The sequence below is a fragment of the Gymnogyps californianus genome, chromosome 10, assembly GCF_018139145.2.
Source record: "Gymnogyps californianus isolate 813 chromosome 10, ASM1813914v2, whole genome shotgun sequence".
NCBI lineage: Eukaryota > Metazoa > Chordata > Aves > Accipitriformes > Cathartidae > Gymnogyps > Gymnogyps californianus.
Window position 1 is genome coordinate 4350360 of NC_059480.1, and position 288358 is coordinate 4638717.

Below are 288358 nucleotides of genomic sequence, written 5' to 3' on the forward strand. Positions count from 1 at the left end.
AGCTAGTTGTGGTCATTTAGTGTCTTTGTCTAAGCAAATTTATTGATTGTACTGAACTCCACTGAAGCAATTCATAAACAGGAAATACCAATACAACAACCAGTAGCATTTTGCCCAGAGCAACATCTGTGCTCCAAGCTGCTTACTGTAATACTAAACAGTACAAATCTGTTGATTTGATAACACAATGTCAAGTGGTAAATCTGGATCAGCGTTGCATATATCCAGGATTAAGCATTTCTGAGTCAAAGCCTTCAACTCCATTAAAAAAGAAATGGGCCTTAATTCTAATCTTGGTATAGTGGTGTTAGTGCGGAGTTACTTTGCTGATTTAACAGACATTACATCATCTTTATTAAATAGTAACTGAGATGACTGAGGTATGTCAGCCTGAGCTCTAACTCCAACAGCCACAGTTGTCTTGGTTCACTTTTCTACCAAGTAAAGTCACCCCTGTAATTGCTTAGGAAAGACTGGAGGTGCACAGAATTCATCATGGCACTGTCTCCTTGCAAAGGAAACCTCCTGTAAGCTGACTACATTTGAAAAATACCTGTCTACAGACTAACTAAATGAGAAATGTTGAACAAAGGCTAGTAAACATGTCAAGACAAAACAATTACAGTTAAATATGAATTTTATTGCTAAGAGTATTTCACTATAAATTAATGAGAATGAGGACATATAGTAAAAGCAGCAGTTAGAGAGTGCACAAGAACATGAAGGATCGAGGGGGGGAAACATTTGCTGCATGCTACCCTCCATGACTTATACATCTCTATCTTAGTCATATCATGAGGAGGAAAAGCCACAAACACATCTGAGGAACACGGGTGTGAATTTTCTTCTTTACTCAACTTGCTTAGCTGGTTCCATCACCTATTGAATCTCCACTGAAGAACAAACAAAATGAAGCCAGTGTTGCGTGACATTTAGGGAAGCTCCATCTAGACGCAGCCTGGAATGTGCTTCAGCACTAGAAAAGATGTGTCTTAGCCAAAAGTCAGCGCAGTTGCTCTGTATGTAAACACTTCCCAACCCCTCCTCTCTAGTTCATAAGCCTTTACCCGCTCACTAGAAGAGCCTGGCTCCCTAGCCCCCATGTTCAAGCAAAAGGAGCCAATAGCTATGTTTTCCCATGTAACTAAGAATTTGGGAGGAGGCCCTGGTTCACCTCTTTAACGTGGTTGGACTTAACAGAAGGCGGAGCATTTCCACCCCACTCTCTGGAAGCCTGGCTCTGTCCAGCTGTCCATAACTGAGAATCCAAAAGTAACTAGTCTTAGATGAACATATAGATTCGTGATCTCTGTAAGCACTGACATTTAATTCTGAACGGACTGTAACTGCTATACAACAGATTTAGTCATTCTTAACTGATAGTGTACACCGCAAAAAACAGCGGCACTGTAGTGGCTGTGGACTTCCCATAGCTTTAGGGAGATGAAGTATTGGGCCCCAGGTGGGAAAGTGTGTGCTTGAGTGCTATGCCAGTATAACTGGAATCACAGCATCATGAATAGCACCACTCGGAAATAAACACCTGTTTAGGACTATCATTTCAATCTGTTTTGAAAATGATCTTGTCACACCCACTGCTTCCCATCACTGCTGGCATGGCTGTCCCTCCAAGCCCCAAAATCCACTCTGGCCCTGCTCCTTCAGCTCACACCAGCATCTACACAAACTGCAGATATACGAAGTACTGGACTGGGCAGAGAAATGCTATTGAGTCATGGCTATGTATCCAGCTGGACATTATTATAGATATGACCAAACCTCCACTCTGTTCCTGAGCAACAGGAGGTACTGCCATGTCTTCAGGAAGCAAGTCTATGAGCTTTAACAACCAGTGAATTCAAGTGGCTATCCCCATGCTGCTGCTTTGTGCACCAAGACATTTCCACTTCTGTTTCTGCAGTGAGATCAGAAAGGCTACAAGCACCTGCAATAAGATAACTGCTCTCTTGATTCTGTGCTCTAGCAGTTTTGTACGTTTGCTTTCTAGCTACTAAATGTCTATGCTACCAGGATAGAAAAGTAGCTCATGATTTTTGTATAAAAAGCAACCTATTTTTACCAAGATGGAACTAGAATCTTCAGCTTCAATTTGTAAGTTTTTTTTCCCCTTGAGAAGGGGTAAGGTTATTTTTTTAATGGAGACTTACTTCAATTTGAACTCTTAAAAAGATCACTTCTTGCTTTGAATTCAACCCAGGAATGTTTTGCAATCAACAGAGTCTTTATCTTACATACTTCACTTGAAGAAACTGGGGACCTAGATACAGTTATGTCATGAATGCACAAGAGACATGTTCCCCTGCTGTGATCAAAAGCTCTTGCAAAAAAAAAACCAAACCCAAACCCACACAATAAAACTGAACTTAAAATAAATTACTAGCTGATTCACTTTGTGCTATTCTTTCACAATCATTATGAAATTCAAAAGAAATCACAATGATGTTCAATTGTTTTATTCTCCCCCACCCCTTACAAGCTAAGTATCACACAGGTAGAAGAGGAGATAAGAGGCATTCCGCAGAACTAGTTATATTGCAAAGCGCAAACTAAACAGTAGTGTAGACCTGTAATCAGCTTCAAGGTTATCTCAAGGCTTAAAAAGGGTAGAAATGTTTGTTCACTTAAGTTCCAGACAATCACCATCTCTTTCTGACCTCAAGGGTACCAGGCCTCTTAGAGAACTTCAGTACTGTACTCCAGTTTCTTTTGGTTTGGACTAGCAATAGGAAATTTTCACTTTAGTCCTCCTTTGAACCTTCAACAAGTCCTTTCAGTACATACTACTGGTAGAATACATGCAGCTTGTATTAATCTGTGAAAGGACGTGCATGCGCATTGGTGTACATCTCTGAGCCAAAGTTTCTTGAAAGAAGTTTACATTCCCTGGATTAGGCCCACTCCTAGTAATGCAGCCAAGATTACATCTGTCTGTTTACTTCGATGATTTCAGTTTGTTGGGTTGGTCCTAAGAGTCATGAAAGCTTAGTGCTTCCCCTGGCTGCTACTCAAAATCTTGTCCAAGACCTCTATTGCTTAAATATGTAGGATAGAGCCAAGACAGCTTTAGGATGAAATGAAAAAGGTTGGGGCTTGATCTAAATTTATATGAGTGCAAGTTCTCATCTATTTTTATCTTTCCTGACATACCTGAAACCCCATGAACCTGAAGGAAATTAACCTACTTCTGAATGAAAGCATAAGACTTAATATATTAAAACAGTATGAATACAGGAAGCTGAAAGTGGAAGTATAAAAATAAGTCCTCTTACTATAAAGAACTCAACTTAGGCACCCTGCCTCTTCTACCTGAATAAGGAAGAACGTGCATTTCTTCAGAGCTTGCTTTCCCCTGCCAAGCACAGCTCAGCATGGATTATAACAGGATAAGGTAACAGGCCACATAACGCACCTAACAGTTGAACTCCAGGTTACAGTCCATGGCACAGCAGCCTGCAGGAGCACATTGTGTAAGGAACCAGACATAAGCAAAGCCAGCCAGGTTCCTTGGAGTGTTTTCCTTAACAAGTCACGGAGGGAAGAGGAGACCTGCTGAATGTGAGGGGTAACTGTGCATAGAACAACCCAGGCTCAGCTGTGCTCAAAACTAGTTGCAAATAATGAACCTGGTTCAGGAAAACTTGGAGGCCAAGAGGCGGACATTCTATCCTAGCCATGGCAAGGCAGCTGATACCAAAGTGCCTGTGTGCAAGGTCTACTTGTGCTGTTTGTCTCTCCCCTCTTGACTATTACTGCCTGCAGAGGGGTTCTGGTAGGCCCAACACGGCAAGGGTTATTCAAGTTAGTTCTCCTCCTGCAGACTCTGCAGAGTGATAGCAGTAACGAGCGGAGACACTAAACAATGGCCTCTTCCTCAGCAATGCAGTTGGTACAGTGTCTGAGGCGACTGTTCTACAGACAAGGAAGACCACTTGCAAAGCTAAAGATCCATTACTTCCATCTGACCAGAGAAGAGTGATTCAGGATAAAGAGGGAGGTGGAACAACAAACATTGGTCTTCCTTGCCAGTGATCATTTACATTTCTGGGAGAATAAAAGAACTGAGGAGTGCTGCCGCTTCTTAGTGGTTTGCTTGTACCTTCTCAAAGACAACTTCACCTGGATTGTGTAAGAGACAAGTATAGGACTCCATCTAAGAAAATGCACTACCATCTGCAGGCAAGTTTGAAAACAAAAAATCCTCAAGCATGGCAGACTACCTAATGCCAAGGAGTTTCTGCTGAGCTATATGTTTGTCCAGGGAATGTTTAGAAGCCAGTAGTACGTATATACTAATGCAGGGCTCCTGTAAACCTCCTATTTGGACCAGATTTTAGACCCCCCAAAAAATCCATTTTTTCTACAGTGTTTACAATAATAGTCTGTTCATAAAGCTAGTGACTGCTACCATGTTACATTCGTGCTCATATTGATCCTTATCAGTACAAATCCTTATAACTCCAAACATCAGAACAGAATTCAAGAGCAGCACATGCCATCTCTAACCACTTAACCAAATGGTGCCTTTAAACTCTCCTTAAGACAGTTAAGAATCAGTTATTAAGATGTCACTACTGAAAAATAACTATTGTATTTCTTAAAGTTTAACAGTAAACAACATTGCCAATATATTATTGCACACAATAAAGGTTTTGGGAACTACAAAGATAAGGAACGGGTAATCTAGAAGACCCAGAATAATGATCCCAGAGCCATGCCAGTCGCTGCTCCAGCAAGCATGCCCAGTGCAAGATCTCCATCACTGTCACGGTAACGCTCTCGAATGATGACATGGTTTGCAGGGGGTTGGCCATAAGGTCCTAGGTAATAAGAGATTGTTAGGAGGAGGGCAAAAGAAATGCATATCTTAATACCATGCGTTGCGATCTCAAAACATGCCCATTCTTTCACCCTCTTCCTTCCATTGAACACTAAGATGATGTCAGCTACAAAGGTAGAATATATCCCTGCTTTGGATTCAGCCTCCACATTTATTAAATAAATCCAGAGGCCTAGCAACACTTCTAGCCTTGTAAGAGTTTAATATCTGGGAGAAAAGCTCATCACAAATGTAAAATTGAACGTTGTTCTGCATTTATATTAGCAAAGAACCTATGAATTACTCGCATCATTCTATCAAACACTTAGTGGATTTAATGCAAGAAATGGGTCTAAAAATGGATTCAACCTTGAAGTTAAGGCAAATAGTGTAGTTCCCCCCCCCCAAAAAAATCTTTGCGGGGGGGAACAGTGGTTTGTCAGAAACCGTGTATCAGTTATTTACTCTACAATTACTGCCTACTACTTTAATTCAGCCTTTACATCCTGGACTGATCTGTTGTGTGGTGACAGCTGCTACATTTCTTTTCAGATTAATATTGGCCCGGTAGTAAGGAATTAACCTAAGATTCAAGAAACCACCAATTGACCCTTGCTCTGCAACAGACTTGTACAAGCTCCACCTGTCATGTTTTGTGACTTAGCTCCTACCTGCAAAGCAAACATAATAGTACTGCTTTCCCTTCCAGACATTTCAGGAAGATTAAATATTCTTGAAGATACTGCAATGTTTTTTGTAACAGATACTGAAGTAATCCAACTAATAGAACTGGAAAAGGCTCTCACTGGCTCTCAATGATGCATGACTGGGAACCTCATGAAAAGGATTATGTTAATTCAGAGAATGAGCAATGAAGCCCAAAGTACAGGGGTTAAGTTAGTTGCTAGGGGTGAACTTGACCCCTAAGATTTAGTTGCAGTAACCCTAGTGAAGGAAAACATCGAGGCTTGGTTACTATGCCTAACCTATAACTAGTACCTTAAAACACTGGACTTGCAAACTGTTTAGGAGAGTTACTGTTTAATGCTGCATTTTTATCATACAGGTTTCTGAGGCTTGATGTCCAAGGCCTGCTGGTAGTTTTTAAAAATGATTCTTGGGACTTTCAACAAGCTGCTGCTTTTCAGCTGCTGAGAACCAACAGAACCCACCTTCCTCTGTGTTTGCATATATATGATCTGTATCTTAGGACTTCACTAACTTAGATGAGGAAAGCTTTAAAAGCTTTAGGCTGATGCACCTCCCTTGTAACAAAAATATGGAAAAGGCAAATGAAATAACTTGACAAATGTCAAATGGAAAAAAAATCTCCCTCAAAACTGAAAAAAATTCTGAATACAGATTCTTGTTTGCAGAGCCAGATTATAAACAATTAGTAAGTTAAATCTTCTGATTTGTATTACCCATACTACTCTAATGCCCCAATTCTGTAGGACTGGGACTCTCTACGCAAAGCTAATCCTAAATTAAGGTGACTAAGCTTAAAAGCATACCCTAAAATTTTACTCTTTCCTCTTTTATTGGGACTGAAAGCTATACAAACCTGAACACAGCAACAGAAGACTTCAGAAAGCTGAATGTACTGCCTTACAGCAATTCCAGCATGCGGGGAAGAAACCAGTTACAAGCATGCTTTGGGAGTGGATTTACCTCTGAAACTTGCATTTAATTCTGAGGTCGTAGCTGAACATCCATGTTGAAATAATTAAGCTAGGTATAAGAGCAACAGATGAATCAAAAGCTCCATCAATGCCCAATATGGAGTACTCAATCAATCTTGTTCTGGCTCTTCTATCTTTCCTTAGAAACCATGCTGCCTACTGTAGTTAGAGAGTTCTGTGTGCCTCAAAAAGAGTTTATGAAGTAATTTAACTATATTGGGATCACATTGGGAAGGTTAAATCACTTAATACAAATTTCACTGGACGTGCTTTGTTGTCAAAGGGTAAGAGGACTTGGTTCCAGTTACAAGTCAGGTTTCTTTCTATCACTCTGTTGTGCAGGAGTGGTGGGTGGTAAAGGATGGTGATTAATAGAATTAAAGCCAGAAAGACTAACTCAAATAGCTTCTATAGGAAGGTGAAGGATATGGTTGATACTGATTACCTTGATATGGATACTGATAGGGAACAGCATAAGCTTGTCCGTTGGAGGCATAGAAGACTTGAGGACCAGCAGGGGGATACGCACCATTGTACTGATCGTAGCCATAGCCATAAACCTGGTGAAATTAAAAATGTCCATTACAAAAGTATTCTTTGCTATGTATCTGATTATGCACTTTGTTCAATTCTCCCTCATTTCTAATGCAGTCAAAGTTTCACTAAAATATCCAGTCCGTACTGATATAGTCTATCTACTCCCTGGAAAGGATTCAGAACAGCTGCATGAAAAAATAAGTGCTCCTAAGCAGCATTCGCTCTCCACCCTTCCTGGATGGTGAATGGCAGAGGCAGGGCCTGGATCATCAGGCAGAGCCACAGCAGCCTTACCAGCTTCTCCTCTCTGCCCTCATGCCAACAACAGCTCTCTGGAGAGCTCAGAAGTGCCAGATAGGCAGCAGCTGATCCCAAGAAACTCCAACCAACTTTCCTCTAGCACACTGCAAGTAAATGTCAGATTCAGGACAAATGCTCTGTAGCCGTCTGTTTTGGAAGCAATTTTATTCTCCAAAAGAAGAGGCCCACTGCTAGCCCTGATACAGCTCCCAGTACCACATCTAGTTCTTAACAACTATTTCTAACAGCGAGGGGCTAGAGCAGAGCACCTATAGCTCAACAAGTAATACTACCCCAAACTATCCCTTTGTGTATCACTGCATGTCAGTCAGAACATCCAGAAATCCCCAATGTATACTGGTTCGGCCCCAATGCTGCTCCTTCTCCACTGCAAAAGAACTGCATCCAGGAGCTAGAGTTATTGTGTTGCTATGACATCTTGGATAAAACAAAATCCTTATGTGTTAAAAGTGACAGCTCCAGTCATTAAATCCTATTTTTAAAACTCCTGATTTTATATCCTTCCAGTGCTTACAAAATGTGAAAGTGTAGTCACACCTCCTTATGTTAAATGCTGCATGGCCAATATTTTTCAAGATTAGCCAAATAACTCCTGCCCTGTCTCTAAGAAGCTTTTTTTTCCAAGTTCACTGAGCAGCCGTCCCTTTATATACCTGCCAACCAAATCTGCCTCATTCTTTTCAAAGGAAATCCATCTCAAATAGGAGTGACAATAGATTGTTAGTGCCTTACTCTCACTCTCCTTTTCTACAAACCTTAAAGCTGGATCTAACTGTGAAACACAGCACTTTGGGAGTACAGTTTGGGTGCTTGAAGGATGGCCACTTCTGCTACCTCACTTATTTTAATGCTTCCTGACTGCAACTCTTACCTCAGGTGATGGTGTGGCATAAGCTGTATAGGGAGGAGGGGCTGAGGAAATGGCTGTCTCATCATACATCACATCAGATCCCACGTAGCCCTAAACACCACGGAAAGGTAGCAGTTATCACCTTTTCTACACACAGCCAGTTAGAGTAGTGCAAGGATTAAAACTTAATGATGCCAAAGAAAGAGTAACCTTTAGGCGTGCTGCATGTTAAGAAAGCAGTGAGTATTTTATAAAGTGCTGTAAAAAGAAACTACTTGGAGAGCAGACCTCGGAGAATACAAATGCCTGATCAACCACAGGAAGGAGCCATAACATTTCTTACCTCTGCGTGTGCACACACATGCATACGTGTACATGCAAGCACACCAACTCCTTCTATCATTTCATAGCCTCAGTTTTAGAAATTACCCTCTTGTTCATCCTCCGTTTTCAGATTAAAAAGTCTTCACAGCTAAGCTAGCTGCTTCCTGGCACCCTAGAGTGGTATCACCAAGTTCTGCAAGAGCAGATAAAGGAAACAAATGCAGTAGCCAAAAGTGGCACTGGAACATTTTAGCAGAACACTGTCACAGTTCTTAGCCACCTCTCACTTTCTGGCTGTGAGGAGACTTAAAAAAAAAAAAATACAGTAAGAGAGGTTTGACTGTACGGATTTGGGGGGCTTGATGGACTCAAACCCAATTACCTAGTTAGTTCAAGTCCTTGTTGGAGACCCTTAATAGCTTTGGAAAGTGCTAATTTATGATACTACTTGTGCAGAGAGCTACCTGCCCTCCTTTCAGTAGCAGGGGTCTGCCTTGCATGACAAAGGTGATGCACTGGCAAGTTTTGAATGCCATCTAGCATGGCTGGCAGCTGAGTGTCAATGAAAAGCAGCAGCTCCTAACTCCTGAAACCAGGAGTCGCTGTCTCACACATAAGCAAGATAAAGCCCCTAAAACTAGAGCAGTGTCCTGGTTTCGGCTGCGACAGAGTTAACTCTCTTCTTAGTAGCTGGTACAGTGGTTTAACCCCAATCAGAAGCCAAGCACCACACAGCCGCTCCCTTGCTCCCCGTCGCCCTCCCCCTGCTCCCAGTGGGATGTGGAGGAGAATTGGGAAAGAAGGCAGAACTCGTGGGTTGAGATAAGAACAGTTTAATAATTAAAGTAAAATGTAAAATTAACAATAATAATAATGAAATATACTAATACTGATCTACTACTACTAATAGTAATGAAAAGGAATATAACAAAATAAAGGCGGGGGGGGAACAAACCAGTGATGCACAGTGCAATTGCTCACCACCTGCTGACCGATGCCAGAGCCACGATCCGCACCTCCCGGCCAACTCCCCCCTGTTTATATACTGGGCATGACGTTCCATGGTATGGAATATTCCTTTGGCTAGTTCAGGCCAGCTGCCCCGGCTCTGCTCCCTCCCAGCTTCTTGCACACCTGCTTGCTGGCAGAGCACGGGAAACTGAAAAGTCCTTGGCTTAAGATAAGTGCTACTTAGCAACAACTAAAACATCAGCTTGTTATCAACATTATTCTCACACTGAATCCAAAACACAGCACTGTACCAGCTACTAAGAAGAGAGTTAACTCTGTCCCAGCCAAAACCAGGACAAGCAGACAAACCATAAGTATTGTGTCCTCCACATGAGGACAGTTCCTTCACTTCTCATTTAGCACCATGAAGAAGCATAGCATGGCTGTAGAGGCAATCGTGTCCAGGGTAGTTTTGTTATGACAAGTGTTCGCTTTTGGTATCTACAGATCTAAGTTATATCATATGACGGATGCCTCAGTACAGTGGCAATGTTAATGTGACCCATCAAAAACTGAGATAAGCTTTTACAAAACCCAGCACTTCCCCATGAAACAGAAATATTTCAGGTTGGTTCAGTCTAGCCATCTAAGGAAAGCTAGTGCTGAAGAGTACCCTGGAAGGCAGTCTGGAGGAAAAACAAATTAACAGTACCCACAAGTGGATGGATATGGTTCCCCAAAGATACAGTTCTCTAGAGAACTCCCAAGACTCACAGAGAGTCTTTTATGATTCCTGACCTCTTCACTCTCCACAGCTAGCATGCCAATGCAGAGGTAATATACTCCTTCTCAGCATGCCCGCACTCCCCTCCAAGCACCTCTTGCTCCTCCCCTAGTCTCCGCCAAGAAGCATCCCACAATGTAATGGATCTACATTAACAAACAGCTTCTTTGCAGTAAGCTTCCTTTAGCACTGCACCTGGTAGGCAACAAACACTAGGAGTGGAAAGTGCATTTTTACTGGTTACAGAAGATTTACTTTTTGCCCACAGCCTCAGTGCCCACTTCCCTTACAGACCAGCTTCCCAAACATCCACTTCCACCCAGAGAAATCATTCCCTGAAATCATTCACTTCCACCAAGCATGTATTTGCCTGGACTTGGCTGCAAGGATGGCATGTGTTTGTGACACAGAGGATCACCCACCCACAAGCCTTACCATCATGCTCATGACCCTGTTTTTCTCCAGCAGAGGATAGAACATGATTTCAGAAGTAAACTGCTGGACCACACGTAGCACTGATATGCTGCTTCTCTATCAGTATAAAGTCTAGGTAGTACACTTACTGTGTTTGTTCTGGCGTCCTGGAGAGCAATTTTCCATGCCCTGCAAAAAAACCCCTATTGTTTAGTGGAACATTGATAAAAATTAACGCCACTTTTTCTTTTTAGGACTATGAAAAAAACAAGGCTAGCAACTAGAGGTATTGCAGGAGCAGAGTTTAAGATACTGCATATATCAAAGCCTAATGATAGAGTAAAATGAATGCACAAAGGTGTTCCACCAAGACTGAGAAATAATTACTTTCTTTGCAGAGCTGAGAAGGAATGAGGAGGAACACGAGAAGGAACAGATGCGGTTTTGAAGGTCCTCGCTGCAAGCACAACAGCTAGGTAATACGCAGCCATGCTCAGGATAAGGTAATAGGAAGAGATGCACTAGGGAAGTTCATCTCCTGCCTGAACAGTTGCATCTGTGCTGACTAGAAAGTGTAGGTCTTGACGCTATTACAGTTTAACAGAAGGTACATATACTTCACACAGATACTCCCATACCATATGGCTGGGAGCATGCTCGATGCACCATGCAGACTTGGCAAACACTGATGATAGAAGTTATCTAACTATACATAGTTAAGAGTTATGAGTTCACAATAATGGAGTATTCTTCCTTTCACTACTGATTGGGATGTCCTTGGCCTATGCAGGGTCATGTACTACTTGAAGAATGGGAAAAGTGAAAAAAAAAAATCTGTTCAGCAAGTCTTGCATTAACCATATTAATAAGAGTCTTTTACTCCTCCTCACCCTTCAGTGTTTTCAGTGACTTGCAGTTAGTTTGCATGAGCCAGACAACTTCTTATAGGAGAGCTATATTTTTTGTCACTGAAAGCCTGCTTTTACTTGCTTCAAAACTTTCTTAAAACGTGTCTCTGAAAGTCCGAAGGAAGGAAAATAATTAGGGATAGAGAGAAAAAGAAAGATAAAAGAGGAAAAGGCAGCAAAACCAATATTCTCTGGCAGACGTACAGGCAGTCATCTGCACTCTCTGCACAGAGGTTGACTGTCTTCCCATCACGGCAAACAATCTGCAGTAAACAGTCTCTCTGCTTCCCCTCTGGAGGCTGGAAATCTGAGTCAGAAAAAAGAGGCAAGTTATGAAATGTCTATAACCAGAATTTCATGATCGCATTTACAAGAAAGGAGACAGTTTATGCAAAAGTCTGGACAAAATAAACTAGGGCCAGTTTTAGCTGCTTTCCATGGCATCAGAACAAATTACAGAAGGAAATAACCTGTTCTCGCTCTTTAGAGTGTCCTGAAAGTAAGTAGCTCTGAACATCATTCCTAAGAAATGCAAGTCTTACAGCGGAACCAATCCATACTTAGCAATAAGTACTCACCAACACTTGTGTCCTTCACTTGTGTCAGCATCAAGTGGAGTACTAACAAATGCTAGAAGTGAACGCATCAAGTGGAGTACTAACAAATGCTAGAAGTGAACTTAGTAATACTTGAAAAAAATCTGCTGAGGTTTCCCATTTCTAGTCCTGCCTCTCACTCCAGCCAGCACTATAATTACAGCAGTAACACTCTATAATCAGACACACAAGTCTACTGTAAACATCCCATTCTCACGTGCATGCCTGCCACTTGCATATATGGTACACTGTCCTCACTGAGTTTTAAAAGGAAGTATCAAACCCTAACCTAATCTATCACATGGTCATACCACACCCTCGGTATCTATAAGGGAATTTAGTAGTTGGTTGGGTTCAGGTTTTTTTCGGGGGGGGGGAGTTAAACAACAATGAAGTTGCACACTTCTTGGACATGTGTACTTCTGCATTAGTGTTGTAAATGGTATGCTGGGCAGGCACTGAAGTTGTAAAGATGTAAAGAATCTCTGAATACACAAATCCTGAAGGTTTCATTATTACCTCGACATTCATTCCCCACTCTGAGGTTGATGCAATGGATTCGCATGTGGATTTTATCTTCTATATCATGGCGATTTTGATCATCATAGAATATTAAGCGGCCATCAGACCACAGGTCAAACCAGTTCTTCTTCCAACGCCGTAAAATAGTACCTTAAAAATCAGACAGTCACTTTTGAGGGTACATATTAGGAAGTATTTGTGTCCTAGAGTTAAAAAATAAACTAAGAAATCCTTCACAGTTGCCCCAGACTTTCTGAGGTGCCCAGCAAAATCCTGTACTACAACATCCCCACTTCAGAACATTACAGAATGGGGTCCCATATTTTATCTAGTATTCAAAGTCACAACTGAGTTTTATTTTAAGTGCATAACCTGGCGCTTTAGTTCTAACTTGCTGCAAGAACAAGCAGAGAGCATGACTAATTGAAGACATTAAGTTAAGGTGTCAGATAAAGTTTCCAAGTCTCCACTTATACAGCACTAATTACAGAGCAGCATCTGAAGCTGAATGCCCATCAGACACCTCAGATATGGTATATCCTGTTTCCCACTGGTATACCCAAAAGGTCACATGGAAATGCTGTCATGACAGGTCATTTTGTGAAGTGTCCTAAAGGCAAAAAAAAAAAGCCAACAAAAAACAACCCACAGAGCTAGAGACTTGTTTCAAGAAAGACCTGGGAATTACTAAATTGCTCTGACGTTTTTGGAAGAAGTTAGACACAGTGGGGAGAAAAGGAGGTAAAAGGCCCATGACTTACTTTGCCGGAGCAGCCATCCGCTCTTCACAAATGCCATTGTTGCTTAACCTAGTGGACGGAAGAGGAAAGTGAGGGGGAGAAAAGCAGTCTTCAGTATTTCACAATAACACATTAGAAAGAGGCATCTCAAGGTATAATATCATACATTATAGCTGCGTGTACCCAGCTAGTATTGCAGAGAGACACAGTAGGTCTCAGCTGAAGGTATTCAGTAAGGCACCACTAGTATTCTAGGACTTAACAAATGGAACAAATGTGCAATTGTAGCAATCCAACATGACTATCAGAGACGACTTTTAAGTTTAACTGGAAAACGCACAAGCTTACAGCTACCACTCTTGCAACATGGGGAAGAGACAGACTGCAGTGACTGCTTCCTGACTCACCACCAGTTCCTTTCAAAGCTGTTCTCTTGACATATGTGTGCTTCCTGTATTCTGCAGTCTCAAGTTACTAAGCACCCTCACTTCTTCCCCACCTCCCTTTTTCTGTACTTCCTCTTCTGTTTTTTTCATTCACTGGCTCAAAGTCCAGCCAAAACAAAATCTGAAAGAGTTTAATCTTAATCAGGAAGGAGAAAGCTGGTTTTATGACTTGTATTTTTTTCCAAATCATCACTAGATCCCTCCAAGATGAATTTAAACAAGTAAAAGTTAAGCCCATAAAGTGAGATACTCGTTTCTCCTCAACTTTTAGATGAAGCTTGAAATGGCATGGGAAGGACCCTGCATTAAATTCAAGTTCTCACATATGACATTAAGCACTCAGCCACTGCACTCTGGTTTATGAGCGTGCTAAAGAAAAGAGATCAAGCATAGGATATATTGGAGGATGAGTTTTTATTTTATAGCATAATGGTGTTCTGACTATTGTTCTAAAATGGATTAATAAAAACACAACTATCTGGATGCAATTGAACTAGAAAAGCAAGAACGGAAGCATTTTAAGCCTCCCTTGAGAAGGCTGCCTTTTTTAGAAATGATTTGTGGGGCTTGTAAGCCAATATGAGAGACAGATACTTAAACCTACCAGATAACATTCTACTTGTAGCAGCATAAGAAGAGGAAGGGAAAGGTGGCATAGTAGATTTGATAGACAGAGGAACTCCTCCCAGACAAGGAATGTGTTTAAAGCTGGGGACGGAGGAAGAGGAGAGAGTTTTGTTACCTTCTAGTAAAATATAAAGTTAGTAAGCATCCACTTATTTTCTGATAGATGTATATATGCCATCTACTGGATATTACTTGTAGCTGTGTCCCCTTCACAGTACTGGGCAAATACTGTAACACACAAGTAAAGACTATAGCCAGCAGGATTTCATATTGAAGGAATGCCACATCCAGCGCAGGCTCGGGTGTGATGGTGAGAACCACCTGCAGGTAAAGTTCAAACTCCAAGATAAACCTCTTACTCTTGGCTTTTGTACAGCTCGCTGGGAAAACAAACATTTAGCTGACAGCCCATTGAAAGGGAGTGTCAAACTCCTATCCTGCTTTAATCTTGGTCACCCAGTCCTGCCCTGAGGTCTAAGCATGCTGTTGTCGCTTGTCTACAGAGGGAGAGCTTCAGAAATAGAGGCCAATTTATTCTTCCAAAGTAACAAAGCAGTACAAAGGACCTGAGCCTCATTCTCCCACCACCCCAGTATATGCTACTCTGCCCCTAGATTCTCCTTTACAAGGAAATAGTCTTCTTGCTCTTCATTTTCACAGGAATGGGTGTCTCCAATGGCACTTCCATGTCTTCCACTTTGCCCACTAAAGTGAAATCACTGTATATTTCCAGAGGCCTTTTAATAGTCTAAGAGCCAATAAAGAACTTGCATGAACTTCAGTTATGTTGCAAGTGCTACATTAGGCCACTGAATGTTTATTGCTGCCTTTAAACCTACTGTGTTAGACAACAGCATAGTTAGATTTAACTTAGACACATAAAGGGGAAGAAATTAAGAAGAAAACATTTCTCTTGACAAATTAAGTTTTGCCTGCGATTACAGAATGTCTCACAGCTATCTAGGGCTACAACAGCAAAAGTGGCTTCAGCAGCTGTCCAGCACCTTGCATGTAATCTCAGATGCAACAACTACATTTTCCCAACACAGAATTTAAGTGCCCAAAACTTCAGCTCTGGATAGAGAGCAAGGAATCACACAGAACAATCTGTCAGCACTGAAGTAGGAGGTGCAAAAACAATTAGATATTCTCCTCTGGTCCTTTTTAAGCACAAGCACTCACTTGAAGTCCTGTACAGTATTCACAATCAACCCACATTATGTTTAAAAGAGTATTTGCAGAGCTAGAGGATAGCTTGGCAAGATCAGTTGCAACTGAGTATTATTTGCTTATTAAAATAGCTCAAGTGCAACCAACATGGAAAATGGGATTTAAACAAAGATAAATCAATTTATCACCGAGCTCAACAGAAGTTTCTTGGTGACTGAAATCTAAAAGTAGTAGTACCCTAAACTGAAGACGTTAACAGTAAATGCAGCAAAGGGGTGGGGCTATTCCTTCCTGCTCCCTGGAATAGCAGTTTTCGTTTTTTGCAGAGAATATAATGTGGAATATCCAACAGTCTATTCCAGTTCACTTCTTGTTCTCAAACCCAGGTGGCTGGTAGGAAAAGCAAACTTCAAAACAAATCAAGCGTTTCTACCTGCAGCTTGTAATTACTAGAGCAATTTGATTAATGCAGTCAAACTAGCAATGGACCCAATTCTGCAATCCATGTAGATGGAAGGGGCTTAGCCACACAGTCTTAACTACAGAGCTGAGTCCCAGGCGACCAGCTGTGCCCACTGACACCTCACTTTATTCCCAAGACTTCAGGTAGAGAACTATACAAAACTCAGAGGAGTGTTCAAATGTAACCCTATTTGCCCCCCTCCCCCTTAAAACAAAGCACGTTTTCTGTTTTTGGAACTTTCTGACTCTGCAACTAGCTACATGCAGGCCTTTTTTCCGTGAAGTTGTGTTTATTTTTTACTATCCAATGCCTAGTTCTACTGAGAGATGTGGCTCTCAGTTCAAAACCTGTCCATACGTGAGCGAGTCACTGTTCAGGAACAGGCAGTTTGGAGAAGCACCATCCCACCTCTTGCCTCTCCCGCCGGGGACAGCCTCCACCCGACAGACCTCCTGGGGGCTAGCTGGCCCGCGGCCCGGGCTCGCTCCCTCCCCTCCTGCCCCGCCGTGACAGCAGGCAGCTTGCCCACAGCTCCGCCTGGCCAAGGCAAAGCAGCAGCTCCGCTCCCCGCGCCCCCCCCCCCCCCCCCCGGGCGCTCGCACGCTCCCTCCCCGTCACCCGCCGCCGGGCTGCGGGCTGGGCGCGGCTGGCTCGCCCCGCAGAGGCCGCCGAGCCCTGCCCTGAAAGCTCCGTGTCGCCCTCCGCGTACCCGGCAGCCGGGCCGACAGAAGGGACCCCGCCGGCGCTCCTCCGGGGGAGCCCCTTCCGGCCCCGGCAGCTGCGGTCCCGTCGACCGCGCCGGCCCCGGCCTACTCCGCGGCCCCGCTGACCTTCGCGCGGCTGGCGGCGGCCGGGCCGGGCCGGGCCGGGCCGGGCCGCCGCACGGAGCCGTGCCCCCCGCCGCCCCCGCCGCCCCCAGCCGCCGTGCCCAGGCGGTGGCGGGGCGCCACCGCACCTACCTGCCGCTGCCGGCCCCGCTCCCGCTGCCGGCCCCGCTCCGCCAGCGGGCAGCGCCAGCCCCGTCCTGACGTCAGCCCGCCGCGCTGCACCGCCCCGGCCCCGGCCCCGGCCCCGGCCCCGGCCCCGGCCCCGGCCGCGGTGGCAGCGTGGCCCGGGCTCCCGGCGCCGCCGAAGCCGGGCCTTGCGGGACGCGCCGTGTTTTTCGGGGGACCCCGCGGCGTTTGGTGGGGACGTGCCGGTCCCTGTTCGGATACCTCCATGGGGGAAGGTGTGGTGCGGGCCAGTGATCCAGTTACGGCTAATGCCTTCCTCCCCCAAGACACACAGTTTCTCAGTACTTTAAATGCATCCCCTTCTGTACAGGTTAGCAGTTGGCACTGTGTCAGCCCCATCGCACTTAAGACACTTAGACTTTTTTCTTTTCTTCCTATCTTGTTTATGATTATGAAAGGGCCATTTTCTGATCTCATGCCACAGAACTGCAACAGAGAATGACAGTCACTTTGTTCAAGCAGTCACACAAGTATTCAAGGCCAGAAAAGGCGAGCTAGCCTGTGGCCTCTTACATAAAACAGACAGAAACTGCATCTCGGTGATTCTTGCATGACAGCTCTAAATTCTATTTGGGTCAGTGCTGCCCGCACACTGCAAAATCTGAAATGATGGAGAATGCACTGTGTCACTAGCTAATTATCTTCACAATTCAAATTGTGTTTTCCATTTCTAACCCAAAATATATGAGATAGTTACAGTTTAAAATGAGGAAAACCTCTTACGGCGATGTAGTATTCCCCCTGGATGATGGAACTTCCTATTAGAACTTTTCCCAGGCTCATCCTGGTAACATAGGAGGGAATATGACTCCTATCATCACAGTAAGTAAAAAGAAAAAAAAATCATTAATTTGTTTGCTTCAGCCAATCTCTTTTTGTTTTAAGACTGGACAATACAGAAATAGTATTCATCATAGTTACAATTTCACTTAATCTGTCAACAAGCTCCTAGATTTCCTCCTATCCATCTGTTCTGTCTTCTTGAACACAACAGCAGTTCTAACCAGAAATTACATAGAAAGCCTGTGATAGTGTAGTTCATGGCTGTAGTGTAGTCCACGCTTTGATATATCTTTGAAGTACCATAAAAGTGGTGAAGGCAGAACAGGAGGGATAAAGAGAGATCATCTATCTGTGAACAGAACTGCAGGTTTTAGAAACAACCAGTAAATGAGATTTATGTAGATCAAATTCTGTTTATGTAGGAGTCCTTTCTCTGAGGCTAAAACTGTTCACCTTTCATTGCTGAAAAAGTATTTTCAGCAACTTGGAGGTATTGGGTTAGAGGTGGAAGGCAAGACAATCTTTAGACGGGGGGAGGGAGCAGTTTTCTTTTGGAACGAAAAATACTCCTCTTGAGGATTTGGGAGCCTCAGCAGATCCTATCCTTGGCGAGCAGTCACTAGGGGACAGCTGCTTTTTTGGCACGTGTTCAAAGCATTGGCTGGCTGGGTTCGTATAAAACTTTAGTTTTCAGATTAGGTTTAAAACCATTTTAAAATTCATTGAGAAACTGTCATGGTGTTTCCTGAATGAATTACCTTCATGGGCACAGAACATGAAGATTTTGTTTAGTAGCTGTTTGGGACCATGTCCTATACTATGTTGACCTTGGAAACTCAGTTAGGGCTGTGAACCCAGAGTCAGGGCCACTGTCATGGAAGTTCTGTGCCACGCAGGTCCTATCTGAGGCTGTACAACAGAGGCACAGACCTTCAGTCTGCCAGAAACTCAAGCATATGCTGCAAACCCATGCAAACATATATTAGGCTTATCATCTCATTAAATTCTGAAATGTTTTGAATTAAATATATTGGGCTCTGCATTTGCTGATGAAACTTTCATCAGGAAGTTTCTAACTAGCTGTGCTGCAGAGCTGAAGGCCTGAGTCTTAGTACCCTGAGCAAAAGAACTAGAATATTTAGATGAATACTATTACAAATGTGGATTGTTTTCAAATTGTTTGCCAGCGAAGTGTGGAAGTGAAGGCTTTTGTTGAAATTTTCAGCCTAGTCATAATCGCACCTTCAGTTTGGTCATGTTCAAAGCATGATGTAACATTCATCCCTCACTAATAACATAAAAAAAAATGTTTGGAATGTTTCAGTTACCAACCCCCATTTTTTTACTCACATTCTTGTCCTGAATCAAAGAAATCAAGGCTGAAGTTCAGCCTGCCAGTTGTAATTGCAACACACCAGTTAAAATTCAATTGGAAAATTAAATTTCTAAATGCCTAAGAAATTGCTATTTGGAAAAATTGAGCCATATGGTGATTTCTAATTCTGTGTCATAATGCAGCTGACATAATGCATCTCTTCAATACATGCTAAATTTTGACTGCCACCAACGCAAGCATTTGAATTTTCACAGTCATTTGAGGGTCTTCATAGATTCTTTATATGCTGCTGAAATTTAAATTTCAAATTTCCTACTTTGGTTCATAAAATATAATTAGACTCTAAGCCAAGCAGAATACACATTTTCATTATGGATAAACAAATTATTTTAAACAAAATACATGCCAGCATTATAATTATAATTAATGCTGTTAATACTACTACAACTAATACAGGTCTCAACCAGGCTAAAAAAATCATGTTAAGAATCAGCACTGCTTGCAAGTTAATGAAACGAAAAATATTAAAATCAAGAAAAATATTAATAAATGGACCAAACAACCTTGGTTGCAACAGAAAGATCAGGAGAGCTGCTGCTGGAGAACACCTGAATAAGGAATTAAAAGAACTAGGACTCCAAATTTATTATATGGTTATTATTGTATTTATTAGTTCTTCAAAGCTTAAACATGAAGGTTATGGGCAACTTGAAAGTAGTTAGACATTAGGTGAGAATAGCAGAGCAGAAGATAGGTCCAAAAATAAAGCAAGCTTGATTAAGTGTTTGTGAAACTAACCAACTCTGCAATAGTTTGTACATAGCCTATAAAGTTTCCCTGATGAGAGGGAGATGGAAAAGAACATATTTCTAGTTTTCCAGAAGGTTGTATTGTCTTAGCCATGTATGTAATAGTCCCAAACAGAAAGGTAAATCATAGACTTGGACAAAAATCTTTATCCCCACTGCCTTAACATACTTCCTTCTCTCCAGTGGAAAAGACTCTTAGCTCTTAGCTCCTACCATTCCTGTGGGTAATTGACCTGCACCCAGGATTAAAATTCCTTGGCACATTTTACCTGCACAAATGAATCTGTGATCAGTTTTTGTCACATTGTCACGTGAGATGAGTGTCTACTTATCAACTGAAGGGGGTTCTTGTGGTGTCATACGGAGGTCCTGAACAGGACTGCAGTATGCAGGCAGTGCAGGACAGCCTTCCCTCTGAAGAACTACAATCCAGACAGGTCTCCTAACAGGAGTATTCTCTTACATGTGAGGAGCTGAAGTGAAGGACCCAGGTTTTTAAATCGCTTTGGGTTTTGTTCCACTCAAATTTGTAAAACATAACGTATCCATATAGCAAAACATAATGTGTAATTGCAAAACATAGCATATTTGTATAACATATCTGGAAGATGAAGTTTGCTTGCAGACTGCACAAACATTCTGCTCCAGCTGAACGTAGCTAGTAATAAGACCCCAGCAGTGCAGACAAGCATATGCTAGCAGCCAAGCTCCCAGGGATTGTGGAGGCATAATGTGACTGCAGACACACAGGAAGGGCTGTGCCACTTGTCTTCCCAGCTCTCATTAGCCTTGAGAGCTGGATTTTGCTAAAGGTGATGCGAGCAACAACCTACTGTGTTGACAGGACAGATAGGCATTTTCAGAGCAATTCAAGAACTTAGACACCTATGTCTTAGGAAAATCTGTGGGCTAAGGCTTCAGAGTTGAGAAAAGCCTGAATTGCTTTTGAATATGGGACTTGCCTTTAAGCAGAACAATGCCTGATTAGCTCTAGCATACTGACAGCAAGACTGAGAGACTTGCCCAAGTGCATGAGAAGGCTGCGGCAGAGGTGGAGGATGCTCCTTCTTGACCTACAACTGAAACCATGCTTCCTTTCTGGCCTGTGGTTTGTGGAGCACTCCAGACACCTCAGTATGCTTCTACAATGAAGTGATCTCTTCAGACACTTACACCAGAGGAAACAGTATGGAGAGTTATATGCAAATAAGATGCTGTCTGCAGCTTCCTGGTGCAAGGTCAGTGTAGCTCTCCAGGCAGCAGATTGCAGAGTACACCGAGAACAACAGACAAACAAAAAGTCCAGCCAAAAGCTGAGGAACTTTCTGGGTGAGACTCTGGGATTTCATTGTCAGCTTCTATTGTTCAGATCTGATTAAAAACAAACTGGCAGGAGAAAGACCACATGCTTATCAGACATCCCTGCAGGTCACGCCACTAGAAAGCCATTTCACTGTTAGCTATGTGGCCTGTTTGGCAGGAACAGAGTTTTGGATTTCACTTCTATTTGTAGGCAGTTTTGAAAAGCACAGGATTATCAGGGGTGGGCTAGGTCCTTTGCAACTTGCAGAAAAGTTCCTGTCTCATTGCAGCCATTCTGAAGAGGAAGAGGAAAAAAAACTTATACAACACATTTCTGTTTTCCGCTAATGACTGTGTTGGGGCCTGACAGCCAGCCAGCATCAGTGGGAGTGTTTCCTCTGAATTATCTGGGCTCTGACTCTCACCTTTACTTTACTTTGGCTGTACTATGCCATTAGCATTTAAAGACAGTGCTACATGCACAAAGGAGAGGATTTACACTCATAGCCAAAAGGAGGACATGGCAAGGGAAGAGGGAGAGATCAAAAGAGTAGTTACACTCCATTTTCATTGAAGAGCAATGTAATGAAAAATACTACAGACGATGCCTATTTGTGCAGTAGTTGGTAAATCTAGAGAGGATAATGCTCTCCATATTGGGCATTCTTTGCATATACAAAAGCTTAAGAGACAATTACTTGACAATTTCTGTGTACCTTGCAGAAAGCATTCACCAGAAACCAGTGATGGGAATAGTCAAGCTCCAGGCATGGAGCCAATATGCAACTGATTTTTAGAGTGTGTGGATCAATTGCTGAAAACCTCATCTATATAAAAAAGGCTTCCGAGCGCACACTAAAAGCTCTTTACATGACTTGACCCATGATCTAACAACAACCAGAAATGGAAAGTTCTGTTGTTTGTATCACAGTAATTACAGAGGCTTGGCCATCTCTGTGCTTTGTATGGACGCAGACAAAGAGACAGCCCTTTCTCCAATAACTTATCATTTAACAGACATGGTACAAAAAGAGTTAATACAATCCATCTCTGAGACCAACTCACCAGATAAGGTGCTGTTTACTTATTTTGAACAGGTTGATAAGTTGGCTCCAAAGCAGAAGGCTGTTTTCCAAAACCATTCAAGCAAGACAAGCAGATAGAGTGATTTCAGGGATTGTGGTTTCACTGTACTTTATTGACAGCTGTGTCTGTGTTTCAAGGTGCCACCGTCTGGTTTCCAGCTCTGCAATAACATTCGGCCAACATCCATGTCTTCAAAGAAATTATTTCAGCCAAAGACGTAAGAGTTAAGGCAATATTTCAGACATTCTTTGTTCAAGTGTCACTTGACTCTGGAAAAGCTACAAACCTTCAGAAAAATGTAAGATCTGTGGGATGTGATTTCTTTCTGCTATGTTTTGTGTGTTACCCTACACAACGGGTTTTGGTCTCAGCCAGGCCCTACTATGTAGGTAATGTAAGTAAGAGAAAAAATTATTGCAGAACAGGCACTTATAAAGTTGAAAGCATATCAAGAGAGTTCATGTTCCCTCAGAATTAGCACAGTTTGAGGTCTAGTAGTCCTAATTCAGTGTATAAAAAGTGTCTACTTCAGGCATTGACGTCGCTGGGACTGTTCATATTGACAGGCATCTGTGCTGAATCAAAGCATTAGGCCAGTGCAGTAAAAAAAAATAATATCCCCAGCCCTCATGTTCAGCAAGGATTGGCTCCTGTCGACTGGCATTTGACAACACCTCAGAGACTTGGAGCCGACAAGGGATCTCCATATAGAAAAGCCAAGTATCCATTTATTCATGTTCCTCCCACAGCATTTACAACAAACACATCAGCATATCATCTATACATCTGCCCTAACTTTTCTGGAGCTCTAAGGTGTTTGTATCTAACCAGATCAAGCTTTAAAATGATAATATTCTACCTCTAAATAAAATTCCTGGCATGACAGAACCTGAAAGCCCTTAAGTTGAGATTCTGGCATTGCAGAGAAAGTATTTTAACTGGTGGTTTTGATGCAGTGGCATAGTGAGTAGTTCCTGAAATTAACTGCTTATGTTCACTGGTCATTCTTTAAAGTTTTCAATTCAAAGTGGGACAGCTTTCTGGAAGATACGCTGTAAAGGTGAAGGAAAATATGCTGCATACATGGGTGAACATGTAGTGGACTCAGTGTGTGGAAGTTCAGATTAACTGAGTGTGCTTTTGGCTTCAAACTCAGTGAGTCAATGAAGATAATCACTAATCTGGAGACATTTCATTGGAGTCCCTTTATGGTGCCCTTTTCTTTGCCAGCCACTGAGCCACTGTAATGTGATAATTCCACTGCTGACAGAGCCTAAAGGAAGCCAGCCAAGTTATAATGTGTAATAGGATTTCCTGGAAGCCTCTTCAGGCTGTCCCCATTTGTATTGCTAGAAGTCCAGATTTACCAACTTAGTAGGTGCCTAAAGAAGCAGTTAGGAATCAATTTATAAATAATCTAAGGAGGTGCATCATCTTGCTTCTTAACTTTCTGAGGTACTTTTCAAATACTGCTATGGTACCAGTTCATCCCATCAAACTTCAGACACTTCATTTAGACACTGGGACAGTGATGTAGTTGCTTTAGATTTCCCTCTATAATCTCCAGAAGGGCCTCTCCAGGGAGTGCTTCCACCCATCTCAATTTCAGTCACTCTTTAAGGGTGACATTATCTCTCCATTGAATAAACAGAAACCCTAGAGTGATCCTTCTCCTATTTTAGGTGTATGAGGGGCCTACCGCTAAGTAGAAAAAAAATGGATCTAGGGTTTCTCACTGTATCTTGAAGTGTTTTGAAAATGTGGTCCGAGATGATTTCTTCCTTGAGAAGCACAGAGCATTGGAGTTCATGCATTCACTTTGACTCAAAGAGAACATTGGCTTCAACTTAAATAGTGGCTCTAGCACTCACTATTGCTCACCTGAGATGGTTGCACTGCATAGGAGTAGTCATTTCTCCAAAGCTTGCATAAAGATCTGTTAGCTCTTTCCTTAGGGAAGAGGGAAGGGCTTAGAACTATATATAGTACTCTCATTAATATTGCGTTGCCTTGCAATAGCACTGAGCTCCGCCCCATACCTAAATAATGCTTGTCCCATTAAAAAGCGTAGATACATTAAAAAAATGCTGGAAGGCATTAATATTTCTATTACCCTTAAAATGCACATAAGCAGGTGGTGACAGCAAGTTCTCTTTCTTTGAGTCTAGTATGCTTTCCTTCTGCTGAGTTGAATTCCCTAGCACTTGTGCACTGTAGTAATCATTCTTGGAAACTTCTGTCTTTGAGGGCTGGCTGCTGTCATTGCCAAGTTGTGCTGCTAATTGACTTGCATGCTTCCCTTTTGTTTTTATCTGTTGAACCTCTGTATGTCGTTAATGTTCTCACCTCCGGCCTTTGTGCTTTGAATTCAAGAGCAGATGATGACAGAAAGAGCTGTAAATTAGATGACCTACAGCAATGCCCTTTCCTTGTGAGACAGTAAAAAGCATCCCCAACAATTTACTTAGGAGCTTGTCAGTTTTCTTTTATACTTCATTCGTGGAGCATGTGTGGGCATAAAACACATCATCGCCACATCTAATACAACCATAACAGAAATACAACATGGATGTCAGGTTTTGCAAATGGATTTTTTCCCATTTACCTCCATGCACTTGCCCTCATCAAAACTTTCCTTGACCTCCTGGGAGCCCTTTGCTTTCACACAAAATGGAGGCAAAAATGATACCAAGTTGAAATAGGACTCCCATTTTGTACTTGTGTCACAAGACTGCCAGCTAGGGAAGAAGAGGGTATCTGGTTCCTGGTGTCACTCTTTATACCATGAAGCTGAAGAAAAAATCATCACTGCTGCAATCATCTCTGCTAGCCTCAGCTAGGAGGACTGGCAAGGAGTGAGGTACGCACTGAAGGGATGGAGACAGTAGCCTAATTATTTTCATGTCAGTGATAACACTGAGTGCACTCAGTTTACCAGGGAATAAACAGAGCTTTCAAGGGGATGGGGACAGCTGAGGAGAATACTCTTTTGATTTACATCTTCCAGCACTCTTGTCACATGCATAAGTGCTATGAAAGTAGCATGTATATGGAAGATGCTATTGCAGCTGAGAAGACATTACTGATTTCTTTAAAAACTCAGTTTCACAGGAAGAATAGATCCAGTGTAACAAAGCCCATCATGACTCACTTGCGCAGAGAAAGGTTCTCACTCTAGGAGCTGTTATTATGGTGAGATACAGATGTTATGAGCCAGCAATACTTCAAAAATGCCTGACTGCCTATCTAAATAGAAACTTGTGGAAATACAACCCTCAGAGGATATACAGTCTACCAATATATGCTTATCAGTAGCTTGTCCATATTTGCTTTGGACTTGTTTGAAAGTAATTGTTTAGGGGCATAATTGACTATTTTGTTTCCGTATTTTCGTTCACTTTAAAACCGGTACCTGCTTTAGGCTCTGGTTCATCAAAGCCCAGCAAGGCGCCCTGTGTCTGTAACATCAGGGTAGTTTGCATTCTCTCTTCATCGTACACCCCTCAGTGTCTACATCAGTTTGTACCCTGGCTGTAGGCTGGAGAGAGCCAGCTGGCTCTCAGGGCATGCAGATGTGGGCACGGGCAGTGGGAGTGCAGCTGGCTGCCGTCATGTGGCTCCAGGAACAGGAGCTGAATTGAAGCATGAACCAAGAACAGTGTGGCTGTAGCCACTATGTCTGTCATGAGGATCTCACTTTTGAGGGTTTTGTTTTGTTCTTAATCTTTGCTGCTGAAAGCTTCTGCATTGGCAGAGAAAAAATCTGTGACGCTGAGGTCAGCCAGCTGAATTGGGAGGAAAGTGCAGGGGAAATTCCATGGAACTGATCAGACTTGTACCACAAGGTCATGTACCAAGAGGTTGTTTAGATAGGGTGTATCTGGCATTTTCTGGATATTTGCAGAAATGCAGTAAGCTCATGATACTCATAATTATTAATTTGTTCAGGGTTTTTTTTTTTTTCTTTTCAAACAGAATTGAAATTTATCAGAGATGTTTCATAGCTTTGTCCTATGTTTCCTCTAAGGTATGGGTTACATGAGGGAAGAAGGACGTTAGAAAGAATACCAGACATAATCCAGTTTAGAAGAGCTTTATATAGTCATTAAGAAACATAAAATAACACAGATTCCACAACAAGCATTGTCACTATGCTCAAATGCAGGACTCTGAAGGGCAAGGCAATACAGAAAGCTGTGAATATTGTATGCGTTCCTATGCATTACTTATTTTCATTGGATTTATTGCCTTCAATTTCTTAGTAAAATGTTTACAGAAGTTTAATGATGATTGTGAGCCACACTTCCATCAGTATGTGGTGCTACAGAATTGTCTTTATTTGCATTATGCTTCTGCCTATCAAAAGAAATTTAAGTCTTACTGTTGTATGATGAAGTTGATATTTGTAACATTCTTTTTGTGACTAGATGATACCTTCTTAAACTGACAGTAGGAAAAGAAAGTGAAGTAGGTTCATCTAAAGTTCAGCATCCAACCTTATAATTATAGAAAGTTGACTTTGTAGTAAGAGATCAGCTGTTAAATTCTGTAAACTGCCTATGTTGAAAAGTAAAATTTTATTAGAGACAGGCAGGGTTGAACACCTACCATTAATCCACCAGCAAGGCAATTACGATACAGCAAACAAAGAGTCACCTACTCCAGAATTCAATTTATGGAAGTCAGGTACTACTTTCATACCAAGACCAATTTACAAAATCCAGATACTTCAGAAAAAGAAACTAGCATCAGAAAGTCATGAAGAATTCAAAGTCAAGGTCCCCACAGAAAGCAGCACTTGCTAATAAACACACTCTGTGTTAAGCTGTGCAAGCTGTGACAGCACTCAACATTTGCAAACAAGTGTGAAGGTTTACATCTTTTTGCAGAAGTTTGCTGAAAACAGCAGCATGTACCTAGCCTGGAGAAAAGAAAAGAAAAGAAAAGAAAAGAAAAGAAAAGAAAAGAAAAGAAAAGAAAAGAAAAGAAAAGAAAAGAAAAGAAAAGAAAAGAAAAGAAAAGAAAAGAAAAGAAAAGAAAAGAAAAGAAAAGAAGAGAGAAGAAAAGAAAAGAAAAGAGAAAAGAAAAGAAGAAAAGAAAAGAGAAAAGATAACAATACTACACACTCCAGAGGTTTAAAAAAGCATAAAAAATTTTGGTTGATATACAAGCCTTCTTGTTGCTAGTTGCAGACTTGACACATTAGTTATTCACATGAAGCCTCTGGAAAAGCAGCAATGTTCTGTTCTTATCTTGAAAATGTGACATATTTTACTTGGTAGAATGAGTTGTATTCTAGGCACTTTTTAGATCCATAGCTGTAGGAAGAGTTTCTGCTTGAGATTTTTAACATATCTGCTAGCAAATTCAGAAATTGAAATGTAAAATCCAAGGCACCATGAAGATTTGAAATAGTCTTAATTTTATGTGGTAGTTTAACATCAAGTATCAGAGAACGCAGTTGCAAACACTGCTTATATCAAGACAAGCAATGCAGTATTTTTATTTAATTAATGTCTTATGGATCAGTCTCAGTGAAGTGTCACTCTTTGCTTATTCACTAAACAGAGCCACAGTGCAAAATAGCATATGATAAATGCATCTGAGAACTGTATTTTCCTGTGGTAGAGGGCTATGAAACATGAGCTGTTTCATTAAATGTAGCCTAACTTCATCATAAAAATGTTCTCTGGACCTGAACAAATATTTGTTTAATGAGAGAGTTAGCCACAATAGGATTTCACAATTTGCAGCATCAGAATAATGAAAAATATCCCTATTGAATGGAGTTTCAATAGATAGTACTTCCCTGGATATTACTCAACAGTAAGAAAAAAGCAATGCAGAACATGGTATGGGGGGAATATGCTTACCTGACAAAGGTTGTGTCTAGATCACATAGCATGAGATTGGTAATTAAAAATGAGAGGAAGGCCACCAATTTGGTGGGGTAGGCTTTGCACTGAAAAGTGAAATGTATTGAATATTGTCCAAACTAGACATAGCTAAACTCCGTTTCCCTGTGCTTACTCACATCTTCACGGCTGTGGTCAGCCTTGTGGCTAATGTCTAATTAACAATTAAATAATTGACTCTTGCTGTTGGGATTGGTGTTACAAGAACAGAGGCTTGTCCGTGCATGCCACGAGGCCTGGCAGTATAGGGGACTAAAGACAGTTTTAGGTACAGGCTTGATAGAGAGTGAACACAAGCAAGAACTATTTAATCATTTTTAGTGAATATCAACTTTTCCTAATTCTAATAAAGTTCTGACAGTAGTTCTTGAAGAAACCAGGTCTCTGTAGGGCCTTATTATTGTCACATAAGTGTCAGCATTTGGCTGGATTACTTGAACTTTCCAAGCAGAATATATTGATAGGCAAATGGAAATCACTGGTGAGCATTATCACAGAGGAGGTGCAAAGAGCACTGAATGTTCACTTTTTTCTTTAAAATGTCATGGAAATGTATGGCAGATAATTGTCATTTGCTTTTCTACAATAACTACTCAAGACTCGTCTCTGCCATTATAAGCACTTGGACTAGGAACTGTCAAGCTGAGTTTATTAATCTTAGTGGATGTTTCTGCTTTAAAGTGCTTCAAATGTGTATTTGAGTGAGACAGGTATCTATCAGAGCAGAAGTGTAGAATCATTACCATTCTGAAAGTGTCTCGGTGCAGTGTCTCACTGTTGTTAATTTTAATAATTTGGAATAACTTTAAAAACACTGTGAAAAGTGACAAAGCCGAAGGGCATTTAGCTGTCAAATAGCACAGCTTTTGGAAAGGAGTTTGTCCCCCAAAAGAAGAAAAATAACAAGTTCAGGAGTTTAGCAAATGATATTTCTTTCCATATAGCAATAACAATACTTCTTCCCAATGAAACAGGCAAGAATTGCAGCTGATGTAAATTGGACTCTGTGTGTCCATATAAAATGAACTACTGGCTTGTAAGCTGGTGTGTATAACAAAAGGAACAAACTTATTGTATAAAAGATGAAAAAGTAACATCAAAGAAATTTAAAGACTCATCTTAAAGTTTCAGTGTACATCCACATGCCTGCAGCTCTTGGCCTGCTGCCCTTCCTTGAATGAAAGACTTTGTGGGACAAGTGGAGCTGGTCATCAACTTTCACCCACCTGAGATGGGGATGGGGATAGAGGTCGAACAGGTACAATGTTTACTGCATTCAAACTCAGGCTGGAATCAGGATTTTAATCACATCTTTAATGAAACTTCCAACCTATGGTAACAAGACCTTTCACTCACTGATTGTCTAGCCTTGGCGCATTGAAAATGCCAGCTCCATTTGTGTACAGATACCTGGCAAACACTGGGGATCCAACACAGCTTTGCCAGGTGCAGCATGTGTGTCTGTTAGCAAACACTTCTGTGGCTCTGAGCATCTGTCTCAGAAGGGTTTTTTCAGCACCAGAATGATTCCCAGAATACAGACAGATGGTACCATCTGTGTAGTCTTCTGATTTCCAGTCTTAGTGCTTGCTGCAATCTCACTGGGTACATCTTTTATTTAGGAATAACTTGTTCAGTTTATGCTGCCAACTGATTCACATTTAGAATTGTCCTGAAAATTTCCAGGGCCAGTGGTCATCTCCCTGCCTCTTTTGTGGTTCTCAGGAAGCTTGTTTTGATGGAAATGAGTCACATCCTTAGAGCATGCTTCACTCATTATATTGTCAAAGCAGAAACACAGATAAAGAAAAAATGTACTTGGGGAGAATTACCAGGCCATATACTTAGATGTGACTCAAAATCACTTGAAGCAGACTTAGAAGAGAAAATGTTTAATAGTTACCATTTCATTAAATAGCATCAGAAAAATAATAAATCATACTGCGCTGTGATTCTTAACAATATATGTATCTATTATCCTAGCCTCATCTTCATTTGGTTGCAGTTTTAAAACTTTGCATAGTAGCTAAAAATAAGGAGAAACATACTGTACATTCTTTAAGACGGGCAATTAGTCTCCTACTGGAGGAATGTCAGATATTGTTTTCCTCCCAATCAGGGCAGTTTCAAGATGAAGCTAAACTGGCTTTTTATTTTCCATCCCAAGTTTCCATGGTAACAGTATGTAATCATCATATTTGCAAATAGCAACTACCCATTTAACTTCACAGCCACTTTGAACATTTTTTGCCACAATTTTAACATCCTTGAAATGTCCAACTCTGTCTTCTTAAAATTTTACTGCCAGTATATATAATTATTTGGGTATATTTCTGTTTATGAAATCTTCAGTGATGTAGTAGCACTGTAATATGTATAAGTGTGTGTTGTGTGTGTGTGTACAGGCATACACGCACAGACACATGGATTTATGATGAACTTCTCTGGCAGTGGCACATCCCATTATAAATCTTTATTTTTCAACTTCTTTTAACTTTGCCAAGTTGAGGCCACTCAGGTTGAATGCCATTCAGCCCAATTTACATTCTAGAGATTTCTTTTGTGCTGATACTTTGAAGTTTCTGCTAACTTTTTTCAACTGTAGCCAAGAATGTGGCTAGGGAAGAAAACATTTTACCTTCTTGGAGAAGATTCTTGCAGCTTTTTCAGCAAGCACTGGAACAGGGCTGTAGAGCACATGGATGATGCCTTGCTGTCACAGACACAGCTTTTTGTTGTTTTACTAAGAATTAACCCAAATCTGGCCAAGTTTTAATCCTCTGAAAAACTTCATCTCTCATATATGCAATCTTGCCTTCCTAAAATTCATAGCTTGAATTTGCTAACATTTCTATCTGCCTAAAGCACAGTTTAGTCCCTGAGAACTCCTGCGTGCTGACTGGCTGCATGTGCACCATCCCAATTGACTGAGTGTGCACCAGTCTACTGCTCCAGGGCTGAATGACACTTGATCTCTAACTGCCTTTGCTTGGGTTCAGTGTTGGGTTCAAGAAGTGAAAGCAGAAACAGAGAGAAAGAGAAGGGGTGAAGGACTCTCCTGTGAGACCTGCACATATGGTTAACATTAAACAGGTATTTTAAGGGCTCTGCAGAGTAAGGATGCAGTGCATGTTTTTAACAAAGCCATTTCCCTGAATCTCTCAAATCACATCCCTTGCAAACTTAGTCTCTTTCCCATTTCCACCCCATCCACCTTGCATCCCCAGAATACTGCTTCATGTGGAATTATAAATCAAGAATATAGCTTTTGGTTTTGACCTGAGTAAGTGGTCTGTATTGGAATCTTGTCAGTTGTTTTCCATTAGGAGAAACTGAGAATGAAGTAGGGTATTACTTTGATGTAGCCCTTTTCCAAAGAATATACAAAGGTCCGTTTCCTTGGGCACAGGGAGAATTAAGCAAAGACAGTTTCTTTACTCATAGTATCTAGTCTCTTCCAGTTAGCAGTTGGCCAGACAAGTTCATTCTGGCCATGACCCTAAAGCCAGTCCTTACTGCCGCTTTAGCTTTCGCTGGCTCCTCTGCCAAATCCTCTGGTGTTGTAACTGTCCTGGACAAACGCACACAATGCTATCAAACAGTATCAGCCTGCCTACTGCTGCACTTGGATGCAGCTGTCAGTGAAATCCCTTCACCCACGCAGCTTGGATTGCTGAGTGCTCTTGTATGCAGTCTGTATTTTGGGTGGTGGCACTTAATGTTTCCATGGTCTATTCCATAAAGAAATGTGTGTTTCCTACATTTATCCTGCATAAAAGACAACTGTTCATACCCATGAATTCCAGAACATAGCCCTCACTCACAACAGGACATAATTTTTAAGAAAAAGAAAAAATAGCAACAGAAAAATCCTTGCAGGTACACCCAAGTTAAACAACTACAATGTGCAAAAATGAATGTACTGTTAACAAGAATTACCAGCATCAGATATATTTGAAACACGCTTAAAACTTAGGAATACCAGAAAAATATTCACATTTTCTCTTTTCTTCCTTCCAGATTCTAGGAAATAGTCCTAACTTTTGCAGACAGACTTTTGAACTGAAGCAAATACTTCTTGGTGATTTCTGCACTAGTACTGTTACATAGTTTCCAGTAGGCTGGAACATGGGCAACACAAGCTAGTATCTGTCTGCAAAAGACTCTGTAAAGCTCTTAACTTCTTGCTGCTTGATTTAAGTCATTCTTTGTTATAGGGTCTGGAGAAATAAATAGAATCAGGAATTGATGACCTTAATAATAAATAAGATCAAATATACTCTTTCACTTTAGTAATGAACAAATGAAAAAGGGTGCATAAATTAATATTTTTAATATATCAAAATGATAAAATTATTTTTCTTTTCTTCTTCACAACACTGAATTAACCCTACTTCTCTGTCTTCTGCAAAACATTGGCATCAAATAAAAAGCAACAGGTCAGTGACAGGGAATACAAATTGGCTTCCTTTTCTAAGTGCTGTTATTCTTACTCTTGATTCTGGCACATATAGGACAAAATCGAATGTAGTATTCCATAACACTCTCTGGGAATTGTAAAATAGTCTACTGATACCAGTTTGAATGATGTTAAACATTTATCTGTAGCAGTTTACTTATCTTGAAGTTGGGGGGGGATTCTAACTAGGTCTACGTAGAATTTTCGTTGTTAAATTCTAACAAAAGAATTTGTCAGTTTTATTTGTAGAGGCTCACGGTGACTTAGAGCACTATAAAAACAGAGCAGGTGTTCACTCTGCCAGAACAACTGCTAATGGCTTGTAGGTCTGGGAAGTCTCTCTCCTCTGCTTTTGAAACTAAAGGAGATTATTACAGTGCTTTCAACAGTATTCAGCAAAACTGTAGCTGATGATTTGCATCATTAAAATAAGTCACAACAGTAGTGAACATTTGTAAAGCCCCACTAAATGCCACAATGCAGTGGTCCTTGTAAGCTCTTACTAATAGAAACATAGGAAATACGTGTTTCCTTATTATTTGCTCCACCTTTCGGCAACTATATACCTAGTCTACAAAAGCTGTCCACACGTTTATCAATAGGACACAGTGGCTTAAAATCTGCCTCCATTTAGTGGAAAAGAAATCTAACCAATAGATTAAGGATTTTACCTCTAAGTTTGTATTTATCTGTGTAATAACAGAGTAGAGTTGAGCTGATTCATGAGACCTCGATATTTACATACATTCCAAATTCTGTTTAATTTCATGTCTGTCTTTAATTTTCTAATTCCTGGCTTTCAGATGTTTGTTTGGGATCATTATGAAGTTCTTACCATGTTTTCTGTCGCACATTTTTGCAATCCCCACTATGATGGAAATATTATTTTGTCTGATTATTTAACTACATATATTAATTACTTTTATCATATTGTGCTTTGGAATTAAGAGCCAAGTCGACTGCCTGTAAAAAATCCCATGTATATCATGGAGAAGGAAATGCTGTGGCATAGCATACTTTCCTTATGTTAGCTATGCATAAAGTAGGTATGCACTGAGTGAAAATACTTCTGATGCCCATAAAACAGAATCAAAAGCAATGGTTCTCCTGAATAATAAATCTTTCATGTCTGAATTTGAGTTAGATCTGTGTTACAGCTGGTGTCCACAGGGACTATTTTTCTCAGAGGCTTTTGTGTACCTGATGAAGATACCTGTGATGGAGGTATATTATAGAAAAGCATGTGTCCCATGTACAGAAATCCTCAAGGAATTAAACTCTCATAAAAAGGGAAGGTGTCCACTATTGAGAAAGGGAAAGAGTCAGGGATAATAGCATTCTGAGATATTTTCATATGGCTGATGCGTCAGCAGGGTTCTGGCACACGCCCTCAGAAAATCAGAACACATTTGCACGTTTCTTCATCCGCATACCACCCTTTGAATTGTGTTTGTCACCCAAAGTGTTTGATCAAAAAATACACTTTTGAAGACTTTTAATGATGGAGAGAGTGATAAGGCCTACAGAGATGGCATTTTGGTCTTCTGGAAAAAACTAAGAAGGAGAAGCATGAGAGGAGCCCCTGAATGGTGAAGAAAAGGGTAGGAATGGAAGAAGCCAAAAATCAGAAATGCTCATGAATATTTTTATAGCATTTACCAGTTTTATTGAAGGCAATCAAAACTGCCTAAAATCTACTTTTCAATCAAGATACCAACTCTTAGGGGTATTTTTTAATTACAGGCTCATTTGAGACTGCTGAACAATATAGACAAGCTATTAAAATGTATCCTGAATTAACATGACCTTCCACACATCTCCATTGCATGCTCTTACTTGCATGCCAGTAAGTTTTGCTTCCTTTAGAATTTGTATTATGGGTTTAAAATACACAGACAACACAATTCAACACCACCAAAAACCACCAAACAAAGTATTAAGAAGACAGTAAATAACTATCCATCTGTTTATATACGAAACTGGAAAACTGTTACCCAGATAAAAATGTCACACTATTGCAATAGCTGCTAATTGCCACTGGGTGGTGGCTGTCCAAGTCAGTTCCCCGCCTCTTCAGGGCAAGTCCTTAGGTATTGTAGATGCACCGATTTCCAGAACAGTTCAAGCAATTCCAGATGAGACAGATGATAGCAGAGGAAATTCTTAGTAGTGCAGAATAGTGGGGGGTGGAGTGTTGGGTGTTTCAAATATTATGGAATATTCCACAAAACATAGGAATTTATTTTGGAGCAAATATCATCTCACTGTAGATAGTATCTTTCCCTGTAGTGCCTTTATCGTCACTTCCTCATTACTAAAAATTGAGTCCCCTCCAACAGATATATTGAAGTGTCTAAGACTACATCTTCTCAAGCAATTTTTTTGTATCATTAGTGTGGTTACAGCAGTTATGACCTCTCAATCCCCCAGATAGGTCTCTCTCCTCTTACCCAAACAAACCACACTCAGAGGAAAAGTATTGCATTGTAGTGCTGGAGACAGTATTTCTGAGTCACCATTATACTCATTCCTGTCTAGATATTAATGGTACCATTCTTTTTGTAACGTAGCTAGAGTCAATGCACCAACTCTCCGTTTATTGTAGTATTCCTCTGCCACTGACCAGCATGATTGCTCAATGTCAGTTCACATTTCTGTAAAGCGTATTACAAGAGTAATTAGTAAGAGGGAGACATCTGAGGATAATTAGAAAAGAGCAAGCTGTCTTACCTGTCATAAATGTCAGCAAGCTGTGAATCAATTTGCAATTCTGCTACAGAGAACATTATCACTTCTACATTTTACTACTGAAACTATGACATTGTACAAGAGAAATATCAGGTGGTCTTCAGTTTTATTAGTTTTTAAAAATAATTTCCATCTTTTTGTCATTTTTTTCCAACCACATTTATGTTTGTATTTTACTGGTTGACAAGGGTTGCACACCATACAACCGATATATAGTTAATATATGAGACTAGTAATTAGCACAAACCAGAGAGCGATTGGCTTATATATGTGCTGCCAGTGTGTAAGAGTTCAGATTGTTGCTTTGTCATCTCTTTGGTATCAGATTTTTGTTTTGGCTGGAATATTTTCCACCATGGTGTATGGTATTACACCATGAGACAAGTTTAAACTTACAATTCAGGCGTAGTTTGCAGAATGCTATGTAGCATAAATAGTAATACCCCTATGGTTTTTAATAATAATGCATGGTGGGATAACAGAAAAGGGTGTTAATCATATTGCATATCCCTAAGCAAGGGAAATTTTAGTGAAACTAGTCACCTGAGTTCAGCAGGTTTCTGAGGCGCCCTGTAACATCAGGTAAGCCTATGGATGCCAGGCCCATTTGTGCGGGCTGTGTATTGGCCAGGGCTCAACCTGTTGTACTGGAGACCTGCTTTAAGAAAAAGCCGATCTGGTATCTTTTATTGCCATCCCTTTGGGACTTAAGGAGTTGTTCGTTTATCTGTAACATTTATCCGTCCAGACTGGCAGTTTGTTACAGGAGCAGGGCTGCTGCTCAGAATACCCCTGCAGTGTGCGATCACCAATTCTCACTAGAGGTACAATGCTTGGCCATTTGCCTCCTACCTGTTGCAGTTTGTTTGGTTTTGATGCCAGTATCACCCTCTCCAGCAGCACACTGGCTTATCTATTTGGGTGCAACCTAGGATCAATTAATAATGTATTTGCTGTCATGCTGGCAGTCCACTGTTTGGTAGTATTAGTCACGGTGCCTGTCAAGAACACCTCTGAACTAATGGCACTGTTTGTACAGACTTTTCTGGACAAACCCTCTCTGTTCAGGCTGCCTCCAGATGCTTGCAAAGTTATGTTTCCTTAACAGTTGTTGAACAGTGCTGAGTATTGCCTTGGCTTCGGCCTTTACCACACGTGCGTGCAGCTTCATGTGTCATTTTTTTAAGGACCAGTGATATGAATTCTGCATGGCTGTCACTGTGGTCTCTTTTGCTGTCCACCATCTCTGGGCAAAATTAATCTACCATACATTGCTATCTTGACCCGTCCTTGGCAGATACTTAGTGCTTTATCAACAGGTTTATTCTAGATCTTTTAAGATGAGAAGTCTGCGTGTTTTGTCTGAGGACCAAATGGTGACCTTGATAGGTCTGGTAAGGTCTAAGAGTTGCAAGGTTGGCTTCTACCCATCAGCTGGAGGATGGAGTGTTAGAAAGCTCCCTGACCTAAAGTCATAAAATCTGTTTAAGCTTGCCTTGCTCATCTGTTTCAGTTTTGTACCAAGTTTAGTACAGTTCAGATTTCTAGAAAAGTTTCATGGGTTTGCCTGCTCTGAGCAAACAAAGACTATTGAAAAAGTAAAAATTTTCATGCCGAGTTACTGCATCCACAGAACTACCATCCAGGTGCCTTACTTAGCTACTGGCACTCCTGGAGGTGCTGTTTAAGCCATCTATCTTTTTCCTCCCAAGTTTCAGTTTAGACAGATCTTCAACTTCTCCGTTCTGCCACTTGCTTGTTTTCTCAGTGTGGTTCTGCATGTGCGCCTGTGTGCCAGCCAGCCCGACAGAGATCATCTTTATTCATTGTCTGAGCTCAGCATCTCCAACGTGACCTTTCTCACCACACAGCAACTGTTCTGTACGGACTTGGCCCAGCTCCTCACCAAAGCCCATCTCCCCATGCCAGCAGTGCACAGCGGAGACTGTCACCCCCAGTACGTCATCCTTCCCCTGGGCACTCAGGTAGACCCAACAGCGATTAGTTCTCAGCACAGTTTTGCGGGCAGAACGTGCTGTGCGGCTTGAAGGCAGCCAAACCCCACGGGACCCCTGTTCTGGCAGGGACCGGGGCTGTGCGGGTGCTTGGCCAGGCCCTTCCACCGGGTTCATACGGTGCCCGACCCCGTGCAGCCGGGAAGGCCCGCCACAGGCAAAGCCCCTTCTGAAAGAGAGAGCGTTCGAAGCTGCAGGGCAGCAACAGCGTTGCTGGGTCCAGCAGGCGCGAGGCGCTCCATCCCTGGGGCCGGGACCGCAGCACCCAGAGGAAACGAGCGCCCCGGAGCAGCCCTGACCGGGGGCTTTTCCCGCCCAGGAGGGAAGTGAGACCCGCTTTAACTCCCTTTGCCCTCCCGCGAGTCCCACCGCTGCTTAACCCCAGCCCCGCGAACCGGCGCTGACGCAGCCCAGCGGCACCGCGACCCTCACGGGCCGCTCGCTCAGCGCTATCGCTAATGGCGGCGGGGGGGAGGCGGGGTCACGTGCTGCGGGGGGGGGGGGGGCAGCGCCCGAGGGCTTCCGTGCACGTGACGGCGGCTTCCGCCCCCTTGGCTAGGTGCGCGCACCCCCTCCCCCGCGGAAGTGACGTCGGCCGCTGGGTCGGTGCGCAGTCGTTCGGTGCGGCCGGGCGCGGAGCAGCCGGAGTCGCCCGGCGGCCACTGCCTCCCCCCCCCCGGCTACCACCCCGCGCAGGCAGCGCCCGCTCGGCTCTGCCCGCCGCCCCGCCCCGCCACCGCCTCCCGCACCCGCGTACGGACGGACGCACGCACGCACAGACACACACACACACACACACACACGCAGCGAGACAGCCAGCGACGGCCGGGCCGCCACCACGAAGCGCCGCAGCCCGGTGAGTGCGAGGCGCCGAGGCCCGCCGCGGGTGGTGCCGGCTTCCGGCCCGCTCCTTCCTCCCCGCTGCGCCGGGCCCGTTATGTAAGGGAGCTCGGGCCCGGCGCCTTCTCCGCGGCCTGCGCCGCCGGCCTCTCGGGCGGGCCGCGCCGCTTCGCGGCTCCCCCTCAGCCATCCGGGCGACCCCTTCTCCGGCGGCGGGGCCGCGGCGGCGGCGCCGCCCCGGGTCCCGGCGCAGGGGCGGGGGGCGGGCCCCGGCACCGTCGCTGTGGCGCGGGCAGCGTTGCGGATGATGCCGGGGAGAGCGCTGCGGCCCGGCGGGCAGCTGCGCGCCGCTCTCCGCCAGGCGGGGCAGCGAGTAACCTTCAGCGTCGCTCGGGGGCTTGGAGGGCTCTCCGTAACAGGTGTCTCAGATGGCCTTTAAACGGCGGCAGGTGATGGGCTAATTGAGGAGGGAGCTAGTTAGCAGCCGCCGCGCGGCACCGGTGTAGGCAGGGCCCGCGGCCGCCCTGGGTCTCGCCCCCTTTTGCTTTCTGTCGCTGCCGGGAGCTCAGGTTACCTTTATGGAGTAGGTTGTTTTTGAACGCATGGGACGTCTTCAGTGCTGGTTTGCTGATGTAGGCTGAAGGTTGTTCAGTTGATAGCTTCGTAAAAATTCAGTGTAGCATCGTGAGGGGAACAGTCACTTGGATTTTCACATAAATGGTATCAGTAAGATTCAGCTGCATGTGAAAGGCAGTGTGTGGCTTGCATGTTGTATCTGCCCTGTAACCTTGATATCTGTGAGCTGGAGGAAGGAATAAATTTTTAGTCGTCTTAGCTTCTAGGAAGAGTTGTAAGACAAAAAGAAAAAAGGCCTGGTGCAAACCATGCTTTCAGTGCTTTTCTAGAACGTTTGGAACCAAACCATAAACACCAGCCAAGTGATGAAATCTGTGCCCTGAGAAAGGTAAAAAGTTAGGTTTTAAGTAAGGGGAGGTATACGGCTCTCAGCATGAGACGAGCTGGACTTAATTTGTTCTTAAATGTTCAGTAGTAGTGTGCACATTACCTAATTTGACTAGACTTTCTGTCTGCTCTAATGTGATTTTACTGTAAGATGTCTAATTGTTAGTGTCATAAAACTTCCATGCTTGTATAACGCATACTTCCCAACATGTATGTTTGGGGTAGTAATTACGCACTTTAACTTTCAGGTTAAAAAGTAGGAGGAATTAAGAGGCTTTTGGAGATTCTATCTCAGTTTGGAACTTGTGACAGTTTTGTCTTATTTCAGAAAGAAATGTGGAATAAACTGAAAATGAACTTAATGAAAAAATGCTTTGTAGGGTAAAAATTTACCAAGAAGGAGAGCTTCAGGATTTAACTAAAAAGTTGTGAATAGGATTCTTTCATGTAGTGACGTTTTAGTGTTCCAATTTTTTTTCTGTTTCTCATATTTGATTAACTTCCCCTAAACTTGGCAATAGACAGGCTTCTAAGAGTCTTACTGTGAGGAATTGACGTTTTTGCTGCACTACACTTGTTTGAGATCATGTATATTCTTATTTCAAAGTTATGCAGGAGATGCAAGGATTGGAGCTGACAACTTTTATCCCCTTGTGCAGTAGCAACAACAGAAATTGTAGGCTTTGAGAAATGCTGGGCCATTTGTTTAATCTTTCCATAGGTCGTGGGTTTTTTGAAGAAAAAAGGTTTTGGTAGTGTTCTGGTTTTTTTGAAGAATAGAGCAATGCCACTAATGTACAAATGAAGGTGGTTCACGAGGAGGATCTTAGTATTAAATTTTTGGTATAGGTTTTCTTTTTGTGAATGACATATAGAACTAATTCTGTTGAGTCTTTAATATATAATCATATTGTCTCTGTCCTTACTGGTACTGGATACAAGTAGTGTTGGTATTAATGTATGTGTATTTCAACACAAAAAAACATAACAACAAACAACCAGTAGAATAGGCTTACAGATGAGAAATGTATTCATTAGAAAGGATTAAAAAGTCTAAACTCCTCTATTCCTTTGTGGTCTTAAAAAAAAAAAATGCATGGACACAAAACATAGAAGGGTGATTGCAAGTGTCTCGTTCTTTCTCTTTTATGACAAGAACATCTTGTAACTTGAGCAGGGGAGGAAGACTTGCATGTGAGTGATGTTTCCAGGTTTGTATTTTGCTTTATGTGTGAACTTTGGGCAAAGTTGTTAATTGTCCTTTTCCAGGCTGTGGTTCTGCAACCTCAATCTGTACCGCCACTATCCAGTCCTGCTTCCTTCCTTGCATTGGAAGCGGTGCTGTCTTAGCCATTCAGTGATGCGTCTCTGCTCTCTCAAGCTGGTAGGAAGGAAACATAGCAACCTTCTGCCCAAAAAACTCCAGCAAAACCCAGAATTCTGCCAACCAACTGCTGATCTAACTTCCTGAGAGGTTAGAGTGCCATTGCTGTCCCAGCGCAGGGAGTGGGATTGCTTGCCAGAAGCATGGCAGTTCTGTGCAAGCATTGATTGCAGCTGGCTTCAGTCACGGACTACCATAAGCCCATGCCCTGTTTTGAACAGGGATAATACTTGCTTCCTGGTAAAATTCAGTGACCTTTTTTGAGGTCTTGGATGTATGGAAGAAATGAAGTATGCGCTACCTGCAAATACCAATGCAGCGTGGGATATGTCGTCTTAGACTTTATGAAGTCTTGAATGCCTTCTGATATGAGCCCCCTTTTTTTTTTTAAAGTAATCGTGACAGAAGCGCCTGTTATTTGGCCTAGGATTTGCGTCAAAGGGCCTCTTCTGGTGGCTGAAGTTTTAATAGAACGTAATGCAACTGAGACTTTAATCATTGTCAGCTATTTGAAGACCTGAAGTGTCCTGAACTATTTTCTTTGTTACTTAGCAGTGGAAATGACTTTTTTTTTACATTACAAACTACCAGGCATTTAGGAATTGTATTTTACTTCTATTAAGCTTTGACTGGAAATCAAATGGGCGAAATGTATAACATTACTAAGATGGTAATTAACTTTGGTAAGGAATTGTATGTACGTGGAAACAGTTGTTTGTACAGTTTCATAGCAAACAGCATTCTAGAAGTATTCCAGGATGGATAGATGTTAAATACTGTAATGACTTAGTGTGAGTCTGCTTAAGTTCCAAGAATGAAAGCATTAGTGGACCACAATAGTGTGCTTTAGGCAAGGTACTTGGAGATTCTTCCCCAACTCTTGTGATGGAATTGTCATAAAATGAGCACAAAGTGGCATTCAGTAGATCTTGTTCTGATAGCGTTTCTGCACAACTTTGAAAATAAATAGTAAGAAAATATATCTGTTAAAGGAATGTGCAGTTTGTTTGACAGTATTTGCATTGATCTATGTTTTTTTGTATGTGTATCTGTAAAATGATTTTTTAAAAGCAGAATTTCCTAGAAATGCACTCATTCTGAGCATAGCAGGAAAAGCTATGTGAAAAGACTGTCTAATTTGGAGTGCTAGAGCTTCAGCATTAGCAGTGGTTGGCCTTTGTGCGCAGCTTCCTGAAATGTGGATTTAAGAGGAGGATGATTGTCCTGGTATCTATACCAAGATGAGATTTAACCGGCTTGATCAAAAATGCTTGGATTGATTGTTTGGCTTTGGCAAGAATGAAAGGTGTAGCATTTGCGCTTCCCAAGAATGCTTGCATAGTCTTTAATCAGAGCATCTTTAATAAGTATGATTACCTTCATTTCAGCTGAAAGAATTAGTTGACAGTAATTTATATACAGTTGACTCTGTGCAATTTATATACAGATGATGCACAGTAGACACTTATTTACATATACATTAACATGAGAATGCTTTGGAGGGGATGCCAACAAAAAGGTTGAAAGCCATGATTCTTTGGGTTCACTTTATACTAGTTTCCCTAGCGTTTGATGTGGACTTTAAGTGTTACATGGAAGTGGACTGCAAGGTTCCATATTTCAATATAACAGATGCCCTTCCAAGTAAAATTATGGTAAGAGTGGGATGACTGCAACCACTGGGTAATACTATATAATTATACTTACACATGTTGGGTCCTTCAGAGAAGACCTGAAAATAATTATTTTTAATTAGAAGTGATCTGAAGTTTTGTCTGCATTACAAAAACTGTAAGCACTTTTTGTAGGCTGATGGATCTCTACTTGGATTTCAGTGGTGAAAGTACTTACCTATTCAACCAAAGTTGAATTAATGTGTGTGTGTATGTGTACACACACAAATTTCAAAGTATGGATGCATTTGAAGTGGAAGTTGACATTGTTTCTAGTAAGAGGCAGCTTGCAGGCTCCCAGTGCCATAGGTTTTTTCCCCCTGACTTAAGTGGAATTCCTTTCTCTTAATCTGCACTTCCTTTGAGATCAAGTCTGATGAGTTGTCTGACCTTTTCTATTCATTTTCTGTACCTTTTCAGCTTTGTATGGCTTCTGTTTAAGTAATCCCCCAGAATGTACGTCCTTGTGTTCTTCTGCAGTCATTGACGACTAATACTTCTAATAGTTGGGGTTTTTTTTTATTTTTTACCCAAATATTTGCAGAATGCTCTTGCTGATTTTCCAGTCCTCTTTCTTTCTTTCTTCTCATTGCCATTCAGAATGGTGAGAGGGTTACAGGGTCTTCTTTCCTCCTAATTGCTGTAGAAACTGCAAGGAGGAGCAGCATATTTGTAGGGATGTGGGGGTGTGGGAGGGTGCTGTTTATGTTTCAGTGGAAGGGTATATCCACCTCCCTTAAGACTTTTACCCCACAACTTGGAAATGCTGAGACTGAAGTGAAGCTTGAATCTCTTATGGGTTTTGTAAGTTTAGAGACAAAATGCGACAAAATCAACATTGAAAGAGGAGCAGAGATGCAAATGAGAAGGAAATGCAGGGAGATATTAAGGGAACAGACTGAAAGTTTTCAAGTAAATTAGAGTCCTTATTTAGAAGGGAGGATACACTGAAGAAACTATGGGAGAAAAGAACAGTCTTGCTGCAATGAAATGCTAGTCCAGCAAAATATGCCTGTTGGTTGTGGTGCAGCAGAGTTAATGCTACTAAAACTCCATGGGGCTTCAGTGGAAAATAATGCTTTATGCTTGAAGATGACTAGTTTGCTGTAGAACGTTTCCAAAGAGATTTGTGTCAAACTGCTTTTTTTGCTGTTGGTCAGGTGATTAAAACATGCTGCTCTGGGGAACTTGCTTCATACGAAGCAATGCAAATGGCAGGTTGTTTGTTTTTTAACTCATTCTTAATGGATTCTTTTGTCTTATGTAATCAAGTATGAAGCTGGAAGAAATGAAAGCAATTCTGTTTAAGTTAGTATTATTGCTAAGTGTGTGTGAGGGGGGAAGTCCAAGAAACTGGTGAATCTTGTAATTCTCTTGTATCGAGTTGGAGTGTTTTGTGAAACCTGATGATAAACTTTGACAGCACTTACTTTCTGATTTCCTAATTTTGCACAAATGGTTCTACTTCTGTTGTGTACTAGGTGCTGCTAAAACTCTTGGCACAGAGCTGGTTTTAGTGTTACTTTAAAAAGCAAACTACTTATGCTTTATACAGTCACTTAACATAGGTTTATCAGTGCAGCTATACTGATAAACTTAACTCAGATTCCTGCCGTAACGTATTCTGTAACTAAAGTAGTGCATGTGTAACTATGACTCTTTTTTGCTTCATAAACTTTATTTACAAAATTCTGTTAAACTGTGTTGAACTGCTTAACACACTGTTTAAGAAAGACAGCATCTCAAAATGTAGAAGAGGAAGTGACTCAAGTATGAGATATTGACAGTTAATAAGAAAGTCTGGTTTCGTAGTGTGGCCTCCTGTCTTGCCGTCGGAGGCTATTTCTAGTGAAAAATGGGCACTTGCAGGAACAGAAGTGGTAAATCTGTAAATATATGCAGAAAATCAGATTATTGAAGATACTGGGGTTAAAATATTTTAGAAAAAAATCCCCGTATTAGAAAAGTAGTTGCAAACAGTACTCTTGTAAAGGCACACGGCGGACTTGCTTGTGAGCTGTGATGCAGTGATTTATATTCCTGGAAGTACATAGGCATAGTAGAAAAACTTGAGAAGCATCTTCAATGCCACTTTATTTTTCTTGGTGTTTACGTACAAGATCCTTTTTAAAACTGGGGATTTGGTTTTATTACTGCCAGTGATGCTAGCTGTAGGTGCCTTTTTGGTGTGTGAATACATAATTCAGAAGTGACTGGACCCAACTGTCAGCTTGTCATAGGCTCTGAAGAACTTATCAGCAAGTAAACAAATAAATAAATGTGAGCTAGCTGTCTAATACAGAGAGTCTTTTGCCACTTACTTGTGTAATACTTGGGCTGTTGACAGTTGATGAATTTAGTACTGGTGAAGAACTGGAATCCCAGGCTTGAAATGCCAGTAGTAATAGACCATAAGTATTTGCATCCCTTGGCTGGATGCTTCAAGAAAGAAATGGGAAGAAACCAAGATTGATATATGGTAGATAGATGATAAGTGATTGATAGATGACATGAGGGGAGAAGTCCAACACGTGTGAATTCCTGCAGTGGGTTATGGATTTGTGCGCCATGGGAGTACTCTTAGGGATGGAAATATTTTGAAAGCATGCTCCACAACAGGGAATGTTTCATTCCTGAGACATTCTCTAGCCGATTGAGAGTTGTGATGCTTTGAAACTTATTTCTGTAGTGATTCTCTCTTGCTTATAGCTACAGTTTTAATGTTGATGAGTAGTGGAATTGCTGCTTTTTCCTCTGTTACTTTTTCTTCCAATACGCTTTCCCCCATTTCCAGTTCCATTTTACTTGCTGAGATTTCAAGCTTTCCCTATACTTGACTAAATACTTTTTTCTTTTCTTTTTTTTTTCCCCCTGATTCAGTTACTGAAATCATGAATCCTGTGTATAGCCCTGGATCTTCTGGGGTTCCCTATGCAAATGCCAAAGGAATTGGTTATCCAGGTAAGTAACTCTCTGTTTTTTAATGACTTCCAGTTATACTGATCTTTGTAATCAAGAAGAAATAGTCACTTTTAAATGGCTTCATGTACGGCAATCTGTTTTAGGATTTGGGTGGGTTTTTTTAAATACAAAAAGTGACATTTCAAGAGTGATGTTAGTTGTTCTGTTACATTTCTAACTTCAGTATCTCTTCCAAAGCAGCTTATTTTAGGAGCTCTAATAATTACATCCTGCAAGAAGAGGAGTCAGTCTATTTCTGCTGCTAGTTGGCTGGCGCTGTTAACCTTTCTATCCTCTAATTCTTGTTCATGCTGTCTGTTTTGTGACTGCCCGAACCATAGCATCAAAGGTGGGACCAAGAAAATGGCCAAAAATGTTTTTAAAACAGAAATTAGATGTATTTCTTGCTTTCTCTGCTTCTCATTTGGCTTCAGGTTTCTCACTAGAGTTTTTTTCCCCTCATCTCCTAACGTGTGTGTGAGCAGGCTTCACTTCTGATGTCCCCATAGTTCAGAAGTTGGATAAGACAATAATTGGATTTGGACAGAACTTTCCAGGAGGGCCGAAGAGAATGGCTGCGTGCCTCTGTGAGGCATTTCAAGCAGTATGTCTTGTTGCAGTCTCTTTTTCTGATATCTGCGGGGTATGGGAATTATTCCATCCTGGGAGAGGCTGGAGGGTCTTACATAAAATCTGAGCTGAATCATAACCAATTAAACTTCTGTAGCTTTTACAGGGAGGCTGTTTTGTGATTTAGTTGGTGTCTGTGTTGGGAGCTACTAATCATTCTACGCCGTTACTGTTTATATTCTTTGTAGCTGTACTATATTTTCCCATTGGTATTGACAGTTTTTAAATTTGTTTTTCAGCTTAGGTAGTGTACTGGAGTTCCTATTTTCCTGTTCCACTTTTCTCTTCCTTCTTCTAATACTGGTGCCTAAATGAATTTTCTTTACTGTTGACTTGATTGTCTGAAAAACTTTTAATTTTTATTTTTGATTTTCAGGTACTTTTAATTTTTTCCTCAAACAAGTGTACCTTTCGTGATTTTGACAGTATTGATAAGGGGAAAATACAAACTGTGTTGCAATGTGTTTAAGTCTATTGAGTGACTGAGATGGTGCAGTAATAAATTGCAAAGCTGCTATGTAACCATAAGTCCTGCAGGATGGTTTTATTCTCTGTAACTGTCTTAGTTATATGGACTACAGTAATTTTATAATAAGACAAGCAGCGGTGGTTTACTAATTAATATCAGTTACAGTACAATTATTTCTATATTTGTAATAGATTGCTTTTTCAAGGATTTCTTTTGTTTTAGATAAAGATTATTATGAATTATTTAAATATAACTTTGTATTTTATCTCTCTATTTTCTAAACACAGATTTATATTAACCAGGGTTTTATTTGTACTTACAACCATTTACACATTGCATTGAAGCTCTTGTTTATACTAATCTAAGTGGTACCTTAATTTACTTGGGAATATATACTATTGTACATTCATAAATAGCAGTTTAAACAACATTACAACTTCTAATCTTTTGTTCTACTGTTATACATATTAGACTACATATTGATTTATGTAAGTACTGTATATTTGCCAGTCTTCGCTTGGTTGTAAATTAGCATAACTAAAATATATGGAATTGAAGTAGAATTGTTATAGAAGTGCCTTAAATGTCATGCGACAAGTTGATCACTCAAAATTCTTCCTTAGAGCTGTCACTCAGTTTACACAACTGTGACCCTTAAGTTCAGCTTAGTCAATAAGGTCTACAGTGTTACACTGTTACAGATAGTTTGCTGAGCTGCCTGGTTCAGGCTTAAAGATTGTGGGATAGACACAAAACAGATTCTCTAAAATGAAAAGTAGACTTGCATTTTAGGATTTTTTTAAAAAACTGTTGCATGACTAAGTCTCCCTTCTTTGCCTCTCCTAATTTAAAAGCTACAGATTCTCCATTCAGAATCATTGAATTTACATGGGTTGCACGGTAATAGAAAATAATGAACATATTGCTAGGTGGAATGTATTATTTAAAGGCACTGTGTTTCTAAAGCTGTTGCATATATGATAGCTGTTTATATTATACTACACCTATTTAAGATTGTTGGATGGGTTTACAGTGGCGAGGAATCAATATCAAAATGTTCTCATATGGATGAAAGTTCTGTGTAGAAGTTAAAACTGCTGCTTGTCGTAGTTACATTTTTGACAAACGACTTGTTTCTTGAGCGGTTCAGAGTGCTGTACTGCAGAGCTAAACCTGTGAAGAAAGAATAGAGGACTGAAAATGTATACAACATAAATAATGTTGCACATGTGTAGTCAGTTTGAGTAAGGCGTAAAGCTGTGCTACAGCTTTTCACTAGCAGCTTGTGAATTTGAAAACTTAAGAGCTATTTACACTTTGAAAAGTTGTTATGAATTGGATATGTTATTTTTAAATTTGGTTTTTAAGCCTCATGCTTTTCTTGGTCTTATCTGTGCTGACCACCTAATAGTAGTGCCAAGTGTATGTCACTTGATATGTTTACAGAGTGCTTTACAAAACTAGGTTAGCATATATAGTCTTGAGCTAAGGAATTTTTATTGTTAGGAGTAACTGCTAAAGACTCTGGGATTTATAGTGAAATAGAAACCCTTCAAATTTGAGTAGCAGTTTAAAACTAGCAGCTTTAGGCCTGACAGTGAATATGCAAATAGCAATTGCCTTTTATCTGGAGATGTTGGAATCTTTATATGTTGATAACAAAATGTGGTAGTAACTCTGTCTTTCTAAATACAGGCATTACTCAGTTTTACAGTTTGGAATAATGTAAATAAGTTCCTGGAAAAATTAATAACTATGATTAATTCAGAAATTTCACTTATTACAGTCTAAAACTTCGTATCTTTCAAGTAACTGTAGCTTTTGCTAATGCTGTTTTTCACCTTATGTTGGAGACCAGTATATCGCGATGTTAGTTCAGCCGTAGTGGTTCTTGCATTCTTCTGTAGAAGTGTTTACCTATCATTTTGCCAATAACCTCGGTGAATCGCTTGTTACTGTTAGCTGTCATCATACATGCCTGAAACTGGTGAGCTTGTTCGATACCTGAGTGTAATAACAAATCTGTGTCAAATGCAACAAGCATTTTGGACTACCTAATGTTGCTTTGTACTCTCTACTTGGGATATCTCTGATCTGGAGAGTCAGAGTCACTCTGATGTAGGGATTTATTTCTGTGAAAAAATCCCTTTTCTTCAGATAAATATTTTATGTACATCAGGTCTTAAAACTCAGGGTGGGGGAGGAGGGTTGGATAGTTGCACAAAACTTTGTTGTCCAACTAACTTGAGTTACTTGGCCAACTTTGAGATTTGCCGAAACAGGTATGTAAGGGAGAATGGCACTTATGACTCCTTAGCTGTTCCCTTCATCTAGCGTTCAGCTGCAGGTGGCTTGGGAGAAGAGGAGCTTAGTGTTTTAGTTGAGGAGATGCGATTGAAGGCCATCTGTTAGCTTTTCTCAATTAAAAGATGTACAGCGAGAATCTTTGAGAGTAAAGTCTGGTTAGACTGTGCAGTCAGTCTAGAAAATAACTTTGACATATTCTTTCTTCTTAGCTGGCTTCCCAATGGGCTATGCAGCGGCTGCTCCTGCCTATTCCCCTAATATGTATCCTGGAGCAAATCCTACCTTCCAAACAGGTATGTGTAATAGGTATGTCAAAACAGTAACCTGAAGTTTGGAAGTTGTTAGAACCAAGAATGAGGAGAAGCTGTAGGGGCTTACAAGAACACTTATACTATGGGATAAGTTTTACATTACTTTGAATATGACTCATAAGGAATCATCTGATAAATTGAGTATAGTGTTGTCTTAAGTCATACTGCTTTCACCTTCAGAGAAGGGAAAAGCTGAGTTTTTAGCTGCTGTTTCTGTATTTCAGGCTGATACTTGAGGATTGCATAGTGTTTCCCTTCACTGCTTCCTTTGCGATTCTGCTTGCTTTGCATCCTACTGGTTGTTTCCAGATTCCTGTTTTTTCTTCTGTCTGTCTTTGAAATTCTTCTTTTTCACCCTTTTCTTAAATCGTATCTTTCCAAGTGCAACTTGCTGCCTTCTTTCTGCCCTTAAAATTGTCTTGCAGGCCTGGTTGCTGGGTAAAACTGTTTTGTCCATGGTGGATACTGTGGGAGGGTTTAGGTAACTGCACTTGCATGCTTGTCATTTAAGAGAAAGGGAATGTGATGAGCTTAGGCAAAGGGAGATGGAAAAACAGACACAAGAGAAACCAAAGCGCTCGCCTATGTTGTTTTCATGTAGTTCTGCTTTCACTAATAGAAGGTGATTTTGATGTGCTAATGCTTGAAACAGAACAGAAACTGGTAGCATTTAATTTCCACTTAAGCCAGGAACATACATCTGATAGAACAGTATTCTCCCTGTGGTTATTTTGCATACTGAGGAATTCCTTACATTGCTTTGTTAATGTAGATCTGGGCCATCTTCAGGCACTCTTTCACTTGCATATGTTATACCAGTTTTTCAGAGATACACATGACACATAACCAAATTTGTCCCTGAATGCCCTTGTGAAACTTACGGGAATAGGAAAGGATGCTGCTTGAAATTGGGAAGCTTACATTGTGGAAGCCTGCTTGCAGTATTGAAGTTCAATGTTTGTAACGTATGGCATTTCATTAACTACCAGGAGACTCTTAAAAGGGTGTGGCAGCAATTCCTGAAGCAAGAGAGAGTCAGTCATCCAAAATGTTTGCCTGCAGAACCTGTTAAAAGTGTGTAGTTGTGTAGCTTTCCTTGGAACTGCTGGAGTATTCTAGTTGGTGCAGCCTGTGTCTCTGTTCAGTTTGCTGCTTAGAGGCATAGTGAGTGCAGAACTGATTTTAGCTTGTCTCCGGTCTTGAATTTAAGGTAGGGAAATGGATGGATATTGTAAGTTCCAGTAATTTAAAAAAAAAAAATCTATCCTTTGGATAGGGTGTTGCATCTGTGCAGGTATAATATCTAGGGGTACTGGCTTGCATTTGCACTGGATTGCCTAAGAACTTTTTTGAGAGTGATGTTCAAAGGAGAGCAGTTCGCATCAGGGGTATAACTCTTAGCATGGGAATCAAAACCCTATGTGGGCTTTTATTATCGGCTTGTATTACTAATAGGCCGTTCAGTTTCACAGTTGAGATTACCTTAGTGATGTGTCTCTGCCTTCTGTGCTCCATTGTATATATTGTCAGGATTCCTGCAGGTGTGGTGAGGCATAGCTGTAGTTCTTGATCCTAGGATCAGATAACTGAAAGGTAGTTCCAGTCTTATTACTGGTTGCAGTTTGCAAATCCTACTGCAGGAAGATGAAGATAAGCTGCATGTAATCAATTTACCAAATCACGAGACTGATGTTTTTATCCAGTTGATTAGGTTTTTTCCTCCGTGTCAGTTATGTTGTAATAGAAGGTTATGGTTTCTGAGGAAGATTCTTGACTTGTTAGACTTAATCGTGTTGTAAGATTAGTTTGCTTTGATTAATCTTGGAATATATCTCATGCTATATAACAAAGTTAGAGTAAGAAATTTTTCACTTTTGTGTGAAAAAGGAATAAAGACGTATAGAAGTCATATACCATCTTTGATTGTCCTTAATTTTTTTTAAAGCTGGTTCTATTAGAATCTTTATTGCTGTTGAATAGGAGATAAGCTTTTATTTCGGAACTAAGAATAGCTTTAATTTTTACCTACTCTGTAAGCTATGAACTAAAGTTCAAAATGTCCAGATCTTCTAATTCAGGCAGATATGACTTGAAATACTTTGTTCTAACAGCTGGGATTTTTTATTTTTTTTTAACTTTTCTGATGTAACTGCTTGTTTGTAGAATCAAAGGTTTTGTAAATTCACATCATGCAGCAGTATTTGAATGTACCATGCCACTGCTGTTCAGAAAGGGTACCTTTTTACAGGTATCTTTTTTAAATTTCTGTGGTTTTGAATAACCATGTGGTTTACTTCTAAGGTCTTTGCTCCCTGTAAGGGAGAAGAAATTTAACTGGGAAGGCAGAATAACTCTTGTACAGATGTACCACTTTGCAAGAATGGAAGTTAAATTGCCTGTGCAGCTGTATCAGTGGGATTTTAAAATGAGAGCAGGCTTGACTGAGGGCATAGTTGTAGTTCAGTAGTGATGCTTTGCATTCAGTATTTTGTAGCTGAGTTTTTCAACACGAATAGCTCCCCATACTGGAAATAGAAGTTACTTCCACAGCATGCTCTGTTCGTCAAATACTTGGGATCGCTAAAAACAAGAGTTCAGAGTAAGTGCTGTGGTAGCTTTCTTGAGTGTCTCTAAGGTGATAAATTCTATTTAAAAAAGAAAAGAAAGAAAAACATAGTAAACCTCTTTCTTCATTAACATAACAATTTTCAGTTTGAAAGGTGGAACACAAGTGGAAAGAAACTCAGGCTTCTGCAAAAAGAATGAAGGTCATCTGTCATCATGCTGTCTGTACAGACTGATTTTTCACAACACAAATACCAGTGTTCTCTCTGCTATATGGCTTCAGATCTGTTCTCTGTATTGAAGTCAGCACATTCTAGACAGTTTTTAAAGTCAACCTAACCTCTATTCTGATAATCTCATTTTTTTTTTCTATAATTACCAAGTGTTTTTTCTTCCTTGTGTTGCCCTAGTACTAGTTTGTACAATTCCAACTAAATAGATACTGTCTCTGTGGATGTGGCATCTCCTAGTGTGGTGGACCTGCATAAGACCCAAGATCTTTTCAGCCTAGCACAGGCTAGGGCCTTGATGCTTTCTCCAGAATAGCTCATGCCTGTTGTTTACTACCCTAAATGTCATTACTGGTGGATGCTGCTGCTAAGGTATTTGTATTCCCACTCTGGCCATTAAGCCATAGTATAATCTTGGGAGCATAGCGTGCAGCAGCAACGGTGCTTTTCGTAGATCTCCTCCATGCCTCATCAAGCCCTTGTTCTGTTATCCTGAGACCTTGTCTGATGAGGGCTGGAGAAATTACGGAACAGCTGTCTTTAGGCAGGGTCTGAGCCAGCAGTTGCTACTTACCCCTGTAAAAATTGAACAGTTCCCAACATTTACAAGGCAGACTGATTTTGAGGGCCTTGTAATAGGAATGCAAAATTATTTCTGATGGCATCTGAAGTCTTACTGTAATGTATACAATTAATTCTTAAGTGATGATTGAGGGTATGTCTACGTATGTAATACACAAAAAGAAGATTTAAAGATATTAAAGTGCCTTCGAAGTCAAATTTGCAGTTGCAGTGAACTCTACGGTGCTTGTGTTTTTAAAGGTATGGCCTTTCATATTTATTTTAGCCAGTTCAGAAAATGCCAGAAAACAAATAGGAATAAATGTAAGTTGAAGTAGAGGTTGCAGATTGTGTCTCTCTCTTCTCTGAAAATCCATCTTGAGCTCGTTACATGATTGACTTTTGAAATTGTTATTCTCGTGCTGTATCATCTTCTACAGAAGGTAGTGGCAGGTTAGTTAACCATTCCTATGTTTTGCTGGTACAATTTGGGGTGCGTTGAGAACTGGGCTGATATTAACATGTGCCAAATCCTCCTATGTAGGAATGCTGCCTAATATGCCGAATCCAAGTATTTAATGATATTACTATGAAAATCCAAATCCACTTTTTTTATCCCATATCCATAGATCTGAAAAGCAAATTGTGCAAAAATACAGTTAACTTTTCATGCTTAGTTGACAGTCAAGTATTATTTCCAGACTGTTATCAGTATTATGTAAATGATAGAACTTGTGCTTGGATAGTGAGACTAGCCTACTAAGTACTCACATGAAGATTAAGGAATTTGGAAATTAAAAAAATTGTTATCCCTGACTTTAGAAAGCAGTGTACTCACACTTGTTTTTCATGTTTTTAATGCAGATTTACCTTTGTTTCAGGTTATACACCAGGCACCCCATATAAAGTATCTTGTTCACCCACTAGTGGAGCAGTGCCACCATATTCTTCGTCACCGAATCCCTATCAGACTGCTGTGTACCCAGTTCGAAGTGCCTATCCACAGCAGAATCCATATGCACAGGTAAATGAACAAAACCAAAAAACTGTCTATTGGGATAGTATTTTGTTTACCTTGTAGTATCTGCTTGAACTCTTAACTTTACATCACATTTATTTCTTCATGGATGGAGAGAATTTTTAGCTGCCTACAGTAAGAATTCTTAATACAGTGATTTACAGAGTGTGTGTGTGTGTGTGCACTTTTACATTCTCTCTCGCATGACAGTTACTCTGCACTTACTGATAATGTGTTCAGTCTTTGAAGAGACACTAGATTGAGTAATTTTAAAAATGTGTGCTGGATGCTGTAACTACCACGTCCTGATTTAATTTTGTCAAAAATTGTCATAAACTTGCATTAATTTTTTTTTAGGAAGCCTCTGTTGTGATTCAGGGAGTTACCAAGTCTCATACTAGGCAAACTGTTGAAAACTATTAGAAAGGATAGAATTAAGACACTTCAGTAAACATGATATTTTGGGGAAAAGTTGGCCCTCTGTTTGCATAGAGGAAACTTGCCTGGCATGTATGCAGTAGTTGAAGGGAGTTAATAAACACATAACACCGTTTATCCAATCTGCTTAGTGTATTTGGATTTGTCAAAAACCTTTGGTTCTTTAACTAAAAGCAGCTGAATAAAAAGTTGTGAAAGAGTAAGAGAAGTTCTGTCATGGATTAATATATGAGAAGATAAGAAATTAAGGGAATGAATGACGAATGAGCCCTTATTGTTGAAGGTACAGTCAGCATTAGAGTTCCACAAGGGCCTCTGCTTTGAATGTTATCCTAAATGCCTTAAAAGGGGCTAAATGTTAAAAAGTTTGCCAGTGAAACGCAATTGGAATAGTTGAAATGAGTGTTTTGGCTTCTGCTCTGTGAATACATTGCACCTTTAGAATAATGCTTTTATTTTATGATACATTCATGAAAGAAGACATCATTTATCTTCCCCACCAGATGTACTGTAATTACTTAATTTACTTTTTTTCTCCAACAGCAAGGCACTTATTACACACAGCCTTTATATGCAGCACCACCCCACGTAATTCACCACACCACGGTTGTGCAGCCTAATGGCATGCCGGCAACTATGTATCCTGCTCCGATTCCGCCACCAAGAGGAAATGGTGTGACTATGGGGATGGTGGCTGGGACTACTATGGCAATGTCAGCAGGTACATGAACTTATAACGCTTATGTTTTCTTGATGAAGCTCTCCTTTCAGTTTGAGACAGAACACAGGCGCATTACAAAAATGTGGTGTCAGAGATGTAGTTGGCAGAATCGTAAAATTCTTTAGATTAGAAGGGACTTCTGTAGGTCATCTACTCCAGTGTCTTCAAAGCAGGTCCAGCTAGATCAGGTTGCGTACTTGTTCAGTGATATTTTGATCGTCTCTAAGGATGGAGATATCACATCCTCTTTTCAGTTACTAGTATTATGGTAAAATAGTTTTTCTTTATATCTGTATGGACTTTCACTTACTCTTGCATCCTTTGCTTCATCTTACGAGTGTCAAGAGTCTGACTTCCTCTTCTCAATACATTTCTCTATGCCTAGTTGAAAACAACAACCTCTTACGGCTGAGGCAAATGCAGTGTTCTTAGTCCACCCCTCATATTGCTGACGTTCTTTGTATGTTGAGATATAACATTTATGTGTTTGCACGACCTGTAGGTCTTCTGTGTCATGGGCAATGGTTAGGGATGCCTACTTCCTAATGTCACACCCTTTTAGTGGTAGTGTTTTGGAGAAAATGTTGTTTAACCAATAATCTAGACTCATCTGTGAGTGTTTACTGAGGGGATGTCATGCTTTGTTACTCAGTGGGTGTTAACTCATTAAGAAATGTCCACATTCACGCAAAGGACACTCAATTCAGTAATCTAAAAAATGAGAGCCGTGAGCTTGTTTTCAGATTCTGGTTTTTATCTTACCAAATTTATCATTTAATTTGAGGCATCTCAAAAAAGTTTTGAAAAAACTTTTGCAGTGAATAGTGCTTACATTGCAGGGTTTCTGCTAGCGCTATTTTTGAATAATGAGTATCTTTGTGTGCGTTGGACTAAACATCAAAGTGATCCCCTTGCATAAATGTTTGAAGGAAGATTGGGGCTGGAGTGCAAAATGATACTGGTAATTTTAAATCGGAAGATTTACAGCAAGCTGTAATTGTTTTTAAAATTAACTTTTTTTTTTTTCTCCTCCCTTCCCCCCCCCCCTTTTTTTCCCCCCCCTCTGTACTAGAATTTGTGCTTACTGAAAAAAATGTTCTCTTCATCCTAGGTACTTTGTTGACAACTCATTCCCCAACTCCAGTAGCCCCTCATCCAGTTACTATGCCCACATATCGGGCTCCAGGAACACCAACCTATAGTTATGTGCCCCCACAGTGGTGATCATCCTGGCAGTCAGTGTAAGTTACCAATTTAGGTTGAAAGCAGTTAATCTTTCTTATAAATGACAGCATTGCAGGTTCTTTCGGCGAGATTTTTCAGAAGGTAAGCACTCTGGGGTACTTCTACAGTATTCTAATTGAGTAAGGATACACAAAAATTATTGCTTATGTAGTAGCTGTTCCCTCAAAGGAGAGAAGCCTAGTGGGACTTCTTCAGTGGTCTGTATCTTCAGAAATCACGAATCATTTTCATGGTTCATGGTGGTTGAATATGAAAGAATGAGCCTCAAGTTTGCCTTACTAAAATACATCTGAGACTAAATGTATTCAGTATTTTGGATTCATTGGTAATTGTTGAATTCAGCAGTACTGTGAATCCTGAATGAAGCAATGTGTGTAACTTTTGTAGTCTTATTTTTGATTGGCTAAATAAGTAGGCAAGGAAAGTGTTTTGCCTTGCTCTGAGGGTGAATCTTTCTCACAAGCTGCTGAAACAAATACACAACCTTGAGTTAGTTTCATATATTCACTCTGTTTCTGGTAAGTATCAGTTCATACTTCTTGCAGTCAGTGTGGAAAAATTGTTTCTAGTGTGGACCAAAATTTAGATAGTGGGTTTCAAGAAAAGAAGTTTAATTTGGAAATCTGTTATAAGGTGGTATGGATTTTGGGGGTGTAATGTGTGTTAAACTGACACAAAGCCTGATGGTTTTGGGATCCTCGCTTCTGTTTCTGGTTTTTTAGCATAAATTGAGACCAGCTTCATTTGAAAGAAGGACTTGTCAGACCAACTGAACTAGAAGTTTTCACTTTTAGTCCATTTAGTTTATGACAAAGTTAACTTTGTTTTAACTTTCTCTGGATTTCTGTTTCAGCAGTTAGGAATCCAGAGTTCTGTGATTACAGTTGACTGTATTCCCTTTGAGTTAGTAATGCAACAGCCATTTCTCATTTTGCTGTGATGCTACATATCAATCTGCAGGTTTGAAATGTTTCACATACAATACTTCATCCAAGAGTGTCATGTTACATGAGTATAAAAAGTGAGAGTTTTGCTGTGACTAAACTCATGACTGCTGATAATTAAATTTAGCATGAAATACCTTTTTAATATTGCACCTTCTACTTAAGACAAAACTACTGCTGATGACAGAAAGCTGGAATGGACATGACAGGAGAATCAGTGTAGTGAATTCTTAACCTAGAAGCCTACAGATTACACTGGATAAGTGCTAGGGTAGCATTATAATAATACTTAACGTCTGTTCTGTGTGCCTATCAATGTGGTGCATGCAATGTTAGAATGTTCTGCCACGCTCAAATAGTATTTCACCTAATTGAGAATATTTCCTACTTTTTTCCCCCCTCTTAATGTAGGTTTGAAGATGGGAGATATGCAATCAAGAAATTGAGGTTTAAAAGTTGGTGCTGAAGCCCTCATGCCTCCAACCAGGACTTTTCTTCTGAATGCTTTCAACACTTGGCTAAACACTACTAATTCCTGATCACTGAAGATTTTCCAGTGCTGCATATCTTACATCTTGGAACTCCAGCAGTTAGTCTTAAAGCAAATCCTGTTTTGTGGACTGTCTTGCAATTTTTTAGCTAATTATAATGATAAAAAGGGAGTATAAATTTATTCTGATCCATATCTAGTTGAATGCATGTTAAAACACAAAAACAAAGCTTGCTCAATCTACCTGCAGTGACTGATGCAAAAACCATCATATGCAAATCCAAAGGAACCGAAAAGTATTTTACAACTTGTATCACTAATGCACTGTTGTAATGTATGCAGGGTCTTAAAAGGTAGAATCATGGAAGTGAGTTTCTTTACAGAATACCATAATATACATTAGGTAAGTGCTTCAGCCTTTTTCAGGTTGATGGAGTTGCCAGTTTAAAAGGGGCGTATTTTTATTTAAGTGATGTATTCTTTTCAAATTAACTACTAAATTGGAGTGACTGGAAAATGAGTCAGACAAGCTGTAGAAATCCCGCACACAATTATTTACTTCATACCTTTTCATTTTCATTATATGGATTCAGTGTTATGCAGATGTTCTTAAGGATCAGAATGAAATGACAAAGGTAATGCTGTGTGTGCCAGTAAATAAAGCAAACTTCCTTGAGGCAAAACTGGCTCTTAGGAATAGTAGGAGGTGACATCACCTGCATAATGAATTGCATGTCCTGGGGAGATATATATCCAGTACTATCTTTCATATGATGCAAAATGTGTCAAAGTGAGACTGCCACACAGACTGATAGAAAAACACTTTCTTTTAGTTCTCAGTTCAGGAAATCCGTGCTGTTTTTCCTAAAGAATGTTGTAGTCAGTTGAAAATGTATGTGCAGTTGATCCAGCTTGCTTTCCTGAAACTTAAGAAATGCTAGGGCTTTCTACAACAAACAGGAGGAGTTCAGCTGCATGTTATTCTGAGGAAAGCTTGTGTGCCTGATGAGTATGTTAAAGGGGAACAAATCATTTTAACACAATTTCCTTATTAGCTACTTGCAGTATGGACTATGGATATGCTGTAGTAGGGCTGCCAGAATATAGAGGTTTCAAATAGCTGTTCTTTTTTTTTTTTCTTCCCTGAAAATATTTGTAATTGAAGTAGGAGCCATTTGTTGGTTACAGCATTTTGATGTGTTTTCTTAGTATTTTCTTTTTTTACTCCTAAATTGCACTTGGAAGCACGTAAAATAAGACTTGACTGCAGATTAGCATTTCATTGCAATGAGTAATTTCTGATATTCTTTCTTGCAACTTCAATTTTTAAAAAGTACCTCAAAGCAAATGCTGTGGGGATAAAGGGCTAGCCTTAGAACCCATTTGTATACTAAAATTGTTACGGGGGAGATTTTAAACTTTTAAATTTGAATATTGCACATAAAATCAAGGTTTTTCTTAAACCTGCTTGACTTACAGTTCCAGAAAGATGCGATTTTCTTCTTTGGATACATTCTGCCTGCAATAAATTATGCAGTAAATGGTTATAAAATGTTGTTCCCTTTTAAGTGTTTACACAGAGGTATATCAGGCTGTATTGTTCTTGTAGTTTAACTTCCATTCAGAAGTAAATTTTTTTAAGTTGTATATCTAGTTACGCTTTGTTTTGGGGTGTTCTGCTCCTATACAGATTTGGCAGCTACTTCAGGGTAGCATCAGTGCTGACTTAATGCTGCCATTCCAGTACTCTGCCCTGGTGGGAGGCTTACGTACCCTCATAACCTGTTGGTGGTTAGAGCCTTCAGTAACTTTATTTTTTACAGTAAGCACTCTCCATATTTTGTACTTACTTTTTTTTTGTTTTTTTGTTTAATAAAGTTTAGGTTTATTTTGCATGAATCACTGTCAGTGGACGGCCCCCTTATTTCTAATGCCTGGAACATAACTATGTTGTTGGAATAAGTACTTTAAACCTTACTCATGAGCACTTACTGCAGCTTAGGGATTTCCATGTGTTTTTATATGGAGCAGAAAATTACCCCAGACAAACTTAGTTGAATCTATACTGCTTTGTTCAAGTCTGTTTAACAATTCCATTTGTGTAGTAGATTTGCAGCTTTGATTAGTCAGGTGTGCCAGAGAGTACAGTGAACATTAATACAGGCCATTTGTCCGTTTTAGCTAGTAGAGAGTGACATTTTGTTGTCTTAGCATGATTTTAACAAAGACCTAAGGTATGAAACAGTGCTATATTGGGGAGAAGCTACAAAGAACAAGCTCAAAGCTTTGCTGTCTCCTGTCTCGTCACCCAATAAACTAAAGCTTTGAAAATCATAGGAGAGAACTTTCATGAATGCTGCAATAGATAAATATTTAAGGAATGAATATAACTTTCTATATATTTGCTCTAACTTCAGATTCCTAAATGTCATCTTGGAATTGGTCTCTGTATAATATTCCATAATATTTAGGCAGTCTCACTTACTTGAGCACTTTTTTTTTCCTAAGTTGCATTATGGGATTCATCCACGAGGGGGAAACTGTACCTTTTTTAAAAGGTACTACACCTTCCAGTTGTGGTCGATTATAATCTACTGGGAGGGTGGAGCATGTCTCCAGTAGTTGATATGGAAAGTAACCAAAAGCACAGTGCAGGGGGATGGGGGGAATATGTGTGTATATATAACTATCTTAATGGTATTTTGTTGCAAATAGTAGAAAGCATGGATATAGAACTGCGGCGGGGGAAACTGTACATCATTAAATAGACGTTTACACAGTGAGGGTCTTATGAAACATTCTCTCCTGCTTTTTATATAACATTCCCTATTTAGAATTCCTTTATAAATAAATACGCAGTATGTGTTTGCACGAGAGCTCCTCAGCAAATGAAAAGAGCTAGTGCAGTAGAGACATTTCAGATCAAGCTTCTCTTTAAAAAAAAAAAACAAAAAAACAAAAAAAAAACCCAACACTTTTATGGCAGCTTTATATGATTAAAAAAAGTACTACTTTAAACCTGGAACTGAAAATAACTGTTGCAGCAATAACAAAGAGAAGCCCAAGGAAGATTTTTTTTTTTAATTCAAATTTCAGGTGTTGAGTTTAGATAAAGTATTTTTTAAGAACTGAGGTATTCCCTATGTCAGTAAAAACTGATGAAAATGTCTTTTAAATGTAGCAGCAGCAAAAGAAAAATGGCTAATAATTGGCACCAAAAACGTGTAGCCCTAGTCAGTGGTGTGGTGGTTATTAATGAAACACTAGGAAGGAAAACAGAGAACCTGCTGCTAGATCTTGCTTATGCTTGTTGTAACTATCTCCTGTTTGAAGTTTCTAGGAGACATGCAGGAATGCTGTTCAAGAAAGCTTCTTTTTGAGTGTACTATGCAAGTTAAATGCTTAGATGCAGTGGTAGATGAAAAAAATCCTTTATTTTAGTTGAAGTCCTTCCTTGTATTGCTTCATCCACTGAAGAAAACCCAAACCACCACCACCACCCGTAAGTACCACCATGTCTTAGTGTTGTCTGAGAATAGTTCGTGGTACAGAGTTGTATACCAGGGTACTTAACATTGACTGCTCTTCATGGAGCATTCCGGCTTCACTGCTGCTTGGGTAGTAAGGCCACTTAAGGTATCTGAGCAAGAGATGGTCAGAATTGACTTGGAATCACTCCCCAGTACTTAAGCACAGTATTATACACCATTCGTTTGGGTTTAGAATGTACTTTTGCTTGAATAGGTAAGCACAGCGATCCGATACCACCACTGAACTCTAGGCTTAAACTCATACCAGAGAGTAGTAAATACCATGTATGTGAAACCTCCCATCTTAGGAACATGAACAATAGTGATGCTTCAGCTGGAACTTGGAGGAAAGAGGACAGATGCTGTGGTTGTTGAATGGTAATTTGCAGATGCCCAGGATGTGGTTTGTGCAGTAGTCAGTAGGAAATGGGCATGCTCCATCTCCAGCCTTCTCCAGCAGGTGTCACTGGCCGACCTTGGTATGTGCAGAGGGTCACAAGCAATCCATTAATGCTCATGTCAAAGAGTTGGTGAACACCTGTTCAAAAGACATAAACATTTAAGCTCGTTCAGATTGTTCTCATTAATAAGTGTCAGCTTTCTAATCCTGTATCTTATCAACTCTAAGCTTCCTGCAGAGACCCTCAGATTTGATGAGGTAGAATGCCAATTAACAGGAACAACTGCAGCAAAGTTAGGATAGTTTTGTGCATCAAGCCTCGCCAAGAATCAAGTTCATTCTGAGATCTCCTCTGAAGTAGAGAGGACTCTTTCAGCAGGCTGTGTACACCTCTGTTTGAGGGGGTGTTCAGAGAAAATAAGGTGTGTTTTGTAGACAGAAGAGAGGGAAGAGGAACAGTGCTTATCTGGGGACAAGGAAACCTTTTCATGTGTGGGTTGAAAATAACACTGAAACATCTGAATTCCACAGGTAGTAAGGGTCCATTTGTGATTTTAAAAAATATTCTGAACAATTTATGGGCTCTGAAGTTTCAACATCAAGAAAGTGAACATGACTTCTCTAAACTGTTGTGACTTTTGGGCACTTAGCAGGCAAACTGGGAAAGCTTTTTTAGCTGGCTGCTGTACAGACTTGTTTTAAGTAGAATGGATTTGTTAGTGGTTTTTTTTATTGTAATGCTATTATTGGCTGTCCTCCTGTCTAAGATTTGAAAAAGTGAGTGCATGCAATGGAAGTACAAGAGGCCCCAGTAATAGTTCTCCATGTTTGTTATGAAATAGACACAGGTTTCCTTTTTATGACTTTTTTTAAAACTGTCTTACGAACAGTTGTATTGGTACTTTTTTTAAGTTTAGGTCAATGTTGTCTTCCAGAATAAGTTTTAAGGCATCACTCACTCCTGCATTGAACTATCGCATCAACACAAAGAGTGGAGATTCCATTCTGAGCCAGTTCAATTGTGAAAATTCATACTTTTTTATTTTTTATGCAATTCAATGAGTAGATGAGCTCAGATTTAAATTCTTAAAAGCACGTTTATTGTAACAAGAATTGTTATGTATTAATACTTCAGTTTTCAATAAAGATTGACTTGTGTTGCTTACTGTGGTTTTTTCCTGCTGTCTTTGGTGACATCCTTTTAGAAAAGATTCCGTTGCTAGATAGCAGTACGGTATGTTTAAACTCTTTAAGCTAATGAAATCTGGTGATTGAAGCAAAGTAAAACATTTAAATTGGTTAAATGACTTTTCTCAATAAGGTTTCTTAATGGCTAACAAAACACAGTAATAAAGGCTTCCCAACGGGGAATAAGCTGCCCTAAGTTGCCCTGTCTGAGAGTATGGTAAAGATGGTGCAACCCTGCCTCGTTCCCTTTTGAGGCATTTCCTGGGGTTTGAGTTTTTTATTTCTTTATTTTATAGCTTAAAGAAAATGGAACAGATGTAAAATTTCACAATGCTTTAGTGTTTGCTTGATACTAAATCAATGCTGTTTCAGAGGTGACAGGCCTTGAGCAGAAAGCTGTTATAAATCTGTGTCTTGAGTGTTCCCCAGAAGGAAAAGAATTGAGTAGGTGTGAGGTGTGGGTAATTACCCTGTTTCTTTAGAGTGTGGGTGGCTGTAAATGACACTAATGTTAAAATGGAAGCATGTGTATCGTGGGGGGACGGGACTATACTGCTTCAACTAACAGGCTATTTTCATTTATTTTAGGTCTCCAAAAATAACAATAACTTACCTGGTAATGTTCCTGTGAAAAGCAACACGTGGAAGAGGAAGGTATAACATCAGTAACTGCATCGATCTGCAGAAATAGCGTTTGGTTTTTGAAAGTACTGCTACAGATGTGTTTTGTTGTTCAGTCAAGTAGTTGAGCTTCTAAAATAGTAGCCAAGCACTAGGAATCCCATGGACAGATGTTTTTCAGTGCGTTTTACGTCAAGCTAATTGCTGGTCAGTTGTCCTGGGATCACTTTTATTTTACAGGGAGATAGGTTTCGGGGGTTTTTTGCAGATCACTGGAACTGATTAAAATTCATAATCCTGAACCAGTGGGTTGCTGGAATCTGGGAGGATATAAAGGGGAAATACTGTTCTTCAGAATGATGCTGATCGTTCTTGGGTTAGAGGGATTCTGGTGTAGCTGTTCTTGTGGTGGTCTGTTGTGAAGAATTACTTTGTACTGTATCTGACACTCATAAGAACGTGGTACTGAACTTTTAAGTCTGTATATGGGGTTTCTTTCTTGTTTGTTTTAAATGTATCCGTGGAACTACCAAAATGGTGGGTCAGGAATGGTTTGATTTTTCCCTCTTCCCAGAGTCATTTTGCAATGACGTTGTGATGCATCTTACTCTGCCACTTACTTGCTGGTGAGTGGCTGTTAGTTACTTGCTGTGAAAGTTAGGTGTATTGATAAGAACTCCCCTCATTTTAGAGGGAGCTTTGAACACTTGATAACAGCCAGAGCCCCTTCCAGAAAAGTAACCGCTCAATTAGCAATTGTCAGAAATAAGGCAAGAAGTTTTGAGTTTCAGGTTTTCCCGTAACTAATTATGGACAAAAAGAAAGTTTGCTTTTTCTAACATCTTGCTTTAGATTCTAAACTCCATGACTCACTGTAGACAGTCAGGTAACAGAAATAGTTTTGTTGGTGAGCTCCCCTGGAATCAGGAGTGATGTACTGATGATTACTTAGCTAGGAATTTTCCTTTGTAGGACATGTCAGTTATAGTGCTGAGGTAGAAGGTGTTGCTGCATTACATGGATAAAATGTCTGGCTTTGTGTGGGGGAGGCTAAATGCTCCACTGGATTTTATTTCAAAATCCATCAGGCTATTAGCTATCCTTTCTTAATCATCCAGAATAGAATGGGCTCCATGTGACTACTTTAAAAAAAAAAATTAAAAAAATTGTACAGCAGTAAGAGGTCTTTGGTAGCTACGGGAAGTTGTATTGTCTGTGTTACGGAGAGAATGGCAGACCTACAGGGAAGACTGTTGAGCCTCATCGGTACAAGTAACCCGTAGCCAGAGACCTTGGTGGACTGAAAGATACTTCAAACACAAACTTGACAGAGAAAACTTGGCACCGAGCAGGCCAACTGTCAGCTTAAATTAGTGCAGCTGGACCTTCATTTTTGGGCTATATTAATCTATTTTGTAGTGGTTTACAATAGCTTGTTCTTTTCTGGGCAAGAAGGGTGAAATACACGGACAAATTGATGCTTCAGAAAGAGGGAGGGGAACACACCTTTCCACAGTTTTGCTCTTACCAGGCTTACTGTAAGAATTGTGATCACGTGAACTTCAGAGTTGAGATCAAGTGCTGTACCCTCTTTCAGTGCATGAATGCTAACATGGCTGAAGCTGGGGGTAAGGTTTTTCTTGATGGTGTGATTTAGATAGCAGGTGTATTGTTTCAGGTTGCCGGAGGTTAAAGAAAAAAGAAAATTAAATTATCATCAAACCTAGGTAACGGATGTGCAGGCAGGCTGCTACTTGTAAGAAAAGGGGGGAAGAAGCAGGTGTGGAAAGATAGAAGGAACTCTACTGTTGCATAGCTCCATTTGATTATGGCAAATATAAAGTCTTATTTTGTATACTTCGTAGTTAATGTTTTGTGGGAGGATTACAGAATTAGACAAGAATGAAGTTGATAGCTCGTTTATTTCCCATCTCACACATGTATATGTAAACAGTCACACACAAAGGTACGCAAGTCTGGGTTAAGTATCACAGGTATTTCATTTGCACAGGCTGTAAAATAGGGAGCTGCTTTGGTAGCAAAGTTGTGCAAAAGAAAAGCTCACTAGGTGCAGAGAAGAGTGGCGTAGTTGCAGGGAGGAAAATGACAGGAGTGTTACGCAAAAAGAACAAGCAGCCTGTGTTTTTCCTAAAACCACCAGCACTGGCAAAGCCATGGGATTTTAGTGATGTAGCTTGTTGTTAAGGAAACGTGGGAGACTTGGTGAGAAATGAAGTGTGGTGTGAGGTGTTAATCCCAAGGCAGGGCAAGCTGTGACTGCTGCGTGGCAGGGAAGGAGGGCCCTTCGGCCTCTCATGGGCCTGAAGCTATGTGGCTGTGAATATAAAGGCCGGTGAAATCCAGGTTGCTGCTGTTCTTGAGCGTGCGGTAGGCCATCCTCCAATACCCAACCCTGGTCTGTGTGGCACTCACCAGAAGAATGCAGGGGTGCATTCCGGCTTCTGCCATGTCGTATTTTTAACTGCCGCCTTGCGCTAGCTTAGCTCTGAAATGAGTTGCATTGATTTGTCTCTGCTCCTTTGAAGATTGATTCCCTCCCCTGCACTATCAAACTAAATGAACAACACTGTACCTTCAGTGGGTTAAAATAATCTGAAAACACTTCCATTTTTTTCATTTAATTTCTATCCATTATCAAAGCTCTCCTTCTTTAACCCATTACTTACCTGAAGACCTGATCCTACAGCTTTGCTTGGGCAGGGAGCTCTGGGGACAGGGACTTTCTACTGGTAGGCTGGTACAGGACATCGTAGTTGAGACCTTATGATCATACCGATGCAGTACTGCTACTTGACAATAGCAGTGGCAAGTCCTGCTAACTTTAGTAGAAAACTTGAGTAGCAGCAGGTACAGGCTGAGGCTCCAGCAGTTGAATGAAGTGTGAACAGCTCCATCCTTAAAGCTTTAGGAATTACTGTACTACCATATTTGCTGTCCAAACAGGTATTGCAGTGCCGTAACCCTCACTAGCAGGTACACAGCGAAACTTGACATGAGAACTGATGAAAACAGTCGAAGTAATAACAGTAAAAAAAGAAATAAGCACTTGCTGGAAGCTGTACCACCTCACAGATGCTGACAAAATTCTTAAGCAGTCTGTGTAGTGAGTGGTACAATACTTGTTCAAAAGACTGATATTTAAAAATCAGTAGCAAGATTGGTATATTTTTAATTCTGCTGTTACATGAAGATATCCTTCCACTACAGTAAATCTGGAGGAGCACAGCCTGGTATTTTGACATATATTGCAAAAGATGAAAGGCCTTTTTAATTAAGAAAAGCTAATTTCTGTCATTTTGGCCTCCCAAGAAATGTAGCATTTTCAGTCTGAAGCTGAGATTCTCTTGGAATGTCTGTTACTCGTAGATGCCTCAATTTTCAGTTGTCCCGATCAATGACGGGGAGGCCTGGCTTTCTGTTTGCAGGAGGCTGTTTGGACACCCAGACGCAGGCGGTCTGCGCATTGGGGGCTTCTGGATGCCAGACTGATGTGCTGGTTTTGCGGAACAGTGTCGTGGACAGCTGGCATTACCTGCGGTGTATAGCAGCGAGGCAGTGGACTAGGCCAGACAGAAAGAGGGCTGCTCCCCACCCTACACCCCACTGTTCTTCAGGTAATGGACAAAACAGAAAAGATCTTGAAGGCTGCTTCGTGGGAACTTTTAGCTCCATGGGAATTGCTTTGTTATTTTGATTTAGCACAAACTGCTTTTCGTGCTATCAAAACTTGAAGCATAGGCATTTTTCTAGTATATACATCCACCTTTTCTGACTCAGTTATTCCGAACTAATAGTTCAAAATAGAGTTTTGATTTTTTTTTTTTTTTTTTTTGCCAGAGCAGAAACTAGATTATTTAGCAGGCACTGGTTCTCTTCATTTTACTGGTAGCTTCAGCAAATCATTCTTCTGATAGGTTCACATACTTTACATAAGTCTGTGTCTTACTTGTCCAAGTGAAATCTGGGCAGATTTTACTCATTAAGAAACATGGCTGTTTTTCACAAGAAGCTTCCTAAAGGGATAGCTACAGAGGGAGGGAGGGGAACAGATAGAGCCAAAACCCCTAAAAAAAACCCCAGACCACCCCTGGACCAAGTTGTCTTGTCCTGTTTATGTAACTCAATGCAGAAGTGTTTTTCTGAGTAGTTAGGTAGGTTCTACCCTGAAATCCGGAATGATTGGTGCTGTTCAGACTCGTATCAGGAGCTTCAGTTTGTTTTGCATGAAAATCTGCATTTTTGGCCATGTAGAAGGTTCATCTCCAGAGGAGTGGGTACTGAAGTCTCACATCTCTGCTTATTCATGTTTCAAATGGACTCTTCTTGTGACTCTGGTAAGATTGTGTTGTCCATTAAGCTCAGAAAGCTTGATAGAAGCTGTGTTTGGCCTGTTGTTCATATGCCAGAAAACGCCTTTATTACAAGTTTAAGATGATGACCTTGTGAATCTACGTAATGTGTACACGAACGCTTTCTGTCCTGCACACGCGGTCTCCCCGATACTTTTAATTGACAGTACATTGTCAGTAACTCCATTCAAAATCCAGATGCCAGGGTGAAGAGGAGGGAAATTCAATGTTGGTTAGTCTGTTACCACTGTCTAACACACATACATTTTACTATTTAATCAGTAACTTGGGAGATGAGATGACTTTTGAGTGTCTAATCATTTAAAATCAATGGAGGTTACACATGATCTGATACACAGTTTGTTCAGGAAATAATAGGTTTTGTGGTTAGGGAATCAGGAAGTAGTGCTGGGTAGAAAAAAAAGGATGGCATTTCATCAAGAAGTGCTCTTCAGATTTACAAAGTGGTCTGTTGACATGCCGGTGGGTGGGTAGGTATGTTGAGCAAAGTGAGTTTGATCCTTACCTGTTTCTCAATGTCACTGCTGTAACTCCGCCTACTATGTTACAAGGTTTCCACCTCTTTCAGTGTGGTCAGCTTTTATACCTGATTTCAGTCTTGCATAGGGGATCGGATCCTAGCTCCAAATGTTTCTTGCAAGACTAGAATCCCAACTGAAGACACTTCTTAGGAAGAGTGCCGATAGGCAGTCAAGTAGAAAATGTATTTCTCTCTACCAGAAATAAATAACTTTTCATCGACTGGTATACTGTTTGGCCAGAGAAGTCTGTTTTGGCACTTAGATTTCTATAAAAAGTTTCCCTCTCTAAATCATTTGTGTGCATGGGTCAGATAGGAGTTAAGTTCTGGAAGAGGTGGTAAATCTGATTATTTGAACAACTCAACATGTGTTTACTGTTCAGAGTATTGCTACACAGATGATTAATAGTAGCCAATTCTTATGTGTATGTTAGCGGGGGAGGGCAGGGGCATATTTTTTTATTGCCCTTCAAAGCTGCTGCACTTTAGGGTACTGTGCCACTGTCACCCTATTTCACTTAGTAGACTAGGTCAGGATTTGTACTGGAGTGACTCCGATGTAGCTGTAAAGCTGAGTGTATAAAGCAACATACAAATTAAAAGCAGATCAGAAGTTGCAGAAAGGGAAACTTTGAATAGATGTAAGAACTTTTTTCATAATGTGTACAGTGAGGTATTGAACAGGGACCCAAAGAGGCTTTGAGGGAATCTCCATCCTTGAGCACACTCAGATAGCAACTGGACAAGACCATGAGAAACCTGATGCAGCTTCACAGTTGGTCTTCCTTTGAGGGAGTGTGCGTGTGTTGGGGGGGGAGAGGATTGTCCCACGGTCCCCTCCAGCCTAGGTTCACTGGTCCAATCCAGCATTCCTCCCCCGCTTGCTACAAAGCTGATTGATAAGCTCAGAAAATTGATCATTTTTATGCCAACAGGTTGTCTTCCTGGCCAATCAAAACAAACATGCCATGGATAAGGAGAGGAGGGTGCAGACACGGTGAACACAACAGTGACAATTGCCTTCTGTTACTGAGGGGTGCTGGCTGCAACTGTCTGAGCCTGTTCTGGCTGTGGCAATGCAGCAAGGGTAATTCAGCCCTGTGGATGCTGTGACGTCCCACTGGAGTGTTGCTCTGCTCAGGGTGAGTGCAGTGGCACTTCTTGGGCTTAAGCTTATGCCTGAGAGTCAGGCAGCAAGCGCTGGGCTGGTCCCCTGAAAGGGGTGCGTGTGCAAAGGCTTAAGCTTGTTGGAGGGGTCAATGTTGGTTGTTGCAAAAGGGCATTATGCTAATATTGGTGTAGCTGTGGGAACGGGGCTGCAGGTAAAGCCCTCAGTGCTGAGGAACACCATTTGCTGTGTCTTGATTAGCTCAGTAGAGCTTCTGGCCTCCCCCTGCCAGGGGGTCAGGGAGGACTGTGTGGCTGCAGCCTGTGGGATTTAGCAGAGGCTGTACTGTAGACAGATAGCTCTTATTAGCATTTAGAGCTGGGGGGGCAGGAACGTCCAAACCATGTAATGCTCATGGCAGGCCGAGCACTCAGTAATCTGGCATAGGTCTGGGAGGTGTCACTGTTGATTTTTGGTACTTGGCAAGAAGTAGTGGAGCCTGATCTCAGTGGCTGCTTATAAAGTCTGATTATTTTTTTAATTTTTTTAGTGTCATGTGTCATCCCCCCCCCCCCCCCCCCCCCCCCAAGTCTTGACACACTGTCCTCTCAAGGGTAGGGAACAAATGTTCTGTATCTTGGTTCAGGTTGAGACCCAACTGTCAAAAGCTCTTCATGTTGGCTGCCACAGTGCCCTGGCCCTTGAGGGGAGCTTAGCCAGAGCTCATGGAGGGGGTGTGGGTTGAAAGGACAAGAGGATGAGGATGGGCAATGCTGAGCACTGCAAGGCTGATAATCCAGATGTAATGTGCAAATGAGGACTGATTTTTTTTTTTTTTTTTAATTTTTTTGTTGGTTGTTTTTTTCCCCTCCCCATTTTAGTGAGCCACACCTGTTTGTGCAGTGTTTGAGGGCCATTCCTGCAATGTTCCACTGGCTTGTTTTCCCAACTGCTGTATGCCATTAGAGGGGCATTTTTTGACAAATGACAGACCAGACCTGTAACTGTGCTGGTTCAGGTCACTGTGAGGCAGTCTGGAAGCAGAGCTTTGCGATGCTCTCTGTTTGGTAAGCCCCACTTTCCTCTGTTGCTTTGGGTGACATGGGGGGAGGGGGGAAGTGCTAAACCTTCCCTGGGCAGACATCTCTTGTGGTTCTGCATGAGAGGGAACCTTTTGGGGTTTTTGGTCACCATTCTCTGTAGGACTGTATTGAATGGTGATGTCACATCTGGTTCTGCCTAGGAGAAAAGCATGGAGTTGTGTGTTTTCCCAGGAAGAGGGGCAGGGGAGCAGGCTGCAGGCTGTGCAGGTGGGCAGGTCCCAGGAGGAGAAGCTGGGTTCTCTTTCAAGTATGTTTCTTACTTCTTGGCGCTTGTTGTTCCTCTTTAATTCTATATTGCTCAAAGTGGGCTTGAGCATCCACTGCAGCTTTTTTGATGTTTCCTAGACATGTTTTCCATTTAAGTAACTAGCAGGAATTTGGGAGCTGGTGACTTGCTAACCTTGATCCGTGTTCTAAGTGACCAGCAGATCTCCAGTACAGTCTCTGCTTCACCAGTCTTTCATCTGAAGGATGGCTTTGTTGAGGGTAACCTTCTAGCGTGGCTTCTACTGATTAGCAGTCACTTTCTAAGCTGCAAGAACAGAATCTCTACAGTGACTATGAAGAGAAACATGTTCACACAGATAGACACGTTGGAGACAAACACAGGCTGAGAGTCACTTTTACAAGTTTCTTTCTTTATGAAATTAAATGTTGCCCCTGGTCTGGGGGGGAAGATATAGTGCAAGAATGACTTTGTACGTGCTACTGAATTCAGATATCCCTGGATGACCAGACTTTGGTCAGCTACAGCATCAACAAACACTGGATTTCTGGGCTCTGCAGGCAGCCAGTGCTCACTCACACTAGCATGATGTTGGAACAAGGTATCTTCCTTCCAATGTCACAGGATGTCTCCTAAGCTAGGGAATTCAGTCAGTATGGCTTCTAACTCTTGCTATGGTAAGGCAAATCTTTCCTTTTGCTACCCAAGGTTTAAATTTAATTCTTTTTGGCCACGGTTTGAAACTTGGGTAAAGTGAGGCTCTTAATGCCAAATATAGGCCTTTTTAAAGTGGCTTTCCATTTTTTTAAAGGTGTCAAATACCTGTAGTAATACCCCTTGAATTGAGGGTCTGTGGGAGTTTGCATAACAACCATGGTCTTAGTCTTTCAGAGTTGAACTGTAGAGTCTGACTTCTGGGAGCTAGGTTTGCAAATATTGACCTTTCTTAAAAAAAAAAAAAAAATAGACAAAACAGGCATCAGGTTAACAACATCTGACAAGAACAATTACAGACTTACAAAATACACAGTTCTGATTTTTACCATAAATAAACACATTACAAACAATGAGCATTTTCATTGGCCAGGAAATATGGCAGAATGATGGAGACATGAGAATCTAAGGAATTGAGTACAGTATTAATTAGGCACATTTTTCTCTAACTTATGTAACTCAAACCCACTAGAGAGATTCTTGAACTTTACTCATGCTGCAGGTTGATTGGCACGGTTTAATGTACTACATAGTTCATCAGTGGTGTTGAACTAAAGGAAAGGAAAAGGTCACAGTGCAATACTCACTGTTATCTTGTCTGAGTGCCTGCAAAGGCTAACTGAATTAGTTAGACGTGTGTAGAAGGATCATGTCTCTGAGAAACGTGGGGGGGTGGGGGTGGGCAGAGAGCAGAAGGGTTTGTCCCTCCATGGAAAATGTATCACATCAGTGACTCTGAGCTGTTGTTCTGAGCATGTCAGTGGACATGGAGCTGGCAGGTGTATCAGCTGCCATCCCCTCTCCGACAGCTGCCAGACAGCAGTAGTGTTCACAGCGGGAAGGAGCGAGTCAAAGTACAGCTGCCAAGCAAAATCTTTTCAGGTGAAACATGTCAGGCTCCCTCCTGTATTTTCTTCCTGGAAGTTTGCCTCTTGGGCGCTGTGCAAGGCTGGCTCGATGGGACTGGCACAAATGCACACGTGTGTCTCACCTCAGAGCCAGTGTGGTCAGTCGGTCTGCAAAATAAATAGGGAAGGCAGGAGCACATGTGCCATCCTCTGTAAACAGAGGATTGGAAGAACCTGGGCTCCGCTTCCCAGACTGACGGATAAAGTGCTTTCTCAGAAGGGGTCCAGGCACAAACCCGGGGCTGCCCTTATTTCCGGAAGGGTGTCAGCCTGCTGATGTTCTGCCAGAAGTTCGAGGGCTTGCGCTTGGGCTCTGCCAGCATGAAGACTTGCTGCTGAGGGAGCGTAGTAGGCAGGGTGGGATGCTTCTGACGCATCAGAAAGTCATAGTATGGCCTGGTGACAGCTGTGATGAGAAGATGGGAAGCATGTTAGTTGAGTGCAGCTCCCTTCCCCACTCCCTGCCCAGTCCCTGTTAAAGCTGCAGGGGAGTGAATTGGGTTTGTCTTAGTATTACCCTTAGTTTCAGCACTGCTTTTTAGGATTAGAGTTGATGCTGTGGAAGTCCCAGAAATGTGAAGCGTAACTGACAGGTGTTCTGTCAACACAACAGCAGGGCTAAATAGCTGTAGTTCATCATTAGTGACAAAAACTGAACTGGTGCCTTTGGTTGTTTTGGGAGAAGCAGCTGATGTAACAGGCAACAGAGGCACATGCACAACTTCCTGCACTGGATTTCTGCGTTGTAATGGTCAGTGCCCAGCCTGTGGACAGGGCTGGCTTGTGGGGTCTCCTCTACTGCTTCGCCCATAGGGCTTTGCTCTGTCGGAGAGGTCTGGCCTCCTTTCCAAACCTCCTGTTTGCAGCCAAATCTTACTTCTGACTGACTTGGAAATTTAGCCAGGCTTTCTTACTGGACACTTGGCTAGGATTTTAACTGCTGGCCAGTAGCACCAAGAGAAAGTGGTTGCCTCTCTGTGGGTCCAGAGGAAAGCAAGTGACATCTCTTCCTTTGGATATAAAGAGGGGTGGTGGCATCACAAAATGGGCTAGCAGGAATCTTCAGCTGACATTGCTGTGGGCACAGGAACCTTTTCTGTTGCTTGAGTTCATGCTCCCCTGGCTGCTGCTAAATCTTCCTTGTCTCTTCTTAAAGGTTTAAGGAACAGCTCCATCAATGAGCATGGCATTCTGCCAAAATCACAGGTTTCAAAGCATCTTCCACAGGCACAACTGCCCAGGCAGGAATAATCCCTGCTGCAGTGACCTTTATGACCCTCTTTGCATCACAGGGATTACTACAAAACTTAATCTTGTCTTTTCACAAAGGGAATGCCATACTGCTTGGAGAGCCTGGCTGCTAGGGCGAGGCTGTGAACTAGCCTTTGAACAGAAGCTGCTGACGTGTATAACTGTGGTTTCTGGCAGAGCGCTCAGTGATTAGGTGCAAAGCAGCTCTCCTGTAGTTAGGAGTAGTTTCCTGACTCCAGCTGTCTGAATCTACACCAGGAACTGTACTGCAGATTGTCACATCAGAGCTCACCATCTGGCCTTCTCAAGAGTTTGTTAATGCCACTTCATTGAAACTATTCCCATATAGTAAATACAGAACCACCCCCAGTTCTAGCAGCATTTATATGCTTAGGTGTGACTCACCCTTAGGCTTCCCACTATGGTGCTGCTTGCTGGCGTTCAGCATTGCCTGCTTTTTCTGCACCTCTGTGATTGAAAAACCTTGAAGATAAAATAGAGTTTGTCAGCAGCAGGTCATCATTTTGTATCTCATGGGAAGACCCTGGCATAGACAGTAAGGGAAATATAGGGGTAGGAAAATGCCTGAGGTGACAGGTCACAAGCTAAAATTACTCCCAAAGCTGGAAGGGGCACATACTGCTTCCCCCCAGCCTGTGCCGCTATGCACAACTCTGCCTACCTCTCATGCAAGGTTTACTGCCTGCCATTGCCCCCATGCTTTGCTGGGTGAAGAAGCTAGTCCAGACCAGTTGTGGTTCAAATTTCATTCACACAAGTCTAAATTAAGCAGGATTTGGACAAAACAATGAAAACCCTCTCTCACTATGAGAACTCTTGACTGCATGTTTTGTATCGATATTGCAAAGTTGGGCACTCACACTGTACTGCAAAATAACGGAAGCTGTATGTAATGTATTGACTATTTTGTCAGCCCTGCCTGAACTCATTAAAGACACATCAGCCTCCCTGAGGACATACTGCAGTGTCTGCTTACTGTGGTTTGCGTTTTTCTTTTTTTCAGTTGCACAGATTCATTCAGAATGTGCAATTCAGCAGCCCAGAGCTGGACTGGCTTCCCTGCCCTTTCACTCCTATGCATGGGCTGGTGGTTAAAAAAAGAAGAAAAAAAAGAATAGGAAAAAAAACCCCACTGTCTCACAGCATTGCTGTTTCCGTACCTGTCTCCTGGTCGAGCTGAACCTGTCTCCTTTCATTCTCAAATGCCTTCAGCCAGCGCTGTTTCTGCTCAGGCTTTTTTGCACAGAATAAGTGGACTTCCTCAGTGTCTCGGCAGTGCAACTTAAATGCATTTTTCACACTGATATTGAAGTCCTTGTCCTTCCCGTCTTCTACATCCAGTATTTCCATATCATCCATGTTGATCCGACTCTTATAATACAAGATGTCCCGGCGCAGAAGGTCCTGTAAGAGAGATCACACAGACTCATACAGATGTTACTGTTCCCTATCCTGTCCCTCCCGTAAACATTCATTCTCTTTGATATGATGGAGTATTTAATCTTCTTGGCACTCATTACAGTCCTGTAAGAAAAAATTGATATTGGATTTGAATCTATGGAATTGCAGAGTGCTAAGCTCCTGTTGACACCGTTGGTAGTGAGGGGAATCGCATGGTTTCTTCTAGTGGTGGGGTCAGGATAGGCTGGCATCTACCGTTGTGGGGTATCAGCTGCTCTGAAGAGCTCTGAATGAGAAGCAAGCTTGTGTTTTTACACATGATGCCAAATCCTCATTAAGCCCATGTCAGAAAATAGTATTTGAATCCTACAGTCCCAGTTAGAAAGCCAAAAAAATCCTAATTAGCTTTTGGGTTTTGTGTTGACAATGAAAAGTAAATTTGAGAGCAGTGATAAAACAGTGAGGGTGTCATGCCTAAGTTACCTGGAGGTACCTGTATGCCATGGATTATGCAAAAATAATTGGCATGTTCAGTTCTGAAATTCCAATGGAAGATACCTTTTGTTTGCTCTACAAAGGAAGATTTCTTTTATTACTTAGGTTATGAAAAATAGCATGGGCTGTCCTTACAGACTTATATATGCTGTTAATATGGTCTTATTGACTGTCAAGGCACATGGCTCTTCATCAAAGCTGCAGTTGCCTTCTGAATATATTAATGTCACGTGGAAGTGCAGTTGAAAAAAAAAACATTTAAAAGAAAATGGGTGACTGCTCATACTTAAGTTGTATAAAATAAACCCATACACTAACCCTAGGAGCAGTGCAATGCTTTCCTCTCTTGCTATAAGAATTAGGCCAGTAGTTAGTTCCGGTAACTTATTGCTGTGGTCAGGTGCACAGAACACAGAGAAAAGACTGCAACGAATGCACATAAAAATCTCTGTTCCCGAAGCATATATGATGCCAGTAAATATTAAAGAAACAAAGGGGTAGAGAGAGTTCACTCAAATTCTTTAGCATTGTAATAGATAGCATTTGTGCCTGGCTAGTGAGGTTACCTTCTTGCAGCAGACAAGCTGGTGATCGAAGAGGAAGAACATCCTCTGTTGGCTCTTGGCTTGAGGGTGGGAGATTTTGGTTAATTCCCCGGAATAGATGAGTTCTGAGCTTCTGACTAGGACATCTTCACCCTGAGAAGAGCACAAAGAACAGGTTGGTCTCAGCCATCTGAAAAAACAGTGGAGAATAAATAAGCCCGTAGTCTCATAGGAGAACCTCAGCTTGGCTGAGGGGCCTGTGTGGCTGTGGGGCCTGAATTCCTGCTGACAAAACTCTCTTCTGGGAATGAGAAGGCACCCTTGTGCTGGAGGACAGTCCTTGTCATGTCAGGGAGACACTGTGCCCTTGGCACCCAGGGAACAGGAACTGAGTTTGATAAGAACAGTAGTGTGTTACATGAAAAAATCTCCTTTTCCAGGGAGTGTGCTCGGGGCAGCTGATCCATCCCTGACATTAAAGGAGGCACAGAAGCAGAGAACTGAGAATTTAGCCTGACATCCTTGGGAAGGGAGACGGTCTGGTTTTATTGAGTCTAGGATTTAGAAAATTAGTAGTTTTGTTTTGTTTCTTTTATATTTTTTTTAAATAAGTCTACAGGGAACCTTGGCTTCCTTTGTCGCTATATCAGAGCTTGCCTTTCTGCAAGAAAAACGTGGCTTATTAAGCATTAAGGAGCAATTCTGCTCATCTTGAGAGTTTGAAATCACTCAAGATAAAATGGGGGGCAAGGGGAAAATAGTAGGATTTCACTAACCTACATGCTCATTCTATTCTGCAAGGAAAATGGGGAAGCAAAAATCCCAGGGAACATGCAAAGGCAGCTGGTCTAGCTGGGTTATGTGCTAGACCTTTTCAGTTGTACTAAAAGATCGCATCTGTTTAAATAAAAGAAACAACCCACACAAAGAGGGGCAGCAGAACTGAGGTAGGGCTAGATAGTAATCCTTATGAAGATCTTGCTTTAGGCAGAAGCTGTTTGGAGGGGGAGAAGAGGGGCAACACACAACATTCAATTAATGGGGAAATTAAGTCTCTTACCTCCCAGTCTTCTATCGAACTTTGCCACTGAGCAATTTTGTCAATGTTCTCCAGCCGCCGCTTTCTCTCATTGATGAGCCGAGCAACGTTCTTCATGGCATTTAAGGCAGCTTCGACATCTTTAAAATCCCTAGGGTAGGGCAGAGGTGTTAGGCGTGACAAAATGACACGTGCTTATTGTACCTACACTCCAAAGAAGTGCAGTCTAGCATGGCCTAGGGCTGGAGAGCAGAAAACATGAGTTCTACTTGCAATTCTATCCCAGCTGTTTTATACTGGAAGTCAGGTACATGTTTCTTTGGGCAGCTTTTCAGACACGTGCTGGTTTTGAGGCACAGATTATAGTCTTGTAACAAATCCAGGCCCAATTTGTAGAAGGGAAGGGGGTAAGCAATCAAATTCAGCCACAGAGGTGTAAACAGGAGTTGCTGGAAGAATCTCCAGGGCTTGCCAAGCCTTGGGTTTTTTCCGCAACATAATACAATATATTCATAATGCCACTGTTTTCATACAGGGACTGATTCTGTCAGTTCAGCAATAACTGGCTTCATTTCAAATAGGAGCTGATGGTTTATCTGGAAGGGTAGGACAGAAGCTGATCTACCCTCCCCCACACACCATCTGCTGCCACCAGCTACTTCTGCTCAGTTTAGAGTAGCTGGGAAGGAGCTGTTCTGCGCAACTTGTCTCTAATGCAGTTTTCAAAACATCTGTGTACTGCATTAAGGAGCTTTCTGTTAAGAGGTCAGCTTCAGAACAACATGCTTATAGATTTAATAAGACATGCTTAAAACCATTCTGAGAAATACCAGTGCTGTAATTAGGAAGGTAAAATTAAGTCAAGCCACAACGGACCAATATCAACACTTCCCTTTAATACAGATTTTTCATGTTTTATTTCTGTAGCTAATTATTTCAGATGCTTGATTAAGTGACATACATAGTTACTTGAGGCAAGGGCAGTGCCTTCACCCTGAAACTGAGCAATGGATTTGGAGGCTTTTGAGCTAGTGCTGAAGAGGCACCGAGTGTGCATGGCTTGACTGCTGTAGGCCACGACTTCCCCCTGGGGAAGCACTGCACAAAATTCATGACTACCACTCAGCCCTGATGTGCTGTGGTGTAGTTACATGGAGATTTTTGGGTATATTCAACCACTGCTTTTGGATGCGAAGTTTTCAACAACACTACCAGCAACATTTAACTCCAAAGTATGTATGTGCTGATATCACAGGTATGTGGGCCAAATAAAATAGAAAAGTACCATTGTAAGGTGGACCTTGCAACTCCAGATCTGTAAGAGACAGGAAAGTCCAGTGCTAGTGTAATGAAACATGATGTATTTGATAGAAAAATACTTTTTTTTCCTGGTTTCTACAAGGTAACACAGAACAATCACGGTATCGACTGCTCTTGGCAAGCTGCCCTCAATACATGATTCTGCATTAGTCCATTTCCATGAGACCAGTCTTGCTCCTTCCCTCCCCACCATGCTGACCTACCTGTGTTGGGGGTTGGTGTATTTGAGCAGTTCAGCCAGTTGCAGTGGATATTTGCAGATTTTCTGCACAGGAGTCAGCAGAAACCCATCCAGAGAGATGTCGATCATCTTCTGCAGCAGGCGGCAGGCTTCGAAGAAGTAGACGTACTTGTTAACTTTGGTGAGGCGGGACAGCTCCATGCAGGCATTGGGGTGGTTGTTGCAGTATTCAGAGTATATCTGAAACTCTGTTTGCTGCAAGGGAAATGAAGGGATTTACTGTCCCTGTTCTTTAGGGTGATGGCCTGGCTCAAACTGCTGTGTGTGAGTTCCCTGTGTAGGTCCTACTCCTGTTACTACATGGGGCTGTTTAGTACTTTGTATCCTCCCCAGACTTTGCAGCCTGGAGACCTAAAGTCGGGGATGGGCAGGGTATATTAAAAGTTACAACACGTGCAGCTTATCTGAGAGACGGAGACATTTCTATGTATTCTGGCCTGTGCTCAGCTGAATGTTTTTAATGACCAGATCAGCCGTTGCTGATCCTGCACTGACCTGAAAATACCATAGCTGTAAACTCAGGTCCAGCTGAAGATTTTGGAATCTTCCTACACTTTTGCCTAAAGTAGCATGGTCTGGCAGCTCAGAAGCTGAAGGTGCTTTGAAAATGTTCTTTCTGCAGCCATAAGAGCTAGAGGATGTTTCGTTGGAAGGCAGGTAGTGGTTGAATGGGGTGGGGGGTGGTGGTGGTGGCATTTAATTTGGTTGGGTGGGGTTTTTTAAACAGAGCTTCAGTTCTGTGAGATCAATTTCTAAATCCTCTGGCTTAATCCATGCTCAGCTACTCCTTTCCCAGGAAGTCAAATTTACTTACATATTCCAAGAAGCATGAGCCAACCTCACTCAAATGTGGATGGTCTTTGTTGAATTTCTTCTCTAGTGCTTTAACAAATTTCTTCTGGCACCTGTAGATGTCCTCAATATTCCCAAAGATTGTCTTCAGCTGTTCTTCTGTAAACATGTCAGCTCTTTTGCGGCACTGCTTAATGTAACCCTAGGAGGAGACCAAATTGGAAAACTTCCTGGGCATTTGCTCTGTGGCCTTTGGTTATCAACAGAAAACCCCATGGACTGCAGTCAGTTGTACACCAGGTTCCTGTACTCGCTTCCTGCATAGGTGCATCCATTTAGCTATTATTTCCTCTAATATCACCCAGAACATGGTAGAAATAGAAACCAAGCCACAGTTACAGCACTGCCTTAAACGATACTGTAATCCACACTTGAAGGAGTCCCAGAGCTGCTTTCTCTCCTGTTAAAAACACCTTTATCTGTCTGCAGGCTACGGGGTGTTCTGACCCCAGCATTGATCCACTGATAGATTTAAGCCACTTAAATCCAGTTGTGGATCTGGTTTGGATGCTTGTGTTAGGAGACGCCTCGTTGACTCAAGGGAGAAGGAGTGCACAAAGGACATGGGGGGACACTGCAGGAGGAAAGGCTTGTTTGGTAAGTCTGTGCTGCTTTGGCCCAGCTGGGTCTCCTGGAAGGCACTACATTTTTGTGTTATTTCAGTGAAGAACTATGTTCCTGCAAAACTCTTGCCAATTACCTTCATTTACCCCAGTGCATATGACAGGGTGTCTCTTTTAGAAGAGGTGTTGCAATATTCAGTATATTTGCAAGTGAAAGACCTAATTGGCTGAACATCCCCCCGTTGTTTTGATCTGAGCATGACTTGCCTGAAGGCTGGAGTTGCTGATTATATTACCTCAGAACATATATTAAAGAGGACAGCAATGCTAGACATTTACTTTTCTCTGGCTTGGGAAATTCCATTAATTCCATTCAATCAGAGCCCAAGTGGGTGCTCCAAATACAGAGGCATTTGGGATATTGCTGTAATGAATTGTCTTCTGTTTTCTGAGCATGCAACGCCATTTAGCAGAGCAGGCTCTGATGGAAGTACAGTCCCATTTTCAGAAAATAAAAGTTACCTGCTTAGGGTCACTCTCTGGGCAAGAATGGGACATACTGTATTATCTGTCAAACAAGTTCTTACATTCACTTCCCACTTTATTCCGTTACCTCACAGATGTCCTTCAGATGCTTGATGTAGTCTTTCTCTGTGCTTATGATCTCATTGATGACGTTGGTCCTCATTTGGTCTTTGGTGGTCTGCCCCATCCCAAAGCGGCGGGTGCCACTGCTGGAGTCGTCCTCTTTGCCACCCTCTGCCTTCAGGGGATAATCTTCCATGGGTTCATCCTGGTTTACTCGCAGCTGTGCCAGACACACAAGATGTTCACTGTTTGTATTGCTAAACACAACTCTTCCAAGGAAGAGAAGTTTGGGACAGTTGACTGAATGGCAGACAAAGATTGAGCTTGGATAAGGAGTGAAGAGGGCTGCTATGTGTATATTACCTATAAACATATTTTCCCCTTCGGGAAGCTGAGGCCAGATAGTCAGTTTTGAGCGGGTACTTTCAAGCCACATGACAGCTGCTCCCGCTGTGTGACATGGATGGTTTTAAGCATGCATCTCTTGTGGACAGAAGTCACAGGAATGATACGGCGTTCTCCAGGAAGAACACATACAAAATCAGGACAAAAATGGTTTATCAAGTGAAATCTGCTTAGGTACTTGTGAGGAGGCGCTTAGGAAGGGAGGGGGGAGACTAGCAAATAGTTGCTTTTTTTATATAGCTTTATTGTTGTTCTCATACTATAAATAACAGGTGGCCTCTCAGTATCTGCCTCCCGAAGATTATTTAAAGAGAATTTATTGTTAAATAAAAAGCAGATACAGATGCCAGTGGGCATATAATGTGGTAAGGAATGGCATTACATTACAGGGCTGTGTGTGAAACTCATGGTTCCGTCATAGTGCCCATCAGATGGCAGCACAGCATGAGCAGAGAAAAACACCAGCGTTTTGTAGACACACTGTCCTACAGTCTATATTGTCAACAGTAGCAAAGTACCTTAGTTAATATAAGGCAATTGGTGTATTTCACTTATGAGCTTTGTTTTATGTAGTAGTATTGTAGCTCTCAGAGTGCCCATGGGAATATTTTGTACACAACTCAAATGATCAATCCCAGCACAGAGAAGAAGTGAAAAACACTGAAGTAGGAACGTGCATAACTATAGGCATTTTTAGTACAATGACACAGAACTGCTTTAAACTTTTAATGTAGTTTCTTCTCGGCAGGCTTACTTACCTGATACAGATATATCTACATATAAAAAATAGTGCATACCCATCCCTTGACAACATAGGCAGAGATTACATTTACTCGCTGTTCATAGCTGGTGAAGCCCTCAAGATGTGCAATCCTGGTTTTCCTTCACTGTGAGCAGAGCAACATTGGCTAGTCTTAAACTCGGACCTTGGCCTGAAACTTGTGTGGAGTAACTGTGAGACCTGCAGATTTATCCAACTCCCCAAACACACCAGCCTTCCGAGCAGTAAGCTTGAGACCCAGTGATAATTAGCAGGAAATCTTCACCCAGATGCTTGAATAAGTGTTGTAATTACTCTGCTAAAGGAACTTGTTATTCTGCATCCCTAATGGCTAGCACTAGTCTGCTTTCCCCTGAAATATTATCACAGGTTTTTGCCAGCCAGGACAACAATTCAACTTATCAGTAACATGAAGGAAAAAAAGGCCTGTGTTTTGACTGCAAAAAAAGCAGTTGCATCCCCACCAGCGCTGAGAGTTTGGTCCTGGTAATCTTACTTGCAAAAACATCCACCATTTGTAATAGCTATCCAGCTGAGACTGTCTCCTGCCACCTATAACAAAGCATTTCAAAACTTTTATAGCACTATCTGCCCCACTTCTCCAAGGACTTTTGCTACAGACACCGGATCCCCTCATATCACCTCCTTTCATGCTTCACCTGGTTTTGGGTCAGATGTGATCTCAAGTGACCCGGATAAAAAACTAAGGGCTGAGAATCTCTGCCCTTAGGCACCTAACTGCCTTTGCAGTACTGAGGAGCCTGCCCTGAAGTGGTGAAAGCAGAGCCAGGCATCCACACCAACAGTCACAGCCCAAAGAAAGGAAAAAAGCCTTTCTCTTCACAGCAGGAAAGGAGTGCACAGCAGTTGCCCAGACTCTTGTTTTACCTCCCACTTGCACAGAGAATTCAGATGTGTTTCAGAATGCTCTGTTGGAAAGTCATCCAACCTCTGCAGTATACAGCTGGGACTGTCTGGGCTGTTCTATATAGCTATTTCTATATGGTCTTTGTAGCTGGCACTGAGGGAGAGCCTTGGCCCACAAACATCAAGCGTTTCATATCTCCCCTCGTCAGTTGTCCCACATGACCTCCAAGACATTTTTTTGGTTTTTCTCCTTCATTTTTAAATGCCTGGAATACAGTGCTGTGTGGTAGCCCAGCAGCCTGATGTTTTTAAAACTCCAGGGCTAAGAGAAGGTGCAGGCGTGAGTCAGGTGGTTGCATACTTTGGGACGTGGCATTGCACTGGACCCAGCACCAGATGGAGAAAGCTAAATTTGGTGCCACGCTCATCCATACTGTCTGAAGTGGACACTAGAGTGAAGATCTCTGCCAGCTGCATCTGGGATTCCTCTAGGAGAGTATTTGTTTCTCGCTCCTGAAGGAGATGCTGTGTGCTTGGGCACAAACTAGCCGATATACATATGGGTAAGCAGGAGCCCAGGCTGCAAACCACCGTGCAGGGCAGCTCCCCAGCTGGCGCAGCTCACCTTAGCTCCAGAGTCTGGAACTGAACCACGCTTGCCCTGATTTACTCATGTAAAGGACTTCTCCACACTGGTGGCTGCTCAGCTGGGAGGGCCCGATGTACCGCAGCCATGTATAGAGGAATAGTAACAAGACATGTTGAACCAACTATCTCTAGCAGTGAAAGTGCTGAGGAGTCACTACAGAACACTAAACCTGGAGAAAAAGAATAAACACTTGATGCTAATGGAGAGGCATAAAGAAACATCAAGCTCTTACCCGTACAAAGCTGGCTGGAAACCAGCCTTCGCTGTCCAGAATCCTCCCCCACCACCACTCCTTGTTGGTAGCATCCATTACTTCAATAACGTCGCCGGCCTTGAACCCCAGCTCTTGGTCATCCATCGTGACATGGTCCCAGAGGGCTTCTGCATACACCACGCTGCCATCGCTGATGAGCTGTGGACAGAGCAAGTCAAACTGTCAGCTCCCTTCAAGAAAGCAGTGCAGTCTGCCAACGTGGCTGCAGCTTCGGCACCATTGCTGCTGAGCCAAACAAGTGTTGACAACTGTTTACTCCCCATGAGCAATGTGGAAAGGAGTTGGTGCTAGTCTGGCACAGTTGCTTCAACTGACCTTGCTCTCAATAGCATTTATTCAGAATCACTTGGACACTGTACATTTACTACCATAAAGAACATAAATTTGATGCTCTGGAATTTCTTGTGACTTTGGCTCAGCCAGCAAACAAGGCTCAGTGGTACATTGTTGATGGAGGATGCTTTTGTGCTGCCAGTGCAGCCCTGCTTTGGAAATCCTTGAAATAAAACCTTGCGCATCAGTGTTTAGAGACATAGTTCAGAGCAGAAAGTATTCTGAGGCCTCGGAGCTAGTCTAGGATGGATAGAGCCTTAAGTCTTTAAGGTGGTTAAACTTAGTACTTAAGCTGCTTAAAATAAGTCTCCTGGAGAGTTTAAGTAATTACACTGAGGGACAACAGTTATTTACTACATGTCCCATAGAGGGCCTACTCTAGGAAAAAAAGGATGCCCAACAATTAAAAAAACCAAACCAAAACAAAATAAACCCAACATACGTGGCTAGAGGCTGTGAGAGGGCTCTTGAACACAGTGATGATTGTGTCTATATGTCCCTGATGCCATTCTCAACCATTCACACCTTAGCTATGGTGTAGCTAAGTAACACTTGGGACCTGTTGCAGTAGTGTATTTGTAAGCTGGTCCTGCTGGCTACTCCAACAGGAGTGCCTGCCTGATGCCCACAGGTTTATCATGTCAGAGTCTCCTTTGAATTTCAACAACTACAGAGTACATGCACAGACTTCTCGGGGCCTGAGCATGACTGAGACTGTCTGAACACCAAGGATTTCCCCAAGAAGGCAGAGCGTATACTGGAGTCCTGCTAAAAAGGACTTACTCAGCCATTCTAGCGTGGCAGTGAAGCCCTATTTTTCTCACCGGGACAATGGTGCAATGATAAATTCTGGGAAGACAACGAAAAGAGCAGTCTATGAGGCACAAGGGAGAAAGAGAAAACCTGTACAAAACCCACGGTATATCTCACAACATTGCAGCAGTATCACCACAGCCACATAATGCATGTGTCATCCACACCGGGCACCTTAGATTGCTTGGTCACACGGTTAGTTATCTACTGCTCTGGGTTACTTTTTGCCTCTCCCCAAAGAAGAACGATGTATGTTGTAAAAGAACGTCAAGATAATCGTGCATACAGTAAATCAGGAGAGACTTAACGAGGCATTTGAAAGAAAATTCAAATACAGTCTGCCTTTGGATAGCAAATGCCCCTTCACTGAACCAGAAACAGCTTAATGCAGTGTTTCCATTCTGACAAAAATAACAAGATGATGGGGAAGGAGAGGATGAGAGGTTCCCACTTATCTGCATAGCCAGTGTGTTGGCACTCCCCACACTGCCTTTTCTCAGCTGCCCCCCGCTGCACCACCACAGGGCTGGGTACGTCCTTACTGCAGGTTTCTGCTCTTCACAGAGGCGAGCAGTTGCTGTGGTAAGGCCCAGCAAGCAGGGAACATAAGGGACATGCTGCTGTCATACAGCCGGCCAGTGGCATCACAAGAACATAATCCAAGGGTCTTAAACGGTGTCTCACTAGTCTAAGCGCCTATAGCAAGGACAGGCTTTGATCACAAGGCAAGTAGAGAAGTAGTATCATTAGTCTCGGAAAACCAAACATCCAGAGATAGTGATGAATGCACTATACAGCAGAGGCAGCTATGCTGTCAAATGGCAGGTATTTGTCCCAATGAGCGGTGGAGGGAAAGGATATTTGGGCTCGACAATTAATGCATACAGCTGTTAGAGCTATGTGCAATGCAGTGGAGCGATGCTATGTGTATCATCTCAGTGGAGGAAGGGGATGGAGAGCCATGTGACAGCAAAGACACAAGGGTTATTGATGTGTTAGAAACCACGGAAGTGCCTGAGAATGGTCACATAAGAATTAGAGCTTCTCCCCCACAAAAAGGTGGTGGGATCAATAGCCCAGCTGAAGTGCATCTACACCAGTGCACGCAGCATGGGCAACAAAGAGGAGCAGCTGGAAGCCATTGTGCAGCAGGAAAACCATGATATAGTTGCCATCACGGAAGCATGGTGGGATGACTCGCACAACTGGAGCGCTGCAATGGATGGCTATAAACTCTTCAGAAGGGATAGGCAAGGAAGGAGAGGCGGTGCGGTAGCCTTGTATGTTAGGGAGTGTTTTGACTGTCTAGAGCTTGATGATGGTGATGATAGGGTTGAGTGATTATGGGTAAGAATAAGGGGCAAGGCCAACAAGGCAGATATCATGGTGGGAGTCTGTTATAGACTGCCCAACCAGGATGAAGAGGCAGACAAAATATTCTATAAGCAGCTGGGAGAAGTCTCACAATCGCTAGCCCTTGTTCTTGTGGGGGAATTCAACTTACCAGATGCCTGTTGGAAATACAATACAGTGGAGAGGAAACAGTCCAGGAGGTTCCTGGAGTGTGTGGAAGAGAACTTCCTGACACAGTTGGTGAGGGAGCCAGCTAGGGAAGGTGCCCTGCTGGACCTGTTATTTGTGAACAGAGAAAGACTTGTGGGTGATGTGACGGTTGGAGGCCATCTTGGGCACAGCGATCATGAAATGACAGAGTTTTCGATTCTTGGAAAAGTAAGGAGGGGAGTTAGCAGAACTGCTACCTTGGACTTCCACAGGGCAGACTTTGGCCTGTTTAGGAGCCTGGTTGACAGAGTCCCTTGGGAGGCAGCCCTGAAGGGCAAAGGAGTCCAGGAAGGCTGGACATTCTTCAAGAAGGAACTCTTAAAGGTGCAGGAGCAGGCCGTCCTCATGTGCCAAAAGACGAGCCAGCAGGGAGGACCACCAGCCTGGCTGAACAGAAAGCTTTGGCTGGAACTCGGGCAAAAAAAGAGAGTTTATGATCTTTGGAAGAAGGGGCAGGCAACTCAGGAGGACTACAAGGATGTCGTGAGGTTAATACAGGGAGAAAATTAGAAGGCCCAAAGCCCAGCTAGAACTTAATCTGGCTACTGCCATAAAAGACAATTAAAAATGTTTCTATAAATACATTAGCAACAAAAGGAGGGCTAAGGAGAATCTCCATCCTTTATTGGATGCAGGGGGAAACATAGTGACAAAGGATGAGGAAAAGGCTGAGGTACTTAATGCCGCCTTTGCCTCAGTCTTTAATAGTAAGACCAGTTGTTCTCCAGGTACCCAGCCTCCTGAGCTGGAGGACAGGGAAGAGGAGCAGAATGAAGCCCCCATAATTCAAGGGGAAATGGTTAGCGACCTGCTGCACCACTTAGACACACACAAGTCTATGGGGCCGGATGGGATCCACCCAAGGGTACTGAGGGAGCTGGTGGAAGTGCTCAGCAAGCCACCTTCCATCATTTATCAGCAGTCCTGGCTAACCGGGCAGGTCCCAGTTGACTGGGGGTTAGCAAATGTGATGCCCATCTACAAGAAGGACCGGAAGGAGGATCCGGGGAGCTACAGGCCTGTCAGTCTGACCTTGGTGCCGGGGAAGGTTATGGAGCAGATCATCTTGAGTGCCATCACATGGCACGTACAGGACAACCAAGCGATCAGGCCCAGTCAGCATGGGTTTATGAAAAGCAGGTGCTGCTTGACTAGCCTGATCTCCTTCTATGACTAGGTGACCTGCTTAGTGGATGAGGGAAAGGCCATGGATGTTGTCTACCTAGACTTTAGTAAAGCCTTTGACACTGTTTGCCACAGCATTCTCCTGGAGAAGCTGGCTGCTCATGGCTTGGATGGACGTATGCTTCACTGGGTAAAAAACTGCCTGGGTGGCCGGGCCCAAAGAGTGGTGGTGAATGGAGTTAAATCCAGTCGGCGGCCGGTCACAACTGGTGTTCCCCAGGGCTCAGTATGGGGGCCAGTTCTGTTTAATATCTTTATCAATGATCTGGACAAGCCGATCGAATGCACCCTCAGTAAGTCTGCAGATGACACCAAGCTGGGCAGGAGTGTGGATCTGCTTGAGGGTAGGAAGGCTCTACAGAGGGATCTGGACAGGCTGGATCAGTGGGCCAAGGCCAACTGTATGCGACTCAACAAGGCTAAGCGCCGCGTCCTGCACTTGGGTCACAACAACCCCATGCAATGCTACAGGCTTGGGGAAGAGTGGCTGGAAAGCTGCCTGGCGGGAAAGGACCTGGGGGTGTTGGTCGACAGCCGGCTCAATATGAGCCGGCAGCGTGCCCAGGTGGCCAAGAGGCCAATAGCATGCTGGCTTGTATCAGAAATAGTGTGGCCAGCAGGACTAGGGAAGTGATCATCCCCCTGTACTCGGCACTGGTGAGGCTGCACCTCGAATACCGTGTTCAGTTTTGGGCCCCTCGCTACAAGAAAGACGCTGAGGTGCCCAAAGAAGGGCAACGAAGCTGGTGAAGGGTCTAGAGCACAAGTCTTATGAGGAGCGGCTGAGGGAACTGGGGTTGTTTAGCCTGGAGAAAAGGAGGCTCAGGGGAGACCTTATCACTCTCTACAACTACCTGAAAGGAGGTTGTAGCGAGGTGGGGGTTGGTCTCTTCTCCCAAGTAACAAGCGATAGGGTGAGAAGAAATGGCCTCAAGTTGCACCAGGGGAGGTTTAGATTGGATATTAGGAAAAATTTCTTCACCAAAAGGGTTGTCAAGCATTGGAACAGGCTGCCCAGGGAAGTGGTGGAGTCACCAACCCTGGAGGTATTTGAAAGACGTGTAGATGTGGTGGTTAGGGACATGGTTTAGTGGTGGACTTGGCAGTGTTAGGTTAACGGTTGGACTCGATCTTAAAGGTCCCTTCCAACATAAATGATTCTATGATTCTATGCTTTTTACACATAGTTCACTTAACACAGGCATATTGCATATAGTTTGACAAGCTTGAAGCATACTTAGCATTATGAATAAACCCTTTATTCATATTTTTGAAACACTTGTAGGTCTTGTCAGGCTTCTAGAAAGTTAGAGGTTTTAGCTTTCTAACATAAAGTAGTGATGGCTAAAGTAGGGAAGAGAGTGCATGTAAAAGTGTGTATTTTTCCAAAATCAGCTATCAGACTTCAGTTACAGACCAACAGCTGGGCTATGGATGACGGTGGATGTTAGCTACTCTCAGAAAAGAGCTCTGCTGCTGCTTTGAGCAATCCACCTGTGCACAACCCATCCATTTGCTTTAGCAGTCCGAGTTCAGTGACTAGTGACTGTGGACCACAACCTGAGCCCAGCTCCTCCCTTCTGCAGGAAGAGAAGAGCAGTAACAGGGTGATGGGGTGGCTGGAGCTGAGCATCTGGCCACCCCTATAGAGAGGAGCCAATTAAATATGCCGATCTCACACAGAGTGCTGGCGAGTCACCTGCACTTAGGTAAGCCCTACCACCACCAGGTCACGCCGGAGCTGCTGCCATACCATGCTGAGTTATGTATCCCTGTGGGTAAGGGATGGCTGTTGCTCAGGAAGTGGGCATATGCTAATAAATCTTTGGGAAGAGTGCCGTTCAGCAGGCTTTTCAACATACAAATTGTGACCAGCACATAAAGAACATGGCTCTTTCCGAGATAAAATACTTTTGCTGTGTGCTTAAATATGCCACTCTGAATCAGTGCTCTGAGTATGATGTGGTAGCCGGCACACACGCCACAACCATGACCAGAGAGAGACTAAATGGACTTCCTCTGTAGCGTTTTGATGATCACACAAGCAGAGCACTGATGATGTGAAGGCATTAATACCTTACAGTACCAAGCTGTCAGATCTTGGTATCTTGATGAGAAGACAAGAGACCAAGCCTGACCTAGCGTTAACAGCACGTTAGGGTTGATACACCTAGCTCACAAGGGGACAGAGCCACGTGGTTCTTCTCGGAGTCACTGAAAGCCATGGGGCTGACTAGTGAATCCTCAGCTGGTATTTTAATCCATCCACTAATATTAATATCTTAAATTTTCTCTATTCAACAACAGCCACACTGTGAATATGATTTGCCAAATATAGAAAGTCACAACTGACCGATCACCAGCCTGGCCAAATAGGCACAGGCAAGTAGACAAGCCACTACCACAGGCAGTTCTTATGCAAAGGAGTAACTAAAAATACACCTGAAATACAGGCCAGGATTTGATTAACTGACACCAAACACCATGTTTGTAGGAGGAATGATCAATATGGAATAAAGCAAGAAATAGAGAGTAAAAAATACTTTATACACGCTTTGGATTGTCTCAGTTAATTTAGTACAGCAGCACTTGAAACACCTTCATGACTGCAGGCTGACAGGCTCTGTGGGGTCTCCTCCCTGCACCGCTTCAGTCTGTGCTTGTATACTGGGGGTGGGCAGGGGAGCAGACAAAAATGCTGAGAAGGTTTAATGATCACCACGCTCAGTGCTCATTTGTCTATTAGCCCTCAATCTGTACCAGTCTGTACTTACAGTATTTTTTTTTCAGTTGTATCCAGTCCAATTCCTAGGCTGATACAGAAATATCAAATACACCCAGTCTAACAGTCCTTTTCCCCCAGCAAATACTAAAGGGTAGCTCTGAGCCAGGACTGACATTTCCATTGCACAAAAGCACCTACGGTACTGCATGTCACTGCAGCAAGCAGAGCTGCTCCAGCTGGGGCAAAGCGCACTGCAGCATCCTCTCCAAGGAGCATACTGTTACTGGGGGAAAAAGGGTTAGGACTCCCAGTCCCTATCCCAGGAAGGCTAAAACACACCAGCAGATAAAAAGGTTTTCTGCAAAATGTGTTAGAGCATGGCACAATCAACCGGCTATATTGTGAGAGCTGCTTATCTTCCAGAGAAGCATGTATTAAAGGGAATGCTCACCATTTCCAAGCATGGCAGCTCCTCGGCTCAAAAGGCTCATCTTACCACAGGTTTTCATCTTTGCAATTAAAGCAAGGTTTGAAAAACAACTATTAATTTCCATGTGAAAAAACATTTATGTGCTGGCTTTGTAATATAAAGGACAACTCAATACATGTTCTTGAAGAGCCTCAAACCAGTCTCTAGAATAGAAACATTAGAAGACAGAGAATGCAAACCCAGCCACCCTACAGCTGCTCTAGCTACTGCAGCTGGCAGCAGTGAAAACAAACAAAAATTGGCTATTTTTCTTTGTTTATAACAACATTTAAGTTTGTAGACAGCAGCGTTTGCAACCCAAAGGTGGTACTAACACTGATGCTTTGAAACTGAAAATCGACTGCAGCTCTAATACTGCATTGGCATTTCTCTGCATCTGCAGTTGCTTTCCCTACAGCCCATGCAGCTAGCAACCATAAATGAGCCTCACTGCTCATTTACAAACACGGCAGATGCTAAGGGAAGGCGCCGGTAAAGCAGTGCTTGTGCAGGTTGCTCAATGTATCACAGAAAGATGGAGAAGGGAGGATTGCTGCATTATTCCTCCAAACAATGTCTGCACAGGCTGCCAAAGAGGAGACACAGCCAGGGCTATTGCACATAGCTGCCCCAAATTAAGTCCATGTGGGCAAACAGATCTGGCATGCCAAGGCCCACGTCTATGGGCTTGTTTGCATTCCAGCTACTCGGTCCCTGTTTGTCTTAGTCTGGACACCTTGACATAATTACCTCGTATGTCCTGGTTTTGTTCTGACAGGAGCTCCAGGCAATATTAACAGAGATAAAAGATCTCGACAGCTTACAGAAGGAGGGATGAAGACGCCTTTAGGAAATATTTATCTTTGAGCTACTTAGTTCTATTTGAATAAAATCTGAATAGCTTTCTCTTGATAATGCCAAGTACACTGGATCATATACAGCTAAAAAATGAACCCAGGAGCATCAGAAGATACTGGGAACAGGGCAGTTCAGGGAGAAGGTGCCAATAAAATGGAATTTACTTTTCAGCTCTGTGACCCTAAAACAGACACTTTCCATGAAGAGCACCTGAACCCAAGCCCTTCCTGGAGAACTAAAATGGTTGCCGTGAAGCCTGCATTCGTTGCTCGGTCCCCCCAGAACTTGTGCGTTACTCTTGCCCCAAAGTAGTGCTTCATTCACACAAATACTTATTTTTTCTGAACATGGGTAGAAGCCAGCTAGCCTCTCCCTTGAACTGAACCCACAGGATAGTTTTCAAATCGTCCTGACAGCTTGCTTTTGCTTCCTCTCAGAACTTTTAGCTTCACTGTTTAATGATGGGCAAGAGAGATGAAATTTATCTCATAGAGCTTCTGTCATCTGAACAGCAGGCATTTAGTCTGAATGACTTATCTTCATTGTCTTTACAGAGCATCTCCCCTTTGTGGAGAGAGACAGGCACCCCAGGGAAGGGTTCATCTTAAGCATCTATATTAGCATGATGAATTAACCAAGCCCCTGAGGGTCCTGTCTCCCTTCACTGCCAGGGAGGAATTTGGGCTAGCTAAGGCTTGCTGCCTGGCTGCAGGGTGCCAGAACCACTGACACAACTCCACAGCCACAGCAAACACTTCATTGCTTCTTGCCACTCCTCTGTCTACATGTTTCAGGGTAACACAAGCCCTCCTTGCCACAGCATTACACCAGACACGTGTCCCCACATGGGCAGTGGGTTGCATTCATTGCTTCAGAAGCACAGACCCGCACACCATGCCCCCAGTCAAGCCATGCCCTCGGCATTTGTTGCCCTTTTGCCTACTGTGTCAGCTGCATATTTTTTCAGCACAGATTTTAGAGTACTGATTAAGGATAGTGGAGGACTCTCAGGCATTTACCAAACACTGCAGATCTCCATTCAAAATATTTTAATTTGACAGTGATTCTCCTTAACAAATCTGAGATGTCAGTCAACCAAGATCTTAATCCAGTTAAGTGTGCTACATTGATATTCTATAGTGCTGCTTTTTTAATCAGTGCCTGTAGTCAAACACCTCATGTGACATCTAGTACAGCTGCCTCCATTTACTAAACATTCAAAATTTGTCATCACATTTATTTGGTAAGAACTATTTTCCACAAAACCATTCTGACTGGCATTAATTACATTATTCCCTTTTATTTATATCATCTGAGTCCTGATTCCCCCTCAGAAGTGGTTTAAACAGATGGGAAGAGGAGGAGGGTCCCCCCGCAGCAGGCAAGGAGAAGCTTTGAAAGCTTCTTTCTACCCTTGTAGAAGGCGGAGGAAGCAGAGCTGTGCTCCATGTTATTTCAACCTGCATGTGAAGAGCATGGAAGGTGTGTGAGGAAGCATGCCAGGTGCATGTCCACCTGAGTCCAGTTAAATGTGATTTTTCAAACTCCAGAGTGATGCAAGAAGTTCTCAGTTCCTCACCTAAGATATGAGAACTGATTATTATAATGCAAAACAAATCAACTGAAATTGCTTTAGACCATTTTACTTTTGGCTGAAATAGGCCAGGAAGGTTCTTATGAAAGAGTGGGGATAGTTACCTGTAGCTGAGGAGGACACCTGCTCATCTAGATCCTGTCAGTGTCCTCAGTACCCCAACCATCACTCTCCCATGACCTGTATGTCAAGAGAGTCTGCTGATTTTGGGAACTAACATCCTTAAGCTTTGTCATAAGGAAACAACAGGAGCAAAGCCCTTCTCAAACCTGTTAGTGCTCTGCAAAAGGCCAGCTTTGTATCACATTTTATAGTTAAGTGTTGCAGTTGCTGGTAGCACTTACAGTAAGTAAAGCTGTAAAATAGCTTCCATTTTAACCTGTCATACAAGTTTCCAGAGGATACTTAATTAAACTTATGTCTACAAGATATTTATTTTCTGGTATAACTGAAATATATTTTCAGTCTTTCTAAACAAGCACATACAATGCTGAGTGACAGGGTGACAAAATGGAAAATGAAATTCTATGCTGACAAATGTAACACAAGCAATATCTAACACAAATGACTGACTAAAGGGCCTGCTCCATCAGGGTCAGAAAGTCTGAATGTCAGGAATAACTCAGAAAGAAAGAGGGAAGAGGAGAACTAGACAAGGCACAAAGAGCAGCACGAATCTAAAGTGGGAACAGTTTCTAGGCCAGTACAAGCTAAACAGACCTTGAAGCTGCAATAGAGAAAGGTGGATGGGGGGTGGCCACGAGATGAAGGCTTACAAAATGGTTATTCGTTATGCAAGGCCGATGGGTGCCCAGTGAAATCGCCAGGCAAGAAGTTTAGTACAAAAGCAGTACTTTTTCCCTGTGGTGCATAATTAAGCTGTGCCACAGGATGCCACAGAGCCAAACACATAGATGATTTAAAAAGAGATTAAGCAAATGTATGTCCTTCAAGGCCATTTAAGCACATCATATCTGGATACAGCCCATCAAGGTTCTTAAACACACCTGGGAAGGCACACAAGGGAAATAGCCAGGCCATACTTGCATCTATTCCTGAGCAGTTACCCCAAGTCACAGAGAAAAGTGTTACTGGCTGGCCCTACAGAGCTGGTCTTAGGACATTAAGGTAGTAAAAAACACAAAAGAAAAGAAATGTTGACTATTCATATTACCCACAAACACTTCTTGAAAATGGTGAGCCCTGAAAATGTTAACTTGACAGGGACAGATATGGTCCCTGAGGTACAGCAACACTCTTGTTCAGGTGGAAAATTAGCAATTGCCAACACAGTAATTACAAGGACGTTAGGATGTTCTCTGCGTAGGGCTGTCATCCTCCTGGCTGGGACTCCTCAGGCAGAGGTAAGTGCAGCACTTCCACACGGCTTCGACATAACAGATCCCACACACTTTATCCTACCCATGCAACACTCGCCAAGCATATGGAGGAAGGTCAGTCCACACACCTGGAGTAGCCACTCGTCCCTACCACATGGATATCCAATTCCTGGCCTTTTTCCACCCCCCCACCCCCCCCAAAAAAAAGGGAGGATGAAAGTGTACCCAGGGAAACCTGGCTGTTCAGACATTGCCTGGGAGGCTTTCAGGGAGAAAGAGTCCCTGTGCACAGGTTACAGTAGTGGGTATGTGCCGCATCCTCATTCAAAATGTTTAGAAAGGCCTTCACAATTAAGAGCTCAAAGGACCTCAAAACCTCTTTAAGCACTCAAAGCCAGAGAACTTAAGTCATTCCAAAGCTCTAAATCAGCTTAAACAGCTTAAACTCATCTAAGGCCTTAAAGTGTTTTAAGCATTTTAAACCCATCTAAAGCCTTAAAGTGGCTTAAGGAGCTTGAAATACTCTAAGGCTTAAAAGTGGTTTAAGTATCTTTAACTTTTGGCTAACGCACTCCTCATACCTCTCCCAATTGTGTGGTACCCATCACTTCAGGTTAAGGTAGGATCCAAGCGCCACAGTCCCATTTACCCCAAACAGCCCAGATCTCTGACAGAATTGCTCTTTTTACCCCCCTTTCCAGCTATTCTGGGGTGCTTTGGGGAGCGCTGAGCCCCCCTCCCAGCTCAGCACAGACCCCACAACCCACAGCCGACAGCTCTGACTGCAGCGGCTGGAGGTGGGTGCAAAAAACGACTCAGGGGTTTGTAACAGGGTTTACTGGGCTGGTGCCATAACAGCACCTGGAAATCAGCCACACATTCTTCTATTTTCTTTGGTTTCAGAGACTGGAAAGGAGTGAGGCCTGGGGTTGAACTCTCAGGTTTGAACAAGACTTTGACCTAGAGCTCACACATCTACAAAGTTTCTAGTTTCTGGTTCCAGTTTGGCTATAGATGAAAATCATGTCAGACTGACTGACTCCCCTCTTCACCTCACCAACAGTTTTGAAGTCTACGTTTACTGCAGAATATGAAGCATACCTGGTTAACGCAATTTGTACATTTTCCAATGCCCTGATTTTAAATGTACAACCTGGGAATGGAAATAGCCCAGGATGTTTCTGTTTGCTTGTTCTCACGTTTAAGATTGCTGTTGCGTCTTTTTTACACTACCATTTCTCAGGCACCCAAATAGAAACTATTTTATTTAGAAAATTTTACTTAATGTTACATTAACACATTTTTATGTCACTGATGCTACAAACTTGCCCCATTCTCCTCTTGCAGCTGCCTGCAGCATTACCCTTCCTCTGTGCACTCCCAGCAGCACATCCCCTTGGGACATTTCCTGTCCTTTTCCCTCTCTGCAGGACAGCTCTGGATTCCACTGCCTCTCCCATGACTTAATTTTAAGATTTTTCCTTTCTACCTCCTTTTTTGCTTCCTCTTTCACCATTATTTCTTTGGACAAGTGAGGAATACACTGTACAGATCCCCCAAGACAACATATCCAAAACAGTTCAGCTGCAGCTCATCCGACACAGGGATTTATTGAGGATAAATGTTGCATCCTGGCTCTTTGCAGAAGAAAAGGAAAGGGAACCATGCAGTTCCCAGAGCTCTCCGCCCGCTGGTGACCATTGCTATTCCCTTCCCCCAAAAGATACAGCAAGTTACACCATCAGTTATAGCTTGAAGGCAAATTAGTCTAAATTTGTTTTACAAATAAGATTAAAGAAAACATTTTAAAGGAGATACAAACTGCGTTGCTAGCAAACCGCTCTGAATCATCAGAAGGTCAGCATCTCTTTGGGCTCACAGCGGGCAGTAAGCCAGAAACACAGCGCACAGCTTTCCTTTTCATGTGTGTGCATGATTTAATTTTAATGGAACACGCTGCAAAGAACAAGCTGAAATGATTTTTATTGCTCCTATCTCCCGTGAAAACATTTCCCTGGGATTAACAGCACTGTGCCAAAGTCTGTACAACACTGGTAGGTGCTGGTGGACATGCTGGGCCAACAGAGATGGTTTAGCAATTTCCATGACCTGGCTCTCAAAGACAGTCTCCCTGCCTCAAAAGAACCATGCGCAGTTTAGTAGCTGTTTCCTTTCTTCACCTTCTCCTGAGAGAGAAAACCTGCAGGTTTTTGGTGACCCAAAACTTAAGATTTCCACACACCCCCTTCTGGTGATCTCTCTCCCAATGCACACACACTGTTTTAGATCCTTTCTTCACAGAACTAAGAATTGGTGTCTGTCCTTTTGTTTGAAAATGGAGCAGAGGAAAATCTGAATATTAGATAGAGAGAAGGAAAAGAACAAAAAACCTTGATAATGTCTCACTGTCAGGTAAAGGAGGCTGCCTAGCCTTTGCTTTTGGTTAGTATCTGTAAATATAAAAATTAGTCATTTCTTTTGTAGTCCCTACAGAAGGTTCTTCAAGCTAAGTGCACTCAAAAAAGAAAAAAAAAAGAGAAAACACTAACCTTTTCATATTGCAAGTGTCCTGTACTAGGTAAAGAAGATTGATTCAAGAAGCAGCAGGTTCCTGGGATCTTCTGAGACCCTGTACGATTATGCTTTTGGATATATCCATTTTATTCATTTGTCTCAAGTCCACATCATCTGGATCAAGAGACCTAATGGCCTAAACAAAGCTAAAGCCTCAAACCAGAACCACATTCCTGTTTCCAAGACCACATTGCAAACAAGCCCTCTAACTATGGGAGACTGAAGCACCTGCTGTTCCTCCTGCAGAACGTGGCTTCTTTAGTCCAAATAGGAAAAGATCAACACATCTGTTCCCCACAGGTTCTCATTTTAGTCGCCTTGACTCCCTGCAGAACCCTCCCATAGTGGCCACAGGCTTTTCAGTACGACAAAGTAGTTTTGCAAAAGCAGCTCAATGCAGAGCACATTCCAGTAAATCAGGCAGCAATAGGATACTGCAGTCCCTGGCTCTCCTCTCTTGACGTCTAGTGCAAATCTTCTCACTACATAATTAGATGGTGCTTAGTATAACAAGTCCTGACTCCTGGGCACTACAGGTGTGAATTGGGATACTAAAAATACTAAGTCATGACTCCTTAGCAGCCCGTCTTTTCTTAATCTCCTGCTGGAACTATTTCATTTGGTGAGGTGAGGAAAGCTGTGTTAGACTGCTGCTGAGAGATCCTGGTGTAGCTCTTTAGACTCACATGTGATGCCTACGTATAGTGTTTGTATTTCCATACAAAGTTTGCCACAACTCTGCAGACACTCAACATGTCAAGACTGGACAAGATCATGATTCAAAACAACCAGAAGCAGTCAAACCCAGCTCTACCATGCTATTCTGAGCCACATTACCACAAAGGCTATAGACACTGGGCCTATAAATAACATTCATGTACTGCTCCTGCACAGTGGTCGCTACAAACCAGCACAGCTTAGTAGAAGACAACATACTAATTCCATTCTTGTGTTGATATCCTAAATGGATGCAACACTGAACAAGCACACGATTTTTAAGTGTGGATGCTATGGTGGTTTGCCCCATGCCCTGTGTCACCTTGGCTTTGCCCAGCAGCCTGCTCTGGATAGGAGCTGCTGCAGGAAGGAAGGAGGGGCCTGAAGGCAGCCCCTGTTCCCCCAGCTGGTGGAGGCTCTACTTGCTCTGCCACCAAGGGACAGCAGAGATTCAGGTGCCCAGTGTGAAACTGGTGCTCTCTGGAGGGAAAAGCATGCTGGAAGGGACTGCGCTAGGGTCTCCCTCCCTGGAGGCAGAAGGGGAAGATGCGGGACCTCTGTGCTGCAGCAGGATGCGTGGGACCAGAGCCCTCCACCAGGCCCCTGTTCCCGAGGAGCCAGATCAGCTGGTCAGCTACAAGGGAGAGCAAACTCCCAGGTTTCCCTCTCCATGGTCCTTCACACTTGACTGACTCCTCTGCTGAAAGGTTCAGCAACATCCATCCTCTTGGTACTTGGGGAGACATCTTTCTTTTAGCATTACCAGCATAGCTGAGCTGAGTATCGCTTATCAATTACAAATGCAGAAGGCTTGCACGTGTGCAACAGGATAGAGGATGCCATTGTGGGCCTTCAGCAGGTCCATGCTACCACTTTGAGTCCCATTTCCACTACTGCCGAACGCAGACACAGACTGCGTGCACTATATGTGACAACCACAGTCATGCCTGGAGTAATCCCAGCCAAAGAACAGATACAAAGATTCAAATCAGACATCATTTTATTCCAGAGTTTCCAGCACATTCTGTACTTAACAAGCCCAGTGACACGGCATAAATAACAAGTACTCCCCCTCTTAAAATCTTTCTTTAACCTGTGCAATAGGACTTCTTTTGTTTTTGTTTTTTTTTTCTTTAAATCAAACCACTGAAAGCATTAATTAAAAGTAATTGTTGATGGTATCATCCTAAAATGCTTACTGTGCTTCTTATCTGGCCAGCTCATATCTTAGATTCCAAGAATAAATCGCAAAGACAGCAGATATCACATATCACCACAGAAATGAGTTTAGCCTGGGAGAACAAATTCAGAAAAGATACAATCTAAAGCCCAGATCTCCCTTTGGAAATGTCGTCTTGGTCTCACTCCTATTCATAGATGCTCTTTGCACTTGCAAGGCTCAAAGTAAAGCAGTAGCAGACCAAAGCTCTTGCCTGTTAAATGTTCTGGTGAACTTGCCCCACGCAGGGGCAACTCAAACTACCCGTGCAGGGCTTGGGGAACCCTGCCTCATCCCTGCACGCTGCTTTGCCACGCAGCTTGAGTACACCAGCACCACAGTGGCAGCACAGGGAAAAGAGTGGAGGCACAGCTCTTACCCTGCACCCCAGGGAGGAGAAGGAGGAGTCCAGCAGCCACAAAAGGGCCCAGCTGACACGACGTGGTCTGCAGCAGGAGCGGAGAGCACAGTGGGCACCAGGCACCCCAAGAGCTTTGCAGAGGGGCAGTGACTGCGTGGGTCCCCCTTCCCTGGCCGTGCTGCTCCCTCCCTGGGGCTACAGCCCAAATGCCATGGCAGAGCCTGATGTTCAGATGACTGCAGGGAAGGCAATCACAGCCTTCCTGCAGAGCACCTGTCTCGTGTGAAATAAGTGCACTGAAAGCAAATTAAAAAACCCAACTTTGTTGGCAGAAATGCCAAAGGCTTCTCCTTCCCCACTGTCCTTCTATCACCATCTACAGCTCCTGTACATGATTCAGGGATCCTTCACCAGCTTTATTTTTCCTGGGCTTTATTGGCCATCGCAGCTTCTTCAGCCAAGATCTGAGGCAGGTTTGAATGAGTCACAACTGGTATCAGACTGATTAACACGTCTATGTCAACTGCAGCTTCCAGCTGAATGTATAGGGCTGTAGGTGAAGTTGAGGAAGGAGAAAAACACTGAGTTCCCCATAACAAAACTCAACACAGATACTTCAGGATTAGTCAGGTATCAAACACCTGGACAAGCAGTGGAAAGAGAAAATTAAAATTCACCTACCATTAAATATTAAGAGGAAAAGTGTTCCCAGGCTCTTAGCAACCAGCATTAACACCTGCAGCAGGCAGTGTTATAACACACATCTCCAATGAGTACTCTGTAATCTTGCAATTTGTCTTATCAGAATTTTTAAATACACGAACAATTCTACTTTTTTTTGCTCCCACCTATTCTGGTACCAATAATCTGGTGAAATTGCCCTATGCAGGGGTAATGCAAATTGCCCCATACAGCAAAAGGAGAGGCAATTTCACCAGGGGTTGCATTACCTTTTTCTATAACATACTTTTCTTTCAGGTTATCCCTCACTGTCCTGGACTCCCTGTAGCCCTTGAAGAAAACAGTTTTTTGCTTTATTTCTCTAGCAGCAGGCAGGTCTTCTCCCACTGGGGAAGTTTCAGGTCCTTTGTGTCAACAACTGCAACATTTCCCAGAGAGGTGAGCTGCCCTGCAGGAAGCAATATGGCAGCTCTGTACCTCAGAGGCATTAACTGCCCAAACTCATGTTATTCCTGAGACTTACGTTTTCTCTAGTATCAGCAGTGAGCATTTTGGGGCGCTGGATTAGCTGTTAGCATGGCACTCCTCCACCTCCCATTACATGCATTGGCTGCTTCTACACAAGCTTTGATGTGTCAAAGAAGCAAAGGCAAATGGCTCTGGCTCCCACAGCCACAGCAGCTGGGCAGAGCAAAGGGAACTTTTTGGAAATAAGGACACCGTACCAGGTATGGTGTAGATGTGGTAAAAGTGGGCCAGAGAGAGAAGGGAAGGAGGAGGCTGCAGCATTGTGGGAGCACCTGCCTGCTCACAGCAGGGCTGTGCCTGCCCTGGGAGCCCGCCATCACCGGATGTGGTATTTGATCCCTTCCAAAGCCAGCACAGTCCTCTAGCGAACAGCTGGAATAGGGCATCCCTAAACTGAGCAAGCAGCAGCTAGCAGAGGGTGAATTACTTCATCACCACAAGACCAGCTCCAGCCACCTAATCAATTTTGCAGGACACTAAATAAAAAGAAGTTCCTGGAAAACTTCCCTGAAGCACTTCCTAGGCAGAGCGTAACAGGAAGCTACCGTCTCCAGTTCAGTGACAAAAGCCACCCAAGGAGCATTTCAGTGACATGACACCGAGCTAAACAAGAGCATGAGTCACTTCGTGACTCTAGGATCAGTCCTGGCTGGCAGACGTTTGTGCTCAGCTTACCAGCTACCCCACATGGCTTCTATATGTTGAGCCAAACGTTAGGATTATGAATGGAGTCGACCTACCGGATACTCTCCAGAGCTACATGTGTACGTGCAAGCCCTGTGAATAACCGCAGTTCTTATCTAACACCAGATGTGTTTTGCACTATTTCAAGATACAGAGCAGGCGAGACAACAATAACTGACAGTTGAAACACATTGCAGGGCCTGCCATGATGCTGAGGTCTGTTATTGCTCCCACTGCTGTCAAGAGCAAAATACTCACCCAACTAGATGAGGGGTGAGAGCTTCTGAATGCTCAAGCACTTTCAGAGCCTGCTCAAATCTTGGGCATGATCTGCCCTCACAAGCAGCTGCCAAAAGCTTTCTGTCACTGACACCTATGACCCCAAAGACATACTTTGGTCCCTCATCTGTCATTTGAAGACTGAGGTATGCTTTCACGTCTTTCACTTGTCCCTTCCAATAAACAATCTTTTTTCCACCTTATGCCATAAAGTTCTGATTCCAGCTGTAACTAAGACCAAAGGTAAAGTTTAGAGGGGAAAGAAAACATTTGTTTGAAAGGCAGTGTTGTACGCTGAGGTTTGGAGGTTTTTTTGAAATGGTAACTTCAGAAAACAACATATACCGGATGGTTCCAGTGGCTGTTTATCACAATGTCTAGCTAACAGAGTTAATAGCCTAGTCTGAGATTTTTAATAATTCAAACTGTTCATCTACATAAGAGATTCCCAGAGAAGTGCAGAGAGCTGGGGCCTGCTGCTGCCCCACACCCAGCACTGCAGGAGACTCTCCTCTCTCAAGGAAAACGATATTCCATACCTCAGATGTAACAGAAAGGAGCTCAGCAAGTACAAATTTCATTTCTTTGTGTGCTAAAGTGACACAGTTTTGTACAACACTAATGTATTACACACAATCACATAAATAACTGGTACAGAGTACATCACTCATGGTGACAGAGACAACACCACCATCCGGCCTTTCTCAACATCAGCTCAGACTCCAGGACCCATAAACATTCAGGTCTGAAAGGACTGCAGTAACTTCAACCATTAGTGCCAGCAAATGCACTGCCCTCGTGAAAGCTGTACTTAAATTGCAGATTACCTAACACACAAAATGAAGGATCCTGCTGAATTTTAAGGGCTTGGATATTTTGCACAGTCTCCAGCACAAATGCAAGCAGTGTCATTAAGAACAGTGCACCATGGCTTCCTTTCCAGTTTGTCTTCCTGCAGGAATTGGTCTCCTTCAATGCCATCAAGTAGAAGGTTGCTCCATTGAGGTGCCAATGCCCAAGCCTGGAAGTGCTGTGATGTACAGGGCTGCCGATAAAACGTTATTGAGGTGAACAGGCCTGGAGCGAGCACGCTGCTTTGCTGCCCTTCCCTCCTAACGGGTCTACAGGAGTGCTCCTCGAGTCGCTTCCCCTCTGTGCATGGCTACTACTGGCCAGTGAGAAACATGTGGTCTGCAAGCAGTGTCCTGTACTGTGGTTCTGCCAGCCATTTTAATACATGTAGCAGATAAGCACTGAGATATAATAAAGGAAACGGGATAAAAGCCAACAAAACACTCCTTCCACGCTGCTGCAGTGTTTATTCAGCCCGAATTCCTGATACACTCTATTGATCAATCACTTTGGCTAAATGGGCATTACTCAGGCCACTGCACAGCACAATGTTCACAATGGCAGAGCAACAGAGGCATTAACGGTGTTCAGCTTTTTACAGCAGGTGTTTACATGTAGCAGGTCCTTGTGTAAGGGCTCGTTATAGGATGACTGTCCCTCTGCAAACAAAGCAGCAGCACTTTGGGCTTCTCCAGGGCTGAGAAGTGCTACATATAGGCACAGTATCGTCATCATTAGGAATCGAGGCTGTTTAGTGCCACGGAGAGCGGTTACGATTAAGCAGGTTGGCTCTGTTACCTCTTTCCCTTTCTCTGGTTTAACGGTGATCCAAACCGCAAGGCACAGGTGATGACAGGAGGAGAGTGAGGGGAGCAGGGTGGGGAAGGTGGTGATGATTAAAAAACAAAGGAGGGATGCTCTGAGACACACAGTTACCGTAACGGCAGACAAGCAGACCAGAGGCAGACAACGACAAGCTGACCTGCTGATTTGTCGCCCAGTCCTGGAAACCCCCATGCACCACACCACTACCGGCAGTCCTCCTTCAGTGAAATGCCAAAAGAAACATCAGCACCACGTTGACGATGATGAGGAAGAGGAGGATGACAAAGACCACTACCCGCTGGGTCTCCGGGTTCATGTTGCAGCGGAGGAAAGTGTGAAGCGCACTCCATTTGTGCCTGCTTCGGTCGGGGACCTTTGCCATGGCTTCAGCCCCCGGAAAAAAAAAAAAAAAAAAAAAAAAGCAGCAGTCTTCTTAGGTGACCGCTGTGCAGCCCACAGCAGGGGCACGGATAGGGGCAGAGGGCTGTGAACTAAAGCTGTTTTGCAGCTCTCAAAAGCAGAAGTCTAAATGGTTCGACACAGCCATTGCTGGTCCTGCACGGCACGTGTGCCAAAATGCCCCCTCCCCCCCCCCTTATCTCAGGGGGATGCTTATCAGCACATCCGTGGGTTTCCACATCTTCTTTGCCAAAGGAACCGTCGCCATCGCTTTAGCAGAAGGAAGACATTCAGTTCCTTCTTGCAGAAAGCCTGAGCGTGCCGGAGCACTGCAATCCAGACTGCGATATTGGCTTTCCAGAGAGCGGCTCAGCTATTTGCTGGGCGCCGTCTCCAGGATACATGCAGGCCTTAGCAACGCGGCAAGCGCCAGCCCGACGTGGCGGTGTGCAGGGGAGGCTTTTAAGGAGGGTCAGGAGTGGATTAGGTGGCTGCTTTTTTAAATCCTTCCACCCGCACTAAGAGCGTGCCAGCAATAGAGACAAGTCCTGCCAGACGGCAAATCCTGCTGCTCCGGGTGGGGCTGGGGAAAGCTGCTGGCGAGGGCACGCACAGCTTCCCACACACCTGAGTGTGCAACAAGCTGCTGGGTGTTCGTGAGGAGGACAGGGGGAGATGCAGCCCTCTGACTGGGGGTCCAGGAGAAGTGGCTCCTGTTGGACTCTGCCATCCACTTCCTGGCAGGCTCCTGGAGCCAGAATGTCTAAAGGACTTGGCTACCTCTGCCAACGCCTCCGTGGGACAGAGGCACTTAAAACCCAAATCTCTGCAACCAGAAAACCTCCAGTCAGCTCTGCACAACCCTAAACTTGCTTTTATGAACATTTTGCTGCTCGACTGTGAAGTTCACCAAGCATCAAGCTGCCTGGGGTACACTCACAGATGCCCCAGCCTAAGCATAGCTCCCACCAATGTCTGATCAGGATCAGGATGAAAAGGTACTCCTCCTTGGAAAGGTCAGGGATGGTTCTTGGACAGTACCCATCACAGACAGGCTCTTTGGCTACAGTTGCAGCCTTTTCTTTCCTCTAGTCAGCAAAGCGGAGTCCACCTTTTACTCAACAGCCGGCAGTAATAGCACTCCCCAGGAAAGGAAGAGGAGGACCCAGTATTCAAGTCCTTCATTGGTGGGAGGTAATTCCACATCTTCCAGTTCTCACGTGCTCACCCCACGCACACCCCCTTGTGAAACTGAGAAATATGAACCCAGCAATCCAGCCCCTGGAGCAAGGGCTAGATGATACAGTAGGTAGTACATGGAGCTGGGTGCAAAGAGGATGACTCTGCACTTCACTCAATAGATTCAAACATGAAAAAAAAATCCAAAACCCCATTGTGTGTGTGTGTATATATATATGCACACACACGTTCCTAGGAGCAGGAACCAGAAGTCATGGCTCCCCCCTTAAACAGACTAACTGCTAAGCACCTGTGGTAGCATCCATCTCTGGGAAGGGCAGTGAGGGAGCCGCCACATGATGTGGGTATGAACAGAACACACTCAGCTGCTCTCACAATTGAGAGAATGCATATAAAAAAAAGCTGTCTTTTTTCAGGTGTTAGCACATCAATGCCAATAATGTTTCTTGAAGATCTGTATAGCTCCGGTATGTATCCTGGAACACAGCAGGGTGAGAGATTTAAAAGGGAAAAGGTTTAAGAGTTACGGTCTGGCTGGGTACTTTTCTTTCATTTTGTTTTTTTCCCAAATTGTGCTAACCTCAGCAGGGTTTATGTAGAAAGTGCTCAGCAGTCAAACAACTTCCACTGTCTCCTTATGCTTCCGCAATGGTCAAGATATCTGTCTTTTTTAGGCATTATAAAATCAAATCTAGAATTACTTCAGTTTGCTGGTTTCTGAACTTAAAGATCCTGCAAATCTCCTTGTCTCTAGCCTAAATATAGAAGAAGGGGAACAATGTGTAGGACGAGGGCTTCTGCTCTCAGTGCAGCTTCAAGACCTGGTAAGCAGAACTTCATATACGGAGCAAACTACTGGGATCCACAGACTGCCCAAGCTCCCAGGTGTTTTTGAGTTTCTGGCCTGCATTCACTTAACGGCTTTGAAAAACCAATTCTCCCTGCCATATGCACCACAGCATAATACTTAGATCCCTAAGCTTGCAGACTTCAATTTAATGAAAGTTCTTCAGGTCCACAGTTGACTCACATCATTGCATTGTTCAACTCCTGGCCATTCTGCAAACCTTGTCTGGTTTTGAAGGCTTTTCATGAACTGATTGAGTTTGGGCATAAGCCACCAAACAGTATTTGGGAGGGATGTGGATATTCAGGAGAATATCATGGTGAATGGGAAGCATGATCACACATGCTTCTTTGAAACCTGCACAGCAACTACCATCTTCACTAGTCACTTAGTTACACTGAAAAGAAATAGATAAACTCCAGTGACCCACCAATACACACTGGTGAGTCAAGCTGGCAGAGGTATGCTGTTGGTGCCACAGGATACCGGGCAATTTCTAAAATCCATGATAATGTAATTCTCCAGTAATCTCCTGAAATCTTTGCCACTCATGAACATGCTCGAGCATTTGAAGGCGAAAGCACAGAAAGTTTGACTCAATATCTATAAAGACATCTTAAAGGGGAAAGTAGTTTACTTCTTGGACACTGCTCTGAGACCGCCTGGAAGGAGAAGTTGGGCTGGAAACTGAAACCAAGATGAAAACGCAGAAAAAAAGATGCAAAATTGTATTGGAGGGCATATTTTCACCTAACTTTGTTGGAGCTGTCTCTAAGAAACATCCTAAGCCACAGCTATGTTCCTTTGCTTTTCTGATGTACAGACCTAAGTGCCCTCTTGCACTACATTGCCTAGGCACATATAACATGTTTACCCTGTCTACATCTTGGAGCATTACACAATTAATGTTAAGCTGCAGTCACCCTTCTGACCCCCCTGTGAATAAGCAAGCATGAGTAGAAACTGCTCTCGACAAGGACAAAAACTGCAGAGTGACTCTAGCTGTGACCTGGCTTTTGTTTTCACCCCCACGCAGTGAATCCCCTCACACAGTCCTTTGCAGAGTCTGTGCATGGGGGAGTTACTCCCATGGTAACTCAAAGTGTTTGTGGGGGGCAGGGGGCTCTCCAGCTCCTGCCACACACTGCTAAACACCATGTGACATTTTTCAATACAGAAATAAAGCCTCATTCTTATTCCTCACTGGTCAGACATGCTTCTGTGGTAGGCGGCATCAGCAAGAGATTAAATAGCTGAAGGTTTTACCTTGTCACTTGTAGTAGAGTGGGACTTAGTTTGTATAACTATCACTGAGGGAGCATATTTCAAGTGTTGCACAATCTTCATTGGAATCTGATTTGCAATTGTAATAATTTACTTCCAATCCCTCCTCTAAGAGCCATTCTCAGCCAGGACTGCACCAAGGGAATAACGCTGCCACTCAAACGCAAGTGCTGAGCGCAGAGCAGGCTCGAAGGTCTGATCGCACACAAACCCATGCTGCAGTCACAGAAGTTGGTCAGTGACCAAGCCTTCAGAGAGTAAATTATTCAAGAACCTCCGGTCTAATATTAGACAAACCAGAAACAGAAAGACACCCCTTTACTTTTCATCAAAATGATACCAATTATTGTCTAGCCCTTTCTCGTCACCTTGCTTGTTTATGCAGCAAATGGGGCCTAAGCTTTTGAAGACTGTTTTAGGTGTCAGTTTTAGGAGGCCAGGAGTGTACAGACAAACCCACTTGTCTGCCAAACAAAAAGAGCATTTCAGTGTTGTAGCAGCTGAACTGGGAACTGAAAGGCACATGTACATAAATGTGAAAAATTAATAACTGTAATAAGCAGCACAGGTGCTTCAGTAGAACAGGCAAATAAATAACGGAGGAGACAAGCAGTGAAGTTATATCCAGTGCATTGGGAAAGCAAAGAGCACATGCCACAGAGAGAGGCCCCCGAGTGCAGCTGTGCAAAGAGGACAAGCCCCGCCATCAGCACCTTTCCGCTCTCTCACAAGAGAGCAGACTTGGAAAGAAAGGCTCCAAGTAGTAAGCTAGATACCATGCTAAAGCACATTTCCAGGACTTCCTATACTTGACTTAGCACAAACAGGGATGTGCTTGCTACAAGTACAAAACACACAACGCAATTCAACTCCTCTTAAAGCCAAGGACGCATTAGTATTGTAGGCACAAATAAACTGTGCTCTAAAAATCACTAGAGGGAAAAAGAACACTCTTACTGGGTCATTCATCAACACTCTCTCTCCAACGAGGTGAAAAATGTCAAAATATTAACAAGTAACAAAGACAGGAGAAGAACTGCTAGAATTTCAGACTGGATTAGGCCCATCTGATACACAGATACATACTTTTTGCCCCAGCCACATTGCATCATTCTCTGCACAGGGCACAGAGCATGGACAAACCAGGCAGTCAGCTCTGTGGTATGCTGGCGTGCTCTATTCAACAGAGCTTTGCATACCATGCAAATACAGCACTGAGTATGCAAATACTAACTTCTTTACAAGTTTTCCTAAGATGTTCCTAAATAGGGTATCTTCTGAGGTAGCATTACTCTCTCTTTTTACACCAATGAAGCCACAGACAAATACGAACTTCCCTATCCCTCTAGTTGGCATCACTGGCTGTTTGGGTGCTGTATACAGAACTACAGAGGAAGAGAACATGTTCAGCACACACAAAAACCTTCAACAGTTCAACAGCCAAAGTAAAAAATTTCACTTGGATCCATACGACTGGGTTTTTTTCCCCTCTTTCACCTTTCTTTGACGTAAAAATCACCAAATTATTACTGCCCTTTTCATAACACAGTGCTGTTGAAGAGCTTCTTGGGAAAGAAGCTTCTATTAATTTTTATTTTTTTAATTGGGTGATGAAAATACTTCCACCTAATAACACTGGGGTGATCAAACCATTTCAAATGCATCTTTCAAAAAAGAATCCAGGCTCTGAGTGGACATTCAATGGACAAATTTCTACTCAGTTTTCAGTTCAGCATCTGAAAACAAGGACTGAGAATGAAATTCTGAGAGGGGCAAGCATTGCTACCTGCAAATCAATTCATGAAAACCAAGTTTCCTTAACTCCCAAATATCCCACTATCACACTTTGCCCAGCATCCAAACTAAGCAACTATCGACCCTCTTACGCATTGAATTAACCCTCCATAATGACTGCAGCTAACACCTCCCAAAAGCATGTCGTTCACTATTGAGCCATGGCCAGAAAACATCAGAACAAGTACAGCTTCTTAAACTGCATATGATTATATATTTCTAAAATGGAAAACAGTCTGTCAAAGGCCCACAATTTGCTTTGAATTTTACAGTGTGTAACACTGTGTTACTAGAGCACAGTTACTCCCACTGCATGTTTCTCTAGCTAGTACTGCATGGTTTAAGCCCACACAGCTTTTACAGCCAGTACTTCCCTGGACAGTTTACTCATGTAATACTGCCAAAATGTTACAAGCTGTTCTCTTGACTACTGAGATTCACCAGATAATTATCAATGGAAAGAAAACTGGCCTACCAGTTTCTTTGTGTAGTGCATAGATTAAGGCATGGCGACATTGGTACACTGCAAGAAAAGCAGCCATTTAGATGGGCCACCCTTGACAACAATTAAAAAAAAACAAAACAAAACAGAATCTGCTTAGCAACCAGTCTTTTGCTTTCAGACTCTACTAAAGCTAGAAAATCTTCCAATTTCTCCTAAAGCAAGTTTTATTTTCAAGAACAGCAACAATAACTATTAACATGTTTGAAGCATCTGGGAATTATTGTGATGGCCTAGAGCTCCAGTGTCAGAGGAACCGTGTTGCTGCTGTGAGCCACGTACCGACACAACACATCCCACGCACTTCTGTCAGCTGAGGCAAGGGAGCTTCCAGCATCACACACAGAAGATGACACATTTCCAGGGCGGGATGGGCTAGTGCTGGGCATGCATTTGGGTTTGACTGAAGGTGGAACATTCTCTCTCAATACTGAATGACAGATGACAGGCAAAGGATACAGACAGGAATGTCCTGGGAAACAAAACAAAGCATGTTATGATAGGTGTGGTGGAGCAAGGAACAAGCAGAGAGAAGCAAAGACAGGCTGGCACAGTCCATGCAATAGCATAGGAAAATGGGTCTTTTCAATACAAAATTGGACACAGGCAGAACAAAGGATGCTGTATTAATGATGCTCTGAAACAAAGACAGGCTGAATAGGATATACGGTCAGATGGATGGCTAGGAAAGGAAATGCTGCATCTTAGAGACCTGGCAAAATTAACAGCTTGAATGCAATAGCTAGAAAGGGGCCAGAATAGATGACACTCTTGTTACAGAGCTGAGGAACAGACAGGGTGGCAACGACATCCTTAGTGACTGAGGGAGGAGATGTTCAGGAGGTCCTAGAAATTATTTTAATGCTTTTTTTTCTTTTGGCTATCCTGTTTTTGAGCTGAAAATTTGACAGCCATGGATAACACAGAAAGACAAGGAATGGTCTTCATTTGGGCACTACGTGGGCTGGAACAGAGAAATAAGGGAGAAAGAGAGGCAGAGAAATACTCTGAGAAAAGTCAGGGAAAGGAGAGAGGGAACAGGCATGGGTGGAGTTGTGGGACTTGAAGCAGGTGAGGTCAGAGGAAGCTCCAATGAAGCCAGTGAAAATAGATAAAGTGGGTGAGAAGAAGGGGATGAATAATAGTGCAAGGTGAGTGACAAGATGAATGTGGTGACTAACACGGGGCAGAGGAAGATGCATAATGTACAGAGCTGAAAAAACACTAAAAGATAATCCTGTAAGATTTTTTAAGAGAGGTGGCGGGGGGGGAACAGGGGCAAGCTTTATTTTTTGGTTGTTTCTAGACCATAAGACTCCTTTCTTTCTGACTACACAGGAGTTTTCAAGAAAGCCATGTAGTTTTGGGCTGTCTGGCATATTCTGTTGAGCCTACAGATTATAAAATATGAGTACAGGGTTCCTTTAGCTGTCATCTTTAAAAAAATGCGTTTGGTTGCAGAGCAGTGTTATGACACTTCTCTGACTGCTCAGCCTCCTCACCTCTTACAGAATATACCAGTCTTGCAGATGTAGAAAACAGGAAAACTGCTTACAAGTAACAGCTCTGTAAAGTTCTTCCAAGCTGGCATGTAATAATGTTAATTTGAGAATCCTCCTTCATTGTCTTCTGGTGCAATTAAAGGAGCCATAGGAGGGCTGGGAACAACAACAAGCTCCATGGACTATGAGAATGAGAAAAGCTATAAGAGGGTAAAAGACATACATAAGCTGCATATAAGAACCAGGCTAGACATTTTTATGTCCCACACAACAGAAAAGCAGGGCAGAAATTTTACATGGTCAAGTGGCCTCCCGAGGCCACCTTTTCCTGATACCTCTGTTTTAGCCAGCAGGCTGGAAAAAATGCAGCAGAACAGCACACCCTGAAGAACGAGTCTTGATGGTCCGTTCTCCAAGAGCCTGCCCCATTGACCAAGAAATTAGTAACAATCTAAGATACAGCTCAGAAGCAAACTTGGTAAGTGGCTATCAAGATGATCAGCAAAGCAAGGATGGGAAATTGATAGCCCCAACAGTAAATGAACAAGGTGCCCCTCTGCTTTACTAGCAAAGCATCTGTTAGGGACAGAGGAATGTGAAAAAAACAGGACATTCAGTCCATATTGGATAGCTCAAGCAGCCTGCTTTCTTTTCACAAAACCCGTTGACATGAAGAACTTGCCAGTGGCAACTCAGTGGAATAGCCAGAAGCAGGATGCTCTCTAAAGATTATAGATAAAAACAGCCAGAAGTAGGATTGAAAAAGAATAACCCCCATCAACACCTTTCTAGGTCACTGTTCCCTACAGCTGCGCCTGCCCCTCAACCCAAAACTTCAAGAAAGAAGCTGAACTTGCTGCTGTAAAGCAGCACAGCTCTACTCCTGTCCTCTGAGGCCCTGATCACACTCCACAACTCCATGCAAATCTGCCTGACAAGTATGTGCCACATGGAGGTGTGCCAGTCAGTCCCATACTGCTAAGGACAAAGGCCGTTCTGTTCGCCTGCCCATGGAGCGCGGGTGTGTTTGAGTGTGGGAGTAGTGGGGTTAATGCAAGTAACATTTCCTCATTTTGCTGCAAGGAGCAGGCATATGACTGACCTGCACTGGAACAGTGGCTCTCCCAGGGCATGCCGAGGGCACCGAGCAAGGGCTGGCCCCAAGTGCCCCAGAGGAAGGGGGAGTCTTTCCATGAGCCTCAGGAAAAGCGGGGTTGGCACTTCAGCAGCTTGGTTGTTCTCACTGATCTTTCTTCCCTCTACAGCTCCCACAGTTTTGCAGCTTTTATCAGAGTGGTAATATAGAACTGCAAGGAATATGCCAATGCCTTCACTGCATTAAAGCATGGCTGAACTTGCTACTAACTCTGCCCCCAGTTTACTGAGTGTAGGACAGGGGGCCTTGGTCACAGGACAGGGCTGAAGTTCACAGGGAAGATCTTTTGAGGGATTAACAGTGCTCTCTGAAGGGCCAGAAGAGTCAGGAGGGATTTTATTTTTCCACCACAGGATTCAAATGTCTTCTGGGGATTAGGAAAAAAAGAAAACTTTGCAGAGAGGAGCTGCTCTAAGTCAGGATTTGGAGAGAGGAGAATGAATCCATGAAATGTTCTGATATCAAAACCATGCTGGGAGGAATCTGAGGCACAAGTATGGTATAAAACCAGATATATTCACTCCTCTGTCTCTATGCAAACACTTAAACCTGGAATAACCTCTACACTAACCTTTACCCAGCATTCCTACTCTGTCACATTCCTTCTTTATCCCCTTCTCTCAGCAAATCTTTTTACTCCGATATCCACTTTGTTATTGTGCTGTTATCCATCACAGGTGTTTCTTGAACTAGCGAACTGGGGCACGGACATCCCAAAAACTATTTTTAAAATAAAGACATTGGCAGAGTGAATTGTAACAGCAAGATTCTGCAAAACAGACTTGTCTTTGCACACCATCAGGCTACCATTTCAAGCAGGAATAACTGCAGTTTAATTTATGCTACACTTTTGAAGTCAAGTCTTAGAAGGGGTGCAAATATTGCAGTGCTTCAAATGCTCTTGCTCCCATAGAACAGCGGTGGAGAGTTAGGTACCAAACCAAGGACCCCTGAAAGCCAAAGAAGTATCTCACTAGCTGTCCTTGGGAGCTCCATGAAGGACAGGGGCAAGTTCCTTCTCTGTACCAGACAGAGGGCAGGTTCGAAAGCAAGGCTCCCACTTTACACATGAATGGTGAAATCATTCATCTTCACCTGCTTACAGGTAATCCTTGGCTGTCGTTGCACAGGGCCTGATCAAGCATGTGCACTTCACAATCAGGTCCTGCAGGCAACACTGGCTGAAGGATGGCAGATTAGAAAGCCTGTGATTAGGTGCATGTGAGAGCCCTCAGCAGGTAGGGACCATCAGAACCTCAGAGGGTTAGCACCTGCCTGCCACACTAACTCAAGTGCAGCAGAGCAAGGATTTGAAGATATTAGTGGCGCCATGGTAGATGGCCCTCATAGTGGCAGGCAGGAAGCCAAGACCTTCTGCTAATGTAACCCTTAGCCCTACAGGATACAGTGCCACTGGTATGGATTAAAAGAGCTCTTTTAACGGGGTGCCAAAGTATTGGAAGTTGGTTGCAGCCTTCACCATAAAGAGACAACCACCTCTCGTGATTAGCATCAGTAGACACGCCATATTTTCTTTAAGTGGTGGGGAGCATCAGACAGAGTTCTAGGAACCCACAGATACACTGGATAAAACACAGGCAGACTTTGAGATGATTTTGCACAAGTAACTTCAGGGGTTAAAACATTGTGGGATCATTTTTTCTCCAAGGGGAAAACTATTTGTGGAGCCAAGCCTCTCTCTACACCCCAGTAACTGGGAACATGTTTAATGCCAGCAAACAACAGACATTATTAAGAGTCCCCTAATACTCACAAGCTATCATTAACAAGCGTTAACAGAAGCTGTTAGAGTCTTTACAATTTAACAGCTGGCAGGGCTCATGTAAGAACTCCAAAGCCATCCTGCTGTCTCCAGTTATTTCCTTTGAGTGATGTATTTAGGTCTGTTTTACAGCCACAGATGAAAGTTTGGGCAGTACCTTCCCATCTTTAAACATGTCAGTATGTGTGTGGGGACACACCCGTGCCCACAAAGAGAAGAAATACAGAGCCTACCTCTCCTGTTCTGCTTCTTCAGTTTGGCTCCTGGAAGGAGGAGTTAGGTCCAATTCAGAGACCAACCCCATAATCCAGTCATTCCCTTATGCATGTGCAGGGCCCTTTCCACTGTAACACCTCAGCTTTTTTGTTTAGGAGTTAAAACTGTGACAGGCCCCCATGTGCTATTCTTGCCCCAAGAACTAAGCTAAGCCTGGGGTTTTTTTTGTGTTTGTTCCTAATGAGTATCAGATTAATAGGGCTATTTAGAGAAAACATGGGTCTAGCAAAAAATTGTATGTTTTATAGAAATGCTTATGTGTGGATTGAACTTCTGCTGGTGGTCTGTGTGTACACTACAGACCACAGCATACACGGTATGGGAGCTACCTACCCACACCTCACGCGTATGTGTGGGAACAAGCATTTGGATTGCTAAGGGCTCACTGCATGACTGCAAGTGTGAAAGCTTATCCCATGTCTCCCACCCTTCCAAAAAACCCCAATATCCACTTGCAAGATAGCACTGTGAATTATCCTCAGCTGAGGAAAGACTGAGTGAGCTACACTGGCTTCCATCACCCTCTCTTCAGCTTCAGCCTGCTGGGGGAGGATCCCTTGTGCAGGCGATGACCAAGTCCTAACGTTGATGAGGGCACGAGAAAGCGGCTCAGAGCAGCCACGGCTGCCCATGGTAGAAAGCAGAAATATGGCTCTGGCGACCCCAGGACCACTTAGCTCCTGATCCTGATGTTTGATGAGACATAATTGCTACAGAGTATTTGAATATACTGATTTGCTTTAAATCCATTGCAAAAAGCCCTCTGAAACGACCTCCGAAGTTTGCAGACCTGAGAACTGTAAAAACTAAATCCATCAGGCAGTAAAAGAAGTTACAATTCTGACTCCATACTCTGAACATTCACATATGAGCCCTATACAAAGTTACACAAGCACTTGGGACCAAAAAAATCGGATCCAGTAAAGATTTACGTCCATTGGGGAACATTATTTCTTGTCCTTGACAGCACTGAGCTTTATACAGTACTCTGCAAATAAATCATAATTGCTGCTTCTGGACCACCATTGTCAACCTTGGTTGCAGAAATATGCAAGACACAAAAGCAGGAATTAAGCTCTCCAGAGGAAAAAAAAAAAAAAAAAAAAAAAAAAAAAGAGGGAGGTGGTATTGTTAACTGGTTTCTATTTGCTTTAGTGTCAGTTGGGAGAGCAATATACTCACATTAAGATATAAAAGTAGTAATAAATCGCCTCTCCCAGATTACACAGGAATGTTATATATTGCTTCCATATGATCAATAATTCTAATTCTGTTTTCAGTCTGGAAACCTGTTCTGACCATAGCTTTTTCAACCTATTCTGTACTCTTTTAAAAAAAGGGGATGATAACATTTTGCAGCACTATTTTAAATTTTTTCTGTCTTTTGAAATTTGTCCTCATATAGTACACAAGAGATTTCTATTAATTGGAATGTAGATAGATAACGGGAAAAATGCTACAAAGGATATTATTCACGATTAACGAAATTAAAATATGTGGTTCTGATTTCATCTGCATTAACATTTTATGAGTTTTGGGTTTTGTTTTGGTTTTGTTTGTTTGTTTTTAAAAACAGTTTACATGTCTGTCTTGTTTAAAATTGGCTGTGCTTGGAGGAGCACTGGGTGAGCCTAGAACAACTTCCCAGTGAGTGATCAAGGAGCTTAGCACAAGAATAATGCTTTAGAGACTCAACAGCCCCAGTTGTACGCTGCTCAGTAAGACAAAGAAAGGACTGCTACGGTATCTGCCGCCTTTGGTACATAGCGGATGTATTGCTTGCACCACTTCCTGAACATTTTTCTGTATGAATTACTTTGTTAAATCAGAAATATGTCTGTTGGAACCAATTAGCTTAATTGCATCTTGTCAACAAGCAGTGGTTAGCACAAACATCTGTAACATACTACAACATTGTCACTTTAAAACATAAGGCAATGGTGTTACATGTCTTAGATAAAATCCTGGCCTGCTGAAGCCAATGAGTCATGCATTTCCTCAGGAACAAGACTCCACATACCAAATTCCAAACTTATCAAACATAGAGCCATAAGAGATAAGGAAAAAATAGGGACTCTTGCTGTTATTTTCGAAACATTTAGTGCTTTGCTTTCACAAGATGGGGACGGTACTGTTCATCTAGGGCTGCAAGGGGCTAAACACTCCACATGTTGAACTGCAATAGCATTTCTTCCAAAGCACAGAGCCATATGGACCCTTCACACAGCAGGACAGAATAAACCCTTTGTACACATCAGAGATTTCCAAGCAAACAGGCCTAAGCCTACTCGCCCAGGCCATACTTGATAAGCAGTATAGTTTTCCTCATTATCACCATGATCACTTGAGAGCTGGGCAGGCAGGCTTTTTATATGCTTAATCCCTCATGTTCTCGACTTCAGTCTACATATAACACATTTCATGAAGCTTGAAGCTATGTCTGTCCTATACATAACATTTCTGCACTGGAAGGACAGAACCACAATGCATTTGCAGTATAGATTTTCCTCTTACCACATTTTACCTAATTATACTGTGGAAGCACAAAGATACAAGGATAGGGTCTTTATCTGGAACAAACACAAAGTAAACTCCACCAAGTACAATCTAAACACAAAAATCTCTTTTCACAAGCATCAAGAATGCATTTGAAAGAATGTCAAACAGATGCCCCAAGAAAATTACTTCCCCTGCCTCTTTTCTCATCCCAAACCCTTATTATTAATTTTTGATTGATTTTTTTTTGGCTCTTACACACTCTCATGCTGATCTTCTTAGGTGGGCTCTATACAACCTTCCCAGCTTTCTTTTATCCCTCTAGTTTTCTTGCCAATAAATTATTCTAGTTTTATGAAAGGTTTCTTTTTTATTTCATAACCATTTTCTCTTGATCCAAAATGAGCTAAAACTTAGTGGTTGGATGTTTTGTTTTTTAATGCAACAGTTGGTCTGCCAAATGCCTTAAAAATGTATTTCAATCTTCTCTGTTTATTTGAAAGCTGCTTCTTCCAAGAAGGCTAAGAATAATGCGGTTACCATAGTTTCCTTATCCACGACCAATAAAACGCAATTTGGAATACAATAAAACAGAAGACAAGACTACTCACAAAATGTGACTAAATGATCGGACATTGATATCTTCACTCTACATCACTCCTAGCACTACTATGGAAAATACTCAAGACTAATCAATACCCAGGTTTTGGTCCAGCAGGGAAGATGAAGATAAGCCTGTCTGATTGCCAGCTATTTGAGATATTTCAATTCCAACACTTAAGATGTCTGTTCATGTAAAATCCTTACCTCACAGATTTAGTATTTCACCTCAGAGATTTTGTATTTTACTGTACTCTTTTGTTCCAGGAAGTGATTGTGTAGGAAAGCACTTTGCTAAGGCTCAGTGAAGCAAAGTGATGGATTAATTACCCGTAGGAACCAGTTGACAAAGTAAATAATGTACTGCCTGTTCTTACAGTTTTGTTCGCCCCTGAACAGGCAAGCTTCTAGGGAACAAGCCAAAAATAATCTTTTTTCTTCCAGTCAACTGGCCAACAAAACCCCACATACGCTTCAAAGACTATACAAATTACACCTGCTTTGGACACATCCATTTGCTTTCCTGATTAGAAGTTAAATGATGGAATTTTACTCTAATAAAATCAACTTTTAAGAAAAGAAAGTTTAAGAAAAGAAAGAAAAACAATTGTTCTCAATAATAATGAATGATGGAAGAGAAAACCACAACATGCATGATGGATATAGGGACCCACTGCCAAGTTAATTTTTTTCCTGATTTTAAAGTGTTGTAAAGATTTCCTTTAAAAAAAGTAAAATATTTTGCCTTTTCCTTTAAAAAAAGGAAACAACAAGTCCAGAGGATGTTCTGTTTGATGAGACACACTAAGACGACTTACCAAAGCACGCACCTGAATGGGGGGGTAGCAGAATCCTCCTCCCATGCTCTCAGTGCATACTACAGGACTGATTCCTGTGGTGCCTGGGACTTTCTCACAAACACACCAGGTAAATGTGGGAGAATGCAACGCAAGATTTTCTGGTGTTCTACTAACGTTTGCTTGCCAGTGACAACAGCCCAAAACAGCTGAGGTTAAATCAAAAAGCTCTGGCCATGGTTTGATAACCCCTGGATGTAAGCAATAGGAGAAGAAAATATAGCAAGTCTCTTCCTTACCCCAGGCACCCAGGGCTGTAGTCAGGGATTCTGAGCACTAGGAGCAGGGAAACTGCTAGAAGAGCATTTGCTGTTGTTGTTTTTGAAGAAAAGCAGTTATCCTCACTGTGCAGCTTTCTGGAGCTTTTGCAGACCCCAGAAGCACCATCGCCGTATATATCAAACATACAGGCACAGACCCTCAGTCAACATAGTTTCAATTATAGCTTAGCCACAAGAAAATATAATGCATCTTTTATCCTTGCCTTCTCATCTTGTGAAGGTCATATAAAGGTAACAGAGTATAGGGAAGAGAGAAAGAAGGTGTAAGAGTGCAAGAGATCACTCATATGGTGAACATGCTCCACTCTTCCAATGAAAAAGCTTATTAGTTCACCCCACCAAAAAAGCATTCTGTGTGTAGCAGAATGCCAGTTCTAATGCATTAGACAAAGCCATTGTATTTTTGCAGAAAAAAACATCTTAAATCCTGTTAATATGTTGCTCATAGCATCAGTTAAACTAAGTAGTACATTTCTAAATTGCTGATCTCAAGTTAATCAGTGTCAGCACTATAAAAGAAAATAGCTAAAAGCACTAACTAAAAAGGCATGTCTTTCACATCCCTAGAGTGAATTTACTGGGGAGCAGGAAGAAGCAGTGAAGACCAAGCCTACATTAAACTTTGCACCCTTCTCATCTACCAATAAAGAAGTATGTAGACCAGGGTTTTTTTTCAAACATTTCCTTTACGCCTTCAGTACACCACATTTCAAGTCTCACACCAGCCCTGACCAGGCTGCTCATTAATGGTTTTAAACTTTCTGTCCAAAAACACCTAAGAGGAGAGTTACCTGCTCAGGACCTGTGGCTCTGCATTACCTTACATCATTGTCCTCTACTGTTACGGACAGCACTCTGATGGAAGGCCCAGACTCTGTTATCACCCAGTTGTAAGTGGTACCCACAGTAAATGACATTTGAAGCCCCATCCACTTTGCCATTATTGGTTTGGTTGTTGACCTCTCTTACGGTTCACAACAAGAACCAGCATCCTTCCTTATCCTGCCTGTCAGAAACCAAGCAGCGCAATACCTCATTGATGGCAAGCTGCTCTCCACCTCCACCAGGGTGGCCGTAGCGGTGGTTGGAGCTCCGGAAGTCCTCATACAGGTCCTCCTCACTTCCCACATCGTCTGTTAGAGCTGTCTTATCCAGTGCCCCATCAGCGATCACTGCAACAACAAAAAGAACAAATTGGTATGGACCACAAGGTCCTCAGCAGCACTGCATCAATTATATGAGCTTGGCTGGGGTGAGGGACACTGTAACACAGCATAAAGGAAAAAAAGACAAGGAAACTGTACAGGCAATTTCAGGGCACAATTCCAGCCTGGTGCATGCCCATTTTTCAGAGACTTTTTCTCCATTCATGTTTTGTTACCATAAATGATTGTGTCTTTTTCTAGACTGGAAAGCATGATTTAAAAAAATTCAACAACTGCTGCATGTTGCAAAGAAAAGATCAAGTAAGAATAAGAAAACAGGCTCTGAAAAAAGGTGCAGGGCAAAGATGGTGCAAACACGATTTCATTATGACATTGCCGTGTTGACAGGAAACTTGACTAGGTAACAAGCTCATGTCTGTGAATTCATACCTTGATGATTATGATTTACCAAATCTTATCAGACCAAGGAAACTCTCAGCCTTTGGGAAAAACATTCACTTTCCTCTTTGTCCACACATTTATTTAATTTGAGAACCGTTTTTGTTGCCTAAAGGGGTGTTTGCTACAGAAGTATCCATTATTACCACAGGAGGGCCATTCTACTCAGAACAGCCCTGAATAAGCTACAGATAATGGAGGGTTAGTGGTGTACAGCTAGAACAAGCATTGAAGTCTCAAGATATAAGCATAAGCCTGAGAGAAATAAAAATACAGCATTTATACTCCTTGCATAGAAGAAAATAGCACTTCATCTGTTTCATAGGCAGGAACCTTTTCCTAAGGTCTCCTCAAGGTATTAGCAAATACACTTCAGTGGCATGTTGACCAATCATTCATTCATCCCATATTTGTATAGGCTACTGAGCATAAACTTTCTGTTCTCAAAATCTGTGAAAAACGTCGATGATTAAAGAAAACATTTGCTGACATATTCATCTGGATTAGCAACTACTAGGACAACAGTTTCCATGACAAAGAGGTGGGCTTCACAAAGATTTCTATGCATGAAGTAAGTAGTTAACACAAACATGATGCAGAGAACAACAGCTGATATAACTAGTAATTTTAGTTTAATGGACTTGACACGGCTATAGTAGAACTGAATGAAGTGAAAACACAGCTATTGCTATCAGCACTCCGGGTGACGGTCTTGGCTGTCCAAGTTACACATGATGTCAGACTCAAAATTTTTGCAGAACAGGTGAAAAAAAAAAAAAAAAACAACTTTCAGCTTGATCTTGTACAGCTTGGATAGGAAAAGCACCAGTCAGAGTCTGGGGACACATAAGCCTGTTCTTGAGCCCTCATTTCACTCTATAATGCAAGTGCATCTTATGAACCTAATTGTGTCAATGGGCCAAGAAAAAGTGCCTAAGGGTTCATTTGCTTATTATTACCTGAAAACAAAGCTCCCCAGTAATACAAAATAAAGTGCTGTCAGAGGTTACAGCAAGACCTGCAAAGATCGTCCTCATCAATACTTTCATTACATATGATGTTTTGTTAAGGCCGCATCACTTGATTACTTCTAATAACATGGTGAGGTGTAAATTCAGTATAGCAGCGATCAGTTCAGTGCAGTAACTTGACATCAAAATGACTGGAGTATGAGCTATTTTTGAACTAAATACTTGATTGTTTATGCTTTGAATTCAATAAATATGCACAACATAGCAAAGATATACTCACTGTCTAAACCTGGAACTCTACTCAATATTGATGGCAGTTCAGGACATGGAGGTGGATATGAGCTTATGATTAAAGCAGAATTTTCTGTGAAAGTGTGTAACTACCCAACCATTCAACTTTAAGTGACATTTCACAAAAAAATCAAGCATTCTCATAGCTTTGCTCTGACATGCTCTGCATCATAGCATTATACAGAAGTTCTCTACCAAATACATGCCAGTAGTATAGATTGCTGTCCTGGTTTCGGCTAGGACAGAGTCAATTTTCTTCCTAGTAGCTGGTATAGTGCTGTGTTTTGGATTTAGTAGGAAAAGAATGTTGATAACACACTGATGTTTTTAGTTGTTGTTAAGTAGTGTTTATACTAAGTCAAGGATTTTTCAGCTTCTCGTGCCCAGCCAGCAAGAAGGCTGGAGGGGCACAAGAAGCTGGGAGGGGACACAGCCAGGACAGCTGACCCAAACTGGCCAAAGAGCTATTCCATACCATATGACATCATGCCCAGTATATAAACTGGGGGAGCTGGCTGGGAGGGGGGATCGCGGCTCGGGAACTAACTGGGCATCAGTCAACGAGTGGTGAGCAACTGCATTGCGCACCACTTGCTTTGTATAGTTTAATTCTTTTAGTATTACTATTGTCATATTATTATTATCATTATCATTGTTTTTCATTCCTTTCTGTCCTATTAAACTGTCTTTATCTCAACTCACGAGGTTTTTTTTTCCCTGATTCTCTCCCCCATCCCAGGGGTGGGGAGGCAGTGAGCGAGCGGCTGCGTGGTGCTTAGCTGCCGGCTGGGGTTAAACCACGACAATTGCATATAAAGGAGTGCTGGGGCTAAGACCTAGCCCATTAATATAAAATTCAAAACCAGCTGGAATGCTACTGATACTATCATTTTATGCAGAGTTACCATGGTTGGCACTTTTTTTTTTTTTTAAAGAGCGCTAAAGTATCACTTTTTGCTCATACACTGTCTGAAAAACATTTATCTGATGGTAATGAACAACTTTCAGTGTATTAGTACAGCAACAAAAACAAATTAGAAATGTTGTTCAAGAACAAATAAAAATAAATCATTTATAAGAAGGGAGTTAGCAGTCACTTAATTCAAAACTTTCTTTGCATCCCTCTGATCTCATTCTTTTCCCTTATTTTATGCATGGCTTCATTGCATTTGCCTTATGCATCTTCTGCTATTTTCAATGCTAAAAGTAATTTTCAGATGGAAAAATGTTCATTGACATCTTTAAAGCTTTTGTTTTTTTTCCCCCCACATTTTCCTATTGGTTCTCTGATCTGTGCTTAGATGAAAAAGCAAAAGCTCCAGGGAGATATTTATCTGTATTACTTAAAATGCTCTATACCTCTGCTAAGTGCCTTGAAAGCTGTGTTTGCTTTTACTAGAGATCTGTTTTTCTTCTCTGATCTTACTAAGCTCATCAATCTTCTGCAGTCTCAAAACCTGCTACTGCATTTTGGATCAGTTTTCCTGGCAGAAGAGTACTCATGGACATATTTCATCAAAAAATGCAGTTCATAGTCATACAAAAGTTCTCAATCCTCAAGGAAAAATGGCCCAAGATAGCCATTATACATTTTCCCAAACTAACTAATGTTCCAGGGAAGAATAAAACTAATGAAAAATAAGAATTTGCTCTGAAGCAGCTTACATGGGAGACATGATTACAAATAAATAAATAAAACAGTAGTCTGGAATGGTGACCCAATGCACTAGAAATCCATCAAGAAAGTAGGAGAATGACGGCTTTTAATGTAGGTAGTGACTTAACATGCACAGCATAAACTAGGTCAAGTAGAAAAGAAGCAAGCACTATACAAAAATCTTTAAAGACAAGTTAGCAGAGATTGCCGAAATAGTCTATCAGCTTCCTCAACGACACAGTACTAGTCGGACAGGCAATCATTAAGCTGCATGGTAGTTGACTCAGATGCCTCATTCCTGCCCCCCCAAATGCTCGTCTCCGTTTAACACTGAAATCCACTGGTATGGTCACAGCTGGCCTATCTGTGTGTCTCTGAAACCACTGATCTGACCTGTCCCTGGCAGTCAGGCAACACCAACGAACAACGTTCTGTCAAAAAATAACACCAAGCATCCAATTAGCTCAAGCAGTTTTCTCCATATTTTATATGGCTATCCTGATAAATTTCACTAAATATGGCAACAAATCCCATACATAGGAACACATGGAGGGGTTGTCACCAACATTTAGTAATACAACCTTCTGTGCAAGTATTAAAACTCTGCTTTACACTGTTGTTAGTCCAAGCCCAAGCTCAGGATTTATGTCATTAAAGTACTAAAGCAGATGGATAATTCTAGCAATAGTAGCTCATGAAAGAATGCCGCACAAACCCTTTTTTATGCATCTGAATAGAGAATAAGGTGTCAAGAGCCTGACTCCATGAAGAAATATCTTGAGGTTATGAAGCAGCAAAAGTCATACAAAAAATGGCACTGAAAACAGCGACTGGCACGGGTGGTCTGCGTTCAAGTGCCTGAGCAGACAGCACTGAGACAGGCTACATTCAAGGACCGTCACAAAAACAAAAGGGAACAATTCTATAAAAATCAAATAAAGCTTGATCAAAATGGTCCAAAGGAAGAAGGTATATGGGTTGACCCTTACACCTTCCTACAGGCTTTGAGATACAGGCATAAACCATCAGCAGTAGGAAGGGTCCTGGCTGGGCTCTGCTTGTGCCCCCACCTTGCTGAAGGGGAGCATGTAAGAGGCTGATGCCAGGCAACCCCGAGAGCTACTTCTCCTACACAGTTACAGAGCTATCCATCTCATCAGAAAGCCATTGGAGCCGTTATCAGCTCTGTGGTTTCACACAGAAGAGCACTCTATGCCCGCAGTGCCATGCAATGGCCGCAGTATAAACCACAGCTGTACGTCTTACAGCCACCCCAGCTAGTGGCCTGCCAGCTGCATCCTGCTTATAGGTAAGTTTGGATAATTTGAAATGCATACAGGCAGCTGCCTGTACGGTAGGATGTTTACTCTTGGGTGCCACAATCAAGCCTATCTGACACTGGAGAACAAAACAGCTGGGCTACACTGGGACAGCCTCAATTTTAATAACCAACAGAAGAGGGCAGGGAGGGCAAAAATGAGAGAAGCCTTGTGTTGTTCATCTAACCGGTGGGAAACCAAAAGGAGTTGGGATTAGATGATCTACTGAAGGTCACAGACTGAAAACAAATATTAACCATAGTCCAGAGTTCAGTTAAGACTAGCGTCACCTAGTACAGGTGACACTGTTTGCCATCTCTGAGCTCCTCTCCTCTTTTGAAGGGTGGACCTGCTTCATACATTCCAAGTGCCAGGAGTTAGTGACCACAAGTTGTTGTTGCCCAAAACAATAATACTACCACGACAAAAAAACCCAAACAAACAAAAAAAAGAAAATCCCACCCTCTCACTGAATAAATTTCTAGAACAGTTTCCTCAGAACAGCTGGGCACTACAGCCCCAAATCTAGCACAGCCTCTTAACAGAGATATGTCTCATGACATATCATGAGATATGACATATCATGTCTCAGAGATATGTTTATGCCTCAGCTGGAATAAACCCCAGTAGCTCCCCCTTGGTGAGGAACTCCAACCGCGTGCCTGGGTCAGAAGCCTGAACAATGACCCAGGACTGAAGGAAAATGGGCTAGAGGCAGTTTCCCCAAAATTTTGGTTATCTGTTTTCACTTGACTTACAGCCTACAGCTTTTAGGGGTAAGGCTGGGAAAGGAATCCATGATGATTACAGACAGCTTTGAAAGCCAAGAGCATCCATAGTTTATTAAAAGCACATTATATTACTGACCAAGGGAACAACTTTTGTGTATTTGAAGTATCTCTCTTTCAAGTGTGCTTTTTCAGTACCACAGCCATACATTTAATTTGTCTGTGTAGCATTTACATTTAAAATAATTCACCAAAATAACAGTAGGAGCCTGATTTACACTCACAGAGCAAATTAATTCAGAGCTAACAACATCATTCCCTTTGCTTCACTGAGCAGAGATTGCTGTGGTTGTCTGCAGTGCCCACAGGAAAGTGCATTGCAGCTGGTGAAGGGAGTGGTTCAAGAGATTTAAGATGATAAAAAAAATGAAAGGGGTGCGTGGGGTGGGGAAACCAAACCCCGACTACATTGCCCAGGTGAAAAGAGCCCCTCCACTCTCCTCTTCGCCCATTCTGAATTGCTAAACCCTCATCTCCCTTAGAAATAGCTACCACAGTAGTGCTGCAGCCTCCATCAGTCCTGTTCTGAATTATGTGCTTCATTTATCAGCTGCTGGATATACGGAGGTCCCTATGCAGCTGCCACAGTAAAATCCATCAGAGTGATGTCATCCCACTTCTGCCCCAGCAGTGCAATTCTCCAGCTCTTTACTGTGCTGATGGACCCTCTCACATCATCCTGCGTATGGTTGTGGGCCAGTTTAACAGGAAGAGGGAAGTCTGGCAGGGAATTAGCAACAAGGGAACAATGACCAGTTAGTATGTGCTTCATGAGGGGGGAAAAAAAAAAAAACAACCCAAAACAAAAAACCAACCAAGGATATGGGCCTGCAAAGCCAAGCCTTAGAGAGCTAAGGTGCTCATGATGACATTTTTGAGCAGGTAATGGAACTATCTTCAGTGACTCTTTGAGGAAAAAAAAAGAACACAGAATGGGGAGAAGAGGCAGAAAATATTTAAGTGGAGAAAGCAAGCTTCATCGCCTCCATTTGAAAGAAATATTAAAAAGGGAAAGGATTCAACATAACAAAATTAAATTAACATTTTGGTATAACGCCACAAATGGAATTGCTGTTGTGAGTGAAACCAGTTCGTAATTAGCTGAGGCAAAGAGCAAATCCGCACTCGAAAACAAAAAGGACACAGTTCTTCAATGGAAAGCTGAGCACAGGTCCTCTGTGGGTCTGCTGGGCGCATCACCCAGGGTGACATTCATCAGCAATAATGCACTGAGCCACCCACTCAGGTTTCAAGAGTTTTTAAATCCCAATTAGAATCTAAATGACTTGCAGGGAGGCTTAAGGGAGTTCTCAGCTCTCTCGGGTAGTGGAGATAATTATGGGGAAGAGAGATGCGGATTATGAATGGCTCTGCAGCTCTGACTCCCACGTTACCACTCACTACGCACTTGCAGCTTAGTCCGCTTTGCCTTGGCAGACATGCAGCAGAGAGCTGCCCTCAGTCCCTTCCTTGCTTGTTGCGTGATGTTACAAGTGAGAGAGAAGAGGGGGAGCAGTTTAACTAGATTTGAAGAAGAGTGGAAACAATGGGAAAAACAGATAGAAAAATCACATAAATGTACTTTCTTGATCCAAAGCCTGATCCTTTGTTGAAAAGCCCCTCTGTTGTACTGCATGAAAAACTATTAATTCACTGGCTGCATTCCCATCACAGCTACTGACTTGGAAAAAAGCAGACATGTCCTCCTACTCTACATATTTGTTGTTTATTTGCTCAGGTCTGATTACTCATCCATACCAACCTGTTTGCTCTCATTTTTCAGATGGACATCTTTGGAAATACTATTTACTTTATGTCTGGACAATGTTGAACATGATGGGGCCAATTCTATAGCTCAGTCCTTTAAGCCCTATCACAATCTAAACATTAAATCAATCATAGCAATCAAAACTAGCAGACAAATCCCTTCTAGTATCCAGGCACATTTTTTACTGTATATTCAGTAGGATGTACTGGTTGGAATATCTGGCGTGTCATTACTGCCCCAACAAGAAGTCTTATTCATTGATGTAGCTGCTATTTAAAGGGGGGGGGGGGGGGGGGGGGGGGGGGGGGCACGCATGGGCGGGGCATGTAGATGAAAACATCCATCATAATTTTTTGAAAGCTTCCTCTGTGGAAGACTAAAGTGGTTGTGTTTCTTGTTTCTAACAGGTAACAAACACTGACATTCCAAACTCTTGCTGAATTTTTACCCGACCATTTAACTCTGCTGCTTAGCCCTGTGCCTGCTATGCCTTGAAGCAAAAAAATCAAACCCAGACCAAACTCCCTTCCCTTGAAGTGAAAAACAACAACAAAGCTGCCCCTTCATCAGACAACTGCCTCCCAAAATACTGACAGGCTGCTGGTTGGGAAACAACGTATCTGCCACCGACTGGTAGAGCACTCTCAGAGTCAATTCAGGTCAGCAGTAACCTTGGATGAGCTTTCAGCTCCCCTGCAAAGATGAAAACACCATGTCTGTGTTTCCACATCCACCCATTCTTACCCAAAAGTGTAACAACAACTGAGGAAATTCAAGCAGATGAGCCAGAAAATCAGAACAATAGTTATTTACAGTAGACAACACCTACTTCAGCAAACACAGGAGGTAAAAGCAACATCAAAGAGTGTAGTGCAGCTGACGAACCTGACAAACATGAATTTGAAAGAGCTTTGTCAATAAGATTTCAGGCATTTTTATTTATTTATTTTTAGGAAAGCATCTCCTCCAGCTTTTCCAAACCTTATAGGCACATTCCACAAGTTGGAAGATAGGCAATCTGGCAAAAAAAGACACACTGTTTTCTTAAAAGATTATTCCCACAGATTCCCCTATATGATCTCAACACCTGCCACCACTTCAGTGCACAGTTACGTGTGGTGTGACTCCTAAAGGTCACCTTTGGGCTTCTCTCATGTTTTGCTTGCACAAGTATATGAAACTTGCCTGTGGGAACATGCAAAGGAGCCATGCTATCTTACTGCTACAGAGTCTTACTGCTCTGCCATTACTTTATCTGAGTCCATCTGAACCAAAGCCCTGTTTCATACTCCAACATACTCAAACTGTGTTTTAATCTTTTTTTCTCCTCTAGAAAGCAAATAAAAAAGCCTCAAACAATTCGGACATAACCAATGCTTCTAGTCATCACCAGTCCTCAAATGAAGACCCTGAATAGAAAATGTTCCCCCGTTTTCTCTCAGGAATTGTTATTTCTCCTACCTCTGCAGCTACTTTCCAGGTACTTAATTGGAGTTTTCTTAATGCAAGTGCTGTTATCTCCCAAATCTCACGCTGCCCTTGTCTGTTTTAATTATATTGATTTAGCTGTGATGTTTGCTTCACCTCTAAAACAACTTCCTAAGAGCACTCACAGGAGAGTGTTAGAAACCCAAACTATCACAGGCTCTCATAGTGCCTCCTTTCTTGTACCTGTTACTTTATTAAACAAAGGAAAGAATGTAAACATGCTGTAGGAAATTCTGGTTGATTTATATTTCCAAAGATTCTGTGCTTTTATTATGTCTTTACATCCAAGTACACCCTCAGAAGGATCAAGAGCTCGGAAGCTAGATCTTTACTAAAGATTTTGTTGCCAAAAAGCATAGAGTTTTCTTCAGCCTTAAGTCACAGTCTAGAAACAAACACTAAGCTTTAACTACTGGCCTGGAAAAGATCATGCTGTAAAGAATGGTTAAAGTCATTTTTATGAAGAATTGTCACTAGGAAGTAAAACAATTCATATCACAAAAGTCTTTAAAATATTGCACCCTGTCATGCCAACTTTGCGTGGAAATATCAACTTCCTTACGCTATTTTCACAACAGTCAAACCTGGATCAGGAAAAAAAAAAAAGAGACATGGGTCTTTCTTATAATGGAGTAATCTGCATTATAACTTGAATGAGTAATAATGAAGAATTGTCTTGATAATTTAAAACCTTTGACAATGCAGCCACTTCTGGTTAAGACAAAACTATTTAACACCAGAACCTGAAACGAAGCCTGCAAGCCTATAGCTAGCTAACCGATACGATGAATAACACAGATGCGCTGGGCGCATACTGTTTCCAGCAAAGTCAGCACAAAGAGCCACTGCTTGGCACTTCTGAAAAGCAGGCTGTTTATATAAGTGTCTGAAGACGGATTTAAAAGGCTAACTTTGAACACTTAAATTTGAAAAATGTGACCTTTGTTTTTTCCCAGAATTCTGCATAATGCTATAAATCTAGTCTTTATCTTTGTGAAGCTATCCAGGCTGACAAGTGGCTTATATCTATGACCTTGTACCGCAGAAGTAATTAAAAATGAATGCCATGAGAAGACTTTCAATTGCTCTTGTGCATTATCAAGTATAAAAGTATAAGTCTCAAGGGGCAGCAAGATTGTTTTGTTGACATTATTTTGAATGACCAGTCTTCATGTAACACACAACAGATCTTCTGGTTTCATAGTGGGGCTACAGTCTTTTCATTAAAAATACTGGTAAAACTGCTTTACCTTTAGGTAATCCCTCTGTCCCTATTTATATTTTAATCTGAGTTCTAAGAAAAATCCTGAGATCAAGCTACCAATTTTTTCTGAATGGAAAACAGGAAATCAAGGATTAATATTATTTGACTACAACTGCCATGACAGCTAAGGGATCAGGCTTTTTGCAGCACACATGTTTGAATGACACAACACTACACAAACAAAGGAGACAAAGTCAGGCTCTGAGTTAGTCAGGATGATTCTTCTTTAGCGTTACTCAGAGCAGATTTGGGAGATCAGCTCTGAGCAAGCTACAGGAGAGATGCTGAACATGGCCAAGTGTAATCCAGTCTTTATATTCTGAGTAGACAAAGACACAAGAGCATCTCCACTGGAAGATGGGTGCAGAATAGGAGGGTGCCACATTAGCTCAGTTAAGAGGGACCTCATGGACAGAGACAAGGTGGAAATTTCAAACTCCCTCGGACATTGCATATTTACAGTTCTGTGAGCATAAACTTCGCTGCCAGAGTCCAGGACTGACTGGTTTTAATATCCAGTACTGCTATGTCACCTGTGTTGAAGACCAGCTCTACAAACCAATGGAAGAAGAAGGTTGGAGCACAGAGGTGACCTGGATGAGAGGATGGTGCAGTCTCTTGCCCTCATTGCATGGCTGGGAGTGTGCTTCACACCAGCTCCAACAGTAGTCCCCACACCAGTCAGCCCTCACTACCTCTCCTCCCCAGGGCCTCCTGACTTCCTGGCCAGTGATATATATATGACGGTGAAAGAGTCTGCACCAAAATAATTTCAAACTGTACATGGACAGCAATATTCTTATGAAATATATTTAAGAACTCAAGGACAGGCCTTATAGCCCTTATACATTCGATACTGTTCATACTGCAGTAGGAACAGAGCTGCCCACTGTGAAGTATTTGCTCCCTGGGAATCTGAGGGTGCAGATGTGATATCTTACTGCAAATCAAATTCAAAGAATTAAGCTTGAGATACTGAACCTGTTGATTCTCAATAAATTTTCAAATATCATAGGAAAACAAAAAAAGAGACTTCACATTCAATAATTTTAAGTTTCCTAGGAAACTGGTGTAAGAAGGTACATTTCAGAGTGTTTTCACAACATTCAGCTCCAGGTCCAAATTATAGCTGAATGTGTCAGATGCAATCTCACCCTACAACAAGAAAACTCTTCCAAGGAAAACATTATTCCTCTTGGAATACATCAAGTATTCAATTCAAAGCCATTATTAATCATCCCTTTAAAAGAAGGAAGCATTCTGGCAAGGTCACATTGGTCAGGGTGCCTTTAATAGTTAAATTCATTACTTAGGATGTTTACTGCAGGCTTCAACAAGGAAATAAGAGTAGCAGAATTGGTAAGATCAGCATTTCAGCAAATCATGAGCCTGAGATGCTAAGTGTGCATTTTGAATTATGAATTCGAAATGACACATTACCACTTACAGATCATTGGCTGCAACACAGAATATTTTGGAAGCTTTGGAGACTGATTTAAAGTCTCCCCAGCTGGAGATGGTAAAATTAAGTGACAAAAGTATATTAACAGAGGCAACAACGTAATCTCAATACTAACTAATAAAAAAGCATTGCTGATTAGCAGTGATCAAACTGAACAAGGTCTCTTAAAAAGGTAAGAGAACATGAAGCCTTTTCAGAAGTCACATTACCTAAAGCAAGCCTATCCTTCTTTTGACCAGTACATACTGCGTACAGTCAAATGCAGCTCTACCTAAGGCACATGTCAGAAAAGGGACATTCTTCTAGAGAGACAGCTGAAGCAGTCAAAATAATCTTTGCAAATTTGATATTAGCGGTGTAACTTGCAAAATCAAAACAGGCTAAAACAAGGACAAGTGCCTTCCAGAGCAACTCTGTTCGCGTGTTCTAGCGCACAGCACTGGTCAACAAACCTGCAATTCTTTATCAATTGTTTGAACTTATAAAACAAACATAATAATCCTTTCGCTTAAAGGCAGATATGTCAAATTTGACCTTCCTGTGATTAGCCAAAATTTAAAACATTTAATTCCACAGTGCTGCTGTTATTGTTTCCATTTTTTAATTGATTCTTATCTAGATCCCATATGCCACCAATGAGAATAGGAAAATGCTTTGTTTGTGAACAGAAACTGTACATTTACTATTTTCCCAACCCTTAGCTTTTCCAAAGCAGCTAAAAAAAACCAACTTGCTCCAGACTCACAGCCTGGAGCCTGCTCCAGGCTCACAATTCCAGAAACACGTTCTAGTTTTCAAAACATCTCTCCAGCTACAGTGTATCTGACTAAAGGGCAGGGGACAAGAAACAATGAACCCAAGCCCCATGCCACCTAGCTTTCAAAAGTGCTCAATGTATAAAATTACCTTTATCCTCAAATACACTGAAGGATGTGCTGTGGTTTACTAGTTACACAATGATTTGGTCCTTCAGTGTCTAAAAATCACTGTTCCTCAGAACTAAAGCAAATGGCAAAGGAATTCTTCCAGTAACAACTTGCCAATTTAGAAGTGAAATTTAAATTAACCTTATTTTCCAATGGTTTTATACCTGATGCGTGTTCACTTAGGATGACAAATCTAAGTGTCCAGTTTCTCCTTTCCCTGACAATATAACCAAGCTGATTTCTCTGTCTTTGCAGCCCATTTTTTGCCTATGAGCTTTACTCTCATATATCAAAATTTGATCTTTTGAACAAAGCAACACAAATTCTCCAGGCTCAAATCCTATGCGCTGGTAGTCTTAGTACCCTTATTCCATTTTCAAATGAAGTTCCAAGGAAAACAAAAACAACCCGCCCATATTTACAAACAGATTATTTTCCCCAAAGAGAAAACTGCTACAGAGCAGGATGTAGTTCAGATATATTAAAAAAAATTATGCAATGAAAGGGCTACTTGTAAGTATCCGTGTATTTTAAGTTGGCTGATGACATAGCCTGTATGAAGTGTAAAACACAAAATCTGTCAGTTTAGATTATATTTCTGTGAAACTAAGCTGCTGGCTGATTTTCATATTCGTCATGAATGGTTCTGTGCAGTAGCATCTTCCTTTAAGTTAACGCATAGCTGTTGTCTCTGTCTTGTAGATTTAAATAATTATTTTTATTTTCAGCTTTGGTGGTATTCCCCTGCACCAGAAGCTCAACTTCTTCATTTCTGAGTGACAGACTATGCAATGCAGGATTATTACATCAAAGGACAACACTGAAGTGTCAATAAAGGAAAGAATCCCCCAGGAGACTACTGTCAAAAGATACAAATTTCTTCCTCCAATATGGAAAAAAAAACCAAAACAACCAACCCAACCCCTCTAAAACAAATTCCCAGAAGATGTCCATCCAGCCTGGAAAGCCATCTGTCTTTGCTTTGACAGTGACCAGTGCTCTCAGCACCAAAAACATTTGTTTTATTTGACAAGTACAGAGTGTATAAAAAGTGACCTGGAGAGACCAACAGGAGGGAAAAAACCAGCAGAGCAAGGTGCATATTGCATGCTGTACTGCCATGCACACCATGGCAGGTCTGAAGTGGCTCTCCTTAACATTTACTTCTCCAGATTTTTCCCCAGAAGCAGTCATGGGAGATACTGATCTACTGCTTCTCAGTTTCTCTAAAACCCAGAGTTCAGGGACAGAAGAGAATAGTGAGAGTATTGCTGATATATTCTAAGGGAGCTTTAAAAGAGGATTATTCTAGTGATTAAAATCAGTGAGTGAGGCACATAGCACATACTGGGGATCATGGAAGTTTAGCGTGCTGTAAAATTAATGAAAAAACTTAGGATGCATTTTAAGTCCACAAGGCCACGTGGGTGCAGCAATGACAGGTATTCCATGCACATACATTTGGTATTTGGCATACTGCATTCAGAGCATATGGCTAAACTGCAGCACAGTATCAGTCTGACTTAGGGGGTGATGCTGCAATGCAGTGCCTTTGTGATAGCCTAGAAAAGCAAAATGATTAACAGACCTCATCCCTTACTCTTGCTGGAGATAGCCAGCACTGCTAGCAACTGCAGTCCTATACAGGACAATGGCAGATAAATGCAAAGAGGATACTCTTTAGCCATTCAGGTATGCCCCTTCTACTCACAAACTAGCCCAAAGTAAACTCACAAATCTTTACAAATTAGCTTTTTGTTTATATCAACAAACTGTGTTGACCCTCTGTTCTCCCAGTTCTGCAGTGATCAGAACAAAACCAAAAGATGAGGGAAATAGGGACCCACATCACCATGTAGCAACCTCCCCACCTTCACCTGCCTCAGCCTTGTAGAGCTCTAGAATTCCACCATGTTAGACAGCAGCCCCTTCATAGAGGCTGTCATGCAGTTGACAGAGCCATTATACATGCAGATGATGTATATACATCTCTTTACAATTCTGTTTCCTCTCACCTTGATTAATTACATTTCTGTCTGCCTTCTTTCCTTTCAAACACAAATGCAAAGGACAGGCTCTGAAAATGGGACTTTTTTCCCCGTGAGTCCCTTTCTGAACTCAGCAGGTGCAATTCTACTGAAGGCAGGAAACTACCATTTCTAGACTATGTTCCTGGCGTCTGCTTATCTTTCCTGCTGGAAATGTAGCAAATGTCATCAAAGTGTATCAGAACTTAAACAATCCCCTTGACTCCAGCATCCCTTTGCTGTAAATACAGTCTGAGCTTGTTTGAACTGAAAATTGTTGTTCCTGGGAATAATTGCTCTGTACACAGCACTGTCCCCAATTGATTCCAAGACACATTTTCTGAGCTGTATGAGTTTTCATTACTAACCTCACAGTAACCTTAAAGGTTTGAGCTCATTCTCTTCACCAAGCTGCACAGATCCTTCGTTGCATAATCTCAAAAATGTCAACAGCAAAACAATTGGAACAGGCACAACTGCGCTTGCCTTGTTTCAATACAGCATGGCATTTCCAGTCTGATAAAGGTTAGAAAGCGCTCTCAGAGGTGAAAGAAAAATGCTCTCCATGTACACATATCTCTTTTAATGGTGAACAGATTGAAACTAGATGGGAGGAACAAAAAGAAAAGATGAATTCACAACTAAACAAGGTATTAGAAGAGAGATTATGAAAAGTATTATAATTAGTACTCCCAGTCCAAAGCAACCAAATAGCATCCTTTGATGTTAGCCTTCCCAGATTTTGGCTGAGGTGAAAGCAATATTGTAGGCACAATACGTGAAGTTTTTACTTGTACCCATCATTTCTCATCACATTCTGCAGTGGTTGGGATCACCAAAGGTATGAGTTGTCACTTAGGAGTGGGCTTGGGTACTGACAACCGAAATCCAGGAACGTTTGGCACTCAGATACTATGGTCATGGATCATCACAGTTCCAATGACTCCACCACTAAATCTACAACTTCACTTTTTAGCCAATTCCAGTTTAAACCAGCCTTTTAAGAGGCAGAGAAGCATGTTATCAGGATGTTACTCTTCTGAGCAATGGGTTCTGGGACTGGTAACAGAGATGGGTTGATGAAGAAATCGGTAGGTTTTCTCAGTTCCAAAACGATGACAGCTGAAGAACTGACCTGTAAATTGTGAGGAGAAGGCTTCTACGCTCCCAGTGACAATGCTGCGGGCATAGCTGTGCATGAAATACATTTGATTCTCCTGACCCTAGCTATTGCTAGAACATGTGAAAAGCTGACCTGTGAAATCAGTCAAACCCAAGCGAGAGCTGAGTTTGGTCTGTGTGAGGATGGCTTCCTGACTTGACTACTATCTTCCTGTCCCTTTTGGGGAATGGAAATAGTGTGAACCCCATCTCACCACAACTGATGCTACTTCCCCAACTAAGCGTCCACTTTGTTCCTTAGAATAATCACAATTAGATCTCCCTTTTGATAACAAACTGAAATACAACTGCAGGAAGAGGAGAAAATTGCTGTGGTTTGTTTTGGGGGTGTTTTGGGTTTGTGTGTGGTTTTTTTGGTGGGTGGTTTTGGGTTTTTTTGTTTGGTGTGTCGTCCGCCCCCCCCCCCCCCCCCCCCCCCCCCCCCCCCGACTTGCATCTAATTCAGCCTCCTGTCAATATTTTCCTAGGCACAAAAAGCAACATCTCTTCAGCACGGTCACAGAATTAATTACCTGGAAATAGGAGTTTTAGGCAGAAAATTTTCTCACATTAAAATTCCAGTATTTCCACAGCTGAGAAGACAACAAAACCCAAAATTATACCATGTGCAAAGAGAGTCCAGAGCAGACACTATCCCTAAGCCACCATAAAGGCAAGATCACACCAGGAGTTAGCAGCAAGAGAAGCAAGCATGCAGGACTGCTCAGTGGACTCACAGCTGACCGCCTCGTCTTCCATTAGAAAGCAAGCAGCAGCAGCTTTATCTAATACCAGCAAGCAAAGGGGAGGAAGGGTGCAGGCTGCATCATATCGTGAACAGATCTGCCTTGCCCAAAAAGGACCCGTGATGCAAAACATTTTTTCCCCCAGTTATTAATTTATACTTCCAACATCAGTGAGTGAGGCTATTATTACCCATACTCAAGTAAATTCTCACTTTCCTCTGTGTGATGTGGAAAAAGCAGAGCAAGACCAAGCATGCTGCTGAACAGGAGGATAAGCAAACAGAGAGTCCTGAGCATCACAGTACTGTTTTACTCCAAATCACTACAATTACATCATTTTCCTTTCCCATACTAAGGCACATGTACAAACAGAAAATTCTCTTCTGCTTTTAAGAAAGGAACTTTAAAATTTGTACTCAGCCTATACGCCTTCTCCACCCATGATCATTCCTCTGTAATACCCCCATGATTCAAAGTTCTTTTTCCCCTGATGAGGAAGGATCCATCTCCCAACATACTGACAGGGCAGAATATTTTCTGAATACATCATTAGTGCAGTGCAGCTACAGTATAAACCTATAAGAGTATGCCACTCCTCATCTTTCTGTTGCATTTATTAAGAAAAAAAACCCCAACCCCTAAAACTACAAATACTGTGTCTGAACTCAGGGTGTTCTAGAATTCCTCCTAATCTACCAGCTTTTCTTCTTGAAATCACCAGGTAAACACTGCAGGGAAGACAGGATCTTTGACGAAATCGACATACTCTTCACCCTTGCATCATCCGTAGGCTTTTACAAGGTGATGCCAGCAAGATACTCTGCTTGTTTTCCTACCCTCACCCCAGGAAGAGAAGCATGTCCCCCAGCCCCATAGCCACAATTAGTATGCTGTAGAAGGGGCAGATTCCCTCTTGCTGCCACTCAACCTAATATAACTACTATCAGCCTCCACTGTAGCAAGAGGAGAGGATTTGGGCCTTGGAAACAACATATTAAGCCACATAAATTTGTTCCAGAAACCAGTTTGAAACAATTCAATTACTGGAATAAGTCTCTTCAGTCTCTGACTAACGGATTGCATTTATCCAGTGAGAAGCAAAGGCGAGTTTTGGCTTGAAAGAACAACTTGTAAATTGCATTCCCAGGCCCCACGAACAGCTTATGGTGGGTTCTAATGAGAAAGATGTTGAGAGCCTGCTTCAGTTTTCTCTTGGTCCAGCAGTTGATTTACATCTCCTTCAATCCTTCCCCAGTTATCTCCCTGCTGTAAGATGACCAAGTCTGCAGCTGAATGCAGCTACTTAGAGATAATAGTCAACAACATAGAGATGGCCCCGGAGGCATCACAGCAGAATCTGGAACCCCCACTCCCAGTGGGTATACAATACCATTTTTAGTAGTTGCTGACCTGTGTTAGAGAAAGAATGGGGTCAGGAAGGCAAGAAAACACAGATGTAGCACAGCATTGCTGGAAGACAGACAGTGCGCGAGACAACCCACCAAAAACTGTGTGTACCATTAACTACTGAGCAGCGCTTTGCTGCTGAAAACATTCCCTGATAACGTTTGGCATCTGGATTCTGTCTCCCACACACCAGGAACTGATGATGTCAGTAAAAATGTTAAATGCTATCATATCTAAATTAGTCACGAGTGACATTTTTTGTTCATTTTTGGAACAGAATGGAGACTCGCCACAGATAAGTTTTCCAAGACAGAGGTACTAAGTTGCCTAGAACCCCAAACTTTATCTAGTACTTCCTCCTTACATGACTCACATAGTTTGAATTATCTATGGGACCATCCAGATACCCTACTGAGTTCTACAATAGTCACAACTCAAACATCTACACAACATGTCACTGAAAGTGGAAATGGGGGCCTGAAAAGTCATCTTCATCCTTTAAAAATACATAAAATGCTTTTAAATACATAACAAGTTAGCAGGAAATATCTTGAAACCATAGCTGTGCTCCTACCTGTGCAGAAAGGATTTAATCCAACTTTTTCCAGAGTAAAAAATATTGGAATAGAACCGAAGTTACTTACTGTACAGTAACAAAACAAAAAGATCAATGAAGCCAATTACTTGAATTGCACCTCAAAGCATAGGTGGTAGCCCAGTGTTCATTCTGACCTTGTCTACAAAAGGCAAGACTGGAAGGGAACCTCACAAAGTTGTCTTGCCAGTCCACCTGCTCCAAGGCTGAATCAACAGCCATAGGAGTTTTTGAGAAAGGTTTCCCCAACCTCCTTCTCAAGACCTTCACTGATTGACACTTCACAGTCTCTCCAGATAATCTTTTCCCAGGGGTTCTCCTAGCATCCAATCTGAGTCTTCTTTGCTACAGGTTTCCCTGCCACCTCTACCCACCCCATGAATAAGAAACAAATTATTCCCATCACAACAGCTTTTTTAGGTATTTCAAGAATCATGTCTTCCCCCATTCTCCTCTACTGCACACCCCTAAAGTCATCCAAACTTCTCCTGTAGATCACGTTCCCCAGATTACTCTCGTTACTTTCTTCTGGATCCTCTCCAACTCATCCCACAGCATTCTTATTGTGGTGCTCAAAAATATGCACTATATATCCTTCAAACAACTACACATACACTTAACAAGTCAGCCTACACACTGTTTCATACTTAAAGCTAAGCATATTCAAATGATAATGAGCTCAAGTCAGCTTTATTTTAAATTATAGAGAAGATTGATGTAGTGCATTTTAGACTAGACTGGGCAACAAGAATTTATTTGCCATGAACTCACTCAAATTTAGTTAAATTAAGGGCACTATGTTTCTGGGCATCAGTAGGCATTGCTCTCTTCACAGAAGTCCAGCGTTATTCCTTGGGAAAGGTGCCAGACAGTTACACACCTCCTCTACAAACCCAGTGCAACATGTTCTAGCACAATCATGCTCTATAATTTGGAAGTCCTCTTACTCACTCTGTCTCTCTTGATCTGCATTGAGCACACAAAGCACAGTCAGTGGTATTCACTTCGGCCTGAACTTTCCACACACTCCTTCTTAGAGCTCTGCTGAACCTGGATATCTCTCATTTTCTCTATTTACTGCAGCTCAGTCAGATCCTGGAAAGAGACCTGTCAGTTCTTATTCTGTGCAGCTCAGTGACCTTCAAGAGACACTCTTGCCACTGAGCAGTTTAGCAAAGAACTGAGGAAAAAAGCACAGAGCCAGGTCCCTGTCTTGCAGAGTCACACCACTTGATGATCTGCTCTCCCTAATGCAAAAGGGCAAACTAAGTATTCCCTTCCCTTTTTTTTCAACCCAGCTAGCTTGACTATAAATGTGATTGCACTGATAAACATCCACAGCAAGAGATCATTTACCCAAACTAATTAACTGCTGCCACCAAATCACCATGTAATATTTTCACTAGAAAAGTGCAGCCTATGCTGCTGTGTGACATTTAGCTTTTAATTGCACTCAGTCACTGGCAAAAAATTTTCAGATATTATTATTTGTGTTGGTTAAAGTTGCACCTCTAGATAAAACATGATAAAACATGTCAAATACCGTCATAGGAGCGCTAGTGTACTGGGTTAAGAAGCTGCTACTTGACTCCTGCTGCAGCAGAGGCTGAGGTCAAGGGGAGCTGCCCAAGCAGTCCACAGGCCTTAGCTGGGCTGCACTCACACCAAGGGCTTGGTACACACTGGCTCCCCCAGCCCCCAAAGGGAAGAGAACACGGGAAGCAGGGGATTAGGACAATCTGATGCAGCGCAGCAGGTCAAGCAGTCACTGGGCAGAGCAGGGAGGAAGGAATGCTTAGGGCAGGAATTCATGCTGAGCAGAACACTCCCACTCAGCCTCCTCTCCAGCCGAGGGGAACAGGGAGCAGCTCAGTCAGAGGGCGCAGAACAACACTCTCTCAGCCTACTGCTCTCACTGGATTTTGAAAGATTTTGACCAGCAAGGTTTGCTCTGAGTGATAATCACCTGTGCAAACAATGACAGAACAGCTGCACTGGATAATGCTGTCTTGTTCCAATTAGCTCGTGGCTGCTCACTAGCCGACTCTCCCAATAACAGCAGTTTGCAGTTGGAGCATGACTTCTAGCCTCACTTCAAGCACCATTAAGAAACTGCTCTGGCCAAGCTGCAGTTTAGATTTTATTCTCTCAATAAATTTGCCTGTTGATTTTGCTCTGATGCAGCACCATGCCTATGCTGTGGGGTGTGGAGACCAGAGAATCCAAGGGCCTGAAGCCACTCTGCAATACAAGCCACTTAGCTGATGCTGATAATTAGGACCAGCTAAGAGTTCAGTTAGGCATGCAACAAAATTTTCATGCTCTCCTCAATCCTAGGATGGGCAGTGCACCAGGGCAGCAAACACAATAGCTTTTTGGGTTGTATTGCATCTAGTATCTTGTGGCCACCAGAACAGCAAGACTGTGCCAGGGTCAGGAATGAAGCTATTAATTAAAGGAAATGTCTCAGCACATGCATCAGGAAGCACAAGGTGACTTTAAAGTTTTAATTCAAGACTAGAAGGATCAATACCCAAGTTAGCCCACAATGACCTAGGTCCAGAAGGAGCATGGATACATCAATTCACTGTTTCAGCCAGGTTGATTAGCCAGGCTGTTAATCACTGTCCCTGTCACAACCTGGCTACGAAGATCTAACCCACACAGACATATCTGCTCATGTGTAACTACCTTTGAAGTCTTTAACAGTGCTCTGGTTTGACAGGTAGAAGCTAACTTTCAAGCTTTCTATCCACAGATCCTTCCAGGAAAGAAATACTGAATTCCATTTAAAGTTCCAGTAAAACAGGGCCCACAACAAACCAAAATTGAATGTCAAAGGCTAAACTGTGAATCCTTTGCTCACCTTAGTATATAAATCCTCTCTGCAGTTGTGCCTTGTAAACCAGTGACATGTCACGAGCAAGAGCTCAGCAGTCTGAGTAAGCAGATCCCAATTCAAACTGTGCCGCACCACAGTCCAGAGCAGAACCCAGCCTGCCTCCCAGCTCCAGGTCCTGGAAACACCACCTCAGCTGCCCTCTTTTGCCCTATGTCTTGAACTTTACTCCCATTTTCAGTATAGCCTTGTAATCAAGCCAGCAAGTGGGGACTGTGAGCTCAGAAGATGTGGTAGTTTACAGTTTTCTGATCTTGCTTAAGCAAGCAGTGTTTTGAAAGAACTGGGAGTTACATGCCAGAAAAGGGTGCTCAAGCTGCAGGCTAATTTTAAAAATAATTGAGGAACACATTCCTCTACGTGTTCATATGATTTAGGCCATAACTGCAGCCTTGGTCTCTTCCACATAGTCTTTAGTGAGGAGAAAGACAAGCAATCAGCAGTACAAGAACTCGGATACTTCCTGGAATTGTTGGAGTTTAATGCAAATGCATAAAATCCAAGCATTGCGGAGCTTTTTGCAATATAATCCCAAAGCTGCTTACAGGCCAACTCAAAATAAAATTGTTGTAGCGCCTGCCTGATTACAATGAACATGCAATAACCCTTCAGATGCCAGTGCCAAAGAATATGAATTTACCTCAATGTACGTGTTTTATATACAGCAGTATGTTGTCATTAAAACAAAAGGTCCGCAGAAGTCACATCTTAATCATGGTCTATAATCTTCCCTTGGAAACCATTTTGCTGCCCATTTACTCCAAGAATACAATTACTTTTTGCTGCACAAGGTACTCGGTATGGGCACATTCCAAAATTGTAACTGGAGTTTTTTCCAAAAAAAGCTTTGAATAGCTTCTTCTGTTACTAGTATGCAAAGAGACTTCAGAGTGGATCACAACACCACTCTGCTAGGCAATTTAAGGACGCAGACCCTCTGCCAGGTGGGAGTACAAAAGGGGACAAACTGTGATACAAGGCTGACAGTAGAAAGCGGAGACAAACAAAGCAATTTGCCAGTAACAGTACTGAAACTGAAGCAAGATCTCCTCATTCTTACTTTTGTAGGTTTTGCTGTACCATTAACTCACCTGTGTCATTACCTGCAATCACACTCAGACAGGGCTAAATATTAATTTCTGCCAATTCCCCTGCTGCATTCCCCAGTAAAATAGCTCCTGGAGCTCTTACCATTGGGAGAAAGACTCACAATGTCATGGCTTTTGTAAACAGGCCTGAAAGCTGACTTGTTTTTGTAATCATCTTATGCAACTGCTATCAGCCATGACAGCATCCTTTCAGACTATAATGTCCTGAGACATGCAGATAGGAAAGACTTGCCTAAGGCTACTCTTCTACCACTTGTAAAAATATTAATAAAAATACCTAAGAAAGGCTTGACTTTATTGCTATAGATTAAATGAAAAGGCAACTTTGCAAGAAGTCTGGCCAGAAGGATTACATTTTTATTGATTTGGTTATTGTCTGATCAGGTCAGCAGCAGGACTCACATTCACGCTATGCAGCCCAACCATTTCGAGAAGATTTGCCCTTGCAAGGCAGACTTGCCTCCACTTTCTGCTTGTACCACATAGACTGGAGTGAGGCTGTGGATTGGCAGGACTCCACTGCTACTGCAATACAACATTTGCAATGAACTAAAATTTGCTATTTTGGCTGCACTTTTTCAAGCTGCAGAAGGAAGCCCAGATGGGGGAATGGCCACATATGTGGTTTGCCTGAAGGAAAAAGTGCAGCAAACCCCTGAACTTACGCTTTGAAAAAAGGAAGCAAAAGCTGGGGTTTGCAGCATTTGGTGGTCCTTCCGTTGCTGTGCATACCTCAACTTTGCTTTCTCATTAGGCAGCAGCAGACACCCAGAATGCCTGCCTACTCCACTATATGAAGCACAGAAACTGGGCATGACACCAAAGCCAGCAAGCTGGGTCACATACCCAGCAGTAATTACAATGGAGAAAGAAAATAGCAGGAAAAAAGACGCTACCCAGAATCAAGTGGTGGGATGCCAGAACCTCACACTTTTGTGCTTCAAAATACCCACGGAATCAGCTCTCTGATCTGTAATTCAGTCTGCATATTATTCCTTCAATCCATACTCATACCAGGATACTCCTCTGATTTTGCTTGGGAATATGAGTGCCTTGCCAACAGTCACGTTCAGGATGTGCATCACAAGCTTCCTAATGCACACAAGCATGCTGTTTCGTTAGCAGCAGGCCAGGATGTTATTGTTCTCATGGACTCATGCTGGCAAGATGTCCCCTCTCCACCCTAACCCACAAAAACCACTCTCCAAGTTAGAATCTCATACTTCCCAGTTTTCAAATCCCTCCATCCTAGACACATCACAGATGCTGAACAAGCATCAGACTTGCACAAACTGTAACACAGCACTCTGTGGTCTGGTGGTCCTGTGCTTAGCTACGTTTTGATTGTGTTGGAACTCAAAATGCTTTCAGTGCCCCTGAGTTTATGCTGTCCCCATTCCTCCCTATTTAGGCAACTTTGGATGAACCAGGAAAACAAAACATAAAAGAGAAAGAATAATTCTGAAGAAGCCTTTTCTAGGCTTACAGTAAATACAACAAGAGACCGTGGAAACATTCAAGTTAGGAATACCAGAAAAGTGTGGCGGTTTTACTTTAAAAGACTTCATTATCCTCATCCAGAAGAAATAGTTTAAAACAGAATGTAAGTCTCACCTATGGCTTTCTGGGAAGGGGGGGCAACAAAAGAAACACACAATTTATCTTAGAAAGCCTGGTCTTAAAGCTGCCTCACTCTAGATGTGCAAAGATTTGGGCTCACAACTTAAGTCTCCAAGACAATTTAACAAAACATTTTTCCTGTGGCAATCCTTGGTGTATATAAAACATAAACCTTATACTTGTTGTGGATATATATCTTTATTGTACACATTAGAAGGCACCACCCTGTCTTTGCTACTGAAAGGATGAGTGCCTCTCCTACAAAGGTCCAGGAAAGAGCCTTAAAAACAGAAACAGAAGAGAGTGTTTGAGAGCAAGCAGTGGCAGATAGCTCCAGGCTGAGGCCATTACTGAGGTGAAGATGATTCTTAGCCTGTGCTTTCTATTTTTCCGACATTGCTTCAGATTTTCAGTATCCCAGCTATAAAAACATTCCTCTTAGGAGTAGCATGGGAATGAGAACAAAGAGAGAGGTCTCCTTCAATAGTATACACACAATAAGGAAATCCAGAGCAAAGGAGCTCAAACCCTGTTACATTATAGAGCCTATAACATTTATGTCACAGTTAGTGTCGTGTTATCTTGGCAGATGCAAAAGACTTGCTTTAAATTTCAGCTGAATGTGAAATATGGCTACAAACTCAAGTTGACTAGTAAACTGCAAGTCACAGTTTGTGTCTCAACCAGAGAGGAATCCGTCCACAGAATCTATGACCCTGTAACCTTGCTGGTAGAGGATACGAATGCAAACATATCAGGCAACAATTAGTCCGACCTCCCATTCTTGCTAATGGGGATTTCTTGCTTAAACCACGATACACAAATGAATTCTATTCTTTTTAGGAAATCAAAGCAAAAATTATATCCAAGTGTTCAAAGAAAATCACCTAAACATCGTGGCCAACAGAACAGTAACTAAAATCTTGAACACTGAGTGAGGATTACTCTTTCTAAATTGACTTCCTAGACAAGGTTAGTCCCATGCTGATCTCAGCACAAGTAACCAAAGACATGCTTAGGAAGGCTGGAATTCAGTTCTGTCCCTGCACAGCTTAAGCTAACATACAGTCTCTTCCATCATCAAATCTGTTTAGTTTCCATAGACATAAACAAATCTCAAGGAATGTAAAGAATTAGGCAGGGCCATTAATACAGGGCCTAGAATCTCCAAATCTTCAATTTGACATTAGCTATAATTGTCAGAAAAGCTTGCAAAATAGAGGCTGCCAGATGCTTTAACCCAAACATCTTGTTTGTTCACAGTGTTTCTGGAAGAAATTTGCCCTTATGATGCAAATGCAATGGTAAGAGTCTCTTCAGTGCACAAGCACCACTAAAGGATGGTAGTTTTAATTATTGCTTGACTGTGACATCCCCAAATCCCTGGCACTCAAGCCTTTTTTGCTCAGAAACATCTGGCTCGTGGGTTACCTGAGGATTCTCTTTGCTACACAAAAGCTAACAGGAATCTGAAAATTCCCACATGGAGAATTTTTATTTAAGAAGGACATATTCTGTGAGGAGAACTCCTATGGGTCAGAGGAAGCTGAGGTTCTTTTCAACTGTTGGCATAAAATTCACAAAGCACAAAGTATCCTTGTTTGAGGAAATAACCTTTAATGCCAAAGCCCAGTTCTCCTGGCACAGAGGAGGCCCCCTGTGACAAGTAGAGCAATAGGGGCTTCTTGGAAGAGAAATGCCTACATAAACTTGGGGGTGGGGAGGGAGAAGCTATTCAACTGGAAGGACAACCCTGGCACAAGGACAAACATGTACAAACTTGCTGTAAGGAAATTTAAGACTGAGAAGATATTTTGGTTGCAGAAGGCTTGTAACTCTCAGAGCAGTAAGGTCATGGAACACCCTCCTAAACAGCAGTGATGAGAGCAGGACAATCTAGCTGATTTAGAGACACTGCTGGAAAATAAGTTATAGAAGTATCCCAGAACAGAGTTGGCTGCAAGAGAAAAAGGATTATTCTTATTTGGGACTGTAAGACAGGGACACAGCAAGTCCCTGATGGTCCTGTATTTTCTTATAAAATAAACTAAAGATGACAAATTAAGGATCAGTCACCACTGAAAAAACCAAACAAACCCAAAAAAACTCATAAACAAAGCACCCAAGTTGGACACCTGCGCCAAACACTACTGCCTGTAAGGAGATTGGTTCTGCTCTGCTGCATGTTACAAACCTTTCCATATACCTGTCAGGATGCTAACTCCACATGCATAGGAAGAAGTGTAGGGGAGCCAAGTCTACAGGCAGGGGAGTCCAAGAGTACTCTGTCAAGCACTCTGTGCTCAGCTGTACCCTGGGCTACCTTTCTGACTGCATACAAGACATTCAAATCCCTGTCTTGGCACCCTCAAATAACAGGCACATAAAATCGCTTATCAATCAAGTGTTATTGGACAGTGTACAGGAAAGGTTCATTCAACTGTAAGGGAACTTGGATAGTTCAATATGCCAGGGTACAGCTCCAGCTTCTTTAAAATTAGTATTTTTAACTACTTTGCATACAATGCTAAATCAATAAAATGTTACGATCACATAAGTCTTGTAAGGAAACGTACCCTAGAATTTAATAAAGATGAAAGAAATAAGATCCTCTTGTCATTTTATTTCTCTAGTCTAAATTGAGTTGATCAAATTTCCTTTCTGCAGACCTCTTCACCCATCCAAGGAGAAGTTACAGGAAGGGCTATAACCCTTGCCTGTACAGCTCTATCCCTTAACATGCCTCAGGGCACAATATTTCTGGCTGACTAGGGGACATAAGACTGGAACCTTTTTCAGCTTTTCATCCAAGCCTGTGAGGCACTGCTTGCACTACAAAATTTTGTTCAAGATGGTTTTGCCACAGCCATTTCCTGGTTTGATTCAAACCCAGGAGTTCTTTCTTGCTTCCTTCAAAGAAACCGGGTTCCACCTTGTAAAGGATAAGGGCAGGAGGGGAAAGAGTTCCAATCTTCTATTAATCTCTCTCTGTCCTATTCCCATTGCCTTGTCCCTCATGTGAGGCTTTCCCAACTCTCCCTGAAGACTACTGGTTAAGGACTCCTCTTTCTGGTAGGCAGCCTTTTGCTGTAAGACTCCTGGCTGAAGATCAGAGCTGACCCTAGTAAGCAGAGCCGAAAGCAGAAAAAGAGACTTTTCCGAAACTACAGAGGAGGCACAACTTGCTTATTTGCCGCCTCTTCAAACTCTGGGTGGGAGGCACTGGCAAAAAGAAGCGCGCTTGGGCTGCTGCAGGACTCCTACTTGTGGGCTGAAGCAATGCTATGCAAGCATAGAAACAATGGAGTCTTAATTACTGCAGCTGTGCAACCGAAACAAGGACTGGAGTTTGAGAGCATGACTGATAAGCAGCTAGATAACAGACTGATGAACAGACCATCTGTAGTCTGTCAAAGAGCTAACCAAGGTCCGTACCAAACATGCCAACATACTACATGCAGGCTGAAAAGTGTCCAAATACGGTGTTCGAAAATGTACAACACAAACAGAACAGTCACAGCTGAAGCCTGGAACTTCACATATACATGAAGTAACCAATTCAGAAGTGCACAGCAGAAGGTGATAGCTTATAGGAAGAAATATGAAGAAACACTAGATAAGGAACTGACAATATACATGTAATAGAAAGCCGAAGCTTAGATTTGGGCCACTGAACTGAAGGGTTTTGCTGTGCATGATTTGGCCAAGAGCACAGTGTTATCTTTCTATCCACCATGCTACCTTGAATAGGAAGCCTCTGTTATGCTGATCTTCGGAGGTGCACAAGGCTAAATAAACCATGATCCCCAGAACTTTAGAGCAGCCAACTACAGCCAGTAGACAATAGACACCACTCTGCAATTTCAACAACAAACAGGGGGACAGAAGTAAGCAGGAGAACCAGACACACAAAGAAGTGGCTACTACAGATTTGTCGGTAGTCTAATGTCACCTTTCTCCCTCTACTACTGTGAAAGCAGTAAGCAGTGAGGTGACAGAATTGTGAAAAAATTTAATTTCTATTCAGAATTTCCCCTGTTGCAATTGAACCTACAAACTTACACAGATATTGATAGGAAACATAGCTGAAAAGATCTTCTTTCTGCGCCATCAATACGAATGATAAACAGCCCAGCCCTGGTACCAGAGGAAAAATCCCTCTGAGCATCTTTAGGTTAGTCCTGTGAAACAGCTTCTTGCTTCCCTTCCTGTCTCAGGAGAATCATTACCTATTTGCCAGGATCATCCTGTTATGCTCATGAATGGACTCACAATGTGGAACAAGGCTGGTGAGAAGATGCTTTGCAAAAACTTCTCATGCATAGGAAATGTAAAGAGGTCTTTGAGGCTAGAATCCTTTCTGTAGAACAAAGCATCCATGATAGCTTCATGATAAAGACTGGACTGGAAACACTAACCTATTTTTCAATGGAGCTGAGATTTCCCCATTTGAATAGGGTGAGTGTCTACTGAATTCTCCACAGGAGTTAATGGAAGAAAAAACAAAATTTTGCCTGAAAAGATTTGAAAGTCGTTTGGAAAAAAATATTACTACACATTACTTCTTTAGATATGTTATAGAGCCCTGATTAATCAGTCCCCCTGTTTGCAGGGAAATTTTTGTCCCAAATTTGCAGTCAAGTCCACAGTTTTTTAGGCTAGCAATTTTGAGTTTATTGAATTGCAAACCCTATGTTGAACAAGCGGACTGAAGAAAATTCTTTATTCATATGTGCATGTGTGCACAACACTGGCTAACCTTGTGATCTCAGTATAATAAACTCACTGAAGGTATGCATTTCTATAAACACAACTATGCAGTCTTCTTGCGCTAAGTATTTTAAGATTTTTTTTTTTTTTTAAACAGGGGATTTTAATTCAAACTATTTTTAATCCACACTACATCTAGTTTCAATAGCCCATTATAGGCATTTTCATATCACAGTAAATCTTGTAAAAGGAATGCACAAACCAGTGTTGCGACCATGGCTTTTTGTACTATGAAGAATTCCAGTGTTTGATTAGCTGTTTATAACAATCTCAGTTGTGTATTTCAGTCTGGCAAGGAAAGATACCAATACGTCTCAGAAACTGAAAACCAAACGAGAAAACCCAAGAGAAAACCCCAATGTTTTCCCAAGTTAAAAGAAAAAATATTACAAGAAAACGCAAATAAGAAATTTGGGACAGAAAAGATGGAATTAAATTTAATCTTGATTTTTAACAAAACCCAGTATCAATATATATGCTTCTCATATACTGATGGTAAATATGATGCAAATGTAAGGGTGATAACAGGGTACGCTACAAATCTATGAGAATCCCTTTATACCAACCAAATTCCAAATCCTTCTGATCTGCTTTAAACTGTAATTTGGACCAGGAGGTTACATGCACGCAGTGCCCCTGATATTCTTCAGCTGTAAAATCCTACCCACAAAACTTGCTAGATGAGCTTTAAATTTCCAAGAAGAATATATTTAGATCAAAACAAGAGAACATGAAAAATTAAGGAATTTTTTTTTTTTTTTTTTTTGGTAGAAAAGATTACTATCTCAGAGAGCATATCAGCTCTTTAGGTAAAATGGTGAATGCAAAGGCAGATTTTGATCAATATCTGAACAGCACAGCTAGCAAAAAATGTAACGGTGTTGCAGTTTCTATTCAACATGGCTTTGGAATTCAACACTCAGAAGGTGGGAAATGAAAGTTAACTCATTGCTTAATATGGCATTGCATTTGTCTTCTCACTTCTCCAAAACAGTCTTCCGCTGGTGCTCAAAAGAAGGGTATAGCAGCCATATATCACATATAACAAAAGCCTTACTCTCTTTGAGAAAATTTGATGTATCTCTAGTTCAAACAATCTCTTTCATACAGAGAATAGATTGAAAAAGCAGTCGTGTACAAATATCATGCTATAGCTTTCTAGCAATAGCCAGCAAGGAGTACGGAAGGAACTTCCCAACTGAAAGATATCCAGCTACAAAGAGCCATACAACAGGATGCAAGCCGTAGCCCACTATGCATCAGCCAGCAGTTAGTAGCTTACTTCACCGAGATGACACAAAACTGCACTTCTGGCACTATCTTCTCCTTCAGCATCCTTTTATCATCAAAAAGGAGAGAGTGAAATTACAGAACAAAACTCTGTCTCCATCATCATATTACTTTAGCTAAGAGCAGACAACAAATCAAGTGATACAATGAAGTAAACCTCTCCCCAGTGAAGTCAGAGAAATCAGGCTGTGCCTGGAGAGAGCGAAACACTGTAAGGCACCTGTAGCTTAAGTAAGTTTCACATGAAAAAAATATCAGAGTTCAACAGATTTATAAAACTGGGACAGTATTTATGATTATAGAGATGCTACTACTAGTAACTTCTTGTCCTTGCCTTCCGTTTCCACACTACAGCCAACACCACCTTCAGGACAGAATTGAATCACATAGTTGACTGATTAAGAGCCCTCAAACCAAGTCAAAAGGCACTGTCGGGCTGAACTCTTGCCTTGAAAAAGGATGAGATAAACAATTCTAAAATTAATAGACAAGAAGGGAGAGATTCACTGTAACAGACAAGTAGCCAAATGAAATGTGGCACGTCATCCCTAGAGGAAGGGAAACTGGCAGCCTGGCTGGCTTTTCCTCATGACAACCCCAGGATATATGACTGTCTCGGCAGAGAACAGAAAGAGGTACTATACTTGTCTATATCACTGCAGCCCAATTTAATTAGCAGTCTGCTAAAGAGCTAAGTTTCATAATTAATAGTGATGCAAGGAGGCCAACAGCACAACAGAAAAGAATTTGCAGTGTTCTTCCAGAACTAGCTGACTAATCCACTTTGGGGATCATTTTAATGACCATTTCCAATGAACATTTCTGGCTTCTAAACAGTTTCCAAAAATATGGGAGGCAGCAAGGAAAATATTTGGTATTCATATCTGCCTGCTGACCAACCTGCTCTTTCAGTTTGTTTGCCAACCTGCTATCAGATTAGGCATCTTATTTGCACAAAATGTTCATGTCAATTACAGACGAACTACTAAATTGTTCCTTCTGGACATCTTGGATACCACCATCTAGGGGAAGAGGAAATAAGTTTGATTCACAAATGTTTCACAGTGATAAGCATTTATCTCCCCACTAGCTATTGCACTGATATGCTATGTCAGGTACTATCCTACTCTTGCCAAAACCAACAGATTTTTGATTGGATCCATAATTCAGGAAGCAAAGGTATGCCAGTATCAAAACAGTAAACCAAGGTCTAACTTGCTCATATAGCATAAAGATCCTTGATTAGTTGAGGAAGAAATGTAATGCAGCTGCCCAGGGCCAGACCATGTCCAGCTTCACTTTTCAGATGACGAATTCCAGGGTGAGGTATCTGTGACTTGTTAAAAGAACAAAGCCTGAATTTAGCTGTCTGGCAGAGGGCTTGTCTTCACATTATGATTTGCATCTCAACTACTAACACCTCAAATAAAGTTTCCTCTTCCTCTTTTTTTTTTTTTCTTTTAAAGTTCAAATAGACGCTGGAAAAAAGCTCTTAAGAGTCCCGATCTTCATACCTGCATGAGGCAAGACTTTACATTGTATTGTAGAGTTTGACATCATTTCTTGTTTTAATGCCGCCTTCCCCCCCCCCCCCCCCCTTTTTTTTTTCTTCTTTCTTTCTTAAGATAAGATGCTCAAATTTGGCTGAAAGGCTGTTAAAAAATTTTCAGATTTATGTCAGGAGACTTGTTAGTTCCCTAAAATAAAACAATCAGCACAGAGGCATTCTGAAACAGAAGAAGGATACTTCTTCCCCCGCCCCCCCCCATCCACTGTTGTATAGTCTTTCAAAGAGATTCTGGATTGTATACTGCTGGAGTGACACAAAGAAATGTCATGAAGCCAGCATAAGCAATGACACAGAACTTCTTCTAATTGCCAGTTATTCATACACATGCATCACCTGGCAAAAGAGATCAACCTGGAATAGCATTTCACTTTCATAAAGTGAAGAATTTTACCAATTACTGAAGAAGTCTGTTGGTGTGATACAGGCAAACATGTGGGAGAGCAGCCACAAAAATACTTACTTGGAAAAGTTTAAATTAACTTTTAACCTCAAAGGCAGCCAAAACTGAATTTTTGTACTAAGGTCAGCACAGCAAACTACAAAATTGTGGCCAATGTGTGGGAATGAACTAGTGAAGTTGGTCTGTTCTCTAGTGGAAAGAGTCAGTTTTGAGTTGAGACCCTTCCCCTCTCTTAGCCTGTATAGACAACAAAACATTTCCTATTCCCACCTTCAGACTTATTAACATGCTCCAGTGGGGCAGACACCACTTTCAAAAAAGTGGATTTGTTTGAAGTAGAGCAGAGGCATCATTGCTAACAGTGTCACAGCAGCCATTTGCACCAGCATGACTTTTCTTTACTAACACTACTACAAAATGGAAAAGCTGTTCTTTTCCAGAAAAACAAAACAAAAAGCCAGCCTAGTTCAAAAGTCTCCTTCTGAGCAGTTCCCCTCAGACTTCCCTTTTCTGCAGTACTAATTAGCACGCTCAGCCTGAAGGTCTGTCCCAAAGGAAGCTCATACTCCACAAATTCCCTGTAGCGTCTGGCAGGCAAACAAGGGATGTGCAGTCAGATTCTGGAACCACATTATTACTGATGTGTGTAGGAAAAGCACTTGATTTCCTGGCTTAGGCTGATTCTGCTGGGGATGGAGAGAAGGATATATATACACACACACTTTACCAAAAGCAGCACTAAATTTGCCTGTTCAGAATCCAGTCTCCAACTGGAATTGCTCATGGTGTTCGTGACAACTGTGAGCGGAAGTGCTTACACCACTAGAAGGATGACCTTGCTGAAAGATGGATACCAGACCCAAGCTTGGTTTTGCAGAATAGGCCCTCTGGAAAACTGTATGTGCTGCTTCAATAGTCACTAAGAAATCCAGTACTCAAAGTTCACAAATATCTGGACAGACCTGAAAGTTATTCCCCCAGCAACCTCTCTTCCAAGACAAACCAGAGTGATTTTAGCCGCAGTGTTTCTAAGAACTCTGGTTCAGCTGAAAGTCAGCACTGGTTTGAACAGCCTACAACAGCCACCTGAAATCTCACTGTGTTTTGTGAGACCCCTCTCACTATTTTATTTACCACTGACAACCCATTGTATGCATTAAGCTCTCTTTCTTTCTAGTAAGAGAGAATTTGCAAGGAAGGACATTGTCCTTACTTTACCAGAGCCTATGATATTAACGGATATTTGGCCAAGACTTAGTGACGAACTAGTATGTCTGTGAAACTGGTTTAAATTATTCTGACTCAAAAACACTTCACTGATTAATAGCCTAATCAATTTGACTAGATCTGTGGTCAGAAGCACACATTCCTTCTGACTAAAAACAGTAAGAGTGCTCATAGGTAAGAGATGGGAGCTATAAAACTCATGCATCATGTTAATAGACTTTTGATAAATTAAAGTCAACAATGCCATTTAGCAAAAAGTCTCAATCACCAAGACAGAAACAAACCACCAGAAAACTATACAAACACTCCAAAATTGCCCTTTTTTTTTTTTTAGGCAAGGTACAATTTTATATATAAGACAATAAACCCCTTCAGCCACCTTTACCACTGGATTTCCTAGCCTGTGTTGTCTTTTTGCTCAAAAGAAGGACACCAGCATCATGTAAAAGATGTCTCTGCATCTTTCTAGACTGTGCTCTGTGGAACAGAGCTGTCATCTCTGCATTTTATAATACTTGGCAGCAAACCCTCATTCCTTGTGCATCACAGACTTCCCCTACGGCCATCAAGTGTGTTGGATATGGACAGCACAGGGTTAGGCCTTCCAATTATAAACCCAGATCTACTCACACTTTCTGCGGATGAGAGATGCAGATCCCATGATAGGCATGTATACTAAATGTGTACAGGATATATCAATTCCGCATACCTATGGTATCAGGGGACCCTCACTGTTTCAGTAAGATTTTTGACCCATTTTTCCCTGTGAAATCATGACCTACATTCTATGTGTAATTTCCAGAGTAATAAAAATACCTTAAAACCTCAATATAAATCTTTCTGAGATCTAATTCTGTACCTTACAGAGTCACCTCATCTGGTAAATCCAAAGGAAAACATGCTAAGGAGCAGCATAAATTTGTACAGTACTTGCTGACCAGCTTGGAGCAGAAGGCACAGAAGGTGCCTGGGTTTAGACATGCAGTGTTGAACTTGGGTTCAAATGCACTTCTCTCAAGAAACTCTCTAGAAGAACCACCAGTCACCCAGAACAGGATGAAAACATTCTGGCTGCAGATCAACATTGTAGATTGAAACTGTCAAAGAGAAAAGCCCAAGGCATACATTCTAAAAGAATAAAGTAATAAGTGACTCAAGAGGTAAATCATAATCTCATGGAAAATACTATAGTAAAAGGCTGCTCCCCAGATTTAATGGCACCATTAAATAACATGCCTACTAAGCAAAGACTGATCAGACAATGTACTTTTCTTCAGCGCATCTGAAATGTGCCAATGTTCTTGGCAAATGGGCTCAAACACGATCAACTAACCAGCTTTCCATAGGAAAAAAGCTGGTTGTTCTGATGGCACAAAGCAACATAATTAACCATTTACAGAATGCTCAGAAAATAAGATATGACTGTAAATACCACATTCTCCCTCCTCCCTGTTTCTTTGCTTCACCAAAAATCAAGGGGGCAGGGGGGAACAGTAGTAGAGAAGGGGTCACAACATAGCTCTATCATCTTCTCCCTCATTATTTAATGAGATCGGGTATGATTCTTGAAGGCTTCAGGAATCAGAATCCAGCTTACAATGGCTGTTTTCTTTCTACAACATACATTCTAGTGCATCTACAGATATTAAAATAAACATTCTGATTCTATCCCAGAATTGCAGTAGAATTGCCATAAATCTGAGAATATCTTGGTTATACTATATTGCCAACACTGCTTCCACTCTCTGCATATTACCTGGGATATGGGAACGGATTTTGGTAGTTTCAGACAATACACAGGTATACCTCATGATCCAGCTCTAGTGATCCTGAGATGAGTTTGAAATGCACCCTCTTACTCTCAAGTTCCCCAGATAACTTCTTCCCAGCACTAACCCAGAAATAGCAAGTGGTTTCTAGGTGGCCGGAGAATGAAAGGGGCAAAGAACTGTGGGAATTTCAGATAGAGCTTGTCTCTGGTTATCAGACAGTGAAAGAAGCTGAGAAGCCAAAAAGAGGTCACCTAAAAAGAGGTATTCCTCACTCCATTATGCAAACTGAATTTATTCATGTAGAAAAATCTCTGAAAAAACCAAACCAAACCAAAAAACTTTCCTAGCAGGGCTGCTGTTGCCTATCGCTACAGCCAACTCCTCTGGGTCTGAACTCTGACCACTGGGAATTTCATTATGCTGCACAATAAAACCATGAATAGTTTGTGCCACCGAATAGTCTGTTCTTCAGCAAAAACTCATGCTACACAATACTTCACTTTTTCTTTCTCTCCTTTCTTAAAAGAATGGTCATGCCTACCTCTTTCATCAGAGATTCCTTTCTTTTCAGAAATCAAAACCTAAATACCTAAAAATGAAAGAGGGTGAATCTGGATGAAAAGGAAAAAGACAAGACAGGAAACAGAGCCAACAAGCTGCTGCATAGCTGTGGACACAGGGAAGTCATACAGAACACTCTGAAGTAAAAGGAATTAGTTCATGTTCCTGCTGTGATCACTTCATTCCAAGGTTAGCAAGGGCATATCCCCAAATAGCACTTTCAGCTCTGATGGGAAGTAAGCACTTGAGAAACATTAATAGGCTGCCAAATCCTTTAAAGTGTTCATCATCTGTTTGGAGAGCAGGTGGAGCAAAGGCAGAGGCCATCTGAGCTGTCTACAGGAGCTCACAGTTCTTTAGTCCTATTTGGGAAGGAACCTCTTGGGATCAATTGACAAAGCTACTTCAGAGCCTGACAACAAGAAACCCCCATTTGTGTTTATCATGATGTGGACACTTGTTCCTGAGGATAGGGCTGAGACAGTGAGCATGCTCTGTATAACATGGCTAAATAAAGTTTTCTTATCTACCTGAAAAGCTGACCCAACTGAGCTCTTCCATAAATGGTACCAGGCCTAACAGTTGTGACCCTTCAGTAGTCACAGAGAACAAAAAAACCCTGCTCTTGCTCTTTCTGTGAGCAAGAGCTGCATCCTTGTAGCTCAATTATTTAAAGCCTTGAGTTGCATTTTTAAATTAGGAGTGGAAGTATGATCTTAAAGTAGGAATCATTCTTATTGAAAGGTCTGGTAAGCACATTTGATCAGACCTATCTTTTTTAATTAAAAGATAATATTCTCCCTTCCTGTTAATTTTACAGACCTAACACAACCATGGGAAGGTGATATGTTGCTGATTAACATGTATTACACACCAAGAAATCCACTAATGTCTTCAACTGATGATCACATTCCAAATCTTTATTACCACCTCAAACATTGGAGGTATCTTTTTTTACTCATGTTTTGCAACCTTGCTGTAAAACCACAATTACAAGCGCTGAATTCCCTCAATGTTAATTCAGGTCAGGTTTCTGTTAATTTTGGTCAGTGGTAATGTTATGATGCCCTGATATATCAGAAGTTTTACAGTTATGCTCTGTGATTGTAAAATGCAATCAACTGAGATAGTATATTAACCTAAAATCAAGTGTAGTGCTTTCTTCTTCCAGTTAGCTGTCATTGTCAGGAATAAAAACTAGGTGGTCACTGACCCAAGACAGCGAGACATTGTCCTCTACCCTGAAACATGGCACTAAGAGGTGTTTGAGACATAAAGACAGAGACTCTTGGGTAAAATACAAACAGGAGAATCTTGTCTTTTTATTGAAAGACATTTGAGTTTAGAACAAACCTTCAACCAACCTGTGGTGATGCGTTCTGCACAAGTGGAATCTAACTGCACATTTCACTGCTCCCAGTGAAGTTGACCAGAGCCGAGAACAGATGGGAGCAGCACAGAACTTGGAACAATTTTTGTGCAATCTAAGCAAACCTACCAAATGACCAAAAACACTGAAAAAGTTTACACAGCTTGTCCAATTTCTAAATTTAAAGTAAGTCCCTCTGCAATGTACAAACTGGGTCCTGAACTTCTCATGTTCTTGTGCCCTTACTCTTCACAGGTCACAGTACAACACCACGTAACAAAAAATTTAGTGCTGTCATAGGGAACAGTTTCTTCAAAGGAGTGGGGAAAGCAGAAGTGGTATTTGTCACCTTGGTGACAATACATGGGTTTTGTATGCAGTAATAAAATTTCCTCAAAGTAAGAGCCTTGGATTTATAATACACCTCCTGAAATCTTTGAACAATGCATTTGGTCTGTAGTATTTTCTCAAAAGTATTCATTTAGTTCAGGCTTTGAGCTAGCTGATTAATTTTTTACTTCATTATAGTTATTTCTTCCCAAATATACTTTGCATAAAGATTCCCAGGCTCCTCATTTTTCAGAGCCAAGTAGTAAATTAGCTTCCCAGGTGCCAGAGTGATTAACCCTGTTTTCTGCAACTGTTGCAGCCAAAGTTCTGGAGTTCTGTCTGCCTTAACATCTGGACAAAGAGAGCTGAATAGTTTCCTTCTATTACTGAAAACTGGAGTGATAAGATATCCCACAGGGTTTCCTCCTTCCATAAATTATGCCTGTCTCTAGATCAACCCTCTGGATTTTTCTTTCATTGTTAGTGTAACCAAATTCCATAGCACTGAGGAAAATAGTATGGCTGAACTCAGAACATAAATTAGTCTCAGAAAATGAACAAACTGAGCAAGTACATCTTCATTTCTAAAGTAAACATTAATAAAATAGAAAAAAGCTGTCACACTGGCTTAGGAGGCTAATGCTTTTAGCTTCTTTCATCTCTGCTATGGGCTTAGGAATGATAGCCCTTTTCTGTATTCCATTTTAGGTGTCAAGCTAAGATTTTAGAGATGCTCTAAATTCAGTTTCTCAGGTAAGAGTCATTAAACATTCCTATTCCCCTGAAAGCAAAACTGCACAGAATTATTCAAGAGTTCAGCTGGCATATGTAAAAAGAGGCATCAAAGATTATTGTTCCTGGTTAGACAAAAATCCCATTTGCAACAAAAGTTGTGGTGCCCATTTAAGAATGACAGAGTGCCCTTTACAGGGACTTTCTATCTGTCCCTCTCTCATCCCAGGGCTAAGCCTAGGCAGCCCATCAGATCAAACAAAGTAAGAGTATGAACACAAACGGGTGTTCCTTTGTCTCCCAGAAAAGATGTCCATATGTGGTGAGTATACTCAGAAGGCAAGGCATTGTATATGTTCTTAATCAAAGATGAAATAGATTTCACTCCAAACATGGGCTCCCCTAAGCAATTACAGTCCTACTTCTGTTCATGGTAAGTGTCACAGGAAAGGTTACGCAAACTTAGGTGGGTTTACATGTCCCACCAACCAAGGTCACACAGCACAACCAGTAAGAGTAACAGAACCTCCTTCCAGTGCAGACTGAACCTAACACAGAGGTCCACCACCCTACTGAGAGCACAAAGTCTTTTGGTTATAGGTCTCTAGATAGCACAGAACTTCTGGAAGCCCATGCATGGAAAATAATAGTGTCTTCAGTCTCTTTCAGCATTAATGACCAATACCTCAGCCTTAGCATGTACAGTAACTAACACTGCTAAACCACAGATGCAAACACCGAGGTAAACGGGGATTAGGGCACAGATTCATCCAATTTAATTCCACTCAAGTTCCCATGCTCCGAGTTTCTAAGCTGTCTAGCTCAAGGCCTTCATGAATGGCCAGCTGCCAGGAAATACCAGAGGATTTCCCATGGTAAGTGGTGGTCTTTGTGATCTAGCTAAAGTGCACGTGAGACATCCATCCACCGGCTTGTGGCTCCAGGGGCTGAACTATGTCCTTCCTCTGGCAAGTGTTCCAACATGAAAAGCTAACAAGTAGCTAACTCCTTGATTTGTAAGGGCTAATTGGAAATCTTGAGGAAATTACATTAAACACAACATTAAAAGCCTTCACTTTTCAGACACAGAAAAGCCACAAAACAAAACCCAGTATTTTTCACTACCTCACAGTCTCTGCTGCTGCTGGAGAGAGAATGCACAAAATTTGGAAGTCCAGCACAGGAATATAAGACATATGGGCAGAACTGAATTCCTGGGGCATCAATCTATCTCCTGCTATCACTAATAAACCTCCAATAATTCCACCCATAAATGGATGCTTCATTTTAGAAATGAGTTACAATCTCTGTCTGACATCAAAAAATAGCATCAATATAAATAAAGCACAGTCCTCCTCAGGAACTTACAGCTTTGTATGCTAGCTTCTGTATTTATTGCCTCATCAAGGGTGAAATGGATACCAACCACTCCTTAAATTCCTTTCTGCACGAGCAATGCCAGAGGTTAAATGCCTCTGCCTGTGAGTCTGTAGGAGGGGATACAATCAGCTACGCCAGCCTGACAGTGAGCATGTCCACTCTTAACCTGAGGCACAAGATATTCACCAGAAAGGTCCACTGATGGAGAGATATTCCAATCTTAGTCACAAAACCCATGCTGTATTACACAAGTCTCATGCTTGTCTTGTTTTTCCTTACTTTATCCAGTCTCGCAAGCAACAACTGTCACAAAGCAGAGGTAAGATTGTTTTAAGTTATAAATTAGCATTAACTGCAGATAAGCTGACTGACCATCAAGTCCATGTATTACAAAATTCTTCACTGGATGCAGACCAAAACTATGCTACAGGCATAGTCTAATTAATATTGCAGAGTACTTTTCTCTCTAGTGCTAAGTGCTATACTTGCAACTTTTCTTCTGCATATTTGCCTCTTTTTTTTTTTTTTTTTTTTACATTCCAATTAAGAGCTTCCTCTACCCCTAAACCAATTAACTCATGCCTATTTGCATTATAATAACAGTGAGACCTTGCCGACTGTAAACCATTGGTATTTCCTGTTCATGGACAGAAAGTCTTCATTTCTGTGCGCTCAAATGCGGCTAATTCATTTTTCTGATACCTCATGCTAATTACTTGTTCACAGAGCAAGTCACCAATTTCAAATGCATTTCCTTGAAGGGCACCAATAGGAGATCCATACATCAAACAACTAAATGGATTTTAGTTCATGTGGTTATAAGTCTATATAAAGGCAAAGCCATTAAAATTAGATTCGAAGTGGAATGTCAAAGACTAGCACAAATAGTTTTATGCAAAGTATTGCATAGAGAAGAAAGTGAGTACGGGTAAAAGAGACACTCCCAACTTATGTCATATGTATCACAGTTGCTACTTATCTACAACTGTATTCAGCTGCTGAAGGAAGAAAACTAATTTAATCAGTCATAAGAAGAACTAATCACAGAATCACATTCCAGACCACGAGGATCTCAGAATGCAACTGAGACACCTAATGTGAAAATCACTATTTTAGATAGTTTTAAGAGTTGAGCAGAGCAAGATTTAGTGAGTCAGAGCTAACTTCTCAGGCAAACTAGCTTTTAATTTTCCATGTCACTTTATATTATGCAACTGTTTTGGAAACTTTCCTGAAGATAGCATCTTCTCACCTGCATACTATTCTTTCTTGCAGGAGGTAATTTCAAGTTAATGGCAATACAAGCAGGACAAGACCCACTGGAAAGCCTAAATTTTAATTTCAGGCACACTTCTAAGATTTCCTTTTGGAAAAGTAAAATCTAATTAAAGTCAGCTAGCAATAGTTACAGGTTACTCTGAAAGTTGTAAAACACAAGGATTGGATCCACTTTGAGCACACAACACCTCTATACTGACAAAGGTCTGATGCCCTCCAGACAGCAAACCTCAATTCTACCCTCTTGATAGTTTATCTAGACCTGAAACTGAAGAAGCTACACACATGTGACAGCAGAGGATACAACCTAGTGTTGTTCACAGCAGTAGAGGCCAGTGGCACAGTGCTGAAAGGCAAGCTGAGTCAGACTCCTGCAGTAAAGCCATAGGTTTATTACAGGATGACCTATAAAGAGTTTAAGTTGCCTCCAACAGAGGTGGAGGTGTCTGGAGAACAGAGAGAATACATCTCTATGTCAAAAGCTTTCATGGAGCCCAAGTAAAACTCAAGGGTCTCTTCCCACATACCCTTAACTAATCAGACCGAAATGACAGGTTGTATTAGGAGCACATGAGATTAGCGTTCAGCAATGGGAAAGTGATAATGGAGAAAGTTTGGGAGGGGAAGAGAGCTGATTGAAGCTGGTCATATATGGATGACAGAAAGAGGAAATCAGCATGTCCAAGAAGAACTGAAGATGGATCCACAGTAACTGTAGCAACCTGTGAATCCACAGTAGGCAGACTGGTGAGTGACTGTGCAAGCAGAAAAGTTAGGAGCACAAATGAAGTAGACGACCCTATAGATAGTGTAGGGGAGAACATGACACTGACAGAGATCCAGGACACATTACTCACAAATGCTAAGGACAGCCAAGAGGTCACCCACCTGAAAACATCAGTACATTCAGTATTTCTATTACCATCTTCTGATCGAGAAGTTAAATGTGCAGAAGTACCTAGCCAGCCACCAAATCCCCATTTCCTCACTAATGTCACAAGTCACAGGCTCCACAGAATATATCAATTAATTGGAAGCCAGGGGGCAGGGAGGTGACAATAAAACAAGACAGTAAAACACTTGGCTGTTTTAACCATAACTAGTTACCTATGTGAATCTGATTACAAAGCTTTATATTGCTCCTCCTGAATAGGCCTCCCAACCCTTAAATTCTGGCTGATAAAAGTGTTTCTGAACAACTCAAGATGCCTACCATAACTGCAGCCATCAAACACATGCAAACTGGATACACCAGATTAGAGGGTGAAAACACTGTCCGTGTGAAACTGGCGAGAGTTGCAGGTTTTGGCCAGGCAAAGTAGCTTTGTGTCAAATACCTCATGCTGCTAAGTAATAGAGTTGACTTTCTGTATTAGCCAAGTTGGCATCCTGCAATAGGGATGATGACATTTTTGCATTTGGCATTTTCTGCTTCTGCACTATATCAAATTTTCCCCTGCAGTGTGAGAAGAGATTTCTACCTACTTCCGCTGAAAGAACCCAGATAAGGACAGCAGTCCTGTACTTTTGTTATCTTTATAAAAAGGTTAGTTTGCAAACTGCCTTCATTTTCTACCAAAGCCAATGTAAAGCTCAACAGAACATACATCCAAGTTCCCAGTGATTTCTTCACTTTTTCCGCTATGCTACCAAAACGGTGAGCATACTTACAATAGTCGCTTGACATTTGCCTCAGAGGTTGTCCCAATCAAAAAAAGAAAACAAGTGTTCTATATTGCCAGTGTGAGATACAAAGAGTTCACCAGAGAGATGAACTGAAAGCAGCCAATTAGCCCTCCTTCCCTGGGTCAGGTTCCTTGATCTGGAAATATTACTTCATAAGGTTAGGAATATCTGCAAAAGTCCCTTTGTTCCAAGAAAATGTATATTAAAATGGCTTTTTAAAGGAAAATATTTCTTCTTAAGGTCTTCCCCAATTTCTAACATGAAAAACTGCCTGGGAACTTGTTCTGATTATACTTCATATTTTGTTCATTCCATTATTCAACCATAACCACACCCTGCAGACAAAAGCCATCCAAGGCCCTCATCAGCTGTGCCCAGGGCAGCAATATAGATGTGCTATCACTAATCAAGAGAACTATCTTCCTAGAAAGGAGGAGGAGAAATTAAGAAGCACTTTATTTAATAAATGGTATCTAATAATAAATATTGACCATCTTTCATTTCACTTCTCATGACAATTAAAGGCCAAGTTTACAGAATATTTTTCAGTGTTTGGCTTTATCAAAGATAAACAGTAAGTTCCAGGTTGCTGCTGCTTTTTTGAACACCAGCAATAGATGGGTTCCATAACCCTAATCTGCCAGTATTTACAGGGTGACCAGTTTGTGCTAGGACCACAGAACCCCGAAGGAAGCAGAAGCTTTCTCAGGCAGAACAGCTGGCACAGATATAAGCAGCTAAAAAATTAAGATGATGTTCTTAATCTTGCAAATTTCTACACAAACTGAAAATCCTTCCAATCTGGTTCCCTTCATACACACACACTAAAAGCACCAGGAAACAGACCTATTGCATCAAAACAATAAAGCTTTTTTATTATTATTTATTTTAATCAAATATGCAATGCAAAATTTGAAAACTTAGGTTTTGGGAAGTTCTAATTACAAATACCTTTTACCACCCTAATATGGATTGCTCATATATGACAGAATCCGGAAAGTTGATTAATGAATAAACATTCCTGAAATGTAAAAAGATGAAATCCATTAAAGCACTTAAAAGTGGCTGGGAGCACAGCAGGGGAGGATTCTGTATAAGTCCTGCCCTACATTCTTACAGGGGGATCTAGAGTGCATGGGACAGTTGTCATGCAGGGACAGGAGCTACCTTTTACTTGCATTCTGTCCAGTCTGCAGGGACCATCGTGATAAGTGAAGATTTTTGACATGGAACCAGAAAAGGCCGTCCTTATCTGCAGCCTGACTGTGACGATTTTTGGATCATGATGGATACGTAACCAGACTACATTAGAAACAGCACGGCTTTTACTAAGCATGTACCAGCCTCTGTTTGCATATTTAACAGAGGGGAAAAAACACCCCAAATATCTGATTAAAAGCATTGAAATATGCTCCCACCATGTTCAAGATGCACAGGAAGGGGGAGGAACTCCTCCCACAGATCCAGGCACTAGAGGAAAGAACCCTGCAGAGCTCAGTTCTGAGACACAGGATGCAGCTTCCCTCACTGCTTCTGAAGTTTCTTATCTTCTGACTCTTCTTGGCGTGAAGCTCCCTGTAGCAACAGGCTGTGAAAATACTCTGACATGAGGCAAACAGATCCAACATTCATTCTTCTATTCCTTCCCCTTCTCACAGGTGATGACCTGTCTTGGGGGAAGTGCAGGGTGGCCTGGCAGCAGCAGAAAGCATGCTAGGCATGAAATCTGCCAATATTACTAACCTTTCAAGTTCACCTTCATTAACTCTTCAAATATTACTCTTTTCCATGTGCTCAGGAGGAAATACCTGGCTACAGTCCCTGATATTTCCAGCTACAATGTTCAAATGGAGAGCACAAAGGGTAAGTGGTTTTCCTACCATTTTCAGAATAGTAGGCGCATTTTCTCTTTGTAGGAACATGCAAGATCTCACACAAACTAGAAATACAGAATAAAAAGGACTGAGCAGAGATGTTACTGCTCTGCAGTGGTGCTAATCAGTAGCATACTAGCTATGCAGGAGGCAGCTATTGTAACTAGGAATCCTATCTTGTGTGATGTTCAGTAATGCTCTGTGTCCAAATGTTGGGTACTGTTCTACATAATTCTTTCCATACTGGCTCAAAACAACTAATCCAACAGCTGTATGCCTTCCAACTGGAGCTGAGAAGCTGAAGAATAAATACTATGAACGCCCGAATGCTGAGAACAGGCCTCTTCCTTTCTCACCCATCGTCCTTCTGATCCTTCTGTACAGAACAAAGCTGCTCTGCTATGGATGTGTCAATACAACCATTTCCATGACAACAGCCTAGGATGTGCCAAATATAGATATTTGACTTCAGCAAACAGAAAAGGAAGAGACACATGACTAGAGGGCGTTCTGCTGCACTGCATTTAAACCCGGTTCCTTCCTTATGGCTGTGGGCAAACACTCAGAGAAGAATTAATGGTGGCCTTTGAGGTACTAGTGCTCTCAGTTGTTGATCACCACATTTCTGCCACCCATGCCCTCTCCTGCTGCAGAAGGGAGGGAACCAGCTGCCTAGCTTCACCCTAAGATCTCCAGTACAGAGTCAAACAGCTGAGCATTAACTGCTGATGAAGGAAGTTTTAAATTTAGTTTCCCAACCTCATTTTGAAAGAGCTGAGGCTTATACACTCGTTTCATTTCACCAGCTCTGCTTTGAAGGTAGAAGACTCTGGCAGAATCAAAGAACAGACAACTTCTTAAGTCACATCAGGACCCACCAGCGTTTTCCTTCTTTTCATAGCCACGTGAGGTTCACGCAGCAGTAAGGCCTCCTGTAGAGTACTGCAAACAGCATCACCCATTGAAGAAACCCCATTACAGTGCAGGACCTGACCTGAAGCCCTTCTCGCCAGCTGCTGCCTTAGCACAATACACTGCATGTTATAAGACAAAACACGAGCACCTTCCTCTTCTTGCTGTACTGCAAGCCCGTAAGTAGTAAATATAATTCCAGCACAACTAGAGCTACACAATGTGTGAATTGCTTGGGCTTTTAACATCAATCCATTTAAAATAGTGAATGGGTACATACAGCTACTGTTAAACTCTGAAAATCCACTAAGACACTCCCAGTCACATGGCTCTGAGATCCTGGATCAGTGCTATGCAGGGAGCCAGGAAATTCCAACCTGCAGCAGAGTCAGAGCTCTTTCTATGGTCCTTGTAGGGTACTTGAAGCAATGTTTTTGGTCTATGGCCCAGCTCTGTCTTCCTTTTGATTAACTTACAGACAGTGCTTAGCAACCCACACAAGCTTGTCCCTTGTATTTAGGCTTTGTAGGAGAGGAAAACAGAGCAGGAATGAAGCTAATGTGCCTGCCTGCCACAGAGACCACACAGAGTTAGCAATTGCCAAAACCCCTTTTCCCCCAGCATTCCTATGTACTTCCAGAGTCTCTCCTGAGAGCCTCCCGAAGTCTTGCTACCTCAGGTGCTTTGACAAGAAGCAAGCAGCCTGGATCAGTGTTTACAGGAGAAAGCCCTGTTTTAACGATAATGCTTTAAATTGCAGAAGAAAAATTGCTAGATCAACACCCTTTGTGCACCACAGGCTGGGCAACAAAGGAAGACATTCACAGCTGGGGGATGCTGTGTTTAAACTGGGTTATCCATGGAATTTACTCACAAGTGCTCATTCTAACAAGCACACTGGCCTCTCACATAGGTTTCTGGGATTAATAATTACAGTACTGCAGCAGTGAAACTGTAGGCTGTTGTGTCCAATATGGTAGGTCCCTTCTGTGCCACGACTTGTTACTTATTGAGTGCTATAAATAGAGAGGCTGAATGACTCTCAGTGTATATAGTACAGAAACCACATACAAGGCTTGATCAAAGAGCACATAGCCTCAGTGCTTTCTAGAGATACTTCAGACAAGGCTTCACCTTTGCATAAACTATTTGTGCAACCAGATCCCTTTCACATGCACAACAAAGTCTGGCCTGGCATATGCCTGAGGCCATGATACTGCTAGTATCTGACATTACTCTCAGAAAAACAAAGCCAGCACTTACCAGATGTTAACTTTCCCACTTCCCACTGGCATGCTTAGCAAGTGCAGAAATGTGCAGGAAGAGGCCACAAAAAAACCCCCACAAACAAACAAACAAAATACCCCACACCATGCAATTCATAGCCTAGAAGAATCAAGCACTATTTCAGAGCTTTAGGCACCAAACACTGTCTGTACAGGCATGTGTCACCAATGAACCATCAACTACAAGATCTGCTGCAATTAAGCAGCTCCAGCCTGTCTTGTCTCCACAAAGCTTCCTCTCCAACTACGTGCTCACCCGATCAATAAGTAGCAACTTGTGAGGCCTGTAGTGATCCAACAGTCAGTGAACCCTGGCCCTCAGGACAAGGGCAGGAAAGATTTACTTCTGCTTTGTGTTTTCAGAAAGTTTCATCTACCTACCTCCTTTGCCAAAGAAAGCACTTGACGGATAAAGCTTCAGATGTGATACCAGTTGCTGTGCTACCCACAGGGAGAAGGATGATCATTACGGTGGTTAGGACTCAAAAAAACCCAGCATATTAAACTCAGCCAGGACTCAGGTGACAACCAATGCAAATGAGACTGCAAGGAAAATATGGATGTACTGGAGTGGGTCCAGCAAAAAGCCAGACATGATTAAGGCATTGGAGCACCTGACATACACAGAGAGGCTGAGCAAGCTGGGATTGTTCAGCCTGGAGAAGAGAAGGCTCGGGGATCTTAACAGCGTGTATGCATACCTGATGGGAGGGGGTGCAGAAGACAGAGCCAGACTCTGCTCAGTGGTGGCTGATAAAAGGACAAGAAGAAATGGATACAAACTGAAATACAGTAAATTCTATTCAAACATAAAACTTTTTTTACTGTAAGGGTGGTCACAGCCTGGAACAGGTTGCCCAGAGAGGTTATGGAGTCTCCATTCCTGGAGATATTCAAAACTTGACTGGCCACTTGCTCTAGGTGACCCTGTTTTGAGCAGGCGGATGGGACTAGACAGTCTCCAGAAGTGCCTAAACCATTCTGAGATTCAGGGTGGGAGGAAGACCTGCTTTAGAAGCCCTGAAGCAAAACTAGAACTTTCTATAGTAGGTAAAGTTTTCAGGAGCCGCCCACTGCAGAGGATGCTTTGGTTCTCCAGGACTCTGGAAAGAAGAGCATGATTAAAGAAAAATCAGTATCAACCATACAAATTAGCCTCCTCGCAAAGTACAGTGGTGCAGGGGGCAGCTTCCATCCCCCCTGCTGCCTGATCAAAGAAGAGAAAAGGATCAATATTCCAGCCAGCACAGTGAGCCACACAAGTCAAGGTGCCATTAAAAGCCTTTGTCATATGTAAAGGCTGGGAAGTAACTGGAAGAAATTACTTTGGCCCTTATTTGCCTACAGTTTGCACTTAGCCAAGACTCATTTTCCTCTGAGCACTGAACTTGCTGAACTGCCCCTTCTTTGCTCAGTATGATAAAGGAACTGGGTCACAGTCACCTGCAGAGTTAAAGCACTGGTGCCACTGCACATCAGTGAATGCCCTAATAGAAGTGTAAAGCGTAAGAACAGGTGACAAGTCCTCTGACAAGTGGACAGAATGATCCTCCTCTTCCCTGTATTTGCACTATATTCCCATAAAAAACAGAAGTCATCCTCATCTTTTATTTTTATTGCAAATGGAAAAATCTTTGCAATCAAGATGCCTTTCTCAAAAATGAAAACTGAGAAAAGGAAAGGCAGCGCCTGAGAGGAAGGCAGAATGCCAGGCTGCAGGCACCATCTTTATTCAGAAAAAAAAACCCAAACCCTTGTATTTGGCCAAACAGTCTTTCAGGAATTGACCCAGTAGTGCTCACACTCATCTACATTTACGATTTCAGAGACATCAAGAATGATTTAGATGAGTCCAAGCTAATGACCTGGCCATTATTAATTCAGTGGATTTTTAAATCATTCTGTTCAACTGTCAAGTCACAGGCTTGAAAAGCTGTGACGTTTCTTTATCTTACCCTTGGAAGTATATTGTTTTTCTTCACAAAGCTAAGTTCTCCAGATCAGAGGAGTTATCTAGAGCAGACCATCACAAGTGGCTGCCTAAAAGATGCATAAGCTGTCCTACATACAATCACTTTGGAGACTTCCTCCAGTAGCTTAGAGATGATGGTCAAGTGGTACTTGGGGGCCAAGTGGAAGTCCCAGCTGTCTAGTGCATGCTCTCACATGAGCCAGAAAAAGCAGCATGAACACAGGTGAGCATTATACCACCGTGACCACAGATGCATAGGAGAATGCTTGACCAAACCCCCAGAATTCAGCCCATGGAGAGTACTGACATTAAGCAAGCATGAAATAGGACTGCCAGGCCCTAGATTCACAGCAGTAGAGAGATTGTGGTGAAGCTCAGAGTTGGGACCAAAAATAGCCCAAAATAAATGATTTTGCTCTCTATAAAGAGAGCTGACAGATCCAATCAACAAGTTTCAGTACAGATGGTTTCTGCATATTTTTAATTTATTCAAGCTTTTAAGGCTGATAAGAATGCTACATTTCAAATTGATCCAAATCCACTGTTTTCAGGGTATTAGTAATGCTGTGTTTTCATAATAAACTATCTTAAAAGGTTTATTGTCAAAGCTTCTTTCAGGCATGCAGGGTAGGTTTTTGCCTTGAGCAGGATGTAGCATCAGTGACCTCAAGCTGACATGCAGCTCTGCTCAGGGAGAGTGCCCTCCTGCCAGAGCACCAGTCAAGTCAGCAGGAGCTGAGCCAACTGAGAACCTACTCAGTGCTTCAAACAAAAGCTCCAGAATTCACGCTATTATTTTCTTTTCCAGGTCACTCTATTGTCAGAAACTGAGACACTTTGAATATATCCATACAACAAAATCTACACAAGAACCATGTGAGCAGTTTTGCCTGCTGTAGGACTACAAAACAACCCAGGCCTGGAGCTCAGAGTGCCTTACTCTTGGACCATACTCCAGCCTTCAGCATCCTGCTGTAATCTTCCAATTGCAGATACTTCACAACTGAAACCGAGGTCAGGTCTGAACACTGCAGGCGTATATTTTTCAGATGAACTCTGAACTGACCACTTCAGCACACAGCACTGAACAGAGTTGCTGACTTGTGTGATTCTCTTTAGTCTTACAGCTGCACTGTGTCCAGACTATACAAGTATAACAGAATATAATGGTAAGTTACCTGAGAGAGAGCAACGGAAGTCACACAGCAGAAGAAGCTCCAGCAGCCCTTGGGGTGCACCTGTTCAGCAGATGGGACTGATTCTCACTGCGTGCTGCACCGTATTGCTACAGCTGAACCTTTAGTTTCCAAACAGCTCTTTTTTTAATTCAATAATCACGTAGACAGCTTTTCCTCCTTCAAACTTGTATATGCCTTGATTTTTCTAAGGATCACTGCAAGGAATAACCTCAATGACAGCTCCAAGAACAGGGAGCCTCATCCAATTAGTGAATACACACTGTTCATAGTCTTCCTTTTCTTCTAAAAAGAATCTATGAACTGCAGTTTCTAAATGCCAAGTATGTCTTTCTGCATATGCATTTCAGTAGTGATCTTGGTTTACACTTAGCTGAGGGCTTTTAAGACCTGGCATGGAAAGATTTCATTCGCAGAGGGAGAGCATAGATAGCTTAATCCTACCCATTAAAACAGATCATCTGGCGTTAATATTGGGCCTCCTAACACATCTTCTTTTTGCCTACCTTTTTAAGGACAGACTTCAATAAAAAAAGAGGCTAATTCAAAACTACCTCATGGAAACTGTTTCCATTAGCCAAAAGGGAAACTCTTGCTATTTCACTCCCACGTAGAAATAAATCTCTTCCAGCTGTTATGAAAACATAGCCAGTCTTATCTTTATTTATTCTATAACATCACTGTAATGTTTCATGTTGAATGTTTTTTGATTTAAAAAAAAATTAAAATAAAACCAAAGCTCTGCATTTTCCTGATGTTCCTGACAAAAACTTCCTTTTCAAGCTATTTTATAAATACTCACATGTAATTTACCTTCCAATAAAACAGGATGGTACCAAATATCTTAACAGTACATTTGAAATGGATTTCAAATTATTATTTAGGCATTTATTAGATCCCTTAAGAATGGTTTTGAAAGAAACCTTATCTTTATCTATCAGTAGATAAACAAATTTAGAGCCCAAATCTAGAAATGCTTGTTTTCGAGAAACCTCACAGTTTTGATAATAAGGACGTGGAATATTCTAAGCTTAACCAGTGAATGACTGTATATATACACACACACTCAAATATGAGATAAAAAGAGAATTCAGAGTAAGAACAAGAAGGACATTCAAAACAACTGATATGGATTTTATTTCTTTGCGTACTCAGTTGCCTTTGACACATGAATTGCCTCCTGCTCTACTGCCACTTGCCAGCCTACATCATGCTGGGAGGCCACAGAATACAGAAATCAGCCTGCATGCGAGGCTGATGCACCAGAACTTCCATAAGCACTCCTTGGGATACAGCACAACTTGGAAACAGCTCAATTACTCTAGCAAAGCAATTACTCTCTGTCTGTACTCCATGGCAAAAAAAAAAGTTACTTGAGCTCTTATGAGCCAACATCATAGTCCAGGGAATCTCTTGCTCCTTGATAAGAAGGGATTGAGAATAACAGCAGCAAAGCTCTATACCTGTTTAGGCAAATATATGCTGAGGTATATGTGTAGTGACAGCTGCCAACGCTTGTACATTCACACAACATAATCCAAGACAGTTAACCAGGTGCAAGCTGTGGTCCTATCAGTTTACACCCAAGCTAATGTCTTGCTTTCACGTGCAGACACACCACTTTTAACAGCAGCCTTGTTTGAATGGCACAACCACTGAAGGCATTCAGTACTCATGAAGACAGCTCACCTTCAGACTTTGGCCTTGCTCAGAAGAACAGTATCTTGTGCAGTGTAGTGCACCCAGCTTGTCCCTAGCACTTTTAAGCAAACTACTGAACTAGTTAGTTAGTTTAACAAACCTCAGACAATGAAGGACTTTGAGATGAGGCAGGATTCTAATTAAATTAGAAACCTCCACAGATAATTACTGACCCTCAGAAGATGGCTATATTTCTCTAATCCTTCAAAGATACTTCTTGTGATCAGATGAATCGGAGAACAAGACCTGAATAGGGAACAAGCTTAGTTACAGACAAGCTTAGTAAGTTAAAGGATACATCCCCATGGCAAAGAAAAGACACGATTGTTACCTATATTATTTAACCTCACTAACTGCTAAGCAGTAATAGTGAAGCTTCATTATGTGTAGGAAACAATTATACACATTCTTCATGACCATTGGGCATATACACTATTTGCCAGCACATGTTATAACTTATTTTTTCACCGCTTTTTTTACCTACATGAAGTAGGTCCAGATAACCCAAATGAACAGGCACATTCAACAGTCACTCCAAGACTTTGCATGTCTACCCAAAGGTAGAAAAAGGAAGGGTCAGGTAGGCTTCATGGTACCACCTCATTCCCCCTTCCATTTACTCTCTTGGACCATGCAAGTTTCCTGCTGCAAGAGCTGTGATGCTGGTAGTATCCAAATCAGGTGGCTTAAAGCTCTTTCACTTCCATCTAGAAAAATAACAGCAACTGAAGCATGGATATACCCAAAAGAAGTGTTCATCTGAAAGGCTGCTCTAAAGGTAACTGAATCTTTGAGGAAATACAGCCTTAGAAGATGTCATATTCCTCAGCAAAGGGAGCAGTAATCACAACCTAAGTGTTCTTCATGGGAGTTGTTTTGAAAGCAGAGAAGGAAAAGAATGAAGATGGTGTACCTGAACAGGGTGTACACCTGGGGAAGTGTCACAGGCAGTGCTCCCAAAGATTCACCTCTTCCCCCTGCAAACACAGCATCACCAAAGATGGGAATGTTTGTCTCTCAGTAGGCACAGGTGGTAATCTGTGCCTCACAGGGATGTGATGAGAATAAGCATTTATTCCTTTTAAAACAAAACAAAAAAAATCAAGGGAAAGTCAACTAACACCACCACCCCCAATCCATTAAAATGTAATTAGAACTACAAAATAGCTGAACTTACAAAAACTGGTTCTGCTGCAAACAGAGGTACAGAAACATGATTAGACTTTTCTACCTGCATTAACACTATTTTCTATTCCATTTCATGGAAAACCATGATGTTAGAGGATATTTTGCACTGAAAAAAACATTTATTTAAGTGTACTAAATGTGTTAGGTGGCCAAGTTTACATACACTTAGCATTTACTGAGGTTGTGTTCACTAGAATGAATGCAACCACTATTAATGTGGATGCCCTCACTATTTGAGTATGATGCCAAGTCACAGTTCAGCAACACCCAACACGTTATTTGGAAGATGTATTTTCAAATAAGAAATCTTTACTTAAGCTTCAGGGCAGCTCATTAGTTCAGCCAAGAGATGTTAATCTTGTAATTCTTCCTCAAAAGTTCAGGATCTCCCTTAGGTTTACCTAACTGTATCAGTCACCATTACAAGTGAATCCACAGAGAGAGAAAAATTAAAGTTAATTTAGCAAGGATTGTTTGGGGTTTTTTTTGTTTTGTTTTTTTTTAAATTCATTGATTAATTGTTCAAAAGATGAGTGGAAGTTATTCTGGCAGGTGACACAGGAAATATGGGGGGGGGGAAACACATAGGACATGCTACAATGCAATCAGTGAATCCAGCTGAAACATCCGAGCTCACAATTTGCCAAGTCAAGGGTGAAACATAACATCAACATGCTGTAGTGTATGCTTTGAGGCACTAACTCCCCCACACACCCTTGGAAGCATTCTGAAACACTTTGAACCTTAAATCAATCTCCCATTGTGTGACCTCTAACTCCTGCTGACTACGTGACCCTAGAGAAAGAAGGGTCAGTGGAATTATGCACTGCAGTCCATGAACACAGCTGCAGACATCAGTACCAAAAAGGCACAGCTAGGGCAAGAAAAAGGAAAAAAGAAAAAGCTCAAAAGATCTCTCGCCAAACAAGAAAGATGCAAAGCGTTTGCCACAGCTCTATTACTGACTCCCTCATCAGTCACAATAATGAAATGAATTACTTGAAAAAACCTTTCTAAAAAAATGCCTTTTTTTTAAGCTCTGAATGAAAAAAAAAAAAAATAACTCCCCACCCATGCTCTATGTTTTCTTGTTTGTTTAAAGGCCATATTCCCAAGGTTAGTAGATGAGCATATCTGCATATTAGGAGCCACAAAACTGTGCAGAGGTGCACTGAAGTGTAGTCTGTACAATTAAATTGCTACATATGCACAAATACACAGAGGATCTCTTTGGGAAACTATGGCAACTGCTAGTCCACCAAGTTGCGATTCCCCCTTTGTCCCTACCTTTCTTTGCTCTTCTAGTCCTTCCTGACTTGGACAAGCAAAAGAATAAACAGAAGCATTAATGAGGTCGGGACTGGACCTGCAACAAAGGAGCTGGAAAAGCAGAGAGACCTACTCACAAGCTTGAATCTGGAAATATTCTAAAGGAAACAAACTTTTCAGTAGAGCTGTACAACAGTGATGAACGGGATACAGGCAGCATGAGCCTGGGATACAAAGTCTTGCCTAGGAAACCAGGGTTAGAGTGCCCATAGTGCCATTGAATCACTTGCTGGAGCACTGTCACAACTGACCTTTAATTTGGATGCCTTCACGTCTTTTTGTCCAACCAAGATACTTAAGGCCTCATTTTCAGAATTGCTGAGCAACCCCAGCTCCCAGTCACTTTCTCACTGGAGTACTGCACCAGCCAAACATTTGGAAATTGCTCTTAAGTATTTAAAAATAGCAAGGCTACTATCCAAGTATCAAACTATATGTACCTCTTTTTCTATCCTAAATCAAACTTTGAAAGCCTCTCAGGCCCTCTGTGATGGTTATTGATGCTTATGAAGTCCTCTGGCATCCTCAAATGGAGAGCCTGGTAGAACTGCAAAGCATTCCCTCTTTTCATGTTTATATTTAGCCTCAGGGAGAAGGGCCTTCTCATGTAATGTAATGTACATTGACATTTAGACCAAAAATGCCATGGACTGATATTAAAAAAACAGTAGAATTTTTCACTTCATACAAGTCTGAACTATGTTTTTTGCATAGTTTTTTCAAATGGCATTTGCACAGAAGTTTGTGCTGTAACAACGGGTCTTTTCTCTTTCAATTCTGTATCACATTTAACTTCCCCTCTTGATCAATATATTACAAGAAAGTCAACTCCAAAACAAAAGGAATCATACTTCATTACTGATTGCAGAGGAAGATTATTAACTGAAGACAGCTTTTTCCCTTGTGAACCTGGGAAAACGCTACCTGTCTTTTCTACATAAGATATGTCAATTTGTATTTCTGAAATCACACGTTGTCAAATATATACATGTGTAAACATACATACACATCTGTCTTTTCACTCTCTTGAAATCTAAATTATGTAAAAGAGAAACTCAAACAGCTGCATTCCAATTGTACTGAAGACCTCTCACCCCCCTTTCACCTCCACTTTTCAGTCACTTAAATCTGGTTTCTTTCTAATGTTCTCTGAAGTCTTAGACAGCAACAGACTTAGTATGAAGATCCCTATAGACAAGTTTATGTGCATACTGGGAGAAGAAAGCAAAACCCTGTCCGCCAAGTCCACCTATCCAGCCTTAAGGCCACTACTGGAAATGCAGAAGCCCTTTAAAACAGTGAGACTGACTCATCTTCCAGCCCTTTTTTAATGCACCATTGGGCAGTTCATAGTGTTTCCACACAGTTCGTACTTTTCCCCAACTTCTTGATGTGACACATACCAAGATGCTGGAGACTTCCTGCTCCTCCAAGGTGAGGACATTGCCATGCATTCTAGTTACCGCTACTTTCATGCACTGCCAGCTGCTATTGCTCCTGCTGGTTTTTTTTGATTGTTTTAAGCAGTGTATTAAATTTTACCATTAAAAAATGTTATTTAGCACATGCTTTAAAGAAATCCTGCCTTGCTCTGCTGACAGCCAATTGGCCTTGATGGCGAGGAGCAGTTTTCCTACCACAGCACCTTAGTTTAATCCAAAGAAGAACAGTGATAGAGCAGAATCAAAGCAAAATAAATTCTTTTGGGAGATGCATTGCTCTCAAGGTTTAATCCTAATTCTGACCTGAATTTTGTTAGTAGTTGGAGGCAAACTGCTTGGACATCTTTTGCACGTGAGAAGACACTTACCAGCCATAGTATTTTGAGGCAGCAAGGAGCCTAAAGTGCAGTGATCTGCTTTTATTATTGTATTGATATATCAATACTGTAATTATGAAACTTAATTTGGTTTCTCCCTGTCCTCAGTCTGTCTCCATATCATTTTCTGTTCTATTCTATTTCCTCTCATCTCTGCATTTCTGGCTAAACACATGCAGCATCCACAAAATGACACCATGCCTCACAGCCTTTGGAACAAGAATATTGTGAAAATGAAAGAGCATTTAGAAAGAGAGACTTAGCTTCAAAGTTTGCTTTTGCTATCAACCTTACTTCTTTCATATCACTGTACAGCATTTGTATCAACTGACCTGATTAAGCCCAAGAATGCATCCATGGAGGACAGCTGACGGCAAATCCTCTAAGACAGAGTGGACCAAACTACCGCTACTGCCCCATGTGTAACTCTTCAAGTAGTAGTTTGAAAAAGGATCCCACGCCAGGGTTATTTTATGCCAATGTCAGAGCTATGCTGGGGATTATTTGCATTCCCAGTTACAGGAGAAAATGAGCCAGCAGATGCTACTGAGATGCACAATTGCATCCCCTTGCATTTGCAGCCCAGATCTTTCCCCAAAACAGAGTGCCAATGGCCTGATCTCACCCTGAGCCTTTTTTCCTGCCCCTGGACTCTCAGGACACACTGTAGGTGTTTAGTGTTTCTTGGCCACCTAGAAGGTCTGGTGTTTGGGTTGGAAAGTCAGATATGCTGGCCACCCTGCTGTAGTCCTTCCCCATATGATAGTGCAGTTACTCTCACTTCAGCAGAAGACTCCAGAGCAGTAACAGAGATTTTATTAAACAGCCCCAAATCTACAGTAGTAGATGGAATTATAAGACCTTTCAATAATTAAAAGTATATCCGACTAAAGCAGATTACACAGAACTACACCTAAAATTCTTCCCAAGCCTTGCCTCTAGCTGGTAGCACTGAGTATTTTTACTAAGGAAATGGCAGTCACTGGTGGCCTTGAAGGCACTTGTCTGAATTTATCTAAGAGAGGAACTAATTTGCTGCAGCTCTACTAAAAATCTCTCTGAACAGCAACAGTCAAGAAACAAACTGAACAGCTCAGCAATCACTGGCCATTAAAATCATTGCCAGGCTCCATTGCTAGTATCAGTTGGAAATGAGAAAGCTTCTTTCCCATGCTTGCAGTTCAAACATCCAAACCCTAAACAGACACATCAATGATTAAAAACTAGAATGCCAGATCCAGGCAGGCTGAGCCAGAACAGATCCAGGCTATATGAACATGCCTCCAAAATCTCTGGTTCAAAAAGGAATTAAATGAAGGACGGGAGAACAGAAACCGAACTTGAGCAGCTTGCTCAGAGAACTGCCTTTCCTCTTTCAGTACACAGCAGTGCAAACCTGCCTAGCCCTCATCTGCTGCACAGCACCTTGCTTGGACGTTTTCTAAACGCAGCAATACTCTACACTGGAATTTACACACAGAAATGTCAGCTCTAACATTGGGCTCTATATAATTAAGCTGAAATAAGAAATGCTGTTCCAAAAGGAAAGGACAGCTTTAATCAGGTAGAAGCCTAAGCACTGTTTCCAAAGCCATTAAGAACCTATTTCTTGCCTTCTTACTTAAGAAGTATATTAAAGGTCTATGTCATTTTTAGCTGTAAGTCTGCAGAGAGTACAACTAGCAAACACTGAATGTTTTGGTTATTTCTCACGAGTAAAAGACTGCATTTCCAAATGATATACTTTTTCCAGAAGGTTTGATTTGGTTTCTCAAGGTCAGTGCAATATCACAGAGCAGTTGTTTTAAAAAAAAAAAAAAAAAAAGAAAAGAAAAAAGTCTCTTACCTGTGGCAGAGTGAAGACTCTCCAAGCTCCAGTATCTGGACAGGACGCCTCTCATCCCACCACCACCACACACCACCCCACTGCTGTCTGAATCCGAACCCGGTGAGAGCCCAGAGCTTCCACTGCTACTGCAGTTTTCTCCACTGTGTGCCCCACTGGACTCACTGGGGCACTGCTGGGTCCTCATGCAGGCAGGTAAGAGGGAGAGCCGGGGGCTCTGCTCTGCTGGGGGAGGAAATGGGCAAAGCGCTCTGTAGCAGCTCCCAGGGCAGTGGTACCTGGCAGTGCTGCCTGAGGACTGAGCTGGATTCCTATCCTCCTCTCTGCTAGTCTCGATGCATCCTGACATCATAGGGGTCCACTAAGGAGGCTCCCTCTGTGGCAGCTCAACTGCTCTCAGCTGCAGCTTCTAGCAGCTGATTTTTATTAAAGCCAATTTCAAGGCATTAAAAAAAGCAAGGGTGGACAGACCTAAATTCCTCCTAATTTAGCAGAACTGTCAGATTAAAAATAAATAAGTGGGAATAGTAGAATTTCATGCATTTTAAAAATGCCCAAGTGAGAGAGACCTTGTGTTATCTGCTTCCCCTGAGAACTCAGAAAGGACTTAACATATAAACTAATCATGTTTAGAACTGGCTGCGGCTGCTGCTATTAAAAAACTATTTTTGTAAGTCCTCAGAAAAAGAATTCAAAATGAAATCACAGCCAGAAAAACACAGATTGAGATTTGGGGAGGTTGCAGCTGGGAGCTTTGAAAAATCATTTAGCATCCACTCCCAGACTGTAGACCTGGGATGGTCCCTATTTCAGTGTGTGATCTTTGTAAGAGACCTCAGTCCCAAGTGAAACAGCATCACTAACTACTTTCTAATTAGAAAGTTTTATATTCTCATTATCTAACATGTGATTCAGTGTGTCCCTATAAAAAGAATTCTGAAAGAATACTAGTTTCCTGAGAACGCAGAAATACCTGTACTGTTTAACAACAGCTTTGAGACACCACAGTCATTTTATGATAAAGGACATTTCCAGATTGCCACTCCGCTAAAACACCTGCCTTACAATGGCAGATTTGTCAAACTATCAAAATAATTTAAGAGTAGTCACATGGTTTGTATCATGTGCAGCAGAAAACATTAAAACTTCTTGTGCTAGTTACCAGTACAAGCGTAAGACCAGAACTAGATTGCTTCAGTGTGAGATTATCCAGGTCAGCTCAAAGTTAGCCAGGTGAGACTCTGTAACTAGGGGTTTGGACTGAAGTAAATGAGGAGCCCAGCTCCAGTAGCACAGGTGGGAGGGTGACAGCCGCCCATAGGTGGGGCAGAAAGGAGCATGAATGAAATACCAAACTGCTCCTACCATTTACAAAGTGAATGTGTGTCTAGGCACCGAAACCCAAAACTAGGAGCCTAATTTCACACAAGAATTGAAAATGCTTATTTTACTATTTCTGTGTAAGGTAATTCTGTCCAAAGTAAATAAAGCCACGTTATTATATGGCCATCACAGCCTGCTCTGACAGGAAGACCCCTTTGAGTTTGCCTCGCTATCTCTGTAATAGCAGGGTTATTTTATTTCAGTAAGACTTCTGTTCTACTGAGTATTTCCTAAAAGAAAAAAACCTTTGCCCTCCATCACCGCAGGTTACTACAAAACATCCAACAATGCTGAACCAACTTTTGAGTCCTTAAATATTTCAGCTACTCTTTACAAGAAAGGTCTCTGCAGTAGTAGCAAAAATAAGATTTCTACAGTGGCCCATAACGAAAAAATTCCTTCAATTATCTTCTGAATGTAGCTACTTAGACCAAAATATCTTCCTCTAATGCCTCCTAATACAGAAATGGAAACATGTTCTCAATTTGACTGCAGTAGAACCACTCTTCTGCATTGATCTTGTCCTTCCAGGGCCTCCTAGAACTGCCTGCATTAAAGTACAAATGGAGAGAAACACTTCTTGATCATAATAATGGGGAGAAGGCAAGTTAAGCATTAACAAAAAAGATGAATGCAGCTGTTCTGTGGATGTGGAGCATAGGGCGTTGAGAAGAGGAAGGGACAGCGCAGCTCTTCAGACACAAAAAGTACTAAGGGGAGGCTACAATTCAGTCCTAATTATCCTACCCCTGCTCCTTGAAATCCATGCTTGGTACATGAGAAGTAAGGAAACTCCATGTACCTGTATCTCTCCTTGACTGAACTACTAAACCCGACATTATTTACAGAGGCTCTGTAGCAATTGCCCTTGCCTGGGAGATCTCTGCCCTCAACCTGCTTAAATCACTCCATCTGTTCCTCTGCTAACCCTGCCACTCTCTGGACTGAATGTTCTTGGCAGATACCAAAAGATATTTATTCAGTGCCAGAGACAATAGTGCAGTAATCCTAGCTGAAGGTGCTACAAAGGTATGTATATTATATGTATGTACTGGATAGGAATTTTCTAACAGAATGGAAAGAGAGGAAAAATACTACAAAGCCAGGTTGTGGAAAGGACAATATTATATCAGAGTTCAAAACTGCAACCCATCACAGAGGGGTTCCAACTGACTACAGATTTTTGTTGTTGTTAAATCTACATAGAGATTTTCTTCTGTGACACTAGAGAAAGAAGTTAGCTAAAGTTGCTGTAGCAGCAGCTGACTCCAACTACAGATTAAGGATCTCACTGCACAAGCCTGATCAAGGTAGTCAAGCTAGCCTGAGCCTTGGACAGCCTGATCCTAAATATCCCCTAGATTTTTTAGTCTCTATTGGGTTCTCCTGTAGTCTCATAGCTTTGAACAGCAATTGCCAGAATCATTCAGGATTTGCTAGGATCTTCTTTTTCACTCTTTGCCCCATGGAAAGTTTTTATTGGTATGCTAAATCTTTCACCTCAGTACCTAATACATACAATCCCACTCAACCTGCTAAGACAAATTTTCAGTAACTCAGCCATCACCTGGCCCAGCTTTTAAGGTTGGATGAAAATCTTTGAGTGAGCACATGTTATCAGAGACCTCACAGAGCACAAATATTTGTGGCTGTGGTTAAACAGAATCAGGATTGACATAGCAGGTCTAATCTTTCTGTGATTCAGAGACAAAGTGAAAAATACAGTAGGCAACATGATTACTTTTTAGCCACTTAAATTCAATGGTACTTCCATGGGTTAATGAGGATGGAATGGACATTTCATGCTACAGCTACAATGATACACTTCTGAGGACTTGCATATCACTTTTTTTTCTGTGTCCCTTCAAGATCTAAAATGACAAAAATGGAATAAATAGCTCAGCTTGTTATTTTGCTGAACTACAGGACTGCTAAATATTTATAAGACATAGTGACGTCCTGTTATTAAGCTAATATTTTCCCTCTTGAATAGATTTCTCCAGTGGCTGTCAAACATCTTCACATTAACTGTTGCCAAGTGTGAGCTTAACAGGCCATCTATAGCTGGGAAAAGAAGATGAAAGTTGGCCACATGATATTAAGTAAACAAACAGTCCCTTTGCCTCTGAGAATACTTTCCGCTATACCAGTGAGGCCTGAGGATAACTCAGTATCACTAAGTGGTCACTTTTCTCCAGACTATCCACAAGAGATTCAGCCTTTGCAAACTTGGCTTGCCTATTTTTATTGCTTATGCAAGATTTCCAAGGCCACCAGCATGTTCATCATCAGTACACATCAGTCAGAATGAATTCATGCCTCTTTGGTTGGCATAACCAACACAAGCACTGTGGTGGAACTCCAGGGCATCTCTTGTAGATATCTGATAGCAGGAAATTGAAAGATCTTAGGCTGTTTAAATCTGACAAGACACAGGGAAAATTTCCAAAAAGATTCAGTCTGCATTTAAATAATTACTTTAAATAATACAGGTTTAAGATCTGTTATAGCACAGCTACAAACCTGATCTTGTAATACACTAGTTACAAGTTTCTCCCTCTATGAAGATGTCCTGATTTCGTCTGGGATAGAGTTAATTTTCTTCCCAGTAGCTGGTATAGTGTTATGTTTTGGATTTAGTATGAGAATAATGTTGATAGCAACAACTAAAAACAGTGTGTTAAGTAGTGTTTACACTAAGTCAAGGATTTTTCAGCTTCTTATGCCCAGCCAGCAAGAAGGCTGGAGGGGCACAAGAAGTTGGGAGGGGACACAGCCAGGACAGCTGACCCAAACTGGCCAAAGGGATATTCCATACCATGTGACATCGTGCCCAGTATATAAACTGGGGGGAGCTGGCTGGGAGGGGCAGATCGCTGCTCAGGAACTAACTGGGCATTGGTCGGCGAGTGGTGAGCAATTGCATTGTGCATCACTCAGTTTTTTGTATATTCTAATTTTTTAATTATTACTATTGTCATATTATTATTATTATTTTCCTTCCTTTCTGTCCTATTAAACTGTCTTTATCTCAAGCCACGAGTTTTACTTTTTTTCGATTCTCTCCCCCATCCCACTGCGGGGGGGGAGTGAGCGAGCAGCTGCGTGGTGCTTATTTGCCAGCTGGGGTTAAACCACAACAGAGGATATGACAAACCCTGAAGGTTTACAGTCATATGTGTGGCCCTATCCAAAAGTTTCACAGATTCTCTGAGAGGTAGCACAGGGGAAACATCTGGGAGAAGGTAACGAGGGCAGTCACAAGAATAGACAAGTCTCTAGCTGAGAAGCACAGATAGCAGCGAGAGTAGGGACTTCAAGGAACTACACTTCCAACTCTCAATTACCTCTGCCTGTCTGTCACTGTGTCACCTTGTGATTGTCTCCTGCTGAAAAGTCCCTCTGGAAACGCTCAGAGATGGCAGCACCTCCCCAGAAAGTTCCCTCTGCTCTAGACCTGTGGGCTAGGAGCTCCCACACCCGGAACTGCTCACCTCCTAGCTTCGGCCCAGTTGTAGCTACATTCTCACAGCTGCATCCACTGTCCATCAAACAGCTTCCCAGTGACATCCCCAATTTTAGGCAATGTCTTCAGGTTACAAATAAACAGATATCAGACTCGGAAGAGAGATGGGAAAGAAGAGGATAGGTAAGATAGCCTAAAGACACACACATGCTGGTCCACTGCTTTAACCCAAAGCCTTGTTATCCTACCACTGCTCGCTCCAGTATGTTTTGGGCCCTTCCCTCTCACCCCTTTTCTGGGGCGATTCCTGGGTCAAACGGTCTCTCAAGATCTTCAGAGGCTGCCAAAAAGCAGAAAAGCATTCCCATATCTACATTAGGAAGTGGCTTGTTTCCTACACTGGTCTTTCACTCTAGCTCAGCCTTTTCAAACACTACAGTAAACCAGGCAGCAAGGAACAGATACATACTGCAAGGTACAAATGAAGACATGGGCATAACCAGACAACTAAAGGGGAAAGACACTTGATATTCATCAATACTACCTGCCAAAGTGCATGGTGCAGCCAAGAAGGTCCTTCCAAAGTGTTCAAACATTCCCGATGTTTGAACAGGACAGTTAACTTTGCTAACCTCAGGGGTGCGTGTGAGTGTGTGTGTGCACACATGTGTTGGTGGGGGTGTTCGACCTCTATACTTCTCTGGAGGAGGCTCAAGACTCATTCAATCTTCGCTGAATATAGAGATTAGCACCACCTCGGCTGCTCTTTATTTCACAGATGTTAGAGCCATCTACTGGTTCCTTACAGTTTTATCAAGTGGCTGCTCTGGACAGAAGAGGTGACAGGAAGGCAGTCTGCAAAACTTGATCAGCAACCAAGAGCACCACAGTATGCCTGATCCCAACTGCTGGGATATCCAAATGACAGGTTTGAGCCTGCCTCATTTCTCCCAGCATGACATAAAGGCAGAGAGAACAATGTCTCAGTGCTCTAGTGCCAGTGACTGGTCAGAGGAAGCTAACGAGCACAGTAGATACAGCATTAAAATTAAGCTCTTCTCCCAGCACTTGAGGTATGTTCTAGTTGGGAACAGGCAGCCTCACCTAAAATAGTAAGTTTGTGCCCAGCTAAGCTCTTGTCCTCAGGTAATGGGTAGGTGCATGACAGAAGTCTCATAGCTGTGCATGGCAACTTTTGAGCTGGGATCACGACAGCCATCTTTTCATACCTGAAGAACTAGAGAGAGCTCCAAAATACCCCATTCCCCACAGTCTCTGCAGCACGAGGTGACCAGGTACAGACTTTGGGAGTGAGAATTTTATCCATATTTTCAACATGGAAGTATATAGTACCACTGCATATTGCACAGTACTTTCATATCCAGTGTCTTTTATGACTAAAGCATATGCTAGGATCATTAATACAAGTAGCTGCAGCTTTAGAGTTAGGAACCTTAAAATTAGATTAAATGGATTAATCATTTAATTTTATATTTATTTTAGAAGACCTACAGCTCTGTCAAAAGCAACAGGTATCACAACAAAGCTGTGCAAGAATCAAAGATGGCATTCTGCTGTACTACTGCTGCCTCAACAACATTCCCAATCCTAAAATTGATCCAACAACTTAAGAGTATGGCTTCAGTAATTTGCAGTTTTCTTCCCAGCCATATCCCACCGCAGGAAGGACACGTGCACACACTCATCACCCCCAAAATGCTTCACATGAAGCCCACAAGCAGCAGCTCATAGAGATGGCTGTGGTGGAAGCATTACAGCGCTTCCTCTGTTCATCAGTTTTCTCCCCCACTAGCATGTTTTTGGAAAGGTGGAAAAAGGGTTCTGCTGCATTTCATTTGTTTTGCTACATTTACACAGAAATTCTTAAGGTCCAGGCTTAGGTCATAGTATGAAATTCACTTGTACCTACCTCAGGAATATTGTGTGAATCGTAGATGATTCAGGTTTCCTGCTGCATTTCTAGATAACGTATAAACACCTACAGCACTACCAACTGGTCAATTTACATATACTCCCCCTATTCACCCTCTGAAATTCACTTTTTTTTTTTTTTAACTGCCTCTGGTCCCAGTTGGGAACTATCATGAAATTTGTATCAGCTGTGACTCAATTTACTTCTATGACAGTGGTGCTTAGGGATTTCAGCTAATGTCAGAGATGCACAGACAAGTTGACAATGATGGGTTTCCATCTGGGATTTCCAAGGAGTAAAGCTGCAGCTTTTTTAATTCAGCAAGGGAGCTGGTCCTAAGTGTTGGGGCAACACCAGATGCTTGTGACAGCAAGTGATCAAAGCCCTCAGTGCTGAGAGAGCAGAGGCAGGGCTCTTGACACCATGATAATAAGTAGTTTGTTTTCTTATTTCCAGATCAAACCTCATGACTCTGTGCATGAGTTGTACAAAGTGTCAGAAAGCAAACTAGTTTTGCTTGACAAAATATTATGACCATTCAACTCTGATGTAATTAGCACAATGTTATGGTCCCTTAATCAGGTAATTCCAGTAGTGTTTAATCAATGGTACAAAGAGACTTTCTGAGGCAGAAATGGCAGCTTGGCACCCAACTGTGGTTGGCTTTTCCTGGCTAGATTCCTAACTGCCAAACAACTCCTCTGCAGTCTGCTTTTCTTATCCCACCCCGAAGTGCTATGATAGAGATATCTGCAGTGTTTGGGCAGGCACTGTCAGATGGAGAATTTAAAAACCTGGCAAAGATACGTCTCACTGTTTAATAATCTGTGCGACTTACATTTTAATTCTGAGAAAGTGTCAGTCATTGGAAATGAAGCAGACACGATACTTCATGCACATTCCTCGTGAAAATACACCATACTTGTTAAGATGATTTATTTAAAGTACAGGAAACTTCTACCTCGAGAGGCTCATTTAGTTGCTTTAGTGCCTAATTAGCAACTTGAGAGGAACCTCACAATACCCACCATAGCGCTCTCCAGCAAACACAAGGCAGAAAGTCTGTTTCATCTGCAGAAACCTAATTCAAGAGTGTGATAGATATGACATCATCCTAGGTGAGACAGCGTTCTCACGAGAGAACACAATGTTTCTACATCAAGCACACTATCATTTCCATTAGTGATCTTTTCTTCACTAAAAAGCTGACCACTGCCTTTAAACAGCACCCTGGTTATTTGCTCAGGGAGAAAAACAAACCAGAATACGAAAAGCACATGAAAGAATTAACTCTAAAGCAGATTTCTGCTCAGACATGGATGCAGCATTCTACATAAATAGGTTAGAACGCTTATCACATAGTTTCCATACTCAATAAACCACAGCTTAATTCTCTCATAATTCATGTCCAACTAAGACTAGTGTACACACCAGGAGACGAGATGCGCCGTTTCCAGCCCACACAGTCTAAGCCTGTTGGAGTGCTCTGGGAAAATGGATGCAGTTTCAGCGGTAGGATGTCAAAGGCAACAGCAGACGTGATGGATGGACTTATTCCAGCCTGCAACAAGAGAGGGAAAACAAAGACAACAAACATTAAACTTAGATGCCCTGTAGGACAAAATATAGCATTCATCACAGAGCACCTCTTTCCACCTCTGATGCCTGCTCATGTAAGTAAGTAGTACATTAGTAGACACATCTGGATGATTATGGCTAGAGAGGTTAGAAAACAGCGAGAAGGCAGGGAAAACTGCAAGGTAATAAGAACAGCAGAAGTGGATAACCAGGTACTGGACTCACACTTCACGTACTACCACACATACACTTCATAGGAAGGAATGAAACTTTCTGTGAATGTATCTAGTGGAAGGGGGAGGCATATCACCCCAACAAGTCATCCCCTCAGCTACAGAACTGTTTCCTACAACTTTATGACTAATAAATCCTGTTCTGGTATTTAACATGTAAATAAAGCTTTTCCCGTCAGAGATTTATTGGTACTAGTCCCCAACCATCTAGGATGTGGATAACACAACATTCTTCTCTTCAGTTAAAGGTACAAATAGGGTCTCTCGCTCTCTCCTCTACCTGGCTGACTGAGTTTTACAAAACTTACAGAACTTTATGAAACTTTGAAAACTCTATACCATTTTATACATATAAAATTTATACATTTTATACTCTATACCAAACTTTTGCTGGTTTAAGGGGGAAAACATAGATACATACACACAGCTCACGACATTTAATGCCTCAGTAAGTCAGGCTTAAAATAAACAACAATATGGGATTTTTTTGTTTAAGAAATCGCAATCATACAAACAGTTGTCATAAAGATACTCCATCCACCCACAGACTAACCCACTCTCTCATGCAGACATTCACTTAAAGTTTAAAAAAAAAATTAATTTATCAACAAAATCCAAAATGTAAACAAGGTTGTTCTGTTCTGTATCAAAACCAGTATTTTCTGCCGATCTTGCCACACCAACAAACTTTCAATGTTTTCTGTCTCCTCTCATCCACCCTGAAACAGAAATAATGTCTGCTTGATGTAGGGATATGAGACCAACATTCCCCTGCTACTTCATCAGGGAATCACAAGATACTGGGCAAGATATTACAAGAATATAGATCATCTGACAATGAGCAATACAGATTGTAGTCAAAGTCACTGAAACTTGTAGTACTTAATGCATAATACAGATATGCTTTTATTCCTTTTTCCTTCTCTCTCTTTTCTCCCCCATACTCCCTATGGCTGGCACACAGAGAAAATATCAGTGGCTGCAGGCTACTGGGAGATCAGCTGGTCAGTAAGCATTGGTCCCATGGGCATAGCCATTTTTCATCTCTGTATCGCTACTGCCCCTTCCTTTTGCTGCTGTGACATTCAATTAAAACATATCCATCCTTCACTGAATGAAGAGTTTGGTATATTGAGGTCCAGTAGTTTATCTAGGATCTTTTCTTCTCCCTACCAGCCCACACTATGTCCCATAAGCATAAAGCCTGCTGACTAGCCTCAGTGCTGAAGCCTCTTCTTTAGAGGATGGCAATTAGTCAAAACATCCTTCCAAAACTAAACAGCAACCTAAGCCCACTGAATAGCCACACACTACCCAAGCAGCTGAGAGTGCTGCTGCTCTGTGCCTGGTTTGCTTTGTTCTTCCTGGACTTTCTTTCCTAAAAGAGAACACAGCCAATACTTTGGCGCAAATCACCATCTCCTGAGGGATAGCATGAACCCTGTTCAAATTAACCTGAGCAGTGCCTGTTTTTCTAGAAAAATCACAGCAAAGCCCCAGTGGGAGCACATGCTCTTCCAGTGACAATGAAATCAAGCAAAACAGGCAACTTACTGGGCTACAGCTCTGAAAATGCCAAGGGTAAAGTCTAGGTTATTTACATGAAAGGTGATAGAAAGTATTATTGTTCTGTTCAAGACTAGGCAGCAGAATACTGCCTTAGGGCTGTTGCAATAAAAACTTCAGGCTTCATTCTCATTAATCCCCAGGACATCAGAGCAAATTTCAGGTACAGGCATCATTTGATTTCTATAGCACGGGAGCCAGGCCTGTACAACCCAAAGTCAGAAGAAGCATTTTCAGAGATGTCAGTAATATGTGGGCAGGGTTTTCCCCAACCTACAAGGGAGGGGAGGGGAAATGAAGGACCAGAGCATAGTAAAGACCTTGTCTTCTACATTTTCTGCTATAGGTTCCAGAGGGTTCTTTCTATGCTCTTATGCACAGCAGTTTAGTCCCTGGGAGAGGCATTTACCCCTGTTGTGTGTCTGTGCCTTGTCAGGTGCACAACAGGGGGAGACTTGTCTCATTCAATCCCCTTGCCAAAGTGTGTTCATTACCCTCTTGAAGTGTATCTGAGGTGCCCACAGTGCTCATAACCATGGTAGCACACAGCAAAACTTAATTTTCTCTTATTTCAGATGGGGTAAAATCAGATTTCCAGGAGTCATATTCAGGGCAATCAGCTAAAGGTCTATTTTTCCACTGCTTCTCATTTCTCTTTCAAAATAAAAAAGAGAGCGCTTTTTCTGCACTATACCCCCTCTGGGTATAGTCCCCTGATGGGCCTTTTAGGAATCTCTCTAATTTGGCAGTGCAGAAATGGTGCTCTAACAAATGCACGTAGAAGCCATGTCCGTGCTTCTATTGCTGTGCACTGCAGAGGCATCGAGCTTAACAGTCAGGTTTTAACTCTTTGTCAAAATAGGAAGGAGCAGGATGGGAGCAGACAAGCAGTTCAGAGACATCACTACAACAATTTTTGCCAAAATAATTCCCAAAACAGAGCCCGTTGCCATTACAGCATTATATGTATCAGTGGTTTGGGGCATTGTCTCTGCTCCAGCTAGGGAATTTATACTGCATTAAAAATAAGTAAGAGGACCCCAGGCTATACCATGAAACCCATCACCCATGTGAAGGGCAAAGCCTATGGCCAAGCAAAAGAAAATAGATTCATCCACAGCCATGTGAGTTTCTCCCACTTCGGGGGGTGCTACCTTCAAAGGCTTGCCACAACCAGTTAAACGTTAACACTTTAAGGTACAAGATCAGAAGCTGCTCAGCTTGTTATAGGTGGCATTTCATTATAAGGGACAGCTGAGTCAAGCTTTGAGTTTGTCTGGGAATTTACAATGACTGTTCCCATTTAAAGCAGATGAGCAGCTTACTGGACCTAAGCAAAACAAAGACCAGTATATAGAATTGTTTAGGACTGGTATTTCAAGGGGTTATTTTTTTTAGTTTAAAGGTAGTTTCCCAACTATTTGTCCATCTCCCTCTGAATCCCAACTGCCAGCCTTCAGTATAGCTTCTTATTACCACTATACACATTTGTGTACATTGATCTGAATGATAGAGTAGTATCAGAAATCAGCACTTGAAAAATCAAGAATTCTGCCCTGGTCTGACCTATTAAGTTGTTTCCACAATATTGCAGCATTACATCACCTTGCATGCTGACCCGATCTTGACTTAACACAATACGACTTGTCATAACTGAAGCCACATATCCCAAGGCAGCCATGTGTCAGAAAACATCAGACTTGCAATTTCAAATCTCCAAAGCCCCATACAGTTGCCTTATTCCAGTCACAAAACCACAATAGACAATGAACATCTTACAAAGCTTCTTTTGTGATAATTTATTTCTCCTTATAAAAAGGGATTTAGCATCCTTCTAAAACTGCCCTCAAACACTGCAGCTTGTGACAGCGCTCCCACCACACTTGGGAGTATGAATAAGCCAGCATTATTACAGGAATAGAGCATTGCAAAGACAGAATAAAACCCAATAGGAAAAAGAAGCTACGTGATGACTATTACAAATAAAAAATACAGGCCAAGAAATGCAGTTATATGGGCATACAGGAAATAGCCCTTGAATCCCAACAGCTCTCTCAATAAAACTTAGCATTGTACTCTCTTGGCCTGCCTACAAAAATAAAAAGTGTCAATAACCTACACAACACACTTAAATCAACAGAACCGTAAAAAAACCAAATCTACCTACATGCTACTAAATGTCGTCTACTTTCCTCTACTACCCAAAGAAGAATGAACCAGAAAACTAACTCAGGCCCATAAGCCCCACAGGCAGGTGCTGTTAAGTGAGGGTACCTCAATGGGCACAGGGGCAGCTGCAAATCATTACACAGCTGATCACAATTTAGAGGTAAGTTTGCACCAGAAAACAAGGGTGGAAATGCTTAAAGGGGACGCTCTTTTCTAGCAGCACCAAAATGTGCAGTCCATCAGCAAACCAGACAGCATTCAAGCCGTGTAATCTGATGGCTCTAGGGGAAGCTATTGAGGTAACTGGTCGCTCCTCTTAGAAGCACTAATGGTCTCGGTGCTGGCCAACATACCCTGCAGCATGGGCTAGATTTCCATCACTATCCATGCTCATCAAGGAATTGTAAGAAACATTTTTAGCATGTTTTACTGGCTTCTGTTTATCACTGAGCCTACGTAAGCAAAGGATTTGTCTTCCCTAGCTTGTTTCATGCCCGTACAGCACTAAGCACTCAGAACTCCAAACAAGGTAGAAAAGTAACACAATTAATTTCTTTTAAAATTTTTTTAATCTTAACATACACATGCCTCAGGAGCATTACTCATTGTCTTCAACACATAGGTAGTAGTGGGGCTAAGCCAAGGAAGCATCCTTACTGAACTGAGAGTAGGCAACACATCACAGAATCATACCCAGCACTCAGCTGGCAACATTTTGTTTTGAAGAGTCCTACAAATACAAAATAGCACAGATTTTTAGCCCCTTTTCTTGAGGAGGGGAGAACAGTGGGCAATTTTTCAGAAACCCCGTTTCTGGAATTGGCCTGGCTTTCTGTCCCAGGTGTCCGTCGGCTTCAATGGGAGGCTCTCCCAGGCAGACAGGTATGAGGCAGCAGGTTTACTACCGGCAAGCCATAGTGGACAAGCTGAGCTGTGTCAGGTGAATGTTTCCCCCTCGCCATCCACAGAACTATTTGTGCACAGAAGTTCAAGCATATACTGAAGTGGTGGCAGGACTGGGGCCTCAGCTCCCCTCAAACATTGTCGTTTTGATGCAAGAGCAACCAGAAACAGGCAACCAGGACAACAGAGAGAAAGGGAAACAAATGCAGATAACAGACCAAAACAGAAAACCCTGAGGAAAGCTTTTACTTGAATATCTGCTACTTGATTTCAAGCTTGCTGAGAAGCTTCCTCCATATTATCATCAGAAGCTGCATGGAGTGTCCCTCTATCTCATGTGCTTTTTCCCCAGAAGTTCTTTTTTATGTATGAAGGCTAAATTTGGCTCTTGGATACAGATTCATTGCTCTCCCTGAAGGGAACAGACCTTAGCTCTGGATCCAAGAGCAACAGATGCCATCAGTGTGAGTCACAACAGCCACAAAGTTTGTCACAAGCAATCATAATGCTGATCTAAAAGTCTCCCCCAGTGGAGAAGTGAATACTAATAGCTAAAACTCCAATGGCAATGTTCTCTTGAGCATTTCACAGCAGGAATTTGCCTCAGTAGGAAGTGTGGAGTTGGCCTCAGATACAAGGGAAGTCTAATTTAGAAGTCCCTTGTTAAAGTTATACAGTAATGCCACAGGGCATGGAAGGAGATTTCATCAGTTTAATTTATATTGATTTAAGGCAACTTTGATTTGCTCCCTGCCCTCCCTATCTTTCAGCTCACAGAGCAATCTGATGCTCTCACATCCTATTGTCCAACATGGCACGGGGCAAGAACTACTCACTTACAGTGACTAAAAAACCCACCACCTTTAGAGATCGTCACTTATGGACCAGTTAGTGTTTAATCAATCTCTGCAGACTACCAGGCCCAAAGAAAAGCAGACAGAACTTGTACCAGACAATGTGCAAGGACAGGAATATGATGACAGTAGACAGAAGCAGCCAGAGCAGAGAGGAAGACAGTGCCAGAGAATGAGGAGGACAGTGTACGGTTTCTTACTTTTAACTGGTCCTCTGGGAGGTGTCGCAATTGAATCCCTCTCTCTGGCTGTGTCTCCTTCTCTAGCTTCCTTTTTTGGTTCCTCTCCATCCAAACATCATCGAAGCTGAAGCACTTATAGAGGGGTTTGGGTCTCTTCCTCCTCCTCTCTGGAATCTCCTTGGCTTTTTCATCTGGAGCAAGGAAGGAGAGCCTCCAGGCTTTGCTTTCAAGGGTGGAGATAGGGTGTGGGGATGGTGGAACCTGAGGGGGCCTCCTTTTGCGATGGGGAACCCGTTTCTCATTTGGCCTCTTTTCAGGCGACGTTTGACATTGCTGTTTAGACTCCTGTTTTACAAACAGCAGGTGAAAACACAGGGTTTGTTGGCTGGAAATTTTGTTTGTTTCAAATCAGTTTGAACAGAAGATGGCAAAGCTCAGTTATCTAGCCCCAGAACTATTCAGAAGAAAATGCTTTCCCAAGAGTACTGGCTGGCTGAAACCAGCCTGTCTACTCACTCAGCCACAGGCTTAGGAGTACTGCACTCTGAAGCAGCGGCTCTGCTATCCTTTGCAAGTGTAATATACACTCCCTCTGCACAGGACAATGCCCTTTTCACCCTCATTCTAGATGGCATATTACAATAACATTACTACTGGGATTTAGGTCACTCTGTATAATATTATTTACAAAGACAGACAGTGTCTCTGAAAATAGAATAATGACCAGTCTTGTCTGTCTGTGCTTTTCCAACTGTACTTCAGTTACACAATGTGAAAAGGCTTCCTAGATGCCTGCAGGTCTGATATATTAAGCTCTGTGCTTCCTGATGTGCTCTTTACACTATCCATTTTATTCGCTTGATGTTGGGCCGAGAGCAAGGAATTGCACAGCTTTGCACTTCACTGTCATTTGCTTTTAACGAGTGGTTGCACAAAATTACAGCTTTTATACTGGAACAACTTGAAATCAAGCGTGCCCTAAGGCATCTAACTACTACTCCAGGTAGCATCAGTGTTAGAATCAATAATATTTAAGGTGGGAGATAACAACACTGAGGAATGAATGATCTCAGGAGTCTCTTTTCATGCCAAGAAAATGTTGTGTCCTGACAATAGTCTCTCCCCAGTTTCTCACAGTTCATTTGAAGAACCCAAATACAACAACCCTTAAACCACTGCAGGCACTCCCTATCTACTCTCAATTAACCAACAATCCCAGATCAATTCTTCTTTGCCACTGGTAAGAAATACCACAGTCTAGAAACACTTCTTATCTACTAAATGCTCTGAAAAAGGAAAGTGTATCCTGCTGGTATTCTGTGCCTAATCCCATTATATGGGAGAGGAGCGAGGAGGAGAACTTGCACAGATTCCAAACATGGGACATATTAGGACAGTTTGCTCTGCCTGCTGGGTAACACAATTATGTAAGTAAAATCATGCCACAAACAGATTAATTAAACATGTAATGAAGGCCCTGACACATGGGCAAGCTGGTAATTGTTCTGTCTTGCTGTTTTCAGCATAAAATCTTTGTCCTGGATGTAACTTGGAGTATGTTAACCATTAGCAGGTAATGAGAGAGGGGATGGTCTGTGCTCCATCAGGCTAAGAAGGGTTACTTACCAGTGTGGTAGCCAGAGGCGTCAGGGGCAAGCTGATCCGGTGCAGTTTGGTACAGCACTATAACACAGATAAAGCTGATACCACTGAAAAAATACGTGGCTGGGGGCTTGGGGAATATATACATATCCCCGCAGTAGAGGGCACACTGGGAAGTGAGCTCAAGGAACTCCACAGTTATGCATTTGTTTTGCAATAATGTCTTTCCTGATGTGGAACAGAAAAGGGCTTTTCTTCAAATCCACCATTAAACTTAATTTTATGACCTTTTTACTTAGCAACATACATAAGGAAGACCATCCTTAGTGTTTAGATGATAATTACGTTGGAAAGACTTAACACTGCAAATACACTTTGTCCAATGTCTCTGTTGTATTTTCAGAGATTCCTGAAAAAACAACTTCACTTACAAAATCCATGGTGCAGTTCTACTTCATTTCACAATGTCATGAAAATGGAAATAAATAAAAGCCCTATATGCTTTAATAGATTAGATGTTGTGTCCTGAAAGCTGGGATATTTACATTTATTTCTAGGCTCCAGCTGCATTTATCCAATTTCAGATATCATATTCTGCAGCCTGCAGAAGAATCAGGAAAATTAAACTGTTTTTATATGGCTTAGATACCATTTAAATTTTTCACGTTTTTCTTTAAATTATTTAATCTAGCAATCAATTTAAGTAATTATTTATTTGCTCCTAATGGTTACGTTATAGGATGTGGGCTTGCCTATTCAAGGCCTCACCTTTCCACTCTTTTCTAGATGCTCTTTTGGGTTACCACTTACAGGTCAATGATTTTATTCATCCTCTGAAGAGGCTTCATCTGTTGACAGTGTGTATAATCCAAGTATCTTGCATTTTCCTAGGCTAGTCTAACACTGCAGTCTCTTGTTTGGAATCTGGTGTCCAGTATTAAGTTTGTAAGTTAAGTTGATGCCCATGAAAACAGAAGATTTTTAAGTAAAGCTGAGCACAGAAGAGAATAAAGCAAATTCTCTTCCCCTTCTGCCCACAGCAATTCCAGTACCACAGCCCTCACCTCTCAAACTGCCACCCACATGCTTCTTTAGATTCCAGACAGCACTAGCGAAATAAAGCAAGCCATCAACCAAAAAACTTTCATTGGAAATATGTGAGGAGAGGTTGAGGGAACTTATTCATGCTGATAAGAGGGCAGTAAAGGCAATATAAGAACAGTCTGCAACAATTTTGCAGTTACATGGATGACGGATCCAAACTTTTCTCAGTAGTGCCAGACAATGCCACAACACAATGGCCAGAAATTGTAGCTTGGAAAGTTCTGGTTAGGCATTAGAAAAAAAGTTTTCCTCGGGAACATGTCTCCCAGAGAGGTGGTGAAATCTCCAGCACTGGAGGTTTTCAAGACTTGGTTAGACAAAGTCATGGTTTTGTCTATCTGGCGTTGCCACTAGTCCTGTCTGAAGAAGGAGGTGGGATTAGATGACTTCCCAAGGTCTGTTTCAACCAATCTTTTTTTGTTTCTATACAAAAAATAGGAAGTTTCTATTAAAAAAATAGGGAGAAAGGGTAGGCTGAGACCATTTTGGAGGGTATCTTAAAACTTTAATATAACCTGGGATGTGAGAGACAACAGGCAGCAACAGCAGCAAAAACTGTGAGGGCTCATTTGAGTTGAACACAACCAGCCCTCAGCTGCAGAATTGATCAAGCAGTTCCAGATTCATGAACTCTCTGAAAAATGTCTGCTTGGGTATGCAGAATCTCATACCCTGTCTCAAGTGCCACTTTTGAAAATCTGCTCAACAAAATTATTTTGCCCATTTCTTAATGTCAAAACTCATCATCAGCAACACTGAAAAAGTAGCATGATCAAGCCAGGTTCTGGGATCTCAGCTAACAGATCAATCTCAGTCACTCTGGTGGTTTGTGCTTAGCCACTGAAAGAGATTCCTAAGCTCTTAGCCACTTACAATTTGGGAAATCCTCTCTGGGATTAAAAGCCTATTGACAGGGGAAGTCTCTGCTTTTAAAGGCCTCAGCCAATCAAGAAGTCCTTATTGAAGATACAATCTTTTCTGTGAGATCCAGCCTATCACAAGGAAATCAATGTGTTACCAGGAGTAGAATACAATACAACATCAAAAGGAGACCCTGAGTCCATGGATTTTTTCTGTTTGCTGTAGAAAAGGCAGAAAAGGACTCCTAGTGGCAATCAAAGGGTAGTTATGGTGACTGCAAAAGACTCATGGTACTTTGAAAGACAGCTACTCATTGTCTAAAGAAAAAGATTTTACTTCTTAAAAAGTGACCGCTAGCAGTGGGAATTGATTTCTATGTTGCCTTTCACTTCGAGAAACTTATTTACTACACACCAGTTACATGGCTCGATTCTGCCTTAAGAGGGGTAAGACCCAGCTAAAAACTGGAGTTGGACACAGGGTGGCGTCTGTGTAATCTGTCTAAGGCATATTATGCATTAGCACTGTTATGATGACTCCATTCCTTTAGATTTTTGTGGTAAATGCTCCCTTAAAGAGTGCATCAATTCATATAGTCTTGAACAGAAACAGAAAGATTAAGTAGTGCTACCTATCTTAGACAAAGAAGAATATTTATGCATCCATCTAACCAATATGTTCACTACGCCATTAAAGAGTTTCACTGGAATTCCTAAACCATATTAAAACAAAAGACTCTGCAAAGCAAACCACCACCTGATCATTCCCAGACAACAACTCACCTCGTCTCGGAGCATGTCACTAATGGAAGAAGCTGTGTTTAAGCTGATCTGGGATTGACTGCTTATGCCACTGTCATCCCTCTGGTATTCGTTGTCCAACGACTGTACAGAAAGTAAGAGACTACCTCTGGGTTTCAGTGTCTTTGGTCTCTCAGGAGCCTCCAAATTGCTTTCAACTGCAGAGCTGTTCCCAAGAGAGATCATCGAAGTGGCACATATTCTTCCGGGATAACGGAAGCTCTTCTGTTGAGAAGTGGATCGTGGACTCTGCGGTTTAGGACTCATGGGCCTACAAGGCATGTCTTTACCATCAGAATTTGAGAGCTGGGGACATGATGGACTTGACTGACTAAATGGCAACTGCAAGTCAGTGGGGCTAAATGGAGATTTCATCCAGTATTCCTCTAGAGAAGTATTTAAACTGTTGCTCAAAGCCTCCTGTTGTTCATCACAGTCTGAACTCTGTGAGTATCTTATGCCCAAGTCATGGGACTGTATTCGTTTTCTCCACATACCTGCAGGTGAAGAGACATCAACAGGCTCCACAGAGGTGTCAAAATAGCTCGAGTCTGTTGAGGAGCCATTAGCTGTTTCTGTTTTAAAAAATGTGTGTCCATTGGAACTATCCTGTTGTTCTACTGTCATTGTTCTCATTACATGGCCGCTAGTTGCATTAAGACTCTCCTGTGTTGGTGATAAACTTGCTAAGACAGGCCTTTTTAGTCCATCTGCCTCCTTGCTTTTTAGAAAAGCTTTCCAGGTGCTCTGGCGAAGTTTGGCTTTCTCCTTTTCATTTTTCAGTGATACTCTTGAGCTTTGCTCAGTATTTTCCTTTTCTGGAGATTTGGATTCAAATAAGCTTGAGAGGGATTTGTGTGCCAAGGCCAACCTTGTCCTGAACTTCTTACCCTCAGGGTTTTTGTTTCTTTTGTATTCATTTTCAGGGAATGATTTTCTAATCCCAGAGTATTCCACAGGTTCACTGTCATTGTTTTCAGATGAACCTGAAACTTGCCGATCTGCATACTTGACAGCAGCCAGTGTGGGAGAAGTTGAATTTGTATCTACGTCTTCCATCAGTATCCGACCAGAGCCAGAAGCCTTCCTCAGGCTCATTCTGTTGAATAATCCTGCAGGTCTCTCATAGAATAAATCATCATCGTCAGAGTACTCAGAGGCATAGCTTTCCTTCCTGTGGAAGGCTGAACCAGATGAACAACTTTTGAAAGACTGTAAACTTTCAGTGTCTTCATCCTCTTTCCCAGCATCCAGTTCTTCCATCTTTGCCTTGCTGCCAAAGAAGCTGCTACTTCCCTGATTTTCTGCTGTGGCAGGCTTAGTTTTCCTGAAGGATGTCATTTTTGAGAATACTAAAAACCTGGAAGCTTTCCCGCTATTCCCATTCTTTGTTGGCTTTTGCACAGCTTTATAGAGACTGCTGTTACTTCCCAGGATGTGGAATGAGCTCTCATCCATCTCCTCGCTGTTAGTGCTGCAGGTACTTATATTATCTAGGCCCAGCATGCAAGTGTTACGGGTCTCCCTTTTCACAGAATAATTAAAGACATCAGACACATCTAGATTCAGCGTACTCTCTTTGCTAGGGCTAGCTGTGTCTTCTGCAGGAGAGCCCTCCTTTCCTTTGCTAGGAGAAGGTTCTTCACAAATACCTGTTTGTTCCTTTGAACCATTACAGCCTTCACTTCCTTGCCTGATTACTGCTTGTTCAGAGATGATGCTGGGCCCTTGAAGGTCAACATCAGCAGCATCTCCCTGACACAAATTGCTTACACTGCACGTTTCCAGTGTTACTGCACTAGTTATATATAAGCCTTCCTCTCTGCCTTGATGTGCTTTAAATTCCTCTTCCTTAGACACCAGGTCATCTCTTGTTTCAGCCTGTGACTTTCTGAACTGTTCTGTCTCTAATTCAAAACCAGTCTTTGTTCTGCATGGCTCTTTCTCAGAGATCATAACACCACTTCTGCTATGTGATTTTAAGAGCGCTTCTTCACATTGATCTGCTTGACTTTCTGCAATATGTGTATCATTGCCCAGTAGTACAGTAACACTCCTGAATTCCACTTTTGCACTTGTTACCGTGGAATTACTATCGGTGAATCCTAAGGATGAAACTGCATCTGTTTTCTCTCTTTTCTCTTGTGAAACTTCTGGTTTTTCTTCAGCTGTATCCCTACCGGGGAGTACCTCTGCACTACCAGGAATGGGCTGGGCGGACAGAATTTGTTCTTCACAGCTACAGCTTTCACTCAGAACTCTCTCTGGCTCATCATGAGCTTTGCTGACAGTATGAGGAGACATCAAATCCTTGCTCACTACATTTCTCAATGTTCCAGTTACCACTTCAGTAGGAAGGTTATCATTCAGTGTCTTGGACTGTAATCCTTTCTGCTCTACAGATACTATAATTAGGGCAGGCTTTAACTCCGGAGGAGTCATTAAATGTCTTCTCTGGCTCATGTAATCTGATCTGGGAGTCATTTCAACAGCAAAGACACTGTCTTCATCCTTTCCTTTATGAGTAGGATGTTCATTTGTTACTAGCTCAGAGTGACTCCTTAAGGCACCAGTTTTGCAACTTGTATTTTGCTGTATTGACTCTTTGTGCTCTGCCCCAGTGTTACTGCCACCTGGTTGCAACGTGGTTTCCAGGACTTTCCAGCCGAAGCCAAGGTTAGAAGAATCATCTACCCATCTTTCCCCTACCATGATCTCCATACCTGACAGTTCAGATTCAAGGCCATTCTCCTTCAAACTTTTCTGCTGTATTCTACCAGTGGAAACACAGTTTACAGAACAATCACAATCTCTGTTTTCCACAACAGCAGGAAAAGCTACATGACAAGCTGCTAGGTTCTCAGTGTCACCAATGCCAGATTCAACATCAATATCAGAAGGGAATCTGTCTGCTTCCAGATCTCTTTCAGCTTTGTACTGGTCACTTTTTATAAGTTCTTCAGCATTTATGATCACTGGCTCACAGTCCAGGGCAGATGAAGTCTCCTTTTGTTTCGGATTACACTCACAAGCATCAATCCATGTAGAAGATAAGCTATCAGCACATGTACCTACTGCTTCTGGGCTAAGGCCACACGTCTCTGATTTCGAGTGCAGATAATCAACGCACTGGGGAGAGCCTGCTGGTTGAGAAAACTGACATTCATTTGAGTCTATGTCAGTATTAAGAAGAGATCTTTTTATGCCAAATTTGCCCTCTATTTTTATTGCCTTTTCAGGGCTTACAGGTTGCCTTCCTAAGTTTTTCCAAGTGTATTCAAAATCCAGCCCTTGAAGATGTATTCTGGAACATGACCATCTAAATTTGTCTGCTGGATGAATATAGTTCCCCACATATTCTGTCTTGCTTTGAGCACTGATATTTTCAGGTACACTGTGCCATGTTTTACTTTCTGTGATCTCTGACCTTGTGAGTGGTGGCTGAGATTTTGGGTTGAAGCAGCTCTGGTAAAAGAATGAATCTGATGTCAACATGGTCTCTGTACTTCCATGTTTTATCCTTTTACTTGTAGTTTCCTCACTGTCAACTGAGTTCCTCCTGCTGCATTTTATACTGGACATAGAATCTAATTCACACTTATAGTCAGATGTCTTGGTGTAACTTTTACGGCTAGGTCCATTTGTTTCAAAATGAAGATTAGGCAAACTACAGCTTGATGCTGCATCTGACCGGAAGGAAAATTGCTGTACCTCAGGAAATATCAAACAACTTTCTGAGTTTGCTTTGAAACAAGCAATACTTAATACTGCAGGATGTTCCTTCTGTCTTGTAACATCATCTTCTGTAGGTTCTGAGTTGGTACAGGACTGCACTTTACTGCTTTCAAACTCTGCTTTATTTTGCAATACTGCTACAAACTTTCTATTTGTCTGCGATATAATGCCCTCTTCAGTGACTTGGTTCTCTGTGTTGGAAATATCACTAGTTGATGTTAGCTCTTCATCACCCAGTTCTTCACCTTCTGACTTCACAGTTTGTATGCAAACTTCAGTTTTGCTTGGTGCTGCTTTTATTTTGGAGGACACTTCTAACTGCACGTGCTGGGTAAATTCTGGTTGCCTTGAGCACTTAAGTTCATGGAGGGTTGTTTCTGCCTTTGCTGTAGGAAGACTACAGCACAGATTTTTTTTTTCAGTAAAAAGGCAGTTTGAATCCAAGCAAGTTTCCCCAGTTACATCACTGGAAACAGATTCTGTGTCTGATGCACTCTCATAAGGCTCAGTTTTTACATCTGACAAAGATCCACTCTGATGTGACAGGGTCTCAAAATAATCTTCATCTGTTTCTTGGCTGGATCCATGTATCTCCAGTTCTATCGTGCTCGAGGTAGAAGAACTCAGATCATCTTCAAACTCTCCTTCACTGATGTAGTTTTCAACTGGCTCTGGGGTCTATGAATAAACAGAAAAGAATGATTTAGCAATGATTTCCCACAGCAGCAGGGTAGCATGAATTATTATTAGAAAAGGGACTTAGGAACACAATTAATTTAATACACACTGATGTCTTTGGAAGTTTTACTTGATACTTTACTTATTGATGGACCTGAGGTCTTTCTATTTCTTACCTTTTGTTTCTGAATGTTTCTTAATTAATATTTTTTTCATTTTAATATGTAATTATGCAGAGGCCAAAATTTGACTTTTGGCCATATCTTTCATAGCCCAATACCAAGACACACTTCACATTCAAATAAGTCAAATGGAAATCATCCCTTGCCAATAGATCTAAAAACTCTAATGAATCCATCTTCAAATCTGAAGAGGAGGTTTATGTGATAAACCTGAGAAGTAATTGTTACTGTCCAAATTACAGAAATGTGACATAAATATATGCAGAACAGTTTTGCACTTGAATAACTGGATATTACCCATACCAAAGCCTGAACCAAAGGTGAAAGAAGTCTTTCATCTCGTTTTCCAGAAGGCTTGTACCAGGAGCACTACACATATCAGTTATCAGAGCACATCCAAATCAGTGGCTGAGAGCAGAAAGATCAAAACCACCCTGTCAATACTAGGAAATGTCCTTGTCCCAGACAGCTACCCTGGGAGAGTCTCAGTCGTCTTTTCTTTAACCATCAGAAAGAAGTTTGGATACTTCTCAAGTTTACAGTAGAAAATGAAATCACAGCAAGCTTTCCTGAGGTAAAAATAGTGTTTGTTGTCTGTCAGCTTCAGGTACAGCTATTGTCAGAAGTTCTACAAATGTACCCAACAAAGATATTTAGCTCATTCCAGCCTCAGTCCATTAATATCTAGAATGAGAAGTTATATAAATATAAATGGCAGCCTTTAACCCTAATGCTGGAAGCCTCTTTAACCAAGTTTTGATAACAGTCATCACAAGAATGATCAGCACATTTCAAAATCTGAAAACTGAGATAATAAACAATGACAGATATTTCTAAAAAAAAAAAACCACCACAAGTGAATGGCAGCTATCAAACTAGAACACAAGGTCCCTCGGCCTGAGTGGCATGTCACCTTCACCAGGGTGCTTTGTCACAGAGGAAATATGAGCCCTCATATAGGAAGCCAAATTCCAAATCACATCAAAGGATATGTCACAGAGTTTCTGATTCTAGACTCCAAAACATAGAGGGTAAATTGGAAAAAGGAAGGCACTAGGATTATTTCCAAAAGGGAGTCTCAATAAGAAGATTGGTATTTTCTCTTGACAGAAGAAGGAAAATACAAATTGAATGGAGGAGGAAGGGGGAGGATTCAGTGCTTCAAAACAAGTGCAAAAATCACTTTCACACCATTAAACCTGACCAAATTGCACTATAATGGCAACATGAGTCATGTAACCAGCAGAGCAACGTGTCCTTTACTGTGTGCAATCAGTGATACATGTAATTGAGGTCCTTTAATAATGTCAAATCCCACTATCACCAGGACAGAAATGACCAGCATTAAAGCAGCACAGACTAGCATTTCACATAATGATCGAGCAGCATAAACCGTGAGCAGTTGGCTCACACAGCAGTGAGTACAGCAGCAGCTGTTCAGCAGTAACAGCACTGCCTCTTCAACAGTGCTCTGAACTCAAATTTACAGATGGCAATAAACTAAGATAAAAACTGTTCAGGCAAGTAGGAACAAAGTAGTGAAGATGCCCAACTGTCCCCGAGGATAATTATGAATTAAATTACAAAAAAATTAGAGCAGAGATCCCTTGCAGTCCATCTATCATTCCAAGCATAGCTATGTCAGGATATTTGTATTGTGACCCCTCCCAAATTCATTATTTGTTTTTAATGGGTATTATACAAAATTATGCAATTAAAGCAGAAGCAGAGGCCCCACAATTGCCTCCATACCTTGTGGGAAATGAGGAAACAAATTCGAGGTATGAAGGGCACCAGTTAATGTCAACCAGCATTCCTGGACCCGGCCCAGGACTGAACACGTGCTCTCAGTGATGCTAAGGGGAAAAGCTGGCTTCAGGATCAGCCTCGTGGGGCCTACTCTACCAGATGTACCCTGGGATGGAGTTCCCCTGAGGAGGGAGAGGACATAGAAGCTTCGGTTCCTGCTGTGTCTATCAAAGCCCTCTGCCTAACAGACAAGGGAGGCCTAGAGCTGACCTCTAGTAAACCTGAAATTCATGAGCTCATTCATGAGCTCACGCATTCATGGCCTTTGCTCTGACCACCTGTCATATGTAATTTAATTTCCTCCCAACCTGTAGTGTGTGTATTTTGTTAGGATTTGTGGGACTACTTCTCTTTGTGTTTTACTGTTTTTTTCTGTAAAAATTGAGTCTAAAGGACTCAGTTGGAGCAGAACGGGGGAAGTTTACAATGGGCAGGTCCTTTGATGTAGCCCTGTCTTCCCAATACAGACAATCACGGGCTTGAGAACTGAGTAGACATGTGGCAGTGATCCTCAACTAGGCTGCTGATCAGACAACAGTCCTCATGTCTTTAATTTCCATGAGATAACACTGAGAATTTCGAAAGTCAAATTACGGCTCTTTCGTGGGAAGGGTTCTTGGGAAAACCCTCAGCACCCATGGATGGAGTTGTGTGTTCAATACATCTCTTCAATCTCAAAGCAGATAAACAGTTGGAAGACAACAGCCTGGAATAAATATGAAAGAAACTACTTCTGAAATAAGGCTTTTGCACTTCACAGACAACAGACAAAGCAAAGCAAAGCTCCCCCTGCCTGCTTTCCTCTTGCATTTCTTTCACTGTCTCTGAAATGTGCCGAGAAAATAGGATGAAATTGAAGTTACTGATCTGTCTTGCTATCATTGGATGCAGCCATATATAATCATGTCAACATAAAGTCACCAGAAACATAAAACTTGTGACTTTGACGTGTGAAGACCTCTATCTCCATAACATAAGATACCTTCCATCCAAGTTGCCCTCTAACTGAGGACTGACAATGCTCATATGTGACATCTGCTCCCATGGGCCCAGCCACTCCTGTCTTGTGAAAATTTTTTATTTGGTGGGGAGGTCATGTATCATTTTTTTTCTAGATCAGATTCTGTATTTGCATAATTTTCTCACACTTACAATATCTGAGAAGCTCACAATTGTTGCAATATATTATCGTATTTCCCTAATTTTCTATGCCTAACAATTGGTAGGATAGGTTAAACAGGGAATTGTATTACTTCAATTAGCCTTTTAATGAAGGATTTTATTCTTAAATCTCACAACCACAAAAAAGAATCTGACCATTTATATAGTCTTTGCTTTTATTTGAATGCAAGTCCCCTAAGCAAGCCTGATTTGCATTCCCACTAACTTGCACCTGATCCTAGTTACTACATCATTCCCAGCTCAAGGAATATTGGCAGTTTTTCCCTGAACTCAAGACAACATGAAAGCATTTTCAGTTGATATTTCAAAGGATTCAGGCAACTGTTTTCTCCATAGGTGATGGTAACAGCAGCTCCTGAGTTGTTATTAATATACATTTCATCAATCTCCCTTTACAACTTGTTTGACTGAAAGGCACAGGCCAGTGTCTTTGACTCGCAATGTGATGAGACTAAAATGCAGTTTCCATGAAAACAGGTGAGAGCAAGCCAGCTGTCCTCTCTGCTCAGTGGGCCTCAGCCCTGCTCATCAGGTAAAGGAAATGTGCAATTCCCAGGGCAGGCATGAAGGCATCATTTACAAAAGGTCTCATCCTGCAGAGTGCTGTGTGCTCTCAACTCCTGCTGATGCAAGTGTAAGTGAGCTCAGGGCACTCAGGATTTGGCTGTGCCTACTTCAGTACTCTGTGTTGGGGTTATCTACATGCTCTCTCTCTCCATTACTGTCTTTGAGAAGGGCAACACTAATATAGCCACTTAAAAAGGGGGAGGAGAGAGAAAGATAGACAAAACTAGTGGATGAAACTGGCCACTTTACTGGCAATATAGGATTGTTAATACAGCTGCCTCAGGCTTCAGCTGTACTTTCATCTAGGGTTACTTGTATTGGTTTAACTTGTGTCCTATATATTTAAATAATAAGCTGAATGGAATTATTGAAAAGACTGTGAGTCTCTGGAACTCCTCCTTGGCTTCCCAGGGATAGTGACTGGGTATGAAATTCTTAAATCTTCATGATAGCTTAATGGTAAATATTTGAGGCACTTTAATGTGGTAGCATGAAACTGATCCATCCTCTGTGTAATGAGAGCTGTGAAAAGCTGAGCTTTTTCTACATCCAAGTAGGGACTTAGGTGGCCTACACAGGTTTGAAAAATGCTGGTCACAGAACTGCTATAGTGATTATGGATATCCCGAACTGAGGGCACAGAGTAAAAACCAAAGGTATGTTCAGTCATGGGACAGAAACAGCATTTGAAATACCCAGCTTCTCCTTCTGCGCTTTTGATACACCTCTGCTGCAAAACGGACAGCCTTGGAGCGAGAGAGAGGAGTCCAGCCTCAAGGTTCTACTAAGCCTTGGTCTCTCCAACTGGGCTGGCAAAAGTTGCCTAAGGTAATGGTACTTCTAGAAACTTGGATGTTTGCCAGATTGGAAATGCCTGGGAAGATCTAAGAGCACCAAGTCTTTCCAGAAGAACAGTCATAGAAATAGCTTTTCATGAACTAAATTATGTTCTTGGATTTAAGGCAAACACAGCACAAAAAATGTTCCCTTCACAAGAAGTTCTGTCACAGAGTTCAAAAGTGGTTCATGGCAATGATGGAGCACAGCTGCCATCCTGGTGAACCAGTCACGCTACCTCAGTCACTACAGAGCTATAAAGAAAAAGCCCTTCAAACACATTTGTGGAAAAGATACAGACACTGAATTAATGGTTTCAACTTACCTACTCTCTTCCATACTTAAATGAATGCAAAGCATGTCCAGAAATCCTTAAAGCAAATTGGATGGCAGTCAGAAGTTAGATTATACATGGTATAAAGAATCACAGGCCTAGCTCAGGGGAACTTCATGTGGCAAACAAATTTGCATGTAAAGTTTTATTCTCTGAAGGGAAAACATAAAATTCTTTGGGAGAGCCGTCCCACATGCCCAGAGTTATGTTTTTCAGGATTCACATAATACAGAAGCACAGAGCTTGGGAAAGGCTCTTAAATTAATGGTGATACAACCACCTCTCAAAAAAGCTACCATTGGGAAAGGACTTCAGACAGGAGGTGACAGTGTAGGGTACAGAGCTGTAGCTGCAATCTACCCAGAATCCCTCTGCACTGATCTACTGGAGCTTGAAAAATGACCCAGCAGAGATTCAGATTAGAAACTATAAAGAAAACATCACGTAAGATAGCCACATAATGTCCCCAAGGCCTCAAATTATCATCCAACATTAACTCCCTCCTTTGACATTAACACTCTGTCCTGGTTTCAGCTTGATTAGAGTTAATTTTCTTCCTAGTAGCTGGTATAGTGTTATGTTTTGGATTTAGTATGAGAATAATGTTGATAACACACTGATGTTTTTAGTTGTTGCTAAGTAGTGTTTATACTAAGTCAAGGATTTTTCAGCTTCTCATGCCCAGCCAGCAAGAAGGCTGGAGGGGCACAAGAAGTTGGGAGGGGACACAGCCAGGACAGCTGACCCAAACTGGCCAAAGGGATATTCCATACCATGTGACATCGTGCCCAGTATATAAACTGGGGGGAGCTGGCTGGGAGGGGCAGATCGCTGCTCAGGAACTAACTGGGCATTGGTCGGCGAGTGGTGAGCAATTGCATTGTACATCACTTGGGTTTTTGTATATTCTAATTTTTTAATTATTACTATTGTCATATTATTATTATTATTTTCCTTCCTTTCTGTCCTATTAAACTGTCTTTATCTCAAGCCACGAGTTTTACTTTTTTTCGATTCTCTCCCCCATCCCACTGCGGGGGGGGAGTGAGCGAGTGGCTGCGTGGTGCTTAGTTGCCAGCTGGGGTTTAAACCACGACACATTCCTACTACTACATGCAGTTTAGCAGAAATGTTGGCCAAGATAAAACATGTTGGCCAAGGTGTAGTAGTTTCTAGTAACAATGCGTAATTTGAGTGCCATCTAGAGGTTGCGATGAGGTGCCTGGTCAGACTCGGCTTGCACAGAGAAACATATACTCCCTTTTATAAATACAAGCTGCATTCCAGTGTCTTAGAGTGATGCAGGTCAAGCGTCTCACCAACAAATTCCTCAGTACTGCTTTAGCTCCAGCCAGATAAGGACTGCCCAGCAGATGAAGAGGCGAGGCAGTGAAGAGATCATTTTTTGGTCAACACAACAATATAATACATCAAATAAAATTTGGAACATGAACAGCTAAAATTCAGACTCAAGCAACTGCCCTGCTCTTTGAAACTATCTTCATTCATTGCATTGCAATACTCCCTCTGCTGGCAAATTTAAAAGGGAATATATTGCTTCATTGTACTTCTGCCTTCAACACATGGAAAGCTTACGTTGTTAGATTTCTGATTATCTTTTCATGAAAACAGGGATATATTTTTCTTGCCTTATAATACCAAGTCAATACGCTTCCTCTCTCCCTCACACCCTTCCTCTATTTTTTTAAACAGAGAAAAGCTCAGGGCTGCCCCAGAAGAAAAAAAAAATCAGAAGTTACTGTGTTCATATTGAAGATACAGTGTAAAGATCTAAGCAGGTAACATCACTGCTCCCATGAAACATGGGACTAAGCCTCAGTGAAAACACTTTTTGTGCTAAAATGGAAATTCAACTTGCTTGGCCACGGGGAAGCTCTTGCCTCAGAGCCATGGAGGCAAACATACATCTGCCTCTCTCTAAATTTTACCATTAATCTTTCTCTAAGGCAGATGCACTTACATGAGGTTGAAGCTGTCTGGCAGAAGCAACACTCAGCTCTGCACAGACCAAAAATCCTACCCAGAAACTATGAGAATCCTCCTCCAAAGACAGGGCCCATGCTGAACTCTTGTGCTATGCAGCTAGGGGGCTTCAAGTACTAACATCCTTCTACCAGTGTAAGTTTGTATACTCTTTAAAAGATCATTTTGGCCTGCTCTCTGCTAAATGAACACAGCACTCACACTTAGTTTCCCTTCAGAGTGTTTGAGGACATGCTTGAACACTTTGCTGAGTGGGAACCTTTAGGATTCTTGGTGAAAGAAGTGGAGACTTCCGCTCTAGAAGATCAGGCAGAGAGTGCTGTGGTGGTTTGTCCTTCCACTGTAAACTTGCTGCAATCACTTTTTTGTGAGTACACTTTAGCACAGACATATTTACCTTTTTTAAACTCAATTATTTTTTTCAGAAGCCATTCCGTTTTCTTGAGTGCCATTGAGAAATTATAGAAGGAATGATGAATCAGAGGAGTAGAAAGACAGCAAATACTTTAAAGACAGGGCAAACTCCTCTGAAGAAGAAAGCTATTGGAAAAAAGACTCCATTAAAGACAAAGAGTGGTCCGAGAAATCCTAAGTGTATGTGTGCACATGTAGCTACAAGACATCCACTGATGTTCCCTCAGTGATCAGCAATTCAGTGTTCAAGTATGGGACTGCAATGAAGTTGGAAGTCAAGTGCAAAGTCATGAGATATATGGCTTGTTTGTCTTACAATCTAATCACTCAGCCCATTTTTAGAACCATAGGCTTTCTTTGTTTAATCAAGAAAATCAGTCTGCAGACAGTTATAATTCAGACTGTTAATTAAAAGAGCACTTTGAAGGAAAGGGCCTATATGAAGCCTGGGAGACACACGGCAGTGACTGATACAAAATCCTGCCTTTCTTGACCTCCTCCTACCGTCGCTGGAAACATCATCACAAATTGCCCAATATACTCAGCCTCTGCATCTCCCTCTTGATTATGTTGTTTGCTTTTGAATTAATATTTCTGTGGTCATGCTGCTCCTTTTTATCAGCCCTGTTGCAATATTAGTACACCAAACATCCTTCCTCTGGCACATCATACTGCCGAGTTCCTAGATGCTACAAAGCCCATGACCTAATTGTGCTAAGTGCTGGATAAACATGGTGAGAGTGTCTGCCCCATAGTGTTTATAGTCTAACTATGTAAGATAAAGAGAGGGAAACAGGGAGAGGGAGGAAGTACTATCTTCATTTTACAGATTCAGAGTAAATGACTCGCTCAAGTCATACCAGAGCATCTGCAGAGGAGCCAGGAACTCAACCATCTCAGCCCCTGCTCATTATTTTTATCTTTTCATTTCTCTGTTGAGTCTAATGCCTCTCTGAGGGTTCAGGTCTCCTCACACAGACTACTAGCTAAACAGAGGAGAAAACCTCAAGAGCAGTAAGGAAAGAGATATGACTAAAAGGTATGTATACACATCAGCTGGGGACTCACAGGGCTGACAGAACAGAAATGCACCTAACACATTTGTAGACTCTTTCTTATGGCATTTTAAGGAGGAACGGCCTCAAGGAGAAGGCAGAAGTGAGATGGGCATCAAGGGGAAGAAAATAAGTAGGAAGAAAGAACAAATATAGAGGAAAAGTACAGTACTTTATTTTGCATCATTGGGACAAGTTTAATGGGGCTCCGTGGGACACTCAGTTAAACGTGCATCCCTATCATGAGATATGAATAATAAAAGCATTATTCTGTCATATGTCTCAGTCTGACTTGCCATTACTAACTGCATGTTCTTGATAGCTTTAAGTAAGAGCTTTGCTAACAAAGTCAGCCTGGCCTTTGATAGTCAGAAAATTTTTTTCCTCCTTTTCTTGTCATTGCCCTTCATCTTCAGGTTAACTCCTGGTCCGTATCACTCCATATGCATAAAATACATGAGGACTTCCTCTCCCCACCTGCCCCTACTGACCTTTAGTAGTTGCTTCTCACACAGTTGCCCTGAAGGGTATAACCTGGCCTCTGGACTCTTGCTAACGTTACACAAACAGAAACTCAGTTGACAGGCTTTGCAGCCAAAGGCAGCTCTTACAAGCAGACTGCATCAGATCTGGAGTCAGAATTAAAAGGAGGAACATGGGAAGGATGATTTTCAGACATGGGACAAGGACAGGCTAGGTCTTGCTCATGAGTTCAGGAAGTGAATTGAATCCAGCACAACTTCGCATCCTCAAACCTTATTTGAGTTTAGCCGAGCTGGGTGACATGGGATATTCCAGTGCCAACAATCTGCTCACTCCCGTCCTCCTCTCTCCACAGCGGTTGAGAAATCTTCTCGATGAGCTTTTAAAAGCAGAAGAGATCAAATAACATGCCAATTTGTATAAAATAACAACTTTCAAGGAAAACTTAGCTAGCAACACTGTTGCAGAGCATGGATTCAGCCATGTGAAGTTGTGCCATTTGCAAAGACCTTTTTTGCTCACTGTTTCCACTTCTCTTCCCACATAACAGAAAGTAGAAGGGCTATTTACAGGTATTTTAATGCCTTCGCTATGGGCACAAGAACATCAGCGCTAGGCCTGATCTGCAGCTGAAACATGTGTGATCAGGGTACGCTACTTCCACTCAAGCTCAAACCCCTTCTATGTCTACATGGCACACTGCAAGGAAGAGCAAGCCTTTCTTGTTGAGTGTCTGCCAGGGTTTCAGACCAGGACTGAAGCTGAAGTGTACTGCATACTATTACATGTGGGCACAAGCCATTCAGCTGCTGGGGCTTGGGAAGTGACCCAGGTGCCTTTTTTGGTGTAGCTACTCAGTATCCAGCTTAATGCCTTACTTCTCCTTTGACTGTAGATACCTGATTTCACCTATGTTCCTCCTCTGTAAAACAATGGTAACACCTCCTGACCTCAGAGCTGCACTATAAATACAAGATTAAGTGACTAGGCACAGGGAAATGAAATCTCCTGACTCTTGAGATGAATTGAGGTCACATAAGCCCTGCTTTATATGTCAAGATCCACAAGGGTTGTATGAATCTGTGACCAAAATGCCCCCTTCTGTCTCTGAGATCCTGCTTATTCTCAGGAACGTTTTATCCCAGTGATGACTTCATTTCATGTCACTTGATTTGATTTAGACTAGATATAGATAGATAGATAGATAGATAGATAGATAGATAACTACCAACTGTGTTTTTGCCACAAGACTCCTGCCTCATTCATGTAAATGGCTTCCAGGGATTTTCTGACACTCCCAACAGTACACATGGCTAAAACAATAGATACAGTAGTTACAGTGGCATGGGGAACCTGAGCTTGGCACAGGTAAGGCCTCAGCTGGAACCTTCAAGAAAGCTTGATGTGTATTCTACATTGGGAAACATGGAGCAAGTGGCAATAGTCAAAAGAAGAACAAGAATGATCTAGGATGAATAAGCTATGGGGAAAGATTGAAAGTACAGTGTATAGTCCAGAGAGAGAATACAATGTGAAAACAGTCTTTAACTACTGATACAAGGTAGTATTCTTCTCTCCAAATGCATGACAGATAAAACAAGACTTAAGGGATTTAAATTGAAGCAGAGAAGACTGAAGTTAGAGAAAATCAATAAACCACCAACAGTATGGATAATGAAAAACTGGGATGGATTGCCTAGGGGATAGCATGGAGTCACCATCACTTTCTGTCTTTAAGTACAGATTAGAACACATCTGACGAGAATGACACAGGTAGAGCTGATCTCCAGTGGAAGGACAGATGAGAAGACCTTTTTTGACTCCTTGTAGCCCTCTAATTCAGTAATTACTAACTTGTAGATGCTCATTCAGTTATTTTACTGCAATACGCAGGCCCAGGGGGATACGCCATTATAATAGAGGTGACACAGAAGAGCAGTCGTGAGCAAAGAACTCCTGTAGCAATCCAGATCTACAAGCAACCTACGTTGCTCTCTGCAACTACAGGCCACCACATATTAGGTGCAAAGCTCAGAAAGGGCCCAAGAATGTCCACTGAAGAGATGAGAGGTCTAGAAAGCATGACACATGAGAAAAGATGGAAAGAACCAGACCCATTGCTTAGCCTAGAAAAGACCTCACACTGCAAAATGGCATATACCACCCAGTTCTTATAACTTAAGTTCTTTATTTCAAGCCTCAAAACTGCAATATGATAAAGAAGACAGCAAAAGGGACAGAAGTTGTCCATATCCTAGGTCCTTTGGCACAATCCATCTCAGCACATCTGTCCTACAATCTGAGTTGCACCTCTGTCTCATGGGAAAATGCATCGTATGGTGACAATTATTCCACTGGCAGAGAGCATTATATATCCCTAACTAGGATCACAAATTATATCCATTTAGTTCTTCAGATTGAGGAACTGCTCCTTGGTCTGTCATACCTATTTAATACCAAGGGAGATTCTAGGACTGCAGCTGAAGTGTTCATTCTGGCTTCCCTAAACTTTAGCAATGAAGCAGTAATTTGTTTTTTTTTTTAAACAGAAGGAGCAGAAACTGCTGCCCCAAAAAAGTGTTAACTTCAAGAGAATGTCACTCATTAGTTCAATGGGAAGGATCTGGCTTTCCATGTTGTAAGGTTAGACAGAGGGCTGGAGGAGGTGAGAGAAGCTGCAATAAATCATCATACACAATTTCTCCAACTTGGCAATGTGCAGAAAGGAGGAGAAGGTCTTGCAGAAGAAAATCCAGGGCAGCAGGACTGTGAGCAGGAGGCAGGAGTGGGTGTGGTTATATCAAGTCATTCATTCCTCAACTGTTCCCAGGCTCCCAAACTGCCCTGTGTATCTACCTAGATATTAGCAAATTACTCCATGTGGTAGGGAATACAGAGTCAGAGGTGAGCAGGATCCAGTCACTCAATCCCTCAATACCACAATTCCTCACCTAGCCAGTGCTAACTTGAATACACAGAAAGATTTGGAAGCTTATCAGTTCAAACTGAGATGTGCATTTTAAGCCAAAATCCAGCTTTCAGCACTGCAGAATCAGGAATACAGTAACTATAGCCTCCTACCTAGTGATTTTGCTTGGCACAGCACTGACTTAGAACCATCACCAGGTCAAAAAAAATCTTGCAAAAGTTGTGTCTCATTTGATACCATCTTAAGGTCAGTTAAAGAAAAATGGCACACAGACCTGCATGAACATCCAAAAGGCTGTAAACTTTAGTTAACAAAACAGACCTCAACTTTGCTCTTAACCACAAAGATCAAGTGACATTTAAAAGGAAACAAAATGCAAATCATACATTTTCAAGTCTTTGAAGATCCTGCTGGCACTGCTCCAGGTCAGAGTACTTCTCAGTACAGTTCATTTCTCTTCAGTCGGCCTTTTCACTTGCTTCAATGCTGAATACGCAAAGAGCACCAGACATTTTTAACCTCAATAATTTTTTCATTACCCGTCAGGAATAGCACTAATTACAGGCATTAGAGGTACAATATTCAATTGTTCAGGACAGCCTAAACATTTAATTACATTATGGTAGCTAATCACAAATAATTGCCTTAGGGAAGACAGGGCAGCTGTGAGGGGATGCAGCTTGCCTGTTCAGCTCATAGCACAGAATTCAGCAAGGACAAAGCAAGCAGCACAGGGAGAAACATCTTAAAACCACTCACAAACCCTATTTCCTCTTAGTCTTTTAGAGAGAGACTGCTTCAGCTTGCTTCTGTGCAGCACAATGATGATCACCTTGTTTGAAAAGAGCCCAGTTCCACATAGACTGTGCTTTGGGTTCTCTTGTTTTACTCTTACTTCTGCTAACAATTGTCCTTTTCTCAAATCTGGCTCCATCAAGTTTCCTTATCATTGTTTCCTTTCTTCCCAACCCTGTTATCTTACACAAATGGCTAGTTCCACTGATCTGCCAGAGAGAAATCAAGTAGAGGGTGATAGTCAGAATCAAAGATGTGGTTGAAATCATATGTCTTTTAATGAAAAAGAAAGAAAGAAAACCAAGCAAACAAACAAAACACACACACAAAAAAAAAAAAAGAAAAAAGAAGAGAGGAACTGATCCTCCTTTCTTCTGCCACTATGTAGAAGTAGGAAGTTTAGACTAAAATAGAGCAGAATACTGTGGATAGAGATATGTTATAACAGAACTTATATGACTCAATCTTATTTCACAGGTACCTCAGATATGGACTCAAATCTATGATGCCCATTGGCCTGTCCCCTCCTTATATGTTGTTATTTATGATCTTTATTTACAGATATCTCTATAAATCTGATGCTTCATCACACAACCATTATATTCCAAAGCTCAATGGCTACGGAGTGATGGAGGTTTCCACAAATCTTAGCTTTTACAGAAATGAGTTCTGTTCCTATGTGTTATAAAGGGTTAAGAAGATTTACTTCAGGCAGTAGACAGCCTCCTTTAGTACCAAGTTCAAAACTCCATTAATAACCTTATTTCTCTGCCAGCTCTTTTAGTAGAAGCTTTCAGCCAACACATTAATACACCAGAAACAGTGCAGACACGGCTTTCACATTTGTTAAGACCTCACCAAAAGCCTTCACGCAAGATTTAAGTCTTGCAAAAGACAAAAGGCAAAAGTCATAGCACATAATACCACGCAGGCAATACCTTCATTCTAGAGAGGAAAGGTTTTTATTTAATTGTTCAAGTACTGCAGTATAACCCAGAGGACTGCAACTTAGTCTAGAGTTAGGATTCTGTACAAGCAACAGACCCACAGTTTGAACGCTCTGGTCCCAGGTGCCCTTGTTTAGCTTTCTGTCACTCTTTCCCAGTCACTTTGCAATCAACAGCCTACCTGGAAGTTCCTGACTCTCCTGTGTTTTGTATTTGAAGTGGCAGGACATCTCAGTTGCCAGCCCAAGTGCTGCCTTCCCATAACTGGTGCAGATGACACTGGGCTGTGACAAGATGGGATGAATTGATTTTGCTTCTCTTGGTCATATTTTGTTGTGAGGGCAGGGGATTTTTTCTGTTCCCAGCAGTACCATTGATTACAGCAATTATAATTTCTTATCTTCCAGATTTTACTACTGCCACTCCCGTTCTCCCACTGCTTTGTCAGAACTGAAATAAACCCAGGGCAAGTTTTCTGCAACACTCTCTCCATCTGTGATCCCAGCTCCACTGCCTGGGTCAGTGTCAAGGTATCGAGTTCCATCAAGAGCTTCTCCCGAATTCGCCAGTCTGCTGCTTTGTCAATTAGCTGATCCAGGATCAGCTCTTCCTGCCAACAGCCAAAAGCACAGACTGATGCCAATTCTTGTAGTGCGAAAGCAAAGGCTGTAAAAGTTTCACCTGGCAGTTGTGCCCGCTGCCTGAACTGGAACCTCTGTAATACCACGCTCTGTCTGGGCTTAATGTGCCCTGAAAGCTTCTTCATTGTTTCTTCAAAGGAGGCAGCTGAAACCAGGGTTGTAAAAATCCTCTGATCTTTCACATCCAAATACCGGAGAACAATCCTCAGGGAGTCTTCAGGTTTCACCCATCTGTATCAGCCAAATCTCACAATCAGCCACTGACACCAGGGGCCTGAGAGATGTCACAGTTCCAGCAATACATACGACATAAACCAGCAGCAAGATGCAACTGGAACTCCCCAGTCTTCACTGCTACCGCTGCATAGGTCCACTGGTATTCCCACTACCTCTGAACAAGAGCATAGAGGCACATCACAAATGCTTTGCCTCTTGTCACAGGAAGCAATTTCTTGTCACCCAAAAGACTCCTGCCTTCCAGCCCAGGTTGTCTGGCTGGGCAGGAAATACAGTGCTCCTCCCATGCAGGCAGCGAGGGTGGGGGCAGGTGAGCATGAGAGGAGAAAATGGAATGGGAAGGAAACAAGAAGATGAGATGGAAAGATTGTCTCTCCTGCTGGGAAGTTTTTGTTGCATGCCCTAACACCCTAAACGAAAGCTTGTCAAATGTTTAACAGGCATCAAATGCAAAATCCAGGTTTAATGGTTTAACACACATTACTCACAATAGTTAACAGCACAATCTTCACCAGCAAAACAATCCCCACATGCCACCAAGGCATATGTAGAAAGTGAGCAGGACTACAGTGGCAGTGAGATGGTGCTGAAATTCAAGGCTGACCCATGTTTGCCTTCATCGATGCAAGCTGTCAGCTCTTTATTTTTCGATGTCTAACAACCACGCCTAAGAATGGCATCCTCCTGTGCCAGAGCCTATTGATCTGTTCAAAAGTGGCACTATTTCACTAGCAGTTTACAGAGACCAGTCCCACAGGCATGTAAGAGCAGCAGAACTGTAGAAAGATCTTTATATGGGCAATTTTTCTTCTCAGGGCTGGAGTCTGCAGCTGCCTCCATTTTGCAGCTTTTATCAGTGATGACATAGCAGGTACAACTGGAAACACAGCACCTCAAAAGTGTGTGTTGTAGAAAAGATAATGAGAAAGAAGGAGATGTCTTGCTTGCCCTGCACATTTGTGAATATGTATGGTACTAAGAAACAATTTTTAGCCCTTTTTTGTATTTTGGTGGGTGCCTGCTGTATCCTAGCCAAAGAGATCGGAGGGACCTATGCATCCCATCCTGTAATCAGGGAGGGTTAAGAGGTTCTCTGCAGCAAATCTCTATATAGGCCAAGATAATCACAGTTTTAAGGTACCCTTTCTCAATGAACTAGCTAACTCCATTAGTTCAGGAGTATTGATGAATTTTTTAATAACAGTAACATAGAACACTTTCTTTGGCTAAAAAAAAGTTCTTGAACACCACTGGAGAAGCTCACGGATTTACTTATACCTGCCCACTGCTTTGCCATTTCTCTTTCACGGGAACATACTAGCTGTTTCACTAGAAGCTTGGTCACACAACAAGCTTGGGTGGAGGTGGAATGCTGAATTACTCAACAGCTTTTGCATTTTTCAAAGACTTGAACTTTAAGAGGTTTAAAAAGTACTGTCCCAACAATTTAATAAAGGAGAATTTAGCTAAAATTAATCTGGAGGGTCTCAGCCCCATTTTTAGCAATAAGATTTACTGTACAGAGATTAATGACACAGATTTTGGTTATTTTTATAAGAGAACCCTAAACTTTACCCCATGGGCATCATTTTTCTGCCACTTAAAATTCTCAGTGTCCACTGTTTTTCAAGATTGCCGATTTATTTACGGGGTCAGCCGACTTGAAGGTAGTAAGCTAAGTGAAAAAAGGAGATGAAGGTGAACTTCCTGAAAAACTATGTAAAATTTAAAATACCAGAGTGCCTTGAACTGCTTTGCTCAGAACACTCCAGTGTACAGCTGGGTTGTAGTCACTAGACATAAAGCATAGAAAATAGCTGGAGAAGGGCAGGAGAACTCTGCCCAGTGGAGGCAAAACATGCATCTCCAGTGCTGTACCTGCCTTTCCCTTGCAGGGGTGCTGCCACAGAAGACATTGACAAAAGATGCAGGGGACTACTCTTCTGTAGCACAACAGTTTAGGAAGGCCACTGAGGCTAGAACTAACCTGGCAGGATGTGGGTCTAATGCACCTGAACACGGGTTTAAATTTTTCATCAGTAGTCTGTGTGCTGGTTTACTTCCTTACTTCCATTTAATTAATGGAGCTCTAATTAAAAAGTGAATGTTGTCAAGAGCTAGCAAACAAAAGAGACATGGGAAGAGTTGGGCTGTAGTTAACATACACAAAACCAATGACAGTCACTTCATTCAGTGCATGGATGGGCAAAAAAAGAATAAATATAATCACAAAGCCTTTCGTCTGAATTCCGGTGAAGTAAAACTCTTAATAGCTCTTTATTAGAGCTGGACAAAACTATCAATGAAATACACCGATAATATCAGATAACGTTAATAGACTGAAGTTTCAGCAGCATAACTGATTTTTTAAGTATTTTCCTTAAGTGGAAACTGCTATTCATGCACATTGGAGGAATATGAAGAAATGTTTCCTTTCCTAAAAGATTAGATGACCTAGAAGAATAATTGTGCAGAAGGGAGGCAGAGGGGATGGACTCTTGAATCCTACCGTTACGAATCTATTTCTGGACGGAATGAGACATCCTTTAACATATCAAGCATCTTTACACCATGCTTCATGCCATCCCTAGGTCAGTACTCCCTTTATCACATAGAGAAAGGGAGCTCAGAGACAGTATGTGATTTGCTCTTGACAATAAATGAGACAAAGCCAGGATAAGGAGTTAAAGCTTCAGTATCCCATGCTCCTTTCTTCAGCAGCTCATTAACCCTATAGCCCCGCCACAGCTCTACTTCTGGAAACAAACATACTAGTCAAAAGATAGTCAAAAACTATTGCCACCCCAGCTCTTGATAACCAGCCCTATATTTAACAACAACCCTATTTAAAAGACTCCTCTGACTGAAGAAGAGCCTGCACTACAAATTTTTGGCAGCTGACAGAATGCTCAGGAGAAGCCTCACTATATGTTTGCTATATTTTTATACTTTTTCCTGGACATCTTATTTTGATCACTTACAGAGACAGGATATTGAGCTAAACGGAACAGACTACAGATCTATCTGGCCACTGTGGCCATTCTTATCTTCTCAATTCACAAAGACGGAAACAAGTTCAAATAGGATGATGCCAAAAAGTGACCTCCTTCATGAAATTTCAAGATGAATTTTTAAAGATAGAGACCTGAATCTTGATGCCTCCTTTGGAAAACTTGCCTATAAAAATCAGTATTCAAAGCCTTTTGCTATGAACTATGGAAAGTCAAATAAAGTAATCAGACTGGGTTAAGAGTAAATACACTGCAGAGTGACCTTGTGCATTTGAATTAGAACTACACCAGCTCTTCAGATCAAGAGCTCTTACCCTCTACAATGTAGTGGGTCAAATGTATGCCATCTGACCTGAGTCTAATACAACTACAAATAATTGGACATACTGAGGACGTCCAGAAAGACTGTCCTGCACACACAGAGTGTGTTGTACTCCTTAACCATATCTAAGTGACCCTTCAAGAGATCATGCCAGGAATGAGTCATTTGACAACAACATTAATTTGGCCATCTCTATCCACTCCCTTTCCTCAGAGCTGGAGAAGCTGCTTTTGCAGTAGTAGTTTGCTCCCAGCCACCCACTTTCCCAGGAGCCATCAGCCCATCACCTGACAGAGGAGTACCAGAAAACCTGCCCAGAAACAGAATGGTCATAGCAGGCAGCTGTTGAGACAACTGGGAGTGGGCAGATTAACTGACCTGTCATGCCAGACACACCCTCCAACTGTACTTAGACACTCCTCATTTAAACAGCCAATGCTTTGGTTCGTTTCTTGGCTTTAATTATGAAACATTTCCAAGCTAAAGCATTTATGTGGATTAGCTATAAGGGGTTCATATTTTCTCACGAAGCCACCCAAAATGCCTAGTAGAACATTTCATTACTACTTAGCTGTTAGGAAGTTTGCTCCTTTTCAAGGTGTTAATTATCTTCCTGAGAGTTCTGCATTCAAAGTCTGCAGGAATGTCAGGGTATTTGCCAAGGAAAAGCAGAGCACCCCACCTGCTATCTAACTTAGGAGAAAACAGATGTGCACATGTGCCCATGGCTTGTTTAGAGACAGGAGTTCAGTGAAGAGAAATAGTTGACCAAACAGGAGAAGGAGACACTTCTATGAAACCCAAAACAGCAACTGCCCTGGTGATTTACAGGGGAAGAGGAGAAAGGGAAAGAAGATACATTCAGCCAAACTACAGAGAGCTCCTTCAGAAAACCATCCTTCTGAGAGTTACGCCTATGAGGTAGGCAAGGTATGTCAATAAGGCATAGTCATTGACCGTGCATGTTCTGCTCCATGCCACAGAGCAAATGAGTGGCGGCAGAAAGGAAAGCTCTGGATGTGCTTGGTGTTCACCTGTGTGGGCAGGATGCCACTTATACAGGAAACTGATAATCCTATTCATACAATTGATAATACTCCCCACAATTCACACAGGCATATCATTGCCAACAACTCTTCAGTGTTAGGAGCAACATTGTGAGTCAAGAGAAATGGCGTTAGCATTCAGGACACTTATCTAGGCTCTACTCATTAACAGTACAACATAGACAAAGTATAAAGAGCTGGCTACACCCTAAGCTTCTATTTACTCTGGCTTCACTGTTAAGACATGACTGAACCACATCAAGTCCCATCATGATAAGAACCCTGGTGGGACAGAAATATGCAAAAAGCTTTGGGTAAGATTAAAAATGATGCACAAATACCATTCTGAAATTTCTCATCTACAAACCATGATACCACAAGACAAACCCAAGCAGGCAGATCAGATGTTCCTGCTTTCCATCACACTCCCAACTCCGCTGACTTGGGAATATAAACAACCCGATTATATTGCAAAGAAATAAAAAAACAGCTTGAATGGCAAACATGATGTTTTAGTCAAGTCCTTCCTTTCTGTTTCTGTTACTATTACTTTGCTCCGCATTGGTGTGAGTGAACATGAGTTTTCAACACTAATTACAGCTGCCTTACATAAAGAGGCATTTTCTCTGTCATTGCCCACTCACTTCTCAGAGACTGCCTGTGTTACTGTTCAGAGGAGTGACTGCACACTTGCTCATGTACCAGGAGACATCACTCTTGAACCAGAAATACCAGAAACACACAAAAGTGCATTAGTTCTAATACTTGCTGTCACTGATTAAAACCAAGAACACTGCTGTTTCCTTGTCCTCCCTGTAAATAAGGTGCTAGGATTTTATAAGTTTGTGATAGAAAATTGAAGAACAAAACCTTTTCTTTAAAAGATTTCAAATTCTATGATGTCTGACCATGTTAAACAAGGCTCATGTGTATAACATGATCAGGCAAGGGCAAGTTATATAGATTGTCTCTGGATGTCCTATTGGCTGAAAACCACATACTAGCTGGTACATCTACTGGACTTTGTGGACATGGAAATTTTCACATGGATGTGTTTATCACTGCACATTTCACTAATAAATCTGCACTACTTTTTAAATTCATGTCATCTCTCCTCTTTCATCATCCTCTTTATTTTACCTGCCTTCCCCATTTCAGCAAATTCATTTTGGGAAGTGGATTTAAATGCCATTTGGAGTTTGTCACAGATTGTATCCTCAGTCCCTGTGGCTGTAAACTGCACGTTTCCACAGGCTGGCCTTAGTGTGAACATTTCTCCAGTTCTGCCCCAGTACTCCCAGGTATATCATGCAGCCTCACCGCTATAGAAGTCTATCCTTCAAGCAGGTTGGCTGTGGAGCATGCTCTTCACTTTGACAACTATTGAAGGACATTTGGATCACAATGGCTTAGCAATACACTGCTGAAATAATCCTGACCACATCTCCTGGCCTTTTGTCTTCTGTAGGACAGCACGGAGACACTGAAGTTTCTGAGACATTGCCCATCTTAGCCTGCTGCATTAACTACTCAATAATTATAGAAGCCACTATATGGTTTCGCATCAGCTAAGCCTGTTATTTTAAGAGAAATGTCTCTGCACCTCTGCACTTAGTGTTGGGTAGCCTCAGGGAAGATGGATTCAGTACCAAATGCCATCACATCTAGCCAGCACTTGTATATCTTTCAGAGCAATGGAGAACAAGATCATGCTCTCCTGTCAGTTTTTGTTCCAGGGCACAGTGTATGAGTAGTATTTGCAAGATCATTGCCTTTAGGATCCATTCCCAACCAACACTGTTAATGTTAGGTATCCCTGCTCAGGCATTAAAAAGATCATCGCTGTAAACAGTGTCAGGATTCCATGTGACTTGTAATAGCAACAGACGTTTGCCAGTCAAGAAGTCTCAGACAGTAATAATTAAGAGTCTGATTTGCTGTGAGGCCAAATTCCCCCTCTATTGGACATCAGCTGAAAGAATTACCACCCTGCAGTTTATTGTGGCTTCCAGTAATATTCCAGATGGCAGAGAGCTGGGCAGCCTGTTGTATTAGTTTATACCAGGATCTACAATTAGACAAACTTTTTCTGTCAGTGCAACTTCGAGGTCAGTTATACTCTGTGAGTACCAAACAAAAAGTTCCGTACAGCCAGACGTTTGTTTCTGTATCGATTACCTTCAAAGCTTGACAAACATCTCCCTTCTATTCGTGGAATGCAGAAAAATGCATGAGGCTTCTCTTGGATGCCACACCAAAATTTTTACAAATATTCCCCTGTTCCAGATTTAAGCCTTCAGAAACAGAGCTGTGGGTTTTCAGAGATGCTCATTTCAAGGTTCTCAGCAAGCAGATCTGTCCTTCCAAAGTAGCTAATTCTCTGAGAAGTGCTGCAATCTCTATGGTGAAAGTATTATACAGTATCTACAGACAAATATCAAGGTTTTCCTCATTTTAAATAGTAAATTGACCCCAAAAAAGATCTCTGAGGTACATAATTCCTCTGCTCATGGCATAGACTAAGTTTTCAATGTCTGCTTTTCCCGTTCATTGCTTGGCTGAACTCAACAGCCAAGGAGTGAAGTACTTGCTGTATTTCGAGAATGCAACATTTATCCAGTCCCTTCAGGTTTTATCAGGCACAGAGGTGTCTGGGTTACCTGAGCCAGCCATGACACAGATCTACGTGCAGGTTTCCTTAGGAAAGTCAGACACCCAAGTGGCTGTGAACTGTGAGAGCTCAGTGGTATTGGAATATAAACCACAAAAACCAATGACTTAAAGCAGAGAAAACTCAGATCAGCCAGACAAAATGGAAAAAACTAAAGGGGTTGTAGATGAAGTTTCCCATGCCCAGTGTCCTTGAAGGACAAGTCCTTTCTTCAGGGCCTCTTCTCAGTCCAGCAACCTGCAACAGCTGCCAGAGTTATAGTAAACCCACGCAAAGGTTCTTCTAGGAATCACTCTGTATTTTCTGTCATCTCTTAGGTACAGTGGTTTGTCTGCTAGTTGCTCTCCCAGTCCCTGCCATGCCGCAGACTTCTACTGGCTGTATCTCTGTCTTTGCATTCTCCATCCTTCCTCTCAGCTGCACACATGCAGTTACTTTCCTACAGTCTTCACTCCAGCTGTCTACCTAACCCAAAATGTAGAGCTCCTCTCCTGCTGCTCAGCCACAGCCTTTTCACAGAAGAGAGGAGGACATACAACACACTACAAACAAACGAGTAAACCAGCTGTCAGAGAGCCCTTTTCAATAAACTAAACAGAAGGCTGTTGCAACCCAGAGCTCGCATGCTAACGCCACCTTGGTTGAATCTAGCCAGGCACAAACATTGGAAAACACGAAGTGAACATCTCATAGCACAGCATTATGACATCTGACCTTTCCATCACATGCAAGGAAGGAGGCTGCATGGCCAGAAATCAGAATTTGAGATAAGAATGTGACTCTGCCATACACCCTGCTGAGCTCAGCAATGTACTTCTTAACCCAGAATAGAATTTAAAGACGTTAGGAAACAAAAAACTGCTCCCCTTTCCCAGATCTGCCTTTTAGCATGAAAGTATCTGCAAGTTTAGAAGGAGTACTTACATGAAAGGTCTCTCAATTTCACATGGCAAAAATGTGCCCAGGCACAGAAAGAACACACTGGAGCAGGGAGGCTGCCTCTGCCACAGCACTATCTCTACTACAGCTGAGATGCCTGTCTCCCTGAAGAAACAACACTGAGATTTTGAAGAAAGGAGGAGATGTCTGGATTAAACAGAAAAGGAAGACATCTGGGGCCCTATGGAGCAGGAAATGAGTATCCGCAAGTATTCAGTAAATAAAAGGAACCAGGTGCTTCAGGAATTTCTTCACAGGCTTCCCCCAGTGAGAATTGTCTAGCTTGGCCAGAAAGCCTAGACTTTGCCTTTCAGAGTGGTGTGTGGAAAGTGAGATACCACAAAGCAACTTGATTTGCCCTCTCAGCACATATGCCATACTTCCATGTGAAGGAAGATGATGTTGCTAACACCCTACAGCATTGAAACAGGTCCTATAGGATCAACTGAAAAGGAGTTTTTCTAATCACATACCTCACTGAGCATCAACATTAGGAAAGGGGAGAAAACTGCACATGGCATTTTCTACAGCACAGGCAAACATACTATTTAAGCTTCCACTGCAGAACCACATGTCAATATCTGTGGATAAAATAAAGAGATTAAAAATAAATTTAGGTTTGTATAAAATTAACAAGAGCAGATTTGGAGAAGGCTGGCATTGTACCTGGATCTCACTAAACACTCGGAGCTGCAATAGTACCTGTCAAGCTCATAGAGACTGACTCTCTAGTTTGCATTTCACAAATCCCTTGTACGGGTGACTACAGCTCACTAGGGGCAATGTTCAGGTCCTACTGAAAGCAGTGGTATTTAAAGAAGGAGTTACTGGCAGGATCTACAGTGATATACATATACATATAGAGAGTAACATATATATATTGCTGATTTAAAAACATAAATCGTACATCTTAGCAAAGCTATGAACCCTAGGGTTACAGGATAGACAGGATGATTGTGATATTCACTAGAGAAGCAGTAACACTAAGAAGAACATGACACCACAGTATGATGCGTTTCTACAGTCCCACAAAGCTTGCCATGTAAGATGTCAAAGCATTTAATATGAATGACCTAAACCTCCTGGAAACGATTCCCACACTGACAGCATAAGAGGAGGTCAATTCTGTTGGTTATAGTCCAGAAACTCCTGCATTACTATAAATTCAGCAGTTGCTACATGACCATATCAGTTCAATAGTCTGAACTGAAAACCTGTATCAACTATTTTACAATTGCATGGAATCCATCAGTTTCAAGACTGTAAATATATGGGGCTGGCTCCCAGGAGTGTTATATTGCCATGAAGACCTGTATCTGTTAAATGGCTTATCTACTTAATGAAGTTACTCAGTATGGTATCACTGCATCAAACAAAGGTGGCATGAACAACCCTTCACATGGAATCTACCTTTCTCTTGTCCCTTAATAAGGGTAAGCAACTAATGGATCAGGCCCAGGGAGCATAAGAGCTCATGCCAGTAACTGCTCTGAGGAAGAGTTGTATTAATCCAATTCCTACCTGTCTCTGTAGATAAAGAAGATTATTGTTCCAGTTCTTCTTTGGTGGCTGCTGGACCCAGTGTGCCAAGTGATCATTAAACACCTCAGAGAGAGAGACAGTATGGCAAGCTTGATGCAAATGACTGCCCTAGCAAAACAATAATCTTTTCACCAGCTGTGTTTCATTGAGCTATCACAATAAACACACTGCTCACTAGAAAGGCTCTCTGATGAGGCAGGCAGATTGTGGCTCCAACAGTCTTACCTAAAAGCTTTTAGAAAATCCTGTTCATTACTCATCAGGCACTTCACAGTTTCTGAAGTGAGTACTTCTTACAAAAAGTGTGAATCAGCAGTACTGGGGATTGCTGAAAGACCTCCTGGGTTGGGAGAAGCCCCTTCTTTTACTTCTTTAAAATTAAAAAAGAATCATGAGGTAATTGCTTGGGGCCTCTTTTTACCAGTGAACCTTGCACAATTTTATGGAGATGTCCAATTGAAATGTATATGGTGTTAGGAATAGGATCACTTAACTTCAGGTGAGGCAAATGTTCAGATTTGTTACCATACAGTGGAATTTGCACCAAGTTTGCAGCACTGAACTAGGTACAAGTGAAGCCTTGCACTCTGAAATGAGATGCACGTTTTCCCATGTCCTAATTGCCACTTTTACCCCTGCCCTCTTTTGTTTTCATTAGTTGCTGGGATATATGGCTTCTTTCCAGAGCAGAATGCTCTGTCTGCTTCACTGCTCAACTCTGTGTACCAAGCTGAGATAAACAATGTTCTGATTTAACCTCTCCTCTGGGACCCAAGACAATTTAAAGAACTCGAATTCAGTTGGACTTGGCCAGATTTCCAGCATTACCTTGGCTTGCTACATGTTATGACATAATGCTTCTATCTGTAACACAAACACAGGGTGACTGTGAATCCATTGGTATTCACTGTCATTTGACATAACAGGATAAAAGAGACGGAATAGTGTTTTTAAAAGACCTAACCATTGCTGGATGTGCTCCCAGGATTTCCTGGATATCCTTGCCTCTTCTTCTCGTTGTATGTCTGTACTTGGTTCTCCCATATCACTTTAAGTGTTGAAAAGCTGAGAAAAAATCTGACCATGAAGCAATGGTAGTGCCACCCTCATAGCAGCTGCAATAAGACTGTAATATTGAAATATTAAGGGATAACATTTTAACATTCAAATGCCAAAAGCTGCTCATAGAGGGAAACATCTAAGATGTGCTTGTGCTGGTACTTTGATGAATGACAATTGTTCAGGGGTAAACCTGAAGTTCTTCCTGTTTTTTTTCATGAGGTAAAATAAAGATAGAAGAGTTTCATTTTTCAGCCTTAATGGGTATCCCATTATAGAAAAGCAGAGACAGACAAACCAATATTGCTTCCACATGCTACAGTCTAACAATTTATTTCAGGTTTTCCCAGGAAAAAAACTGCAGTTTCAAAAGAGGAAGAAAGAAAAAGAAAAAGAGAAAGAGAAAGAGGAAAAAAGGAAAAAAAGGAAAAAACGAGAAAAGGAGAAAAGGAGAAAAAAGAGAGGGAAAGGTAGATAACTATGTGATATTCTCCAGGTTACAGTGTGAGGGACAGCAGTTGAACTCAAAAATAATATGATATTCATATCAAGATTAATATCAAGATTATCAAGATCAATACCAAGATTAATGCACCTGATCACAGTTGGCCACTAGTGCAGGAGCAGTTCTGATATCAGTGTGATCAAGTGTACATTTAGCTCCCACCTGAAGTCTAAGATATAGGTGCAGAATTTGTGCTGTCAACTATGGTGTAAAACAAGCATGGGGAATTAAGATAAAACTGAAAGCTTGAAAGTTTTAATTTCCACAGATGTTGGATTTTTGAACAAGGCCTTGGCTATAACGTTCTTGCTAGAGCTCCCAGAAGATGACAAGACATGTGGAATGTATCCTGCAACATTTCATTTCAAAGCTCTAGTATCAGAAGTTTCACGTAACTGAAATGTACAGGTTTATTCTTTTCATTTGAGAAAAAAATCTTAACTGTGCACCAAGCCAACAGTTGGAGAGATGAAATACATTTCCTGTAGTGCACCAAATCCAAGTACATTCCTTTTATTCCCAATACAGCAGAAGTCGGAGGCCAAAGGCAATCATCAGGCTTGAAAAAGGCTGGTGACTGATGTGTACATGGGGATTTGTGTCTCCAAAGAGACCAATACCTTTCCTTTCCATCTTCATGACAAACAATACCATTTGCAATAGTGATGAGTCCAGGGAGCAAGGCTCACTCTTTCAACAACCACACATGAGGAGCTAGTTAACTTCTTTGGCGGGGGCAAGACTAGAAAGGCTTCAAGAACATCTCTATTTCCAGAGTATTGAGAAGCCTAAGGTCAAGATTGTGTTTTGCAGAAAACTTTAGTGGATCCACTGGTAAGTGCCTGAATGTTTGCTGCTGCTGGGGAGGTCATGGTTCAGGAAGAGGAGAGAATCGGACCCTCACACTATGTGAGCTGAAGGAAGTCACCCTTCTCAAGCAGTCTTGAAAGCTCCACCAAATTAAGTATTGCAAGACAGCACTGAGCTTTAAGCTGTGACTGCTTGGGAAAAAAGCCCTTGAGAATCAAGAGTGTGAAAGCCTTCCCACCCCTATGAGTAACTCTGTAACTATTATTTCTTTTGTCTCCTATAAAAGAAAAAAAAGCCTGGCGCCACATTATAAAGATAGACTGAAAACATATGCTGACTTGGCATCTAATTGTGTCATACAAATTTTAAGCCACAACAATGCAAACACAGGAAAAATTTGGACGCTACTCAGCAATAACAGGGAACATTGCCAAATCAATTAGTGCCCTCATAATAATTAATCAGGACAGCTCACTGAGGGAAGCACGTCTTATTTATGGAACCCTTGTACAATAATCCAACATGAGTTACCATACTGAATCCACAACACTAACCAAATACAACATGAACTTTATAAATCATGCCACACTATACATTTAGACATATATATACACTTGTATAAATTTACTTAAATCAATGTATATTTTTACATAAGAATTAGATTACAGGAATATTAATTTTTTGGCACTGCACAGTTACTCCCCAATCTCTCTCGAAAGCATTGTATCCCAAGGTGGATGCCAACATTTAAATCCCTGTCAAAAAAAGAAACGGAAATACTTTTTCCTTTTCAAAGGACACTTGATGAGATTCTGTTAGCTCTCCTTGGATTTTTTGTGTAAAGTCCTTGTATTTCAGCCTTTTCAGGATGAAGTCTGTGATGCAGAATGCAGCTTCCTATTTTGATAGCATGACCAAACAATGAGCACTGAGTGTATTTATCACATCTTGGTTGCTCTTCTACTAGAATAGTGACTTACCCTTACTGCATAAGACACCAGTTTTTTAAGGACCTTCAGACACAATATCAAGTTGTCAGACAGAAATATGTTTCAAGAAATGTTAGATACAAAATCTGACTCTTAGCAAAAATGTGGAAGACTTGCAGTGCATCTGTGTGGCAAACAATATTACTCTCTTAAAAATGCCTCTACATTCTTGCTGCCACTGCCTCAAATAAAGGCACACTAGGCCATATTTTTTGCTGCCACAAATTACCACAGCTTCTCTGAAACTCTGAACATCTAAAGCTGGAGTGTGCCCTGCCCATTGCCTTTAAGCAGTTTTATCCACATTGCATATGCAAACCCACCCATTTCTTACAAACAACACACAAATGCATAGTGCCCACAAACTCTTTCCTCAAAATCTCTGTGTCTAAATCACTCATGCAAGTAGCCCTGAATCATGGGAAGTGCCCTTCAGGAGTCAGCATGCAATTTTCAGTCAAAAACTACAGAGCCTCTGAACCAGGGATTCATCATAGGAGGACCTGTGATTAATGGAAGATTTTATGCTAAAAGAGAAAATCCTACATACGTACGTCATGTTTACATGCAGGGGGGTTGCCCCATATAGTAATCTTAAACCTCATACAAGATTCACTGGGTGTGGTTGTTCAGTGAGCAGCACTAAGTAATCAGCACTAGAAAATTAAGGGAGTCCCTCACAAGTGAACCCTTCAGAGAAGGCAAGGAGGAAAGTGATAAGGATGGGTAAAGGAGAGAAACTAGCAGCTAGTGAAGATTGCTAGAAGATGAATAGCAGCAACTCAAAAGCAACCAGATAGAAAGGAAAACAACTTTTTACTCTTCAAATTGAGCTTTCTATATGAAGGACTATCTTTAGCCTATAAGAAAAAGCAGTGATGAATCAGAGGAAACTGCTTAGACGCAGACTCATCACTTGGCACTGCAAAGGAGGTGACATGCTCTGAACTCACCCCTAGTTTGCACCGCAGGGCCTGTCAGTGTGCTGACACCCTTAGCAACTGCACATGGGATCTTTTCACTCCCCATCACTATGGAATGAGGCCTGCCAGGAACTCTTCACTGCCCCGGAGAACCGTACCCACAGACCAGATCTACATTAATCCAACTCAACAAGTAAGGCTAACATTCATGCACAGTTTGATTTACCCACGCTTAATAAAAATACACATCCTCAAGAAACAGAAGAGTAATCTGCTTTATTTAAAATAGCAGTTTCCATGGAAAGCTTGTCTCCAAGTGGAGCTTTTGCAAGTTCTCAAGGCTAGTGAAAAGAAGGGCACTGTCCCCTCCACATTTAAGAGGACTACTCCGTTTGTTACTCTTTTCTCTGCCCACCTTTGTGTTCAGAACTAGAAACTGAACAAAAGCAAAGTGCAGCTGCCTGGTATCTGGGAGCCATCCTTCAGCTCTCATCCTCCAGCCCCTGAGAGATGTTTGGCTCCCTCTGAGGCACTGCAGTTGTTTTACTTTTGAGCTGAGGTGAAGGTATGTACCCAAAGACATTTGTCTAGTTCTTTGGAAACCTCAAAAGTTTGAGATTATATGCCAATACAACAATAGCTCGTCATTTCTGCAGTTAACAAACTCCCAACATGTTTTTTTGCAAAGCTGCTGTTTGCATAACTTCTTTCTGCAAAGCCAGGCTTCTAAAAGTTAGGTTTCCTTAGGTGACAGAATTACACTGGCAAGGGCTCAAAATTAATAGAAATACAGCTTTGCTGGTCAAAAGGACAAAAAGCAATCCCAGCCCCAACTATGGTTTGTTTAAAAATAATAATAATGAATTGCCCATAGTCATTTATTCAGGGAAGAAAAATAAATTGTCAACCCACTTGAATTTGAAATATTTGATCAGTCTGGAGAGTTCAAAATAAATGGTATTAGTCGAAGTTGAGAAATGGAAATGCAAGATGAGTGCAGCAGGAAAGAAAACTTAATTCCTTTTGTTGTGCAATTGTTTGATCAGCTGCACCACCACTCCCAGCAGGGTACTATGGTGTTCAGGCTGGGCCAGAGTCCTCTTTTCACTTGGGAAGGGGGACAAGGGATAAGATTATCTGTCTCAATGCAGAAAGACTTAAGGATATAATGAGAAGGTCTAAAGAGCATATGCTGAACCATCAGAAGAGAGAAGAGAGAAAGGAAAATTCTCAACACAGAATAAAGACTAAAGCTTAGGAGTGGGAGTGATCAGCTTCACGCTGCGAACCACTCCTTCATCCCAAGACTCTCCTCAGCTCCAGTGGAAGCTTCCACTGTGGCACTTGTCCACTGCAGAGACAGGCTCTGGAAAGCACTGTGACAGCATAGGTGACAGAGGAAAAGTCCTTTAACTAGGAACAAGCAGCTCATACTTTAGAAGGCAGAAAACATAAAAAGGGACAGGGAGCAGACAGTAGTAAGAAAACAAGAACATCTATGGTTTCCCATTATACCTCTCAAATCCTAATTCTCAACATTGGAATGTGTTATTTGGCTGGTACAAAAGGGAAAAAGGACACTCACTCTTCTCAATGATCATAAGTCAACTCCATTGATAGACATGTCTGGCCTTTCTCTCTTTAGATTTCTTCTATTTACTCTGTTTCTGGGGGGGGGTCCTCTTCGAAAACAATATTCGAGGATGTTGTGTACTTCAGAGTTTAATGCGTTAGCTTTTCCTTTGTTAAGAGCTGGATTCAAAGCCCAAGTCCATCTCAAAGAAAAGTAAGTGTGGGCATTTCATCCTGTTCACTAGTAGCCATCAAAAAAGCAACCCAGAACTGCACTGAAGCAGAAATTTCTGCCCAAACAAGTCCTAGAACTGGAAGAACAAGTGTGGGTGCTTTGAAAATGTTTCAGTCCTGATCAGTATGTGGGCAGTCCAGCCAGCACCTGACTGTGAGTCTGCTACCATTAAGTGCTCTGCTTATGATTAAAAGCAAAATGTAGCATAATAAAGAAAACTGCATGAGGGAGGGGGAGAACTAAACTGCTTATGCTGCCACTCTGTGGTTTGAAAGAGCATTTATTGCTCAATGCATCAATCTAGTTTACACAGCCTCCAGACTCTCATAATCCAGCCTGAGTCCTGACACCCTATTCAGAGATAGCAGAAAAAGAAAGAATTGATAAGAAACAAAAATGGAAACTCCATCACATGTGAAGAGGCACAAAGCTTGAACTGTAAATGCAAGGAGCAAATGCCAGCTCATCAAGTTCCGTATGAATGTATTCAATGTGGCAGTACTAGTGAACATTTAAGGACAGTTTTCCTTTTTGGCAAAATCACGTTAGCACAAGAATTATGAATTTTTCCTTGTTTTCCTCCTTTCCTGTGTTTCTTACACAGCACCAAGTATACTATGAGCACTTTTGAAGAAAACATGTATTTAACTACAGCAGTATTAAGACCAAAGAAAGTTATTTGACAGCACTAATGAAAGGCACTGACTGACGCTGCAAAGTATACAGAACTCAGCTTTGTTAATCTTTCCATGCTCAGTGGGAGAAACCCCAAAGATTTCATTCAGATGACTGACTGTTAACAACCAAAGCTCAGGCAGTTTCCAGAAGCAGATACTGTACTATGTACAAATCTTACTAATACATACAGGTCACAACTGATCTGTAGAAACTGCTGCACATGTACATCAACTACACAAGACAGAACCCTAAAACAAGTTAAATTTACAGCTTGGGGACAGGAAGGACACAATTTTCCTTCCTGCCATCATTTTTAATTTTTTCACAAGAGGGCAGATACAAACAAGGGTGTGACCACTGATCGCTGGCGTTTCTGCACAAGCTCTACCAATGGCTGTGGCTGGCGGCAGCAGCCCAGTGCAGAGAGTCCCAGTCAGCAGCAGGTGGAGCCCGGCCATAATGCTCTCCCGTTCAGGAAATTATTCTCTTTCATCTGCACTCCCTGATGGTTCTTGTAGCTGATTTTGACAAGCAGAAGTTGAGAACTGGATTATTCTGACACATTAAAATTATACTTACTTGTCCTAGAACTGAGTAGTACAGAGAAAAAAAATCCCCCCCCCCCCAATTTTAAAGCATCTACTTTGATAACGTTTTCAAAACTCCTTAACTCCTTTCCCAGATGATCTGAAGGAAACCAGAGAAGTATGTACTGAGCGTAGTTTCCAGAGATACATGGCTCCCCGCTTTGGTATAGCTAGCCAAAGACATACCAGAAATTTCACTCCCATGTTCAACATTTGCAAGGACTCCAGCCCAACAATTTAGACATGAGAGGTTCAGACTGCTTGGATAAGCAATTCCCAGCATCTGGATATACTTTTGGAATTTATAGGACCGGAATCTAAATCTCTGGAGAACCTTTCAGGCCTAACATCATGCATGCTGCATTTCCCTCCTGAGACACTTCCTCATCCCTACCTGAGCTCTACAACAAAAGACGAAAAGGAAGCCAACATTTCATATGAAAAGGACTTGTACCTCTCATGCACAGCTCAGCCCAAGCCTGACCTTTACACCTGACAGCCTCCTGTTATTTGAGAGTACCTCCAAGTGAATCTGATAGTCCTTCCTTTACTAGCACTGTCTGTCCAGAAAGCTTGCCAAACCGATGAAGGCAGAGTAAGCATTGTCTGAAAGCATGAAGAGCAATACTGAGGAGTCCAATTCTGTTTCTGCTGTTAAGTAACTGAGGCTCATCAGGGGGTTTGATGTTGCTGGCTCCTTGTTTTCCTCCAGCACTGCACAGCTGAGTACACTGACTCTTTGCTTGTCTGTCAGAGAGAAGATGACTCTTGTTCTGGAGCCTCATTCATCATGCTGGAGATTAAAATTGTAATCCAAAGTGCAAAAAAACTGAGCAGCTGAACAAGAGTTCAGTTAGATCAGGCAGGTCTCTTGGGTGCAGCCAGTGAGTGTCCCTGTCTACCCAAGAACCCAGATGTGCCCAAGCTGGGGTCTCTACAGAAGCTGCAGTGCTGGACGGCTCTTCTGCCTGACAAAGCATGCTGATGTGTGGAAAAGCTCAAGAGCCAGCCCTACCTTAGCCTAACACCGACTTGCTCCACGTGAAGCTGAACTTCAACCTCCAGAGTGGAAAGCCTGTTTCTTTAGGCTATTAAGTATAACTCAACCTGTTATTTTCTCCCTTTCCAGCGGAAAGAACAAGCTTTCTAAAACAAGTCCTCCACCCACAAAGACAGAGCAGATCTCCAGGGTATGAGAAGATACTGAGAAGGAAAAGGGCACCTTCTGGCACATCAAACATTCAACTCTTTCTTTATCCTCCTCTCCCCACAGCTTCCTTTTAGCCTCGCAGCTGCTCTAGGCTCTCTGGACCTAGCCTCACCTGTCCATCCACAAATGCCCGTTTTCTTTATCCCTGGCCTGTCTCATACTAGGCCATCTCAGGCTTCTTTGCTCCCCTTCTGCAGAGAAGCAAATTAGTTTTGAGTCCGTGCTCAGCTGCCTTTCCTAGGAACAAGAGCTTCCTTTCCAGGCTAGTATTCTCCCAACTTTCTTCACACTGAGGAGGAGTGTCAGATTTTCATCACACTTGGAAGCCCTGGAAGGCTCTTACAGAGACATTAGGGCTCACGGCCTGCAGGGAAGTTAGCCACTTCAACTTACTCTGTTCTACGTTTTGCTTCATCTATTTAGACTTAGGTTTTGTCAGTGTTAGAATAGTACCAATTAGCAGTACAAACACGTATCCATACACAGCCACAGAACAAACTAATGTGAAAGCCCTGGCCATAGCAAGTTGTTTTTGAGAAGCCCACACTCAGTTCCAGAGGGCAAAGACAGAAGCGTAGTTCCCCCACTACCTGGGCAGGTAGGATCTTCCTGTATGCACAGAACAGCTCACGCTGTAAGTGTGGGATGAGATCAGCCCAGTGGGGAAAGGGAATGATTGTCCCAAATGGCAAAATTCTCTTAGTTCAGGTGACCAAGGAGACTAGATGGAGGAATCACAGAATCATAGAATGCTTTGGGTTGGAAGGGACCTTTAAAGATCATCTAGTTCCAACACCCCTGCTGTGGGCAGGGACATCTTCCACTAGATCAGGTTGCTCAAAGCCCCATCCAACCTGACCTTGAACAGTGCCAGGGAGGGGGCATCCACAACTTCTCTGGGCAACCTGTTCCAATGTCTCACCACCCTCACAGTAAAGGAAGTTAGTAACCTCATAATATTTCACATATCTGCTGACAAATCTACAAACCTTATGAAACAGGACTGCAATACCTTCCAGTCCTGGAAAAGAAGAGTCAAAAAAGGTCCCTAGTTGGGCTCTTCACAGGGAATGTCTGACCCATATGGTGTGACATCAGATTAGAAAGCCCTGAGCGGGCTACTGTACCTGCACTGTAACATGGAGATACTAACTCAGTCCCCAAGAAGTGTATTAGCTCCAAGCTACACCACATTAGAGCTGCCTCCTAGCAGAGGTGATGAGCATGTACAGCTTCAGAAGTCAGCCTGCCCATAACAGCTGCTGCACAGCTTTCCTTTCAGGGCAGAGGCATATCCTCAGAGTCCCACTCCTCTCAAATCCCGACACATATTATTGCACCTTGGAGAACAGACAGATGCCAAAAGAAGGCAGGCAGCCAGACTTTCTCAGTCAGAGCTGAAAGAGGGGTTGGGTATCTGTTTTCCTCCCCAAATACACCAGCTGTTTGAATGAAAGACAGTAACTGTCCCTCTGAACCTTGGCCCATAGCAAAAGTAAAAAGATCACGTTTTCTGACATATTAGAAGGCATAGGATGGGGCTTGGCAGGAGGGGAACAGCTTTGGACTGGATCTGTGCAAGTCACAAGTGGTTTGGCAGGATTTCACTTGCTCAAACATTCAACTCCAGGTGAAGTGCATTGGGCATGAAGTTGAAATTCAACACGGAGTAATAATCCTCTAAAGCACAGTGTAAATCAAAATACAGCATGTAAAAACATGCAAGATTATGCAACAGTACTCCAGAAAACACTTCCTCAATTTCTTTGATAGATTCAGTTCTGTTGTGGGTCTCCCAGGTAAGAGGAGTCCACATAGTCCTTATTTTCCAGACATTTATCAGCAGAAGGAATAACTTTCCCTATTATTAGAGAAAAATTCAAAACAAAAATGTGTTCATGGGCAAATGCAGCCTTGTTCTTTTCTTGCACTAGGGTCATTGTACCAGCTGTGTGGCTGCGGGTGGCAGGAGTAAGTCATAAAGTAACAGAAACACTTCCTTGGGCATCCTGAGGGAGTTAGGAGCTCCAAGGCAAACCACACGCTCAGTGGCTGGGGTTGCAGGGCTCCATTACAACCCAAGGAACAACTCTGCAGCCAAAGCCAGCTCAGCACCACTTTTGCCACTCCAACTTTTTTTGTCAGTCATCATTCTTCTTGCACAGGAAATCAAAAGTTCAAACACAACTCTCAAGCCCTTTTCTCAGAAATGGGCTCACAAGCACTTCTAAAACCACTGCTACCTCTTTCACAAGGGAGGCACTGTAGTACCTTGTAGGTACAAGGTACCTCTTCCTCTGGATTCAACCCAGAGCAGCTAAAGCCGATGCTTCCTCTCTCTCACTGCCCTCCTGGATCACCTCCAAACTATTCTCTTTCTTCCTTTTTCACAGCTTCTCTAAACTCCGAGACCAAACCCAAAGTTTTAGCCTATTGCTCAAAAAAAGCCTATCACTCTGTTTCAAATCAGCTGCTTGATCACCATCATGGTGATAATCAGCTACCTGATTAATCATGTCTGGACAGCTGCCATGTGGGACACTGTTCCATCAGGATTTCAGGCAGGATTTCTGCCTATTGCATTGACTGGCAGAAATGGGCATGTCCATGAAGTTTATCAGCTGGTGGCTTTGCTGTGCAGAAATGAGACCTAGAAGTACAGCTATGCCAGCATGTTATTATTGCACTCATCCTGCTTTTTCTGTTTTTACCGTATTTACCAAAGTAGAAAGGCAGTATCTGCCTGTCTTCTCTATTGTGATTTTAAAAGAACAGGCTAAACAAAAACACCCCATAGAATTATACTTGGACTCCAGTCTGTCCTTCCTCAAAAGGTCAGACACTTCCACAACCCTATAAACACTTCTGTTTTCCTGCATACATCTGTGATACTGTTTCAGTAGCAGTCTGCTCCTTTCCCAAGCAGGGACCATTACGTTTCAATTGTTGCAGTCTGTAGATGACTCCAATACACCTCTGCAACTTTAATATACCAATATACCCCTGCAACTTTTATCAGTCAAAGGGTCATGGGAGCAGCTCTTCAGAGCAACATCAAGAATCACTCCCCATCCAATATTTACTACTATACCAATACTGAAATTGCTAAATTTTGTTGTGACCAATCAATTCACCATCAGCTAAAGCCCCATTATACTCAGCCATGGGCCCACTCTTCCATCCTCACCCTCTCCTACCCCTGCCACTTCACAAACGACCCAGAATAGACATATGGAGCTGTCCATAACTGCAGGGGCCACACTAAGAACACCTTGCTGTGAAGCTCCCATATCCTGTGCTAAAAGACCTCCACAATATCCCTGACAACAAGAATAGAGCAAGGAAGATGACTGCAAAAGGATAAAACTAACAATTCTACCCAAAGGACACAGACAGCTGATACACTCATACATGGGATACCACCTCCCACTGAAGGTTTCCCTCTGGCAGCCAGGCTGCTACTGTCTTGTTTTTGACTGTAAAATCTAAATAGTTCAAGGAGTAATCCAAAAATGAAAATCCAAACATCACATTATTCCACTGTTGTCTTCAACTTCAAAGTGGAGGGAAGAGGCATTTCAGATACAAGTCTTATCAGTGCTACCTGTTAGTTAGCTTACATTTCTGCTACCAAACTTAGTAGGAAAGTTAGTTCATATCCATGGGTGGGTGCCAATAGTTGTGCATCATTCGTCTGTGTTACAAGTCAGGACATACTATTTCAGACTCAGCTTTATGGTAACATGGCTGTGAAGATTCTCTGATGGAAATAGGTCACATGCTTCCAGCTCAGAGATCCAGAAAACTGAGCACAAGGTTGTCTGTACAACTCTGAAAAGCATAATCAAGACATCTAAATTGGCATATCAAACTCCAGCACGTGTGCACTGTGTCCTCTAAGGACCTGTCTCTAAGTGATTTGGATTAGGAGCCATCAATTTAATACACTGTTCTTGGAAGAAGTAACTGAGGCTCAGAAAGTCAGAGGAGGAACCCAACACATTTTTTCAAGAGAATAAAAGGCACTGACAGCGTATTGGAGCTTCTCACTTTGGGCAATGATCTAGACATAAAACAAATACAACTATTACATTTCAAGCAGAATCATTTTAGCAGCCGTGCTATGTTTTAAGCCACAGGGACTTCACATAGATGAAACCCTTTACTGGCATCTCCTGCAGGGATATGCTTAATAACAAGCAGCATGCAAAAGATGTCTTTGATATAAAACTGTGTTTGGCTATGCAGCAAGAAGAGAAGGAAGATCTAAAAACCAGGCACCTGAAGAGCATGATCTGCTATTGAAACATCCAGTTTATGAAACATCAGTAGTCAGAGCCTTCTTCATATTCTCCAGAAACAACAAGTAGATTCAGTGTCCCCTGCTGCTCAAAATGTGAGAGGCTATTTCACATTTATACGATTTAGAATCATTTTAGTAATTGTCAAGAGTCAAAACTGGCACAGTGGTTTCTATCCATGCCTGAAAAAGCTGGCTGAAGTATCAAGGCCTGTGCCGTGATTCAGCAAGAACAGAGAGGGCAGACTCACTCCAAAGTCTTCACTGTTGGGACTATGCGCAGAGGTAGAGTAGCTCTCTGTTTGTAAAGGCATTCCCAACATCTTTTCTCCCTTTGGAGTTGCCAAGGAGATAGAGCTGTTCAAGGAGGGTGAACTCACTCAGTTCATGTTTGCAAGCATAAACTGAAAATCCCAAAGGGGCAAAGTACCAACATCACAGTTTACTTTCTCTATCAAAGTGACTTCTGCCTCAGAGAAAGACAGACACCAATAAAACTGGTAGCAAAGCGGTACAACACACACACATAACCGGGCACTGGGAAACACACAGTTCTGTCTAATTTTAAGCAGTTAAATGCAATTTTAAAATTCTTCCCATAGACTATTGCAGTTTTGAATTTTTCCTTTCCGGGGTCTGGAGACTTGTTCTCCAAGAGCATGGTAAAAATAACTCCCCTGGCATCAGCTTAAATTTACAATGTACACGTTGTACAATGTGTAAGTTGTACAACAAGCCCTAAACATTTAGGAATAATTTTAAAATAATGTTATATCTCTGTATCAAAGACTGAATGTGACTAAGAGCAAGATCTGAAAAAGTTCACTTATTTCCAAAGCTGAATTCTTGCTTCAGTGGGGTTTACTAGTATCCTGCTTGCAAGAATACAGTCTTGTGTTCTGTTCCCCTTACTTTGGGGGCAAAAAAGGTCCCTATTGATTCAGAAGTAAAAGTCTTATTTCTTCTTTCTTGAAAGCCTCATTTATGAGAACGACTGGAATAGGATGAATACTGTTCTCAGAGAGCAAAGGTTATTCTACTTCCACAATTAAAGGTTTCTTTCAGAAAAAAGTGAGACAGAGAAATTTTGTTGTCTATGTATGTCAAACTTTTCCACAGATACTACCTGTGAAAACCTGCAAACATCTTGTCATTTTAAAGATGACAACTACACATTTAAATGTCGATAAAAACATCACTTAGATTTAGCAGGGCTGTGCAAGCGTGGATATAAGAAGAGGATTTACTCCGAAGACCTTTTGCCCAATAGCCCCTGCTCCAGATCCCCATATTCTCTGCTCCCAGGCCTTAGTTGCTCCCTGTGCCCAGGAACACCACCGCCTACTGCCAAAGGCCTCTGCCTCGCAGTCCTCCTTGTCCTCGGGGGAGGAGGGTGTCACCTGAAGATTCAGGTTACCTGAGGACTTGTTTTCAAGCACAAATTATTCTGAAGGGTGAGATAGTATCTGAGGTGCTAGACGTACACATGACAATAATTCATGCTGATACTGAACGTTCAGCATTTTTTATATTTTCTATTGTGTCATGGTTAATGCCATAGTTTTTTATGTTTAAATAATTTCTAGACTGTTCATAAATTCAAGCTGAGAATGAACTGAGCATAGAAATGAAGCCTATTAACTCCCCACTGCTGAAAATAGTCTCTTTTGAAAATAATTTGTAAATTGCCTAAATATGTCATCAGGAGAAATTGTTCATTCTTAACACACTTGGGGCCAAATTTCATACCAGCTTATTCATCTCTCCAGAAAGTGATTTGTGCCTATAAATGCTTTATTTACTTCAGCCTAGCATTAGCCCCTCATGCCCAAATCTGTGTCTTTACTCTTGTTTGAGAAACTGATCTGATATTGAAAAAAGACGCCTGTAAAAAGAAGCAGAACACATTCCAACAGGCTAAAAATTCTTAAAGGTGGGGGAGTTATCTATCTCCCATCATAAAAAAAGGCAGAATAAGTATTCTCACCATCTACAAAATAAGGAAAAGCCTCTTTTCCAAATAATCTGACACAGAACTTCTAACCCTGTAAAATTTTCAGTACGAAATATTGGGGATGATCTCTATAGTAGAGTAGCGGAAATAATCTTGTCAACAAAAACATTTCCTGCATGTGTTTCTTACTTAGGAATTCAGCTGCATTTACATTAATCTCTGCATTTGCACAGAGATCCAGCTCACACAGTTCTTTGCATGAAGCAGTGGTGTCGTCTCCTTTGAAACACCAAACTCCTGGAGTTAAAAACACATGGAAAGTTTGCTCTTAAAACAGCAGACATGTCAAAATAGAAACAGAAAATATGAGAGGGAGGAACAGGAAGATGACCATCACATGCACTGTGAAGCAAAAGCAGAATTAATATATTTTCAAGTGACACCTTACAAAGTATCAGTCCAGATCCAGTGCCTTAAACCCAGAACAAATACAATTCATTGACGTAGACCCATATGCCACTAATTGCAGTGGAGTTCCACAAGTGTGGTTTAAGATAAATGAGGGGTTAAATTCTCTCTAGGATAATTGTGTTCTACACTGACATCTAATTCTCCTGGCAAGACATGTAAATATTTAGCATGCTAGTTAGGGATTTTAGAGATATTGCTCAGGCAACAAGAGCACAACAAGGAATGAGACAGGCTGGACCACAGCTCATCCAAGTTGTGGCTGGGAAGTGAAAGCGCCTTTGTTGTTACCCTGCCCTGGGGTTGGCACAGGTTTGGGTGTAAATTAGCCCTGCTCTCTCACTAGTATCGCAGCTGTTCTTCACGGCATCCTCCCTGCTGGCTCAGAGACATCAAGCTGACATCCCACCAGAGTCAGCCCCCTGGCTCTCTGTGGCTGGCATAGGGAATAAAGCCCAGGGCTAGAACAGTTTCTGGAGGGGAGGTTCTCCACTCCTGGCCCTGTAGGGCACAATCCAGCTGTGCATATCTGCAGAAAGGCAACTCAGGCCATTCCTCAGTTGCTCTCTGGTTGACTCTAAGTACTGATGCAAAGAAGAAGTGACTAAATTTGATGTATTGAAAAACAGATGCTGAGAATTTGGCAAGAGTCAGACCTTTGTGCTACAGTTAACAACATGATTCTCCACGGATTTCTGACAGTCAGATTCCTTATTGCCTTTCAGGTCAGCTTCCACATTATCGCCATTCTGCCCAGTGCACCATGCCATGATGCTATATGCTGCATCAGTTAATTTTCAGTTTGCAAATGCACGTTTCCTCCTAAATGTGGGTGGTCTTGGCTTATGTCTCAGCTTTCAAGAGCATGGTCCTCATTCCCAGGGCACCAAAAGCACTTGGCACAGTTCATGCAAATGGGATGCAGCAATGAATGGCTACAGAGAGACCTTGTAGAAAATTGTTTTGTCAGTCAAGCCTTGCTTATTGCATGCAAGCCTAGGGAGAGAACCTGCTGTACTAAAGGAAGTATAAAATAAATCTATTCAGGAGACCTTATTAAGACTAGCTTCTTGTCAAAGGGTTTATGATAGACAAAATGGAGCTCAATCTATTGACAGCACATCAGAAAGCATCTGGTACCTGACGGCTAGCGGAAAGACACGCTCAAACCAACAAGTCTATAACTAAATGTCAGCAGTAAAAAGGATTTCACTTGCAAAAATGCTTTGCACAATAAGAAGGTACAAAAGTCAAGGCAAAACAAAGAATTTTGCTGAAGTGTAATTCTTGAGTAGTCACTAGAGTACTACCACTCTTACGCAGCTCTACACTGTTATTACTGGGAGAATTTTCTCATAGCTTAACGTGGGACTGACGCAACCTCAAGAACTGCCAAGTAATACTTCACTGATTCAAAAAGGTAAGGCACAGATAGAAAGGGAGATCAAAAACAAAACTTAAGATAGACTACCATTCTTATTGTTTCTGTTTTTTGATACAGAAAGACAAGAAATGCATGGATGTAAAGCTTATATTCTCAGGCTATAGAAAGCCACTGTCTTTGATTTAATCTAAACCCCTTCTCTTCTAAAACCCTTTGCTTTAGCAAACAAAATGAGTTTCAGGTTGGTCAGATATCCAAGTAAAATCAAGTGTAAGCCATCAGATTGTCCCTGGCTCGGCCTTACACAAAACCAGATAGGCTCCCATTCAGGCAAGGATCACCCAAGTGTGTTTGAAACATACAGCAGATTTTGCCCAAGTACGGCTGATCATAGAAGTCCTTAAGAATAAGGGAGCTTTGATGCCTGTCTTCCCTTTTCCCATGCATAGAAAATAACAGCATTGTTAGCAACTTCACAGTTGAGAAAAGGTTAAGTATGAAATCAAATATTTGTTTCTCAGTACAGAAAGTAATTTGGCAGGCAAAATCCAGCTTGTTTTGGAATTTTCAGTGATACCTCTTAATAATATGAGGTATGTTATATAATATAAGAATTACTTTAGGAAAATATAAGAATTATATTGTGTTATGATACCTCTTACGTTATTAGCAATACAACATCATGCATTTCACCTAAATACCTTTGTTTTAACACAATTTAGCTGTCTGTAGACCTAGGTTGCTCTTCAGCTAATTTTAAAGTTAGCAGTAGTTAAGGAGTGTGGTTTCCTCCTATGTCTTTCAAACCAAAAGTGGCTGAGAAACTCTCACCTACTAAGGACAAGTAAACAAACGAGCAAGTGGACAAATGTAAGAACTGGGAAAATAAAAGCTATCAAAAAGATTTCACCCCTAATGGTCTTCCAAGCCTGGCTATAAATCAGAACAGATTGCCTGTGGCATCTCTTTGACAAGACCCAGTCTCCAAAACCAGACTGAGAGATTATCTACATCACAAAACAAGATGTACTTGAGTCTTACGCTCCATAAGAAAAGCTAATCTTTATTAATTAGTTGTCATGGAAACTCTTGGCCTTGGGAAGGCTATGAATGGTACACCAAGATCACATACAAATTGCTTGTAGTAAATGCGTTCATCACGATTTGGATAAACAAACAGTAAGCAAGGCAAAAGTTGGCCTATTTCAGAAGTCTTGCAGAGAAACAAATGCCACAGTGGTTCAAAAAGAAAACAAATAAAAGAAATTCATTAGAAAAAGTTTAAGATATTGCAAATAATAATTATTCCAGTTCTTTCAGGCTTTCTGGCAAAGACCTGTGATATTAGCTCATGGTGCCTGAATGATGAACAACTGAAAATATCAAACCAGCAATAGCAAGTATGAAACGGCACTCCAAAAACAGGGTGTGAAGGCTCATGCTCTTACCGCCTGCTGGATGATGCATTTAACAGAGAGAGGCCAGGTGTGATGGTAGAAGGCCAAGGATCTTAGCAAGAGTCTTAAATTATTTCTTCACAGAAAATAAGACTTCTGGGAGTACGTTATTCAAGCTGACTTCGGCTTCTTTTCCTCTTTTCAGAACTGTCTGTGTAGAGCATACTTCTCCAGGAGTTTAAACCTCACACCCAAGAGAAAAAAGGATACAGAAGACTGATCTCCCCCAGCACTGAGACACAACACCTCATCAGCAGAATAAAGCTGAACAAAACAGAGCAACAGCACAGACACCGCAGTATCCAGCTGAACCTGCCGAGCAGGCAGAATGCAATGGACAGAGCTGAGCTCTCGCCAGCAAGATAACAAAAAGCTGAGGAAGCAGATCATCTGATTTCTACGTGGGGCTGGTTTGTCTATTTTCTGTTGCATTTGGGGGGCGAGCGAAGGAAGGAGGAGAAGAGGGAGAGGCACAAAAATTTCTAGGCTTCTGGTTGATTCTTCTAACATGGTGATATCAGTTGTGTTATGCTGGGATTAAATTCAGAAACAAAAAAAAACCTCTGTGGAGTACACTATGACCATAACTGCACACCTCTGCATAACAGTCCTCTGTTTGATACTGCAACACCACATCTCTGGCTTTCCCACTTACAGATATAATTTGTCCTTTGAACTTTCTTTTGTTGAAATGGTGGATTACAGCAATATAGGATGTACATTATGTATATTAAATATATACATATATTATTATATGTATATTGTTATAGCAATGCAGAATGGCTAGCTTTGCTATGAATTTTTAAAGGGAATTTTACAGGTCATTTCCATTTTCATTCAGGAAGCACATGACATTACCTGTAGGATTGTTAAATGTCTTATTCTGTATTAGAAAACTATTTCATTTTATAAATAAATGAAGAGTAATCAAATAGTTTGATTCTTCTGAAGATGGTAAAAATTGGAATAAGGTAGCATTTACATGTCTCCTCAAATAAATCACCTAGCTGTTCCAAAATAAAATAAAATAAAATAAAATAAAATAAAATAAAATAACACCCCTACAGCTTACTTGGGAGATGTTAATTTCAAAATTCAGACCAACTTTTGTTGCAACAGTTGCCGACACAAGCCAAAACGGGAGTTGGCAGCAGGGTGAGAGTGCAGGCATGGCAGCAGTGGCTCCATGCAAGCTCACGGTTCGCTTGTTTACCCAGACACTGAAGCAGATTTTGCTGTGACATCAGTCCCCATGTTGTCCCATGTTACTTCACTGTCAGCAAGCAAGCTAGCTGAGGTGTTACTGCATGATCTGCAACTTCTGAATAGACATTCCCTCTGAAGAAATAATTGTCTCCATTGTGGTGACAAATATTTAAAGCCATCTGTTTCAAAACAGTCTCCTGAAGCTGGAATGAATCTTTTTACCATGGGAGGTTATGTTAAGATTCAATTGCCAGGGCATTATGGCACTTGTTTAACTGAAATCTAGAATAAACAAAAATGTATTAGCGTTGATAGAGAGGGTTTACATGGTTGTGTATGGAGCTGAATGAACTTACACATTACCTTCATGCACACTTACAGGAACTGTGATTGCCTACCAGCATGCACTACAGACAAGCCTGGTGTGATAAAAAAATGTTAGAATTAATAGCGACATGGTATCTGATACCAGCTGAAACCCTATAGTAACCATGAGTACTCATAGAATAACTTTGTGCCTGATGAAGGAACAGTATGAAAGATACCTGTATTATCCATTTGGTCATGATTATTTCAGCCGGCTGGTGATTTCAAGTGCATTCCAGTTCTTTTCACTGCTTGAAAGTTACCTGCACACTAAATGTCTGCATTATACCGAACTACCCAGAGCAATCAATCTAGCAGACAGGCTCTGCGATAAATCTACAGAAGGGAGAATGTCAACTGAAGACAGAGGGATCACATTCATTAGACAGCGTTAAGGTTGACTTTCAAAAGATACGATCTCCCTTACCCTTGATTCGAACTATCCCAGTCATAAATTGCCTTTCCATCATTTTTTACAATTTCTATTACAGAGGTCCCTAAGACTTTCAACTTATTGAACTTAATTCCCATGAAAAATATATAAAGAATATCCCAAATACCATTTAATGATATATAATTGCCATTTAAATGTCAGAGTAAAAACTGGAATATATGTAAGCTAGAATTTGAGATAGCAGACAAATATTCACTCCTTATGTAAACTGCAGAAGCTCACCTCCATTAATAGGGACACACTGTGAACTGAAAGACTTTTTTCCCTTCCCAGAACTGCAGAAATACCCAATTCTTTTTAACCCGATCTCAATTTGCTGATTTTTGAATGCTTATCTGATAATGCATCAAATTATTGTTGTTGCTGTTGTTGTTGTTGCTTTTCAAAGGATGTTTATTAAACCTTGGTTTCTTCATACAACTGATTATTTGCTTCTTTAATTATTATACTTGACCTCTTTAATAAGCACAGGGAATACACAGGGCTTGATGCTCACCTGCTATAAACAGGTTTGTTGAAGTTGTACTTACAACTGGAAAGGTCATATTGTAAGCTTGATCAGAAAGTTGTCTACTGAAAATGTTAAATCTCAGCCAGTAGAGAGAGCCAGGCTCTGCAAACAAGGCTTATCTGAGGCCCTCCATGACCACAATACTGTTTTTAAAAGAAGAATTTTTTAGTATCAGAGAAGCAAAGATGCTTATGAGACCCCACTGAAGAGGAAAAGCACTTGTCTTGTTTTTTTCAGGAAGGTCACATATATGATCAGGTAGCATTTCACTCAAACTTAAACGCTGTCCTCAACTTGCCACGTGCGGGCACTGAGTGAATGGCTGTGGCAAGCCTAACATGGGAGATTTCCAAGAGTAACAGATTGCTCATTAGCCCCCACCTATTTAGCCTCATTGTAGAAACTTGGCTCAGCAGAGGGGGTTTGAGACAGAGAAGTGTTATAATCAGAAGAAGAAGAAGGAGGAGAAGGAGGAGGAGGAGTCATCCATTGCTGGAGCAAGCATTGCCAGAATTTCTACCTTTAATCTTGGCAAGACCTGTCCTCTGAAGAGCACATCAGTATTTCACCTTTATTTTTATGTGTGTGATCTGTTTCAGCTGTGAAGCATCTCAGCTAATGGTTTAAAATGCCTCCATAGGCTCCAGCCCCAGTTGGTTGAGGTGCCTGAAAAAAGGCTGTCCTATTCAAGGAATGCTTGTGTGTTGCAAGGAACTGTTCATTATTTTAATCTTCTTCTTGCATTTTGCATAAAACCACAAAAACATTGTCATTGACAATTAATCTGATGCAAATTCTTGTCTTGTCTCCTGGGATTTTTATTCAGGCAATAATTCTTGTGGGGTCAAAAGTTGAACCTAAGGCTATGTATAGGTCCTGGTAATTTTTAACTTTGTGGTGTGGTTTAATCATATAGATTTTCATTCTTCATGTATAGGTTGTGTACAGGGTGAAATCCTTTTCTTAAGGAACACTGTTTAAGTGCTACTAGATTGCAATCATGTTAATTGAAACTCTGCTTATCTAAGTAATTATATACTCATCTGTATGACCTCAGTAATGTTACTGGAAGTTTCTCAGCAGCAAGCCCTATTCTAGCTGTGCAGGATTCCATCTCTGAAGGCAAAAGAAAACTGTGACACCCAAGCAACTTGAATTCTTTGGAGCACAGCCAACAATGTCACAATTCTGGTGATGTGGGAAACTGTTGAGTAGGTACCAATGGCCACTTCGCAGGAAATCTTGATCTCAACATAACATGAGCTTTCATTACACAAAAGCTGACCAAGACCTTCAGGACTTTTACCACACTTTTACCTGTAAGCAAGCCACTCCTCACTCTTGGATGTCACTTTTCACATGTATTCTCTTAATGGGCCAAGTTTTCTTTTCTAAAACATAAGATACTACTTTTACTGGAACATCTAGAGCCTACAAATAATTTATGTTGTCACATATTGAGATGCAATTTGTAAATAATCCTAGTGGCCAAGAAGTCAAAGTGATTCCATCAAATGTAATCTCACTTAGTACCTCCTCTCAAGTAAAGGTCTGAGCAAATGGATATATTTGTTAATTCCTGTCAATGGATGCATTATAATTGTAACCGTTGCTACACTCATATTTTAGTGGACATCCTCTGCAATGCAAGTCATGGATCAGTCTGTCCTGACTTAAAAGTGACAGGCATTACTATATACTGAAATAAGTATTAACCACAAATGTTAATGATTTGGATGCAGAATTTGCTTCCACCCTCCTAGACTGATAATAGCACTCTTGCATTGAAGACAAAGACAACTTAACTCCTGCAGCAGTATTTCAGATGGAGAGTGTGTGCGTGTGCGCGTGCGCATCACCCCTTTTAATTTACATACATACAGGCAGGTTAATCAGGAATTACCTGGCTGCCATTAATTCCAGTTTCCATTACTGTCAAAGACTCATTAACGCTTCAGAGACTCAGTCTTTTAATTATTCAGATACTTTGCATACTAAGGAGTTCTACCTTTCCCTTTGTATCTCCCTAAGCCTCTTCCAGGAAAAATGCATTCCCTCCTTAAAAAGAGTGAGAGTTTGACACTTTGTTTTCTTACTAGCATGTCTTCACTGACACAACAGCTATGAATGATCCAAACCTCATTCCATTTTTCAGTTAATAGGGTTTTCAGGCTAATTCTTTAATCTTCTGATATGTGAACTAGCTCTTAGTTTGATCTCACCAATTTATTTGCTTTTGATACAGAAATGGATAGCTCCTGTACTCTCACCTGGTATCATGTTCTTTCCCATATTGCAGCATTTTTTTCTCCATGAAGACTGCCCATTGCCATGCACTATGCAGCATTTTTGGTTTAAGAAGGTACAAGATAACTGTCTGGGATAAGAAATTCCCAGTCCTGATGATTTGCCATACACTCTGCAGCTTAATTCAGTATCAGGAAACAACTTAATGTTTTTTAGACGGAAGCCATTGCAGGAATAAAATATATGAATTTCCATTCTTCCCTAGTATGAAAGCTATTATTAGAAACTTTAACTCTGGCCATCATACTCCCTGTCTCAGTGGAAAACGCACTTCAGTCAAAGCATTTTACTTTCTGTGGACAAATTAAGAGTTTATGGTTACCTCAGTTGATAAGTATTCATCTACAGATACTTCAGTTCCCCTGAAAGCAAGACCTTCACAGAAGCATTTTAATGTGAATTTATGCTCCTAAGACAGCTGTGTTTTTAAAGCCATTTAAAAACTCAAGTAAAGATTTTTATATTTTTGCAAGAACAAATATTCACAGCATTGACTACACTACCCATTCTACATGTATATATAACCTAGGGGTTCTTACAACCATATGTGCAATCATACAAATTTGTTGTTTTGCATATTAAATGAGACATTAGCAGCCCTCTTTAAGTTTTTAATGAAGAGGTGTGTATTCTGGTATTACTTGCAGAGTTGTTACTCAGGTAGTATGAGTTGCTATAGACGTTAATATAAGATCTAAGCTGACATTGTAGGATTGTCATTTTAGCTCCAGCTCAATATTGGCTTGGTTTAATTTATGCTACAAGTTCATTAGCTAAACACTGACAGTCTTCTTCAGCCAGTTTTGCAAGAAAGCAGTTCCCACCCAACACTGAAATGTTCTGTTTGACTGTTCTTTATACTTTTTGTTGCTATTTAGAAAGCTGCAGCATCAGTGGACAGAAATCCTACTGTACAGGATGACCTTGATATCTAGAAGATTGAAACTTGAGGTTCCACACACTCACAGGGTGCCAAAGGTCAATACACTGTTAAGATAGCTGCGACGTATCTGCTTGCCTGACAGTTGAGCATGCTTGAAGACCACATTAGTACACTGCATTGTCTAGATTAGATGACAAACAACTGATAAACACATTTTTAAAACAGCTGTGTGTTACAGTCATTCCTTAGTTTTAGGCAAAATCTGCAATATCCACAGTCATTATTCAGCTAAATATGGTACATTCAAGACATGGCTCCATGCAACAGCAATATTACAGCTGCATACAACAGAACCAATGCTTCTGCAGATAACAAGATACATTTTCAATGAGACAACATTCTCACTTTCCAAGGGAATGTCCACTCAGCAGGGTCCCTGCCTCTATGTAAATGTCTGGCACAGGTCCACCTGAAATCAGAACTTTGTTTAGAAATCTCTGCTATAGTTTCACTAGAAGGGAAAAAGGAGCTGACTCTCAGAGCAGAATAACCAGACATTATTTTAGTGCTCATTTCACAGGTATCTTAGAGGTGCCAAGACTGAGACTAACAAAGATTAGCCCAGCTAAAAGACTGATGGTCACAAAAAAGGAACTAAACCACAAAGTTTAGGGAACTAAACCACAAACCTTTCAGGATAGGTGGATATCTAGTGAAACAGATGCAAGATGTAAAACTACTACAAATGTGGTGTTTGATTTCTTAAATCAGAACAAAAATCCTTCAGAGAAACACATACATTGTGGACAAACTCTTTAGTCCGATTCACCTAAATGCAAGCTTGGCATATTGTTCAAAGGGAAAACCAGCAATGTTAGGTTCAGATCCAAATTCTAAGTTGGATGGGCTGCAAAAACTAACCAAGCAGATGACACATTTCTGAGCAGAATTAAACAAAAGTTGTGGCCAATGAGAGAGAGAAATGTACAACACTTTGAACACCGAATCTGATATGAATTTAGGATGTTCTACAGCTGTGCAATACTGTTTCCTATGACAGCAGCAGCACGGTTCCCAAAAACTCTGCCTGCAACTGGCAACTGCAGCAATCACTGCTCAGGCGTACACTGGCCTTTTAAAGTGGCCAGGAATTGTTTAGCTGGTATTAGTGGCCTGGAGCTTTGGTTCAGAGAGAACAATAGGTGTACTATTTTAGAGGCATTAAAGGTATTAGTGGCAAATCTGCATCGTGCCTTGTTTACTGCTGTACCAGTGGTATTAGACAGGAATTGAAAAAGACTGCAACAGGCTGTTTGTTTTGAAATGCTCCATGCCATAAGTGAAAACATGATTCTTATTGTGGCCATCATTATAAAAGACAGCAGTATAAATCAGCATTTTCTTGTTTTGAAATTAAAGAAAACAATAATATACTTCCATAAACTTCGCTGTTGCACTTCTCAAAAACTAATTATGGCTCATCTGAGACATTTATATGATTTTTCATTTAATAAGGAGTTACACTTTGATTTCTGCACGTTTTCTGTGAAAACCAAGTATTTTCACATGAAGTGAAAAGACATGTAGAATATTTTAATTAGAGAATTATTTAAATTAGTGAGAAAAACCAGCAGCTAAAACCAACGCAGTTGTGCATCTCTAACAACCTCAATATCTCTTTCCATTTCTCTTGGCAGAACCAAAGATAAACACATTAAGCCTTTAAATGGATTCTTATGGGAGATAAAAATCTTGATTGGCCAAGATATAACAGGGTATCTCTGCTGACATATCTCCACAAGATCAGATGTGCATGCAATTTTGTGTCTACTTTGAACACAAGGAAAGTGAAAGGAACCATGATACCGTCGCACAGTTACGCATCGTAAACTCAAAGTTCTGTTCTATGAAAGCCTTGCAGCCAGAAACAAACGAGGGCAGGCAGGGGGTCCCGAGCTCTTCCCTACCGACCCTGCCCCACGGCCCTGCACCCAGCTCTAGCTCCCCCCTAGAGATGCAGGGACAGGTTTATGCTATTCCCACGTCCTCCTGCTCTTCCCATCAACAGTGGCGCTGATGCAACTTCCAGAGGACAAGAGGCACCACAGTAACTCTCCCATAGTGTTAGCAGCATTTATCCCAAAGCCGAGGGCAGGTTTATTAGCTGTTTGGCCGAGGCTACTTTTTCTTTCCAGTCAGGTGAGGGTGATACTTTCAAAGTTCCCAGCCGTGGATATGGAGATCTTAGGAGCTAAAATCCTATTGAGAAACATGGCTAAGACCTCAGACTGCATTTCAAGCTATTTGGGTCATTCTAGCATGACCCAAATCACAACAATATCAGAGTGCAGCATGGTGCGCAGGACCTGTAAAATATAGCTCCAGATATACTGTGTTTTGGCCAGCTTTTAGTTAAGAGCTTTCTATTTCAAGAAAACTTCACAGAAACAATGAAGAAACTGTAATTAGTCTTAATTTTACCTACATTTCAGACAAAGTTTGACCGACTTAGCTGACTGTTAGATTTAAGTCAATGAATGCAAAATGAAACTTGTAGACATAAATTGACCCTTGCCAATCTCTCAAACTGAAACCAGCAGAGATGGCACAAAGCTGTTACAAACTAAAATGATCACCTTCAGAATGAATCCAGTAATCACCATAATATAGTTGACAGCTACCAGTTTTACTCAGTCCTGTTTTTCTCAAATACTAGTGTCTTAACGCTATTGTAGAAGTCTGACCCTTATGTAAAAAAAAATACTTTCAAGTACTGAGAAGTATGTACTCTCCCACCTTAAAGTAAGATATTTACATACACTTTAGCAGCATGTTTTTCGCTAGAAGTTTTCAAAGTCAAGGCTTGTCATGTGATAAAACAGCAATGCAAGTATGATGAGTCAATAGCCATATCCCAGTAATGGAGAAAAACCTTCCTATTGTATTTTTCCTGTCCCTCACTTCTACCTCCCAAAGAATGCAGTGCTTAGAGTAACAAAGTAATTCAGAAAAAGCTAAGTAGATACTTTCAACCCAAATGTAGGCAATTTTTAAGACCAGCTCCACACAATCTCCCTAAGGAAGGTAGCCAAAAATGAGGCCCACCTTCTACTTAGAAGTGCTACTGGTTTTCTATGAACCATCGGGTGGTTGCAGGTGCTAATTGTAGCTACATGTTTTAGGACCAAAATTAAACCTTTTCTCACATTTATTTCAAACAGCAGTTGGTCTCGACAGAGCAACTCTGGGTTGAGATTTACTGCTGACTTTACACTACGGCTGCAATCCTGCAGCATACTTTACCAACAAGTAGTTTGGCATGCAAATGTGTGACAACATAATGGGAAGCTGAAATTCAGCTGATTACAGTTATTCTATTCCTTAAATATTTTTCTTCTAAGTTAGCGTAATTCTCTATTGTGCTTCAAATTCTAACATTTTAGATCACGGAATAATCCAATATTTGCTAATCCAATTAAACTTTCATTTCCTTTGACCCACACTTCTCCAAATCATCTACGCATTTCACAGTGCACGCTTCTAATGAAACCTGCAGCACACGCTCCAGTTGCAACACTACTGTGCCGTAATTCTGAGCAGGGTGAAAGCCACAGCTGGGACTCAGATCTTAAGCAGCTATTTCAGCCCAACAGCAGACAGTAGTAGGACTTCAGTTATAAAACTGTAGAATTTATTAGATTCACAGAAAATGAAACTGTCCCCAGAGAGTTACAGACCCATCACTGAAGATTAGATTTTTGATCTGGTTGTTTTAATAATATGAAATATAAACTTATACTTGTTGGCAACATTTTATAATTTATTTTGTATCTATCTAAAATGTTTTCAATGATGGCAGTGTTCAATTGCTCAATTTGGCATGTTTAAAATACAACAAACACTTCAGGAAAACATGATAAAAATTAGTTATAATTTGTTTTTGTCTAATAAAATGCATCTTTCACTGCTAACAACTCCCTGTTGATGGATGTGGCTTACACCATAAATTTTATGGTTTTCATTGTATAAGGATCTTTCAACGTAACTCCACAGTGTTTCCTTTTTATTGTAGCCGAAAATAACCACTTTCTACAAATCAAATGTTAACGTAGCAAAATAAATTGCAAACCTGGTGAGTGCACTTACTTACTGGGCATCAGTTCTCAAGAAAACTACTTTCTACATTCCTGTACAAAGACTTCAAATCTAAGTTTCTCTCTTGTCAAAACAAAACTAAACCAAACAAACTCCCACACTCAGGAAAAGTTTAAAACTGCTTACCTTGAAGAAGCTCCGAAGAAAATACATTATGCTTAGCATTTTGGAAGGTTTAAAATGAGGAATTGTTCAATCTTTAGAACATCCAAGGCCTGGGTGAATTCCTACACTCCTGCTGTGTCTTTAGTTACATGCTTTCTTGTTGCTATTTTGGACGGTCTTAGTACAAGGGAAGCATATGAGCCATGCCAGGAGCTTATGCTAAGGAGTTGCATAACAATTAGGGCTTATCTGTGCTGCGCTGTACAGTGCAGCAATGCAAACAGGTTTGTTCACAGTTTACTAGCCCCAGAACACTTCTACTAGGCATGCCCAGAATGATGCCATTGTATTTGCTAAAGAAACTAAAGCTATTTGTGAGTGCTTCTAAAAGAACTGGAACTACAAAGGACAGCACATGTTCCCTTACATCCCCCCCAGCTTTTGCTTTTGCGAACTGCAAGTTCAATCAGTATTACGCTTGCTGCAGCATTTAAAAGCAAAGGCTCCCACACTATAAGCTTTCTAGTTACTATATTTAAAGGTAAGGAAAAATTGCAGAACAAGTCTTTTGAAGTGCAGAAGAGTAAATGCAATCTTAGTTTCTTCTTTTTTCCACTTAACATTAAAGTCCCTTAAAGATTATCTGTGCTTCAGTAACATTCAGCAACACAGAGATGCGACTTATGCCATGTAGTAAAGGATCTGTCAACATTTAGTGGCCAGGACTGAGAGTTACAGGTAGTCTGCTCACAGTGCACTTAGAATTAAAGACAACAACTACAGAGTGCAAGCAAGTTCTCAGAGAGGGATCACTCTGCATTACAGCAACTGTCAGGCACAGCCTGATGCTGTATGCTTTCATTTATTTTTTAATCTAACTATGGCTTATATTTGAACTATTCAAACCACCCACCATTAAAATCTTTACACCAGGAAGAGGTGTTTTAGGGAGGTGCTCCAGAGTAGCTCCTGATGCTCCATGCTGCTGGCCACAGGGGAGAAAAACAGATGTGCAGTGCACCCAGCACAGCAAGGTGGGAGGAGAGACACAATCCCCCACCATGGCTGATGCCCCAGCACTCACCCAAAACTAACACCAGCTCTAACATGAAACATACTCTTTGACTCGTTCTGTGCAATAGGGGATCTCTGTGTCATCAGCCCCTCAATAAGCACATCGCCCACTTCCACTGGATTTGCAATACTGCAAACCCCTCTATAGCTTCCAGCAGCCATTCTTCTTGTTAGTTTATTTCAAATAGAAATACTATTGTTTTGATAGTACATGTAAATAAGACATTTATGCATAAATCACATACTTTAGAGCAGGAAGCCATATTTTACCGTGTACACACTTTTTCTGCCATTGTGGGAACTGCGTAAGTTAAGTATACACAGTCATAAGGAAGGGCACACCTAACCTGTCAGAAACCAGGCCAATAATTTCTAAATTGCAACATAAGGCGCAAATGCAGTATAGACTGTGGTTTGATTTGCCAAAAGACAATACTGCTTCAATGAAGTTTGGTCCTGCCATCTCTTATGATTTCATGGATAAAAAGAGTGATTTCCCTTAAATCTTAGTTCTAAAAGACATACATATGTCAATATTATATGCATACAGCAATCTTTTTAAGTGAAATTTTGGCCCACAATTTGGGAGGAAAACTGCAGATAAAAATTCTAAAAAGTCGCAAAACAATTAAAAATCCAATGTTAGTTTTAAAAAAATCTCCTTGGAGGGAAATGGGCCTGGCTCATGAGTTTTCAATGCTTTTATTTGTTAACTCTTAAGTTTAAATTATTTTGACGGATTACTTTTCATGATTTATTCTGAAATTACTGTCATTCTTTTAAACCTTGTTTATTCAAGAAATTGCAGGCAGACTTATATTTCTGCATGCCTCTCCTGATATTGACTCAATGGGCTATGCTCACAAGGTTCAGCTGAAGCATTCTTTGCCTGAGACCTGACATGAGACTCTTTGAGCAGAAGGAAATGCCCACTATGATGAGTCCAGCTCTGCGGTGCCTTAGCATTTATTTTTCACAAATGAAAAGGAAAATAAAGCTTTATTCACATATGAATTAAGAGGTTTTTTATAAGAATCAACCTATGCATGTGAAAAGCCAGATTTTTGCTGCCGGATTTTTATCGCCAAGAATTTCTAATTTCTACAGAACTGCCCGTGTTGCAAACATGCCAGAAGCAGGTCATTGCCACTAGCCAGGGGGTTGCCCCAAGAACCTGACTCCCCTTTCAGTTGCTTATCTTTTCTGAAATTAAGGTTAAAGCTCAACTGCCCATCACTCACCCTATTCTTCCAGGCTTTACTTGTTTGTGGGCTGGAAATAAGGGCGTTCCGTTTCTGTAAATCTGCTGAGATCTTTCCCTTAGACTGGTACATTTCTTGGACTGGTTTACTTCACCACATAGGATGTGCAAATTGCACAGTATTCCCTTAATCCTGCAATTCCTTAAAGACAACACTACTATTACAGGAACTCTGCTGTTCAGAACTTCAGAAAATTTGCAAGAAACTGTCTAGAAATCAGGCCTTTGTGAGTATGCATCTTAACATATCATTATAGAGCTACACAAGTCCTTTTCCATTCCTGAAAAATACAGGTCACATCAGGTGCCCATGCCCAGGAGCTGGCAGCGGGGCTGTGGGGTCTCTGTGAGGAGAGGCCGGGACTGCCCCATGCTGGACACGGCCGGTTCCAGCTGGTTCCAACGGCCCCAGGGCAGGGCACAGCTGGGCCAATCAGAGAAGCCGGCAGCGCCCCTGTGACAGAGTGCTTAAGAAAGGGCCAAACGCTGCCTGGCAGCGAGGGGTGAGGGACAGGGTGTGAGAACCGGCCCTGTGGGCAGTGGGGTCACAGCAGGAGGTGCTGCCAGCACCTGGGCAGAGACACCCCTGAGGAGCCCAGGCTGGAGCAGGTTTATCCTGAAGGAACTGCAGCCTATGGGAAGGACCCACACTGGAGCAGGGAGGAGGAGTGTGAGGAGGAAGGAATGGCAGAGAGGGACTGTTACAGGCTGATTGCAACCCCCCATTCCCAATCCCCTTCCACCATTCAGGGGAGAGGTGGAGGAGCTGGGAATGAAGGAGTGAACTTCAGCCTTGGGGGGAAAAGAGGAGCAGTGGGGGGAAGGTGTTTCAGCTTTTGTCTTTGTTTCTCACCATCCAACTCTATTTTAATTGGCAATAGGTTAAATTAATTTTCCTAAAGTTGAGTGTGTTTTGCCCATGATGGTAATTGGTAAGTGTCTTTATCTCAACCCATGAACTTTTTCATCTTATTTTCTCACCCTGTCCTGTTGAGGAGGGGGAGTGAGAGAGCGGCTGGGTGGGCATCTGGCAGCTGGCCAACATCAACCCACCACACAGGTGCACTATGACTACAGACCTAACAGCATTAAAGGGAATCTGCAACCTGAATTAATTTGTGTTATGATATGTGCAAACATCTAAAAGATCTCCCTTCCCCCTTTTTCCTATGTCTAATGAAGAAGTCCCTGACAGTAACTTTGATTTGTAAATCTATAAAAAGCTTTCTGATGCCCAAAATTTTGCACTTTCTAGAACATCAGCCTACTGCCAATAGACTGTTTTTTTTCATAGCTAACCTTTCACAGTTTTTCCTCCTCCCCTTAAAAGCAAACAATGGGTTCCCAGGAGTTCACTACTACCAAGTCCATTTTCAGAGTAAGGAGTTTATCAGTTAACATAAACTTCACTTGCAAAACTGTGGTGATCATTTTTTCAGTGTATGATTCTGAGGTTTCATTTGGTCAATGAGGATTTATTCTCTTGGTAGAGGCATAGAGCTGTTAATCCTCAAGTGCCCAAGGCCAGCCACTGCTGCAATTTTTCTTACTGATACACTATCTAAATCTGCATGCCTTTCCTGTTTTTTAAAGAACAGCAGCTGAAAACTGTCACTGACTCATAGAACAAAAAAATCCATTTTGCCTTTTGCCACCACAGTCAAAAATTACCATTTAAATTGACACTGCCTTCAGCAGATCAGGCACTATGGGGTGCCTGAACCAAAAACATCTGTCTAAAGTTAGGTACCAAAACCTTGCAGAGCATTGAGACTAGGATTCTCTAAAGGCAGACAAGTGGCACTGAAACTCCACTACTGTACTAGTGGAAGGCTTTTCTTCCCATGATTTCAACTACTTAACTACCTGATGTACCATTCACTTGGGTTAGTTTAACATAGTTGGGTATTACGTAGACTGTATCATGTTGGCTTCCAAACCAACTAAATGTTAGAAAGTATGTTGATGTCATTCCAGCTTTATGGCTGCAAAGGTCAAACATGAAAAGTCTTGTGTGCATAGTGCATAGCTTAAAGTGAGGATGGGGACTGGACCTGCCTTCTTGCCTCTTCTGAGAGCATCATATGCGTCTGTAAGATTCCTCCAAGGAACAACAATTTTGCCCTCTGTTCTCTTCCCCTTAGAGTACAAAGCCTAGAGATTTCACTGTTTTCATGTCAGTAAAGACATCACCATCCTCTATTAAAAAAGGCATTGAATATGGCTCAGTGGAATCTTAATTTATATCCCCAGACTCTCATATTTTGAAATACTGCAATTTGAAACAAAAGGTCCAACAACAAAGACTTTAAGCTGTCACCCTGACCTGGGCAGTAAGGGACATGCTGCAGGCAGCCATAACTAAATGCTTGAGCAAGATGACTTAAGTGACCAAACAGGCATTCTAATTTCTGAATGATCATGTCAGACACTTTCATCTCTGGTGTAATTGCTTACTTTCCCGTAGGCAGTTCATTTGATTACCATTATCATAAAAATATACCTCTTGATGTAGCCTAACATGTTGGTTCAAGTACTCTTCAAATCCTTCTGAATTTCGCTCCTGTAATCAAAGCATTTAAGTTTTCTGTCTTCATAGCAGGTAAGAGATTCTGGGCTTACAATGGGAAACTGCACCTTTGGGAGCTGAGATAGGTATTCCTGTGCTTTGCCACAGCCTCAGCTCTCAGCTGGGTAAACATTTGTGCTGCTAAGCCAGAGATCTCTGTGCACCAACACTGGCCACCATTGTCCAACGAGATCCCATTACTTCTGGACATTAGCAAACACCAACTAAGTTAGAACTTCTCAGGCTATGCTTTACATGACAGGACAGTTTAAGAGCTGGTTTTAATTACGAGCTTCTAAAGAAAAAAAATAAAGAAAATCTCAGCAGCAAAAGCCATGGATCGAACCCTGAGAGGAATTTGGTCAGTAATGACACCAGCATTGATTTCTTTCAAAGCATGCATGGGGAGTCGCTGGTGCTGCCACAAGGAGAAGAAAAGTCACTGCTGTCACCCCATGCTCAGTCCCCTACCCACAGGCAGATGAAGATATTTTTACTCCAGTTTGACACCTCCATTCAAGACTGAGCCCAGACTGAGAGACACAGCAGCCTTGCTATGAATCTTGCAAGGTTAATTTAGAGCTGGTTAGATCTCCAAAGTTCTCTTCTAAACTAGAGGCATAGGTAACACAGAATTAGATGCGTGGTAGCCTAGTCCAATAGGGAGCTCTTGCTATGGGTTTAGAAAATATCTTATTCATGTTCATTTAAAAATCCCCTGCAGTAAAGAGCTAAAAAACAACTGGGTAATAGTTGCCTTTGACCCTAATAAAGCCAGTGAAATGAATTCCAAACAGAATTTCTAGAAAGAATTTACTGGGTCCAGAGAAAGTCCAGAGTGGGAGTACTGAGGTCCCAAGCTACAATTCTGCCCTCAAATATGCTCAGTACAACTCCAACAAATGGAAACTTGAATGCAGTGCAGAAGTAGGCTTCTGTGATTTTTTCCTGTGCCTGGAGAGAAGTCCTGCTGGTAGAAAGCTAGTTAGAAGCAGCATGACTGGCTTCTCCACCTACTATTCTCCACAATCTCTGGGACAGGTGGATGGCAGAGGGGTGCTATCACATGCAGGTGATGAAAATGACAGGGCATAATGAAGTAAGTTCCCCTATTTTTATTCTTAAACTCAGAAACTCACAACAACTGTCTCAAAGTTATAACCATTATCTCAGATTCAAGTCTGCTGGTAAAAGCTCCTCTACCTGGTTGGAAATATTACTGTGGTGCAAATGAGAATCCAAGCCATCACTCTCAATGTACCCTACACTGGACATATCCATTTTCATGTCTTTGCATCAGCCCCAGATACACAGAAAGTGCTGGCACCCACAGTAAGGTAAGATGCAGCAATACCAGAAGAAGTGCTAACGCTACAATGTCACGCCATTAGGTGCATGGACAGAAACAGACATAAACCAGCACTAGGTATTATCAATCTGATGGAAGACTGAAAATTAAAACAGCCAATACCAAGGCTATTAAAAGATTGCTTTCAGGTCAGAGTCCTTGTCCCACTTTGAGGGCCTGACTCTACTGGAACCGATTAAAGCAGGCCTCTGGGGAGATCCGATAAGACAGGGAATAAGACAATACTCTTTAACTAGGTGATAGATTCTGGTTAGGACAATGATACTATTTCAAGGGCCCATGACATTCAGATTTCTAATCCAGAAAGTTTAACATGTGTGGCAGAGGCAGAGTACTTTATGGAGAGGTTTCTCTGTAGGAAAAGCTCTTTGGAAACCATTCCAGGAATAGACAGTGCACACACAACAGAGAAATTCCCACAAACTGCTGTCTCCCCCTCTGATGAGATCCCACAGCTGATCACTGCGGAGCAAGAAAGTCTAGAGCTTTCTTCCCAAGCAGGTGACATCAGGAGGTTAGTTATTTGAGAAGAGGCCAGTTCTTCAGTCAAGAACTACTTCAAAACTGAGGAAAAAACAAAGTACTTGTACTCTTGGTACAATTATTCTTTTGATTAACACATAAATGCTGTTCTTGTTAACCAACATGTTTTCAACCAAGGTGTTGTTAGCAATAGTATGCTTTCACTCGTAGCACAAGTAATTAGATTGTTCATACATAGACAATAACTACACAATACACAATAGATTGTATAGCCATAGACAAAGTATGCCATTATTGTCATACATTGCTACACTTTACAGTGGAAAATATTAAATGCAGATCAAGCCTTTGAGCCTGTAAGCACACAGTCCAAAGTGTTGTGTATATAAGCATAAGAAACAATATTCTTCTGCATTCCTTTAATACAGAATGATAACCAACTTGCTCTCCTGCTTCCTGCCTTGTTGATCTGGCAGCACTCCTTCTTCCAGGAAATCATGGCATATCTTCAACATCAATTCACTGTGTCTGCCCTCTTGCATGTGTTTTTCCTGCAGTATTGTATCATCTATATGATTTCCTGGGTTTTCTGGTTTTCACTTCTCCACGTTAGATTCAGCTCTTTTGAGTAGATAATTTTTTCACAAATATCTTTAAAATCTTGTCTTGCAATCAGTTTGTTCTATAGGAGAGAACTCAACAGTTTGTTCTATTGACAGAGAATCCAAGTGATACATGTTCAAGTCCCCTGCTTCTAGTTTCCACCCTTCTACAGAACTAGCTGGATGTCTAAGAACTGGGCACACCCCACCTCTTAGCTGCATACTTGTTGGTTGGCATTGGTACTTACCCACCACTGGAAACCCAGGTGTTGCTCAGCCTTTACCAAGAGCTCTTTTCCTGGAAACTCCCCAGACACAAATGGTCCAATAAAGGTGAGAAAGTATCAGATTAAAATAAGAAAGTATGCATTTCTCCTCGCATGGCACTTGGCAAGAGCTAAAGACACATAGTTACTAGAATTAATTCCTTCCGGCAGCTTACTACCAGTTGTTATGCAAGCCATGACCTGGTATTTGAGTCATACTACAGATGGCAAATAGCAACACCTCCGTGGGCAGGTGTCAAAAGCCCCCACAATCACGTTAATTCAAGTATTTTGGCATCCTGAACTCATCAGGCAGGAGAACAGTCTCAAGCAACCCTCATTAGCTCATGTCACAGAACTATCATGCACCCTGTTCAGTGCAAATGACTGAGACAGGAGAAAGGAAGATTACAACTGGAACAACAGAAGCTGCTGCAGGCTTGAGCTGCAATGTGCAGCAAGAAGGGAGAGCAAAGTTCACAGACTACCAACCTAGCTTGCTCCTGTAGCCATCATTTCCTCAGTTCTGTATTCAAGATCAAATTAATGAATTTGTGAAACAAAAATAAAGCTCTGTTAGTGGATTAAGCTGAACAATTGCAGCTACAGCTGCAGAACTGATATTGCACTAGACTATCTGTTGGGATCTCTGGCTCAGGCACCAAAACCTCATGCTATTTATCTTTGAGCTGTTCCAAGTCACTGTCATATATTTAATATGTGTTCCAAGGATTAACTGTGTGTGTATTGACTCTGCAGCTGGTATCTATTAAATTAATACCCAAGAATTCAATCTTAGCCACTGATCAGTACCACAAGACTTGCAATGTATTTCTTAATGGGGGACATAACTGGTATTGGAGGTGCATCTCAACTGCTGATTTTCAGCTTGCTGTGCCCTAAAGCATTTGTGCATCCACTGGAGTGATATGGCTGGGGACTGCAGAAGTCCATGTTGCACTTGGACTATTAACAAGCAACGCATATGTGGAACGGAAAGAGACTAACCGTTTCATCCCACCAGGAATTTTACTCTTCTTCTATTTCCTCTCTGGGACACGTTCATGTTAGATGAATCTTAGAAAACTGAGCAGATCTGTTAAAAAGATATCAGGCCTCTACCCAGCCTTTATAATACTGGTCTGCTTGATATGCCAGTAGAGTTGCACTATTTATGAGGCTACACTGATGCTGCAATAATAATAAAGATGAGACTACATGCACTTCAGCACAACCTGTGCAAGTCCACTGGGAAACTCAGGATGATATCAGGCAGCTGCACTTTTATGGCTATTATTTATTCCAGGTAGGATAAAACTACCATATACAGCCAATCTCTGTTGTAGCTGCAATGCATACAGGCCCTTTGAATGATCTCTGCAAAAGGCACAGCTTGGGGATATTGATCTGGTTCTTCATAGCTCTGGTTTTCAAGGTGGCTAAGAAAAGCCAGGGCATGTATGAATCAAAACAAGCTGAGAGTTGTTGCTGTGTGACAGCTAGCCCTATGGAAGGAACAGAGACACATATAGTTGCCAACTTCTGCCCAGGTGCAAAGACCATTAGCTTGGTCCCCATACTATAAGAAGCAAAACACAGTTTTGATCTAGTTACCTTCCTAATTTTAGCTTTCGGCCTTTCTCCACGCTGGAAAACAGTAAGGAACAGAAATGTTTTCCCAAGTCAATCAAAGTTCTTCACATAATCCCAGTTCAAATGGCTAGGGCTTTAAGAACTAATGTAAGTCCTGCAAAGTCTTGTGATACTTCACAGTTCTCCATACCTTAGAAGGTTCAGCATGTGCTGCTTTCCAGAGGTGGCAAGAGTCATGGGTGGCCACTCCCTCCTCAAGCTGGTTCATGCTCTCTGGCGACAGGCAAGGCTTTATCAAGGAGTCCCCGTAAGTTCTGCAAAGACCTGCTTCCTGCCTGCTGCTAGACCCAAGAATTAAGAGAGGTGTGCGCTGACCATGTAATGCTTCCAGGTGCATTATGAACTACAAGCTAATGGAAGCATCTCTGCATGTTTATGGATAGAACTTGGACAAGCAGAGTCACCTGAAAACAGATACATCAGCACGTTCATCACAGTGCCAAAACTATCACACAATCCTAAACTGCTAAGCTGCACACTGAGTATGCAGTTGCCCCAGAACATCTGTCATACAATGTCTCTATATACTCAGCTTTTGCAGTGTAGGAATTTTGTTAGTTTTGTCTTCTTTTATTGTCACTTGCATTTTACTTAGATCATGAGGCCTTGTCATTGTATTCTTAATTCTGCCTGCTGAAGTCCAACAGATATTTGCACTTGTTGAATGCGAAGCACAAAGCAATAAACAAAATGACATTCCTGACCTGCAGCTGGCACTCACTGCCTTTCTAGTTATTTGCGTTGTTGAGTTTTATGTAGATTATTTTCAGTTTGGTAAAATTTTGTTAAGTTTGGGTGAACAGAAACAGTTTGGGTGATCATAGGAACTCACGTACCTATCTATGTCTATTCACAGTAAGATCTTTTTAGATTCATGCATCTAAGATATTTCGGATAGCAATTTTTCACATACACCACGGGTCAAGTGACATCCCAGTCACTGGCCAAATACCCAGGCTTGTCACACTGACTTTAAGAGACGGATAAAATCTTGCCAAAGGCAGCTGCAATTGCCAGAAAACAGAATGTTCACTAATGGATGTATACAGCTACAAACTTGGCTACTTAAAATTTTGACCTCCCCCCCAAAACTTGAAAGCTTCTACAGCTTTCCTCACCACCTTGAATGGAGACAATTATTACACCTAGAGGGCCAGAAACATTGATTCTTTCTTCCGGGTACTATGGGACTCCAACTATTTGCTCACTCTTTAATGGCAAGGCAGAGTAAGGTACAATTTATGTTCACTGTTATGTTCTGCTATCAACACATTGAACAACCTGTCCAGAAGAGCCCAAATGCGGGATGTCCCAACAAACAACAAGGGAGAATTGAAAAGGGATACCATAACCAGGTAACTACCATTTCTTTTCTTTGAGGTAAGCAGTTCTACAGTAATGGTGGATTTCAGCATAGCAGGGGAGAAAAAACAACACAGTAACTTGCTAAGTTTACGAACTGATTGTTCTCACTGAGATGCACATACCACAGAAGTCCATTTACAGTGTCATAACTTTTCCAAGAACAGAATCCTTGTGCTTGAAGAGCTCAGGAGTAAGTCAGGGAAAAGGTTTGGAACAATAAAAACTAAAAAACTAATTTCATTTTCCAACCTACAAAACCCTTCATTTTTTGGCTTCCCAAAAGAGCTACAATAATTGCATTGTAATTCTGAGACCTTCTCATAGCAACTTTCCATGACAAGAAATGGAAAATCTGAGGAAAGCTGACAGTGAGATAAAAGTAAAATAGTTATGATGTCTCCAGACAGGAAAACTGAATCTGGATGATCTAAGCAATGGAAAAAGTCAGAGACGCAGAGCATTACACACTTGAATGAACTCACTTTCACCAGGCTGTTTTGTCCCCACAGCCCAAAGAACCCAGACACCAATGCCAGTAAAAAAATGGGTGATGAGACTCTCTGGCTAAACACCCTGAACAGCAGCACTTTGTTAGGAAAAAAGCTCAAGATCTGGCAAATCTATGTTCTAAAATGGGCCAAGTGTAGAAGATTTGTTGCATATTATTTTGCCAAACACTGCTATTGAATATTTTAGATCCCTTCGAGACTTCAAGGCATAAGGAAAAGAAAACAACCACATTATCCCATGAAGAATAGTTTTAAAATATTTTTACAGCAATGGGCCAAATGTTACACAGTGTGTGTAAAAGACAATGCGAATATTTTGGCTTGCCTTCGCCTATGCACTAACGCAGCGCTATGTACTTGCAAGTTCAAGCTTGCACACACCCATCTGTAAGTACTAAGCCTGCTTTGATCATTTATTACTTCTGCTCCCATCCACTACACCGGGCCTATCTTGCAGAAGTAACCTGCAAAAATCTCCTTCCAATCAGCAGTAAAAGCAGGGAAGATAGAGATAAGGGAGAATGCTGCCCCAAAAGGTGCAGTTCAGGCAAGAAATGGAAATGTTTCAAACTGGGAAGATGTCACCGCACCCCAATCTTTATGTTGTTTGTGTATGCCTGGCATTAGTAATTGGACTGAAAGCCAGCTTGATTGTCTATGATTTAGCAGTAAATCAAGGCAGGACACGAAGCTTTCTTCTGAGTCATGAAGGGGTAGCTACTAGTTTAATAGCCTGCCAGATGCTCCCTTTGGCTCGCCACAAAACCAGCTCTTTCCTACAAAGTATGATACAGACTAAAAAAGGTTCCAAGAAAACACTCAGGTGCTTGCAGAAGATATCAAGTTAGAAGAGCTGGTTTTCTCAGGCTGTCAGCTATATACCAAACCATGCTGGAAACAGCACTCCACTGACGTACAGGGTATATCATTCCTTATACCCTTTCAGTCCTTGCTGTTTAATCACTGGGCTTCAAATCACACGTACTAAAGCTCAGGTGAGTCACCAACATCAAGAAAAACAAGATTAAGCCTGTCATATCCCATCTGCTCCATGCACACAAAACTAGTTGCACAGCTCCGGGACAGTGAAAGCCATAGAGTGTCATGGAAAGAAGCCAACTTCCTTTTTGCTGTATTCTCCATTTGCCATCTTTCCTTCAGTGCAAATTAATGTTAACAGTATTTTCTTGCTTTTTTCTCACCTGAGCTATGTGCTGTTTTTTAGGAAAATCTCACCCCAACAATCTTTTCTACAAACAGAAGTTCACTTTAGTTTACACTTCCCAGGACAGCGTTGATACATCAGGGAAGTAGCATGCTGCTTCATGTCTTGACAACACTATGCCAGCTATTAAAATAATAGTACTTAAAACTCTTCTGCCAACCATTGTGCTGAAGTACTGTACAGTAGAAAATAAAGGCTTTCACATATTTGACCTAAGTCATTCAAGATTAAAGGAATTCTAGATACTTCCATTTCAAACTGGAAAAACTGATTCTGGTTTTGCAAATTGACTAAGGTCGTACATCCACCTAGAAAAACATCTGTGTCCTCTGCTGTCTCATTAAATTAAATACCTTCCAGTCATCTAATGCTAGGACCCTTTCCTCAAGTAAAAAAATCCATTTTAGTTGTGGACAACTCTTTCCTTGCTCTAAATGTGCTATTTTGTTTGACATTTTCAAGCAACTACATCTCCACTTAGATGATATCTCCAAGTAACTCACTCAGTATACTTATTTTCTAATGAATGCAAGATTAGAGGAGCAGTAAAGCTGTCTGTATTACACATTTCTATACCCTACTCATTTTTATGTCAGCAACCACAGCACAGCTTTTTATAAGGCTTTTCATTCTCCTACCAGTAGTTCAAAACACACATGAGACTGATTTGCTTCCATTTTAACTCCATGCAAGCCTTATCTTAAGTAACAGCACTTGTGTTTCTGCTTCCAGGGATCCCAGGTTTTGTAGGTAATATCCACTTGAACAACGACTAGCAAAATGAGGATTGAAAAACAATTTAATTTCCTTCACAACCTTTTCTGTATCACATAAGCCTATGTGGCACATCTCATCTTTGAGCTATTGCTGAAGCCCATGCCCTCCATTTCCTGCAAATCAATGAAAGGGGTATAAGGATATCAGATATGGTTTCAGCAAACGTAAATTTTCATATATGGTTCCACTGACAATCAGCATTACCCCAGGAAAATTTGCTTGTTTAGGGAGCCCTAAATATAAATGAAAGCATAGTTTCCATATGAATCCTAACTTTGGTAAACCATAAATATCCATGGTGGGTTTGAACTAATACCTAATTCCTTTTTGCGAGGAGAGGAATCTGTAGAGACTGTAAGTATCAGCCAAAATTTTCAAACAGGAGTACTAAAGACGGGCTCTTAAATCTATACTAAGCGGCTGATCATCTCAACTGTTGCAGTTCGCCTTCAGGACCCCTATTTTCAAACAGGAGTCAGGACTCATAAAATGTTTAGGATTTTAAATATGATGTGCAGCTCTCACCAGGAACAGTCTCCTACTCCATGCTTGAGATGTCAGAAATATCAAATAGTCCTTTTAAGCTCAAGGGATTCTCAATGCTGTTTGCAAGATCTGAACTTGTTTATAAGTCAGCACTTTCCAAATCGGGTAAAGGAAGTGAGCTGAAGCTGTTCAGCTTCTGAAACACTGAGGTCCTCATCTTCCCAAACACTTGCTATACCTTTCCAACAGGAAAGGATCATCAGCTCCCATGTTAAAAGCAAACAGAAATGACTTCATTATGTGAAAAACCCCACGCTTTTAAGACTGTTTATAAGTAGGCAACTCACTTCAGCTAGAAGCCTTCTATAACTGGTTTCACATACACACAAGCTTGTTGTACTACTTAATTTCCCAGGGAGCAAGCAGAAACATTTAATATCCAGGATGTTTGAAGAATGGTATTCTCTCAGACAGGAACTCTATCAAACCAGTTTTACCATTCTGTCTTTTCAAAGGTAACTATGTATGGGGTGTTGTCTAATGTTCTTGTTCTTGTTAGGAGAACACAGGGAAGGGGATACATTTATGCATCTGCAACGCGAAATTCCAGAGTTTGGCAGAATATTTCGCATGTATTAAACTGACAGAGAAAATTGCATGCTGTTTAAATTTCACTCAGGTGAAGAGACTGCATATTAATCACTTTAAATTGGTGCTTGCTAGAAAAGGACGTAAGCTGGCAAACAGGCCACTGACAGCGTTGGCTAGCAAGCTTTCCTCTTAACCTTACTTGGAATTAAGTGAATAGGTTTATTTTTCATTTTTAGTTATGTTCTAAATTGGGCTTCTTCTCAACTTAAGCCTCCCCCCAAGACTCCCACACAGAACCACACACAAGTGCAGATACAGTCCTTTGACTTGCTCCTCCCTAAACAGAGCAATTTGCCTTATATGATGAGTCAGTTTTAGCTACAAAGGAAACATTTGCAACAAGTAATGTGTGAACTCCTCCATGGGCAGACTTGGGAAGGAAGGGAACGTGGCAGAAAGGAGCTTCACTGGCCAGATGCTTTTATGGTCCCACTTGGACCACCACTTTCATTGCCATTTTGTTTGCTGTAAAGTTCGTTTATTTCAAATTAGAAGAACAATACATAAGATGTTCTTGTAAGTCTCTTTTATAGCTAGGAAGCTTTGCTCCAGCTTATATGCCACACTTTTGGCAGCTGATAGACAAAAGCCAGATTAGAGGAAGCAGAAAAGATACACATACGGAAACTGAGGTACTTCATGACTTCGGGAAGAATGGAGATGTCATAAGAAAGAAACAGAGAAGCAGCAAAATGGGAGACACTAGACCACGCTTTTAAGTAGAGCAATTATGTGAAAAGACAGAGCAGAGACAAGCTGTATCATAGATGTTGCACGTCCCTTCCACTTCCACCTCCACAGGCCTAACAACTGAAGAGTAATGTTCTCTTTTGATCTTTCTCATTTCAGCTGATCCTTTATTATACCATGTAGAGTAGAACAGTTTCAATGGGAAGGCACAAGAACACTCCTACCACAAAACAGTTCGACACATGGCTAAGCTAGGAGGGGCAAGAATACTCTTCCAAAGAGTGAGAAACATGGGTTTTAACCCTTGCATGGAGGAAAGAAAGGAAAGGTAAGTGTCCTGGGTCCTGACTGAGTGTTCTAACTACTGAGCTATTGTATAGAAAATGAAACCACCATCGCCTGACGGGTCTTTCACTGTATGCAAAGCCCAAACCCATAAAAATATTGACCAGATAAAGCACTTCAGGTAAGATGAACAGAAGAATGTCTAGTTTACAAATTCCGCTATATACTGAGGAACGGGGGAACTTATCGAGCAACCCTAGCTGCACAGTAACTGAGCAGAAGTTCTGAGGATTTATATCTTGGACTCGGGTATTTATTCCTACTTAAGACTTCTCTGGATATAGCATTTGACTTCTACGCTCCCAATTCCTCAGCTTTTCCCCAAGGATAATTGTGCCTCCCTGAATTGCTATAATGGAACAGCAAACACAAAGAATGCAAGGCACTCACATCCTATGACAGTGGAGGCACACAAATTATATAGAAAGGTGTGAGGGCTCTGAGAGCATTATTAACCTTCATGAAACAGGTCTACGTTATACCAGGAAAATTAATGAAATGAACTAGTAAAACTAGCATCAAACAGGGCTCCAGGTACAAGGTCTGAGACATTGACTTATCCAAGATCAACTCTGTTTAATACGAAAAAAGGATTCAGTTCTGGAAACTCATAGTTTGACAGAATCAAACAATAGTTAACTTCCCATAGCTCATAATCGCGCAAAAAAAATTACACTGCTGCTTTCAGCTTTTGAGCTGTAGTTATTGTACATAGGTGGGACACAAGTCTAGGAAGGGCTGAACACCTTTAGGTTGCATTGTCTTCGATGAATCATTAAATTACATTTTGTTATACTGTATATGATATTTAGTGTACTGTCATATAATTAAAAATCTATCATAATTCAATATCATAATACTTAAGAGGAATGAGTGAACTTACAATTGTATACTTGGTATTGTCTGAGCTTGGTAGAATGATTATGCTATAAAATTAGCTTTCTATTAAAGGATGTTCCTGAAATGTCTTTAAAGACAGCTGTAAGGACTACAAGCTGGCACCTGCTATGGGCCATGTTGAAATAGATTTTTTCTGCACTTTTTCTTGTGATGCTCAAATATTCCCACTTAAAGAAGCCAGAATTTGTTTTAAACTGGTAGAACACAGATGATTAGTTCCAGTCCCTGCAGATACAAAGAGCCCTTCTGACTATACCATGAATGAAAGCATGTTCCCAACTCAAATAGAAGTGACTCTGCACCTGGATGTGGAGCTGCCTCTTCTCAGAAGTGCTCTCTTCTGTTTCTCCAGCAGTCCTTCTTACAGCACTTCCTTGGCACTCCTGTGCAGCAATATAGGAAGGAAGAAAAAAAAAAAATCAATTCAACCTTTAGGGAACAAGGAGTCATCAGTACTATTGCTTTCAGTTCACCTGCCCATGGGGGAAAAAAAAAGCTTTCTTGAGTTAAGTAAAAACTATGCATATAAAATAGGGTTAAAGGAACATTACTCTGGTTGCAAAATCAAGCTCTCAAACATTAAGAATCACCAGAATTAAGATTACTTGTGTGACGCTAAAGCAGTTCCCTTATGTATTCGAGTACAGTCTTTGATTATACAACATAAAGGGTTTTTCACAAGTTCCATGCTTCACTCAACACAGGAATGGACAATACTCACTTAATACTTGGCTTTGTCATCATTGTTCAGGGTACAAAGAAGAGGGAAGAAGTAACTGTGTTAGGAACCAAAATGTCTCTATAGCCTTGTGTGCTATGGAGAACTGAGGGCATGCTAGTGAGGAAGAAGAGCACGACCCATGCTCCCTTGCCAGCAGCCAGCCATTGCATAAGCTGTGGCTTCATTTGGGTACCACTATGGATTTCCAGGAGGAGAGAAGTTTCTGCTGTTTATAGCTCTAGCAACTCACAGGAACTCACTTCCTCACTAGTGCAGGCACTCTTCTGCATGCCTTAGAGGTTAACTGGTCCTTCTCTTATCTTCTTATGCCTCCACTCTTCCCATATCCCATCTGTCCTCAACCTGTAGTCATCTGGAGATAATGTTGCACCCCACTGTCTCCCATGTTTGTCCTGATCATCAGACACTAGCCACAGAAACCAAGAGGGATCAGGGGTATGTAAATGTGAAGTTCCCAGTCAAAATCTGAAAAGAAGGCAACAAGTGGCAGAATGCCTTCAGCTCTGAGAGTACATACCCCCTCTCAGTTCAATGCAAAGTCTTAATTAAAACTTTGGAAACAATGACAAACATTCAGGTTTAACATGAGTGACATCTCTGGAGGGAGAGGAACTGATCATAAGTAAGGTTTTGCTATCTTTGTGGGAGATGAATACAGTGGGTGGAGTTTCTTTATCATCTGGCCAAAGAAGAAAGTCTCAGTGTCTGGTCTATCATGGAAAATGACTTCTGTGAGCATCTGATGAGGGTGAAGGTCATGCATTTGTGTTCTCATCCTCCAGGCTTGTACTGTGGAGATGTCTCACTTGGTTTGTTTATGCAATATGATTGTTTACAACATCAAACATGAAAACCTTAAAATAATATTTCAATTGCAAGCATCATCAAGCTCCAACTTCTCTGAAGTCCCATTTATTTCCACAGGAAGAATTGCTGTTAGTGCGGTAGACACCTCAGTGACTTCAGCTCAATTCAGTCTCGACATGAGATAGAGGAGCAAATCTCTCTCCCCAGAGAAAGTAACAGTATACATAAAAGGGAAAGGAAGTGAAAGAAACTGCAAAAGAGAGAAGATGAAAAGCAAGAAACACAATTAGACTGAGCTTAGTCATTATGGGGTGATCAGAGCTGCTACTTGTCTCTCTTTGAAAAACACTGAATCTCTTATCTCAGTCTTCAGTGATTATCTGAAACTTGTAACAGTAAAAGCACACATCATGACCACAGGGAGTGTGGGATATGCTAGCACAGATGGATCCCAAGTCTGGTAGCTGATTTCCTACTGCACTCTTCTTTTATCACAAGGAAAGGCAAAATAACTACTTAGCACAAGTAGGTTTTCTTCATTCCCTATATTCTTCATGTACAACGACACCAGGAAGCAGCTGTCACTTATTTTTACTTGTGATCCTACAACAGTTTTTCACCATAGGCTTTTTATGTCTAGACGCCAAAGTGGGTCCATACCATTCATAAAGGGAGGAGATGCAGTGCTGAGCTCTCTGTAAATAGCTGCTGACTTCCTCTGCTTTTCCCACCTTAGACTGCAGAAAGCATGCAACAAATGGAGCTCAGGGATAAACTGATTGCAAAAACATCTTTCTGACGCATTATTGGATTTTTAAAGCTTAGTCTTTTGCTAATTCAGGAACACAAATAACTAATTGTACTGTGCCTAGCTCAGATTACGGCTGAGGATGGATCTTGCGGGCAACTGGGAAAGAACACTGCCTTTGCTTTTATTGTGGGAAGCATTCCCTAAGTGTAATGCCATTGGAGATGGCTGAAGGGGATTGCATCTGGTTAGGGAGGAAATTACAACCATAATAATTAGCATCAAATTAGCTTCTGTCTCATCTTGAGCCAGGCAAGCCCATCACATTCCTTTTACAAGCTGCCCTCTGGTGGAAGAAGGTTCTGCAGAACAGCCCCTTGCAGGAAAACCCTGTTGCTGTGCACAGGCCAGGTGAGGGCCACAGGTGGCTTCCACATTTCTGCTTCATTTCACTGGAAAGTGGTTATGGATGGGCCACTTGTAAGTTAAGCCAGGAGAGACCAAATTAGGAGGAACAAACCCTGAGCAGATGCTCCCTGCCCAGGGGCAGGAGAGCTTCGCTAGGCTGAGCTAGAGTGGTTAACACCCCTTTAGCATAGCACCTCTCTTTATGTGGTCACCTAGTTTCTGACAAGTGGGTAGACAGCACTTGCTGTATTTATGTCCAAGACTTCTAAAACTTTGACAGCATCATGTTTGCAAAGCTTTAAAGTAAGGTCTCCATATTAATCAGAAAGGGGCTCTCCAGTTGCAATTATTATATTATAATGATTATTATAATAAATAAATTGAATTCTTCTTACTGCCTTCTCGCTGACTTTGGCTACATGCTGGTACTATTTCAGAGAGACCAATGAAATCTTTAATTGGGCAGCTCCATGCTTGGTGCTCCAAGCTCAAGTCACTCACCAGCCCATCCCCATCCTCTCTGCACAGGTGATGTTTGTGGAGTCATGTCTCAGGAAGACCACAGAAGCTTGATCCAGAGCAGAGGAAGCAACAAAAACCAGGATGGAAACCCTGCCCAGAGGCATGCCAGGTCTGCAGGCAAGAGGCACGGCCACGCAAGGTGAAGGGATGGGTGTTCAGGACAGAGCGAGGACGGGTAACCAAGCAATAGGCTCAAACTTAGCACAGAAACATTTGAGGTGAGACATCAGGAAAAATTTCCAAGCTATAAGAGCAGTTAAACCGTGGAATAATCTTCTCCAGGAATCGGTGGAATCGCCATTGGTTTGTGCTTGGTCTAGACAAGTCACTCGGGATGTTTGAAGGGAATGGCTTGGCACTGGCAGAGGGGCTGGGCTGGATGGGGCAATAGGTCATTTTCTGTCTCTGCATTTTATTGTTCTACAAATTTTCGCTCCATTAGAAACAGGAGACTGAAAACAAACAAACAAAAAAAGAGTCAAGGCCAAGCAAGAGAGGAAAAAACCTAGCAGCTAGGAGATGGCTCAAATGGCACTCGACATGGCAGGAGGAATCACAGACTCACTGTGGTGGGAAGGGATCCTTGAGTCCAGTCCCCTGCTCCAAGCAGGGCTGGCTGGAGCAGGCTGCCCAGCATCAAATTCCGTTGGAACCAGCATCCTCCCAGGGTGCACCCAGCCAGAACAGCCCTTTGGCAGGGTCAGCCCTGCTCCTCCACCTTCCTGGAGGTCCACACCCCGCATGAGTTCCCCCTCCAGGGAAATACCCAAGAGGCTGGTGGGAATTAGGTGCCTTGGTTTGCCTGCTGCAAAGTAGAGGGAAAAAATGTGTCACTTCTTCTTGGCCTGTCTCAGTATGTGGCTCCAGTCTTGGTTCTTTAACTGCTGTAGATGGGAGAGCACCATAAGTCTCTGGGTGTGGGAATGGTCTTGGGGTGCTCAGTGGGGAGCTGTCACCTCAGTGTCCCACCATGGTGCCAGAGGTGCTGTGCTCCTGGAGAAACTGCTGGGGCTGAGACCTGGACCAGGTTTTGGTGCCTGTGGCCCCATGGGCCACACTTGGCTTTGCAGCAGCAGGGAAAGACACTTGGGCCAGAGTTTTATCCGGGGAATGAGATTTGTGTCTGTCAAAATGATCCCACATGCAGTCTTCCTCCTGCTTAGCCAAGCCACAGGCTGTTGGAGGAATATAGTATGTCTTCCACCTTAGATGCATCTTAGAAATGGGGAGTTATGTTCTACATGTTTATTGGGGGACAGAAGGACTGCCAGAATAAAGAGGCACGTGAGTCTTTAGTTTGGGAGAGGGAGGGCCCGGTTTGCACTGGTGTCACCAGTCACCAGCAGCGCCACAGCTCCTGTCCTTTGTCCTGGTGGTGCCATGTCCCCCTGCACCACTGCAAAGCCCTGAACTGTTCTGGGAACTGGTGTCCTACACCCACTTATATATCTACACCAAAAAGATATAAAAGTAGCACTGCATCTCCTCCCTTTATGAATGGTATGGAGCCACTTTGGCATCTAGACATAAAACACCTATGGTGAAAAACTACCGTAGGATCACAAGTAAAAAAGTAACACAGTCCCCATGTGTTTCCAAAGTCCCATACAACCAGATGGGCAGAACCACGTGAAGCCGAGAGGTCAGGCAGTGCTTGGGGAGTGGGAAAGGGAGAGCGAGATGTGGGTTGCAGTAACCTCTGTATTCTTGGCCACTCTCCAGTCACTTCCCACCACACGCATTTATGTGTGTGATTAGTGTTCTTGCAGTCTTTGAATGCAGGCCAGATAATGAGTTCAAAACTCTTCATTAAAACATAATCTCTTCCTTGACTCCCCCAATCACACACACACACGTCCCTGGGCTACCTGATTGCCCTTCCTGCCCAGACAGAGCTAATAACACTCTCCCAGAGCTGATTCCCCTTGGAAGGAATTGCTTGTGTCACACGTGTTCTGGATCAGCAGGGACATTCTCTGCACTTGGCCTCATTAGCTGTAATGGAGGAGGAGAGCAAAATCCAAACCATGTACTTGGGCTCTCCTCTGAATTTAATATGAGCAGTTTCACACTGACCTGCTGGCCCCTCCACCCAAAAGCATTGGTGCTTAACAGTCTCTGAATCTTTAACAGTTCCCTGGGTCCTTCCACACGGCTCTCCCCAAACACGTGAAGCCTGGTTGGGGGTGTGGGTAGGGCTTTGTTTTCTTTCCCAATGCTTTTACGGGGCTGCCTTTCTTCACTCCCCTGCATTTGGAGGCACTGGGCATCCCTGGGGTTGTGATTGGCTTGGGAGTTTCAATGAGAGAGATTTGTTGTAGAGATAAAAGAATTCTGTTTGACATCACAGACTCTGATGATGATTTTCAGCAGTATTTTTTCATGATTTAAGTTGTACTGGAATACTTTTTACAGAGAATGGATTTCTAGTACGTTACTTTCATAAAGGATTTCAGTAAATCTCTCTTGGATTTAAAACACATATGGAAGTTTATCAGTGAAGTAAATCCTGTACTTGTCTGCCATGGCTTCTGCCTGACTAGAGGTGGGATGAGGATGTTCAGATTTGGTTCTTTCAAGAGCTTTACAACTACACTATGAAGTGATAAAGGCACTTAATGGTTTGTATTATTTCAGTTTTTCATGTTGGTATTATATGGAAATGTTTCAAGTAAGCTGTCCCCAGGCATTGACACAACACGTTTTAAATCTACACACATAATTCTGTAACATATTAACAAAATTCCCTGCTACATAAAGCCTTTAGACCACAAACATGGCAAGAGTACTGAGAAAGGAAAGCATATTTTTCACCACAGGTTTTCAGCAGAACCAAAGGGCATGACTCAGTTTCCCTTCAGTCCTCGGGAGCACAAAGGACTCTGGCTTGCAATCTGAGCAATAAAATGGACTCAAGTCCCACACTCACAGCACCACCACAATGAGCCCTTCATTAGCCAGCACTTCCCGTCAGACTGTTAAAGGGGACACAGGTTTACCAAACAGCTAATCCTTGATAATGAAAGGTTTCCAACAAAGCCGGCTTTCCAGGGAGTCTGGGCACTTTCACATTAGCAAGAAGTGAATAGACAAAGTGGTTCAGGAAATGTGCCAAACAGTAGCTCATGCATTGAAACACAAAGACCTGCAGTCTTCAGGGAGCTAAAGAAAAAATACAGTAGTGTTTTGAGTTGTTTCTTGTCATCATAGTTACTTTCTTCTTCACTTTTGTTTCATGAATAGTCTTCAAACTGTAAAATATATACACATTTGTCTCTTAAATTTCACTTGCAAATATAAATCAGTCTCTGCAGTGCCTTATCCCATTCTCCATGTGAGACAGAGGTTTCCTCTCTTTGCTGTGGGCCTCTTCTGGACACATGCCACTTTTCTTACTATCAGTCCCTAAGCAACTGTAACACCATTGACTGCTACCCCTTCATTTCCTCAGGGTTTTGTTTTATTTTGGTATTTAACAGGCTGACAATTGGATCTTTTCCTTTTGGGGCCTATTTTAAGAAGGTTTTGTTTAATCAGATGCAATTAAGCATTTAAGGTCCAAGATAAGTATTTTTCCTTTAGAATTGTAAAGGCAATGCATATTATTTGGATTTGGGTAAAGAATGTCAGGATTAACATCAAAGCATGAAATATAAGGGTTATGGAAACAGCTTTTCTTTTTGACAGAAGGACATGGTAAAACAAATTCAGGGTGGCTGAAGAACCAGTTCACAAGGACAGAGAAGCTGTAGGGTGGACAGGTTTGAGTATGCAAGCACAAGGTGTATATAACCCTCAGTGCACAGCAGAGCTCTGGGAGGGACTGTGCCACCCTTGTTCACCTTCCCTGCAACAGGTGAAGGGAGCAGGAGGAGAGCACAGCATGTCTGTGTTGTACCTTCTCGTAAAAGAGAGCAACACACTTCAGCATGCACAAAGCAATTCTGGCCATTCCTGACCTATCCATCTATCCCTTTATTTTTTCTCTCCAAGGGAATATGAAGGTATCGTGGACTTCACTGGGAGCACCAGTCCCTCAGTCGCATGTGTACGGCAGGACAGAGAAAGGGAGCTTGTTGGGAGGAAGATAACTGGTATAACCCAGCACTGAAAACCCTTGAGACAGAACTAGGCTGACACCTGACGGTTCAAGTTCAAGTCTGAGGACAATAATGCTACTGCTCATGCTGGTTTGTAGATAGACAACTCCACTTCCTATGGCAGTCATTTTAAAGAAGGAGCTTTTATGTCGACACCCATTTGGGTCTAATCAGTTTATATTCCAGCAGAATGAGCCAGATTATGAATTCAGCTCAGAAAGTCACTGGCCGTGCCGCTGAAGCGGTTCCCTCTGCAACGGGCCGCCTCGGTGCCGGCAGCCACCAGAGGGCAAGCTGCCCCCGCTCCAGCCCCGGCACCGGGGAGCCCTCTCCTGACCACTGCTTCACGCTTCCCATTTTCTTCAAATACAGCTGAGCTAATACATTTTTGGACTGAGCTGGGGCTGGGGGAAAGGCAGTAACCCACCAGTGTTGCCTGGGGCGGGGAGAGAAAGATGAACCAAACGTCAAGAGTCCCTCCAGATCAGGCTCCTGGAATGACCCTATTTCAACCCACGTAGCCTGTCACCTTTCTAAAAAAACATTCTTGGCAGACAAAGGTTGCAAACCTTCTCTTTTTTTTTTTTCTAAACTAAGTCGCTAAGACTTGCAGTGAAAGGGTAACAATGAGATCTGCTTGAAGCTATGGGTACTGAAGATCTGCGATCTCTATACGATGCACAAGAGGTTTTTGTGCTGAGCAACCAACCATAACATGGTGCTGGTGGTGACGTGAGGCTTTGGCAGGAATCACAGCTACTTTGCTAAGAAAGCTCCAGCATGTGGGGGAAGGTCACTTCCTTAGGGAAGGACAGAAAGGTACAGCTACCTTTTGTAGCAGTCTGTTGACCTCCGGGCTGAATCTGACCCATCACCTTGCTGAGTATTTCCTAGCATGTCAGTGGGTGTACAGGCACAGTCTTTCACCTTGCTGCTCTATCCCCACAGTGAGAAGGGACTGCCACCTCCTGTCAACAGAAAACAGCCAGGAGAGTGCACCACAATGACATCCAACCTGCCGCTTTGGAAGTGCTCAACCAGAGCGCTCCAACTGTTTCATACCATGTCCATCACTGACAGTTAGGGTCGACCTTAACACCAACTATAAAGGCATGCCTGCTTCCCCTCTAGCCTGCCCATCTTTTTCCCAGAGCCTTATCGACTCCTCAGGTGAGTCTCACAAACTCAGCTGAAGTGCAGAGGAGCAGCTGAACCCTTTCCTTGTGGCCTCTTTCTGCAGAGTGCTTGGGACTCATACACTGGAAACCAGCCAGCACTTCTCAGCTCCACATCCCCCACGTCCCTTCACTCCCACTCGTGGGTGCAGACCAGCAGTTTGCAAACAAATATCTGGAATGTCTCTACTTCATGACAGAGATGTACAAAATTGCATCAGTGCTTTGACTAAACTTAATACAGCAGAGAGTAAATCAGGTAGCTCAGGCTGGTTGAGAACAACCCACAGTCCAACCAAGATGAGTATATCCTTGCCTTAAAAGTCCAAGGCAAATAAGTGAGACTTGGGTCTTAATTCTTCTACAAGATTCTCTACTTGGGGTGGAGGGGAAGCATATCAATCACTTTGAAGATCTAGGGACTGTCTGGGCAAAGAATGTAAAATAAGGCTTACCATCAGAGCAGTATGATTTCTACAGCCTTTAAAGCTGTAGAAATGTGAAGTTGAACATTTGCCATATTGGAGTCCTCTCCTTCTTGTTTATTTGTCACAGTAAACTAATTGAACCAAAGAAATTATATCATTTTCTCTTTTGGACTAAATGAATGGATAATCCTCATTTGCATTTGGCAGGCTAGCACAGACCACTCTCCAGTCTTGACAGATATTGCATATAATGGTCTCTTTTTTGTTCAGCTCCACTGTCCAAATGTTGAAAGAGTCTTTACACATTATACTCTGTTACTAAAAGACAAAAGCTAAACTGTAACTGATGTTTTGCATCTATGCAGCATCTCTGTGCTCTGCTAAACAACAGCTTGTTCCCCAAGAGGCAGAACTGATGAAGCCTGGTTTACTACAGATTTTCGTCTCCTAATATAACCTCTACTCATCACATTAGCTCTGTTCCCACCCATACTCCTTACACATTGCCCTGTCAATACATAAATGTTGACTGGCCAGATGGGGCTTGTCAATAAAAACGCACATTAGAAGAGTTCCTTCAGTAAGAGCACTAATTTGGACATTCCTCGTTTACTCAACTGTCAGTGCTTATGAAACTTGCAGGAAGCTTTGATACTTCTACCTCTCTTTTAAATTTGGTTAAAAACTGTCAGTAGTTTCAAAAGTTACATGCAGGGAGACAGACAGACATAGATCTCTCAACTGCCTCATCCCCTTAGGAATTAAGGTAAAAACTTACTAAAAAGTGATTCTTCAAGTTCTTCAGGACTAAAAGATGGTCCTTTGCCATTTCAGAAGTTAGAGTGTTCACTCTGATACTGGGTACAATCACATTCCCTCATTGCCCGTTTTGGGATAGTTAGGACTCCTAATAACCCACTCCTTTCACAGATGTGATGGCAGCAGAGGTTAAGTTTCCATGGATCAGTACACATGTAAGGACAGAAACACATCCATAGCCTCCAGCGATGCAGATTTTGATAAAACGTATTCCAACCCCACATGGAAAAAAATCCTACTAAACTCTGAACACTGAAACACTTTCAATGAGTGTCAAGAAATGATTGGGAAGTTTGAAAGAGCAGAAAATGGTGTATAGCAACCTGTAAAGTGTGTGTGTTGTGCTTAGTATGTGAGTTAGAAAGGCTGGGCAGTGGCCATTTCAAGTACATAATACCTTAAACTAGGTGTTGGAGGGAGAGAGCACTGGATTCTTAGGGATTCTCTTTGTCAAATGATTGAGGGAGTTAACTTTATACATCTTCATATATTTGCTGCAGTGTCTGTTGCAATACCACAGTCTGAATTTATTTGTTACACAGGTATGCTGCAGACATCAGCATGTAATGAATAAACATAAACAAGGTATAAAAAGCATGAGTATGCTCACCAGATACAGGCTTATTGCAGCAGAATCTTCCAGGTCAATACTGCAACATGGTGACATCAATTGTTCTAATGAAATGTCTCAACAATGAAATAGATCTAAGACTTCTGAATTACTTTCTGTCCTCCAAAATGTTTTCATCTGGATGGTGATGATTAAGTCTGGTTTCCTGATATATCTCATGCTGTACACTACACCAGAAGTGGTTACTGGACTGTAAATCTGTGTTTGGAAAGCAGATTCCCTATTCTCTTTACAACATAGTGTGAATAATTACACAGACGGTAACTGCAGCATACTTGCTACAAACAAGCAAACATCACATGAAATGTATGCTTTAGCGCTTCATCTTCCAAGGTTTGAGCTCAGTTTTTCCTTATTATTATTTGAAGTACTTCACATACTTTCACATACATGCTGTGTACAGTCCAAAATCTCACAAAATGTTTCTCCAAGAAAACGTGGTGAAAATAACTGTTGAATAGGTCCATGTATTTGACTTAAAAAGCAATATATCCTGCAGAATATGCATCTTAATTATGATCCTGAATCTGCACTAAGAGTCCCCAGTGGCAACTAGGAGTGAGTATGAAATTATTCATCAATTTCACCTAACCAAGAAATTTCCAATATTCCATTCTTCACTGTTTCCACTTCCCTGAATGCAAACCATAGACCAATTTTAGTTTTATTTTAAAGGGAGACTGAAGCCAATAATCTTGAGTCACTGGGGCAACAGGTAGAAATTGTAGGATTCACATACAGTGCAGTCATACTCCTCAGCAGCCTGACTTGCAATGAACCCTGCCACCTAAATCCAAAGCTAGTGGACAAATTCTGATTTGAAATCATACTGGATCAGGTAAAGCACCTGATGGGAGCACAACTTCCCCAGGGACCTGTTCACTTCATCACCTGAAAGAAGACAGGAACTGAGTTCAGGCAACAAGAAATAAAAGACTTTGGATTCCCAAGTTAGCACAGCATTGAGGGAATGAGGGACGTCTTTAAGTCATGCACTTTGCCCTCACTGAGGGACACTGAGATGGAAAGATGAACAAGTTGAGCCTCCATACTGTTGAACAACTGAGTCTTGCTACAAACTCTAGAGAGTGAGAAAACCACCACCAGAAGCAGGTATCTATCTACCATGAAGGAAGTATCTTTACGAGCATCCCAGTGCTCTTTATATAGTGCCTAGCACAGCCACAAACGGAGATGTCAACACTAATGTAAAATGGAGATAATTGAAATGCACTTTACGCCCATGCTGAGCTAGGAGGAGCTAGGCCAGGTTCACCCTGAACAGGAGTTACTGTTTGCATAACCTGCAACAACAGGAAACGTTTCACAAATGACTGAAGAAAGCCAGAGCAGCCATATGAAAGGAAGTAGTTCTATGCTCCCCTCAGGGTAACTCCTTGTCCTCACTGACTGTGAGCCCGGGGGTTTACGAGCCAGTTTCTATAGGAAGTGATGCTTTGCACCAGGCAGGCAAAGAAGACACTGCACAGAAACAGTTATAACAAAAAAAGAGGCCACAGTGATGCAAGCTCAAATGTCATGCTGTAAACAGGGGCTTACTGTTGAATACATCTGCCTTATATCTACTACTTTGAACGGATGCTAAGGAAAAGCCCGGGTTTGAGTCAATCTAAACTGAAAATAGTTATAGGATATAATATTGTGGGTTGCTTCCAATCGTTGGGATTCATTCATTCCTAAAATAAAGAAGGACAGACATTATATGAGTGTTAGCTTATCTGCATTCAGTTCCTTGCTCTGTCTCAGACTTTCTGAATGACCTTGAGCAAATAATTCACTGTATCCACCCCTCAGTCTCCTTTTGCTACATCACAAAAGATACTGGAAGACTGAATTCATGGAGAAGGCACTCAGACACCATGGTGATAAGTTCTATACAAAAAAAAGTTTTATACAAAAAAAGTACAGGCATATTTAAAGGAAAAGATAATGCTGTCCTGACTTTCTATAAACTATGTGTTCTCCTGAATAGTCTCCTCCTCCAAGCTCTTTTGGTTTTTGTTCTTTACCATAAAAAATCTTTACCATTTGCAAAGTAACAAATTCTTTTTTATCATTCTCTTTTCCTTCTTTGCAAAGGACATAGTAATCTTCTAAGTGCATCTTTACATTAAAAGTTAACACAAGTTATCAGAAAGCTCATGGTGAATTTATTACATACCAATGCCATGTTTAAGTTAAGTTTGGCCAATGACACAAACTCATTCTCTTGACTGCAGAGCAAGTATCTGAGAAGTAAAATCGTTGCATGCAACAATTTCACCTGCCATGTACTAACAAACACATATCACCAGTGTACTTTTTCTACAACAGGCTTTGAAGTACCAGAATGAAAGCAAGTTCTGACTGCAGATAAATGAATCCACATTCTATCTTTGCTTTCAGAGCTTGCACTGACAGCAAACAGAGAATAACCAATATTATGCTTCACCAGTTCAGGAGAAAATTGGCACAACTCCAACATGGAAGGCAATAGAGATCTGTAGCACCTTTGTAACCATAATTCAGGTAACAAACACACAAGACAGATTACTTAGTGGGCCTTTTTACTGGTATTTAATCAAAGACAAAAAAACCCAGAAGATAGTATTTGATGACGCAGGGTAAGAGCTCACTTCTGTCTAATAGAAATATATTTCATTTGTAATGTGAAATGCTGACTTTTGCACAAACATTTCCCATAGCCCACTGCCTGGGGGCAAGGATTACTGAAAATACTTTCTGGCCAGTCATTTTAAAGATAAGTACACAGCAGTGTCTGAACAGGCATATCTGCTACTAAAGTCTGCATGGCCTCCCATACAATTCTGGATGCTGGCATTTTATTACTTCCAGACAGTAGTATACTAAGGCTTTTTATGGAGTCCTCTAATAAAATGAGGTCTATATGGGTTCAGTGGCCATAGCTATCATAAATATGAACAGACTCACTGGTTCAGTTACACCAAAGTAGTCTGAAAAGTCTGTAGACTGTTAGCCACACAACATAGAGTTGCTCTGAGAATCTGCATAGCCCAAAATAATCAGCCATTACTTCACATCTATGTTCCTTAAGGGAGGAATTTTCAAAAATGCAAGAATAACATTGTCACCAAAAGTCTTCTTGATCTTTCAAAATTTTATTCTACGCTCATGAATTCCAAAGGATGTTTCATTTGCTACACCACAAATATGAGAACTCATGCTCTGTACCCGCCACTTGTGGAGGTCAGTCCTACAGTTATTGCAATTCCATGACCACACTGACATGAGATTTTACAAGAAGTCTTTACACAGTTAATCTCTGTGTATATCCTTCCATGTTTGCTACCAAGACAGAAACACATACTCTTTCTCCACTAAAAAACATGCTTGAAACAAATGCAGGCTTCTCATATTCAACATAATACATACTCAGGACATCATTATTTATATGAGATCTTTCTTTTCTATTACTTTAAATGTCATTGTGCAGCTAGAAGGCATAATCTGCATAATGAAAATCCAGAAGGAAAAATGTGAACGTACTCTGTGGTTAAATTTCACTTGCCAAACACATAAGATGGCTTCAGAGGCATTTCACATCTCTTTGGAGGTTTTTCATACAGTCTTTCACAAAGAGGTCACTAGTCATTAACCCACTGGCTGTCACTGCACCTCTGAGAGGACTCTGCTTCCCTAAGAACTTACTACATCCCAAAGCACAAGTGGTATGAACAATAAGAAAAGGAGATACAGAAGACAGATGTTTGTGTTGCATTAGATAGATTTGCAGGTGATTGGTGTGAGCTGTTTGGTCCCAACATGCTAACTTACTTTACTCCATCTGCTGCAATAGCTAGAAACACATTCAATTCAGTATTTCCCTCTAGGACTGCAATAATTACTACAGGGTAATGTCAATATAAATGGGACAGGAAGAGTTCTGCCTAATAGAGGAATGGAAACAGTATGCTCTCTGTTAAGATTTCCTTTGTAATACACTGATAATATTCTCTGGCCAAGGCATAACACTAGTCCTTCACCTCATCCTTTAAATACATCTCAGGTGTGTTAAAGACAGCTGAAAGCCAAACTGGATGTAAACAACGTCTGTTGTGAGCTTATTACAAAACCATATCTCAGGGATTCTCTCCCTTGAGTAGCAACACAGCCCTTTTGCAGAAAATAGCCAAAACACTAATTAATGCCAGCAGGCTGACAAACAACACCAGAAAGGAAGTACTTCCTGACAAACAGGATGGCACGTGGAGTCACTCTTCTCCCATGCCAGGGACAGCTCCCTCTCTGTCAGCTGAGAAACTGTCTCTCTATTGTCCACTTTTACTTTAACTCCTGATTTACGCTTCACCAAACTTTCTCTGACAGTCAGACAGATCCATTGTGTCACATGCTTCGACCAGGAAGACAGGGAGCTGACAGGAAACCCCCTTGGCTAAACAAACCCCAGTTAATGTCAGCTTGCCATTTTTCACATCCCTGTCATCATCTCTCTCTTATCTACTAATGACTGGACAAGATCAAATTGCTGGCAACGGTCACAGAGCTGGCTTCTGAACTAGCCTTTGGAGACATGGGCAAAATCATCAGCACCTGACAAACCACAGACCACTCTGTGAGATGAACCAAGATGCTCCAACGCAAGGTGCTAACCACGTATGGTCTATGTTTTGTTCCATCAACAGTGAATACTGCCACTACAGGAGTCCCACAGCAATAATGCGTTCTCTGGCCTTCCATTCCCTAGTAATATAGCACTTTGTATACAATCAGAAGCAGGCAGTAGGTCTGCTCTCCATGCAGCAACAGCTCCTCCTTCAGTGCCAAGGGTAGGAGAAGAAAAGATGCTCACCTTCACTGAGTTAATAACTTCCGCTGTGCTTTGACTTGCATTGCTGACTCTACTCTCATTCAGACAGAAGCATCTAGCTTGAATTTAGTGGTGCCTTAAATCCAAGCTGAGAAGAGACAAGCAGGATAAAGCTTGAGAGCTATTGACTTTCAATCCCCTTATTACAAACAGAAAGTCGGACACTGAATTACTACCCATCAACTGCAAGTTCAATTCTTCTGCTAATGGAGTCACTCCGTAAGGTAGATGGTCACAGCACAGTGCAGTTTCTGCTCTTTGGAGAGGGCACTAAGTTGAACTGAGTAGTGTAATGGAGGTAATTCTCTGCCAACTGCCTTTCTTTTACCCATCTGTCTCTTAGCTCCAGCTGCCTGCTCCACTCCTTTGAGACCTCAGCCCTTGCCTTTTTGACCTGTAATCTCTGCTGTGATTGTTAATGCTATATTTACAATAAAAGTAACCAAATCAAACTAACGAAAACAATTTCTTTAGTAAGTCTTTTGTATCAGTCTATGTATCTGGCATCTACTCTATCAATCCTAACAAATTCGAGTGTTTAGACTTGCATATTTATCTCACAGTTCTCTACTGCTGTGTTGATGACTGAATACACCCTTAAGCGGACAATTCACATTTAAAAGGAGAGACCTTGTCATGATTTTTGCCAAACCGACTTCAGGGTAATGGGCAGGTATTGTGCCACACAAGCCTCACTGGCCTCCCATCTTATGTTAGAGAAGAGGAATTGACTGTGTACTGTACGTGGGTATACTCTGAGCAGAGCATGCCAGCAGACAAGGGCTTGCACCATGTTTTTACTTCTCCATGAGCCTCCATGTTCATTTGCTTGTGAATAGCATGGAATATGAAACCATGGCTCTCCCCTTCTGTGCAAGAGGTCAGACAGGTCAGCTACAGCTGTGTAAAAGATGTGGGTTTTTGCTTTGGTCACAGGAGACCAAGGCTCAGTGTAACTCATGCAACCTGCCTAAGTCAATACAACAAATGCTTCAAGTGCCAAAACTTGCAATCATTAGAAGTAGCCCAGAAATTAAAAGTACAAACCTGGTATAAACAAAAATCTGGCAGTGGGGAAATCACCTTCTTTCCAAAGACTGTTTTGACATCTGGTGACAAACTATTCAGATCCTGAAAGGGGACCTCATTTCCATCCCAGTACTCTGTCCTCTTGAGAGCCTGGGATGGCGGGGTGGAGGGGTGGTAAAGGGAAGAGACTGAAAAATTACACACACAGGGGGAGTAACCTTCCAGAGATAATCAATGGATTCGTAATGAGCAGCCGACTCTAATGAATATTAATTAGCTAGCGCTGGCAAGGCTCTGCTCCAGGGAGGTCAGCACTCCTGCCAGCTGCCTTGTGTGAACACAAAGGAGGCCTCAGCAAAAGGCAAATTGTAAATGGCAGGTTTTATATGCGAGGCACCATTCAGGCCCTCAGTAGAGGAAAAAAACCAAAAAGTATGGCCACAGCACTAGCAAGCACAAAGCATCAGCAGTCCTGCTAACTTTTGTTATTACATTACGCTATGAAGTGCAATCCCAGATTTGCCCCAATAAACTTGTTTTAAAGATTATCACTTGCAAATATGCACGATACTATGAGTTGCCGCAGGTTCCTCTTTCCTAAAGATTTCACAGACATGTGAAAAGAGGTGCTTTCACAGACATCCACCCTCAGAAGCTTTGTCCAACGTTACACCTCAGTACATGCAGGGTATGTGTATACATTTCAAGGTGATACCGTATGCTGACACGTAGGCCAGCTCTAGGCATATGTCATGCACTTGAAGCAGCACAGCTGTGTGTTAGTACTCCATCCCTCTCACAGTACTCTCTGTTCTTACTTTCCCATTCAATAAACACGATTTTAGGTTTTTAGTATATTTCTTTTTTCTATAAATCGTTAGATATTAATTTTATGATTACAGGCATTGACAGATACACACAGAACTTATACTGCTAAGGAAATTAGCTATTAGTGACTAAAAGGTTATCCTACCTTTTTAGAAGCAGAGACTCTTTTCTCATAGGCTTTCTGTGGAAAGAGAAATTGTGACAGTCAGGGAAAAGAGATCTGGAAACTGTTCTTTTAAAAAAAAAAAAAAAAAGAATAAGAAGAAAAGAAAAAAGTTCCAGTTCCTGCCTGGTGTAACTCATCTGACTTCAGTGGGGCTGTCCCAGGGTAGATTCGTCCCTCTGTCTTTGCCAAAAAGAGAACAACAGGAGCCAGCCAAAGGCATCTGCTTTTGCATTTCCTCAGTGAATCCGTTCATTATACTCTCATGATAGAGAAGCTGTAAACAAAGGCACTTCATGATGTTACATTGTGCTATCCATAATTACATTGTATATGCTTCATCAGTATACACGCTTCAGGGCACATTGCAAAAGCTTTTTATGTATTTAGGATTCTTTCTGAGAGGGTGGGTTAAATGAAGAGAGGGAAAAGCTAACAGTTAAAACACAGAAGGAAAATCGAACAGTTACTTGGAGAGGAGTTCAGCATAAGAGGGAGGAGAGGAGGCTTTATATACACACACTGCAAAAAAAAAGATGCTAGTGAAATCCTGCCTAGCAGTACCCCAGTTAGTTAGTATGCTTTAATACTTTCACTTACCCTTTCTCTTTAAGATTACAAGCCCTCTAAAACAATAATCATGTTTATATGGTGCTACCACATGAAAACCTCAGGCTGGATGGGGACTCAGAAGAATTTTTGTAAAACAAAAAGTTCAGTTTGGAAGCTCTCTGAGGCTAACTTTACATAAATGGCTCAACCGTGCTCTGATTTCAGAGTGATATAAGTCAGGTGTAACTCCCTTACTTGGGAGCATTAGAAAATTCTAGTGTCAGATCGTGAGTCCTAAATTGCTTATTGCTTAGCAGATTAGCTTAAAGTGATTGGCAGTATACAGTGCAAGTCATTTTGCCTCTGAGAACAAATTCTGTTTATCTTGCAAGTGTTTACTGGCCCACTAACACTGTCTTGGATGTAATAAAGTCCAGCAGGAATATAACACTTCTGCTGAGAGCTTTGCTTTCAGAGGTCCAGAATCTGCCCACATCCTGTTTAGAAGTATTTGTGTTTGAAAAGAACTTGAAAAAAAAATCCTTAGATAACCAACACCCAGATGGGCAGGGGAGGCAGGCATTTGAGGGCTGGAAGCTGAGACTGGTCTGCGAAGAGGAGCACAGACACAGGTAGCAAGCAAGGGTGAACACAGCAGCTGGTAGAGAGACAGACTTTTGTGGCAAATTCTACCTTGTATTACCTGTATGCACATATAACTTATTCTGCTGCAAAATCACAAACTTAGGTTTGTTTGGTTTTTAACAGAAGTAATTCTTTGGAAGTGAAAAGAGATAATGGAATGTGACCTCTATCAAAATACACTAAAAATGGCACTCGACAATGTCAAATTGTTTTAAATGCTAGATTTCACTGTGGACTATGGAACAAAACAGTTTCAAGGCAGCACTTGGATAGTTTAACATCAAACTGAAAGATTTCTAAACTGTGCAATCCCACTTTTTAAGAAAATTATTCCATATCCCAAGTTTTCCCCTATTATTGTCAATTACTCCCCTGCTAGAGACCATAAAAGGAAAAGTTCAGACAGTTCCTTTCTGAACACTTGTTACATAGGTAAAAACTGTCAGGCTTGTGTTACTTGAAAAGTGTTTACAGATAAGTAATTACAGCTAAACAGTAGCTCCTTCCTCTAGAAAGGACTGGACATACACATGTTGCCTTAGTCACTGCTCAAGTGACAACAGGCACGAGGTATTGGAGAGCAGCCAGTGACGACTGTGTCAAAGTGACAGGGCAAGTAACCTACCCATTTCTCACTAGAAAACCAGAGCCAAAAACTCTGCCTCACCTGGGCCCCAGGGTTTAGCATCTTACATACAGAGCATATCCCAGGAATTCTGTAACAGGAGCTGGCTCTGAAGGAAATGATCACACGGCAATCCGTTAAAACCTTGCCATAAGAGCTGTAGACTTACTCCTAATGTTATTATTTAAAAGGTGCTTGCATTTATTTCCCAGTCATCTTATTCATGAGCTTACCCTTCACAGAAAGGAAAGAAAGCCAGCAAAGGACATGAACAGACATTACCATGTCAGAAAACTCCCAGCCAAGGCATAGTCATTCCATGCAAGGAATGTTGGAGACTTGCTCAGCTGGGGTTTCAAAGTAAGTCGTGCAATTCAGTGTAACAAAGAGGAAATGATACCCAAAGTAGTGAAATAGTAATATACTACTACTTTGCAGCAAAATACAGTCACTCCATAACAGCTTCTGTAAAAGTCCTCCCAGCATTTATAAGAATAAATTACTATATTAATAATTATTAATAACACCTTACCTAGCCATTCAACTCCACAGATGTCAAAGTCTTTAACAAAGAAAGGACCATCATTTGTTCAATTTGCATTATCTAAGGTTTGACTCTGCCATCATGGCAGGTAGCCATATTGTGACTACTGGCACAAAGAAATCCATGAGAGCTGCAGGAACCAACACGTGGCTTCTGCAAGAAATTTTCCCCAGACCTTGCACTACACAGAACACAACTAAGAAACCTTTTAGACTTATGTGAAAGAATCTACATCTACAGGTCAAAAAGTCTTTAAGCATTAATTTTTTAAAAATTCCTTTGGACTAACTAAGCCAGAAGTAATGCTTAGAAAGAGTGTCAATGTGCACCCTTTGGAATTATTTCGGCTTTCTCCAGAGCCTTAGTGTAGCCCCAGGAGTGAGTTTGTTCTGAACAAAACTACCTGTGGAAAACTGGATGAGACCCACATGTTGCCTCATCAACTTTGAAGTTTAGACATATGGATGTGTCTATAATGACCATCTAGCTGAACTGGAACCTAAGTCATCCATCCAAGACAAGTATACAATGCTCACCATCTCTGTGTACTACCAAGACACCATGGCTAGATGTACTCTGCAAGTACTAAATCAGTGAAAAGTACAGCAGGCTCCATTCACAGGGCTTTAAGCAAAAGCTTCACTCTGGGCAAGTCTAGGTCTGGACTGCAATGAAGGCTGAAATACAAAGTTGCATGCAGCCAAAAGTGCTGTGTTTCACATGGCTTGGGATCAAACCCATCCTGATTTGCACCCAAACCATATACCGTTTCAGGCTTGCTTGAAACTTAGCCAACTGTTGCTGAAGGGTTCACAAACTTCAGTGAACT

The 288358-nt window shown here is 41.8% G+C and overlaps 3 protein-coding genes across 4 annotated transcripts; 1 reads left to right on the forward strand and 2 right to left on the reverse strand.

Annotated features, from left to right (window-relative positions):
- Positions 1–4593: 4593 nt before the first annotated feature.
- Positions 4594–17146, reverse strand: PLEKHB2 (pleckstrin homology domain containing B2). Of its 2 annotated transcripts, none has more exons than XM_050902111.1 (8): positions 17132–17146; positions 13488–13535; positions 12724–12876; positions 11813–11915; positions 10850–10889; positions 8249–8338; positions 6965–7079; positions 4594–4838 (listed from the first exon to the last, which is right to left on the reverse strand). In XM_050902111.1, the coding sequence occupies exons 2-8, from the start codon at positions 13522–13524 to the stop codon at positions 4702–4704; spliced, it is 675 nt and encodes a 224-aa protein (XP_050758068.1). In that variant the 5' UTR covers positions 13525–13535; positions 17132–17146; the 3' UTR covers positions 4594–4701. The 2 variants fall into 2 exon arrangements, with proteins under 2 accessions (XP_050758068.1, XP_050758069.1); XM_050902112.1 differs by lacking the exon at positions 17132–17146 and adding an exon at positions 16882–16926.
- A 21174-nt stretch (positions 17147–38320) lies between these two features.
- Positions 38321–62483, forward strand: FAM168B (family with sequence similarity 168 member B). Its single transcript, XM_050902114.1, has 7 exons — positions 38321–38494; positions 45379–45459; positions 49075–49158; positions 53414–53556; positions 54532–54709; positions 55821–55950; positions 57310–62483. The coding sequence occupies exons 2-6, from the start codon at positions 45390–45392 to the stop codon at positions 55931–55933; spliced, it is 588 nt and encodes a 195-aa protein (XP_050758071.1). The 5' UTR covers positions 38321–38494; positions 45379–45389; the 3' UTR covers positions 55934–55950; positions 57310–62483.
- A 9798-nt stretch (positions 62484–72281) lies between these two features.
- LOC127019864 (rho guanine nucleotide exchange factor 4-like) lies at positions 72282–195566 on the reverse strand. Its single transcript, XM_050902107.1, has 13 exons — positions 195173–195566; positions 190842–191168; positions 184770–184899; positions 118999–119138; positions 83348–83527; positions 80439–80633; positions 79225–79404; positions 78373–78605; positions 76871–77000; positions 75832–75963; positions 74530–74773; positions 73754–73831; positions 72282–72503 (listed from the first exon to the last, which is right to left on the reverse strand). Exons 1-13 carry the CDS (start codon positions 195563–195565, stop codon positions 72346–72348), a joined length of 2520 nt encoding a protein of 839 aa, XP_050758064.1. The 5' UTR covers position 195566; the 3' UTR covers positions 72282–72345.
- Positions 195567–288358: the final 92792 nt, after the last annotated feature.

Excerpts from the sequence above, each read along its gene's own strand:
- LOC127019864 (XM_050902107.1), bottom strand. The coding sequence starts at position 195,565 with ATGAAATCTCCATTTAGCCCCACTGACTTGCAGTTGCCATTTAGTCAG. Across the intron at positions 80,634-83,347 it reads TTCCAGCCAGCTTTGTACGG|CTGCGAGTAAACCAGGATGA; the intron begins GTAAGAGCTTGA and ends TGTCTGGCACAG. Across the intron at positions 75,964-76,870 it reads GTTCGATAGAAGACTGGGAG|GGTGAAGATGTCCTAGTCAG; the intron begins GTAAGAGACTTA and ends TGCTCTTCTCAG.
- FAM168B (XM_050902114.1), top strand. The coding sequence starts at position 45,390 with ATGAATCCTGTGTATAGCCCTGGATCTTCTGGGGTTCCCTATGCAAAT. Across the intron at positions 45,460-49,074 it reads CAAAGGAATTGGTTATCCAG|CTGGCTTCCCAATGGGCTAT; the intron begins GTAAGTAACTCT and ends CTTTCTTCTTAG. Across the intron at positions 49,159-53,413 it reads AAATCCTACCTTCCAAACAG|GTTATACACCAGGCACCCCA; the intron begins GTATGTGTAATA and ends CCTTTGTTTCAG.
- PLEKHB2 (XM_050902111.1), bottom strand. The coding sequence starts at position 13,524 with ATGGCATTTGTGAAGAGCGGATGGCTGCTCCGGCAAA. Across the intron at positions 12,877-13,487 it reads CGGATGGCTGCTCCGGCAAA|GTACTATTTTACGGCGTTGG; the intron begins GTAAGTCATGGG and ends CTGATTTTTAAG. Across the intron at positions 4,839-6,964 it reads CTATCAGTATCCATATCAAG|GACCTTATGGCCAACCCCCT; the intron begins GTAATCAGTATC and ends CTTATTACCTAG.